The sequence below is a fragment of the Ischnura elegans genome, chromosome 1, assembly GCF_921293095.1.
Source record: "Ischnura elegans chromosome 1, ioIscEleg1.1, whole genome shotgun sequence".
NCBI lineage: Eukaryota > Metazoa > Arthropoda > Insecta > Odonata > Coenagrionidae > Ischnura > Ischnura elegans.
Window position 1 is genome coordinate 49,400,170 of NC_060246.1, and position 248,242 is coordinate 49,648,411.

The window sequence follows — 248,242 nt, forward strand, 5'->3', positions numbered from 1 at the left end:
CACAGTTGCAATAAGGAAGCTCTTATTGATTCTGGAAAGAACTAAAAAATAACAAAATGTGTGTAGATAATAATAGACTGATGGATTTACATAAATGATGAAAGTAACGAGAAATTGAAATGAAAGTTTGTATTATTCGTGTTTTCCGATTATTCGTGCCACCCTTCCCCATCATTAGCCCGGATAATTAGCAGTGTACTGTATTAATTTTATTGCAAATATTTTCTTTGGCTTCAACAATTTTTATGAGATCATTTATAATTGACTTTATCAGGCGAGATTGGGACTAGAAAGTCCCATCTTCCATCTTACCCCTTAGAGACTTTAGTAACAGGAATATTCATATTTGGTGAACAGTGATGCCAATACATTGAAATTTTATAAGAAAGAAGAAATAAAGATGCATTGAAAAGTCTCAACAATTTATTTATACAAAATTATGTGTTACTCTGTACAAGCTACTTACAGCAAAATGTCCAACAATATGTCTCCATAATCAGTCACAAAGAGACAGGCCTGGGGATATTTAGCACATGAGCAAACGTAACTTCCATACGAGGGTTCAACCAAACACTTCCACAAATAATATCTCAACAAATCACTTTATGAAATGTCACAAGCATTACATCAGATTTCCAGAAGGGCATGAATCAAAAGGCACAGGGTTTTACTTGTATCAAAACAGAGACTTTACAAAATGAGTTTAGGGCATCACACTGAAATTCATTAAAAATTTCCAAAATATATATTAATAATAATTTGTATAGATATACCAATACTCTCATTTAGATTAACCTCTCTTGAAAATGTGAAAAATAAAGAATGCCAATCAATTTTTGTATCTGCGAGAGAGAAAAAATTCTAAGTCATTTGCTAAATAAATTACCAAAGTGAAATTTTCAAGGCAAGAATAATTAATCTACGGTATGAAAGGATTTCAAATTGGAATAAGCCTCATTAAGACACCAGGCAGTGCATTGACAACTTAAATACAATTCATGTAGACAATGAACTTATAATGCCTTGCTGAATTATTCTAATACCAGTATTGTATTCCTGTACACATTTCTGAATGCTTAATGGGTACATGGGAATGAGACGATTTTAATAAGGAATTCACTGTACCCTATTATGTTTTCATATAAAAAACTGAATAAGGTGGCCATTATATCAAAATCTAAATTTTTCCTGTCCACTAAGATTTTACCACTTGGAGCAGCACTCTATAAACATTTTTAAAATGTGATCAAATTGAATGTGACAACCCCAGCTTTTAGTGGTCAACCACTATTGTTGTCACTGATAGCATCTACCACCTGGGAATGTTCATAGAAATAAAATATGTAATATAACGGCAAAATGGACACCTATCATGTGACTAGTACTAAGGTCAGGGGTGATTAGGCATCATTGGGGGCCCTAAGCTGAAACTGGAGTGGCCAGACCACCCATGACTAAGGTGATCATGCAGGTTTACTTTGATATGAATTAAAAAAAAATACCTGTTGCAAGGCAACACTTGATTTTACTCTTGCATTATAAATAAATATTTAAGGGTAGAATAAAACCTGATAACGCAACACTAAGACCACCATACGATCAAAATGCTGCCTGAATAATTCTGAGCACTGCTACAATTAATAGACCATCAAAATTTGTAAATGGTGAAGTAAAAATAATTTCTACATAGAAATTCGTGCAGTACAAAGTATAAAATAATTTTAGATACCACTATTATTCTGCACATAAGGCACTTTTCTTCATACATACTAGTACAAATTATCATATTGCAGTTGATAATTACGTTTACTTCCTAAGAGACTTTGCTGGTATCATTATTTGGCCAAAGGCTATTGCATTCCATATCCCATTGAATTTGGTCCACTGAGGAGACTTCTTGTATGAATTTAAAGCTCAATTCAAATTGTGCAAAAGTTGTATTCAGAATGCATTTTTAAGTTGGCAATATATTCACAGTAACAAGTGATTATTTAATGTGCATTAAGTATGATGAATTTAACAACGGCAAATTCAATGTTATCATACCACCCAAGGAAACTCACCAATAACTATCTGTACAATTCCAAATACTTGGTACTTGAGGGCCATTTATCACACATTTCAATAGAAAATATTCAATAAATTGCCCTGTTAACCTCTGCAATACTTTCCTTTTTACGTAAAATTTAAGTATTGTCGATGATATGAATGGAGAATAAAATTAGAAGAAATAGGAAGCAAAAACCACAGGTTCCTGCAACAATCACAGTTAGATTAATATTTTCTCATGGTAGTCTTTGCATTCCAAAAACCCAGATCTGCAGCTGTCCTGCATTTACATCAATACATGCTACTCACATAAAATATATGAATAATAAACTTAGAAATAAGTATCTAGAAAACTAAAAAGTCATACTCTTTATAAATAAAATATTTACACTTTTAATATTTACAAGGTTACTTCCTGGAGGAAATATTTTTCACAAAACTCCATTTCTCTCAGATGGAAGAAGAAAGAAATAAAATTATTTTATTCCTAAAGAAAGCAACCCAAGTTTTAGTCAGTCAGTAAAACCTGACAGTATATTGATTTACAGAAAAGAAATCCTTGAATACTTTCACAAATTGCACATACCGCATATAAATTGCCTAAATTATTTGAATTTGTTTCGCCAGTATGTTGTGAAACATAGATAAGTGTCTATTTGGCAGTGTTTTACCATGCATAAAATGTTAAACATGGTTTGAATTTTCATTAGCCAGCAGAGCAGTTTTTGACTAAATAACAACTGATATGGTTGGGTAGGTGAACAACACCTCTCACATTTAGTCATGGTCCAACTGATGATGCATCAGCATAAAAATAACAATAAGACACTTTATAACAGAAATCCAAAAAGGTTTCTGAACCCAGGCTCATTCAACAGCAAAACCACAAGTTTCTTCAACTGCTTGGGTGAGCTTCTCATACATACGCTGGTAAGTTGTATAAGGAGGCAGATCTATGCGGTTAAAACATGTATGTGCCTTTGGTAGATTTTCAGCTGGAGAGTCAACCACATGGATTGTGAAAAGGCGTGGACCAGCAGCCCCAGTGGATCCTAAGTAAAAACAATGGAAAATTGAGTACAGGCGGTCCCCAACTTTCGCACACAATGCGTTCCTGAAAATGTGTGTGAAAGTCGAACCATGGAGTTCCATTCTAATTAGGGGTTACGTTCCAAAAGAGTGAAATATGTATGGTAAAACCTCATTTTATTTTTATTAATTTTATTTTTATTTTAATTAATTAATTAATTATTAATAATAAACTAATAACATTCCTCACAGTATGTAATTTCTTTTTAAAATACGCAGTAAAGTATAAATAGAAGTTTAAAAAAAACAAGAATTCCGTTGAGTGACGAAACTTCCTCACGGTGCTTAAGTTGACATTCTACCAATACATAATTAACTCTATGACTAAAAAAAAACATGCCAAGAAGCAAAACAAAATGCAACCCTGACTTGCAATGATGCCTTTAAATGTTTACGTCAAAATTCTTCTGTGGGTAACACCTCGTAGCAGCATATCTTGTGATCACGTATCTTTTCAAGAAAGACAAAAGACATATGGAATTCGGATGATATTTCGTCCCACATCATTGCTGCAAGTGTGAATGTCGTACATGATTTAAACAGCACTTAAACGAAAAATCACCATTGGAAAGAATCACTTTTATTTATTAATTGTATTTAAATATGTTTATAACAATATAATGTTTATAGTAAATGTCTAGTCAACATTTTTTTTTAATCTATGCAATGAAGGCTGAACTACAGCTTTCTTTTTCTCTTGATATAAAAGCCTATAGCAGGCAGTGTCTCTCTTGACAGCTCTTCGGACCTGTGAACTTCTCTCTGTGTTTGGAACACATTCCTCCATTGAGTTAAAAAATTTCTCAAGATGAGTGAATGCTTCACTCATTTTCTTCGCCGTCAAAGTTAGGGCAAGCTGACTCTGACCATCTTCTGGTTGTTCATTATCATCATCATCTTTTTCTTTTCCCTCCTCTGCTTGAATGGTGATAACGTCTTCATTTGACATTGTCTGTACAGGAGAATCAATCAATTCATCTACGTCTTCCGCGTTTACGTCTAGGCCCAGTTGAATCATTAGCTCAACAACTTCCTCCATGGCCACTTCAGGTGTCTTGTTGAAGCCATTGAAATTTGGTGCAGACTCAGACCATAACTTATTCCAGCAGCCTATCACAGTAGATTCCTTGATTTCTGCCCTAGTTTCGTTAATATTATTGATTGCGTTCCAGATGTTATAACCATTCCAGAATTGGCCATGATGGTTCTCCTCATGTAGTACCACTTGAAAGTGGCCATAACTGTTTAATCCATGGGCTGGATTTTGCTCGTGGTGTTTGGAGGCAGGAACATTATTTTAATTTCAGGGTAGAGATCTTGCAATGATTTCGGATGTCCCGGAGCATTATCCAAAATTAGCAGTACTTTGAAAGGGAAACCATTTTTTTGACAATACTGCCCGACTGTACAAAATAACTGGTAAACCAATCTTGAAAAATTGTTCCGGTCACCCATGCATTTGAATTCGACTTCCAAATTACTGGCAGCAATCCCTTGTTCTTCCCCTTCAGTGCTCTTGGGGTTTCAGAGTGATAGACAACCATCGGCTTTAACTTCATGTCTCCTGATGCATTGCCTCCTAGAAGCAATGTGAACCTGACCTTGGATGCCTTATGCCTGGGAGCAACTTTTTCTTCTTTCGCCAAATATGTTCTATCAGGCATTTTCTTCCAAAATAATCCTGTTTCATCAACATTAAATATTTGATGGGCAGAATAGCCTTCTTCTTTGACAATTTCAGAAAAAATTTTAACAAATTCTGTTGCTGCTTCTTTATTAGCACTTGCAGATTCACCTGTGAATTTCACATTATGCAAACATGCCCTTTTCTTGAAGCGGTCGAACCACCCTTTCCTCGCCTGAAATTCAGGTGTATCAGCATCATCTTCTCTCAATTGTTGCTTCCAATCTTCATACAGACTGCGAGTCTTTGCTTGAATAACTGCAAGACTAAAAGGAACATTTTTTTGATGTTGATCTTCAATCCAAACTGTCAGCGATTTTTCCATCTCTTCCATCAATACACCTCGCCGCCTGCCAACAATAGCCGACGAAATGTTCCCAGCATTTCTTACATGGTCTCTAATTTTGTCTTTCTCCTTCACAATCGAGCACACTGTAGAATGGCTTATTTGCAAAGAACGTCAGATGGCAACAAATGATTCCCCACTTTCGGCAGGTGTAATAATTTTCAAAGTTTGCTCGATAGCGTTCAGTTTATGCGACCTCTGCTTATTTGCACTGATGTCTATCCCCTCAGTCTTATGTTTTTCACTCCTTTTTTATTACTACAAATGAAGAAATTGAGCAGGCACAAAAAAATCGCCTTGAGTAAAGTCAACACTCCCCACGCTCGTATTATCCACATATACTACTTTATGAAACAGTTGAATGTTGAGATGCACAGTAAACATCGCAGGACTTCAAAAAATTACTTATAGACAAACGTTCGAAAGTCCGAATTTACGGTACGAAAGTCAAGTACAAGGTGTCAATTTGGAACGTACGAAAGTGCGAATTGTACGAAAGTCGAGAACCGCCTGTACATATTAATTGCCAGATGGGAAACATGTTAAGTACTCAGTACATTGAAGACAATAGTCCAGGAATTCAAGTCATATAAACTATCTGCTCTTATTTGTAACAGAAAATTGTGTAACCTTGTGCAGATGAAGTCATATCCCATTGCTACTCAGTGGAGCGTTTATCAATAGTGGAGTATTGGAATGAAATATACTGGCATTTGGAAACACAATCAATCAGATACTTATCATAATACAATATTTGGCTGTAAGTGGGCTGCACAAATACTAACAGCAGCATAGCAATACAACAGTTTTCACACATACTTCGAAGAATTTCAGCATAATTGGAATTATAAAACTTGTAATATTCCACAAATTTTTAGTACGACCAACTGGTTTCAGCATTTACTGGGACCCTTGGGGCATTGTTACTCCCAACAGTATCCTAACATTTTTTAAAAAGCCTTATTGAGGAAATTTTAAAAAAATGCAGTCAATCTAAAAATAATTTTCAGAAAAATTCCTAAAATAAGTTGCATTATGCTGAAAACCTTACTAAAGGGTGCTTAAATTTTTCTTTAAGCTCATGTCAAAAAAGACCCCACAGGTAGGAAGGGTAAAATAAGTTATTGTCTAATCTAAATCAATGCTAATGCACAAAATTTTTCATTAGTTGAATTAATATAATATTCACACCGGCTAAAAGTCTCTATTTATCGATTGACCCAAGAAGAATTCTTCCCTGGATTATTTTCACATAGTAAATAATTACCAATGGCTGAGCATACATAATTGATCACAAATTTAACTTCATATGATGGCATTTTCGAAGTGAAGATTATTGTTACCACAGTCCAGTATTTTGAGACAAACTGAATATGCTACCAGTGTTCCCAAAACTTGAATAAATACCAGACTTATCATTTTCATCACTTAGATTAGAGGAGAAATCATGGGACTATTGATGAGAATTTTACCTTGAAGTGCCTTGAATCCTTGAAGAGGTACTCGGGAACTCCCAGTCACAAATTGAAGCAATTTCGCCCTCATCTCTTCACTATATGATTCCACTATCTGCCAGAACCATTTTACAACTGGAGTTTCTGATGTGCAGTGCTAAAAGAAATTCAAGTTAAATGTAACATAAAAAAGAAACATAACTATCATTTCAAACCCAAAATTGTTTCACTTTTCTCCTGAACTTGTTTTAAAACTGATTTAAATTTCACTATAGATTAAAATAGCACTTAATTCCAAGTCTTCAGAACCAAGTCAAGAATAAGACACACTCAAAGACATCTAAGGTAACTAGACATTCTCCTCATAGAGCGTTGGATAGAGAACTATCAACTGAAATACCTCATTAGATAAAATTACAAATGGTGTAAGATGGTTATAGAAAAGTAGTATCAGAATATCTTTCAACTGAGCAATTGACTGTACCAAAGATAAACAACTAGAAGTACGTGCATCATAATTACTGCTGGCAATAAATCACAGACTACCTTACACAATAATAGGGAATCTTATCTCAACCTCAAATGAGTCATTAACAAAAAGTACATTGAATGATTATATGGTGGAACCAAGATCTATCGTTCATGCATTTATCGCTCGCCATTCCTGGTCCCAAATAAAGTTCCATACAGATGATGAAAGTTTTTTATGCATCTATCATTCCCCCAAAGTATAATTTTCCCGCATTTATTATTTGCAGATCACAGTCCCTAAGGATTATTTTCCCCGATTGTAAGAGGTGGCTGTCGTCTTCCTTGCCTCATTTTCCATCCAAACTCAGCGATAACTCCTTTCCTTTTTGGCTCGACAGGAAGTGCTTACATGGCCACGTAAGGTAAGACATCTTTCTTAAGAACGTGATCCTTCTATGCACCCGAGAGAATGACAGAAAAACGCTTACCAGAGGGATGCTGGGCAGTCGACGTGTGTATTCAAGTGAAGGTAGAATAAAGTGTGATTTCTCCGATGTGTGACTTTCCTTATACTCCTGCGGATGACGAGGACGAGAGCGCCCGGCAACTTGCAACTTGGTGTCAGAAGTGGGATTCGTCCATCTAACTGTAGCAGACCGGAGGACGGAATATTGTCGCAGAATAAGGAGATAAGATCATTATGGCGGGACAAGTTTGTGTTGGCAGAAAAGAGGTTGAGCTGCAGCAAGTGATAGAGGACATCCATGAGAGGCAACGTGAGTTAGCCTGTGAAAATCAATCCCTAAAATCCCGATTGGTTGAACGCGATAGTGCCCTTAATCCCAGTTTAGGCCCCAACAGTAGGAAGTTCTCGTTATTATCGTCTGTTGCAGTGTTTGCAGGTGGCCCATCCGAGAATGTGTTTGCATTTTTGAGTGTTTAGACGAAATAGCGGAAATTAGTGGATGGGCCGATGCGGATAAGTTACAGGTTGCAAAATTGCGTGTGTCGGGTGGAGCAGCAGAATTCATCCGCTGGAAGCAGGAGTACCATGATGCCGCCTCTTATGAAGACTTTAAGTAAGTGATTACTGAAAGGTATAAGCGGAAACACGATGCTCGGTTCTATCGGGAGCTTGTCTCACTGATGAAATGGGGCCCAACGGAGGAAATAGAGGCTTTTGCTGATTGGATAAGAAATACTAACGTGAACACTTATGAGAAAAATCGATCCCAGGAGTTTTTTTGAGGCCACCCTATTTGAAGCCAAACAAAGGGCATTGAACGCGTTCATGAATGGACTTTCCGGTGAGGTAGAGCACAGATGCTGCCATAATGTGCCGAAGACCCTCGACGAAGCTGTGAGAAGTGCCTTGTAGGCTGAGGCGATTGAAGCAAAAGTATCATCGCGGGCCAACCCCCCCCCCCCTCCCGAAGATTTTCCCCACACCAAATGAGAGGAGGTGCTTAAATTTAACCAATCTGGGCATTTTGCACGGGAATGCAGACTGCCGTGAAAGGATCGGTGTTACGCTTGTGGCCAGATGGGACACATCGTTCATGAATGCCAACGTCGTGGAAGATCTGGGCCTGATTTAAACAGCAATGGCACCGGTATGGCTGCGGGCACCGGGTGCCTCTAAAGGTGACAATTCCTGTGACAGACTGTAATGCGGTGGAGAGTGACTTAAGGGTGAAGGGTGTCATAGAGGGACGCGAGTGTGCATTTTTGATCGACACAGGGGTGCAAGTATCTTTAATATCAAGTGAAATAAGTGGTCATTATGGGCTCTCAAGGCCGGGGTGCCACCTGGGAGGAATCACGGGAAGGGCTTTAAAAATTTCCACGGCTGAAATTGTATTGCAATACTCCTACGAGAGCTTTTAAAAAGAAATTGCACGTTAGTAGGACAAACATCGTAGCGCAACGGCGTATGCGAAGAGAGGATCGGAACTCTTTCTACTCCCTCTTATGGGACTTCACTAAAGCATTGATTGAAAATTTCTGATTCAGATTCAATTTCTTTGATGAATTTGGATCCGAAGTACATTAAGGTGAAGGGATACTTGGATCTGAAGTATCCGATCGGACTGTCCCTAGTAAGCATCATAAGGTTAAGGCTACAAGTGAATACCTACTAATCTCCGATCGCCATACATATCATGTAAATTTAGCTAAACAATGCCACGTGAATTATTAGTATTGAAAAAGGAAAATTTGATTTCTGCCAAAAGTTCATGCTTTAGTCGACAACATTAGGATAAAAATGCGTTAGGATAAAAAAATGCCGAAAAGGTTTTTTTTCTTTGATAAAAATGCGTTAGGATAAAAAAATGTCGAAAAGGTTTTTTTTCTTTGGCTCCGATGCTCAAAATAGGGGTGCACCTCTCACACCTGTGCACCTCTCACACCTGTGCGCCTCTTACACACGCTTATATGGTATTTACAATTACTTCACTTGACCACAATTTTTACAACAGACAGAAATCCAGTGTAAAAGCCGAGACGGTCAGCAAACATTTTTAGCAAGGTGGCATGTTCCCTTGAGGTATTTGAAAGAGATATTAGTCTAATCAAGTACATACAAATATGCCTAAAGTGTTTCCATAAAATTCAAGTATTCCTTCAAAAAGCTATATTACTGTATGAATCCTTTACTGATTATCATAATCACTCGCCCAAATCCAGCTATTCTTGCTCCATAAGCAATCTTGTCAAACATTCCCGCATTCATTGTTTTTTTCGTCCCTCCCCGAGATTGATGTTTCACTGTATTTCTACAATGTAGCACCCTAACAGTAATTTTTTAATTTAATCACCTAGAAGATTGGATAGACGGCTGTTGATTGTGATAAGCTGAACTAATACATGTCAAAGAGTTATAATTTGTAGGCCTAGAATGAAATTTAAATGGTAAAAATTACTATTTAGCATGGTGAACTCACCTTCAACCTAGTGTTCAGCTTCCAATCCGATATATCAATTGAACCTAAGCCACCAATAACTAATTCAAGCTCCTTTTCATCAAATGGTCTTAAAAGTTGAGTTGGAACAAGTTCTCCAAACCCCTTTTGGAGAGCCAAGAACTGCTGCTCAATACCCCGCATAAAACGATAGTTAACATACAGCCTGCAAAGAAAATAGAAAATGAAGGAGGTACACAATAAAATGATTAAATGCAAAATCGATATGATAGGAAAATTACCCTATTAATTGCCATTAAAAAGCAGTCATAATTCCCTAGTTAAGGCTCTTTTAGCTCAGATGGCTAATTAATGCATAGCTTCATTTAGCCAGCTAAGCTAAAAATGCCCCTTTGGGGCTATGACTGTTGAGAAATTTTCACTGAAGGTTACTCTCTCTAAACTGGAACAGTAAAACAATAATAAAAGCAATTATAGCAAAAAAATTAATAATATGAAAACCACCAAGGTTTTTTTTGAAGACATATCACAGAGCATTTAAAATTTTGATAAGACACAAAACAACAAGTACAGTCACAGTAAAAAAAATTTTTGAGATGTGAAAGGGGAACTTCTCTCTCATAGGAGGTGACAACACTGCAACCACTCAATTTGTGCTTAGGGCAGTCCACCAGGGCAATAAAAATCCTTCTCTGGACAAAGAAGGGACTTTCTTCATGTAATGTAATATATGTAACTGTAAAATAATAAGCCTACTTGTATTCCTTTCATGTTTCAATTACCATGGCTTCATAAGGCTTTCAAAACATGAGCATGGAATTGGCTGGTTATGATCTAATTTTAATTATTAATTTATGGAATTATTTGAAACTTTCTTCCTTTTGGCATTGTATAAGTGCTAAAACTCATACAAAATTGTAACTTCTACTCATGCAACCCCATTTAAACCGTTAACATAGTGCCTAAAAATCTGCTTTATGTCAATAAAATAGTACAAATGTTTTTTTTATTTATAAAACTAACACACAACTTCCTGCAGGTACCCGCAGTTAAGTGTGAGATGGTAGAATTGTGGCAACAAGTAGAGCTTTCAAACATGATGCCCTCAGTACATGCCCCAGATGTTCATTTTTTTTGCCAGATCTAACAAACCAGGACTAGAAATACAGTACAGCGTTTGGCTACTTTTTTATCAACACAAATTGTTAAACTTTGCAAAACTTGCAGCCCATTTTCCAAACAAAATTTTGAAACTTGGTGAACACCATAAAAAAATATGCCATCAAAATAGGCGTAGTATGGAACACAGTCTGCCCTTTTCAGTCACACCCAAAAAAATTTGCCAAACCCTTTCAATGTTATAGGTGCAATTTTATTTCTATTGAATTCATGTATTCTGTCAGGACATTTCCCAGGTTCCAACAATTTGACAGGCAACAAAATGGCCCTTCAATTTTTTTTTTTTTTAACTACTGATTGTGCTAGCATTTGAATAATAATCTTAGCAAAAGTTCTAAAAGAAGATTTTAATGGATTTTGAAAAAATCAACGATGTAATCCTGATACCATATGGCAAATTTTGCATAGCTTAACAATTTGAACTAGGGAAAAGGTAGCCAAATGATGCACGTTAGTTCTGGTCCTAGTATTTTGTATTGTTTGTCCAAAAAAAAATTGTCCAAATGTTTCATGTGGTGTCTAGAGCAGGGGTCTCCAATTTACTAGGCCACAAGGGCCAGATTCCAAGTTCCGAATCACTCCGCGGGCTGGATAGCAAATTTGCCGATGACTGAAGTATCCGATACCAACCTCTAATGAAGTATCTGGTGGCGTATTTCTTATTTACGAACAGTTGAAGGTGACTTTAACGTGCAGTACAGCGCTGCAATGCTTCTAGCGGCAGCTTCTCACAGAGTTAAATGAGCGAGAATCGTGCGCTACTTGAAACGAGTGAGCGGGCTGGATGAAAGCCCTCCGCGGGCCATATTTTGGAGACCCCTGGTCTAGAGAATGGTTTCTGCCATCACACAACAATTTGATGACTCTTACCAACCCTGGAGGATAACAGATCCACGATCATGTCACTGCGCATCATGTGACACACAGTCACAAAAGCTCAGCATTTGGAAATGAGTGCCAATAATTGTTTTGTGAACTTTCATTAGCAGAATTTAAAAAACAAAACAAAATACTGACAAGGTCCACCAAAACCTGTTATGTTCATGGTTAAAAACTACAAGGTTCATTATTCTCGTATAATAAAATTAACTACTTGATAAATTTAATTATTGGCCACATTTTATTTCCATTAGAGGATAAGCTTCATAAGGCTACTTACCTAACATATTCCTTTTTGTTTTCCTCAGTCACTGAAATCTCTCTCCCGCCAGCTTTTAACTCATGAACTTTAATAACTCCAAAGCTATTATGCTCAACAGAGAAAGTTGTATCTATGACTCCAGTAATATTATTTTCTCTGTAATTTTAAATAAAAGCAAAACAATGATTAAAAATGTATCAACACATTATTATCTTATCCTAATAACCACAACAAAAATTGATTTCTGTCAGCAATGCTACATATCTAATCACAATGGTTTGCAGCAAAATCTACTTTGCAATTTTTGGAAATTAATTTGATGCACCCAATTTTTTCCTGTCCTCGAATTTTTTTTTAAGAAATGAATTATCTATGAATTGTAAGTATCCCATAGAAGTATAGGGTATAGACACTATCTAGAGTTAAAATATCAATGATATAGATAGAGGTCCGTGAATTTTGAGATATTGTGAAAGAACGCGAAATAACACGAAATAACGCGAAATCGGTAAATAAAAACAAAATTTCCCATTCTCAGGTGGATTAGCGAAAAAATCACATCTAATGAGTCATAATCTATCAAAGACTTAGCCTTCATTGTTTAATGCTGCCAACGTTCATTTGCTCTATCTCATTACGATGCCAAGGTCAATTGGCTCGTTTCGTCTCGCACATAATGCATCCGCGTAATATCGCGCACTGTAGTGATTTCTCCGCCAGAATTTGCCGTTAAATTTATCACAGCCTCTCTCTTCGATTCCCATGTATCAATCCTGAAATATTTAGAATGAGGCGCTTTCTCACCTGAAGAATTAGATATTAAGAATTAAAAATGTGCGGAAAGAAATTTAACGTGGCCCTGGAAGAGCGGAAATACAAGCTCACGCGCCTGGTACGTGTCAATGCCGAGCAGTAATTCTTATTGCAGGAAAACCTTGAATGTGGCTCTAATGTAACAATTTCGTTGACTTAAACACGGCCGCTGGCTGGGACCGGGCCACCATTCACGGCACGGCCCTCAGCGTGACAGAGAGTCGTCTCGTCTGAAAACAGCATGAATTTCACGGCGTCGTGACGTGAACGGTGGCCGGCGAAAAGTCGTTTCGTCAAAAAGCGGCCTCAATGTAGCACTGCCTGTATTTCACGCCGTAGATGGCGCACCGCGCGGGTCAGATTGGGTCGGCGGGTGACCACAGCGGCCGTCAACGGCAGCATGCTGTCAGCTGCGCGTTTCGATTCGTTTAAAGACATCCATAGACACGTATGGTTATTTGAAAGCACAAAGCACTAGCAGTTGAGGGAAGGAAAGGAAGGAATAGAAAGTTTAGGAGGAGAGGGGGTTCTCCTTATTAGCAGATGGATCATCGGATATTCGGCTCATTCTAGATAGAAAGCGTCTCATTCTAGATGTTTCAGGATCGATAAATGGGAAATAATTTTTCAAGTTTCTTTGTATCCGATTATGTTTTGTTAAGTGTGCTTCTTTCACTGCCTTTCCTGACCGATTGGCAACAGCTGTAATCAAAACTAAGCGATTTTGTTGTATTTAGCTGCTGCCCTACCTTCCCTCAACACCTGGGTGAGGGTTATCGAAAGGGAACCCGCGACATTAAACATTTCGGCCAATTTATAAGTTATACAGTAATATAGTTATACCGTAGCCATGTGGCACTCAGTTTGAAAACACCATCGTGATAGGTTGTGTTTTGCGGTTGGACTGTTTTTTTATCGTAGTTCCAGCTATAAATATCGAACAAAGGATAGGAATTTAAAAATGCCAAAAGCTAGTGATACTGTTCATACCAGGGCAAGTGAATTCAGCTGAGAAGGATTTTAAGTGAAAGACAGAGTATTACTATGCAAAGTTTGGGATAAAATATTTTAATTTGAAAGATGTGACACTTTGTTAAAGCACATCAGTAGTGATACACGTAAACGTTTGAAAGAAAGGGGACCTGCAAAACGACAGCTATCATTTGAACACACAGTCACTCAGTCAAAGAAAGCAAAGGAGGAGCTTGTTGTTGCTACTACAGAAGCATTTTTAAAGGGTTTATTTAGTGTAGAGAAACTTGACAATCCAAAAATTCTGGAATGGCTCTCGAAGTATACACGTATGAGGTAGTGGGAATTTGCTGTTTGCGGATCGTATTATACTACATATTATATTACATATTTGAACCATTGATATACCTTGAACCAATGTAATTAAACCATTTCTTTCATTTAGTTTTATCCGAATTTTTTTACAATCCAAATTATGTTAAATGTTATATAAAATGCTTAATAAAATGCTTAATGAAATTATAAGTATTCATGAAACATGTACCATAAAATAATAAACGCCAATAAATGTGGGAAGATTGTAGCATAATAATAACACCGCCATGATTTTCTATAACACCGAAATCACATGGTTTTAAAACGAATTTTAGCAAAAAATAAAACCACTTTCACGGACCTCTAGATATCAATGTTGAATATGCACTGGTCACAACAATCACTCTTTAAAAAAGTGAACATTTGGAGTGTATTCCAAAATGTATAGAGAAGTGAAAGTTACAAGAAGAAATAAGATTATAAATAAACTCAAACTAAACTGAATGAATGAGTCCAAAGAGAGGAATTCCAAATGCCACTTAAAATTTGCGGGAAAATTATCATAAAGGAAAAGAGTCCCCAACTTCAAGTGCCACTCTTTGCCCATCCCTAGTCAGGTTAACACCTGTTCTCCTTCCCATTCATAATTACATAAGACAATCATAAAACCAGTTTCCGAGATATTTTTCTTCCATTTTTAATGGGCAATTAAATTTCCATTCTTCGGACTTATTCACTCAGCAGAGGATATCCAAAAAAAGATATGTCTCCTCATCACCAACTCTTAGTTTACACACTTTGATTTTACACAATACCCATATTATGATCCCTCCAATTGAGTAACATCCAGGTTTTATAGCATTTAATTATAACACTACCAATGGATAAAAAAGATAAAGTAGTCACTCAGAAACTTACAGCATCCACGTCAGACTCCGATGTAATTCAGGGTCAACACCCTCAATGTCTCCAAGATTAATAGGCTTGTTTAATATCATTTTGTAAAATGGTGTGGTGAACCCACCATCAATGTGATGACCATGAAAGACTGCTATACCCATCACTCGACCCACGAAGTGAAAATAGCTCAAATGCTCCTGAAATTTAGGTGACCAATTATTGACAATAGGACCTCAGATGAAAAGTTTCGAAGAGAATTAGTTTACGATAGATGTTAAAGGAAATACATACTACAAACATAATTTGTAAACTTAATGAAATTGGAACAAAAAAACACCATCGAGACTTACCCTTTTGACAGACCCATCTTGCCTAAAAGCATTAGAATCTGTTCACTTTATGTTTGTGGGTGAGCTGGTGCGGCTGAAGGAAGTGGGAGTGAGGGGAGGGAAAATTTCTCGACACATGACTTTCCCTTTGCTAATCAGCGTGCAGCATTCATGGTCTAGCACTTATAAAATTCAGTCGCTCTCAGACCTGCATTGCATTAACATCGTTAATCAGCTAGCAGTGTCGCCAAATCTCGCACGTTCTCTTGGTGCTCTTCTTCCATTCAAGCCCAACTTATTTCCTACTTTTCCTCATTCTTTCATTCCTATCCTTTTATCATATCCTTTTTGGATCAATTATTTCCATCTTTTCCATTACCTTCAGCATCAACTATATTCTCTCTCTATATTTACTTTTGGATAACTCATATTCTGAGTGTGCTAATTGAAGGTAATATGGAGAAGAAAGTAAACATGATGCTTTGCAGTAACATGAAGAAAATTGTGTTTAATGTGCTTCGCTACTTTCAGAAGGAGAAGGTTTTAGGACAACCAGGGAACAATTTTCTCTGGAGAAAGTCCAAGAAAGAGCAGGGGAAGCTTGAAAAAATAAATAGCTCGGGACAATATTATGGAGCCAATCATAAATACAGCTTACTGAAAGTAACTCCAAAAATGAAGACAATGATGGGAGTGAAGATGATGATGAAATAATGATGATATGTAAGCCACACAATGGTCAGTTACATAGTAAATGATTTGAAAAAATACCAGTCATGCTACTTCTTTTTCCACTCTTTCCGTATCCTCATCTTCATGAATTCCCTTGCACTCCCCAATCATTAAAATGTTTCGCCTAAGTTTGCCTAAGCTGTACTGCATTCAGCGGGGTAGCAGACAATGTCCTGGACTTCTGTGATGGGATTATCCTCAATCCTCTCCATATGAGTAGGTATACATTTTATATATTGTTTCGGTTCAGGTTCCAAAATAACATCCAATACTCACTTGTTTTCAGTGACAAAACAAGGACGGCTATGCACATCTGGCAATGTTGAGTTCACTCCAGCTCTCTCTTTCGGTACTATCCCCATCCCCGTCAACGAAGCTCTTCGAGTGTGTCCATGATCTCACAAAAGCTCACCCACAAAAACATAAATTGAATGATAATAATATCCTCTTGATTACCATTTTAAAATTAACATTTTCAGTTCTTGAATAAGCCACACATCCCTATGCTAGGAACATACCCCATGTTTTAATGCTTCCAAACAGAAAAACAGATGCATGCATTACATAAATGAGAAACATATGCTGGAAAGAATAATAAAATTCTGAGTAATTATCAACTTCCCAAAAAAAGTTTGAAATAGAAAATAATTCCAAATTCCAACTCCCTTTACCAATATTTGCCACGTAAGCAACTCATAACTACAAGAATCGGTGTCAGGAATATTGCTAATGGCATGCAATAACTTCCACTATGATCCTGGATTTATGGTCATGTCACATTGTATCATGCATCCCATTGCTTGGTTCTTGTTGAGTAGCACTATACTGATTCACATTTAGACTTCAGCTAAATCTTTTTAACCCTTTGCCTGATGAGTTTTTATGAAGATATTTTTGGAAAAAAAGCAGGTTTTTTTATTCCAGATAGTAAAAGTATTCATCATTACATAATGCAAAATAACAAATTACTTTTGTTTTCCCTTTTTTTAATGCTTTTATTGAATGTTTAAACAAATAATTATTCAAGCCATTTGAAAAGCTCCACACAGAATTTTAAATGTTTTTTGGAATAAAATTTAGCTTTTAATTTCAAATTTTTCAATTTGCTTATGTATTTTAAGCCACAGAGAACTGTTTTCTCATTTATTTCAATAGGAAAGATATCTAATAGTCCTTCTTAGTGTGGTAATCCCTAAAACATGGGATCAGAAGAGACCAACGTCACAATCTCGGCAATAAAATCTCGTTTCCTTCCGGATTTTTTTATTATTTCTGTCTTGTCTTGAGCAACACATGGCACATTGTCTTGCTGGATTTTGCTTCTTTTCTGTAGGCGAGATATATTCAGGGAAGTGCCGTCCCGTTAGCCTTAGAGGGCTGGGTTTCATCGACAGACGACCCCCTTTTGTGCAGAAAGTCTCATTGTGATATTTCTCTATCAGTTCCTACACCAATGTCATTCTGTATTCTAGATGTGTTTTGCTACCATTCTTCTTCTTATGGAGCACGTAGGAATTCCAAATTGCCTGATCAAGCAGATGGTAAAAAATATTTTTGTAGTACTTGCACCCATTAGTACTGGGTAATACGTCAGGTTTTGGTCCATCCTATCAACACCACCCATCACTCCATTATAGTCAACAACTACTACTGGTTTCATGTGCTCACCTTTCCTCCCGCTAACAGTAATTTTGGTCGTTGTATGGATTGAAGAGATCAAGGCTACATCTTTTTTATCCCTCCATTTCATGACACAAATTTTTCCGCGTTGATACCCCACAAAATCACCTTTTTTCAGCTTCTTATTTTTTAGTTCTGGTGGAATGCCTTTCCTAGAAGTCCACAGGGTTCCAAATACATCGGACTGGTTTCTAATGGGAATATATAATCAATTCTGGAGAATTGTAATAGTTATCCATGGCAACACAGTAACCCTTTCCTAGGAATGGCTTCATGAGTGAAAGGACAATCTGTGTTGACACAGGTAAATGGCTGTACTCCTCTGCGAATTTTGCTCCTTTTAAAGGAACAAAATTTGCAGAGGGTTAAGGTAGATTAATTCCCTACATTATCAATAATTATACAATCAAAACAAAAATGGCTCCTCAACCACTTTGTAACATCATAAGCAATACAAAAAAGTGAAAGTATGGATGAAATTGAAAATTATGGAGCTAGTTCTGATACCTTTGGATTTAATGTGAGCTTGATATTGTACACGATTTTCAAGCTATTGTGAGCATTCATAATACCAAGCTTTTATTGTAGATGTAATCTACAAAGCTTTTGTTCTCCAGAAGTTTCACAATAATACACTTTATTTTTAAATTAGTATTCTCTAGCTGGATACAGGGAAATAATAATTTCAAAATTCACTGATATGCATAGCAATTCCTGACCTAGAATTCACATTAACTTTGACCAGCTACATAAAAATTTAAATATACAGTTCCTCAGGCATTGTTTCAAAAATGTGACATTATTCAAATTCTCAGTAAATAAAATATTATAGAACAAAACACCAATAAGAAAATAAAAATCACTTACAGGATTAACACTGCTATCAGAATTTATTTGTAAAGTATAGTTGTCCTCCCGAGAATACTGAAATAGGCCATACTGCGGGTTCAGCATTTCATGTGACAGAAGATACAGCCATTCTCTTGCCACTCCACCATAGTCTAAACCCTCTTCACCTCGGAACTTCACCATCAATCGTTTCCTCATGTCCTTTGGCCTCATCTTCATTATTAATCGATATGATTCCTATTAAAGTAAACATTAATTACCATATGCAAAAACTGATAATTGTGTAAAAAAAAATTAAATGTACTACTGCCACAGGATTAGGTCTTTTGAGCAGTAAAGAGTAAGCCAATCGGTGACCTTAGATGCCGGCAGTATAAAGTGGGGTGAGCTACCAGAAGGACTCCATGTAAAACAAATATGGTGGCTTTTGTTTACATCAGGGGGATGGGTTGCCATCGATAAGTTTTAATTAATTTATAGAGAATGTGAGAAGATTTGGTCAATATTTTGGTAATAAATTCCTTACATTGTATAGTCAACTTTGTGTACTTCCATCACCTGCACCTGTCTGCTTTTACATTCTGATTAAATGTATACTGCAGATACCAACCTTTGGAATGGATTTATTACCTTTTATGATTATTTAACACATTTTTTAGCTTTAAGTACTTTGGTTGTTGATTTATCAATAAAATTAATATTCCTTGGAGTAGCGCAACATGAAAACCCCTTGAACTCGGATTTTCCTCTGTACACTGTCGCTTGTATTAATGCTCTCACTTCTAATGGAATGCATATTATAATTAGGTAGTCTCACCAATCAATTTTACACACTCAGTGGTATTGTCACCATCCTACTGACTGGAATGCACAAAACCTATAATATTTATACCTACTTAGCATCATTGTGCAACCAGCAGGGCTATCCTGATAAATGGGGCCATATGTATGGCCGGCCGTAAGTTTTGTATGGCCTGGCCCAAAATTACAGCCTACATCGATTCCACTTCCTAGGGGCCATGTGGTATGGCCCCGCCATAAATCATAATGCCCTTTCTGCTGATGTGTATGAAAATTATAATTGGTACTATATGTTTGATTTACTTTTTTAAACACTAGTCATTTTTTATATGGTAGTTTGTTCCAATGTTTAGAAAAAAATTAGTTATCTGGCCCAAAACTGAATTGGACTTATATGATTTTCTTTAAACACTCGTCTAGCAGCAGGCGATGGAAACATCGAAACAATTGAAGATAGAAAATCACGGACGAGAAGAAGCAGAAGAACCATTTGCTTCTTACAGTAATTAAAATATTCGTGACTCGTACATATCATGAATAGAGTGAGAACATGAAAACCCTTAGTAGCTCTAGCCCCCTTTCTTGCCTTTCAATTATGTCTCTATATTGTCTCATGGGTACAAAATATGCCTCCGAAACCCCTAGAAATCCAGCAAATGCACATAATCTAAAAATAAAATTGAAACTTTACGGTTCATTTATCAATTTAATACTAAGAGGCTTAAGTTGAGGTACGTAGCTGTGCAAAATTATAACCTCATAGAGATGGATGCAAATATCATCATCTTATGTGAACAGATTACATGTATCCCTTATCCTCCTCCTCTACACATGAAACTGACATCTTTTTTCTATACAAGAACCCTAGGCCCATTGATTCCACATACGCTCCCACCCAATATTAATGTTTTCTTTAAACATTTTTATTACTGTACGAAATATACTTCTACGAAATTTTAGCATAATAATGTCCGACAGTAACGTTATCTTTCCAATCTGGCTAAGGATGACAGCAAAGAGAGATAAAACTCGGTGGTAAATGACTTGGAGAAATACCTCACAAGAAATTCACTTCTTCACTGAGAATATGATTACAACTACAGTGAAACTGCGTTAAAGCGAGTACGGGCTATTGCAAGACCGCTGCCATTATGAGAGATTGCAGATGAACCATCAATTCACCCCATGATTAGCATGTAAATCCCTTTTTACGAGGCCCTTTTGATGTTGGCACTTGCCATAGCGAGAGTTTCCATTGCCGGTAAACCTTCGCCATGACTCCCAAATCTCTGTAATTGCAGGCGATCTTTTAGAAATGAAGTTAATGTGGAGTGCTCTCTTTCAAATTCATGTGATTAACTGGCATTCAATAAATATGGAGTTCATTTTCGTGAAAATATCGTGGCATTAATATATACGAATGCTTGATCTTTTGTTCCTTGGCCATTAACAGTCGACAGACACCTGCCCGTCCATGAGTAGAGGGCGATTGAAAGGTACCATGGCCTAAAAACGTGTAGTCAAGACATTTAGCTAGCAATAAAATGAAAATAAAAGAGCAATACCGGAGTGTTCTATTGTCAAAAAGTGAATCGGGCATGAGATATAATTTATCTTCCTCTTTGCTCTTCAGAATTTAAAAAAACCAAGAGAAGATAAGGTCTGCCGTGGTGCACGGGGGCAAACCATTTCAGCAAGAGCGCCAGAGGAATGCAAAACTTGAAGAGTTAGTACAAGCTTTGTTCTGGTGGTTTTGCCAACTTTGTTCAGTGGGAACTCCAAAGAATGGGCCTATGCTTAAGGCTAAGGCAGAGTATTTCAGTGACAGATTGAGAATTGAGAACCTCAAGTGCTTGGAAGGTTAGTTCTACCAATTTAAAGCACAAACGGGTATCTCCCTTCACAATTAATGGAGAAGCCTGCAGTGTTAAACCTGAAGCTGGGGAAGAATGGCGTAACCGTAGCCAAGTCTCGTGCAAGTTGCCCAGTATGCAACACGAATCCGTTATCACTTAACGCAATCCCTCACCGTGATGTTTATATAACATGAACACGGAGCTTCTATAAAGGTGATGGGCACGCAATCACCCCATCGAGCAGCACCCATTCGAGGAAACCTGGACTTTTGGCAATTTGTCCATGCAGGCGAGTGATTGGTTATACTTATGCTATTTCTGCTTCCACTTCCCCCCCCTACCTTCACTTCTGCTATTCCCTTCCTCTCCAGTTTGACCTTGACTAGTCACGGTGTAAATATGTCCGAGTGCGACGATATCTCCGGTTCCTTTGGGCCATATTCAACCGAAAGCAAGGCCACAGTAATAATTGCGTATTTGCGATGTGAAATATACAGTTATAGATTATACACAACATATATCTTAATTTGTGATTGCTTAACCATTAAAGAATCTTCTAAAATTAATCAAGAGATTTTTTTTTACCGCCACTTATTGTCGTCTGCATGCTAAAGCAGATGTCTAAGTAAACTTGAACCATTCCTAGTCAAAAAGTAAAGAAAATATTCCCTTTCATGAAGAAAATTGAAATAACAAGCCCGGTGTAGCCTTGCATTAAAATGCATATATCCTGGTGCTTTTGCGTCCAATTAATTTTTTTTTTAAGATAGTGGAAAACATCGTTTAAGTGTAAACTCATGCAAAGATAAGCCGCAGCATGGATAAACTGCAGCCAGATAATCAGGAGTCTGCTGTAACTCTACTTTCATACAAAATCATAGTTTCAAAAAAATTAACTTTAATTCATAAAAATACCTTCTGTCATTCCACAAATAATGTATACAGAGAATATCATAATTCCTATAAAATTTAAAAGTTAATGGCAGCAGACTGCAGATTATCCGGCTGTGGATTATGTATTGTGGATTATCCAAGCATGATTTTTCACTCTTCATTGATATTTTTCCAGATCTTTAAGTAAATCAGATAGCAGAAATCCATATTCAACAGGATATACCCTTTATAAAGGCCCTTTTACATGAGCCATTTAAATGTATGTACAATGTCTCGTGTGCAGAGAGGGGTAGTGAAAATAAGGTTCTGTAAAGTAGCAAATTTCGACATCAAATATCCAAATGCAAGATTGCAGGATGACTACATTGCCCCAACACTAATTTTTCCATTGTAGAAAGGTATGACCGAAAGTTACAAAAACTTCTTTAACAATAGTCAATTCAAGTTTTTGCATAGTAATTTTTGCTTTTTTATCCTGCCCAAGCTAAAACAACCATTAAATAAACGAGTGGTATAAAAGATTCAGAAAAAGCAAGAATTGTAACAGATAATTGAAGCTCTACTGTAATTACTATGAAATATGTCATTGGGTCTTTGGGTACCCCTTAAAAATAGCTAATGCCTCAAAATATTTTAATGAATTACACCGTTTCTGCTAAACTAATTTAAGAACCTACCTCAAATATTTCCATCCTAGAAACCTCTAGTCTACAATGACCACTCTGAGGTTGAAGTGCTTGAAGCTCAGTGCGTAACTGTCTGAGTTTACCAACTAAATCTCTTTTACATCTCACATAGCAATCACTATCTTTTGATGACGATGGTTGATGTTGAGCGGATTGCCCAGCGCTGCTTCCCACTCCTCCATTTTCTAAACAATGGAAAATTATTAAAATTAGATGCAGTTACAACAGTTTAATTTTTTTAATTGAAAATAAATGACTCCAAAGGAAAATTTATATTCCAGGATTAATAAAACTGCAGTCAGAAGCTGCACTACAAGTGGAAGTAAGAAAGATTGCAAAATTTTTTTCTCAAAATTTACACTTTAACATTTTACATCATGAAGCCCAGAAAAGATGCACAAAAGCTTCTATTCCAAAAGAAATTGCAAACTGAAAATACCAATAGGTACTTATGAATACTTAAAATTACAAAATGAGGTAGCATAATTATATTATTAACACCTCTTGGTCCGGCACCCTTTAAACTAGACTAGCCATTGGGGCCGGTCATATTATATGCCATAGGCCTCAATAAATGTTCAAACTATTATAACGTCGATAAAAAAGACGTCAATAAGAAAAACTTTCACGAAAACAAACAGTAAAGCTACCTGAAGACGAACAAACCAGAACTGCCAGAACTAGGTCGAAATAGTTCCAAATAAATCCGTAGAGGTCAGCAGGAGACTACACTGCATGAAAACGTAAAAACGCGTGATCGGCACATAAGCTCTGGCGGCGGAAACACATAAAAACACGTGTGCGGACCATAATGTGTTAAGTATATAAAGAAGGGGATAATTAAACAAAAAAGTATTCAACTAATATTCTGAAAATTCCAATAAACAATTATTCAAAAGGATAAAGCATAGACAGATAAAGAATAAATATTTCATTTTGCATCTGAGTGCATTTTGCAGAACGGCATATTTGCAATAACTATGAAAGATAAAATGGTATTGGGAAAAGGTTATATAGAACAATCAAGGTTATCTGCAATTTGGAAGTTTTTCAGTCATTTTGGTATTTTCAAATTTCAAACCACTAATAAACATCATTTTCACCAATTTTGCAAAAAAATTCAAACCATGCATTAAAACTCTGGATTCATGATGCTGCCGCATTATGCCATCCAGAAACCTCATCAAATGATGTGACTTTCGTTATGCCACCAATAATGGGTTCTATTACTTCTGTTCGGAATATACAAATTACATTTACATATATTAAATATACAAATATTCGTTTACTACCAGAATGTGAGGAGTTTAAAGAACCAAGTATTGTTAACAGTTACAAATTTGAGTAAACTTTCTTATTGGATTATCTTTCTTATTAATTATTGCATTGTCGGAAATATGGTTGAATAACACAGTAGAAGATGGTAAACTTGGTTTTTCAACGACAACATTTGCACAATGTTTATCGGCGTGACCAAAGTGCTAGAGGAGGTGGTGTGTTTATAGCTATCTATTCTTCTTTTTCCTCTAAACGTAGATGTGATTTTGAAAATAAGTGCAGGATTATATGGATTGAAGTGCACTCAGGCATATCCACCGACAATATCTCCACTGCGGGAGAGTGGTTTGTGGGCTGCTTTTATCACCCACCTAACAGTGACATTAGTGTTCTTGAAAAGTGCTTTTAATCCGTACTCTGCTTCCGTGCCCCCAGCCCCAATGTGATATTAGTTGGTGACTTTAATTTATCCATAGACTCGAGGACTGTTGACGATGGAGTCCCAAATGGCACTCAGGATGAATTTTTCCTTGACCACTTCGTAAAGGGTTTAGGCCTGCTGCAGTGCAATTTAAATCCAACAAGGAACTTGGCAAATTTGGACCTTGCTCTCGCCTCTCGTCATTTACAAAGTGCATGCACTGGCAGAAACATTTTCCTAACCGACAATGAATTCTTTGAGTTCGAACTCTTCTCTCCCCCATGCTGTGCAACCAGGCTCCCTATTCCCCCCAGAACTGTTCACGCTTGGAACAAAGCTAATTGGGATGCCATAAACTGCATACTTTCCCCTCTGCCCTGGAAGTATTTGAGGCATTCACACAACTGAAGTATTACATGATATCTGAGTTTATTTAATTCATGTTTTTTGTTGTTGTTTCTAATTACACTTTATTATTTAACCATTTGTTCACAAATCCTATGTAAAAGGTCTTATGTACCGTTTTTGGATTTAATATCAATATATAAATGAAAAAAAGCACAAAGAATGCTCCAAGAAATGACTCAGTGCTCATTCTAGCTGCTAAGGAGTGGATGCATTCAGGCCATAAATCTGTAGCTACTGCAGTAACACTCTGAGAACACTCTCCCCACACACACATAAATGCAGTTGATGGTTTGAGGCGTTACTGAGTGGAACTTACTCATGATGAATAAAAAATTAAACTTTGTTTTTCCACAGAATATATTTATAATTACACGACCATGGTTTCGACGCTCCGCGTCATTCTCAAGGCTTGAGAATGACGCGGAGCGTCGAAACCATGGTCGTGTAATTATAAATATATTCTGTGGAAAAACAAAGTTTAATTTTTTATTCATCACATAAATGCAGCCGAACAAGGTGGCATAGGTTGAACCAAATGTCCACATGCAGTACTGTCTCTAAATGAATATTCAGTTTTTAAACTAATTATGCTATGGAGTTTGTTGTTATTCAAATTTGATTTTCAAGATGGCCACTGTGCACTGCACTTTCTGCCTGTTTCTTTCCAGTCGTCCACCGTTGTGCCAGCAATATTTCAGGGCCCTTGGAACTAATGACACAGAATTGAATTTTATGGGACTGAAAATGTACCGTGTCAATGTAAAAGATGAAGTAAACGATCTCAAGAGTTGCATATTTTATTTTTTGAACCACAGTAAACTCTCGATTAAACGAAGTCAATCCACCATTTTTCTGTCTTTAATGGCCTTTTTTAACATTTTCAGGGGCTATTTAAGATAGAATTGAAAAAAAAAACTCTTTGTTATTGATTTTATGCTACGAAAGATCGTTAAAAATCACAGATATAGATACAAATTCAAAAATAACCTTCGTAGGTTAATATTCGTAGTTACTCCCGTATTGTCATTTTAATGTACGATCTTTATAATTAGTTATTTTCATTATGATTCAGTTATGATCATAAATTATGTAGGATATGATTTTCTACTGGCGAATGTTTGAGGTAAATTCTTTTTGGATTTTCTGTCCAGCTGCCGAGCTCCATCATCTTTGCCGACATTAAAATGGAAGACTTTTTATTCATCATCAATGCCATTGATGCCAGGAGTGAGGTTCCCTGTTTATATAATAAGTCTCTTTTCTTTTATACCAACAGGAGCAAGGTTCCTACCGGAGAAAAGCTAGAGAAGCATCTTCTATTATCAGGGAAATACAGGGAGAAACGTATTTATCCATACTCATTTTTTTCCTACAACACACGTTTTCTCAAGTTATTTAGATGAAGTATAGGTTCACTTGCACAAATTCCCAAATATGATATCCTAAAGCATGTACCTTAACCTCATATAGTTTTCATGTTTCTTTCTCCATTGTATAGAAAATTATGCCAAGTATCATTAATATAGAGAAAAGATTTTCTTTATGTTAGCGCTAAAAATTAGTCGCGCCATTACTGTAAAATGAATAGTAGTGTTGAAAGTACAAAGAATATAACAAATTTATATTGAAAATCGGCAGAGAAGGAGACAGGCAATTTCATCATTGCAGCACCTCAAACCCAGTGGATATCGACAGCATTGATGATAAGAGAAAAGTCTTCCATTGAATTGTTTGCAGAGAGGTAGATGAGTTCATTACCAAGACAGACACCCGAGAACTGAAAAGACTTTAAATCGATCAATACAGTAAACTCTCGATTATAAGAAGCAGGATTTTACGAAGTTTTCGATTATACGAAGTGATATTGCGGTCCCAGCGAAAAGCCTATGCTAAATACATGGCGCTATTCGATTACACGAAGTTTTGATTACATGAAATGTTTTGAAATTACGAACCTCGGCTCGGTCCACAGGAGCAAATGGCATTGGTTTATACGAACTACGGCGACATATTTGTCAACAAAACTAGTTACACCGGCATAAGGAGCTAAAAAAATCAGCACTTTCGACTGTGGTCCATCAAAAGTGTGAAATCGTAAATGATAGCGCAACTTTGGAGAGAAAGAGTTCGCCTAAAACCTCACAGTGGGAATTTAGGGGGAGTAGGAGTCCAGTAAAAATATCGCGACTGACATAATGCCCCTTTTTACGTGCCTATTCGTAAACATCGCATCGACAATACTTCGTAGTTTAAACTAGTTTACTGGATTCCCTTTGATAGCGCATCATGAGAATGTTCTCGAGGTTGGTAATTAATTCAACTAGCCTACAAGTACTTCTACTGCTATAATATCACGGCTATGGTTGATTCGTTACGTTATACCTTCAGGAAGCTGCAGCGGATGAAATCGCGGAAGAGATTAGAGGCTTAAAAGATGATTTTGAAAAATACTTGAAAAAAGCAGAAGGAGCACAGCGCACAGCATCAAACGATTATACTGCCCCAGACGATGATCTCCAGGCTTGCGACAATGCGATGCCGGTACCTACGTCGGAAGAAGCAGTGGCCGGGACTAGTCATAATAGCAGTGACGACGAAGATGAAAGTGAGGAAGTAATTTCGCCAAATAAAAAAGAAGTTTACGCTGCCCTCCAAACATCAAGATATTTTGATCTGGCTAACGATTTAGATTCCCAATTTAATTCCCATTTATGCAAGTGAGAAGCCATGGTGGAAGCGGCGATGGAGAAGAGCAAAAAGCAAAAAAAATAACAGATTTTTTTGGGTAATATCTTTTCGTGTATTTAGTCGGTAGAATACTGTAATAATAATTAGCCTTCCTGAATAAACAACTTAATATCTTAAGTTTTGGGCTCTATTTACCACCAACTTATTTTTCAGGCTACTCGTAATGAAGACGCACTTCTAACTCTGACCATGAACTTTCTTCTCGCGTGCCTCCTCATTCTCCCATGCCGAGAGATCTTTCTTTCCAAAGCCTTTGTTTACTCCCTCCTACGGCCTTCTGCTGATCTTGTTGACACCCACCTTACGCATCCCAAACCTCTCCTTCCCCAGCATTTCCTATTCTTAACGTAGGATTTATTTCTCTGATAATGGAAGATGTTTCTCCTGTCGTTTTCCGGTTGGAACCTTGCTTCTGTCGGCATAAAAGAAGAGAGACATACTATATGAACATAGCACCTCACACTCGGTATGAAGAATATGGTCCTGATGAAGAATAAAGCCTTTCATAGCAACGCCTGCAAAGATGATGGAGCACAGTAGCCGGACGGAGAACTCAAACAGAATTTACTTCAAATATTCGCCAGAAGATAATCATATCCTACGTAATTTATGATCGTAACTGAATCTCAATGAAAATAACTAATTGAAAAGATAGCACATTCAGCTGATTATACAGAGTAACTCGAAATATTAACTTACGAAGGTTATTTTGGAAACGGGTTAAGGCCCTTGTTTTTTTTTTCCTCATCACTGAGCGATAGAGGGCGACATAATTGGCGGTTTGGCCCTTAGAGTATGGTTAGGCCGGCTACCGCTAAAATTCCGTGGGTGTTGGAAACAAATATCTATCTTACGTGTACTTAATAGTTGCTATTCACTCCTAAATGTATAAACACTCCTCACAAATGTACAACATTAAATTCTTATAATAAATTTTGCTATTCATTATTTGATTATGTTTTCTAAACTGGTCGGGAATTTCTTAAGCGATCGTTGATATTGAAGTATGTACAAGAAATGGGAATTCTATGGTGGTATAATTATTTAATGACCTTTCACAGCATAAATCGATAACAAAAAGCCTTTTCTCAGAATTCTTCCGTGAATAACCGCCGAAAACATTTAAATAAGGCCACTAAAGACAAAAAAGGGCGGAAGAAACAAAAGCAAACATTTTTTCGTGACTAATGAAAAAGGTTTGAAATTACGAAACTCGATTTTACGAAGTGCCAATTTTCCGGTCTCACTGACTTCGTATAATCGAGAGTTTACTGTATTTAGTTTTTTCTGTCTCCCTTCCGCGCTAATATTTATTTCTGTTTATGCACCTATTTGTAGTGCTAAAACTAAAAAAACTTTTTTCTATGCCAGTGTTGCATAGCATCATTTTAAATACAGTGAAGAATGAAACCCGATAACCTAAGAAGGGAAAATTATTGAGGTATAATTTTCAAGAGTTCACGAAAGTATATCAATATTGAAACATTTTAAATCTGCACAATATTTATAAAATAATTAGACCAAAACACAATGTATTTCTGGTATCATTTAAGTTTGTTGATCATGTTTATAGTAGGTTAACAAAACCAAAAAATAAGCTATTAATTTCAAATTGACTTCAGGTTTTGGCTCAATTATTTAAAAAATTAAGCAGATTCATCTCGTGCTTCCTAACTTGGCTAAAACGATTAGGGTCAATTATGGAATTGGCAAGGCAGGTAGCCCAGCCGTATCTTTGCGTGAATGGAATGGGAGGGCATGCTAATCCAATAAGTCTCACGCGAGCAAAGACAAACTAAAAATATCTCAAGAAATGACAAAACACGTCGTAGCCAATAAAATGAATAGAATCAGTAAAACAGCACAGGTTCAGTAAAAAGAGTAGGAGTTGCACAGAGGCAGTCATTGGGGACAAAGATGAGTTTAGTAATTGCGAGACAAAAAATGCTGTAAAAGGTCAAAGATCAATCCTATCTTCATATACTGCTACCACGGCTCATATCGATTCAGCACCAAAAGTGAGCTCATCAAACACCTTGAAACTCATTTTGGTGCCAGCAATTTGGACGTTGATTCAGAGTCATCCATGGTGCTAAATATAAAAGTACTACGTGTCGTAGCCAATAAAATGAATAAGGATAACGAAGTTTTCTTCTTCATTTCCCCGGCAATAAGGAATACTTCTCCTGCCTCTGCACTTCCACAGTCAGAGAGCATTCCAAGGGGGTGGGGTAAATAAGAGTGGGATGGGTGCTGCCTGGTTGTGGCAGGATAAAGAGAGGCGCAGCGGGTGGGAGGAAGAGGGGTGGGTAAAGAGCCTTCAGCCTTGCCTGTGACTATGTTTTGGGGCCGTGATTTTTTACGATGCACTCAAGCTCCATCACCGGAGATGGGTGGGAAATGCTAGGGAAGGGGAGATATGATAGTGGAGGGGTGTTTGGGATGCGTAAGTTGGGTGTCAGGAAAATCAGCAAAGGGCTGTAGGAGAGATTGAGCAAAGGTTTTGGAAAGAAAGATCTCTCGGAATGGGGGAACCAGTAGGAAAGCTAAAAGAAAGTTCATGGTTAGAGTTGGAAGAGCCTCTTCATTACGAGTAGCCTGCAAAATAAATTGGCGGTAAATAGAGCCCAATATTTAATATATGTACTCCTCTTCACTTTCATCTTCATTGTCACTGCTATCATGTCTAGTCCTGGCCGCCGCTTCTACTCCACTGTTTGCTGATTTGACACTCGCTAGGCACCGACAGAAGCCCTTCACACAATCTCTCATAAATGGAGTTCAAGCCCATACCTTACGATTCAGCACTTCCAGGACGAAAGACAGCCAGACACCGCCTCCCTCGTGGATCAATAGCAAGGTAATTACGTGAAAAACTTAATGCACAAGATCATCAAACTCCCGTTCAAATTGGCAATAGAGGAGCCATTTTGCCTTCAATATGGGCTCTTGTGTAATGTATTACAGTAGACTCTCGTTATTACGAAGTTCACGGGACCGAAAAATCGGAGGTTCGTAATAACGAAGTTCGTAAGAACGTTTCTTTTAGGAATCGTCGAAAGCAATAGTGTATTATAATACACGGAAAGAAATATAAACAGGAAAATGCGTTTCAGTTTTTCAACAGAAGACTGCGCCATGACGCATTCGAGGGTTGATATCTTCCCGAATACATGAACTCCGATATTCAAACTCGATGCGTCCCAAGACCTTGTTCCTTGGTTGATAAAATTACAGTCCGGCCACCGAGAGTTGTCCAATTACAGACCAAATGGTCTAGGTCCGGGGAGGGGGCAAGGCTGCCATGTAAGAAAGGGAAACGCTTACAAAGTGTTCCGTGAAGAAAAGATCCGGAAGGGACGACGAGCGTCAAGGACCTAGAGGAATAATCACTTGTTCTGTGATTTGAAGAATGGGCTTATTTTGGTGGATCAGGCTTATTTCGGTGTTCGTTTATGCATTTGACAACGTTGTATGACTAGGCGAGGGTGTGAGGTGCGTTTGGGGGACAGCGGTTGGCTTTAAACCCTGCTGGCGCAGGATTATCCGCCCATCCTATTGTGCCGTAATCGGACAACCCTCGCCAGCCGGACTATGTAATTTATCGCAGAGTAAGGTTATCCTGCGGGATGCAACACTGCATTACACGTATGCGCTTACTCAAGCTTGTGGCGAACTGATCTAGCGGGGCCTGCGATGCATTCGGAGCCGAAAAAATAGCTCCCCGTGGTGACGAAGAACGGGGGAAACGTTGAACAGTTCCTAAATTCACTCCATTTTCATTGATACCTTATTCAGATCATGATCACAGTGAGAGTTTCCCAGCGCCACACCGCGTCGTATCGGCCAAATCGAAAGGCGCCAAATTTGAAATTTGAAAATTTTGAATGCTCGTATCTCTGAAAATTCGTAAATCGAATGTGCATAGGAAGAGGTCTGACTGTACATCCTATTTACGAACGGTTATGAGTAGGGCACCCTGACTACACAGGAATGAAGCTAGTTATATGATTTTGCGTGTAAACTGAATAAAGAACCATAATTGACGCTCTTAGGCACAGTAAACGAGAATAACTTAAACATGGCGCAATTATTGAAACTTAAGTGTAGTGAATATCCACCTAAATACCGTGACTTGTGCGTGCAACTTCGTAATAAAGTTCGTATTGTAACTGCCGGGACCGGGACATAGGTTCGTAATTTCGTAAAAACGAAAATTTCGTAATAACGTTTCTTTTACTATTGCTTGGATAGGCCCTTTCGACGGGACCAACGATTTGCTTCGTAATAACGAGAACTTCGTAACAACGTTGTTCATATTAACGAGAGTCTACTGTATATCATCTTTGATATCCTTACTACATCCCCCCACCTAGTTGTTCACAACCACAGTATTTTCCTCAACCAGCACAGGTCTGACCCTACACAACCTCCTCCATCTTCTAACCATCTCCTGTTGATATTTTATGGAGCTTCTTGATTTATTTACTGGAAATAATATATTAATTTAATCTATCATTCTAGTGAATACGACATAAGTTTAATTACCTCTATCACCAGTATCATTTAAATTAATAGCTTCAGTATTTTCAACTGAAGTGTTTGCTTCTCCAGATTGCGATATACTCCCTTCTTCTTCATTGTTCTGGTTTTCATTTGTAATTTGAACTTGAGTCTGGGAATCAAGATGAACTTCTGGCACAGAGGAAGGAATAGGCACTGATGTTGGAGAAGGAGACATGGAGCTCACAGAAGTGTCTTGACTAGGCTCATTCTGAGATGCAGCAGTACTACTAGGATTAGACGATGGAGGAACTTGTTTCCTAAAATAAATTAGTGCAAAAGAGTAAAATAAAAATTTTGCTTTAGTATAAATGTACATTATGTATTATAATATCACCTAAAAATACGTAGGCTAACTACGCATTTGTTTCATATAGCATCTTGAGACTTATGACACTAAAATACAACAGAAAATGAACATTTTCCAGAGACATGAATGGCATGTGAAAAATTACTATGATCCTAACAAAGTAGCTGCCATCAGAGAGAATAAAAACTGCTGAGAAGTATTGAGTAAATAATCAAAGAGATTCACTCTGAAAATTTAAATGGATAACAACAATATGGTTAGTAACCTCAAGAGTATATGGTTGAGAGAAAGCATTTACTAACTACATTACGAAACAGATACAGCCTAATGGCATTAAGTCCACCCATAAGTCTAAGTTTCTTAGGGAAAAGTTTCTTTAGACTTATCCTTTCTTATTAGTCTGAACTCAACAAAAAAATTCAGTGTGCTGATTTAATTAAATGAAATGATTCAAAGCATTCCATCAACTATTTTTTGATACGAGGGGCTCATGCAGTTACACCAGAAATCCTTTGGGTAAAACAAACAGAAAGCTAAGGCCAGGTACTATAACACTTTTTTAAATATTGACTCCCAGCAAATTTCATGTATTAGCCAATAGTTCAGAAGTATTAATATTTGACTCACATTTCAAGTATGGCAAAAAGTGAGTTAATATTAGCAGTAGATGTTTATGAGTACGTATATGATTCTACAAGTACCTCTTGTTCACATGATTATTTGAAGGTCTTTGAAGGTAATTACCTAATATGAACACCTTACTGCCACTGGATACAACTATTAAAAAGATAATGGCAATAATAACATCTTGGATAAAGAGAATATATTTAAGAAAAGTGTCATTGTGAAAACTACAGCATACAAGTGTTTACCCAATCATTTTTATGGCATGAAGATAGACTTCGAGTTGGTGCTAATTTTGTTTATTAATCTAAGCATTGTAATCATGTTATTGAAAATGAGAAGTGGAATTGCTCGACTTTTATTTGCTTTCGTACTTATGATAAGACTAAGATAAATTCTTGGGCAGCTTATACTTGATGATAAATTATACATAAAGTTCTATTGATTTTTAATAATAATTTCATGAATCACATTCTTTAATTTGATATTCACCACATAAGATGGCACATAGTAGTTGTGCCTGTGATGCTACAGTTTTGTCTATGCCCAGTACTCACTTTGGATATTGTAAGATATCTAATAAATGAACTTATTATGTGAGTTATCATGTACTCATCATAAAATACCTCCAATAAAGTGGAAATGGCTTAGAAAAGTAGACGGGGTAAGAAAAACTATTGATAGAAAGGAATTCCTATAATTTGTATGAAACAGACAATTTTCACCGGCAACTAGTTTATTTCCCTAATTTACAAGTTTCCATAAGAGAAACTTAGAAATGCCTCAGTATCACAATTGTGAGATTCATGTATAAATTTGTGAACTTACACCATTGAGAAACAAGTCCCTAATTTAAACATGGGTAGCAAAGATCATTAGTTTTCCATTTGCCAATCATTTGGCAAATAAAATTGATTGATGTAACCTTTCATAGAAATCCAAATGTATTTGACATTAGTTAACAAAGCACATGCCTGAGAACTCTTCCAAGATAGTTTGTAAAGCATGCAAAGTGTGATTAATCAAAATTAAGACTCACTTAATTAAACCACGGATAACAGGACCAGAAAGCCTAGGATCAGTAAACTGTGTAGTCCGATTGTTGTGGTCCACAAAATAAACACGACCTGACCCTGTCTGACGCATCTCCCAGCCAGCTGGCAATGGTCCTAAATCAGCAGTGGCAACAGATCTCACACCACTTACACCACTACTTCCTTCTTCACTGCAATTTACACTTGAAGTAGTTAACATAAGGTCACGTGGAATCCTTGGATCATGCCAAGTGCTAACACCAGTTGGCACATGATAGAAATAAACTTGACCTTGTTGTGTAGTCCGAAGTTCTGAAATAAATTATGGATTGATAAAAGTTAGGCACATGATTGAACAACACTGGCCAGTAATGTTTTTTCCAGGGATGATATAATACATTAAGCACACTTAAAAGTCTGACCATGCACAAACCATTATAACTCCTTCGTGCATTACTAGAATGTCAAATCTTCTTTCAGAATTTTCATATTTCATCATCTATTTAAAAATTTTCTCCGAGTACCAAAGCATAATATTCCAACCTGTAGCTAAGGACACTGCAATTAACCCAGCAGGTTTCTGCCAATTTTTTTCTTCATTCGTTTAAGTAGTTACTGTATAAGCGTATGTAAGAGACACACCTTTCTCCCCAGAAATTGCAGCCGAAAATGGAGGTGAATCTCTTACATGAACTCCTTATCTTCCCCCTCACCTTACCCGGTCACAAGTCCAAGGGGAACTGAGTGGCCCTGGTTTTCAGCGTAAGTCAGTCATCTATAAACCTCCCTTCACCTTTCAAGCAATGACGTTACGAGCAAAGGAGCAACGGAAAAACACGTCCAATCTTGCATGTGATGTCATTGCCTTCAAAGTGAAGGGGCGAAGGCACAGCAATGTGATGTACGCAGTTTGCGTTGCCTGAGGTTTCCAGTCCATCTCGTCTTTTTTGAATGCGCTCATGATATGCTTGCTTCTTGCAAAATTGTGCTGTTTGGACTATGTTGAATATTAGTATCCTTGTAAAACTATTAATCTTTGTGTCAATCAATTAGAGCTTAAAAAAACTTAATGCTGTCAGATATGCATCGCGTTTGGTCTCATTCTTTTTTGAACCTCGTGCATCTCATACAATCATACAATTGCTGAAACACTATCGAGATATCATTGAGCTCAGTAGGTGACCGATTTGGCCTCCAGAAACTGGAAGAATTAAACCTGGTAGACTGAAAAAGGTCACCTGGTGAGATGGGGTAGGGATGAAACATGTTTCCATTTTTCCTTTGAGGCAAGTGATTTATGGTCTGTGGGGTCTCGGAAAAAAAAGACAAAGTCAGAGGCATGGGCTGATGGAGGGCCGAGGGTGGTTTTGTGAAATCTATGCCGTGGTTATTATCTTACAGCGCTGAGATTCCCCGATTGTTGTTCAATTTCTTGGGAAGATTCACGCTATATGTCTGTCGTGTTTTGCCTTAAAATTTTCTGCGGCTGAAATTCTATTGCAATACTCCTACGAGAGTTTTTAAACAAAATTGTTCGTGAGTAGGATAAGCATCGTAGTGCAAAAGCGTACACAATGAGAGGATTGGAACTCTATCTACTCCCTCTTATGGGACATTGCAATATTCACGAAAGCATTGATTTAAAATTTCAGATTCAATTTCTTCGTCAAATTTAGATCTGAAACATAAGGTTAAGGGCATTATCCGTGGATATTTGGATCCGAGGTATTCGATTAGACCATCCCTAGTAAGCAACATAAGGTTTGGGCTACAGGTGAATGCCAACTATCTCCGAGCACCATACATTTTACATAAATTTTGCTGAAAAACGCCACGTAAATTTTTAGCATTGTAAGTGGAAATTTTGATAACTGTCCAAGTCCATACATACGTCTGCTACACCAGGCAACAGGATTTAATTAAAATGCCACAATTATTTTTCTTTAGCCCGTATGCTCAAAATAGGGGTGGGTGTAAATGTGCTGGTACAGTATTTAGATGCTTACAGCTGTAATAAGGTTTAATTTTTCAATTTAACATTTTCAAAATTCACAAAAATTTTCTGAATCACTTTTTCTTATGTGATAGATGTTAGCTGCTAAAGCAAATTTTTTGCACTAAATTTCACATTTTTTATGAAAAATTTTATCCCAAGATATTTTGAGAAATAAATATTATTAAGAATTAAACAGCTTTAAGAATTATTTGGGAGTATATGAAAAAGTATTTGCTTACTCTTCCTTTGAATTAATACTTCATAATTATTTACATGAACCCATTAGTCAGATGATGTTATAACCATGATATCTGTATAAGAATTCCTAGATTCCATTTGTGATAGGATTGGGGTATATCATGACTTGCATTCAGTATTAATCCCAAAATGCCATTCAAGTAATTTGCTTTGGCAAAAATAGGGCTACCACCTACGGTAAACAGGAGGATCTTAGATGTCTTTGAGTTTCGGCAAAGAGAGAAATGAAATTGCTAACTGAACATAATAATGCTTTCAAAGAATGCATTCAAAACATTCCCGCATTCATCGTTGTTTTCGTCCCCCCTGCAAAACGATAGATCGAGGTTCCACTGAATACCTTTTTATTTGTACATTCATCAAGGGAAATAGAAGAAAAATCGTACGTTTAATATGCTTTGCGCAATTCTAGTATTCACTGTATTTGAATATTCGAGCAATGATTTAATATTCGAATTCGATATTCGAGTTTGAGAAATCTGCTATTAGACCCATCTCTAGAAATTACCCTGTATTTTGGCATATCCAAACCAAATGCCTGGATAATCCAGAAAATTGATGACCCATAATGAACTATATGTGGACCATCCTTAGTTTGCACTTGGCTGCTAAGATAGCCAGGAAGGGAAAGCCTTTGCTGCCAGCTGGACGAGGTAGAGTGAGGTACCACATGAAGCAAAGTTGGCAGCTTTTGCTTACATCAGGTAATTTGGTTTACATTATATAGCTTACCACTTTTTCTTGAGAAAACTGGAATATTTCATCAAAATACAGAAGTTTATCTTAATAATTGAATGAAAAGCAAATCTGATTACTTTTGCTAGCTTAAATGGCCACTAAAATGTTGTAATGAATTTACACATACACACTGCAGACTAGATTTCAGATTGCATTACTGATTACTTCAATTTACTCTTCACTTACTTCACTTCACTTCAAGCAATAGAGCTGACGTTTTTGGTCTAAAATATCAAGGTAAGACAAATTCTGTACTTCATAGGAAAAAAATGAGTGCTTGCTAAAACTAAATTTAAATTATTTACGTTTTTTACATTTTTCATTAAAAATTTTGAAATTCCAAGACAAAATGGCGAGCAGAAGGTATTAACCGATTTTGAAAAAAAATCATATCTGTAATACCCACCTGGGAACGAAACTTTTGCCGAGTATTACGATTCACTCCTATAAAAAGTGGCAAAACAAGGCACCCTAATAAGCACCCTCAAACAAGACAATACAGACTGGAAATGCATCTTGCCTGCTACAAGTAGCTCACCTTCCCTCGCTTTGAAGACAACGACATGACATACGCGATCAGAAGTATTCGTCCCTTGCTCCCAGGCCTCATTGCTTGAAAGACAGAAAGCATGCTCCATTCCCTCAAGTTTCGATACACTGTATCATATTCATAGGACTAGCAGTACAAGTAGCGTCGTTGTGGGTTATTTTTGGTATATAACCCACCTTTTTGGTATATAACCCACAACGACGCTACTTGTACTGCTAGCCCTATGAATATGATACAGTGTATCGAAACTAGTCAGGAAAATAAAGTTCCAAATTGTAGAAACAGCAAAGTTTTTCATTCACAAATCAGTCAATCAATTATTCTGTTGAGAAGTTAGGAACTGTTAAGCATTTTGCCAGTTTTTCCTTCCTTAGAACAGTGAAACTTTTTCGGCTTCAGCCACGTCGCACACGCAGCTAGATACTTTGTCACAATCGTAAATTAACATAAATTGTAATGCCGAGTTGCATTCTGCAGGATAACCACACTTTTCGATACCTTGCATAGGTTTATCAATGTACTAACAAGGTGTCGGAACACATCTCGTTTGTACATCTAGGATTTACTGTATTTGTTCATAATTTAATCACGTGTATCGTACACATTACTTTGAAGCTATTCTGCAGTGCAAATATAAGCACAGGAGATTGAAAAGAGTAGGTATTTTGGCAAAGCTATGTTTTTTTGTGATGATTCCTATAAGAAGTGCCCTTCATTTTCCAGCCCTGTGGACTTCATAACAACAAGAGGTTAGTGTTTTTATAAAGTAACTTGAAAACTTATAAAAATGATCTTGAATCACTAAAAATATTAAAACAAGAAAAAAATAGCATTTCTCTGATTGTGTGGACCCAGAAGAAACTTGAATAATTACATTTTTTTCAAGCAGTAACTCCTGAAATCAAGGTTCATTAGTTTCAAGATGTAACTCCTGAAATCAAGGTTCTGATCCACATCTGGAACCAATTAAAGTCTTGCACATCGTTGGTAGTTGACTCGGAAAAATGTAGAGGACTCTGGTCGTTTAGTGCATGCAGCACCGTCTTAGGCAAGTTGACAAACTACATCAAATTCGCGGATAAAAGAGGTGAAAAGATCTTTCAACATTGGGAACCAAAAATGATTGGGGGAAAAAATCTGAATCTCCCCGGTTTCCCCCACGAAACCCCTCAAAAAATTACAAAAGGCTGGAAAAAAAATGACTTCTAGGGTACCTTCTGTTACGCATTCAACTACTGCTCTCGAACCATTCTACTCATTGGAAAGACCATCACGAATTCGAAGACTGCAAGGATGTGGGCTTCCCCTAACATCAGTGTAGTTTCTTTATGCCGAACGACAGCTCCGCAATGATGTGTCGCAGTTGAAAAAGGATCGAAATTTTCATTGATATAATAGGAAAAAACGGCATATGTGCATGCCCCTGGCTGAATGCACGATGCTATCAAGCAATTGATTGATGTTCTGGATTGAAGGAGCAACAGTTCTCACTAGTGGAAGTGCAGCCACAGTTTCTTAAGTTATCCCCCTTGTGAATAGCGTTATTAATTTCCCAGAAACTAAGATGTTTTCACACAGTCATCTACAAGATTTCGTCTATGATTTTATGTTTTCCATTAAAAGTTGGTATGAATTTCTGGAAAAAGAACAATTATTCACTTTTGCCATAATTCTTGATGTACCACTCAAAATCAGTGATTTCCAAAATTCAAATAAAGTTGAAATGATAAAAAAACCATTTGGTTTTGGAGATAACAAGTCTAAACAAAGTCACAAAACAAAAACAGATACCTTAGGAAAAGTGCAACCAAAAATAGGTGATGTAGAGCAACAACCAGTGGCGGCTTGCCCATATGGACTCTTGGATGCCGCCCCTCCCAAAGATTTGGAAAAGGAAAAATATATTAAATACTCATTCAATTGTAATTATACATCTATTAACCAAGGTGTTTTTTCGATCGCATACATCAAAAATGTAGGAAAAACACGCAAAAATAGCGCGAGAAGTTCGCATTTGTAGCCGCCGGGCACTGGCCAGAACGTCCCAATTCTTCACCATGCAGTTATATGAAGAGTGGTAGTGTTGGGGCTGCTGGTGCTATGACGCGTCTAAGCTTGTGGCTTATCGAAGTCTTGGGACGCCGCCCGAGCATGCGCAGAACGACATATCTAGTGAGTTGACACTGCCGTGCCGCCCGGCGGCCGTATAGTCTTGGTATTGCAGTGTTGCAGAATACCTTTCTTTGGTGACCATTTGACTTATTATGTGTAAATTGTTTTAATGTAAATAGGCCTAGTTGTAGAGTTAATAGAGTTAGTGATTGTGTATGTTTTAGTGTTAGTGATTGTTTTGTGTATTAGTGGTAGATTGCCTGAAAAACTCATTAAAATACACAAAATATTCAAAAATTTTGACCCCCAGGTGGAGTGAGCCCCTCCTAGCATTTGACTCACGAGCCGCCACTGGCAACAACAATCAATGTGGGGAATATATTCAGAATAAAAAAGCTGGATTTTAAAATGTATTTGATACATTCCTTTTTACTTATACAATCATCAAGGGAAATAGAAGAATAGTTTTTACTATGCTTTGTACAATTCTAGTATTCGAGGTATTCGAAATTCGAGGTATTCAAATATTCGAGCAATGACTTAATATTCGAATTCGATATTTCAGTTCGAGAAATCTGCCATTCGACCCATCTCCACATTTTAAGTAATAGTGATCTCCTTTATAAATATACTCCATGGTTTGATAATGCAAAAGTATATGCCATGAAATACATTCCAATGTGCAATGGGAAAATCACATGCTTTATCACTCTACAGTTAATCTAAATGGTCATCATTAGCAAATTTAATTCCAAAAGAAGTTTTCTCCGTTACACAGACAGTAGAAATATCTGCTTAGTTTCGAGGTACAGTGGTGGATATGACTATGTAAGGCAAAGCTCATTGGCATTTGAATTCGACCATGTCAGAAACTTCTTGAAGACATCTGTTTTCCAAAATTCTGTCCACTAAGTGTTGTTCCCATACAACCGGGAATTTTAAAACTACATTCCCCTTGTACCAGACAAATTAAATCACAAGCGTCACAGTATGAAGATACCTAAAAGACCAATGTACAATTCTTCCTCAAATTTTCCTAAGTTTACTTTCACCCACGTCTCAAATAAAATGGAGTTTATTCTAACCAAGATATCTGTGAACACAGCCCACATATTGGAATTGAAACTGCATAAGAGCACAACTGTTCCCAAAACTGGTGTAGTGGGTTAAGTATTATGTTACAGATAAGAGGTTCTACATATTTAATCTTAATGACAGATGATTGGGTGCTGTACACCCAATGTGGACATTTTCTGACCTTATAAACTACGTAGAATCTCATACAAGGCACAGAGGATGTTGCACAACAATGAAATTCCTAGGCGTTAAGTAACTTGCTGAAATTTTACAACCACCTTGCATTATCATTTGGGCAGTTGACTGTTGAGACTTTTGACAACCTTTTCAACATTGACCAGCCCTTCTTTCAGTAGGTACCTTCCACTGTATTAAAGATGGTCTGAATAGTGAATCAAGGACCTTTTTCCCGCTTTAAATTCAAAATTAAATGCTTTGAAATGTATACAATGAAGGGAATTGTTGGTGATTGACTCTTTTCTAGGTGATTTATTTGGGAGAGAGACTGCCTGCTATAGGCTCCTTCATCAAGAGGAGAAGAAAGCCTTCATTGGAGAGATTTTTCAAAAAAGTTGACTAGACATCATTCTAATTGTGTTTTTTTGTTTGAGTGCTGTTTAATTCATGTACACCTTCAGCAACTATATTGCACGAAATATCACCCGAATTCCATTTGCCTTTCGTCTTTTTTGAATAAAATGCGAAATATACGCGATCACGAATGTCGCCTGCCGAATGCCGAATTTTGTCGTAAAAATTAAAAGGTATCCAGAGTGCGGGTTCAACAATTACATTTTGTTATGCTCCTTGATATGTCTTTTTATTTATAGTGGATGTAATGAGGGGAATGTCAACTTAAATGCCAAGAGGAAGTTTCACTCGATATCCAATGGAGTTCTTGTTTTTTTTAACTTTTATTTACACTTTCTGCGTATTTTCTAAAGAAATTAGATGATTTGAGGAATTTTTTTAACATATTATAAAAATTTAGTGAATTGAAATAAAATCTGCAAAAAAAAAGGTTTTAGTACGTTATTCCGCTCTTTAGGAACGTAACCCCTAATTAGTATGGAAGTCAATGGTTCCACTTTCGTTCAAGTTTTCGGGAATGCATTGTGTGCGAAAGTCGGGGACTGCCTGTGGAAAAAATGCACTCCTAAACAGAATTTATAATAACAATTCAATTACCATATCCTTCCGGTAAATCCACTGGCTGACTAATATGGGATCTTGCTTGTGCCCTTTGCCTTGCTGATCTTCTCCGAGCTGATGATGAGGACTGAGGAGCACCATTTCCAATACCTGAGGTGGCAATTGCATCTCGTCGACCATTTCGACTACCTTCTGCACTGTCCTCATGCCTTGAGCTTCTCCTTTCCCTAGAATGAGACCTAAATTAAAAGATAATATTGGATCTGAAATGGGTAATGCAATAAATTGAAAATGTAAGAGTTAATATTAAGGAATATAAATTACCACATTTAACAGGGTACATCTATTTTTTCCAACAATATCACAAAATTTAAAGTTTATTGCATCTGCAATCTCATCACAGGATATTGTGAGTCACAATATTTATTGAATGAATAGAAAAGTACGTAACAAATAAAACCTATTTATAATGAACCTCCATATATTTAAAAAATTCAGTAAAAACCTCTTTACTACAAACCCCCATACAGCAAAATTTTAACGTAAACTCCCAATTTCAAAGTAATTGGGCTGGAATCAGACCCCAGAATGCAGGCAAAAAAATGAAACTCCTGTAACAAACCTCCTTAATAAAAATACTTCCAACAGCAATGGCAGTGGTTAGGCTCAAATCATAAAAAGTGTCCCACTAGAAGGAATTACTGAGAAAAAATGCAGTATTTTGCATTGCAGAACATTTTTACCTTCGGAATTTACGTGATGAGCAGGAAGTAGAACCACCGTAGAGGGTGGTATGTAATCCAGGGGCACCAATTTTGGTGTTCCTTTATTTTCAGATTCTAACTAAGGTAAGTGATGAGGCGTAGATCAGGAAGGTTTTTACTGGTGAATTAAGTAAGATTGAGAAAGTTACTCGACTTGAATCGTAAAGCTCATGAAACACTTGACACCCCTGCAATGACGCAACCTGCACATCACAGCCATACAACGAAACCACCCACAGCGAAGTCACAGTTTTCCCAGTCCCAACAAATTTTATGAAGGTATTGCAAAAACCTTTGTATTACAAACTCATAATTCCAGTCCCTCCCTATATATATCATGTAAGAGGAAAAATCTCCTGCAATGAATCTCTATAATTACAAAACCTAACAAGAAAAATGTTCATGTGTAGGCCCTATGAAGGGGAAAAAACCTATTTGTAAAAAATTTTCAGCATCAGGATTGCTAGTGATAACAATTGTTGAATTCCCAGACTTTTCCCAGACAGCTTACCAATTCCCCTAACTGACCACCAACATCTCACCTGCTACTGGAATATTTTATTTCTTCGTAGTAAAATTTTTTGGAAACTAATAAAATGTTGAAATGAAAATCCAATCTATCTTGCTCGGCATCTATGCTCCAACATGCCTCCCCAGTACAGGAAAGGACAGCAGATTCTGATTAGTCATGTATAGGGACATGCAAAAGTCGCAAATGCGATAACGCGAATTTTAGAACGAATTGGTGGGTTTTCCCGCGAATACGCCAATTTCGTGTTAATAGCGATTTTCTCCAATTCATGGGCAAATTTAACCAACTCAGAGACGATTTTCATCATTTTTTTCTTCTGCTCATGCTTCTCCGAAGAAATTGTTTTTCGAGGCATATATTTAAGCTGTCATTTTTCCACTGCAATGGACGCTTTCTGACGCAAAGAGTTTCCGCAGGCCACCGTTCACACACAGCGCCATGAAATCCAAAGAGATGTCTTGTTTGAAAGCGGCCTTAATTTCATAGCGCCGTGCCGAGAATGGCGGCTGGCGAAAAGTCGTCGCGTCTAAAAGTAGCCTCAAGGTAGCACTGTATGTATTTCATGCCATAGGCGGCACACTGCCGGGCCAGATTGAAATGGGCGCCTTGCTGACCGTCAACAACGCCGTGCCGTCAACTGCGCGATTCGACTCTTTTGAAGATATCCATCCATTGAGACCAATGGTTACTTGAAAGCATGGTGCCGTACCGTTGACAACGGCCGGAGCAAAGCCGGTTCGTCTGAAAGCGGCAAGAAGCGGCGGTGCAACGTCTATGCCGTGAAATACACACGGAGAAATATTGAGGTAGCTTTCAGCCGAAATGATTTATCGCCAGATGCCGTTCCCGGCAAAGCGCAATGAAATTCTGCCGCTTTCCGACGAGACAACTCTCTGGATTTCACGTTGCTGTGCCATGAATGGCAGCCCGCGGAAATTCATCGCGTCGGTGAGAGGCCAATGCAGAGAAAAAATTCATGATTTCCACAAAGGAACACATTCGTGGAAATAAGGCGACTTGTTTGTCAGGAGGATGTCTACACCGCATTCACATGATGTCTACAAAGTAGCCAAAATGCCATGGGAATCTGCTGGTTGACTCACTCAAAATACTGGAGTGTTCAAACTATCCTAATGCACACACATTCTATAGAGGGTTAACCCTTTCGCTACTAACTACTAGTGAAATGACTACTACTAATGAAAATATGCAGCAGGACGTTTCTTGAATCGGGGGAGAAAAGCCACAAATTTTCTTTGAAGATTTTTCTACACAGGAGAACGAATGCCAAAAATAATTGTTTCCCCACTCTCCCTCTTTTAAGACAGTTGCGGGTTCGCAATGTCTTAGTTTCGGGACCTAACTAGCGGGACTTAGGCCATACTCTCAAAATCCAGGACCAGGTACCCGGACCCCTCGTCTTAAATTATCCATCTTTCTGGTAAGGGACTGCAGTCATACAATTGTTCTTTCAGTTAGTTTGCGAAATAAATATAAGCTTCTTTCTCAAAAAATATATACTAAGAATTGAATTCTTTGTCTTTTGAGCAGCATTAAAATATTTAAACAAAATTCTACCATAAATATTAAATAAAATCTTGATTTCAGAATAAAAATCAACATGGAAATTGTAAATGCATGAAATCCATTAATACTGACAATAGAGCTTTGTGCGAAATTGGAAAATTCTCAGAATAAAACAAGGAAGTCAATTGGAAGTCTGCAATTTACGTACAAGCAACTATCATCCATACAGCTAATTCATATAAACAAAGCATGAGTTGACAGCGAACCAATGCTGCTGGTTATGTGAGACCAACTACCAAGACCAACTACCCTCAGAGTCTAAGATAATGCGAAGTCCTCATTAGTAAGGATCAAAAAAGGTTGGTGTTGAGAGTGTGTGATTATCTGCAAGATCTTTCTTGACAAATGTCCAACATAAATGCTCCATACATAGGGAACTGAAGAGTTTCATAGAGTTCATTCCTCAATTCATGCTTAGGAGAGAACTCCACCGCCTCGAAAGAGTTAAGGAAGTTATAAATGAGTCTCCAGAGTATTTATAAGAGTACTTTTTTCGATAAAACCACTTATTACATTTGCAAAACATGACAACCTCTAAAACAGCTGGTGTAAAGTCAGTACCTATGCAGATGGCTTAAAAGGCATCAACCAAACTTAGTTCTCTTATGCTAGAAGACCTGAGCAGAAAAATGGGTATTTGAAAAGATCTCGGTTTTTGATCTCCAAGAAGTTTCGACCTACAGACGTGAACCATGACTTAAATACAAAAAATTCATGGCCTCGAATCAATGGAGACAGAGAAGTTGATGTTGGGGTTGGGAGAATTACAGAAATTATTACAAAAGCAAAATTCCCGGGGTTCATTGGATATAATTAATGCAATCCGGGAGCTCAAATTGTCTGAGACATCGTTTGCATCTTAGTGCCTTTAAGCAATTTGGATTCCCTCTGCAATTGGGGACACAGAAAGATTTTTTTCCTGCAATAGCACTGTGTTAACAGATAAGAGAACAAATCTAAAAGAACACAACTTGATCACAATAGCAATATTTCATTTTAAATTGCAGACATTCAAAAATAATTTCTCTTCTATGTAAGCTGGATATATGGATATGCCAAGGATAAAATGTGTAAAATAGGTGAACTCAGGCAATACTCCATGTATATTATTTAGAGATGGGTCGAATAGCAGATTTCTCGAACTCGAATATCGAATTCGAATATTAAATCATTGCTCGAATATTCGCATACCTCAAATACTAAATGATGAATGCTGGAATGTTTGACTCGGTTGCCTATGCAGCAGGCAACACAAGATTTTGGGGAGTAATTTTGATTTCCTTTAAAGGATTCGAACAGGAATTTAGCTGTTAATGGAATATTTTAATTTTATGGAAACAATTGGGCATATAATTAATTCAACTAACATCGCTTTACCTCCACTCCTGCTGCCAAGTGCTAGCTGACAATCTGAGGCATTTTGTAAAATACAAGCTCTTCTCCATAGGATTTTCTTCAATTATTTTCAGTCCATCTTTGGGAGTTCTCAGGAGATAAGAAGGTGAATTGGAATTGCAGGGAGAAACCAAATATCCTGAGAAAATATCCCTTCATCTGGGACTGTAACAATAAAGATTTATAGCACCACTCATAAATTGTAACTTGATATATGTTTTCAGAAAAAAATACCGCATCAACTTCCAAGAAGCTCAGCTGCTCATATCGAGTCTCGCCAGAATGTCAAGCCTCCGTCCTATTTTGACATTATTTCCTCGCGTAAAATGCTTAAATAAAGTCAAAAATGTGTCGCATTTGGTCTTGTTCTTTTTTAAATTACGCGCACATTACTAATATTTCAATCCAATAAAGGTGTAATAATAATTGCCGAAAGTCATTGTTAGACACCTTTCGGGCTAGTAGATGACTCATGCAGCAGTTGACCTCCAGAAAGGGGGAAATTCGAAGCAGGTAGGTAAAAAAAGTCAGTGGGTGAGAAAAGGGGGTGGGCGCGAGACACGCTTTTATTTTTCTCGCGTAACTTGATATTTTTTTCGAAGCTAAGGTCTTCGTAATATGATCCCTGCGCAAGCTGGGACCTTTTTTTATTTCGGAGAAGAGGAAAGCCTCAGAGGGGGACAGCGGATCTTGGGAAATGCGCCAATGTTACTATCCCAAGGTACTCATGCAGCAGTTGAGCTCCAGAAATGGGGAACTTCGAAGCAGGTAGGCAGAAAAAGGTCAGTGGGCTAGAAAAGGGGGGCGTGAGACACGTCTTTATTGTTCTTGTGTAACTTGATATTTTTTTCGAAGCTAAGGTCTTCGTAATACGACCCCTGCCCGAGCGAGGAGGACCTTTTGTTTGATTTCGGCGAAGATGAAAGTGTCAGAGTGGGTGAGGCGAGTGCTGAATGGAGGGGGATAGCAGATCGTGGGAAATGCGCCGATGCTACTATCCCACGGCACTGGAGTTTCCTGGTGAGAGAAACACCGGGGATTTTAGGATTTTTTCACCCGGATCAATTTAGGTTCCCCACGTCGAACTCTTTTCACAGCTCTGACCCGCGAATTTGATGTAGTTCGTCAACTTGCCTGTAACGGCGCTGCATGCACTAAAAGACTAGAGTTCTGTACATTTTTCCGAGTCAACTACCAACGACGTGCGTGCGACAGTGTACGACGCGAAATTCAAAGTATTCGAGGTATTCGAGGCGGTACTTTTCGCATAACTATTCGAGACCTCGAATATCGAATACTTTCTAGTATTCGAGGTATTCCAGTATTCGCGGATACTATTCGCACATCTCTAATATTATTGCTTAAATTATCCCTGGTCAATAATATCCTCAATTTAGGGCAATGGGCGGGCCACTGAATGCATGGCTCTCAATCAACATCAATTATTTTGCCGTTAAAATAACACTGATTTCAGGGCAAAATGACATCGCTTTTGTAAAAATATAACACCACTTTTGGCTATAAAATAACCCCACCTTTTGCATGTCCCTAGTCATGTCTCATAGATATCTGAATGCCAATGCGAATAATTGTGATGAATGTAGTAATAAGAGAAATATCTGGATGTTCCGCTGATTCATGAGGTATGTCCCGTACATGTGTGTGAAAAAAATAAGTTTAAGTTCGTGAATTAAGGGAGGGAGTGTATAAATATATGCATTGGCATTAAAATAAGTAGAATTTCCCATCCAAGTTTCTCCCTGAATTTTACGTGAATCTCGATCTTCTTTTGTTCCTTGGATGTCAGAAAGCAGTTGACAGCATATGCTCACGTCCGTAATTTGCATGAATAGAGAACATTTGAAGGTAGACACCATGGTCAAAAAACGCAAAAAATGTCTAAGCAAGAAAATGAAAATACAAAAGCAATACACGAGAGTGGCATAATTAATTTATCTTCCTGCTCGATTTTCGCAATAAAAAAAAAACACAGAAGATTAGGTCTGCTGTGGTACGGGAGGGGAAACCATCACAGCAAAACCACCCGAGGAATGCAGAATTACGAAGAGAATAAAAAATAGGTATGTTATTCACCCTCTTTGACAAGAAAGATGCATAATTTTTCGGTGTTAATAAACGCACAGGTGAAATCAAATATATAGATTTTAAAGTGAAAATATTGGAACCTACCTTGAACTAGATGAATTTCTTCCTTCAGTTCTAACAAGCCCAGTTCCAGAATTTTCTCCAGATGATTGCTGCTGATTTTGTCTTTCAGATGGAGAATTTGTAGATACTACTCCATTTGAAGTCCTGTCAATGACAAAACTTTTAGAATTAATTTCTTAAAAAAGTTAAATTTTACAAATTTCAAACAACATTCAACCCATTTACGGCCAAAGTTGCGAAAATGCAACATTATTAAAATATGCAAAAAAATTGTTTCAATTGAATTTTATTCATACAGAATTCGCTTTTTCAATAAAAGTACGTTTAAACTGATATTTAGTGAGATGACATTTCATAAGTATTTCGATATTTTAAAAAAACTCAAAAATGTGTCAATTATCAAGTGACCTATTATGCAAGATAAATATGATCAACTAAGAGTAACTATTATCTTTATTAAGTTTTTATTCGTCCATATAAACGCCAAAATTTCCATTAATAGATGTTACAGCTTATGTTTCGCCAGGAAATCAACATACAGCAAAAATCGGATCAGGAACATAATGTTGCGTTTTCGCAACTTTGGCCGAATTCGGTATCTATAGATATAGTCCAGGAAATAAAGCATTTTGGCTTGCAATTTTTTCAAACTGAATCGATTTTCTTGAAATTTTCACAATAAGTAGGGAATACACCAAGAATCAAAATCTACATCATGCCGACGGGCGCTTTTACCCTGGGGGTGGTTTCCACCCCATCTCGGGGGTAGAAAATTTTAATTATATTTTGACCACAGGAATCGATAGAAAAATGAATTCTAAGAATAAAATGTTCTTTCCATTTTTTGCGTCAAATTAATATTTTCTGAGTTATCCCCGATTGAAAGTAACAGTTTTTTGACGAAATAATCAACGATTTAAATCGGTTATAGGCAATTAACTTGAAAAGTATTAATTTTATTAGGAAATTGTCAGTTACAAAACTGTAGCTTTTAAAAATTAAATAAAAATCTTATTTTATATTTCCTTTATGACCAATTCGGACCGAGCTACAACTTGTTGATGGCTATCTTTTGTTTGTCATATGCTAAATTTGAAAGATTCAATACCAAATAGCGGGAAAAATGTATTTTTCGAGGAAAACTTATGCAATCTGTTTAAAAGTATTTAAAAAAAACTTTCTTAAAATGAGAAAAAAAATTTTATCATGAAATATGAGCCAGTTATGATTAAAAATAAGATCAGTCCCCACTTTTTTCTATGAAAAAATCAGTGAGAACAACTCCTTATTACCACACGGGTCAAAATTGATCAATTCCCTTCAGAATTTCCCTTTATTTAAGTATTGTTAATTGATGCTAGATGTTTGTTTATTTACAATTCTAAATTTTGAAAAAATTGGAGGTAAAAGTGGAAAGCCATTTTTTGCGATTTCGTTAAAAATGCTCTCTTTTTTTCAAAACAACTCCAAAAAAAACTGGAGATATGAAAAAAATGCTAGAGTAATAAATTGTAGCTTCTTTATTTTTATATATTTTGGTGTGTTCAAATTTTCTGTATAATAAATATTTGGTGAGATAATGATAATTAAAACATCTATTTACAAGGGAGCTCCACCTTAATTAAACCCTTAAATCCCTCCCCTTTCAAAATTAAGGACTTGAAAAAAATTTAATTCACATGACCTCGTAGTGAGTAAAAGCCCTACTAATTAAATGAACTTTCTATCATCAAAAATAAAGGCGCTATGTTTGAAATACCAATCAAATTTATTTTCCAAAAATTTGAAATCCACAATTCAGAGCATAACATTCCTTATTACCAGTATATATTTTCATTTCTTCGCGGACAATGCCGTTTTTTATCAACGGAAAAAATATCTATGTACTTTTTGGAAGTCAAGGGTTTGTTGTTTTACTTTGTTGTGAGTCTTTTTACAAATGGTTGAGAATAAAAACTCGAAGTAGATAGTGGATCCTGATTTTTCCGGATCAGAGAAAAAAGTGAATACACAATAAAAGGAGTAAGAAAGTGAATGAGAAGATACAATGTGGTAAATAATTTATATTTTTAGGGTAAATGATTTTTTTACATTAACCCTATTCAGCCCATATAAGGGCTGAAATATTCTAAAATTATTTTCAAAACATAAAAAATAATTGTACAAATAATTTAAACTAAATTCTACCCGTATTTAGCCCGATTTCCATCAAAGTTACGAAAACGCAACATCTATTTTTTACCATATGCAAATCTTTATGAAGGCCCATACTTTCAATTTACCTTATTTAACCATGTTAAATGTTATTAGGTAAAATGAAGACAAAAAATTATATATTTTCAAGTATTTCTTTACTCGGCCGGTAATGGGTTAAGCAGACTCTCATTAGTACGAACAATATTATTACAAAGTTCTCGTATACATGAAGTACATTATTGGTCCCAACAAAAAGGCTAATCCAATCTATAGAAAAAGAAATGTTAATACAAAATTTTTGTTATTACGAAACTAAAACCTCAGCCTTGGTCCCAGCAGCTATAAACTGAACTCCATTACAAAGTTCCACAGATGACCAAAGGTGAATATATATACTGCACTATGTTGTATTCATTGCGCTACATTTAAGTTCTCCTCGTGCACTGTGCCCAACAGCGTCAAATACGGTTCTTTCTGCAGTGGGAGATACTTCAGTATCCATGCAAAATCCTTTAATAAGCTTCTTTCCTGTGGAATCATGGTGACCCACTCATTAACGATCATAAATTGGCTGCATGATTAGTCCTCCTCTGATGAATATTCAACTTTCAGAGATATGAACTTTCGAAAAATTCAAGCGTACCTAAAATTTCTAATTTGGTGCCTATGGAGTTGGCCGATGCGACGCTGTGTGGTATAGAGAAACTCGCACTTTGGCCACAGTCTGAACAAAGTAACCATTATTCTGATGAGAAGTCAGGAACTGTTAAGCATTTTGCCCGTTTTTCCTTGCTTAGGACAGTGAAACTTTTTCAGCTCCAGCCACGTCGCACACGCAGCTAGATAGTTTGTCACAATCGTTAATTAACGGGTCATTCCATGTCAAATCAACCAATATTTTGACCAAATGACACCCACCGACTCGGATTTTCATGAAACTTACCATGGTCATAAATTTTGGTATTATTAGAAGTTGTGTGCAATTTTAGCTTCCAATTGTCATTTGTTAATGAAATATGAGCAATTGAAATTTGGGCGTGACCCCTAAAGTGCCGCATCGTGCAACACATGGTGATTTTTATTTTCATCCATAACTCCATTCCTGTGAGATGAAAAGTCATGATTTTTTTTCTAATGCTAAGTGGTCCATAATGATCCCACTATTATCATTAAATATTCACTGCATGAAGTAATTCAGCTGCAAAAAAATAAAGTTTACAAAAAAATCTCCCTTGCACTATTTTTCATTATCAGCATCCACAGGGAAAGGCCATGCGAGTACAGACTCCTGGTTTAGTTTAAAGTAATCACTAATGTATGAGCAAAGATCCTGATGAAAAAAAATCGTGAGTCCAGCGTTCCTTTTAGTAAAAAAAAATACTCGTTCATGTTCACGGGGAAAAAATGGCTCTTTTTCAAGGCACCTAGAAATTACACAATAGGGTAGTTTCCTTCATCAAAGAAAACGAAAGGCATTGATTGCGATTCGTTACCCACCATTAGTGTATTCATAATACACAAATTATTTGGTTTTTGAAATACCGGTTTAGACGAATGGCAAGGGTCAAATTTTATCCTCATTTGAAAAAGGCCAGATTGGCGCCCATGCGATTCCACTCCGCGTGACGTCACAGGGACCTAGTTTCTACACGAGAGGATAGGAGTTATGCATCGTCTGAGGTTACCAATGCAAGCATGAGGCACAGAGCTCAGGGAAACATGTCTTAATAATCACCTATTAAAACTGGCTAATGTCGGAAAGTTTTCTTCGTTTGATAAGGTATTAATAAACCTTTTTTAAGCCAAGCGCTACCGTTCAGGAAGGTACTCAGCTATCCGCTAGCATCCTGCGACGTATCAGAGCTAAGCCTCGCCTCAAGGTCACCTCACCGGGCGGGAGGGGGAACCAGAAATACGACGTACGGAGATATTTCCCGACATTCATACTTAAGCGTCTCGTTTTCGCGCGCTTGAAAATTTTCACTTTTCATTTAATCGCGAAAAATAGATGTTGTCATTTAAAAATCTTAAAGCGCGAAATACGTACTCCAGGAGTAATAATCTTTCGATTAAGGCAATAAAAAAATAATAGGAAACCACCCTATTTAGAGGAGATATAAGCTAATACTCATGATTAAACAATATTGGATCATGCATTATCTCACTATAGTGTATGCTACTGGTTCTTAGAGTAGGAAACACAAAGGCAATCATGTGAATGTACTCCCCAACGTACTGCTAATTTCGTGCTATCAGAACTATTAGAGCAGAGGGAGTATTAATAAAAAAACTGCATGATCCATTGTACACTATTACATTCTACATATCTTTTAATCTGTGTCCTAAGACCAAATACATTTCATTTCCAGATGTATTTACATCACAGGAATGTACATTATCAAATGTCAAAGGTAACCGTCATCAAATCATTTGAATTGAGAAATTTCTCAGGTACTTTTTCCTAATGCTTATTTTCAATGTTTCATTTAGTCATTGTATATCATTGGAAATTTTGGCAAAAACAGTAAAATTAAATTAATGACCTTACCAATTGATTTGAAAGTGAGCCTTCTCTTTTTAACTGGCTGACCACATTCTAAGATGTCTCATTGTTTTTCACAAAGTCTAAATATTTTTTTTTTTAATGTTGTCCACTTCCTCCCTCAAGAAGTAGTATAACCTCCTAGAGCTTGTGGTTGCATGAGAATAAAGCACACACAATAAGTACCGTTGTGGCACACAGCAAACATCATATCTCTCTGGCCAAGAGAATGAAGTTGAGGGCCCTTTAGGTGTCATGAATTTAACTGAAATATCACCATCTTCATGGTTGAAAGCTTTCATTGCTCCAATGTACCACTGCTTGCTATAAATACACACTGCATGTGAACCAACAGCCAAATTATCTGGGAAATCCACTGTTTCAGAACAAAAATCAAATATAATGCTGTACTCATCATCCAGGCCAGTGAACTTTGCAGCGACTTTTCTATCTGATAAAGGCACAAAAGTGATGTAAATTTCTTGTTCCTGGAATTGTTTTTCTTTTCTTCTTTTAAAAAACGAGGATTGTTCTTAGGTGACGTAATTATGTGGTATCAGTTTATTCATTTTGAGGCATAGAATGTCCAAGAGTTCACCAATGGATGATATATACAACTGTAGTTCTGTTCTATCAGTGGAAACCCACTGCCTATATTTCACTGTATCAGAAGGGTCATATTCACAAAATTTAGAAATGATGATATCCTTTAGCCTGGAAGGATCTGGACAGTAAAAACATTTTCTGAGCATACAATCTGCATTGTTTTTGTCACAGATGATGATAGCAATCAACTTCTTATGCTTCCTTCAATTGCAAGGCACTAATTAGCAGTTTCACATTTTGATGTATGACACAAACACAAACTGAATGAGTCCTAGAAGCACCAGCCATCACACACCATTTTGGCTGAAGTGAACAAAATTTGGAGAACCCAATTTTTTCTTGTGGATATTGCTCTTAGAAGAGCACATAAAGTTTCTTCAGGTTATATAAAATCATCCTCTTCTCCATATACCTACTCATTCTTACTCACACTGACTTTATCTTTGACTCCAGGAATCTGTCTAGGATTCTTGTCAAGCTGGTAAAAATTTTCCTTCAGCTCTTCTGTGGAGTTTAGACGTGGTTTCCCAGTACATGGTGATGGCATAGCAGAAATTCCCTTCTCATCAAGTAACTTTTTTGACTGTCTCACAGTGTAGTCTGAAACATGAAATTCACTCATAATCCTTTTCCTAGACCAAGATAAAGGGGCCAGGGTCAGCATTTGAATTTTACCCTGCCAACTAACTGTTGGCAATTAGTCTTAATTTTAGTCAGCAGGCCATCCAAGTTGGCTGCCTTTCGCTTGATGAGTTGACTGTCACTCTCATCTTCATTACTACTTATATTTTCCAGGGATGGATTCACTAATTTCAATGCACCAGACACTTTAGAAACAAGGTAATGCTTAGCCTGTGTTATCTTTCCTTTTCCATATGAGTGTCTACTGTGAGAAGACAAAGAATGTAATTTCAAAGGAGAGCAGTCTAAAGCCTCCAATCTGCAGTTGGCTTCTTCTTATTTTCTATCACTTTCCACCACAGACTTAACTGGTGTAAGTTCTCTCTTGCTTTCCTCACTGCCATTGGAAACAACTTCACTTTTACAAATTTTGGAAATCCTCTTGTCACACCTACAGCAAAATTTTTCTCCAGGCTTCACCAGGATGCCCGCTGCTCACATAGGCTTAGACTTTTTTTAGAGGTATGGTCCTCACAGGACCTTTATGTATGGCAAAGGGGTACAGCATTTAAGCTGGTAACACTCGAATTTCTTTAAGTAGCAATGAAGATGATGAGAGCACACAAGTAAATGTAATCTGAGGTTTCAGGCGAGATGGAGTGGAAACGAGACATAATGATGAACTGCTTCTTCATTATTATCACACAAGTCAACAGTGATGAAAAAGGAATATTGCACAGCAGGGCAATTGATTCTCTGTCCACTTCTGGTAGTTCCTTGAAATAAAAAGTTTGGGTTCTTTTTGTGACATTCAGAACTGTGTTCTTTGCCAACACTACACAATACTATCTCTGACATGGCATGACAGACCTCAATGTGAAAAAGAGATGCTACAATGTAAGCCTAGCTATCAGTCACACTAATATGAGTTACTTAGTCTGAAATTCAACCAGGATATCACTAAGACAGCACCATATGAATGAGAAATTAATTAACTTCACCTAGACTGAAATTTGAAAACTTTCTGATGGCTCTCTTCTGGCTTTACATTTTATACCATACTATTCAGTTACCCATTACTCATGGAAGATACAGCTTAATAGGAATAGTCCTGAAAGCACGAAATTAGCAGTACGTTGGGGAGTACATTCACATGATTGCCTTTGTTTTTCCTACTCTAAGAACCAGTAGCATACACTATAGTGAGATAATGCATGATCCAATATTGTTTAATCATGAGTATTAGCTTATATCTCCTCTAAATTGTGTAATTTCTAGGTGCCTTGAAAAAGAGCCATTTTTTCCCCGTGAACATGAACGAGTATTTTTTTTTACTAAAAGGAACGCTGGACTCACGATTTTTTTTCATCAGGATCTTTGCTCATACATTAGTGATTACTTTAAACTAAACCAGGAGTCTGTACTCGCATGGCCTTTCCCTGTGGATGCTGATAATGAAAAATAGTGCAAGGGAGATTTTTTTGTAAACTTTATTTTTTTGCAGCTGAATTACTTCATGCAGTGAATATTTAATGATAATAGTGGGATCATTATGGACCACTTAGCATTAGAAAAAAAATCATGACTTTTCATCTCACAGGAATGGAGTTATGGATGAAAATAAAAATCACCATGTGTTGCACGATGCGGCACTTTAGGGGTCACGCCCAAATTTCAATTGCTCATATTTCATTAACAAATGACAATTGGAGGCTAAAATTGCACACAATTTCTGATCATACCAAAATGTATGACCATGGTAAGTTTTATGAAAATCCGAGTCGGTGGGTGTCATGGCCTGGTTGATTTGAAATGGAATGACCCTAACACAAATTATAATGCCGAGTTGCATTCTGCAGGATGACCACACTTTTCGATACCTTGCATAGGTTTATCAATGTACGAACAAGGTCTCGGAAAGCATCTCATTTGTACATCTAGGATTTAATGCATTTGTTCATAATTCAATCGTGTGTATCATACACATTACTTTGAAGCTATTCCGCAGTGCAACTATAAGCACATGAGATTGAAAAGAGTAGGTATTTCGGAAAAGCTATATGTATTTATTTGTGATGATTCATACAAGAAGTGCTCTTGATTTTCCAGTCCTGTGAACTTCATAGTAACGAGAGCTTACAGCAGATAGTAAATGGAATACCACATCAGAGCTACAGGTGCTGTTAAGTTATCATGAAGAATTTCAGTATACCAGGACCAGCCATGGTGATAACTTTATGGAGTCACAGTATAGTCTTCAAATTTCTACACAGGAGAATGACCCCTCGGTAGCTTAACTGGATAAATCAATCGATCAAAAATCCAGTCCAGGGGATCCAGTTTCGAATCCATGTTAAGGCAAGCGATTTTTTTCTCGGTGGATTTTTCCAACATGAGAATAATATCAGAGGTTTGACATTAGTTGAATAAATACATGATAACTTTTTCAAATAAACAAAATTCTGATAAAGGAAGCTTCCGAGGGGTTCCGAGAAAAGCACACCAACCAAAGTAATAAACCTCCTCCTATCCGAATGGTTAATAAATGATAAGGTCCCACAAATACTCAAAGCAAAGCAGGCTGCCAACCATAGGCAGGCAAGGATGAACAGGAAGTTTCACCATTTTCAGTTTTTTCCAGGATAAAGGCGGTGGAAAGTCTAGATTTTCTAAATTTTCCTTTCAATTACTTTTGGTCCCCCACCTCTAAGCAAAATGTTAGCTTCCCAGCAATTCTGATTGTCATAAGGAATTTGTATTCATTGGTGAGTGAGTCAATAAGGTACTCATATGTTATAGGGAGACTTCATTTATTAACAAAGGCAGCTTCTCATCCCTTCAAAAGAGTCTGATAAGGAGTTCACTCCAGCTGTTACATTTGTGACTTAAATCAATAAATGTGAATAGGGTAGTTTCCTTCATCAAAGAAAATGAAAGGCATTGATAGCGATTCGTTACCCAACATTAGTGTATGTACTCGTAATATACAAATTATTTTGTTTTAGAAATCCCAGTTCAGACGAATGGCAATGGTCAATTTTAACCTCATTTGAAATGCCAAGTAAGGGCCAGATTGGCAGCCATACGATGCCACTGCATGTGACATCACAGGGGCCCAGATGCTACATGAGTAGTCAGGAGTCTTACATAGTCTGAGATTACCAATGCATGCATGAGGCACAGAGCTCAGGGTCTCATAGGACAATCTAATTATGTATTCCAAATGTAATATGATGCAATGTTCCTCATTCTTGATTCATTCAGCTTAAAAATCTTCCATGTGGTGATGATAAACATTTGTTACTAACCATCAAATACTGCAGCTCTCATCATGCCACTTTCAATGCGCCTATTTCCAATTGAAATTATTGCTTCCCTTGCTAATTCAACTCTATGCTTCATTGCTTACTTAAGTTACAGTCTCAATTCATAGGACCAACAAAAATAATGTTTGAGGAAAATGCATTTTCAAAGTGCTCCATAATTTTGCAGAATATTTAGTCGATTTTATTCTTGGAGGGTATTACCGTATTTGTCTGAATATAGTCCCCCCTTTTTTTCCAAAAATGCCCATGGTAAAAGGGGGGACTATATTCAAACCAATTTTTTTTTATTTTTCCTGAAACCGAAGCCTCAAAATTAGGGGGGGGGGACTATATTCAGAGGGGGACTATATTCGGAGAAATACGGTACTTTAAGTTAATAGTAATTATAACATCGGTTATTATTCATATATTTTTGCTAGAATGCGAAGATCCAAGGATAGGTGGTATGTTGAGATGAGTTGGTTCTGGTATCCAGTTCTCGGTGCGGCCAGTTCTTAGCCTGTGGAACCAGTATCGAGAACCGGTCACATAAAGCCGGTACTTTCGAACCAGCTCAGAATGGTTGTGAGGATTTGAATTTGGTGCACAAAGCCGAAATGTTTTGCAGCATATTCAAGGCCAAAAAGTGAAAAAAAGATTTTAAAATGCACAGATAACTTTCCAATTGCATAGCATCCACGCATTTTTCTTTGGAGAGTAGCACGGTAACATGCACATTTGACGGTTCATCAGTTTGTCTCTCTCACCAACATTGTAAGATTTCCGTAGCCTCGGCCGCTTTCAAACGAGCGGACTCTTTGCCTCATCATCATCAGTCAATAATCCTGAGATTGGTTTGACGCAGCTCTCCATTTCTCTCTCCTATCCCCTAATCTTTTCATAGCTAAATATTTCTTCTCTTTTACATCCTTCATAACCTGTCCTATATAACTCATTCGGGGCCGTCCCTTGCCCTTTTTCCCTTCCATTAGTCCTTCAACGATTGTCTTCATCAGACCATTGTGCCTCAAAATGTGTCCAACTAAGTTGTCCCTTCTTCTGCATAAGGTTTTTAGGTTTCTCTTTTCTCCCACTCTTCTTAGCACTTCCTTGTTACTCACACGGTCAATGCATTTTATCTTCATCATTCTTCGGTAGCACCACATTTCGAATGCTTCCACTCTTGACTTCTCTGCTGCTGTCAACGTCCAAGCCTCGCTTCCATAGAGAAACATACTCCATATGTAGCATCTGATGAATTGTTTCCTTACTTCTATGCTGGTATTTTCAGCTGTAAGAAGATTCTTCTTTTTGTAGAAAGCCCTCTTCGCCTGCACTATTCTACTGTGTATTTCTTTCTTGCTCCGTCCATCGCTGGTAATTCGGCTTCCCAGGTAAGAAAACTCGTTCACCTCTTCAAGTTTATGCTTTCCTAGGTTGATGTTTGTTTTAGCCTCCTCTCTTTTGCTGCAAACTAATATCTTAGTCTTCTTTTTGTTGATTTTCAGCTGATATCTGGCCACTGTCCTTTCCATCTTTGTCAATGTCTTCTTTAAAACCTTCTGTGTCTCGGCTATGACTGCTATGTCGTCAGCAAATTACAGCATGTTAATTTTTTCTCCGTGGATATTGACACCCGAAGCATTTTCCTTGACTTCGTTGATGGCTTTCTCTATGTAAACATTAAAAATTAAGGGGGAAAGCGCACAACCTTGTCTCAGCCCTTTTCTTATTCTCGCTTATGTACCGTTTGGTCCACATTTGATCACAGCTACTTGGTTTTTATACAAACTATGAATAATTCTACGATCATTATAGAGTACGCCAATTTCTTTCAAAATTCCAAGCATTGAATTCCATTCCACGTTATCAAATCCCTTCTCTAAATCGACAAATGCCATGAAAGTCGGTTTGTTTTTCTCCAATCTCTTCTCTATGAGCATCCTAAGTGCCAAAATTGCTTCCCTTGTGCCCCTGCTTTTCCTAAATCCAAATTGGTCCTCATCCAGGAATTCTTCTGCTCTTCGTTCTATTCTCCTGTAAATGATTCTTGTCAGAATCTTCGACGCATTTGTCGTCAGGCTTATGGTCCTAATTCTTCGCACTTCTCAGCTCTCTTCTTTTTGAGTATGGGAATGATGATGTTCTTCTCGAAGTCACTAGGTAAATCTCCTGTTGAGTACATATCGCAGATAGTTTTATACAGTTGAGTTAAGACCTTTTCTCCAGCATTTTTTATTAGCTCTTCCTGAATGTCATCTATTCCTCGGGCCTTATTCTTTCGCAGGTCTCAAATTGCAGCATCAAATTCCAATCTTAAGATGCTTGCTCCAATGTCATCCTTTTCAACTTCACTTTCCTCTTCGATAACTTTTGAGCTAAGCTTGCTTCCGTTGTATAATTCCTCCAGGTATTCCTTCCATCTTTCAGCTTTGTCTTCGTTTTCAATTAGAATGTTTCCATTCTTGTCCCTTATGGTATTACATTTTGCGTTTCGTTCCTTGAAATGGTTCCTCACTATTCTATAGGCCGCTTCCACTTTCCCTTGTACGACGTTATTTTGTACGTCCTCACATATGTTCCTCATCCACGCTTCTCTGGCTTTCCTCGCTTTGCGGCAAATCTCGTTCTTTATTCTCTTGTAGCAAGCCTGTCCTTCCTCAGTATTCGTATTTTTATACTTTCTCCGTTCTTTAATGAGGTCTAGGACTTCATCCGTGATCCATGGCTTTTTCTTAACACATTATCTTCTCCCTAGAACTTCTCTAGCGGCCTTCTGAAACCCACTTTTTATGTTAGTCCAGTTATTCTCAACTGATTTTTCAGACTGATCTAATCCTATCTTGCGCTCCATTACTTCTTGAAAGGCCTGTTGATTTTTTGGCTCCTTTAGTTTCTGCCAGGCGTTCTTTGCTGATTTCTTCAATTTCTTGAATTTCAGATGGCATTTCATCATCACTAGATTATGATCACTGTCGATATCTGCCCCCGGGTAGCTTTTATAGTTCTTCATCTGGTTCCTAAATCTCTGCTTCACTAAAATATAGTCTAGTTGAAATCGTCTTTTGTCTCCTGGAATTTTCCATGTGTATCTTCTTCGCATGTGATTCTTAAATAGAGTGTTGGCAACCACTAATTTGTGTTCTGTGCAGAACTTCAACAGCCTTTCTCCTCTTTCATTTCTATTTCCTAATCCATATTTTCCGGTTATTCTTCCATCCTGGCCTTCGCCGACGACAGCGTTCCAATCACCTAAAACAATTAGGTTTTCTTCTCCCCTTATCTGTTTGATTACTTCCTTGATATCACCGTAGACGTCTTCTACTTCTTCATCCTTGTAGTCTGTCGTAGGCATGTAGACCTGTACCACTACGGTATCTACCAGCTTAGTCTCTATCTTTACCATAACTATCCTTTCATTGTACTGTAGGAAGCTTTTCACACGCATTCCGGCGCTGTTTCTGAGCATTATCCCAACCCCAGCATTACCGTTCAGGGATCCTGTGTGTATAATCCTATAGCTTCCACTCCAAAAGTCTCCCTCCTCAGGCCGTTTCATTTCGCTGATTCCTAGCACGTCGATATTCAATCTTTCCATTTCCACTTTAAGGTTTTCTAGCTTACCGCAAGTCCTGAGTGATCTCTTGTTCCATGTACCTATCCTCATAACTTTATCACAATTGACCGATGTACCCTCTCGGGTAGTCCCCGCCCGGAGATCCGAATGGGGGACTAGTTTACCTCTGGAATTTTTTACCTGGGAGAATTCCATCATGTCAGACAATTTAAAGTTGGAGTAGCTGCGCCTCCTCGGGATAATAATGTGGTGGTTTCCCCTTGCCTTCCACATCGCAGTACTACAGCCGTTAAAGTAAATGTTACCACGCCTGAAGTGCAATGAGTGTCGCTGTACTGACCACCGTGGTCTCCACCTTCACTCATATGAAGAAGAGCTGCTGCCCTCTCCTCCGGGTGATGTGAGGCATAATTGTTGGCAGCCTCTCATTGCCAAGTCACGGTATCTTCACAGGTTTAATGTATCATTTATATGGCCTATCTCACCCAGGGATAGACCCATACCACCTCGGATTACCGCCGCTTTTTGTCCACAACTGCTTATTCGACGAGAGAACTCGCTTATCTCACAGCTAACCTCTATATCTAGAGGTTGACCCACCATCCGCAACCCAGTGGACGCACTTGATGGCTTAACGCTCAGCTGCGAGACTCTTTGCCTAAATAGCTAAATTACTGTTCAGCTATTTTTGACATTGATTTTTCGTTGTATAGCTATCGGATGGCAAACTCAGGTATCCATATTTTTTTATGTAAATTATGCAAGCCAATTGACATTGAGAATTTTGTATCCGATTGTAAGACAAACCCTCTTTTCTGCAGGAGTTAGGAGGGAAAAAAAAACCTTGTCTTAGATTCATGCAAATACGGTAGTTTAAATGATGACATTTCCAATGTATTGGCACATGAAAATTCTAGACTCTATTCACTTTATATCTTTGTCTCTATTAATTAGCTAACAAGGTTAAAATTAAATAAAACAAACCTCGTTGGTCGAACCCACTGCGTAGTTCCTGTAGGATGATTCACATAATAGAGCCGGCCAGTAGGAGTTCTCCATTCCTCCCACCCTTCCGGCAAGTCACCATTGCAGCTTCCATTTGCACCTCCACTGCCGCTGCCAGGACAGCTGAGGTTACCCAAGTCATCAACAACAGCATTGAGACTAACTCCAACACCACTATTTCCAACACTACCTCCACTTATACCCCCACCATCTCTTGACATAAGTGACACAACTATCTGTCCTTTCACTGGATTCGGGTCATCTGCATCAGCCTTGCAGAGATCAAGCCTTTGATCTATATGCAACAAGAAAAATATTGAAATTACGTAAATTCTAAAAAGAAGAAATTGGACTGAGATGCACAAATAACATTTAACGTGAAATGAGAAGGAAAACATAAAGATGAATCACTCAAAGCCAACATTTTCAAAGATTTCAACACAAAAATTAAATGCAAATCAGGAATTATTATATTTCCATTTGAAGTTCAGCTGCAATACATTTGGCCATGGTAGGTAGTTATTGCAAACAAATAATTCTTTGGGACAACAGGGGATGACAGTGTAATTATTAAAGCAAAAATGACTACATTCAACGATTCATTTCAAAAGCATTGTATTTACTTAGTGTGCCTTAGTACTCACAACCAGTGTCTTTCAGCCTTTGTATGGTGTTGGACATGATACGGACACAGCCCAGAAATCCTCCCCATTGCTTCTTGTGTATCTTTTTATGATTCCAAACACTAATGGTAATGCCATCTGCCTTCCCAAGATACCTGAAATAATTGAAAGGTCATCATAAAATTCATCCAATAAAATTTCACCTAAAATAAGCTATAAAAGAAATTCAAGGTCCTTACAAGTCATAATGCTGGTTCCATTTTGGGTCCAAAGTGGACTTACAAGTTTCTGTACTATGGCATTGACCCGAGCCATCAACACTAATTTTAGCAAAGGGATCTGGAAGTCCTGAAAGGGAGTAATGATTAGCATATATGCATATCCAAACAGAATTTCAAACTATCCACAAAGGTAAAAAGACAATAAAATTGAATGAAATTTCTGAGACACGACTTAAGTAAATAGTTCTTTCAGATTGCATCCACAAGAAAAAATACCTGTATTTAGAATACTATTCACCGAGAGAGAGTAATTATACTTACTAAATAATTCTCGCCTGGCAAGGTTACGTGCGCAGAGTACTGAAATAAAGAATTAAATATCAGTGGAATAATACATCATAAGTTAAATTAACACAAAGGAAAGGCATTTCAACTTTAGGATATCCTAAAAGTTAAGTTACTGGAAAAACCACCCACATTCAAGAAATTAAGGAAACAAAGAGATACATTTTTTTAAATAATACACAAGAACTCAATGATCACAAACATAAATCACAACCAGCTAGCTCAATAAAGAGCCATCAAGCCATTTTATTTCAATATCCCATTCTGCCAATCCACATGTAAATCAACATCACAATGGAAATGATCATTCTTCTCTTATAACACTGGACGGCAAAAAATAATTTTTTTCTCGAGCCCTGATACCATTCCTGCTGATTCTTATGTAAAATGACCTTCACAATCCGAATATAACATACATTTTCATCCATCACTCACCGTTTTTGGGGGGAAACCCCCCTCTAATTTTCATCACTTTTGCAATAATATGGAGGAATGAAAAGAATTATATAAGCATTTATATTTCGTATTAGGTTTTTGAGATGTGAAAAGTTCTAAAACATGATGATTAATGGTAAGGATGTAGATTTGGAGGGATTAGTTTCTGTTAATGATTAAAAAAACACATTAAAAAATTATCAACCTTTCCTTTTTTTCTCAATTTTTTCACTTATTTTCTTCATATTTTAGCTCCCATTTCATCTTCCCCACCCGAAATATCCCAGAATAATGGGAAAATATATCAACAGCTCATACCAGCAATAATAAAAAAATTTAAGAACACGGCATAGAAAAAATAATGAAAATGTTTGCCAACAGTTCAGAAGGTACGCAACCACACTGGCGCCCTCAATACCACACGCACATCAACAAAGAGAAAAATAACAAATGTGAAGAATGATGAAGAACATAAGTAATTTGGTACACGATTTCCCATTACACACTGAGGTAGAAGTTTCTCACACAAAAACCAGCAGTAGGCCTAATATACATACCGACATGCCCGCATTCAATTTCCCTGAAAACCTCCTCTCAAATTTGGTAACATCTTCATGAAACCGATGTAGAATCTGAGTTTGAATCTGAATGTAGAATCTGAATCTTCATGAAACCGTCCCCAATGTTAATCTGAAACTGCTCAAAAATATTCTATGAAAAAGTCCAGGTGTGAATGAAGGAAATGCATTTTTAGTGATAAGTTTACACCCCTTTGTCTAATATGCTGACAGCAATTCCTCGACATGGGCGACATCATCATCACTTCTTTGTCACCCAAAACGTTCTAACAAACGTTTCAGAATCCAAGCCAAGCTCGATTTTCTTTATGATTCAGGTGTTTCATAAACGTAAAATCTTGGAAAAGTTTCCTAATCTGTGGGCCTACAAATTCCTTCCTTGGTTTTAGCCTCACTAAGAGGAGGACTTTAAGTTAAAAATTGAAAATCAGCTCCTGTCTTGTCGATTGTTTTCACAAAGTATTTCCTTTGTCCAAGTTTGATGTTCAATGGTGGCAAGTGAATATTTTCTGTTTGAATCAGGCGAACAAGAGCAACATTTTTATAACCATGAGTGAAGATTTCTTGCAGAGGCCGGTTCCGTAAGATGTAATGTTTTTCTCGGGTGCAGCTGCTGTATTCACAAAGGAAGCAGCAGTATTTCATGAAGCCTGATTGCAGTCCCGTGAGTAGAGCGACAACTTTCAGATCAGCACAAACTTACCGATTACAATCACGATAATTAACATTTTCAAGGATTCGGCTGATATTTCCGTAGGTATCCTTCATATCAGCAGAGTATGCAGATAGGACAGAAGGTAACTCATTCCCATTGGCCAACAGGACCACTTTCAAACTTGCCTTTGACGAATCCATAAACAGTCTCCATTTTTCTAGGTCACATGGCATCATCATTTCTATCAACAAATCATTTGATTACAGTAAAATAAACCAAGCCTTCATCTTACATAAAAAGTAATTTCAGTGTTGACTGTCTTGTCCTATAGGAAAAGATTTTTATGCCCTTTTCTTAAGATTGGCATCCATTAAGGCGTAACTTTGTGCCATATGTTATAGTAGTTTTACCAAGTATTTGGTCAAATTACTGCAACAAGTGGTGCAGCAAACACTTGGAGCTTAATCCTAGCCCTGACCGACAATGTGGCAGTCAGAATAAAATTCATAGGCAGTTTTAAGAACTAAAGGAAGAGGTTTTAATTGCGATGTTAAAGTCAATTCACCGCTAACACAGCAGAAGCAATTAGGATAATTTTTCACACGCGTAACATAATTACACATTAAATCACAACTCAAGCCCACATACTGACATGCACTTACAAGGGGAATAGACGACCTTCGGGTGGCCGATTGAGCTCAAATTTTCTGATTCGGTAGATCACGGCTATCAATTAAATATGCCAGACGACTCACTTCTTAAAACTTTTCGAGAAAAAAGCAATTAAAAATCGTAAAAAACGGGTCTACGGTATATATGCGGTATTTCCTTGCCCATTCTGTAGGACAGCGGTAGCCCAGTGGTTACGACGGTTAACTGCAGATGTAAGGATGGCGAGGTCGATCCACACTCAAGGAATTTTATTTATTTTTTTTTCAAGAATTTTATTTTTTGCATTTTTAAAGATTGTTTTCTTATCTTCGTTAGCTCAATGAAAATATTTTTAATTCATTTTTTAAATAATAATAAGTGGTGCAAGGGGTAGGAAATGAAGCAAGGGCTATATAATAGCCTTTCCAAGGGCGATTTTGTATTTATTTGTTCTCTCTAGGTATATTAGGGTATTGCGAGTGTAAATTGTCTTCTGTAGGGGTGGGGACAGAATAATGACATTTAAATTATTAATTGTGAGGGAAATCCACCCTATCGACGGATTATGGTTTCACTGGGAGTTTCAGTGAGAAAATTATTCGTAAGCGTTAAGACGGTAAAAAACGGAGTTCGTATTCGGATTTAGGAGGTCATTTTACATATTAATCAGCAGGAATGGTGTCAGGGCCGATTTTCATGCCATCCAGTGTAACCCATATATCCATTATCTATAGGATTCAAGAGTACCTGATTGTACATTTCCCTTTATGAAGCTATGTTTTTCTGTTTTCCTTGAATGGCACACTGCACACATGCATGATCAAGCAGTGTAATCACAAAACTGAATCCCTCTGCAGAAGCCTCTTCAGGCAACTTGAGTACAATATGACTGTATGGCACAGAACCTAAAACTATGTAGCCGCACAAAGATATGGCACAATCTACAATCACAGACCCGTGTGTTTACATTGGCATGAAGCGCCCATCTTGTGTGGCTCTCGGAAAGCGGTTGTTTCCAAAATAAGTTCTCTTAATAAAGTAAATTAAACACGACGTCAAATAAGTTTTTGCAACAATAAGAGAGCATATGGAGGGTGCTTTATCAGCACAAACAAATACATGGACCTTTGCCATAATCATCAGTGAACCAGATGTACTTGGATTGGGGCATCACTGCAAGGAAAGAAACTAAACATTTTGATTGCAAAAAAGTGGGACATAAAAAGATTGTAAAAACACCAGAATTTGCAACTATTGCAAGAAAAAAGGCCATTTCAGGAAGAATTGGTGCTTCAAAAATTGATAAAAATGATGAAATCAATCGCACGTTCATCTCTTTTAAAGAATTAGCTGAATTACAACGATACTTAGAAGGTGCAGCAAGTCTACATGTCAGATTTTGATACGGTATACAGAACTGGATAAACAAGGTCAAAGCCAACTATGGACAAACAAAGAGAGTTGAAGGAATAGGAAAAAATCAAATATTACATGTTTGATGGGAAAAACTGGCATCTCTCATACATGAATGAAGTTCTTCCCAACACAGAGCTAGAGACATTTGATTTCATTGGGGTGTATTACAAAATTTAAATAGCATAATCAGGTAAATGAAGCTGGTTGTTGTACATTGAATAACAAGAAAGATATTTGGGCCATTTCAGAGGGGAAAGGAAATATCTATATACCAGATAAAGATTAAATTTAAGAAAGGGGCTGCTCCGATATAAGGAGAGAAGAAAATCAATTTGATGGAATAGCATGAAAGTCTAGGGAACCTGAATATAGCAAGGGTCAAATTATTACTTAAAGAAGAAAATATTGATAATGAAGACAATCTGTTTTTCTTTGAGTCATGCATAAAAGGGAAGTTGAACAGAGGTGGTCATGGAAACAGCACAACTGAAATAGCAGAAATAATAGAAGTTGCACATGCTGACATTTGTATGCCAATGGAGAAGTTAGTTGGAGGATCACGATAACTTCTTCGACTGAAAGATCATGCCTCAAGATATAAAAAAGACAAAAATGGTTCTGTTATTTAACCTCTTCCCTACGCAGGGCGTGATTTCACGGCCTGAATTTTCTGACGCTAAAGAAGGAAGGCCGGATTTTCACGGCTTGAAGTTTTCGAATCAAAAGGCCAAAGGCCGTGTTTTCACGATTTCGCGGTCAAGCATGCCAAGTGGGTCCCAACCGCCATTAGGGTCCCTCGGCGCGAGAGGTCCGACCCTTTCCTATTGTCCGCGTGGGGATTATCTCGGCCCATTACGGCACTTAGTGACCCACTCAAGGAAGGTGCTCATGGTCACTTATTTGTTTATAAGTTAAAATAACTAAAAACGTTCATGTTGCATTTATTGAAAATCAATGCGAGGAATTACATTCTGTATGTTCTGCTGATTGGTTCCAAATTTTAAACGGAATTCTAGCGTTCATATTAACGGAGTTGATCATCACCTAGAACAATTTTTGGAGACGCTATTAGATGTTTAACTGTTAATTTTATAACTCACCAGCAAGTTTATAGGAGCGATATTGTAATGATTTACATCTAAAAATATACGTTACTCTGTTAGCTACATTCTAGATGTACATTTGCGGTGAAATTCGATAGAATATTCGATTCAACTTCTATGAAAAAAAGCCCTCGTAATGTAATAAAATATGATTCTCTCAGTTCTTTGTCGTGAGCCAAAATTACAGCGACTATTTTTAATAACCTCTTGCCAACCTTTGAATACAAAGGTATTATAAACGAATTTCGCTATAAATACTGATTAATGCATATCCTAAAAAGTCGTAAATTTAATGTATAGATAAGGAATGTTTTACGTAGGCACATGTTGTGAGAAGCATTCCATACCATTGCAGGAAAGACAACTGCTCTACCCAGGTAGTTACTCTCATATCTTGGATCTCTGGTCAGGTTACATTGCACCTCACAGAGTTAGTTCGGGACACATTAGCGCATTAATGTTTTCTTGGAAAAACTTATTATCCTCCAACTGGAAGACCCAAGAGTATATTGGTGTAAGTATTCTCCTACTGAAATATGTACGTGGAAGGTGATAACCTCACTCTTCTCGGAATAGCTCATTTTCTTTTCACAATTTTCTTGGCGTGTATTCAAATTTAGCCGTTAACTATCTGTACGCATTCCGCTACCTATACCAGGGATGGTTTCTGTGGAACCCTGCTGTGCGATGCAGCCCATACCATGAATGAAAGAGAACTGCTCCACCCAGGTAATTACTCTCATATCTTGCTTCTCTGGTCAGGATCCAGGTGGTCTGCCTTGTGCCCCTCACGGGCTTATTTCGGGACACATTAGCGCATTAATGTTTTCTAGGAAAAACTTATTATCCTCCAACTGGAAGACCCAAGAGTATATTGGTGTAAGTATTCTCCTACTGAAATATGTACGTGGAAGATGATAACCTCACTCTTCTCGGAAAAGCTCATTTTCTTTTCACAATTTTCTTTGCGTGTATTCAAATTTAACCGTAAATGTTCTGTATGCATTCCCCTTCCTCCTCCTGCAAGGATTTTTTTTCAAATGATGTTTCGGTGGAATTACATTTTTTCTTGGAATTATACAGCCAGGATTTTTTTCATGAAGTGCCTTTCGTTTCGCTTTCGTTAGTTTTGCTTACGTTCTCGACCTGTTCAGAGTTACTTGGCCGAGAGGAGCGTTAGGCAAATTTCCAAATGAGGAGTGTAGATTTTGGCATCATGGATCTAAATTATGTTAATATCATAAATCTTAAATACCTAGAAGTAGGCTAGGAACATTGAAAGATTTCATTCCCTTTAAAGTATTTGTTGGTCTATGATATAATGCCGTTTTGCTGAAAACCCTAAAAATAACCGTAGAACTTCGTTTAAAAGTTCTACAGGCATTGCAAAATGAAAGGAATACATTGATGAACTGACATTTAATGCAACAGTGACAATTAAAAAAATTAAAATTGCACTGGTAACAATTAACTGACCGCAAAAGTACGCCGGGATGGGCTGCCTTCGGGGAAAAGGGTCGAGGATTATATTTGCCCAGTTGCCGGGGAAAGGGTCCTGGACCCCGCTAGGAAGGGTCATTAAGGGGAGGAAGCGACTACCTGGTCAGTCCCAAGCCGAAAAAAACTCCGTACGGGGGGAAAAAGAAAATCTCAAACCCTTCGTAGAGCCAAAAGTAACTTACCGAGAAGGAGCTTGGCACGAAAAGGTTAAGAAGTCAAGATAGATGAAGATAGAGACCAGGAAGAAATCAGGAGTTTAAAACTGACATAGAAAGAGAAATCTGCAGAACAGGAGTTGGGTGAAGAAGAAGCCAAAGCAGAGAAAAGAACAGTTCAAAGAAATAAAAGGAAAATCAAGAAATCAGTATGTCTAAATGACCATGTAATAACTTTTCCAGCTAAGCTAGTCGAAAGTGAAGATATCACTTACGAATAAGCAATCACAATGAATGAGTAGAAAACAGCAACCAATGAGGAATTAAGAGCAAATAGTTAAGGGAAAAAATATATGGACTGAAGGTAACAGGCCAGTTGATGCAGAGCAGAGGCAATTTACTGTAAATGAGTCTTATAGAAGAAGATAATCAAAGATAGTGAAAGGAAATATGTGCAAAGCATGTGTGGTTGCAAGAGGCTCCTAGCAAAAAAAAAAGACCTCAGGACTGAACTACTCTGAGGTATACACACCAGTTGTCAAACTAACTTCACTAAGAATCAGTCTAGCTGTGGTGAGTCAGTATGGGATGACAGCTTATCAAATAGATGTTTTTAATGACTTCTTATATGCTGAGATTCAAGATCTAGTATTTATTGAAATACCAGATGGAAATCAAAAAGTAGAGAGGCTCAACAAATCAATTTATGGGTTGAAAAAGTCCCTAAGGTATTGAAATGAGACATTAAGGTAGTCCTCATTTTTCGAATTTCTTTCGGGACACCCCCTCATATCATGCCAACTGGTGCAAAAGCATACAGTGCAACCTCGATATAACGACACCCCACGGTGTACTAATAAACACTCGCTATAGCGAATTGTCGCTTTACCGGAGGTGGAGCAAATAATAGCCAATATACCTGTTACGAACAGACATACAGGAACAGGAGTGGTGCGGCGACAGATAAACATCTATCCGATAAACGTAAGCATAAATCTAGACGAAAGGCGATGTTTTTTTGCATCACTAAATTTCCTTACTCAAACAATGACTAACTATTGAAACAATTTATAAGCGCCGCACAGAATAAAAATCATGGAAAGCATTGTTTCGTCAATCATTATGCCAATGCACAACCGACGAAGCCATTTTTCTATGCACTTAATTAGTTCATTTACATGATCATTCTATTATTTTGGTATTTTCCACTGAAAATTCAAAAATTAATTGATAAAACTGTATCGCGGTTTTTTAATGCCTCAAATATTTCCATTGGTGTATGTTTATTGTTTCTGTACGTTATGCGGCAGTGAAGTGAAATAACGCATTACATTTGTTTCTACAGGCGAAAACAGTGGAAGGTTGTATAACGTTCCCGCCTTGGAAGACTTTTTCTATCAAATAATGTAATACCTACATAATCTACGGTAAAAAGTTTGCTAAGCTTGAAAAATGATATGATTAAAATTGCCGTTGTTGAAAAAAAGTTTCTTTTTGAGTGTTACGCTCGCGAAGTATTTGAAGTAATACACCGAGGTTACCACGGCACTGCAAACGAGAGTTAGTTGTTCTGCGAGTTCTTCCAGCGGCCACCAGGGGATGCTCGGCTACCACGTGACAAAAGAGAGCGCCAGTACGACTCCGACCACTGACGCGAATAGTTCACCCTTGTAAATCCGCAACGGAGAATAAATACGTCCATCCGGGCAATTCACGCTGAGTATCATTGCTTCGTACATCCTACATCATCGCTAAGGTGCACTACCTACCTTTAGAGGCATCATTGCAAGAGATACCTCATACTGCAAGGGTTTTGTCGAGGAGTTGTATGTAAAAAAGTTCCGTTTCGTCTATGTTATATGACGCGGGGAATACTTCTAAAGATACTTACGATCGGAGTACTTTCTTCCACGACTTTGGGTGTACACCGCAGGCATCACCAGCAATTATGAGGGGAGATAACGCTTTGGTGCTTCGCATTAGTATAATCAACTTTCTGCACTCTTGAAATTCTCGATTCGCAATCTATCCCTGAAATGTTCCGCTTTAGGCTTGGGCGTAGCCCCTTTCTCAGAAGTTCCCGCTGATTGGAATGGGCAAAACCACCCGAACAAAGCTCCTTATAACTATTCATCGTCCGCATTCCTTGGGCGCTTCTGTGTTTTTATAATTTTGCAGAGCGAATAGGAAGATAAATTAATTTCGACACTCTCGTATTACTCCTTTATTTTTATACTCTCACTTAGACGTGTTTGGTGTTTTTTTGGCCAAGGTGACTGCCATCAAATGCTTTCTATTCACGCAACTCACGGACGTGCGGGTATGCTGCCGACTGCTTTCTGCCGTCCGAGGAACAAAAGAAGATGAAGCATTAGCGAATGCTAATGCCACAATATTTTCACCAAAATTAACTACTTATTTATCGAACGACAGTTTACCACATAAATTTGAGACTGAGCACTCCATTAACTTCATATCTAACAGATCACTAGCAATTACAGAGGTTAAGGAGTCTTGATGAAAGTCTTCCGGCGGTGAAACCCTCGCTATGGCGAGAGGCAGCACCAAAAGGGTGTCGTAAAAACGAATTTTTTAACACGCTTATTATAGGGTCAATTGACGGTGCATCGGCTATCTCTCGTTATATCGGGAGTGTCGCTATAACCCGTACTCGCTTTAACGAGGTTCCACTGTATTCTGTAAAATATTATTGCAATTGATTTGAGCAGCTTCTCAAAAAGGATACTTTGCTCATAACATGGCGGCACTAAATAAACAAGCTGGTTTTAAAAAGTGTCTTCAACACAAAGTTTGGGAAGTCTAGGACACTAATGTTCCTCCATTTTAAATATTTCAAAACCTATAGAGAATAAATCACTTAGCCCAAATATTAGCCCGTTTTGGCAATAAATAGGGATAAATATAGCATTCAAGGTTATACTGACGAAGTTTAAATTTTATCTAAAGAATTTTATGGTTTTCAATGAATGAGAATGATCAACAAATATTGATTGTATGCAACCCGCATGCCACCCAGTGTCTGCCTGCAGTGGCACGTGCTCACTCTTAGGGCCTTATCTCAGGAACCACCAGTCAAAATCGGAAAATATTTTAAGTGCAGCATGTAAAATGTCCAATGTATCATTGGTCACCATAGAAAATCAGTTTAAGAATACCAGTGCCTTCATATCGCCATTCATATCCCAAAAACAGTCAAAAATGCCAAAATTTCTCAACTTTGAGCGTGATGCGACACGTCTTCTCTTTATTCAATTGCAATAATATTTTACAGAATATGCTTTTACACCAGTTGGCATAAAGTGAGGGGGTGTCTCGAAAGAAAATCGAAAAATAAGGACCACCCTAATGAGACATGGATAATGAATACATACATGAAGAGCCAAGGACTTGTAAAGTCTTAAAAGAATAGTGCTTGTACACTAATCTCACAGGGAACTAGAAAATCTTCATCTAACTGTATGTATATGATCTACTAATATTAGGAATTAATGGTGAAAAAGAAGTTAAAAGCCTCAAAGAAAGCATCAGTAGAAACTACCAGATAAAGGACAAGGGCTGGTACATATTTGGATTTAAAAAATGTTACAAGGTAATTTGAAATGTTGCTTATGTTAGATCAATCAGAATAGGATATTTGTCATCTGGGAGGAGAGCTTCATACAATAATGTTACCCTTCCCAATCACCTAATCAAACAACCATTTTTGAAACGATAGGGTTGCTTACATTACATAAATCAGAAAAATATATTTGCCTGCACGGCCGGTTTACGCAGTAAGCAAAGTATGTGACCGCATAGGGGACCAAGAAAAAAGGGGTTCCTAAGTGCTCAGTTCAATGTTCAGTACTAATCAAAAAAGGAGGTTAAAGGTTGAGGAGGGAGGGAATGTTGTTTGCTTACACTGGAAAAAAGTCTAGAACCAGCCCCGTTTATCTGGGAGGAGAGCTCTGTACAATACCAATATTGAGTTTCATAAATAAAAGGTTTCTCATAAAGGAGAGCAAACCAGTAGTTATTCCTATGAATTCACTTTAAATTGACAACAAATTGGATATTGAGCAACTGAAAAAGCAAGGTAAAATATTATAAGAGAGCCTGATATAGGCTGTAAATGGATCAAGACCATATTTAGGATTAGCTATCGTTACTTGCTGCCTTTTCAAATCCCGGTGAGGTGAAAACCAATGGGTGGCCCTGAAGAGAGTCCCTAGAATGCACAAAGGGCACATTGAACATTGATCTTGAGTCTAAAAGAAGCAAATAGGAGAATGTAATTGGATACGTTGATGCAGATTGGGTGGGTGATACTGACAGAAAGTCAACTATAAGATATGTTGGAGGATTTCATCTCAAATCAGGCAGAGGGGTGTCAGGTGACCATCACCGATTTCCCTGAAAGTTATGTATATGAAAGCAGTATCCTTATGATGAATAATGACTACTTTATCTCAGCTCAGAATTGAACCGTTATTAAGTTACCATACTTTGAACATTGCAGAGTCAGGCCTCAGAGTAAAAAATGAAAAATCACATAAATGCTGATTACTAAGGAACAATGGCCCGTAAATCAGTGGTTATTATTTCATTTTGAAGGGAATTCATACATGCACATTCTGGTCATAACTTGCAAGTCATTTGACACAATAATAAACAAATAGGATTTGTTTAAACAATAAAAATTAGTTATTGTATATCAATTTATAACTAAAAAAGGCCACCTTTTATTTTCTTTATAATTTCTCAGTGGGTAGTTTAAATGCACTGCTATCAATTAAAAAAATAAAAAAGGTAGTATTTCCATACTTTTTGTTTTAAGGCATGTCAAAGTTAGGCATGCTTTACACGTACACCAAAATTGCATACCTTCAAGGTGGAAAAAAATGTTTCATTCTACTAAGCATTCATAACAGTGAAAAGTTCATATCTGAATGATTGGTTACTTCTATTGACTGAAAGCATGTTCAATCTTGTTCACTTCCATGGCATCCAATGTGTTCAAACACCCACTGCTACTTACTGGAAACGGTAAGTGTTTGCACACATCAGATGTGAACTTTTCACTGTTATGAATGCTAAGTAGAATGAAAAATTTTCAAAGTATTTGGATTCTGTCATATGGGCCTCCAAAATGCAGAATAGCATCACTCGACTGTCTACTGAAACCAAATATATAGGTTTAGTCGCGATCCCCAGAACTTTTCACTAAGTCTATTCGCCGGGAAAGCACAAAATCTTTCTTCAAATATATATTGATCTTAGTCATGAAACATGTGAGTAATGATTGGTGAAGCACCTGCTGAAGGAACTACATGCGTCACTGAGTGAACCGATTCCCCTAATTATCTGATCAGCCAGCCACCTGAGAATGAAACATGTCCTAAAAAGATACAATTTTCAAAGAGAGAAGATCAATCATGGAAACGTTGAGGTCAAGTATATCACGTCAGAGAACCAGATTGAGGAAACCATCCTTCCAGAGGTGCTGCGATGAATCTATTTCCTCAATGACCAAACAAATCTGCCTCATACCTTTCATTCAACCCGTCTCACTGTCATATAACAACTTTAACCACCACAATCATTAGTGTGAAGTTGATACGAGGGTTTTTTTATCTAAACTGGAGTGACTTGTAACAGTAGCAGATACGAGAAAATAATGAGCTGATGATATCAATTAGACGTCGGATATCAATGAACAAAATAGACAAATATGGATGTGATCAAGGACTAGAGAGAACTTTTTCCCAGATTTGATAATTTCAACAATTTCAAAGTTGGGAAGAGGAACATACTAAGCGATTAATTAGACAGAGGATGTAACATGGTAGGAAGATATATTAAGTGAGTGGTCGGAAAGAAAAATTATCGGGCCTTAGAGACTAAACTAAACCTCTCCTAATAACATGATTTCCATTTCGGCTTTTGATCCAACCCCCGAGGTAGTGGGAGGCTCCAATACGGAGCATAAATCGCACAACCAAAGGATTACCAAATACGATAAGGATGCCTCAACGAAAGAAAAATTTGATTAAATTTTTAAAACAACCTGCAAAATATAAACAAGAAAACCGACGTTTGCCTCGTACGTAAACTCTTCCCCGTTTTAATCTCAATTTTGCTCACAATCTTTCCTTAAAAAAGCCTTCAATTACATCCCATTACCAATAGATCCTAGGGATACCACTGACGATAAGGAAAAAGATCATTTATAGGATGTTTCAGCCGTAAAAGTCACTAAGGCTCGTTGAATACAATCACTGGTGGCCATGTTGAAATAGGAATGAAACAAAAACACTCCCTCTGAACAATTTTCTAAAACATAATGCAATGAATATAATAACCGATTGATATACTTACTAGTAAGACGAATTTTCATCGCACCATTTCGTCTACTGCCACTCGGGTTGGACATTTTATCCACATAATTCGTCACCACATCCTCGAAATGCGAAAAATATATTCCACTGTTCTGCCCCCTGCGACTCGACAAACCTGTGTATGATGATAGCTAAGCGGAGTGATGGAGTGATCAGCTAGCAGCGCTTCAAGCGCTTAGGGAATCAGCCGCTTTCCAGACAAGTATTCGAAGGAACTACGATTGTATCGGCGGTATCGACAGGTATCGACGTTGAGCTACCATCCCAACCGGCCATGCCCTGGAATTTAGAAGCAAAAGAATTTTGTTTGTATGTGTATATAATATAGAATAATGTTTTCATGTGTTAAAACCACGGTTAAAACTAAAGCTAGACCGAACTCTCGGTAAAACTTTAAAGAATGTAGGATTCATTATGGGAATCTGTCCCAATTTTAACAATATTCATGCGGTAAAGACAGTAGATATGTCGCTTTGTTACGTTCCAATTTGGAATATATTGTTAACTGGTCACTTTATTATAATATCGACTACATCTGGCTTGAAAGTGTCCAAAATAAATTTCTCAAATTAAATAATTACGATTTAGGAATCTCACTGTCTGATTACAACACATTGTATATTCTTTCCCTAGTCAATTTGAAAACTCTTGCACGACATAGGATCCTCAAACAATGTCCCATGAATTCCTATTTAGATTGTTCCTATCTCCTTTATTCATCATCACTGGTCAACAATCCTTGGATTGGTTTGACGCAGCTCTCCACTCAGTTCTCCTATCAGCTAATCTTTTCACTCCTACGTATTTCTTCTCTTTCACATCTCTCTTTACTTGTTCCATATATTTTGTTCGAGGTCTTCCTTTTCCATTCTTGCCTTCCACCTGTCCTTCGACGATTGTCTTCATCAGGCCATCATGTCTCAAGATGTGGCCTATAAGGTTGTTCCGTCTTCTTATTAAGGTTTTCATGAGGCTTCTCTTCTCTCCTACCCTTCTTAGGACTTCCTCGTTACTAACTCGGTCGATCCATTTGATTGTCATCATTCTTCTGTAGCACCACATTTCAAAGGCCTCTATCCTTGCTTTCTCCGCTGCGGTCATTGTCCATGCCTCACTTCCGTATAGGAGCATACTCCAGATGTAGGTTCTTATAAATTGTTTCTTTACATCCATATTTAAGTTTCCCGCTGTAAGCAGGTCTCTCTTTTGGTGGAATGCTCTCTTCGCCTGGGCTATTCTTCTGATAATTTCTTTCTTGCTTCTCCCGTCACTAGTTATCTTGCTTCCCAAATAACAGAATTCATCCACTTCTATCAGTTTTTGCCTCCCTATTTTAATGTTGGTCTTGACTTCTTCTCTTCTGCTGCATACTAAGATCTTGGTTTTCTTCGTGCTTATTTTCAGTTGATATCTACTCATTACCCTACCCATATTAACCAGAATATTTTTCAAATCCTTCTCTGTTTCTGCTATAACGGCTATGTCATCGGCAAATCTTAGCATGCTTATTTTTTCTCCATGGATATTCACTCCCAATGCCTTTTCTTTGATTTCCTTAATGGCTTTCTCAATGTAAACGTTGAAAATTACGGGTGACAATGTACAGCCTTGTCGCACTCCTTTCTTAATTCTTGCTTCTTCACAGCTGGGCCCTGATTTTATCACGGCTACTTGGTTTTTGTATAAAATGTGGATGATTCTTCTGTCATTATAAAGACCCCCAATTTCCTTTAGGATTCCAAGCATTGTGCTCCAATCCACGTTATCAAATGCTTTCTCTAAGTCCACAAACGCAACGAATGTTGGCTTGTTCTTTTCCATTCTCTTTTCTATGAGCAGTCTTAGGGCCAATATTGCTTCCCTTGTGCCTTTGTTTTTTCTGAATCCAAATTGGTCCTCATCCAAGTACTCTTCTGCTTTTCGTTCTATTCTTCTATAGATGATCCTTGTCAGTATCTTTGATGCATGTGTAGTAAGGCTTATGGTCCTAAAATCTTCGCACTTCTCTGCTCGTTTCTTCTTAGGAATAGGGATTATAATGTTCCTCTCGAAATCCTTTGGTATCTCACCTGTCGTATACATTTCACTAATGATTTTGTATAGCTGGTTCAACGTCTTCTCTCCTGAATTTTTGATTAGTTCTGCAGGAATGTCATCAATGCTAGACGCTTTATTTATCCTGAGGTCTCTTACAGCCGCATCAAATTCCGATCTTAAAATTGGGGCTCCCATGTCATCGGCATCCACTTCCCTCTCGTTTTCGATAGCATTGGTTCTGAGGCGACTTCCTTTGTACAAATCTTCCAGATATTCCTTCCATCTCTTCCCTTTTTCTTCGTTTTCAATCAATAGTTCTCCGTTTTTATCCCTAAGGGTATTACATCTTACGCCCCTTTCCTTAAAGTGGTTCCTCACTATCCTATAAGCGGCCTCTACTTTTCCATGTTTAAGATTGTTTTGCACGTCTTCGCAAATGCTTTTCATCCACGTTTCTCTAGCCTTCCGCGCTTTACGACATATTTCGTTCCTTATCCTCTTGTAACGATTCTGTCCTTCCTCTGTTTTCGCAGCCTTGTATTTTCTTCTTTCTTCAATGAGATCTAATACTTCCTGCGTGATCCATGGTTTTTTCATAACGTCTCTTCTTTTACCAAGAACTTCCTCAGCTGCCGCCTGCAGACCACTTCTAATGGTTTTCCAACTCTCTTCCATTGGTTTTTTGGTCGGATCCTCCCCTATTTTATTTTCTACAGCCTCTTTAAAAGCCAGTTGATGCTGAACCTCCCTCAATTTTTCAACCTGCCATATGTTTTTCACGGCTTTCTTCAACTTTTTAAATTTAAGGTGGCATTTCATCATAACTAGGTTATGGTCACTATCGATATCTGCCCCTGGATAGCTTTTGCAGTCCTTCACCTGGTTCCTGAATCTTTGTTTCACTAGAATGTAGTCGATTTGGAATCTTCTACGGTCTCCTGGCATCTTCCACGTGTATCTTCTTCGCAGGGGATTTTTGAATTTCTCCTTTATTAGTAAATTTTAATGGATGCTGACACACCTATAAAAATCCTCACCTGCTTGTTTTTAATTACCAGAGAGCAAATTATGTCTTCAACTCCCAGCTATCCGGAATGATGAGGTATAACTAAAACTAGTCATAACAGTCCGTGAAGCCTTTAAAAATCTAGATTCTTCGAGAGAATATGTCAAAACATTCATGCATTGAAGATAGTAAGTACATATTGCTCTTAAAATTAAGGGGAATATTACTCTCCTTCAAACACTGTAAGTACCCAGTAAACACGAAATGCTGCAGATGCGCATCAGATGCGCTTCGCGGCAGCGCTGCAGCTGCGGCGAAGGCGCTGCTGCAGCGCGTCTAGCACTCCCAAACTTCCCTTTTTTGCATGTCATAAGCGCTGCACAAGCATGTCATAAGCGCTGCACAAGCATGTCATAAGCGCTGCACAAGCATGTCATAAGTGCTGCACAAGCATGTCATAAGCTGCTGCAGAAGCATGCCAGGAGCGCTGCGCTAATGTGCCACGATCGCTTCAAACACATATCCGAATCGCTGAAAATACATTCCTAATGTGCCACTACTATCGCCGCAAAAAAAGGTAGAACGCTGAACTTTAGGCATTTGTATGAAATTCTGCCGAAGCTCCACAGGGTCGTTTCAGATATCGTTGTACTAATGATCCATTATTGTAGTCAAATAAACAATGAGTTGAACGATATCTGACACGACTGTCGAGCTTCGGCAGAATTTATACAAATGCTTTACGTTCAGCATTCTACCATTTTTGCGCCGATAATAGCAATCTTCAAGTACTACTTAAGTATGTGAGGGGCAGCAAGAATTAATTGAAAACACAGGTTTGCAATAAATGATTTTATTAATGATTACTCTGTTTTAAGTATACATTAGAGTACTGATTAATGATAGACATAATACACGAAGACACTCACCCATAATGACACTGCATATTTTCGTTCCCATAAACTTTTTCTTCTTCATCCCCTCAACTCCAGACTTTCCGGTGAGGCAGAAGTGCTTCGCTGCTTCGTCAGTGAATACGAAATATAAAATTTTGTATACTGAGGGTTGCTCCTCATCACCACAAATGCGAGCAAGTTGAGTAACCTGTAAAGAAAAATATTATGTAATCAATGGAATTCTGGTTGAAATTATCATAAAAGAATTAAACACAAATGATTGAGGCCTTACCAAATTATTGTGGAGAAATACATCCTCTGACAGTTCCCTCTCAAGCTCCTCTACATCATCCAAAGTTTTAAGAGGGAATTTCCGGTTGACGGAAATGCTCTCTTCATTCACTACAGGCTTGGACTTTAGCTCTTTCTTTAATTCTGTGAGCAAGCTTAAAGCCATGCTCACCTTCCCATCTAATCTCCTGTATCTCTTTTCCCATATCTTCTCCTGAGCTTGCATGAACCCTAAAATTTTAAATGTGGAAAGGTTAGTTTACAAAGTGACCTTTATGTCAGTACTTATATAAATAAATACATGATAAAAATATTACCATACAACTCTTCTGCTGTTGCCGGCCGCTTAGTCTCTCTTTCTTTCCCACCAGGTGCTTGCGGATCTAGTTGTTTTCCTGCCATGAGAAATGTCCATTAATTTTAACTCGTGTACTGCATAATATATCATCGCGTCAGCCCATCTCGTTAGACAATCTTTTTAATATTTTGCTAAAAAGGTTGGCTAACTAAAAAATTTTGAGCTGCGAACTTTTCCTGTGACATGCGTTACACATTTCCTATTTCATTATTAATGGAAACCTATATAATCAATATTTAAAAGCTTATATCCAATGGTTGCGAACATAACTACGACCACGTATGTAAACAAAAACACAAAGTCTTAAAATGTGTTTATATTCACCATGCTAGAATGCCAATTCTACCTAATTTCAAGGAGAATTGAATTTAAATTAACTAAAATTATACATTTTAAAAGAAGATGATAAATTCTTACCTAATAAGAATCCCCAAGGACGATCAACAGTTCCACAACGTTGGCCGCCATAGACTCAGTAAACTTCCCAAGCACCCTGGTAAACAATCGCGTAGCGGAGGATTGTTGCATTGTTGCACAAACTCACATTAGCAGCGTTCCAGCAGCGTGCTGCAGGCATGCTTTGCGCATGCGCTGTTGATGCGCTGCAATTGCATGTTTCGCCAGCGCGCTGCGAAAGAGCGCTGCACAAGCGCTGTTACCGCGCTTCATTGAAACGGAAACGAACTTGCAGCTGCGAAACCCCTGTGCAGCGCTGCTGCAGCTATTCGTGTTTACTGGGTAAGTTCCCTCACAATTTACATCTAGCCACTCCTTTTGACTTTTTGGGGGTTGCGTTAAATCCTTAGATAAGCGTTAGATTCTTCGAGAGAATATGTCAGAATATTCATGCATTGAAGACAGTAAGTACATATTGCTCTTAAAATTAAGGGGTATATTACTCTCCTTCAAACACTGGTAAGTTCCCTCACACTTTACATCTAGCCACTCCTTTTGATTTTTTGGGGGTTGCGTTAAATCCTGTAAATTCAAGGGTAATCTTGAGAGTCCATCAGCTGGTCCATTATCTTTAGAAGGGATATATTCAATGTCAAAATCATAAGGTGATAGGAACTGTGCATAATGCTGTAATCTACCGGCTGCATAGGCTGGTAAGCCTCTCTTGGGACCGAAAATAGATAATAAAGGCTTATGGTCTGTGACCAGCGTAAATTTCCTACAAAACAAGTACTGGTTCCACTTTTTCATATCAAATACGCAATGGCTGTTGCTTCCTTATCAATCACTGAATAATTAAGTTCATTTGGGGTTAACGCCCAGAAGCAAACCCAATAGGTTTTTCACATCCATTAGCTTGAATTTGAGCTAATACACTTCCTGAACCATAAAATACTGTCTGTGTACAACTTAAGTGGTAGATCCGGATTATGTAGTGAGCTAGGATGGGTGCTGGTATCAGCTTTTGCTTAATGATCTCAACAGATCTCTTACAAAGACACACTCCAAACAAAGGGAACATCTTTTTTTAACAAATTATACAAAGGTGCTGCAATAGAAGATAGCTTAGGCACACACTTAAAGTAATAATTAACTGCAGGCCCAAAAAACCTTTGAGTTGGGAAACATTTTGTGGAATAGGTGCTTTAACCCTCATATGGATTTACAAAATTAGTTACGTCGTTGGATTTTCGGCGCCGCAGCGGCGCCGCGTCATTTTTTGCTATTATCTTTCAAAGTTAGCCAGAATTTACAAGTTTTCCGATTGATAATGGTAAATACATCTATTATCTTTATTTCTTACCGTGTTTTGCTAGATTTAAACCCTTATTGTTGAAGTTATAACAAAAAATCTTGAACGCTGCATTCTTTTCCATTTCTTGCCGTAATGCTCTTTATTTCAGCTCCCTTTGTTTGTTATTTTTGAATGAAAGTTTTAATTTCATGTGTTATTGTTGTTTGAAATATTTTTCTGATATGCAGAGCTCGACAAACTCCGCTTTTTAATGTTTATATTGTTTATAATTTTATGTATCTAAATACTAAAAATGATGACCGAATAAAATTCGTTTATGCCCATATGACATAATTTTGCTTCACTACGTCCACCCATTTGTTATATCTTTGCAGTGTATATAGAAGGAAAAGTTATTGAACGTTAATAATGGAACAGCTGTAGGTTAAGTGAGAAGAGACGAGTGTTACTTTCGTGATTTTTACAAGATTCTGGCGATAAAGACAAATCTTACGAATATTCTGGGAGCTTATGTCCTGCATTAAAAAAATCAAGTCTTATGGGTTTTGAAATATAAATAATATGGGATGACAAGCGACGTGTCAAAGAACCCTACGCTTCTTTGGAGTTGAAGCTAGAAGAGTCGGTACTCTTTTCCTACCACGGAGCCCTATTCCCCCACTGGGGACGTGTAGCCCAAGGGAAACGTTTCCTTAGATATGGACGGGTAAATGTTTTGCGTGGGAGTGCATCAGATTAGGTTTTACTCCTGGATTGGTGGGAAATCCAAAAAAAATAAATTCTTAGAAGTATGTGTTATTGGTGGTAGGGGAGAAGGAGCAGCTGCCTTTTTTACGTCCAGCTCTGCGTGAGAAACCAATGAAAGAATGCTCTGGGGTGACAAAAATACCCTCACTTTGGAAGGACTTCCCTTACATTTTCTTTCCGTTTTCTTTTTTAGCGTTTCACTGACCCAAACATTGAGACTGTCCATACCTTCCCACTAAGCTCCCTTATTCGTCATTCACCACCTTCTTCCCCCCTCCCACAAAACTTGATTGAACTTCTCTCCACCCTAGTGACCCACCCGAGCTAGACCTTCTCGGAATGAAGGGAGGGCCACCGCGGGGCGTTTTGACAAGGCTTTTGTTCCCTGTCCCTCATGCAGCGATGGAAGGAAGAAGAAAAAGCATGCTTTTGTATCTAATTGCCTCCTTGCACTCCCAACCTTTTCCGCAATAAGGATTTTCTACTCCTACCTGTCCTAACGATCTGGGTATTCCCCGATCCTTGGCAGTCGACACACTACCACCACTTCACCCCAAAACAACCTCTTGGCATTCCTTCTCCTTTCTCCTCCTCACTCACCCCTTTACGTTAGTAACACCCCCAATGCATAAAACATCTGTGCATTTCAGTACACAAAGAAACGAGAAATATGTTCACAAATTTTCACCTCACGGTAAATTGTCTTTTCACCTATTCATAATGAAACGATTTTTACCGTGTAAAGTCTAAACTCATCGTCAGGAAAGAGAAATTATTTTCTATCACACAATTAGTTGGGTAGTTATCTGGATTTCACCCCAATGGTAAACTGTCACGTCATCAGTAACTACATAAACGCTTGCAATTTTGTATAGACTATCTTAGACGCAAAGGCATTTATTTTCGAATGAAAGGTACAAGACATATAACAATAACTGTGCGATGTGTTCTTCACGGTAGTCGGTGAAATTTCTGAATCTCCTGGCAAGTTACAGTTACTCATTCAGCGAGAAATATTCACACAACGGTGAGGAAGCATTATTCTACGAATTCGGATAATGCATTGTGTTAAATTTTTCTTAGAATTGCGGCTTGGAGTAATTCTAAACAGAGTCACCCTAGGATGTACCCAAAGGTGACTATCATCACGGCAGGTACGTGGGCGCGGAGCGGAGAAGGTGCCCAAGCAAAACTAAGTCGGAAGCCACGGAAAAAACAAGGAAAACTTGGCTAGCCATGAGTTTCTATGAATAATTCTTGCGAAAAGATGAAGTTTTGTCAATGAACATTACAACGAAGCAAACATAAAGATTCTTAGCTAAAAGAGGAAGCACAATTGGTATTGTAATATTTTCCTTTTGTTAAACAATTTCACTTGGTTTATAAGTTAAAAAAAATAAATAATAGGATTATAAATGTATTATTGCATTTCATATGAAACATAATTGCTTTGACATTAGCGTTGAGAGTGCAGACCCTGACGTAGCGACGAGGAAATTCTCGGCCCAAGCAAAACTAAGTCGGAGGCCCATGAAAAAACAACTTTGACTAGCCATGAGTTTTTATGAATAATTCTCGTAAAAAGATGAAGTTTTGTCAATGAACATCATAACGAGGCAAATAGATTGATTCATAGCAAAAATAGAAAGCAAAATTGGTATGGTAATATTTTCCTTTTTTTAACAATTTTATTTTGTTTATAATGTTTAGAAATATAAGTAATATGATTATATATATATTATAGCATTTCATACGAAACATAATTGCTTTGACATTAACATTGAGAGTGCAGTCAACGACGTAGCGACGAGGAAATACTGAGCGCCGCAGCGGCGCCGAAAATCCAACGACGTAACTTTTTCCATTAGAGGCCAATAAAATGTAAACTATAGACACTACGCTAACAAAATTTTATATTTAGGCGCACAAAGCAGAAAAAATAGACTACTGAAAATTTCAAAATGATTCATTGGAATGAAAAATTTTTACACCACTTTTAAAACCACGAGCGCCGCTAAGGCGCAGCGAATCCATATGAGGGTTAACAATAGCTTTAATTTTGCTGGGTGAAGTCTGAAGGCCCTCTGTACCTATTAGTACATAACCTAAGTATTCTATTGATTTTTGAAAAAATTGACATTTCTCTTTACTTACGGTCAATCCATGGTTACTTAATCTGGAAAACACTTCCCTTAACTTGGCTAAATGATCGTTCTGGTTTTCCCCAGTTATGAGAATGTCATCTAAAAAACAAACTACTTCAGGTATTCCCTGTAGCTCCATTTACCTCTGAAAGAGCCCAGGTCCATCTCGCATCCATGCATTCTCGAATGCGTCATAGGAATTCACCGCTTTACACGACATAATTTTCACTGTTCCTTCGTACATACGTCTGATTGCACAGTGACGTGATCCTTTTTCATTTTTTTAATAGTATTAACCTTTTTACACACAGGTATCCCAATTGCTTTTTTGGAGGAGCTAGGAATTATACCATACTGCAGTATATTAGAGACTTGTTAAAGAAAATATGAAGAGCTATTTTAAATGTTTGGTTAAGAAGTGGGGGGACAACATTCAACTGCATTCTTGAAGGAATAATATTACTTTCTCATGAGTTACATGCAGTGGCATAGCCAGGAAGGGACTCCTGCATCCCCCCCACCCCAAACGTATTAGGTAGTTTTAGCAGAAAAATATTTCATTTCATTTATTCACGGGAAAACCCATTAACGATAGTCATACAAATAATTTCACAGACAATAGAAAATAATGAACACACATACAATAAACCCATAATAATAAAAATTTTTAAATATCAAAACAAAATTGCACACAAATGGATTGGGAGAAAGTTTCAAAAAAGAGGAAAATATGTATGCAGCACAGGCAAAATTTAAAGTTAATAGGGTAGTTTCCTTCATCAAAGAAAACGAAAGGCATTGATTGCGATTCGTTACCCACCATTAGTGTATTCATAATACACAAATTATTTAGTTTTTGAAATACCGGTTTAGACGAATGGCAAGGGTCAAATTTTATCCTCATTTGAAAAAGGCCAGATTGGCGCCCATGCGATTCCACTCCACGTGACGTCACAGGGACCCAGTTTCTACACGAGAGGATAGGAGTTATACATTGTCTGAGGTTACCAATGCATGCACGAGGCACAGAGCTCAGGGAACATGTCTTAATAATCACCTATTAAAACTGGCTAAGGTCGGAAAGTTTTCTTCGTTTGATAAGGTATTAATAAACCTTTTTTAAGCCAAGCGCTACCAGCCAGCAAGGTACTCAGCTACCCGCTAGCATCCTGCGTCCTATCAGCGCTCAGAGCCTCGATCAAGGTCACCGCACAACGCGGGAGGGGGAACCAGAAATGCGTCGCATGGACTTTTTCCCATCATTCCTACTTACGCGTCGCGTTTTCGCGCGCCTGAAATTTTTCACTTTTCATTTAGTCGCGAAAAATAGATATCGTCATTTTAAAATCTAAAAGCGTGAAATAAGTACTCCAGGAGTAATAATCTTTCGATTTAGGCAATAAAAAAATAATAGGAAACCACCCTATTGTGATAATTTAACCTATAAAACAAATCAATTTCATTCCACCAATACTAGGAAGCAATGCTAATATTGATTATTATTTTTACTGTCCTGCTGATCAGCACCCCATTCGTACGGCATCCCTTTCTTCAATAAAGCGTGCAGTGGCTTAGCTATCCCGCTGAATCCGGGGACGAATCTTCTATAATACCCGGCCAACCCAAGAAACCTTTTCAGTTGTTTTGTGGTCTTAGGCTTCGGGAATTCCTGCACCTTTCTCACCTTCTCCTTGTCAGGGCGCACGCCATCCTCCGATATTACATGTCCCAAATATGTGACCTCTTTTCTCAGGAATTCACACTTATCGGGATGCAACTTCAATTTGTGATCTCTCATTTTCTGCAATACGTCTCTCAGTTTCTCGTTATGATCGATCAGGGAGCTCCCATAAACAATAACATCATATCTAGATATACTTGGCATTTCTCTCCTTGAAGGCCACTTAATACGGTGTTGATCAATCGCTGAAATGTGGCCGGGGCTCCTTTTGCTCCAAATGGCATCCTGAGGAAATGGTAGTGATTATTTGGAGTGCTGAATGCCGTTTTCTCGCGATCTTCTTCTTTCATCGGGACCTGATGATATCCGCTAGCCAAATCTAGGGTAGAGAAATATCGTGCCTTGCCAAGTTGGTCGAGGATCTCCGAAATGTTAGGTAGGGGAAAGGCATCTCCCACTGACACGTCATTTAGTCGGCGATAATCTATCACCACTCTCCATTTTCTTTCCCCAGCCCTATTGGAAAATTCTTATAAGAAAATTTCCTTTCAGAAATTGGGCATTTTTCTTATAACAAAATTTCTTATAAGAATTTTTCTTTTAAGAAATTTTCTTATCAGAAATTGGACGTTTTTCTTATAAGAATTTTTCTTGTAAGAATTTTTCTTATAAGAAATTTCTTATAAAGCAAGGCTTATATAATATTAACAAGTCTCATAAAAAGAAGCCTCATTATTAATTATCAATTGCCAACATAAGTTATGGTGACTTAAATGCCTGCCAGATAAAAACCTGAAAGTTATGCGACCTGCGTAACATTCTTATAGAATTCTATAAGAAATACAAAGTTCTAATAAGAATTTATGTAAGACTTATAGGATTCTATAAGAATTTCTGTAATACTTATAAAATCCTACAAGTCTTGCAGAATTCTTATAAGAATTTCTGTAAGACTTATAAGAAATTTCCAATAGGGATCAGCAACCTTCAAGGTGCAGGCACTCACCTCATTCAGCAGATCATTGAAAAAGACAATGAAGATATATGGGCCCAATAGAGAACCCTGCAGGACCTCTGAAGAAGGCGAGAATTGATCAGAAGTGGAAGAACCGATCATAACTATAAGACGACGATCATGTAGATAACTTGATATCCATCACAGAAAGGGGTCAGCCACTCCATAACCCTTCAGTTTTGATATGAGAATAGCGTTGTCAACTTTGTCGAAAGCCTTCATGTCAACGTATACTGTATTAACTTGTTCATTTCTGCGGAAAGCTGACAAAACATATTCTTGAAAGAGTAGGAGGTTCGAAACAGTTGATTTACCACGCATAAAGCCATGCTGAGAAGGGTGGATTACTTTAGACAAAAAAGGATTCAACCAATTGACAACGATGCTCTCAAAGACCTTACCAATTGCAGGGAGGATCGTGATCGGGCGGTAGTTCCGTATGTTGTATGGATCATTGGTCTTGTGAAGAGGAATGATGTAGCCAAGTTTCAAAGAGCTGGGGAAGATGCCTTTAAAAAGTCATTTGTTGAACAGCACTTCAAGGGGCTCTGCAAGAAGAGATCGGCAGTGATGAAGCACTGAGGGTGGAATATTATCGAGACTAGCTCCTTTTATAGTATCTAGGCGATGTAATTTATTTAAAACTTCTTCTTCAGTAGTAAAAAGTTGTAATAGAATATTACACAATTAAAACCTTTTCCCCCACATATTTGATTGGTACCACAGTACCTGCCAAAAAAGTGTAACAAACATTACCACTGTTGCACTTAAAAACAAATATTTAGTAAATAATTGAATAGTGTAACATAACCTCAATCTAAAATTACCTTAGATCTGAAAGTGTAATGTATCCCATGGATTGCATCATGCTATTTTGTAATGCATTAGGCAGATTGCATCACGCCAATTTGTAATGCTTCCAGCAGAATGCATCGTGCAATATTCGCTCACGGTTTGGTTCGCCCATGTATGTTTTGAAGAGGGGAATAAAGCTAATTGGTGGGTTTCCTCTCCTCCCACTCATCCACCCCAGGCCACCCATCTTTATTTGATTAACTTTTATACGATTTTAGTAACGTAGGTTACATGTGTAATAGCTACATGTAATCCTATAAAAAGTAATCGATTAACTAACCTTTTTGCTTAAAAAGACATAAACAGATAGTTGGAGATGTGCTCTTCATAAACATAGCACCATGGCAACTGTACAACTGACTGTAGCAGAAGACAATAGGGTAGTTTCCTTCATCAAAGAAAAGGAAAGGCATTGATTGCGATTCGTTACCCACCATTAGCGTATTCACAATATACAAATTATTTGGTTTTACAAATCCCAGTTTACAAGGACAAATGGCAATGGTCAATTTTAACCGCATTTGAAAAAGGCCAGATTGGTGCCCATGCGATGCCACTCCACGTGACGTCACAGGGACCTAGTTTCTATAGGAGTAGATAGGAGTTTCACATCGTCTGAGATTACCAATGCGGCACAGAGCTCAGGGAAACATGTCCTAATAATCACCTATTAAAACTGGCTAAGGTCGGAAAGTTTTCTTCGTTTGATAAGGTATTAATAATCCTTATTTAAGCCAAGCGCTACCAGCTAGCAGGGTACTCGGCTACCCGGTAGCATCCTGCGTCGTATCAGCGCTCATAGCCACGCCCCAAGGTCACCTTACTTGCGGCAGCGGGAACCAGAACGGCGGCACACGGAGTTTTCCCATCATTCCTACTTAGCTGTCGCGTTTCGAGCGCTTGAAAATTTTCACTTTTCGTTTAATCGCGAAAAATAGATATCATCATTCGAAAGTCTAAGAGCGTGAAATGCGTACTCCAGGAGTAATAATCTTTCGATTTAGGCAATAAAAAAATAATAGGAAACCATCCTATTATGGATAAAATATACACAACTGTGTAGAGGCAGACTCAAACCCTGATAAAAATAAACTCCTCCATGGTGGGTAAAGGAAGGGTAGTAGCCTTCATGATGGGTAGTTACCCTTGCACAACCCACGCCCTACACTATAAGGAGGGTAAGGGAAGGGTAGGACTATCCTTCGTCTACCCTTCCTTGGAACTCCTTCCCTTACCATCCATCTACCCTTCCTCTACCCACCATTAAGGGTAAGGGAAGGGTAGAAAAATCCTTCGTCTACCCTTCCTTGGAACTCCTTCCCTTACCATTCGTCTACCCTTGCTGAAGGGTATAGGAAGGGTAGGCCTATCCTTCCCTTACCCTCATTGGAGGGTAGACCTCCCCACAATGGAGGAGTTTACTATTATCAGGGGTGCCATTTCAACCCATTGCCTTTTCCCTGCTAATTATACCAAAATAATTGCATGGTATAGGTCCCCCCAGGACGCAGAGAACACAACTTCCTGCTTCATTATGCACAGAATTTAGTTTCAGAAAAAAACATCGGCATTCAAATAATGAACATCACTCTCGCGATGTCTCATTGTCAGCCACACAAAAAGGTTACGTCCTAAAAATGTGAATGAAAGAACTTCTAAATGAGTTTTTTTCAAGCAATTATAGAAACCATTGTGTACAGTGACGTAGCCAGGAATTTCGTTTAAGTGATGGGTTTTAAACTAATTCAAACACTTTTCATAATCGAAAAAACTTCAGTAGTTAAAGAAATATTTTTTTAATTAATTATTTTTCAGTATTTTGTTTTCTTTATATGAAGGAAAATGATTGTGTTTTTATATTTCGGGAGGAGGGGGGGGGTCAGGACCACACCCCTGGCTACGCCACTGATTGTGTATATTATTGCTTTATTTAGGGGACTTATAAAGATTAGTTGTGCAGCCCTTTCTATCTTTGCTTTCAAAGCCTACTTATGTTCTTGCACAGAACTCAATACTCTTGAGTGGTGGGTGGGTATATGTGAAAGTAGCTGAGGAGACACTTTCAGGATATGTTTTCCTCAACAATAAATGCTAATTCCCAAGGAAGGGTAGACGAAGGATATTCCTACCCTTCCCTTACCTTTAATAGCATGTAGAGGAAGGGTATATGGATGGTATGGGAAGAAATTCCAAGGAAGGGTAGACGAAGGATTTTTCTACCCTTACCTTACCCTTAATGGTGGGTAGAGGAAGGGTAGACGGATGATAAGGGAAGGAGTTCCAAGGAAGGGTAGACGAAGGATAGTCCTACCCTTCCCCTCCTTGGAGTGTAGGGCGTGGGTTGTACAAGGGTAACTACTATAGTAACTACCTAGTAAGGGTAACTACCTACCATGAAGGCTACTACCCTTCCTTAACCCACCACGGAGGAGTTTATTTTCATCATGGTCGTAATTAAAAAAATATACTACCTATCTTTGTCTCGCGCACACCCATTCGTTCACCACCCTTGGTCTATAATGTATCACGTCGAAGGATCGCTTATGATGTAGCTTCAGTAACTTTAGTCACCAAGAATCCTATTCATTAAGTTAATATTCACTCTTAAGGCCTGGTTACACGGTACATTAACACGTACAAGTTAATATGTATACGTTTGCGTGAATGATTTTGGTGGACCGGAACATGTACGAATGCATGAACCAAATTAGAACAGGTTCTATTTTCCTTTCATGCATTCGCTCAAGTTGGGTGATTACACGGTGCATTTTGGCGTTCATACATTTAGACATTAACCCGTACGTGCTAATGTATCGTGTAACCTGCGTTTAAATATTTAGCAAAATAGAACTGATGACGATGCTATCTAAGAAAATGTCTAGAGTGATACACATATCATACTGGTGACATGGAAAAAATAAAGAATGTAAAAAAAACAATTCGTCGCCTCACTGAATGCTTCATTGAGAAGAAATAGGTAAACTTAAAGGAATGCAGCACATTATTACATGCAAACCCAAATTTCGACCATTTTATAAAGCACTTAAGTAATTGAGGGTCATTTCCATGTAGGATGGAAGTGCACGACTCCTTCAACCTACATTCAATGCTTCTCGAGGGATTGGCGACAAGTGGAGATAGATAACAAAGAATTAATATTCCTATGCTCCTTTCGTTACGCTCATATACAGCACACGTCTCCAACCAGTTTATTGAACATCATGAGGCGCAAGTGTATACTGTATTAATCTCGAATAAACTTCACAATTAAACACCATTAACCACATCCTACAGGGAATTCCGCAGTCTTTAGAAAAAATTAACGTGGAAGGTTGGACTCGATTCTCCAATGATTGTAGAACGGAAAATACCCCTTTCATAACTATTCCGTCACAACGGGTAGAAACAGTTCTTTTCTTCACATTTGCAATATAATTGATGATACATCGCAATACTGTTTGCCACTGGAGGTGTAAGTCGTGTAAACGATCATTTTGTGAGTTCTACGAGTGTATAGGCGTATTGGAGCCTCATGCCAGTGTAGTTCATACTCGATAGAGGCGCTTTGTTTTCTCGGGGTTCGGGTCGTTTCTAGAGTACATAATCTTTGTTTCAGAATTTCAGATTGATGGCTTTGAGGTAGAGCCGGGGTTAGGTCGGGGGTAGTGCACGGTCAAAAATTAATGTTTATTGTGCTTCGTACTACCTCTTGAATCAGTATTTGTATGTTTGAGATGACTGGTCATGGGTGCGTTCACTTGAGTACCTTTAAGGCGACCAGAGGGATACAGCCGTACAGAATAATTCACGCTTACTTCGTAGCATGCACATCAGCTGAGCTAAGGAGACGCAAGGTAATTCATCTAAGGCCGGTGGGACTGCGCCTCGCCTTAAAGAGCCTAAAATACTATAATTTTTTCCGTTTCAATGGTAAACATTGTCCTCTCAGAGTGCTGCAGCTGTCGAAATTAATTAAAGGATTTATATAGAAATGAGACCGTGGGAATGTAATTAAGTGCGCTGAAAATATAATTTTGGTTAAATTATTACTGCCCATGAATAGGTGTTCAACTTGGCACATTGCTATGTAGACGCAGTTAAAGATTGATCACGCATAACTGTGTCATTGGGAGTGTGATGATGGTATTTGTTAAAGCTGATTTTTATTACAGGCTAGGTCATGTTTTTGTCATATGTGCCACAGTACTGGATCCCGTCTACATTCTTGCATGTATTGCATTTTCTTCGGCTGCTACTCTCTTGGGCACATACAGGAGCATGCTGAACAGAAGAAACACTTTCTAGGTACGTTATTAATCTTGAACTCATTGTTTTGTATTGTGTTGTTTATGTCAGCGGAATTAAGCATTGTCAAGGGTCATTACAGCTGTGGATCTCAACTACGGAATGGTTTATTGCTTCCAATGCGGAGATTATGTCTACGAAAAAGATTTGGAAAACATCGCCAGAGAACATCAGGTGAAAGCTACGAAGAGCCTTGGGATGAAAATAATGTATAGGCCCTGGGAACCTACTAGTCATGAAGTGGAGTTACTAAAGCGCAATCCTCGTAGAAAGCGTATAACGGAAAACTCTACCATTGGTATGCTGACTCGTCTTACTTAATATATCACTGTCAATTTTTTTGTGTATAAAAATCAGCTAAAGTTTTTAGTCTCCTAAAACATGCAAATATTTTTTTGCAGGCCTCAGGGGTCTTATAAATCTTGGAAACACATGCTTCATGAATTGTATTGTCCAGGCTTTAACTCATACTCCACTTCTGAGAGACTTTTTCCTCGCAGATCGTCATTTGTGCCAGTTTTCTGACCAGCCTGGAAGGTGTCTAGTGTGTGAAGTTTCACGACTTTTTCAGGAGGTATGATGACCTAGCAGAGTTTCCTTGACAGTTGAAAATTCTACCTATCCAGTAATGTAGATGTTTTGTTTATCAGTGTTTTCCAAAAACTGTATGTACTGTGGTATTTTTGAGGTCTAGTACTAGTCAATTGTGAGAAAAACCTTTCAGGTTCATCAGCATTGTGGAGACAATTCATTCTGTCCTTCTCAATGACTCTCAATGTTATAATCAGGAAAAGGTATATTGCAGGGGTTGCTCGGGCATTATTATGGTGCTCTCACCGCCTGATTTATTGGGAAAAAGGTGGTATGATACTCCCATCGTTAAACACTGCCCATGAGAAATCACCAAACTCAATTCCAGGCGGTGACCTACCACCAAGGCGGTATATGAGCATAACAGCTGGATTGGCAGACTAATAATTTCCTACTTTGGAAATATGTAATAAATATAAAAGGCACTATGATGAATAGCAGTGAACATTTCTCGGGTTTTTATCTTCTTCCTTGGAAGGAGATATTGGGGTTATTCAATGAATGAAAAGTATGATTTTATGTCCCTTAGGTGTCCTCAGCAAAGAAAATTATCAGAATAATACAGCCAACATTCTTGTTCTCATCTCTTGTCTCCCAAATCCCATCTGTCAGAGAAGGAAGGTCCTGAGTGGCACGCAGGCTGTCCCCCTGTGCTCTCACTGCCAGCTGCCTTGCTTTTGGGCTGTGATCCATGGCAGATAATGTGTAGAGAATTAGAATAATCCACAAATAAGCCAGTTCACTGAAGTAGGCCATCTTCTTCATCTCGATGATATTGGCAGATGTACTTATGTTAGGTCGCCGGTTTTGGTCATAGAACTTCATTATTTCAGCGAAAGCTAACTTCCTCAGTGAAAAATGTTTCAGTAATAGGGGTATGAGCTGTCAAAAGGATTTATACACCTCTCTCTCAGGATGCAGCAAATTTTTCAACTCTGCACAGGTATTAGGTCGTACCAATACAATGAATAATGGCACTTTTTTAAATTCTTAATAAAGAGCTGTTAAAGTCCTTCCACTTACACTGCTAAGTCTTCTTTGTCCGAGATAAACTCTCCAACATTTCCAAACATTTCAGATGGCCTTTTATTTTTTCTTTGTTGCCAATGTACTGTCTGGCATTTGAAATTATACTACCAGTATTCCTCTATGCTCCAGTGTATTTTCTTTTCGATTACGTTTTCGAATGATAGAACACACAACAATGGGGTAGTTTCCTTCATCAAAGAAAACGGAAGGCATTGATTGCGATTTGTCACCCACCATTAGTGTATTCATAATAAACTAATTATTTGGTTTATGAAATCTCCGTTTAGATGAATATTAATGGTCAGTTTTAACCTCCCTTGAAAAATGGTCATGCGATGCCACTCCATGTGACGTCACAGGGACCTAGATACTGTACGAGTAGTCAGGAGTTTTACATCGTCTGAGATAACCAATGCATGCATGAGGCACAGAGCTCAGGGAAACATCTCTTAATAATCACATATTAAAAGCATTGCAATTATTTAATATGACCTTATGCAATAATAATTGCAAAGGAATTATGATTGCATAAGGTCAGAAAGTTTCCTTCGTTTGATAGGGTATTAAAAATCCCTGTTTAAGCCAAGCACTACCTCTAGCAGGGTACTCTGCTACCTGCTAGCAGCCTGCATCTTAGCGGCACTCATACCCTCGCACCAAGGTGGCCTCACACAGTGGCAGGCGGAACCAGAATGATGTCACGCGGGCTTTTCCCAGCATTCATACTTAGCCATTGTGTTTTCGCGCGCTTGAAAATTTTCACTTTCCATTTGATCACTAAAAAAAGATAACATATCAAGATAGATAGAATCATTTATAAATCTAAAAGAGTGAAATACGTACTCAAGGAGCAATAATGTTTTGATTTAGGCAATAAAAAAAATAGGAAACCACCCTATTTTGTCATTTTCTCATCTCTTACTGATTTGCAGTGTTTCAGTGCAGTATAGTGTTTCACCTGTAAATGCTTCAGCTGTGGTGAGGTGGATTTTGCACTTCCTCGCAGTAGTCTCACGTTACAGTGCACGCACATGGTTCTTTTTCCGTCAATAAAAATGTTTCTACATGATGAAAGGCATTTTTATCGGTGAAACATGAAATTAAATTGCAATTGCGCAATCTCCAATACAATTAACAATGTTTAGAACAACATTAGCATCACGTGCGACGAGTTGCGGGAACAGAACAAGACAACCATTTAGCGAGAGGAAGGGGTGGGTAGCAGAAGTGCTCAAAGGTTAGGTGGAGGGGAAGGAGTGTGCTCCTCAGTGGTGTAGCCAGGGGGAGGGTCAGGGGGGTCCGGACCCCCCCAAAAATATAAAAACAAAATTATTTTCCTTCATAAAAGAAGACAAAATGTTGAAAACTCAAGGATTTACAAAATATTTTTTTAACAGATGAAGTTTTTTTTATTATGAAAAGTGTTAAAATTAGTTTAGAACCCATGAATTTGTACCCTATTTTTCAATAATTTTCCCCACTGGTTTTGGACCCCCCCGAACGAAATTCTTGGCTATGCCACTGGCGCTCATCCCATCTTTTAAGGCTAGGAATGAGGGAGTCAAGGACGAACATGTCAGTCTTGCTATTTTGTGACGTTGTTGCCTTCAAAGCGAAGTCGGGCAACCTATGTGATGTTGACCTGGCGTTTCCAGGCCGTATCTCCTTGTCTCTCCTGCGCAGTTCGGCATGTCATCTATAGGTGATGCTCGGTCTCAAAGTGTTAAACCAGTCCAATGTTTACCATTGGAAACAGTCAAAAATGTTCATTCATTTGATTAAAACAGGTTATCACAAAATGTTAATGATTAATTGGCAGTTATAAAACAAAATGAAAGTAAAATTAAAGTATCAGAAGGTTTCTCAAAATTTGCAGAGTTGCGACCGAAAATAAAATTACTTATAGAAAACACCATCAAATGCAGTAACAAATGGCAGCTTAGGCAATTAAAAGTAATGCATGATATGTGAAATTGTTCAAGCATTTGGAATAAAATTTTCTGTCATGAGTTCAGTTCTGCCATTTTGTGTTTGTTTAGCACTGTTAAGAGATATACTCTTAGTTTTATCCTTTCAGGTTTGAAACTTAACATTGTTAGTGGCAATGAATAGAGAAAATTAAGGTAGACTTTAAGGAGACTGAAAACTACAGATTGGAATTAATCATCTCATTATTCCTGCTAAAATTGAAGTCATTGAAGCAGTACTGGAAATACTGTGCGAAGTTCGCTCTGAGAAGATGGCTTGGTGGTGTAACTGCCTAACACACCTGACCGGAAATCGGGAGATCTGGGTTCGAATCCCGGCTAAGTCAAATATTTTTTCATGGCGAACTTTATCTGTTGGAGTACTGGAAATAGTTTATGTGATTACTTGAGGTTATTTTATATCTGCAACCTGCATTTAATGTGTCAAATTTTTCATGCCAGTAAATGGTTTTGCCCTTGATCACTTTAAATGAAAGTGAAATTATAACTTGCTGATTGACATAGTTTAAAAGACTTAAATCCTCTGCACATCACAATACTCTGGAGAGTAAAAAGTTGAGGAAAGTCAATTTCAAAGTGGCTGATTTATGTTGGGAGGTGGGGGGGGGGGGGTCACAGTGGTCATGACCCCCTGACCCAAAATTTATTACGTTTATTAGTTTAATAGTTTTTAATCCTTGAAAAGGAGTAAAGGAAGTGTACATATAAGCAAATGCAAGGCTACAAGTCCCAAACGTGAGAGAAATTTGAGTTGTCCTAGAGCTTAAATATCCTTACTGTAAAAAGCAAGCTCAAAAATAAAATAAGCTGTGCCTAAACTCATTAGGTATTATCAGGCCTGGATTTGGATCAGGACCCCCTAAATTTGATTCTGAATCTGTCCCTAATTCAATATCCGGTATTGATACATGTAGGTTCTATTTAATATATCGATGAAATATTTTATGATGAATCTTCAGTATGCATTCATTTCTTTCTATAGGAAAATGAGAAATTTTTACACTAAAACGTCGGGTACCGTAGTTTTACACTAAAACAGTTTAACTTTTCTTTTGGGATAAGCAGTTTTCACATTTAATCGCGTGCCCATCTCATTTTTTGGGCTAATCAACAAACTTCCAGCAGAATGTAAGACTTCTAATATACTTCTGGTTTAGGCTTTGTAAAACTCTAGTGCAATTAACTTACTGCTCAGAATACTTAGTGTTTGATCACTATGTTATGCCATTTATCATTTTAAAAATTATTGGTGATAATTTTATTAATTTTTGTGTAATTTTATGTATATATCAATTAATGCTCAAAATTAAAATAAGCTGTGTCCTAACTTGTCAGGCATTAGGGAGCATGGGTTTGGATCATGACATAAAATACATTATCTGCAATTTATTAATCAGAATATTATTTTTCATAAACACTGCAAGCTCCAGAAATGTTTAAAACTTAAGTGTTGAAAACGTAGAATCATGCTAGGATTTTTTAATTTGAATTTTGTGAGCACCTTGAAAAATGAAATTGATTTCATCTTTTGCAAAAAAAAACATGATTATGTTTTGGATTTCATTATGATGGTAATCATTTTAACCATGATTTTTTAAATGGCAGAAAAGCCTTATTTTGAAACCAAGTGGCTGACATGGGTTATAATGGGGCAAGTTTGCTATGAATGGCCAAATCGTCAAGGGTTTGTGATTTTTCTAAGGTATGAAATAATTTTGCCAGATAGGTGATTTGGCATTATTCCCTAGTATTATATCAGGTGTGAGTTTTCTCGTGTTAATTTTTATTTAATGAACTTACCAATTGATTAACTATTTTTTTTCCTTTGGCCCAAACCATCTTAAATTCATGCAAATATAGCAGATAATTAAGATATCTTCTAATAACATTTTTTTTTTTTTTTTTTTTTTTTTTTTTTTAAGTTTTACTCAGGAAACCGTGCCCCACTGGTTCTTCATCGTCTTCTTCATCTTATTTGGACTCATGCAAGGCACTTGGCGGGGTATGAACAGCAGGATGCCCATGAGTTTTTCATTGCAACATTGGATGTACTTCATCGTCACTGCAAGGGTTCAAGCCCAGTTCCTAGCTCCAATCCTCATCACTGCAACTGTATAATAGATCAAATATTTACTGGCGGTCTTCAATCTGATGTTGTCTGTCAAGCATGCAAGTATGTAATTCCAGGGTTTATGCTATTTATCAATGTATGGAGCGCTTCCTCTGCTTCTTACTTTAAATTGCTGGTATCACATTTGGCATACTATGGAGTTTTGAATGTCCATCTTAATAGAGGTGAATGCCCAAATGGATAATTGAAAGACTCAGATAATCCATTTAAGATCATATCCTTTTCTATTTTTGCTTTGGTGTTTGTTTCATGCTTTCTCGTCAGCTTTTGCACCCTTAGATAAATTAATGAAGAACTTACAATGTACGACCTTCTTGTTGAAAACTTGGTTTCAATTTACGAGCTTAGCTCCCTACATTGACTATATCCTTTGGTGAAGCTGTGTAAAAGAACCTCATATATGTACGACTAACATTTTATGGATTAGCATAGTATTTAAATCCTGGTCCCTGTGAGTGAAACTAATTTAGTTTTCATAAGTTTTTCAATGGTTCTGGAATTGAGGAAGTCATCATATCAAACAATCAAAAAGTATTCAGTAACCAGGATGTGGAAATGCATTGCCCCGTAACCACCTTCTCTTTGTCAAGCAGGTTAAAGTGGTTGGGTTACTATCCTTATTCAATAACAATTTCTCCTGTAAAAGTAACTGAGGCAGGTGGGATGTAGTGGAATGACATCCTGATTTAATGAAAGAGAGAGATGGCAATTTTTCATCAAATGTATTGAATAATATATGACTTGTTTCAACAGTCAGGTCATTTTCAAGTTTATCTCATCGAGGAAATGGAATGTAAGTTTTGCATATAACAGATTATTTTACAAATCTTTTCCTAAGGGTACAGTCCATGGAAGGAGATTAGTTCATAAATTGGAATCAATTTATAAACAAGAGTATATTGAACTTGAAAATTAGCTAAAGCTCGCAACACATCATACATTTTTGTATAAATTTGTGGGAAAATTGCTCTCTTATTTCTCTCTTTTTCATTAAATCATAAATACACGTCTCTTGGCCAAGCCTTGGAAGCTTTCGTGAGTGTGATGGCTCCACCTCGACAAATCTCTGATTTTGATGGGCATACTTTTGAATTTGCTGTAGAGAAATTTAACCTATTGCTCTAGACTTCTCCCTTCGTAAAGAGCATTGTTACAGTATATATTATTATGGCATTGAGGATAAAATTGACCATTTTTTGAGGGTATTCAATATAAATACCAAATTTGGTAACCTATGAGTGGGAACAGGTCATTATATTATCATAAGGATTTTTTGCTATGTACAGTAAACTCTTGATTATACGAAGTCAGTGGGACCGGAAAATTGGCACTTCATAAAATCGAGTAAACATTTTTCATAAGTTACGAAAAAATGTTCGCTTTTGTTTCCTCTGCCCTTTTTTGTCTTTAGTGGCATTATTTGAATGTTTTCGGTGGTTATTCATGGTAGAATTCTTAGAAAAGGCTTTTTGTTATCGATTTATGCTGTGAAAGATCGTTAAATAATTATCCCACTGTGAAATTCCCATTTCTTGTACATACTTCAATATCAACGAACGCTTAAGAAATTCCCGACCAGTTTAGAAAATATAATCAAATAATGGATTGCAAAGTGTATTATAGAATTTAATGTTATTAATTTGTTGTTAGGAGTGAATAGCAACTATTAAGTACGCATAAGATAGATATTTGTTTTCAATACCCACGGAATTTAAACGGCAGCCGGCCTAACCATACTCTAAGGGCCTAACCTCCATTTATGTCGCCCTCTATCGCTCAGTGACAAGAAAAAAAAAGAAAAACGAGGGCCTTAACCCGTTTCCAAACTAACCTTTTTTGCTATCTTTTCAATTAGTTATTTTCATTGAGATTCAGTTACGATCATAAAATACGTAGGATATGATCATTCTTCCGGCAAATATTAGAAGTAAATTCTGTTTGAGTTCTCTGTTCGGCTACTGTGCTCCATCGTCTTCGCAGATGTTGCCTTGAAAGACTTTATTCTTAATCAGGACCATATTATTAATACCGGGTGTGAGGTGCCATTGCGTGTCTCTTCTTTTATGCCGACAGGAGCAAGGTTCCAACCGGAAAACAACAGGAGAAACATCTTCCATTATCAGAGAAATAAAGAGAGAAACGTTATTATCCACATTGAATGTTTTCCTACAAGAGACGTTTTATCATTTCTCAAGGTGTGTGAAGTATTGGTTCACTTCCGTGAATTCCCAAAAATGATACACAAAACCCTGTACCTTAACCTCATTTAGTTTTCGTGTTTCTTTCTCCGCTGTATTGAAAGTTATGCAAAGGATTATTAACATAGAGAAAAGATTTTCTTAGCTTTAGCACTAAAAAATAGTCGCACCATAAACGTAAATAAAGAGAGTGGAAAGAGCAAAGAAAATAATTTCAATTGAAAAGTCAGCAGAAAAGAAGAGAGACAATTATAAGCACGGCACCATTTCCCCGATAGTGGAAGATACTTCTCCAGCCTCTCTCCGGTTAAAAACTTATCCCCGTTGCCGGTAAAGATGAACCATGCCCTTCTCCACAGTCGGAGAATGTTCCCAGTGGGTGGGGTGAATAAGAGTGGGATGGGGATTGCCTGAGGAAAGAAGTGTGGTCAGCATAACGAGTGGTGAAGGGGGCAGGAGAAAGGAGGGTGGGGAAAGGGCCTTCAGCTCTGCCTCAGACTACGTATTTTTTTACGACGCACTCAAGCTCCCTCACCTTAGGAAGGGTGTGAATGGGAAATTTTGGGGAAAGGGGGGTTTGGGATGCCTTAGTTGGGTGTCAGCAAGATCAGCAGAAGGCGGCAGGAGGGAGTAAACAAAGGCTTTGGAAAGAAAGATCTCTCAGCATGGGAGAACGGGGAGGTGCACGAGAAGAAAGTTCATGGTTATAGTTAGTGTGTGTCTTCATTACGAGTAGCCTGAAAAATAAGTTGGTGGTAAATAGAGCCCAATACTTAAGATATTTAAGTTGTTCATTCAGGAAGGCTAATAATATATACACGAAAAGATATTACCCAAAAAAATTGTTATTTGCTTTTTGCCCTTCTCCATTGCCGCTTCCACCATGGTTACTCACTTGCATAAATGGGAATAAAATTCGGGGTTCGAATCGTTAGCCAGATCAATAATATAATATCTTAATGTTTGGAGGGCACCATATACTTCTTTTTTACCAACCTCGAGAACATCCTCATGATGCGCTACCAAAGGAAATCCGGCTGATTTCCAGCTATTTGCGATTGTAGTGGAATAAATCAAGTATGTCTTTGAACCGTGTTTCTGCGATGAAAAATAACAATTTTATTAAATTGGCCATTTTAGCAAAGTTAACAAAATCGTTATTTCTCATCGCAGAATCACGGTTCAGAAACGTAATTGATTGCCTGATTGGCAGGAGTGCGATGCAAACAATCATTTTCGAGGATGGCATTGATTGATAGATTTTCAAAATGCAGCCAGAGCGGTCACTTTAGGGGAGGGAGGCCACCCGCTCGGAGGGTGGAAGAGAGGGGCCAGCGAGGTTGAGCTCGTCAAGGAAAGGGTCCCGGATTAGGGACCCTTCGAAGTGCTTCGGCGAAAAGCAGTCAAGTAGTCTTCGAAGTATGTTCACAGCAGCCTGCCTTGCGAATGTACTGGGTATGTTCACAGCAGTGCAAAGGGTTAAGTAGGAGTGTACGAAATACCCCGCGCGACCTTCCTGACATGTTAAACTACGAAGTATTGTGGATGTGATGTTTACGAATAGGCACGTAAATAGGGGCATTATGTCAGTCGCGATATTTTTACTGAACTCCTACTTCCCCGAAATTCCCACCGTGTGATTTTAGGCAAACCCTTTCTCTCCAAAGTAACGTTATCATTAACGATTTCACACTTTTGATGGACCTCAGTCAGAAGTGCGGATTTTTTTAGCTACTTACGCCGGCGTAACTAGTTTTGTTGACAAATATTTCGCCGTAGTTCGTATGAACGAATGCCATTTGCTCCTGGGGACCGAGGCGAGGTTCATAATTTTATTACATTTCATATAATCGTAACTACGTGTTATTGAATAGCGCCATGTATTTAACATAGGCTTTTCGCCGGGACAGCAATATCACTTAGTAATATCCTGCTTCGTATAATGGAGAGTTTACTGTATTTAGGTACACATCTTTACTTTAAATAATATAAGTTTTAATAATCTAGCTTTTAATTAAAAAGGCTGAGGAAACCAGCTTGAAACCAGCTCATAAGGTACACTTTGCTGTAAATTATGAAAATTATGACCCCATCTTCTGAAAGGTGATGAAATTCTCATGAATTGCTGTGGGAAAAACTCATGTGCATAATCTCTTTAGCAGTGGCCTTTTGTTTTTTCCTATTATGAAAGCTAGGATTTAGAAAGAGATACATTGTATACAGTAAAACTTCGATTTTACGCACTTCGATTTTACATCAAGTCTCGTTTTTACGCAGCGGCACTCAAGTCCGGCCGGAAAGCATAGGGAATTGCAATGGTGAAACTTCGATTTTACATCTTTTCTTGATTTTACGCAGTTTTTCGATTTTGCGCAGCATAAACCCAGCCCCTAAGAGGTCGCTAATCTTGATTTTACGCAGTTGTCTTTCGGCTTGTTTTGAAAATCCGACTAGAGCAATATGCAGTTAGGTTATTATTTCGTCTCAATGAATTGCAAAAATGAATACAGGAACGGTTGAAATGACATCGCGCTGTTGAGCGTGAAACTAAATACATCGCGAATCTAATTATTGCTTCCCCGTGAGCCCTCTTAGGCTCCATTACGAACGCGAATGTCGCTCTTAGTTCAAATTCGCCGTAGAAGGATATCGAAACCTAAAACACACGGCAATCGCCGTGTATGCGTAACTACTTTTGATTAAGACATGATCGCTGGAGATATTAACATTATCACCTTTCGTTTATTATTCGACTTATTGATCGATGCTGTTTATACCCAGAATTATGAGCTACGGAATATCTATCCCCAACTCAAGGCTTTCTAGAATTTTGCCGACGCTATGTTTTCCGTCGCCCCAGCGAAATATAACGGCGAAATGAGTCGTTAAAAATACTCCCGTGCCAAAATTTTGGCTTCCAAGGTGATCCAAAAAAGATAGTCTTACTTCTAGTATGGACGTATGTCGATTGTGATTCAACACGATGGTAAAAGCAGCATGCATTGTCTCATTCCCAGGCTAATCCCACATCTGCGGGACAAATGGAGGCGAGAAAAAATTGCTTGCGCTGCGCGCTTATCAGATCCGACTCAACTTGTATCTCATTGTCAGACGGTTTAAGTTAAACATGATTGGAACTTGAATAGCTATTACCTTAACTCCGCTAGGTGGCAAGCGTTTTAACGGAACGGGAGTTAATGCCCTCGGAGAATAACTCGCGTCGTCAATCGTCATGTAATCATTGAAGTCAAATTCAAGACGTGAGTGATAAGGCAGTCCCTTTAAACTCAGGAATGGCTTAGTACCATTAAATCGAAATACAAAAAGTGTCCGGTGTTGTTATCAGATATGGGGAAGCAAAATATTACGTGAAGCTGAGTCACACGGCTTGTGAGTCGAAGGTCCCGGCGCTGAATTCGCGGAAGAATGCCGACAGAGAAGCTATTCCCGGAAGAGTCAATCTACTAATGCTAAAATTTCATGGGGAAATGCTTTTTTAATGCGTATTAATTATAAAGAAGGAAAAATTTTCAGGACTATTAGTCATTTTTTATTCATCACGGGCGGCATGACGGCAGTTGCGCGGTCATTTAAATAGCTCACTTTAAAAAAGTGATCTAAGCACCGGAAAAATCTGAATTTCCAAATATCCCGGGTCCTGTGTGCTCCGTATTATCTATGGTATGCTATTTGGAGGTAACCAACAACTGGGGTCATTAGCGCCATGAGGTAAGGGCTGGGGGGATAGGAACCCTATGTTGGCATTAGCCAGGTTGTAATGATAAGCTCAAAAGGGACCAGGACTTAACTTCCCATCTGATGGACAAAGTGGTGCACTGGAAGTGCCCTCCACATTAGACTCAAGTAGGGATATGGCCATCTCTGATAAGTCTCTGCTACTGCCAGGACTTGAACCCAGGCCCACAGGGTGTAAAGCCTTTGTGATGTATTAGCAAAATTTTGCTCCCTGTTAATGGGGTTAATTTGGATAACTATCCTCAGGTATCTCATTTCTTCAATCTCCAATCTTTGTTTGTCTGCTGGTGGTAAAACGGATATCCTGAAAACTGCTTTTAATGAGAATATTTTCGAAAATTAGCTTCTCTGCGACCATTAAGTATCACCATTCCGAAATTTCTCCTGGGTATCAGAAGTAATCTTAGTGCCAGAAATGCTGGCATTTCAACCATTTTGTTCAACCATGGGAAACACTGTTCAGGAATGCAAAGTTGTTTCTCTAAAGGTAACAAACACGTCATCTGTGGTGTTGCTTTTGAGTAAATAAGATTATTAGGCTTAATTTTTCCGAGCAATAATGAGCTAGTGTTATCCTGAAAACTATACTCCTCCTCAATACCAACTCTCGATTTTACACACTTTGATTTTACACAGTGCCCATATTTCGGTCCCTCCAACTGCGTAAAATCAAAGTTTTACTGTAGTTTTCTATTTAATGTATATTCTATTTTCAGTGGCGTATCAACAACTATTGATCCTTTCTGGGATATTTCGTTGGACCTTGGACCAGCACCTACTCCCAAAGATGGTGAAGTGGCTGATGCAGAACCAACTTCACTGGTAGACTGCTTAGAGAGATTTACACGTGCCGAGCATCTTGGATCTTCTGCCAAAATTAAATGTAGCAATTGCCAGAGTTATCAGGAATCCACAAAGCAGCTAACTATGAAGAAGTTGCCAGTTGTTGCAAGTTTCCATCTCAAGGTTAGTCATGTTTTGTATGGAGTCTTACACTGATTCTATGTAAAATCCTGGAGTTAAAATTATTCATGAAAGGTCAAAAATTTTTAGCAATGTTTCTTGTCAGTTATAGGAGAGGAGAGTAGCTCTTCTTCTGTTGAGTGAGGTGGAGACCACATATGTGCAAATGGATTGCAGTCTGAAGGTCAAAATTTGTTTCTTGGAAACCACACTTTACTGCTAACCTTAGACAGAAAACAAATGGGAAAATAAGTGGAGGTTCTTCCCCTTGCTACTGTATTGTTATTCAGCTATTCGTATAATCTTGCCTTGACTAGCAGAATGAGAATAGTTCTGTGTGTCACTGCTGACTTGGCCTGAGGAGGCTCTTCGGAAGGCCAATGTGGTGTAAGCTATGTTATAGATGACAACAAAGAGCCAGGCGTTTGGATACAGTAAACTCTCAATTATATGAAGCGGGATATTATGAAGTTAAAATGCGGTCCTGGCGAAAAGCCTGTGGTGAATACATGGCGCTATTCGATTATACGAAGTTTCGATAATACAAAATGTTTTGAATTTACGAACCTCTGCTCGGTCCCCAGGAGCAAATGGCATTCGTTTATATGAACTACGGCGAAAACTTTGCCTGCAAAACTAGTTACGCTGGTGTAGGTAGCTAAAAAATCAGCGCTTCTGACTGTGGTCCATCAAAAGTGCGAAATCGTAAATGATAGTGCAACTTTGGAGAGAAAGGGTTCGCCTAAAACCTCACGGTGGGAATTTAGGGGAAGTAGGAGTTCAGTAAAAATATCGCGACTGACATAATGCCCCTATTTATGTGCCTATTCGTAAACATCACATCCACAATACTTCGTAGTTTAACATGTCAGGAAGGTCGCGTGGGATATTTCTTACACTCCTACTTAAACCCTAGGTAATTGAATCATACCATGAATATGGCACAAGTCCATAAAATTACTCAAATTTCAACTTTCTTGCAGGTCAATAAGTGACCTCGTGACAACACTTTTCTGATCAACAGTTGGAAATATGAGGAAGGAAGAAGAATTAATTCACACGATGATAGATGAAATATTTTTCATTTTAGACGTAATGTTACATTTCGGAGGGGGGGAGGTCGGGGAAAATACTGTGGTTGTCAGCGACGAGAGATGGGGAGAAGTAGTAAAGATATCACTGATGATGTCATATTTTATACATATTGAGGGTAAAATTGCTCTTCTATTGCTAATTCAAACGGGGATTTGATGATTCGGTGCATTAAGTTTTCGCCCAAGCACATTGGTATCTATCCACAAGGGAGGGGGCGTCTCGCTGTCTTTCGTCCTGCAAGCACTGAATCGTACGGGATGGGCTTGAACTAAATTCACAAGGGTGTGAAGGGCTTCAGTTTGTGCCTTGCAAGTGTGTGTAAGCAACAACCAATACTTCTCTGAATCTGCAATAGCAAAGTTTTCTTTGGGAGTGTGTTTGAAATTTGGGGATATGGAGCCTTCACAGCTAAAACGAAAAAGAAGAGTATTATCTTTAGAAATGAAAATGAAAATTATTGAAGAGTTGGAGGCGAAGAGATTAACTAAAGGTGAGATAGTGGAAAAGTTCGGAATCCCACTGTCGACTTTGTCGACAATGCTAGCAAACAGCGGCAAACTATAATAAAAAGTCGGGTCGGGTGTTTTGCTGAAAAAGAAATATCTGTGCTGCGCCAATTTTGCAGAGGTTGAAGAGGAGCTATTCACCTTCTTTTGTAAGTGCCGTGGGCAAAATCTTCCAATTAGTGGACCAAATTGCAAGAAAAGGCCGAATACATACGCTTGCAAAAGAAAATTGACAATTTTAAATGTTCTGGTGGGTAGTTGACTAATTTTGAATCAAGATTAAACATTGTATCTCTGAAGATAAGTGGGGAATAAGGCTCTATTAATACTGAAACTATTGATAAGTGGCACATCGATAATGATGATATACTTCAAGAATATAGTCCCAGAGATCGCTACAATTTTGTTGAAACTGGGCTATTTTTTAATGCATTGCCTGATGCACCCCTGGGTTTCAAAGGGCAAAGGTGCCTTGGGGGGAAAAAGAGTTAAGTGCGTGTTACTGTGGGGCTGTGCATCAACCAAACGGGCACGGACAAAATCAAGTCTGTTGTCATTGGGAAATTTGAAAGGCCTCGGTGCTTAAAACATGTAAAATTGGAAGCCCTCCCAGTTTTTTACCATTTAAATAAAAACAGGTGGATGGCCCGAGAAATTTTCCAGCAAACTATTGTACGTCTACAGAGAAAAATTGCTGGAGAGAACCACATACTTGTTTTAATCATGGATAATGCCACCGTCCATAAATACATGGAAGATCTAAAATTGGCTAATGTTTGAGTCTTCTTTTTACCACCGAACTCGACTAGCAAGTCCCAGCCCGTGGACCAAGGCATTACCCAGAATTTTAAAGTCCTGTAACAGGAGAAGCTTGTGCGGTATTACTTGCGTTGGATCGGTATGTATACATTCATCTGTTTGGCTCATGTGCTTTTGGATATCGATTTAGATATTTTTATTCGTGATTATCATTCTTTCAAATCTATTTGCTGCTTTTAGAAATGGGAACAGAAATGAATAACATCCTGAAATGGACGCTGTTACATGCAATCCGCGCCATAGCCGAGTCCTGGAGAGAGATTTCCTCCCCTATAATAGCAAATTGCTGGAAATCGGCCGGATTCCTTTCGATAGCGCGGCATGAGATTGTTCCCGAGGTTGGTATTAAATACAACTATCCTAACAGTAATTTTACTGTTATAATATCACGGCTATGGTTTTATTCATTATATTATACCTTCAGGAAGCTGCAGCTGATGAAATCGTGGAGGAGATTAGAGGCTTAAAAGATGATTTTGAAAAATACTTGGAAAAAGCAGGGGGAGCACAGCGCGCAACATCAAGCGATTATATTGCCCTAGACGATGATCTCCAGGCTTGCGACGATGCGATGCCAGTACCTGCGTTGGAAGAAGCAGCGGCCAGGACTAGTCATAATAGCAGTAACGACGAAGATGAAAGTGAGGAATTAATTTCACCAAATAAAAAAGAAGTATACGCTGCCCTCCAAACATTAAGATATTATATTATTGATCTGGCTAACGATTCGTACCCCGAATTTAATTCCCATTTATGCAAGTGAGAAACCATGGTGGAAGCGGCGATGAAGAAGGGCAAAAAGCCAATAGCAATTTTTTTGGGTAATATCTTTTCGTGTATGTATTATTAGTCTTCTTGAATAAACAACTTAAATATCTTAAGTATTGGGCTCTATTTACCACCAACTTATTTTTCAGGCTACTCGTAATGAAGACACACTCTAACTATAACCATGAACTTTCTTCTCGTGCACCTCCCCGTTCTCCCATGCTGAGAGATCTTTCTTTCCAAAGCCTTTGTTTACTCCCTCCTGCCGCCTTCTGCTGATCTTGCTGACACCCAACTAAGGCATCCCAAACCCCCCTTTCCCCAGCATTTCCCATTCACACCCTCCCTAAGGTGAGGGAGCTTGAGTGCGTCGTAAAAAAATACGTAGTCTGAGGCAGAGCTGAAGGCCCTTTCCCCACCCTCCTTTCTCCTGCCCCCTTCACCACTCGTTATGCTGACCACACTTCTTTCCTCAGGCAATCCCCATCCCACTTTTATTCACCCCACCCACTGGGAACGTTCTCCGACTGTGGAGAAGGGCATGGTTCATCTTTACCGGCAACGGGGGTAAGTTTTTAACCGGAGAGAGGCTGGAGAAGTATCTTCCACTACCGGGGAAATGGTGCCGTGCTTATAATTGTCTCTCTTCTTTTCTGCTGACTTTTCAATTGAAATTATTTTCTTTGCTCTTTCCACTCTCTTTATTTACGTTTATGGTGCGACTATTTTTTAGTACTAAAACTAAGAAAATATTTTCTCTATGTCAATAATCCTTTGCATAACTTTCAATACGGCGGAGAAAGAAACATGAAAACTAAATGAGGTTAAGGTACAGGATTTTGTGTATCATTTTTGGGAATTCACGGAAGTGAACCAATACTTCACACACGTTGAGAAATGATAAAACGTCTCTTGTAGGAAAACAATCAATGTGGATAATAACGTTTCTCTCTATATTTCTCTGATAATGGAAGATGTTTCTCCTGTCGTTTTCCGGTTGGAACCTTGCTCCTGTCGGCATAAAAGAGGAGACGCGCTATGGCACCTCACACCCGGTGTTAATAATATGGTCCTTATGAAGAATAAAGTCTTTCATAGCAACATCTGCGAAGATGATGGAGCACAGTAGCCAAACGGAGAACTCAAACAGAATTTACTTCTAATATTTACCGGAAGAATGATCATATCCTACGTATTTTATGATCGTAACTGAATCTTAATGAAAATAACTAATTGAAAAGATAGCAAATTCAGCTGAAAATATTCAGCTGAAAGTTATTTTGGAAACGGGTAAAGGCCCTTGTTTTTCTTTTTTTTTCCTCGTCACCGATGTGTAGAGGGCGACAGTTAGGCCAGCTGCTGCTAAAATCCCGTGGGTGTTGGAAACAACTATCTATCTTACGTGTACTTAATAGTTGCTATTCGCTCCTAACCACAAATTTATAACATTAAATTTTTAATAATAAGCTTGGCAATTCATTTTTTTATTACTTTTTCTAAACTGGTCGGGAATTTCTTAAGCGATCATTGATATTGAAGTAAAAGAAATGGGAAGTTTATGATGGTATCGGAAACTACACTATCAGGCACCACACAGCGTAGTTGTTTCTCGCACAAGTTATCCGGGATGTAACTGCTTTGGGATGCGGATCCGTGATCACTGATCACAATTGCGAACCCCGATGCTAGGAAAACAGGAACTCGGAACTCCCGAGAAGGCAACGGGTGTGCAATCACGCCATCGCGCAGCAGCGGTTATAGGAAACCAGAATGGAAAATTGTCTATGTTGGAGAGTGCCTGACTATGACTCATGCTATCTCTACTTCCACTTCCCTCCACGGCAACAATTACGAATTCGCGGTATGAAAGATGACGTCCAAGTAGACTTGAAACATTCCTTGTCAACAAGTATATAAAATAATTTCATTTTATGAAGGGAATTCCAATGGAAATAATCAGTCCGGTGTAGACTTGCATTAAAAGGCAAATATCCCGGTGATTTTGCATCATTTTAAGTTTTTTTAAAGAGCACGGAAAACAACAAAAAAGTGCAAAACTCATGCATGGATAAACTGCAGCCGGATAATCGGGAGTATTAGTCATGGGTAATAGTTGCTTCAGGATCTAGGAGCCATATTATAGTAGAATGACTTGCAAATTGTTCAGCATTTTTTTTATTTTAACTGTCATGTATATTTAAAATTGGCTTAAAAATGTATATACAGTAAAGAAGTATTCAATATTTTAGTCCGGTATTAGGAAAATAATTAAATATTCATGTTCGATATTCGAATTTGAGAAAAATTCTATTCGACCCATCTCTAATTAAAACCTTTTTAAGATATGCAATTTTTAATTGGAGAGGTTAGTCATTATATTAGTTCAGCCGGCAATCTATCTATCTGGATATGATGAAAGATTCTTGTTTCTGTTAGAAATGGTGTCTGTCCTGATATACATATTTTTAAAGTTTGTGGGCCTCTAGAAATTTAAAAATTAAACCATCGTATTATCTCTACTTGAAAAGATAATCACTTATTTTTTACATTATTGAAATGCCTTTTTTATGGGAACAACTTTCACTTGGTTAAGGGCGGGGCTTAGTTACAAGTGGGTTCTTTATAAGTGGGGTCTTCTGTATTTACCTATTATAAGACATATTATGAGTAGTTATGAGTGTAAAGCCTAAACCTTATATGTCATGCATTGTGACATTACAGTAAACACTAGGGTGCCTCGTTTTGCCAGTTTTTTTAAGGAGCGTATCGGAATACCCGGCAAAAGTTGCATACCCGGGTGGGTATTACAGATACAATTTCTTTTCAAAATCGGTTCATATCTTCTGTTCGCCATTTTGTCTTGAAATTTCAAAATTTTTGACGAAAAACTATGAAAATGTAAATAATTTTAATTTGGTTTCATCAAGCACTCATTGCTTCCAGTGGGGTATAACATTGGTCTTTCTTTGATATTTCAGCCCAAAGAAGTCAGCTTTATTGGTTCTAATTATCGAGTAATTCACCTTTTATCGTACCCCTGATAGCAGTTTGGTGGGGGTATGCAACACGCAACACGCAGACTCGTTTTACGCTGTGCGTGTGATAAATGACGTGAAATAGATAAAGCATAAATCATGTCTAAAGTTGTCAAGGATAGTTACTAGGATGAGAGTATGCTCTGTTATTTCATCGCCAACTATATTGACCATATTTTCGTGTAAGAAGATATCACTGAAGATGGAAACTATCATTTGGAATTCACTATGTGATGGTTTTATGTCCCTCAAGGATCAAATTTTCCTCCCCTGCTATCAGAAAAGAGATTTATTTTAGTATGATATCGGAAATGTAGAGCTCCTCACCCACCTACCCAGTGAAGCTAGCCAAGCGACCCAGAGCTCACCATGTGGAGGTGGCTACATCTTGGGTTCCTCTGCCTCCTCTACCCAACCAACCAACCAACCAACGTAATGCAGATCAGTTTATTTGTTCTGAATTGTCACCATCCGGAAATGTCGTGAAAATTGAGATTTTGATTGAAATTTTGGCAGAATATGCGATGAAATCAAAGTAGATCTGATGATGCCATCCCTGGCGTTATTGCTGCATACATTTGTAGCCGCTTCGGAGACTAGCTTCTCTGTCCGTTTCATGCCACTATGTGACGGAGATATACATCTAATGACTATTATGGCGAAGTATTTTCAAGAAGATATATTTTTTTTAACCTTCATTTGATACATTTCCCACAACCGGTGGCATGGTAATAGAAACATCAGTGAAATTCTGGCGTAGGTTTCCGCGGCGTTGCTCATGGTCAGTGCTTTCCCAGTTTATCATCTCTCCATAATGCATGGCTTCAAAATTCAAATGGGGAACAATTTTTCATCTAGGATTTAACATTTTCCCGGCGAACAGAATATATAAACTTTTCTCAGGATTCCGTGCGGTGTAAGATTTTGTAGGAGCACCTTACAAAATCTTGCCCGTGCGGAATCCCGAGAAAAGTTCATATAATTTTTCATCTGATGCAATGATTTAAATTATCTGCTTCGTGTTCTATAGCTCTAATAATTTAAGTTAGTGCCTCTTGTTGGACAGTCAGTTGATGATCACTTATCACTGCGAGAAGAATATTTTCTGGTAGTGCGGGAAACACTTTTGTTTGTATGTATGAATTATCTAATGCTTGATACTTTCTTGGGAAGTACCTATATCTTTGAATGGTCTCAAAGACGTGACAATCACCATCGGCGATGGAAGACTGAGTCCTGATCCTGAATTGCAACAGTATTCAGACTTTTAATATAAATTTCACTATTTCGATAATTTTCTTGGTAGGTTTCTTTGTCGAAAGGTATAATCGAAGAACTCTGTTAGCTCTCTGCTATTATTTAGTTTTCTAGGTAACATAGCGACTATCCCTTCTGGACATATTCCAGACGCAATGGTTTGAGATATCTTGACTAAGTACCTCAGTTCCTTATTAAGATTTCATATTTCTTCTGGGCTTTTGCTTGGCTTGGCAAGTCACAACTTATGAGATGAAATGACACCACTGGAAGCTTTTCACATACTGGCAGTTCTGAAACTATGTTACCTGTGTATTAATACGGGCTGGAAAAACCACAGTTAGTATGAGCGGAGAAAGCTCGAAACGGCAACTCAATGAAATGGTAAGGTAAGGTGCCATTGCATAGCCCGGCATTTCTTCTAGTTTTTGCAGGAACTGCTCTTCCAACCCGCATTAGTGTTCGTCCCGTCATAGCCAAGAACACCAATCTCATGGAATCCACCACTGTGATTTGACTGATCATGAACTCGAAAATAGCTGTAGCCTCATTATGTGCTAAACTTGTAGATGATGCGACGTGACCTACGTAACGAGCATTAGGTTCTACTACAAGTGATATATGTATTCTCTTCCCTGACTGTACCTGTGGGTGTTTTTGCCTTGTCAAGTCCATCAAAGTACAGGGTTTTGATGGGATAATCATCCTTAAAGCAGCGCTTCAGATATAGAGAACTTTTTAATTTAGCACACCGAATTTTGCTCTTGTCTATAAACAATGCAGACGTTATGTCACTATATTGCTTTTGGGGCATAATTCCAGCTTTTAAAGCTGCGTGAAGTACAGTGGATGTAATGTGTGCTGCAGCCCCCTCACTTACGCTACATTATCTCTGGGAAATTATGGCAGTCTAACTCAAGTCTTATTTGACTTAGGACTTTCTTACCCTTGGTTAGGTGAATATCACACCCTTAGCGCACCACTCGTCATGGTTTTCCTCATCAACTTGAGTATCCTCAAAGTATTCCCTATCATTCAAAAACGACAATCGTTGATTCAGATGATTTGAGTGTAAGCCTCTCATTTATATGATTACGTTCAGCCCTTTCTCGCATGTTTTGACATAGGGATGTCAATAGTTCCTAATCGGAATATTCTTGGACCTCGCTGATCCGCAAGGAACTGGTGCTCTAGGATAGAAACATTTTTTCCTTATGACAGACACATTTGGGAAAATTGGAACATTTGCAGTAGGCTATATCAATTAGTTTCATCGCCTCCTTAGTAAAATACCTCAACAAATCATTCTATGTTTTCTGAACTACCATTTTACTCAATAGGATTTAATCTGCCCAATTTTTTTCATCATGTAGCGTGAGATGAGTTGAAGTACTCTGGTTTTCGTAACTGCTGGAACAGAAGCTTTTTTCCAAATGGCACATACATTGACAGAAACTTCAGTGATATCTTCTTACACAAAAATATGGTCATTATAGTTGGCGATGACATAACAGAGCATACTCTCATCCTTGTAACTATCCTTGACAACTTCAGACATGATTTATGCTTTTTGGATTGAATAAAATCTTCACGTCATTTATCGCACGCACAGCGTAAAACGAGTCTGCGTGTTGCGGGTTGCATACCCCCACCAAACTGCTTTCGGGGGTACGATAAAAGGTCATTTTCTCGATAATTAGAACCAATACAGCTGACATATTTGGGCTGTAATATCAAAGAAAGACCAATGTTATACCCCACTGGAAACAATGAGTGCTGGTTAAAACCAAATTAAAATTATTTACATTTTTATCGTTTTTCGTTAAGCATTTTGAAATTTCAAGACAAAATGGCGAACAGAAAATATTAACCGATTTTGAAAAGAAATCGAATCTGTAATACCCACCCTGGTACACAACTTTTGCCGGGTATTACGATTCGCTCCTAAAAAAAATGTGGCAAAACAAGGCACCCTAGTAAACACTTCATTTACACTATTGGACAGACCAAAATATGTGTACATTGTAAAATGAGCTTTTATAATAAAGAATTGGTAATAAGAAGATTCATAAGTTTTAGGAGACCCAATGCATTTCATTTTTTGCAAAATTTGTCATTCATTAATCTGATGCTGATACATGGGAAGATAATTCAGAATAACTGGAGTCTAGTTCTTAACTCATTTGAGATGTATTTCACCAAGGTTAGGTGTCATTGGGACAAAAAATGGAACCTATTTATCTCCTCTACAAGTCCTAAATATCAATATCCATTATATGTCTTATATTCTTGCTTGGGGACCTCCATGAAGCTAGATTCAGATGAAAACGATATCACACCTGAGTCACCAGTGAAGTGCTACTGCCCAAAGAATTACCTGAGGTTTCTGTGGCGATCATTCATGTTTTGAGAGGTTTTTGGGCTTTCTTCTATGAACCCTCAAACAAAATTATGTATGGTAAGCCTGAGCCACTGCCTCTATTTGGTGCGCATGAGCTTGTGTATGGCCTCCGTGATCTTGCCGTCCTACCTACAAGTTGGCTAATCATCTGGGTAAAATCTGCATATGTAGGGAGGTACAAACACTAAACTCAAGAGATTTCATCCATATCTAGGAAGATATTCATATACTACCAACTGATATCAGCTAGTACATGATGTCACTATTCACCAGGAAAACTCTGGCTTACATCTTGACATTGCTGGGGAAAATTTTCAATCCTGATGTGGTGAAAGTTTTTCACCACATGTTTACCTCCTGCTACTACTTTTTCAACAGGTCTTCCATGATGTCAAAGATGTGAGAAATTTGAGGAAGCACTTCTCATACCTGCTGCATTCCAAGTGTGTCTAAAAGCATGTGGATGACGCTTTCCTTATATGGCCCCATAAGAAAGAGACAATCGAATAATTTTTTTGAGCATATTAACAGCCAACTACCCAAAATAAAATTCACCATGGGAATGGTTGACTGGGTTGCTTATATCTCAGGAAACACATGATTTTTAGCTTGTAAATATGACATTCATTAAAGGATTCAAACAATATTTTAGCTGTTTACTGGAATATTAGTACATACTTTATGGAAACACTTAGGGCATACTGTTGTTTGGCTAATCTCTTTTAAATATTCTAAAGGAACATGCCACCTCGCTAAAAAATGTTTGTTCTCCGTCTTGGCATTTGCACTGCTATTATAGATATCCTTCTGATGCAAACATTCTTATCCATCAAACGCCATTTCAAGTACATGTATTTACAACAGCAATGTGCATGTTATGCCTAAAACAACCGCTTTCGCTGGTGTAGTGAGTGGTTGTGAGATGATCTCAAAGGCCAAAAATAGTATAATGTCTGAAATGTTCCTTTCTAGTAAGTAAATTTTTAATATAATTGAGGCAATCGAGTAAAGCATGAACGATGTTGTGTTAACTGACAGTGGCACATCCACCTGATCCTTGGCTTCATCCCACTTCTTATTTTCACCAGGTAGCTCACTCTACCCCTACCCTTACCATCATGTGCTAGCGGACAACGAAAGGTGTTTAACAATATTCACGGGCTTCCAGCCCAGATTCTTATCTTCTTCTTTAGTTATTTTCAGTCCATATTTTAAAGTTCTCACTTGTTACTTCGGAGGGACCATGGTCTGAAGAGGAATAAAAATAAAACTAATAAAAATGAAACTCGACTTTATTAAACCCTCACAAAAAACACTTGCTGGTTTGAAGTCAACCCATCCTGGAAAATATGGAACCATTCATACGCGGTGAAGTCCGTACCGATGCTGTAGCGTACTGCGTACACAAAGGCAACTGCAGAGGGCGAAGCATGACCTTATGACTGCACAATGAAATTTGTTGTCCTAAAGAGGAGGAAACTTACCCACTCATCTTTCGTAGCGTAGCACCAGATGTGCAAATGAATTTGAATTCCTAGTTGGGAGAAACAAAATATCCTGAGACGATATCCCTTGGTCAGTAATTCAGACAAGTGAGACTTATAGCATAACTAGTGCATAAAGTGTAACCTGATATCCTGTTTTTGGAAAAAATTTGCCTCAACTGCCAAAAAGCTCAGGTGCGAGGATATCGAGTTTCGTTAGAAACCTAAGTCTCCATTGTATTTTTCCAACTTATTTCCTTGCTTAAATAATGTCAGAAATGCATCGTTTGGTCTTGTTCTTTTTTGAATTACTTGCGCATTAATAATGTGTCCATCTAATAAAGTATAGTACTAATTGCCTGAAGTCATTGTTAGACACCTTTTGGGCTAATAGGTGACCCATGCAACAGTTGACCTCCAGAAACGGGGAACTTTGAAGGAGTTAGACTGAAATAGGTCAGTGGGCGAGAAAGGGGAGGTAGTTTCTATTTTTCTCGTATAATTTGATATTTTCTTTTGGAGCTAATGATTTATGGTCTTCATAATACGATCCCTGAACAAGGTGGGACCGAGAAACTACCAATCAGTGACGACCCAGCCAATGCCGAGTTGTATACATATATTCATGGAAAGACAGAACTACAGCATCTTAACTCAGCACTGATGGTGCTTGAAAAGAATTCTGGCGAAACTTTGGCCAATATTGGTCATCTTACCCAGTGTAACACCTAAGAATTCATCCAATAGAAGAATAGAACAAATAGAAGCAAAATGTAACTAACTATGCTGTTGTCATTTACATAGAAAGGGATTATTTATTGAAAAAATATTATTATACTGCAATTCACAATTAGTTTTGAAAATTTATTGCCTTTGTGGGGCATAGTCCATCAATTTATTCCATTTTACCAAACCTGCCATAGGTAAGCCATAAAATAAATATTAAGAAGGTAATGCTGCATGGATTTCTGCAACCTCACTCAATAAGCAGCAGGCCTATCACATATTTAGCTAGCTTTGAGTGGGTAAAATTTCATCTTGTTTCTGTATTTTGTTGTAAATCTAGCTAACAATAGTCAATTAAGCATTGAGTTCATAAACATTCATTTTTATGTGTTTTGGGAATTGAGCGAGTTAGCAATAGCTAACCAAATTTGAGGAAATAAAATATTAACTCATGTATATAATATTTTGCATTTCAGAGATTTGAGCATTCCAGCCGATTTCATAAAAAAATATCTACTCTCATCACATTCCCAGAGCATTTAGACATGACTCCGTTTATGTCCCACCGGAGAAATAATCATAATAATAATAAAGATTTATCTACTTCTCATGGTGATAACCGGTAAGTTTGCTGTGTATTTTATTAACTGTGTATTAGGCAGCTTCCTTGAAACCTTGCACCTTGACTGTCAGTGATGACGTACCAACTTATATATTTTGAATTTTTCAAACTTTTCAGAGCTTCTTTTAAAAATACTTAAATTTTTAATCTAGTCATTGAAACCTTAAATGATGAATCTAGATAGGCCCCACTTTTTCCCCCGATAGTAAGCTTCAACGTTTAAAATTTAGTTATTTTATCATAACTACTTTGAAATTACCTCTTTAGTTCCTCATTTAATGCATACTTTTTTTCTGTAGGGCAGTGCATGATTTAGGAATATTTTAAATACCAATGTTTTAATGGAAGAATTTCCAATTCAACTTTAAGGTGTCACTGGTAGTTCTGAAAGTATTTTCCAAATGTGTTTACTTTTATATAGCTCTTTGTACAGTCCCCGCAAAATGCCTTGTGACATGTAGAACAGCACCATTCATTGTTTTAGTTTGGTTATTAGTTTCATTTCTTATTTTCTCTGCTGAAAAAGTTATACATTTTAATTGTAATGAGTCATAAAAAATGTTTCTGTTTAGCATGAGCTGATTCAGCCTTCAAAGGATGAATCGATTATCTAGGATTGGAGGATAAAAATACTATGTTTGCATTATTACTCTACTAGTGACTGGCTCCATGGGGTCATACATTTAAACGTTCCATCCAGCAGAGATTGTATTCCACTTTTGAAGTCATCCAATAGACAGCGACACATGTTCTATACTTTCACCACAAGTTCCTCAGAATGTTCTCTTGAGAAAATCAAATAATAAATTAGGATACATGTAGAGAGAATGCCCAGACTTTGGAAACCTCCAAACCGAAATTCTTGCAGGGTGAGGTGGCCAAGGGAAAAGAACTGGTCCTCTAACTTGAATATGTGACTTTACATGCTTGCAAAGAGAACTCTACCATCACCTATCCAAACCAACATTCCTGTTCAGATACTGAGTGACAAGAATGTTGTGCTTGAGAGTAACATTCTTGAACCTATTATCATGTATTACCGATCAATGTATGTAATTCTTTTGAATTTTATGGTATATCAACTGAATTACCTCAAGTCTTTCTTAACTAACTTTCTTATTAACACATTATGATCCGCACACGTGTTTTTACGTGTTTCCGCCGCCAGCGCTTATGTGCCCATCACGCGTTTTTACGTTTTCATGCAGTGTAGTCTCCTGCTGACCTCTACAGATTTATTTGGAACTATTTCGACCTAGTTCTGGTTTGTGCGCCTTCAGGTAGCTTTACTGTTTGTTTTTGTGAAAGTTTTTCTTATTGACGTCTTTTTTATCGACGTTATAATAGTTTGAACATATATTGAGGCCTATTGAGTAAAAATGCAAAAAGTAACCGGCCCCAATCTAGTTTAAAGGGTGCGGGACCAAGAGGTGTTAATAGCATTGGCATTGAAAATATATTTTTTTTGGTGAAAAACGATGATTAGAACACTCTTAAAATCCAAGTGGAAAACAAACAGGAAAAAGAAATGTTTCCTCACGTTCACATCAGAACTCATTCCCCAATGGGCTTAGGCAACCAAGGCAAATACATATAACATAGCATGAGTTTGCACCATTTTCAAATGCATATTTCTCCAAAAATTCATGTTGATGTTACGGTGGCTTCTTTTACTGTATTGTCTGTATGATCACAAACTATAAACTCCTCCAATTTTGGTACAATAGGCAACTTCACATCTTACGTTCTCAAAGAATGGTATATATCTGGCAATAATATCTATCTATTATCCATTTCCAATACATATTAGGTTCTAATTAATTGGTGTTATGACAATTACTTACATTGAAATGCGCTAGTATAATTAAAAAATTTTCCAGAGTAGGGGAAGGCTTCATTAAAAAAAAAGAAGAGAACAGTATCTGTAACAAAGAATTTATTTAATATTTGATGGCTTCTCTGATATTAATCACCTCTTGAAGTCTATTTCTCATAGACTTTACAAGATGTTTGCTTATTTAGGGAATTTGCTTGACAGATAACTGTATCTCTAATTCTAAATATGTAATTGTAATTATAAATTGCCTAAATCGATTCTGTATTGGTTCTTTGTCCTTGCGGCTTTTCTCTCACATTTCTGCATCATCATGCCCCAAAGGTTTTCTGTAGGATTTAATTGCAGAGATCTTACTGGCTGTCATGGTAGGACTTGAATATCCAAATGCAGACCGAAAAATTCCTTCACAATGGGACAGGACCTCTGCAGTCTCTCAAATTACTAACCCTTGTTCGAATGCTCTCTTCCTCGCATATCCCCTCCTACTTCTCTAATCCCGCCCCCTTTGCCATCTAACAAGTGGAGGCACACAAATTTGTGTTCTCACTGCGATGGCTCTGTTCTCCATGTCGCAAGATTGTGGTGACTGTGGTGGACAAGTCTGTGGGTTGACTGTACAAAGCTATAAAATGGGAAATTTTGAGTTGGATCAAAGTTAACCAAACATAAAAAAGTATTTGATCTCTTCAAAAATATTTAATTTTTAAATATTGGAGAAATAAAAATCTCTCCGTAAATGGAAAATATAATACTTTTGTTGTTAAAAGACTTTGAGGGATTAAAGTAGGCTTATCATTCATATAAATGGGGCCAAACGAAGCCATGTTTTTGATGCTTGTTTTACTCATGAATTCTTGCTTCTCACTGTGACTAAAATTGATTCATTAATTTTTAATAGGTACTCCTTATTTGCTGTGATAAACCATCTAGGATCTTTGGATGCTGGCCACTACACTGCATTCATTCGTCAACACAGGGATAATTGGTTTAAATGTGATGACCATCTTATAACGAGAGCCAAGATTCAAGATGTTCTGGACAGTGAAGGGTATTGCATACTTATCTTGCATGCTGTTTTCTTTTCTTGTGCTGCTGAATACTGTTATATATATAAATGCGGCCTGACTGGGACTGTCAGGCTGCATTTGCCCTCTCATTTTTTACCATCTGATTTTCTGGCTTTTACCATCTACTACATCACTGTTGTCCTCGCCCTTTTTCCATTATATGTTCCTATCCCTTTCTTTCCTTCTCTATGAATTTCTTTGTATGTTTGCACTTAAGGCTCCGTGTGAATGAATGAAGGAGTATTGCCTCTCCTCACCCACCATGTCTAGCACTTTGTCATTCCTCCTCTTCTTTGTCCATTTCACCTTCTCCATTTTTCTCCCCATACCCACATCTCGAATGCCTCCAATATTCTCTCGTCCTCCTTCCTCAGTGTCCACATTTCTGCACCGTAAAGAGCACTCAGGATCAAACTCTTCACTGACCTTTTTTTTTTTAAACTCTTACTTAACGACCGTCTCAGAAGTTCCTTCCTGTTCATGAACACCTCCTTTGCTAACGCAACTCTCTTCTTGATGTCCTTACTACTGGATCCATTTTCCTCTAATGTGCTGCCTAAATAGTTGAATTACTCTACCTGCTCAAGCTTCTCCTAACCTACTTTTATCTTGAGTCTCACATTCCTCGCTCGCGATATTTTACAAAATCACATTACCTAGGTCTTCTTGTGATTAATCCTCATCCCATACTCCTTGCTCCGCTTGTCTAATGCATCCACTAGAGCCTGCAGTCCCCTCGGTGACTGGCAGATGAGCGCATGATCATCCGTGAACCTTACTGATTTAAACATCATTCCTCCCACTTTCACTCCAGCTTCCAACTGGACCCAAGCTTCTCTTACCATCTACTCAACATATGCGTTAAAAAGCAGGGGCGATTAAAGACAACCTTCTCTCACTCCCCGGCCAATGCTTGTCCACCCAGATAATCCATCCGCTACCCTCACTTGCTGTCTGGGCCATATACAGATTACGAATCAGTCGCCTATCCCTCCAATCTACACCTATTCTCTTGAGTATATCCATTACTTCACCCAGTTTACCCTATCAAATGCTTCTTCAAAATCCACGAAATAGGCATACATGTCTTGGTCATACTCTAGGTTCCTCTCCACGAGGGACCTCATTATTGCTATTGCATCACGAGTTGACTTCCCTCTTCTAAAACCAAACTGCTCTTCGCTCAAATACTCGTTTGCCGTAGCCTCCATTTTTCTGTTCAATATCCGCAGTACCACTTTCGTCGCGTGTGATATTAGACTAATACTCCTATAATCTCCGCATTCCACAGCTTTCCTCTTTTTCAGTAGTGGAATTAAAACCATCTTCACAAAATCCTCCAGCCAACATCTCTCCTCATAGATCCTGCATCCTAGATTGAAAAACTTTTTCTTACTATCCTTCCCTAGTTTCTTCAGGAGCTCGCATGGGATATTGTCCACACCCTATGCTTTCCTAGCCTTCATATCATGATGTGCTCTCTCGATTTCCGAACCTAAGATCCCCGACCCAAGATCATCCTCCTCCACTGCACTTCTCTCCTCTAAAGTCAATCTCTCCAGCCTTTTTCTTCCGTGTTACAGATCTTCCACATATTCCTTCCATCTACTCTACCTCTTCTCGCTCAGTTAGCATCCTCCCATCTTTAGCCTTAATTTTAGACATGGCTTGTCCTCTTTTGCCGCCCGATAGCGACTTAACTTTGGCATACAATGCACCTACCTCTCCTTCCTTCTGGAACTTTTTTATTTCCTCGCACTGCCTTTTCCACCAAGCCTCCCTTGCCCTCTTAGTTTCATGTCGTAATCGATAATTAAGCTCGGGCTGTTCAAGTAATATATACAAGGGCCGTTCAAAAAGTATCGAACCTTCTTCCTCCCACATCAACAAATGAAGTGCTGGCGGCCAAGCTTAGCTGGGATGTGTAGGTGACTGTAATGCACCCACATGCACTGTTTTGTATCATGACAAAGCTTCAATCGCCGGCAGTCAGCCTAGAAGTGTAGACCTCTCTGCTGTGCTTGGCAGTTTTTTTCATGTTATAAAATGATAGAAAAACTTGAGCAGCGTTACTGCATTAAATTTTTCCGGAAGCTTGGCGATTTGCAAGTGTAAACAAATGGCAAGATTTAACAGGCTTTGGGGGAGTTTGCTGTGGCATTACGTGTTTATATCTTGCAGATTCGTAATGTAAGCCCCAGGCACAGGGAACTCCGATTGTCTGTCACTAGGTGGAAGAGGGAAGGACTCTACAAAAAAAAGAATAATCGGCAGTCAGAGAAACAATTGTGACAAAATTACAAGTCATATTCAATCAAAATGTATTCCAAGTAGATATATTCAAAATCAAAATTATTACAAAAATCAATGATGATAACTAATAATCTCATAAGGTACATTAGCTATACTTTGAAAGGCTAAGTACAAAGCTGTGTTCGCCTGCCTGCACCAAAAATGATTTTTGAGAAATCACTCTCTCAGTCGACCGATGTGATCGCGACGGCCACCGATGAGCAAGAGAACTGCCCAAGATGCAAATAGTGGCAGAGTGGAGGGGGGAATTTAGCCAAGGAGTGGGGGAATTACAGCGTTGTTCAAGTGAGCTGCATCTGTATAAACTTCCGGCAGGCGCCCGTGTTGACTGGAACCTCTATGAGAAGTCTCGTAGAACACTTCTCGTCATCCAAGCAGGGTTTGGGGGAGAACAGCGTACTGCCAGGTTTCTTCTCCTCTATCTCCTGGGTTGGAGACATGGCCAAGTGGTGTGATCGCTGGTTGAGGCAAGGCATTGGAATTCAAGGAGGAAAAAGACATAGTAGGATGAGGTCTTAGAGGGAGAGAGAGTTATGATAGGATAAAGTGGAGTACTTCTTACTCCAAACTGCATTCTTATGCCTCAGCACCCGCTTCCACTAGATTGCCAGGTGTAGGTATTCCTCCACCATACTGGCTATATAAGTCTTGATCTCCAGGTGGGCTGGATCGAAGGGCTGGTTCAGATGGCAACTTTGGAGGACAGAGTTCGGAGACAAGAGTTCCAAGATGTAGAGTCTCCAAGCCTTTGAGTCGAAGGGCCTTTGCACGAAAATCCTTTGTGCGATAAACCTTAGCACGAAAAGCCCTTAGCAGGATAAGTTCTGCGGATAAGTTCAGAGGAATTTCTGGGGGGGAGGGGTACCAGAAATTATCGAGGGAGGGTTCACTAAAAAATGCCACACTACCATGAGCAGTACTTGAACAAAAGAGTGGTGCAATCGATTTAAAAATGGTCAAACATCAGTAGAAAGTGAATCGCGTTCAGGCAGGTCAAGTCAAGGTCATGTTGTCTGTCTTCTTTGACTTCAGTGGAATGGTGCGTCATGAGTATGCTAAAAAAAATACTATCTTGATGTACCATCACAAACAATATTTACTATCTTGAGGTTCTTTGTTACCTACATGATGCTGTGCAGCGAAAATGAACGAATCTGTGGGCAACAAAAACTGGGTAGCTCCATCACGGCAATGCACCTGCCCATTCTGCACATCTAATTCAGAGTTTTCTCGCTAAAACAACTATCCTCTAGTTTGCAAAGTTCCTTACTCTCCCGATACGGCTCATTGCGACTTCTGGCTATTTCCTAAGCTGAAAATGCCACTGAAGGAAATCAATTTCAAGAAAAAGGAGAGATTAAATAGAATATGTTCTTTGTTAACATCTCCTAAAAACCATTAAGGATATAACTCCACTACAAGTGGAAGGGGTCTAACAAATTCCTTGCCTGACCTGCGGGAAGAATTACATCGGCGAAACAGGCAGATCAGTCAAAACACGCCTAGAGGAGCACGAGAGAGCGATTCGACTGGGGCGATCAACAAAGTCCGCGGTAGCCGAACACGCAGCGCTTGGCCACACAATCGACCTCAAGGAACCCAAAATCCTTGTCAAAGTAAAAGGTTTTAAACAGAGACCCGTCAGAGAAGCCATTGAAATATCGGAAAAAGAAAAGAACAATTTCAACAGGGACACCGGCATTAAAATTAGCCGTACTTGGCAACCCGTGGTGAGAAAAAACAATCAGCAACCCACTCCTCCAACCTCCCGCTCTCCTCCCCCCACCACCTGACACAGATACCTATATAAAGGATTTTACTTTCCCAACTCTTCATAATCCCTTGAAAAAGCGACCAGCATCGGTCGGGAAACATTGGGGCCACCCAAGAATTGACCCAGCGACATAGCCCAAAAGTTTTTATCCATTGTGGCAGAAGTGCTAGGAGAAGTGTGTACATCACGAAGGAGACTGCATTAAAGGGGATTAAAAGTTTGTAGCTCTATTTCAATGAATGCACTTTTAATTAAAAAAAAGTCCGATACCTTTTTTACAGCCCTCGTACTTTCTTTTGCCCGGCTCTGTGTCCACGTTCCTCCACTTCCTTCTCTCCTCCATTTCTTTTACCATTGCCTCCATAACCCAAGGCTTCTTTATAGTTCTGCTGTCAATGTAGCCAATTGACTTCTCCGCCGCTTTGATAATTCCCATTTTGATATTATCCCATTTAAAATAGCACAATTTCTAGTATTTCCATGCACACATCCAGTTGAAAGTCACAGCAGTTGCATGGTTGTAGTTTATGGTAATTTGAAAGTGTAGTCATATGGTACATAAAATTCTCTGCAGTAAAACAATGCTGCTCCTTCTAATATAAATAATGCTTGTGTGTTGATTCATTTTCGCTTGAAAAAATTGTGGAAATTGTGGTGTTATGAATGACTTATTTTATAAACAAATTCTTGCCCTCTCCAGAAATGTGTTCTCTTATTTTTATACTTTCTGTGCATGAAGTGTAGTATCAAGGAGAACGTGTTTGTTTACTCTGTAGAATCAATCATGGAGTCACTGTTAGTACTGGAGACTGAAGGAAATATGTAGAGTCTGATGAAAACTACAGGATTCAACATGATATGATAATTAGAGGATGATTACGTTCGAGGTTAAAGAAGAGTGAGATATTTGTAGGTTGCTCTTTATGTTGCAGAAATTTGAATACATAGGAAGGGGGATGAGATTAGACGAGGGGCATCAAGGATGTGGGTATGAAGATTGGAGAGGGTGAGATGAATAGAGAGAAAATGGTGACGGAGTGTAGGTGAGGGAACTTCTATGCATGGAATAGAAATTATCTGCAGTTTGGATATAGCCAGTACTAGACTGGGAGTGATACTGGAAACGGTGTTAAAAAGAAAGCTCTTTCCCAAGGAGGAATGAAAAGTCATTATGACATCATCCTGATGTCATTTTCAAGTCATGGCTTGGTGGTCACAGTGACCTCAAAATGGTCCCTTGAAATGACATCTTTCTTGACTCATGATGATGTCAATACAACCTTAAATGACTACCTATCATTTTGACCCCGTTTTGACCGCACTTTGACTATTTGTGACAAAACCTATTTGTTCTTCTAATGAACATTCATACCATAATTTCTGTATTTATATTGTCATTTAGGAATAAATTAAACACCTCAGAAATGAAACCCAACCTTTATTATGATTTATTGCAACAAAAAACAAATTTTACAAGAAAAAAATCCTCAGGATTTTTTTTTACTTTTCCTCTTCTTCGTGTTTCTTTTCTCCATCTTCCAATAAAAATCGAGAAAAATCATATACATTGGCCATTTCAGTTGATTCTGTAGCATTCCCTTTCCCCTCAGTTGCTGTAGTTGCTCAAGCAATTGCAGGCAATTGAGCAATTGTGTTGAATCACTGCTGAATCTTTGCCTTCGTCTTAATTACTTCATCTTCAGGGAAATTCTTCCATTGTGGGGCTTCAAATTAAAGGGAAAAAAAATATCACCAAGAAGCTGAAAGTTTCTAATTTTGATAAAAAATAAAATTGACACTAACTGCAAATAGCCTTATTGATCTAGGGTTTGTTGAATATAATTTTTCCTAGCCCTCCATCCCAATTGATAAAGCGAGCAAATCCATTTGTACACATTTTTCTGATCACATGAGCTGAAAACTCCTTCTCATCAGTATGGTTAACTGCAATTTATCTGAGATGTGAAACCTGTGAGAAAGGAAACCAAATTAAATTTTAACTTTAACATATGACAGAAGAAGGGAAAATAGAAAGGATTAGTTCCATGGATAATGTGGAGTGGATATCTGTCAATTTACTCACAAATGATTTGAAGAGTTGATGTTTTTAGGAGCTCTTCAAAGTTGTTTAAATCCTTCTGGTCATTCAGAAGAAATTTGTGCATATTAGCTGGTTCAAACATCTCATCTTCTGAAGCAATATAAAGCAAATTTTCATTTCCTATTCCTTTCGTGGATGGCTACAATCTCTTGTCTCATTTGTAAAAATAAGCGTAAATAATAATAATAATAATTTATTCTTCCATGCATACATATTTTTTACAGACTATTACATCCATTCAAGGAAGTAAGGTAGCCCATAAGGCAATAAGCCTGTGTTTGGGCTAACTTCAAATTTCATAAATTGCGGAAATGATAACACATACAACCAAAATACACAATACCTTGAGAAAAAAAAACATGTGCGTAGTAATATAATAACAGAGCTGACCTTAAGATGAGATACAACTTATAATGTACAACACATATGATGCCTAGGGTATTTTCTGCAATATACCGACCCTTTACCATAGCTTTTCGATGTCTTCAAAAGTCATTATCCATTTCTGTATCAACCTTTTGTATTTACCAAAACAATTTGTTTCTTTAATTGTATTTGGTAGCATATTATACAATTTTGGTCCCATGTACAAAAAACTCCTTTTATACATCGTTAAATTAGGCTTGTGCATAGGGATCGAGAAACCTCTGCGAGAATTAAACAGCACATAGCTCCCAAACATTTTTGGGCTATATCCACTACGCAAAAAAAAATTTTTTAACACTTTATAACAATACATATATCTTAGCGGGAGTATGTTAAGTTCAATGAATAAAGGACGGGAATGTTCGTAACGCTTTTTAAGTAATAATAGTCTAACAATTTTTTTCTGCACGAAGTAGGCTGATTTTAAGGTGTTAAAATAAGCTTTACCCCAACAAGTAAGCCCATAATCCAACTTGGAGTGTACCAAAGCATGGTAAATCATTTTTCGGGCAAAGAGAGGGCATTTATTACGGATAAAATAAAATTTGGTGAGACTACGCTTTAAAACAGCACTTACATTTGCGATTTGCTTATCCCATTTCAGGCGATAATCTAATGTTACTCCCAGATACTTCACTTCTTTTGTCATTTTAATAACAGGGCAAGTACAAGAGTGCATTGAACAGTCTAAGGTGTGATACTGTAATTTGACATCAAGATTATAATAGTCACAAATATCATAAAACATACATTGTGTTTTTCTTTCGCTTAGTTCCAAGCCGTTATATTGAAACCAGTGTCGTAGACAGGATAAGTCATGCTGCATGGCATTAACAACTTCATCCCAAGTAGAATACACATAATTTAAGGCCACATCATCTGCGAAAGTTGTTATCTTACCATTTAATTCAAGGTTACATAAATCATTAATATAAGTTAAGAAGAGAATAGGGCCCAATACAGAACCCTGAGGTACACCAGTATTGATACTGCTAAAGGCACTAAACGAGTTTTTTACCTTTACACATTGTGAACGATTAGTTAAGTAGCTCCGAAACCAGTTAAGAGCTATACCTCTTATGCCAGCCATTTCTAATTTCTGTAACAGTATTTTGTGGTCTAATGAATCGAATGCTTTTTTGATGTCAATAAAAATAGTCCCAACTCGTTTCTTGGCATTAATACCTTCAAAACATCAGTCATATAATTCATTAATGCGTGTTCAGTACTTTTACCTCTTAAAAAACCAAACTGATTAACACTAAAGAATTTTACTTTATGGAGAGTCTTTTTTTCATCGACTTCTCAACTATTTTAGATAGTATGGAAAGTAGTGAAATAGGCCTATAATTTTCAATATTGAGCCGTTCCCCTTTTTTAAATACTGGAATGACTACTGCCTTTTTCAATGGATTAGGAAATTGACCTTTCTCGAAGCTCAAATTGCAGGTATGGGCAAAAACAGGTGCTATATTTGTGATTACACTTTTCAATGTGCAGCAGTCTATTTCATCTATCCCTGGAGTTTTTCCTAAAGGAAGGGCATTTACGATTGTAGTTATTTCATAAGCTGTCACTGGTTCAACGAAGAAAGAGTTCAACACGTTATTATATGCACTAGGGTTTTTTAAGTGTATGTTATGACGAGTATCGTGGAATAATTGAGCAGAATCAAAAACACTCATAAAATATTTGTTAAATTCAAGTGCTAGAGTAGAGGGATCATTTATTAATTCTCCATCAATATTTAGCTCCAGGTCCTGTTTGACAGCTTTGTCTTCTCCAGTTAATTCATTTAACAACTTCCATTTTTCTTTTATATTTGAATTGAGTACTTGGAACTTGTTAACATAGTACTGATTTAAGGCTATCTTAGTTTCCTTTCGTAATTTATTTCTAAATTTAAGGAAATGTTTCCTCAAACTTTCATTGTTAGGGTGGCATTTAGTCTTAATGAATAGTAGTTCTTTTCTTTTAGCTTTTTTAACAAGTTCCTGGGTCATCCATGGTTTTAATATTGGTGAACGTTTAGCATCAGAATTCACTGAATACCTGGATAAGTTAATGCAACGCTGAAATGTATCAATAAACATGGAGCACGCTGTAGAAGTAACTTCTTCTGCCAATACAGATGCCCAGTTTGTATCCTTAATTAGCCCTTTTAATTTACACTGATCAATACGTAGGTTGTGATCGTTCTTTTGTTTGTCGGTACCCGAACTTATGATCAGATTTTTACGGCTAATTTTTATCGTTGTCAATGAATGGTCAGTTATGGCCATATGCATTACGTTACTTATGCAAGTGTATTTATACGAATTTAATAGTCTCACAAAAATATGGTCAATACAGGTGGATGACGATTTTGTTATGCGCGTTGGTTCAACAATGAGGCCCGTTAGCCCATACATGCACATAAGATTACTGTAAGATTCTGAATCTCCATTAGAGACAAGAATATTTATGTTTAGGTCTCCAACTACTACTAAGTTACCTTTTACACTTTTCAGAATAGGTTCAATGTCACTTACAAATATTGATACAGGGAAATTAAGATATCTATATAAACTCAAAACATTAATTTCTATAAAGCTAAGTTTTATATTTAACAATAAACAGTCAGCAGTATTTAAATCAATAGTGCATTCTGAGCATATTTGATTTTCTTCGACAAATGCAATTATACCTTTTGAGCGAGCATTATTATTACATTTGACAAATGATTTATACCTGGGAATGGTGTACAGGTTAGCTTCAGAATCATGAATCCACGTTTCTGTTAGAATTATAACATTTGGTACAAAGGTCAGAGTATTCAAATGTAGCAGAAAAACGTCAAAGTTGCTCCTCAAACTGCGGATATTTTGCTGAATTATAGTTATATTATCAAGTTCATTGAATGTGGTAATATTTGGTATATTCATTAAGATAGGAGGAAAATTATAGCTTACTGATGTCGTCCATGCATAAAACCAGTTTCGCAGGATGTTTTTCTGCCTTTCTCAGATATATTTTACCCCCACGTATCCACAAGAAGTCGTAATTTTTTGTCTTCTTTGCCTCCCTCGCTGCACTGAAGAGTCTTCTCCGACCGGGGCAAAGTGACTCATTGATGTATATCGGTGAGTCTGTCAGTGGAGTTCCTTCCAGAGTCAAATGTCTGGTGGAGAAGTTCCTCTTGACTCTCCGCTTTAGAAGTATGTCCTCTTTAGTGCGTTGAGAGACAAACTTCACGTGGATTCCTCCTGGTTTGTCATTAGACATAGACTTATACCTATAGCAAAAATCAATGGCTTCGTCTTTTATCTCCACTCCTAGCTCAGCTCCAATTTTACACACGACTTGGGTAAGGTTTTCATGCGCACAAAAGGGGACACCATGTATTTCCACGCTATTTTCTAGAGCACGTTGTTCTAAATCATCACAACGGCTTAGAGCGTCGTTCACACGTTTCTTTAGCTGCACATTTTCATTCTGAAGAGCAGAAATTTGCTCATAGCACCGATCTAACCTTTTCCCCTGCTCTTCAATAATTTTCACACTATCATCTAACCTCTCATATAACTTATTTATGGAATCTCCCAGATTATTTTCTGTGACTTTCAACTCATTTTTCATCTCTTTAATTAATGCGTACACATCTTCTAGAGATGTGCTGCCTTCACAGCGATCACTGGACACCGAATCACGCAGACTTTGCCGGTGAACACTTTGGCACTCACTACACTTCCACGTCTGCCCACTTGCCTTAATGCCCTCGATGTCCTCCTTTGACATGGATTGTTTCAAGCAGTTGCCATGGAAACATTTTTTGCACTTGTCACTAGCAAGGTAGATGGTGTTTCGCGTGGTTTTTTTACACACGGAGCAGTTGCTCATAGTAGTGTAGATCTTCTCACTTGGCAAGGGAAGGAGCAGCAATCACATACAGTAACGCCCGGTTATAACTTTCAGATAACTAGCGTAATAAGGTCACTGGATTATCGCACTCACTCTATATAGCATTTTTGACAGCTTGTAAGTCACTATGGTTGAATGGCTCATTTCCGACAAAACAGCAGACTGACCAATAATCCGAGAAAGTAAAACAAATGTTCAATTGGGTGGTTTCCTATTATTTTTTTATTGCTTAAATCGAAAGATTATTACTCCTGGAGTATGTATTTCATGCTTGTAGATTTTTTAATGACGATATTTATTTTTCGCGATTAAATGAAAAGTGAAAATTTTCAAGCGTGCAAAAACACGACTAAGCATGAATGCTGAGAAAACCGTGTGTGATATCATTCTGGTTCCCGCTGTCACCGTGTGAGGTCACCTTGGGGCGAGGCTTTGAGCGCTGATATGATGCAGGCTGCTAGAAGGTAGCAGAGTATCCTGCTAGCAGGTAGCGCTTGGCTTGAATAAGGATTATTAATACCCTATCAAACGAAGGAAACTTTCCGACCTTAAGCAGTTTTAATAGGTGGTTATCAAGACATGCTTCCCTGAGCTCTGTGCCTCATGCATGCATTGGTAATCTCAGACAATGTGAAACTCCTGACTACTCGTGTAGCATCTGGGCCCCTATGACGTCACATGGAGTGGCATCGCATGGCTGCCAATCTGGCCCGTACTTGGCATTTCAAATGAGGTTAAAATTGACCATTGCCATTCGTCTGAACTGGGATTTGTAAAACAAATAGTTTGTATATTATGAATACACTAATGGTGGGTAACGAATCGCAGTCAATGCCTTTCGTTTTCTTTGATGAAGGAAACTACCCTATTGTTGATTTGAATTGAAAACCGATATTTATTATTGGCTATTATTCCTGTGGTGATGCACATATGAGCCAACACCAAAAATAATATTGAAAGGGAGGAGAAGCTTTATTACTTATGCAAATGCGGCAATCGGCGATGAGGAGTTTATTAAAAAAACCGCGGGAAATAGCAAAAGGCACGTCACGGATTCCCTTCGATATATTTTGGCACAAAAGGTTCATACCCAGGGGCTTTTTTGCTCTAAGAGCGAATAATAGACCATTTTTAAGGAACAATTATCATATAAAGTCATTGAATCTTGGATGAAAATCGATAAAAATATCGAGACCGAAAAAAATCGCTATCCAATAAAATATCACAATATATCATCCTATACAAATATCGGGGCCCATAAAAATCGCCTTCGGATAAAATACTATGATGTATCATTCCATAAAAAAATCTCCTGCCCGATAAAAATTTGCCTTCAGATAATATATCACAATATATAATTCGATGAAAAAATAACTCCTATTTAATATCACGATGTATCATCCAATAAAAAAATTGCCTCCTTCCTTCTTATTCCCAAAACTTCCATTATTTATAACATGATAAATGGTGATATTTTAACCGAGCAGCAATTTTTATAGCATGATATTTCGTGATATTTTAGCACTGGCTATTTTTTATCGGATGATGAAGCGTAGTATTTTAACAGATGCGATTTTTATCAGGCCTGATATTTTTTATCGGATGATATATGTCATCGAAAGAATATTTCTACCTGATAATAGTAGTTTCGTAGTATTTTATCAGAAGACTATTTTTAACGATTCCGATATTTTTAATGGTTCCATTAATTTATCGCTTCTGATATTTTTATTGGATGATATATCATGATATTTTTTCGGTTCCGATATTCTATAGGTCCCGATACTTTTAACATGCCCTATTTATTACTATCGCGATATTTCACGATATATCGCCCAGGGCAAGTGGCACAGTCACGTCTTGGGTTGCCAATAGGGGAAGGGACAGGAGGGGAGAATTTTAAGGGGCACCGCCTTTTAAATTTAGACCTAATACCTGGGTATGCCTCTGAGCGGCATAATGGATGTAGCCACTGACTATTGGCTCTCCAAAATTAATAATCATCTGTAGAACTAGCCCAGGGAAAGGAAATGGCCCCCCTCTTTAATGTATGATATTCACATGCCTGGTTGTGTGAAGTGTCAGGGGATGAGCTCTACCCTCACCTTCCCAAACCAACCTTCAGGTTGAAATATGGAAAGAGAGAGTATCATAGACAGTATTTGACAATTTTTTATAGGTTCTCACTGCCAGTGAAAACTTGTACAAATGAATTTTAAAAAACACCTTCACAGTCATGACTGAATAGTGACTTTTCATGGGTCATTCTGAGGTCAAAGTCATATCATTTTGACTTTCCTTCCTCCTTGGGTTGGTACATGGTAAAAGAGTTGAAAGGGATTCATGCATGGAATGAAGAATAATATGATTTGTGTGGAGCTGTAAATTTAAAGAGGGAAGGGAAATTGGTTAAGCGATTGACAAATGTTCCAAATAAAATTGCTTTAACTGGTAGAATACCTGTAATTGTAAATTATTTGTGTGTGCTGATGCCAAAGGTATATAAGTGCATATTTAATTCTTTTATATTCTTGTGACATATATATTTTTCTGTATTTAATGACACCATTCTTTGAAATTTTCTCAAGTAGTGCATTCTTTTTTCTTAAAGCATTAATTACATTTTTATTGTTTATTCCAGATATCTTCTTTTCTACCATAAGCAGATACTGGAGTATGAGTAATTGATGATGGGCTCCTATAGAGAATGTATCCAGTATTAGAGAGAAATGTCTTGTGTCTGCCAAGTGGAGAAGTTATGGTTGTGATTTGACACACAAACTGTCATTTGAAAATGACCACTGTGTCAGTGACTAATGTGGCATTGCTGTACCTAAGTGAGTGATGGCAGTCTTCTCAGTCAGTGATATATTGATGTCCATGCTCTATAAACATAGTGTCTTCTATATCAGTATATATACCAGAATAATTGTGAGTGAATCTCATTGGCTATATGTGTGTGTTAAATGAACTACTTTACTCCAAAGCAGTTCAAATGTATTTGTAAAAAGCTTTTGGTATTTGATTATTGGGTGGCTATTAGTGAATTGTTGGTTGATTTTGATGTATAATAGAATATTCCACTTTTTGGGTGGTTGCAATCATTGAAACTGTTGAAAATTAACTTTTGTGATAATAATATTACCAATCAATTTGTTGGTATTCTCTTATGCTGTCAGTGGTCAGCTTATGAATGATTTCACAAGAAGACTGGCAGTTTTACATGTTCACTTGAAAGGCATTATTCATGGCAATCTAATTAGTTAACCACTGTGTTGGTTGTTTGTATTATTATTATTTTAACTTGGAAGGATGAATCCTTTTGGATATGTTCTTTATCAAAATATTTGTTGTTTTTATATATCTAGTATGAAAACCAAAATCATATATTATGTAAAGTTAATGAATTGCTGAAAAAATGAAGTGCATAGGCTTGTATATTTATGAAGGAATGGCATAAAACTTTGGTATTTGTAGTATCATTGAATGCATTGATAAAATTGATTGCTGCTATCTATTCATTCCATTAGCAATTTGATATGTGAACTTAAATTTCTTGCTCAATAAACATTTTTATTTATAACTGGCATCAAAATTTTATGTCAGTGGAGATGAAGTTGGTATAAATGCATTTTTCAAATTATTAACAAATGGGGTAGAAAAAATTATTATTTATCCCAGATATTGGATGACTGGAAAGTTTTAACTGTACTGGAAAGACTCATTTTCCTGATATGCCATGTTATGTAGGTATCAACTGTCCATATATACAGTGAAACCTCGATTTTACATTCCCCCATTATACATTTTCCCCGATTTTGCACCGTTTTTATCAGGTCCCAAACAATACCGCCTTTAGAAAATGATACTCTATTTTACAATATCCTCAATTTTGCACTTTTTGTAAGTGGTCCATTCAAAAGTGTAAAATAGAGGTTTCACTGTAGTTGATTTACTCTTTCAGTACAAGGTTTTTCACCATTGATTTATCATGCAATATAGCATTTGAGGATGCCTTTTATGTATTATTTTTACTCTGACATTTCATAATTTAGTATGAGATTTGAGAACAAATGTTCATTAAAAATGGGAATGCTTTCTTTTAAGCCTTTATCTCATAAGCCTCTGATGTTAACATTTTTTTCGTTCTAAAAGATAATATATATGATGAGTCCATATAATTGATTGTGGAAGGTTACTTGGGAATTCCACCAGGTTAGGTTCTCCAACTCCATCTCGGCCAACGTTTCCATAGTTCAAGGTGTCCATCATCATCAGGGCAGATGTTGGACAATTCGTACATCAAAACATCGGCCGAGATGGAATTGGAGAACCTGACCTGGCGGAATTCCTGAGTAACCTTCCATGATTCTATATGCCGGGAAAGCCTGCAATCATTCTTCACATGTAAATGATGTCAGAAAGAAACTGCTATGTCAGGAATGGGGAACCGGTTATTTAAATGATGGAGTGTTTTCAAGAATAGGTAGTGAGTACCATCGCCTGTAACTTTTATTGACTCAATTCTTAAAATTGTCACGTGTCAGCCGTAAGTGAATGGATAATGGACTTTTTTTTGCGTTAATAGGTTCAATTTTTAAAAGATAGTGTATAAAATGACTGCTGTCATCTGCAATAGATTTGGGTAACATGGGACAGTTCATCATGGAAGAAGAGTTCACTAATTAGAAAAACATAATAATAATAAGTTTATTACTCCAGCGATCAAGTACATGATATAGGACAGGTCAGACATGTTACAGTTTAATTAACAAAATTACAAGAATGATAAGAAAAAACACTAAAAACAATATTATATTCGGTCATAAATGAGATCATCAATTTTGTAGTACATTTTATGGATTAAAATTTCCTTGATTCTGGTCTTAAATGTAGAACTATTAATGCATTTCAATGCATTGGTCAATGCATTGTACAGTTTACGACCCATTAAGTTAGGACCAGTGCGTACATATGGTACATGTAGGTCATTGGAGCTTCTGGTATAGTGATTGTGTACAGCACTGTTTTTATTAAGACGTTGCGTACCGGGGTATTTAAATTACACGGAACGCCGATTCTGGGTGGAGGTGTTGAGATTGGAATTATGCCTTTGGTTTCAACATGGTTAAAAAGCTAATGTTTAGAATATAACTTTACCCAATCAAACGTTAAGATATATCAATTCATTATGAATAACGAACAACAACTGAAAACGTACTAATGAATACGTATTGTAAGATTTAAAATTGTTTAGGTTGACGCGCCTCAATGACGAGAATCTTCGTCATTCGTCCGGAACATTCAGGAAAAAAATTATGAGAATTCTTGCCATCCGTACACAACGTGTTAAATTGGTTCATATGATTATGAGTGTACAATAACATGTAAAGGAGACTCAAGGAAAAGGTAGAAGGCCCAGCTTTCTAAAAATTGGTTTGCTAGAGGCAAGATAATGAGAATTTGCTATGTATTAGTCACACAGCTCTTTTTTGCATTTTAAAGATTTTGGATGCATGAGGTGAGGAACCCCAGAATAAAATGCCATATGTTAAATGGGAGTAAATCTGTCCATAGTGCAAGGCCATCAGCATGTCTTGAGATACACTGGATCTTATGGATCGTATTAGAAAACATTTGGAACTTAACTTCTTGGTCAGTAGGTATAGCATCTAGCTGTAGGCCAAGAAATTTCACACATTCCACCTGGGGATTTGGTGAATGTGAACTCTAATAGAACAATTTGTTTTGTTCTTATTTTTAAAATAGACAATTTGGGACTTCTCAACATTAAGATCAAGGAGGTTGTTTAAGCACCAGTTACTTAGATTATCAGATACTAATTTACATTGATTGGACACAGTGTCTAAGTCAGTTGATGAAACAAGAACATTAGTATCATCCACATACAGAACAGGATGAGCACCCAAAATGTTTGAGAAAATATAAGATTTACATTAACATAGGTTAGAAACAAAATAGGCCCCAAAATGGAACCCTGTGGGACACCCTGAGCAGTGGCGGACACAGAAAAAACTCAAGGGGGGGGGCGCAACATATCTTGAGTTTTCTTTACTTTTATCATAATAAAAGATGATCAAGTCACAGGCAAAGTATATGAAAATTTTATTTAAAGTGTTTATAAACATGTAAAAGACAATGTCATCTAATGATATAAAAAGTTACAATTGTGGTTTTGCAATGTTCGGCAATACAGGCGGACCCGCAAGGGGGGGGGCGCGCACCCCCTGCGCCCCCCATCTGTATCCGCCACTGACCCTGAGTAACCTGTTTTTTATGTGAGTGGTAACAACCACCATTTACTTTGATAACTATTTGCTGGGATCTATTGCTTAGATAGGATTCAATCCAATTATTAGCAATACCAAGACCATAAAGTTTTCTTAAGAGTAGTGGGTGATTCACACTATCAAAAGCCTTGCTGAGGAGAACATAGCAGCAATTTCTAATTTACTGTGCGGCGTAACGCGAACAGAATATGATTAATAACATCACAGACAGCAGAGATTGTGGATTTCCCTCGGCGGAAACCATGCTGATCGGAAGACAAAAGCATATTGCACTTCAAGAATAATATGAATCTATTAAAATATACCTTCTCAAATATTTCAGAAAATACAGATTGGATTGAAATTGGTCGGTAAGAATTTAGATCGAAGGTAGGTACACTAGGTAAGTAATATTCTAAAGAATTTTCTTGTTTAAGCCTATCCTTGCAATGATAATTCTATTTACTCTTTCAAAATTTTTATTGCGGAAACAATTCAATTGTCCCAACTTCCCGCCCTATTTTGGGGAATTTGCTACTATGGAAACAAAATGGCGTCTTGCTATCTCTCTTTCGTGAATTCTCAGGGTGAAAGATGTCTGTAATCGCTGTATCACTTCCGGTCGTGTGTGGTGCATTTTACAAGCGAAGACTCGTCAGCTGATTCTCACCGAAAGAATATTTCTTAAAAATTGAGAAAAGAATGTCAAAATCCAAAAGAATTGTAAGCATTTAAATAATATAGACTTATGAACAATGTTTTCATAGCTCTTTATTTCCTTAATGTTACTTGTGAAACTGTAGTCAGCAATAAATATTATGAATTAGTCAATGATATAAAGGATGTAAATGTTGTCATTACGTTTTAAAGGTAGTCATGCACCGCCTAAATTATCCTCTAATTTTCAATTCGACTGCTTTGAGCTTTCTTTCTGGCGAACATACGTCTGTAAGAAATTTAATGTTGAGGGGCAGTAATTATGCATTATATTTATTTTATAAATGTACTTTTCAATTAGACTGTCCGCGTTCAATCTCCGGATGGAACAAAAAGGGTGGAAGTTGGGCCATATGATACCACCAAGCTGCTGTACGAAAAGGTGAGAAGTGACTATTTTTCACCGGTTGAATTTTGCTGTCTGTGAAATAGCCTGTCATTCTTAGATTTCCTTGTAGTCGTTGGAAAGTTATTAGTGTAAAGTACACAGTTCCATTGGGAACACTTTTATATAATCGGATACTTGGTTCTGATGAGGATTTAAATTTGCATTCTAAGCTGTTGTTGTTGACTCAGGATTCATGACCCATTTCAAATTCATCAGGTACATGATGCTTTCGACCTATCTGGATTTGGTTTTGCGCTCTATCGAAGTCGAGACAAAAAGGATGAGCTAATTTCATCTCGCAGCCACACAGTGAAGGATTCCCGTTTGGGTCATGGAGATATGATATACCTGTGTCCACTAAATGGTACACTACTGCACCCTGACGAAGCTTCTGTTAGCGGTTATTGTAGACATGCAGGTAAGTTGGTTGAATATCTCGTTTCATGGTGTTTTGTATAGCTTTAGCGAAGTAATGATTAAAACCACTCAATGCTGGGATTTCAGGCAGCGAAACCGGAACCTCGACCCGCGAAGGATTGGAAAGAAAGTCATCTTCAAGTTCTCTGAATCAGTTGAGTTCCAACTCTTCCCGTGATTCTGTTACAAATAAAATTACCGTCAAAGAAGATGAAGTGGATTTGCAGCTCTGGAAAATGGATGGAAAAATACAGCGCCAGAGAGATAGAAAGCTGTGAGTGTTGAATTATTAGAATTGATTAACCTGTAAATATGGTTCGTATTTGTAGGTGGAAATGTATACTGAGGAAGTATCTGTGTTAGTGGTGGTTAGGTTTCCTTGTAGTCGTCAGAAAGTTATTAGTGTAAAGTACACATCTCCATTGGGAACACTTTTATGTAATAGGATTCTTAGTTCTGATGAGGATTTAAATTTGCATTCTATGCTGTTGTTATTAACTCTGAATTCATTACCCTTTTCAAATTCATCAGGCACATGATGCTTTCGACCTATCTGGATTTGATTTTGCGCTAGTTGGTAGAGACTTTAGTTATAATTTGAATCTTATTCCCCTGGATCTTGCAATTTAATGCATAAACTACACAGATCTTCCATGAATTTAGAAAAATGTGAATGTGTTGGGACAAATTGTCCTTTTATCATATCTCATGAGAAAATTTACTTTATCTTGGAAAAAAATCTAGGTAAATGGTGGAAAATTCTACATTTCCTTTTACATACATTTTTTTGGGAACCAGAATGGAAAGTATTCCGTATACTGAGATATTATCTTGATCCTATAGTATATAGATTGAAAAGCGTGTCTTACTGTATTACTAATTTAGTTTGTGCAAACTATCTATAAATTGCTAAATGGCTAACTCTGACGAGGGTCGTAAAGGTATTTTATCTATTTATCACATCCCCCGTAAACAGCACATAACGGCCTTTTACAACGAGGGTTTCCAATATTAACAAAGTACAACACAAACATCCATGCCCTGGATAGGGATCACCTACCCAGGCGGGATTCGAACCCACGACCTACGGTTTGGCAGGCGAGGACTTTACCCCACCGCCACCGAGGCCGGCAAGACAGACTGTTCAAGATTTAAACAGGCTTATTCATTGATAACCAATTGAAAGTGTCCATAGTTTGAAAAACTCTTGAAAACCCTATTGCAATTTTAAAATTGTCAACTTCTGGGACAGCTGAAAGAAATTTTATTAGAGGTTTCTGAGACCATAATTGAAGTTCTCTCTGAATGTTGTTAAAACTCAACAAAACCTCTTGGGAACCTCTTCAAAGTGTTGGCAAATCCATAAAAAATCTTGGTATGGTAATACACAAAACCTCAAGCCTTGGCCATCTCGAACAAGGTGTTCAGCATCCTCCTTCAAATCCCATCTGAATCGACTGCCATGAAACCTCAGAAAATCTCTTCATAGCATAAGAGAAATCATGATAGCATGCTAACAATGTGATAGCCATTTCCCCTCAGGCTGAGAAAGAAGTTAAAACTTCGAAAGCTCCGAGTTTTATTTTTCCTGTGTGAGTTTTTCTTTTTATGTGTCTATGTTTTAGTGATAGTGACTTGAACCATTTATATTATGTGCTACCTGATTCTCATTTTTCCACAACATTATGTATATACACCCATGCCTCATTTAGCGCAAATTCAGACCTCGGGGAAACTTCCCAACGCAGCTTTGCCTAATCAAATAACTGTTCTTTTGATAAAACATGAACTTGCACTAATTACACACAAAATTACTCTCATTTTATGCATATTTATAGTATTTCTTGCCTCAAATCTTATTCTTTGTTTATATATTTGTTGAAATCTATTGCCGCGCAATGGCCAAAAACAACTCGTCATGCTGTCCGAGTAGCCGACCTACAGAAGTACTCAAGTAAAAATTTCTCCCTTGCAACTTGACTGAAACTGGGCTGAAACTACCTTGAGACTCACTGCCTTGCTTCTATGCTGAAACTGCATTGAAATTGAAACAAACCAGTGGAGTTTGGGAGAGGAATGGCAGTGCAGTAGCAGTGCAATTAAGAACTCCAGCTACTCCAATGAAACTCCCTTGGCTGACTAAACTGAAACTTCCTTGGCTAGCTACACTGAAACTCCCTTGGCCACTAACTAGACTGAAACTCCCTTGGCTACCAGCTAGACTAAAACTCCCTTGGCCAGCTAGACTGAAACTCCATTGGATAGCTAGGCTGAAACTCCCTTGTATGCTAGGTTGAAACTCCCTTGTTTGGCTGAATACATTTCCCCTACCCAATCCATTAAAATTCCCTTGTCAAATCATATGAAACACAGTCAATTAACAACTTGCGCAACCCAGCCAACAGTGGCTGATCACATAACAGATTTCTCCCACAATTTTGCATGCATGATAAGAGATAAAGGGTGGATAGGTGATTGCGATCAACAATAGTTATTATAACTGCAATGACCACAACATTTTTCAAGACACAATTTATTTGAACATGAAAATACATCAATAAATTAATAACTGTTAAAAGCACATACAAAAATATTCCAAATGAAAGAAGTCATGGAAGTTAGATGCTCCTGAAAAAGAGAAGAAACATGACTGACGAGAGTCACAAACGACTTAACTCAAAATCAAATTAGCAAAATTGCACATGAAAAACTCTCCTTTACTTGGCTTATTAGTTATATGGTGCATTAATGTGAACCATTCAAATTAGAGAAAGCAAAACTTAAATTATCACTGAGGAAGCATGCGCTTTGCATCATAGTTAAATAAAAAATGAAGCGTTGGCTCGTTACTTAGGCTGTGTGTGAACTCCAAACGAAAACCACGTAAGATTCCAAAACATTCAGCAGTAACTAATAAGTATAAGCAGTAAATATACATTGCACTATAGCGAAACATACCCGCATTCCTTATTTCTTCGAAAGCCCGCTCGAGCTCACTGAGTCCGGTCCTCCGCAGTATGACTAACGGACGGCGCGGCATCCGCGGCATTGATGACCGGTCGGTGTATTATCCTCCTCGTCCGGGGTATCCATGAGGCAGGAAAAGTGGACGGCAGATGCCAACGCGTTGAAAGAAGAATTCGTTATTGGCTGCATGACCCCCGAAAAAGGAGCTTGAAATCCTTAAACGTGCCTGGATTAAAACACGAATTCAATGTCAACGTTCTCATGGCTAAACATGGAAGGAATAAACATGCCATCAGAGAAGTTAAAACGCTTACCTCTAATTATGACTGCAGTCACCACCACTGACCTCGTTCTCCCCTTCACCTTAATTTCGATTAATTCTTGCCGTTAACAAACGTCGAAGTACCGGGAAAATATTTATGCCATCAATCTTTTCATGCTAAAACCCACGCTCACCTCGCTCCTAGCAACTTGAGAGAAATAACGGCAACCGACAGCTTGACGCGCGGGAAAAGGTATACGTGTTGCCAAAAGCTAAATTTAAAAAATACATTGCCGCTGAAAACAGGGGTCGCGTATATGTCCGGTAGAAGGGTTCCGTATGTTGGCAAATCTTACGATGGGTAGCACACACGCAGCAAGGGAAAAGCAGTTCAAATTCATGAGGGAGAGGGGATACCCAAATGCTGCAGCAGCTCTGTGGCAGGGCAGTTAAGACATTCGGCAAGAGAGATTCAGTGGAGTTACATATTAAGTTGGCCTGGCCTTTGAGCCTACTGTCCAGCTCAGTGCCGGTAGAGCTCATGTGCAGCAAGGGAGAAACAGTTCAAATCCATGAGGGAGAGGGGATACCCAATGCTGCCGCAGCTCTGTGGCAAGGCAGTAAAGACATGCGGCAAGAGAGACGCAGTGGTGTCATAAATTCGGCCTGGCCCGAGCCTATTGTCCAGTTCAGTATCAGTGGGGCACATATGCAGCAAGGGAGAAGCAGTTAAAATTCAATGGACTTGCAAGGGAGAATGGCATCAGAGTTTCAGTTGAGTGCTCTTTTTCTTGTTGAGGACAAGGCAGTGCAGTGCAGTGACAAGGTTGTTTCAAGGCAGTTTGAGCGCATTCAGTGGAGTTTCAGCCCAGAATCAGCTCGTGTTTCAAGGGAGAAATTTTTACTTGAGTAATGTATCTCATCTCCTTTACTGAATGAAATTAGTTAATTTAGACCATTAATTAAGTTTGGAGTCAGTGGAAATGAGTTTTTTTTAAACAATATGGTTTGAGATGTATTTTTTGCCGTCTTAGGTTATCAGGCAAATAGACTTCCATGTAAAGGCTCCAGCTTAAAGCCTTCAAGTTTATAGGTATTCAGGGGAGAGAATTGGAGCAGGGACCGAGTTGCGCATGAATAGCATCAACACGTGAAAGGGTCCTAGACAGATTCTCAGACACATTAGCTTCTTTCCCTTCCAGCAGTCATAAGCCCTCTGCATCTCAGGAATACAGTGCGGCAATTGTTCAGCAGTAGAAGGTAATTTTAGCCAGGTTTTAGAGCCATACTTAGGTTAGTAGCCAAAATTAGGTTAGAGCCATACGGATTAAAAACCAAGTGAACAAAGGCAAAATATAGGAATGTGAATAGGAAACAAAAGGAGTATTCAAGAAAAATAAGCCTAGAATAGGAATTGAAAGTGATCTATGGCTTTGAAATCGGAGAACGTCAAAGTGGTGTTGTCAGTCCTCATTCGCACCATTTTTATGAATAGAGACGAAGGTAAAATGCCAGTGACATCAGCCAAACCACTGCAACCAAGCAGTCAACACGTACACGAAGTTCATTGCTGGTTAAAAAATGGAAAGACTTCTAATTACCTGAATTTATATAAATAAGGTTTTTAAGGCTAATAATAATTAGAATACATATGATTATAGGAAATTCGATACCCAACACCTATGCTACCAGGAACACATCCCTACCTTCCCAATGTTAAAATGCTCTCGTATAAGGCAAATTCGATTTGCTCAAAGACCCCATGGAAGGCATCCCTTGTGCTAAGCGAAGAATGGGTGTGTGTATATGTATCTAATACATAAAATTCTCGTGTCATGATATTGTGTTTCCAAACTCCTCTGAAACGGCAGGACCAATGCCTATGAAAGGGTCTAGCCGGTTAAAATGGTGAAAAGTGCCCCCAGATGTTTTGAAAAATAAAAAAATGTACACTTAAGGTGCATCAAAAATTAGGTTTCCCCTAAGTTTCAGGCCTTAACAGTGTTTTTCATTTATTAACCATATCTCCAGTTTTAATTTTTGTAAAATCTTTTTCTTGATATTAAAATGTATATACTATTAGTTTTTATAGAGCGTTCCACATTCAGTTGAAAGTATGGGTTCTTATGGAGATTCATCTCCCATGTTTTTCTCCATAAGGCCGGGAGCGCAGTGTTGTCAATAGCAGCATAAAAAATTAATATTGCGCAATGCACTGTTTAACAGTGTATTTTAATGTAAAAAGAGATGCTGCATTCATAGGCATCAATAATTTTTACATAAAAATTATAACAAAGGCTATAAAAAACATTTCCTTAAATTTTCGTTACAAACATGTATTTTTTTACTTCTTGCAATTGTCGTATAACCGTTAACTATATTGAATTGAATCCTCTACGCAAAATTCTTCATACTTTTTTCTCTATTATAAGGTTTTCATCAATGTTATAATAATTGAGAAAAAATGTACATAGTTACACCAATGTAACACACTTGAGGGAAAGAAAATTTGGATTTTTATAAGGTAAAAAGTAGTTTTGATTTTTTGAGATGGGTAGTTAAAAGAAAGGTGAATGAATCTATCCTGGAAAATACTCCTCCAACATTAAAATCAATCTTAAGCTCGGTAAATATGGTGATCATTCGCTTTTCAAAAGGACAACATTATATCGTCTTCTTGAGGACACAGGCTTCGGTTACGAATGCAGAAGAAAAAGAAGCATCCTTATCGCCAGGAATGGTATTGTTCGTTGGCGGCTAATGATTTTAGGCAGCAGAAAAATGTCTTTGCAAACAGAGTTTCATTGTATTCACAGTCAAAACCTGGATTAATGTTGGAAAATCAGAGGAATAAATAGACTTGCCACGACTAAAAATAGAAACTCTGCATCAGGCTTTCCTTGCTGGACTTAACAATAAGTGCTGGGCATTCAGTCAGAAATAGGGCTCATAAAAGGAACATTGAAAGGGTTTCCATGCAAGAAGAACCCAATTGATGGGCATGGTGAAGTTGATGCCAAATGTTACGAGAGCTGGTTTGATCATTCACGTCTTGCAAACCCAACCGAAGGCTCTATTGTATTGGTAAATCATAGCATTTATCCAAGCATTTTAAGTCGTCCGAAAAGTAGAATTTCGGGATCTCCTCAAAATAGGCATTATTTTAGGCTGTTACCTACTCCTTAGATGTAAACCTTTGTCCACCAAGCTATTTATTGAAGTTGGAAAATGAGAAAAAGTCATTGGAGGTCAAATCTTATCCATACGGAAAGTTTTGTAATGATTAGAACATATCGTATAAGCGTGTGTAAGAGGCACACCTTTTTCCCAGAAATTGCAGCCGAAAATGGGGGTGCATCTCTTACACAAACTTCTTCCCCTCTCCCCTACACCGGTCGCAAGTCGAAAGGGAACCTTGTCGAAAGTCGAAAGGCGAAAGGCCTTGGTTTTCAGTGTGAGTCAGTCATCTGAAATCCTCGCTCAAAAGCAAGCGGCAGGCAGGGGAGTTTCTCCCTTAGTGTCGTTTTTTTTAAATTCACTGTTTGCTTTTCTTACTTGTAAGCATCGTGCCATCATGTCGGTACCTCAGAGGTGAACATGGTAAAGATCGAGCGGGGTTTTTTGCTCTGAAGGGCGCGCTAAATTTACTGCCACAAGTGGACATCCCGTGGCATTTATTCTGCAAATAGTAATCGTATATAAAACATGGAGAAAGGCGTAGTTTTGAAGGACAATACCTGGTTAATAGTCAATATCTGCCTTGCTGAGTAATTTCCATTACGCTGAAGACCTGATTTAAAAAAATTATCTTCAGATGCTAATATGAGGATTATTGCAACTGAAAATTATATTGGTGTCAAAACCTGTGGTTTAAAAAATTTGAACAAGTGTATGCATTGTTGAACTAAATGGTGGACAGAAGAAATCGGAAATGCTTATAAGTGGAGAGTGCTGAAGGAGAGGTCGAGGGGAAGGAGCGCGCTCCCTCTGTCTTTCAAGCAACGAGGCTATGAGCAAAGTAGCATGGGAAGAACACATCCGATCTTGCATGTGAACATGCCTTAAAAGCGAAGGGGCGAAGGTGCAACTATGTAATATACGCAGTTTGCTGCCTGAAGTTTCCAGTCTGTCTTGTCTTGTTTGAATGTGCTCATGCTACGCTTGTTTCGTCCGAAATGGTCCTGTTTGGACTACGTTGAATATTAGTAGCCTTGTTGTGACTATAAATCTTTGGGCCAAAAAATTAGAGCTTAAAAAACTTAAATGCTGTCAGATATAGGTTGCATTAGGTCTCATTCTTTTTAGAACCTCGTGTGTATCATACAATGGGGAATTCCACTGAAAATGGATGATTATGCAATAAAAAAATATCTTTCATACTGAAAATCACAGTGAAAGCAGTTCTTCTCTAACCTGCGTATTATTCGTAAAATTCCTATTTGAAAATTGTATAGTAATCTTGCGCTCCAAACGACCCATCACCATGTTGGCTGAACATGACATCAGAGTCCAGTAAACTGTACGTTTACGTGGTGCCAGTACACTATTTGTCCCAGTTTTAGAAAAACTTATGTACCTCTCAGTTCCACTTTTTCATAGCATTATATGTTTATTTCATCATCAGTCGTGTGAAATATTTATCCTGAATAAACGACAAGTTTATAGATTTTATGGATACTGGAAGATGCATCAGTCTTGAGAAATAGCGCTTAATACTTTTTCATCTTCCTCATCTTCGGCGATTTCCACAATACATGGTTATTAGTCTCACTTTACGTTCCGGTGTCACTTTATCCCCAAGAGTGCAAACGCTCAAATTTACTAACAGTTGAAGCTATCAAACTTCTGCGACTCACCGTGAACCTTTCTTCCAGGCCTCGGCAATGCTTAATAAATCGCCGTCAAACATGTTCCGTTTTATTCCTCTAAAACGTTAACTTCACGCATTCCAACATTGCACCAAGAACACATTAAAAGCAATGAGTGAATGACAGTAGTTAAATGAGATACAAACCAAGTTTTATAGTACTAACGATTGTTTATTTAATTTATGTTACATTTCAATTTTGCGGCTTCTACACTCCGTGCTTAGAAATCTTCATTACTGAAGAGGAAATAATTGACCATGAAGTAATCTACATTCAGATTGTTCCCAGAATGCGTCTTTACAAAGTCGGAGATAGCCTTTACAGAATACGCTCACCGTAAAAACTTTAAAATATTCACAACTATTTTTACACACCCTTCAAGTTATGATTAGTATCGTCGTAGATGTTTGTTCTTGTCGCAATCGTTTTGTTATTGCCATGGAGCGAATCTGCTTACTCGCATTCTGACGTCACAGGGCGTTCTTGTAGCTTGAGTGAATTTTGTAATTTTAGCGAAATTTGAAACTCTGTAGCAACAAGAATATTGAGAATTATGAAGTCTTATTTTGCATGCCTAAATAAATTTAATTCATTTATCTAGAAATGTTAAAAAATTACCTTCTTAATTTTATGAGAGCAACGCATTGCTGAAAGCTATCAAGATATGTTCGGGTTCAGTATAGATGACTCACCTAACATTTGGCCTCCAGAAACTGAGAAAATTGAAGCTGGTAGACCGAAAAAGGTCTGTTGGTGAAAAGGGGTAGGGATGAAACACTTCCCATTGTTCCCGTGTAACTTGATATTTTCATTTGAGGCAAGTGATTTATGGTGTGTGGGGCCTAAGAAAGGAAAAAAAATGGCAGATACATTGCCTGACGGAGGGACGAGTGTGGTTCCTTGAAATCTACAATGTGGTTATTATCCTATGGCACTGAGATTCCCCCGATTGTGGTTCAATCTCTTGACCAATATCTTGGGAAGGTTCATGCTATGTGCTGTTGTGTTTTGTCTTAAAATTTTCCACGGCTGCAATTCTATTGCAATACTCCTACGAGGGCTTTAAAACAAAATTGTTCGTGAGTAGGGCAAGCATCGTAGAGCAATGGCGTATGTGGAACTCTTTCTACTTCCTCTTATGGGACGTTGCATTCACGAAAGCATTGTTTTAAAATTTCGGATTCAGATTCAATTTCTTCAACGAATTTGGATTCGGAGTATAAGGTGAAGGGCATTATCGGTGGATATTTGGATCCGAGGTATCCGATCCGACCATCCCTAATAAGCATCATAAGGTTGAGACTACAAGTGAATGCCTACATATCTCCAAATGCCATACATATTGTGCAAATTTAGCTGAAAAAATGCCGTGTAAAATTTTAGTATTGAAAGAGGAAATTTTGATAACTGTCGAAAGTCAGGCATACGTCTGCAACACCGCACGATAGGATAAAAGAAAATGCATCCCTACATCAAAGTATAAACCTAATTTTTTTCAGATTTTTAAAATTGGTGGAACACGGTCACAAACATGAATAACTGCTTTGCGCCGTTTGCATTCTATGTATTCCAGGATGATTTTTGGTTTGATTGTTGAGGGCAGTGATTGTTGATAATTTTGTAATATTATTGATTAAGAATAAAGATAAACAATGTCTATCGCACTTAGATTAATCGTAATTATTGATTATAACCATACTGTTAAGCTTTAAGTTCGTCTTCAAGCTTCAGGAAATACAACGTACCGTATAAGCGTGTGTAAGAGGCGCACCCCTATTTTGAGCATCGAAGCTATGAAGAAAACATTTTTCGGCATTTTTTTATACTATCGCGTGGTGTTGCATACGTACTCCTGGAATTTCGACAGTTATCGAACTTTCCTCTTTCAATACTAATTGAAGGAGGAAATTTTGATAACTGCAGCGGTAATAGTGGCATAAGAGGGAGTAGAAAGAGTTCCGATCCTCTCTTCGCATACGCCGTTGCTCTACGATGCTTGTCCTATTCACGAACACTTTTGTTAAAATGCTCTCGCAGGAGCATTGCAATAGAATTGCGGCCGTGGAAAATTTTAAGGCAAAACACGACAGGCACATAGCATGAACCTTCCCAAGAGCTTGGACAACAATCGGGGCAATCTCAGCGCCGTAGGATAATAACCACGTCGTAGATTTAACGGAGCCACACTCGGCCCTCCATCAGCCAATGCCTCTGCCGTTTATTTTTTCCTTTCCGAGACCCCACAGGAAAATGGGAAAACCTCAAGTTACAGGGGAACAATGGAAATGTGTTTCATCCCTACCCCGTCTCACCAACTGACCTTGATCGATCTCCCAGTTTATGGAGGCCAAATGCTAGGTGAGTCATCTACTGAACCCGAAGATATCTCGATAGCTTTCAATAATTGTGTGACACGCACAAAGCTCAATAAAGAAAGAGATCTAACGCGACGCTTATCTGACGGACGGAGTTTTTTAAGCTCTAATTGTTTGACACAAAGATTTATAGTTGCAACAAGGCAACAATATTAAAAATAGTCCAAACAGGACAATTTCAGAGGAAACAAGCGTAGAATTAGCGCATTCAAACAAGACGAGACGGACTGGAAACTTCAGGCAACGCAAACTGCGTATATCATATTGCTGTGCCTTCGCCCCTTCGCTTTGAAGGCAACGACATCACATGCAAGATCGGACGTGTTCGTCCATTGCTCCTTCGCTCATAGCCTCGTTGCTTGAAATACGGAGGGGAGGGAGCGCGGTCCTTCCCCTCGACCTCTCCTTTAGCATCTTCACTTAAAAGCATTTCCGATTTCTTCTGTCCACCATTTAGTCCAGCAATGAAAACACTCGTTAGAATTTTTTAAATCGCAGGTTTTAACACCAATATAATTTTCAGTTGCAATAATCCTCATATTAGCGTCTGAAGATGATTTTTGGAAAATCAGGTCCTCAGCGTAATGGAAATTACTCAGCAAGACAGATATTGACTATTAACCAGGTATGTCCTTCAAAACTACGCGTTTCTCTACGTTTGATAAGTGATTACTATATGCAGTATAAATGCCGCAGGATGCCCACTCGTGGCAGTAAATTTAGCGCGCCCTCCGGAGCGAAAAACCCCGCGCGATCTCTTATGTTCACCTCTGGGGTACCGACGTGACGACGCGATGCTTACAAAAAAAGCAAACAGGAGCATTTTAAAAATACGTCACTAAGGGAGAAACTCCCCTGCCTGCCGCTTGTTTTTGACCCAGGGTTTCAGATGACTGACTCACGCTGAAAACCAAGGCCACTCAGTTCCCCTTGGACTTGCGACCGGTGAAGGGGAGGGGGGGAAGAGAAGAAGTTTGTGTAAGAGGCGCACCCTCATTTATGGCTGCAATTTCTGGGAAAAAAGGTGCGCCTCTTACACGCGCTTATACGGTATATCCTGACTTTTATTAACCATGAAGTTATTGCCAGCATTTGAGCCTATTTATTAGTAGTGCGACAATATGACAATATAGCAGGTTTTTATTTTCTATAGTTGAAATTCTCTTAAAAAAAATTGTTCAATGCATTCTGCTTTATATTTCTTGTACCGCGAGTATTTTTGTGTTAATTTTTTCTTGGGGAACCAAAGCATCGTCTGCTCCCACGATACTTGCCAAGTAATGACGCACGTACTCTTCGCGTTGAACTGCATTTGGATGCTTCATGGTTGTAGAAAGAGAGGTGTGGGATGAATGTAAGAAGATTAATGGCTGATAATAATTAAGTAACTAATGAATTTGGAGGTTTGCACACTCGGAAAATACTAGGAAACAACTTGCGGGTTGCTTCATGGCAAATAATTGAGTGTACTAACCAGGAAAGCGCCGCTATTTCAAGTGTACTAAGCAAATAGTTTTACCTGTATTTTACCTGCTCATTTCGTACCGGGGCTGGGACAAATCATTTTGCTATGAAGGAAAACGTGCTAAAGAGGAACGTATTAACCAAGTTCGACTGTATTACAATCCGAGAATTTAGGAGCCCATTGAACATTGCAGAAAATAGTTTTCTTCAGAATTATAAAGCTTAATAAATATAGCTTAAAATACAAATAACAAAAATAAGTTATGGATCCAGGAATGGCTGCATCCTTTGTGACGCTAGGGGTTCACTTGATGAGGACGGGCCAAAAAGAGAACCATACCCAGTGGCGACACGGTTGGGGAATCAAAAGAACCGAAATAGGCCCCATGGCTGTATAAGCAGTCATTTGCCATAGGCTGATTGGTGGCATGAGTGCATAAGCAGTCTTCCTCATGGAATGTGTTAAAATTAGGGATGGACGAATTCAGGATTTTTTTCGGACTCGGATCCGGATCGGATCCTTGATTTTCAGAGCCGGATCTTGGGATATTTTGGGATCCTAATGCATTTTCTATTGTCTGCTATAAAACGAAGTAATTATTCAAGTTTCTACTGGGTAAATACAATAAAAAAAAGCTCTTTAGATTTACATACACATCTAAATATTTTTACTGATTAAAAATCATTTTTATAAGCTTTCAAATTATTATTTTGTTAAAGTTTAAATCTTTACACGCTCAGGATGTAAACTGTTACACTTGCATTTGGAAATGAAAATAGATTTCAATCTTTGGATAAACCATTACCTGATTTTTGATATTCCTTGCATAAGTTTCCCCAGAATTTTATCACTTTTTCATCGAATATTGAATTGTGTTTCACCCGCAAATGCTTCAGATGAAAAAGATTAGTTGGTGAGATGGAGCACAGATGAAACACGCCTCTGTTGTTCTCTTGTGACTTGATATTTTCCTAATAATACATTAATTTATGGACTGTGTGGTCTTGGAAGGAAAAAAATATCGGAGGCATGGGGTGATGGATGGCTGAGGGTGTTATTTTTAACTGCGACGAAGTTACTTTTGACGTGGTTGTTATTCTATGGAGTTGAGATTCTCCCGATGGCTGTTCAATCTCTTTGTAAGAGTCACACTATATGCCAGTCGTATTTTGCCGTAAAAATTTTCCCGGCTGAAATTCTGTTGCATAACTCCTACGAGAGCTTTTATACATTTTGGTTCATGAGTAGGCCAAGCATAGCAGTGCAACAGCGCATGCAAAGGTAGAATCGAAACTCTTCCACTCCCTCGTATGGGACGCTGCATTCACTGAAGCATAAATTTAAAATTTCGGATCAAGATCCGATGCCTTCAGCAAATTGGGATAGGAAGTATCAGATGAAGGGCAATATCCGCAGATATTTGGATCCGAATTATCCGATCCGACCATCCCTAGTTAAAATATAAACTGAGAAGGTGCCCTGATATGACGGTTTACCATAAAAATGAAAAGGACATTGTAAAAAGAAAACTTATAAAATTCGTTCAGTTGAAAAATTCATTGCATCTTAAAAATCATCAAATTATGTATGTTCAAAATATGAACCACATATTAACAACATTGGAAAAAAAAATTGCTAAATTTGCGTTAACTTCACGTATCGTTAGGAAAAATTGGGTTAATTGCATTCCAATTATGGGAGTTTCCTTCATCAAAGAAAACGTTTATGGTGGAATATTTAGCTTATATTATACCAATTATAAATTAGCTATGGTATCTATTGGGGATGCATAGATCCAGGAATTTATTCTTACGAAGATCGGATTGGATACTTTATTTCAGGTGTTGGATATTTAGATATTTTTGGATCCAAATGCGTTTTCAATTTCCTATTATATAACAAAGTAATTATTAAAGTTTTTATCTGGGTACAAAAGTCAAAGGAATGATTTTTAGATATTCGTACGCAAATTAAAATTAGGGATCCAGATTCGAAGCCTTCAATATCAATGTATCAATCCTTCGAAGCCTTCAATAAGTATCAATGATTGGAATAGGGTGGTTTCCTATTATTTTTTATTGCCTAAATCGAAAGATTATTACTCCTGGAGTACGCATTTCACGCTCTTTGACTTTCGAATGACGATATCTATTTTTCTCGATTAAACGAAAAGTGCAAATTTTCAAGCGCGCGAAACGCGACGGCTAAGTAGGAATGATGGGAAAAATTCCGTGTGATGTATTTCTGGCTCCCACTGCCGCCCTGTGAGGTGACCTTGAGGCGAGGCTTGAGCGCTGATGCGACGCAGGCTGCTAGCAGGTAGCTGAGTACCCTGCTAGCAGGTATCGCTTGGCTTAAATATGGATTATTACTACCTTATCAATTAAGGAACCTTTCCGACCTTAGACAATTTTAATAAGTGATTATTAAGAGATGTTTCCCTGAGCTCTGTGACTCATGCATGCATTGGTAATCTCAGAGGATATATAACTCTTATCCTCTCGTGTGGAAACTTGGTCCCTGTGACGTCACGCGGAGTGGAATCGCATGGGCGCCAATCTGGCCTTTTTCAAATGCGGTTAAAATTGACCCTTGCCATTCGTCTAAACCGGTATTTCTAAAACCAAATAATTTGTATGTTATGAATTCACTAATGGTGGGTAACGAATCGCAATCAATGCCTTTCGTTTTTTTTTATGAAGGAAACTACCCTATTGGTATCATCAATTTCTGGTATCAGTCTATTCCTACGATTGGCTTTTTGGTCAGAATAGTGAAATTTATTATCTCTAAAATGTGTGCTGTTTTGTTTTTTTATGTAACTTATGTCTCTTTGTGTAGCCACTTGTAATTATTTTTATATCTGTTCTTGGCAGATGCCACCATGGACCAAATGGATGCTGTGTTCATTGTTCACCTCTGGAGCCGTTTGATGATGTATATCTCAAAGAGCAGAATGTAAAGCATATGTCATTTCATGCATACCTCAGAAAGCTAACTGCAGGAGTGGACAGGTAAGATAATTCATAGAAAATACAGTAAATTCCGGTTATTACGCGCCTCACTTTACCGCGGTTTCGGATATACCGCGGGTCTCACCATGTCCCCCGAGATGATTACATTGACCTTTTTTTTGAGGTAGGTAACTTTGTGGTGAATTTTATCTCGGCGTGACTACCGACGCGTCGTAACTTCAAGCGACTGTATTAACGCGGTTGGCGACGTATTCCATACATTGTTTCGTAGCCATAAAAAAAACTCGGTAATGCCTGATCGGTCATTGTGTCTTGCGAACTCGAGCTGAAAAGTGTGTTGCACGGCTATAATAATTTTCGAGATTCTGGGAGATTGAGATAATTCTCATTCGTACGTTCGCACCGCGGCGCTCAAACCAAGGTAGGTACTCAATGCTCACAGGCTTCGAGCATTTTATAATGAAGGTGCTGTTTTACCTTTTTCTTAATATGAATATGAAAATTACTTTTTTACGAAAATTTTCATTGATTTTAGGGTTAAAACGATGTCTGTCAAAAGGAAAACTTACACAATAAAAGAAAAGTTGGGCATAATCGACAGAGTGAAACGCGGTGATTCAAAATCAAGTTTATTCAGGGAGTTTGGTGTTCCTGAAGGAACTATTCGTGGTTGGATGAAAGAAGAAGTTAAATTACGATCATTCGTTGATCAAGTGGATGACGAAATAGGACTTGATAGAAAAAAGGCCAGATTGAGTGCTGCTGGTGAAGTGGATGAATGTTTGTTCAAGTGGTTTGTTCAGAAGCGCAGTGAAGGTGTTCCATTATATGGTCCACTTTTACAAGCACAGGCAATTAAATTAAATAAACAAATAGGTGGTGCTCATGATTTTGTTGCTTCTGCTGGCTGGCTATCGAGGTGGAAAATTCGCCACGGGGTAGCGCAAGTTAACATGCAAGGAGAATCTCGTTCCAGTGACAGTGAAGCAGCTAGAGAATTCTGTGGGACTTTACGCAAGATGATTGATGAGGGTGAGTACACTGAAGAGCAATTGTATAACTGCGATGAAACCGCTCTCTACTACAGATTGCTTCCAACAAAATCACTTGATATTAAGAAGTCGGCAAATAAATCCGGAATAAAAATGAGCAAAGAAAGAGTGACTTAATTATTACTGTGCGCGAACAAATCAGGAAGTCACAAGTTAAAACCTCTGTGTATTGGTAAAAATCGAAGTCCTCGGTGCTTCAAGCACGTTAATATGACAGCACTACCCATAAATTACAAAAACAGTCAGAATGCCTGGATGACTAGAGACATTTTTTTATCTTGGTTCAATGAAGATTTTGTTCCATCGGTTAAGAGCCACTTAAGATCAAAAAAGTTAGAAGAGAAGGCTCTACTTCTGTTAGATAACTGTCCGGCCCATCCGTCTTCTGAGCTCTTGATATCGAGGGATGGCAAAATAGTGGCTTCGTTTTTACCAAAAAATACGACAGCTCTTATTCAGCCCATGGATCAAGGGATAATTAGAGCATTTAAAGTCCATTATCGGCGGGAATTGCTCACTAGTGTCATAAATTCAGAACTGCAGGTACAAGAATATCTGAAAACAGTCACCCTGAAGAATATGGCTTATAATATTGGATTGGCGTGGAAGAAAATAACTTCAGCTACAATCCTAAATTGCTGGTCAAAGTGCGAGTATACAGCGGGCGATAGCATGGAAGACGAAGACGAGTTTTTGGGTTTCACGGAAGAGGACGCACGTGAAGCTTCAGATGTTCTTTCTAATAAACTATTTGTGAGTGATCTCGAGGCCTGGGTTCGCGAAGACGAGGAAACTCCTGTATCTGCTTATAAGAGTGACGAAGAAATTGTGGCTGCAGTCCAGAGCCGCGCAAAAACAGCTGCATTATCGGAAGATGAGAGCGAGAATGAAGAAGACGAATGTGAGGTCGAGATGCCAAAAATTGGCCATTTATTACATAATATTAGTGAATTGATGAATTGGTTGGAGGGACAAAGTGATTGCGATAGTATTCATCTGTTGCACTTGCAAAGCATAAAAAATTACGTGACAAAGAAAAGCCATCAACTATCGTGGCAAAAGAAAATATCCGAGTATTTTAGTAACTCCCGTTAAAGTAGAGCGTCTAAATCATAAAATTAATATTTTTAATAATGTATTACGCAAATAAATTGGCTATAAAAATTACCTTTAAGGGTTTTTTTATTGCTTCCCACGTATTTCCCGTTATAACGCGGTTGTCCGATAACGCGGGTGTAAACTATGTCCCCCTAGACCCGCGTTATAACCGAATTTTACTGTACTCATGAGCTATCCGTGGAGTTGCCACAGAGCAAGATTTTTTGACTGCTGGATGAACAAAACACTAAGTTATGATAAAAACTTTACTTGTTGGAACATATATGACATTTTGAGTGCAGTAAACTCTTGATTATATGAAGTCAGCGGGACGGGAAAATAGGCACTTCATTATATCGAGTTTCATAATTTAAAACCTTTTTAATAAGTTATGAAAATATGTTTGCTTCTGTTCCCACTGCCCTTTTTCGGTATTAAGTGGCCTTGTACAACGTTTTCGGTCTCTATTTAAGTTGCTCTTTCTTTGTGATTTTATGCTGTGAAAGATCGTTAAAAATCACACGGCCCTAAACATCCCATTCTTTATTGTTAAATATCAACGATCTTAGCGCTAAAGAAATATCCGTCCATTTAAGAAAAGTAATGAAATAAAATCTTGAAACTTTTTGCAATAGAATTTAATCCAAGAATATTGTGGTCAATAGGGAATAGCAGCTATTATCTACGCATAAGATTAATATATGTTTCCAATGCCTACTAAATTTTAACAGCAGCCCGCCTAACAGCCATTAATGATGCCTAATATTGCTCAGTGACAAGAAAAAAAAGAGGGTCATAGCCTGATTCCAAAATAATCCTCATTGGTTAATATTTGTAGTTCCTTCCGTATTGTCAGGTGAATGTACAATCTTTTTAATTAGTTATTTTCATTATGATTCAGTTACGATCATAAATTGCGAAGGATATGATTTTCTACTGGTGAATATTTGAAGTAAATTCTTTTTGGGCTCTCTGTCCAGGTGCCGTGCTGCATCATCTTTGCATACATTAAAATGGAAGACTTTTTATCGGTAATCGACGCCATTGATGCCAGGAGTGAGGTGTCATGTTCATGTAACAAGTCTCTCTTCTTTTATGACAATGGGAGCTAGGTTCCTTAGTATCTTCGTTAAACAGGAGAATAAAGAGAGAATTGTTATTTTCCACATTCTTCTTTTCCTACAACACACGTGTTTTCATTTCTCAACTTAGTTAGGAAAAGTATTGGTTCACTGGAGTTAATTCCCAAAATTGATACCCCTAAACGTGTACCTTAACCTCATTTCATTTTGGTGTTCCTTTCTCCATTGTATTGAAAATTATGCCAAGTATCACTGATATAGAAAAAAGATTTTCTTAGTTATAGCGCTAAAAATTAGTCGTGCCATAATCGTAAATAAATAGTACTGTGGGAAGGAGAAAGCAAATAACTAATATTGTTTGAAAAGTCAGCAGAGAAAAAGGCAGGCAATTTTATAATCGCAGCACCTCACACCCAGTGGCTATCAACGGCATTGATGACGATGGAAAATCTTCGATTGAATCGTTGGCAGAGAGGTAGATGGAGCGCCTTACCCGGATAGACACCCAAGAAGAATGTAATTAGCTCATTATTTACTTTTTCCTTTCTCCTGTCTGAGCTAATAATTATTTCCATTTGTGGCATGCCTATAAATGGTGCTAATTAAAAAAAACTGTATTTCTAAATCAGTCTTACATAGCATCATTTTAAATATGGTGAGGACTGAAATCCGAAAACCTAAGAAGGGAAATGTATTGAGTAGAGATGTGCGAATAGTATCCACGAATACTCAAATACCTCGAATACTAGAAAGTATTCAATATCCGAGGTCTCGAATAATTATACTAAAGCTACGCTCTCGGATAACTCAAATACTTTGAAGTTTGCACCATACACTCACACGCTGGTAGTTGACTTGGAAAAATGTAGAGGACTCTAGTTGTTTTGTGAATGCAGCGCCGTTTTAGGCAAGGTGACGAACTGCATCAAATTCGCGGATTAGTTGGAAAAGAGTTCAACGTGGGGAACCGAAAATGATCAGGTGAAAAAATCTGAAAATTCCCAGTTTCCCCCACCAGGAGAACCTCAGTGCGGCGGGATAGTAACTACGTAGCATAATTCCCAAAATCCACTACCCCCTCCATCCATCAGCCCTCCACCCCTCCTCTGATGCTTTCCTCCTCTCCGAAATCAAACAAAAGGCCCCAGCTCGTGCAGGGTTCGTATTAGGAAGACCATAAATCAAAATCCTCAAAAGAAAATATCAAGTTACAGAAGAGTAATAGAATCGTGTTTCACCCTTCCCTCATTCTCCCCCACTGACCTTTCCCTGCCTACCTGATTCGAAGTTCCCTATTTCTAGAGGTCAACTGCTGCATGAGTCATCTATTAGCCCGAAAGGTGTCTAACAATGACTTGGCAATTGATATTACACCTTCATTGGATTGAAATACAGTAGTTTCCGTTTAACGGGTCCACCAGTTACTTGGGGCAGCCGCTTAATTGGGGCAGATCTTGAAGAACAGAACCCAATATAGGAATATCCTAGAGTATTCTCCGCTTAATTGGGACAGCATGCTGCTTTATTGGGCCATTAGTCGGCAACGTAGGCTTTATACTCGCGACGAAATTAAATTTTTTTGTTTTAAGAATACTATTTTTTACATTTTCCTCCTTTGATGTACTCTTATTTTTCACAAATGTTCCTATTCGTACCCCATATTGAAAGATCTTGTTGTTATACTATCCGCAAGAGGATAAGACTTTTCTTTAATAGGACTTAGTAAAAGACACTCATTCATCGTCGCCCGAGGCTGTGAAATATATTTTTAACAAAAATGTTATAATTCTTTAAAATGATAATAAATTAACTAAACTCGCTGATTTATTAATCAAATTAATATTTTAATAAACTTATGTTGCATTATAACCATTCTCTAGTCTTCTTTCTATCATTTCAGCGTTTGTTTATGCCCATATACAAGAGAGTTCGCGTAATTGGGGCAGCCGCTTAATTGAGGCAAAAATCACAAGTCCCGATATGTCCCAATTAACCGGAATCTACTGTATCAGTAATGTGCATGTAATTTAAAAAAGAATAAGACCAAACATGACGTATTTCTGTCTTTATTTAAGCATTTTCCACAAGGAAATAAATGTCAAAATACGACAGAGACTTAGCATTCTGGCAAAACTCGATATCCTCGCAGCTGAGCTACTTGGAAGTTGATGCAGTATTTTTTTTCCAAAAACATTTATCAAGTTACAATTTATGAGTGGTGCTATAAATCTTTATTGTTACAGTCTCAGACGAAGGGATATTTTCCCAGGATATTTGGTTTCTCCCTGATGGCAATTCCAATTCATCTTCTTATCTCATGAAAACTTCCAAATATAGACTTAAAATAATTGTAGAAAATCTGGTGGAGAAGCGCGTGTATTTTGTAACTTGCCTCGGATTGTCCGCTAGCACTTGACAGTAGGAGTGGGGGTAAAGCGAGCTACCTGTTGAAACTAAGAAGTTGGATGAAGCTGAGTATCAGATGGGCATGCTGCTGAAATGGCGTTTGGTAGATATGAATGTATACATCAGACAGAAATCCATCCTAGCAGTGTAAATGCTGAGACGGCATGAAATCATTTTTTCGCGAGGTGGTGTGTCCCCATAGGATATTTGAGAGTAATGTTAGTTGAATCAACTATATGCCCAAATTGTTTCCATAAAATGAAAATATTCCATTAATCACCTAAATTCCTGTTTGAATACTTCAAAAGAAATCACAATTACTCGCCACAATCCTTAGTTTCCTGCTGCATAGGCAACCTTGTCAAACATTACCGCATTCATCGTTTTTTCATCCATCCCCTTGAAAAACAATAGATCGAGGTTCCACTGTATGCCTTTTTATTTAGACATACATCAAGGGAAATAGAAGAAAAACGTACGTTTAATATGCTTTGCGCAATTCTAGTGTTCGAGGTATTCAAAATTCGAGGTATTCGAATATTCGAGCAATGATTTAATATTCGAATTCGATATTCAAGTTTGAGAAATCTCTCATTCGACCCATCTCTAGGATTGAGTTATAATTTTCAAGAGTCCACAGAAGTAAACCAACACAGCAAAATTTTTATCTACTCAATAAATAGAAAACAATCAGCCCAAAACATGACCACAATTTCACTACGTATCATCAAAAGCTTCGTAATATCCTGCTACATATAATCGAGAATTTACTGTAATTCAACTTTATTTAGTGAATCTTGTGCAATGATAACTTATCTGTTTTAATTTTATTATCATTCGATGTTCTGGTGTAATGGATAAAGTGAATATTTTTCGGCCCTCACCTACTTCATCACCTAAAACAAATTATAATCTTACATCTATCCACAATAACGGTAGAAAACGAAGTCTATGAAAGCGAGATTACAGCTAATCAAATAGAGTACTTGAATAGATTCTCAGTTAAAAATTTAAATTCCCTTATGTTGTAAAAATTACTTTGAGAATTATCAAAATACACTGCAGAACCTGATAGCAGTAAGATTTAAAAAAACATATTAGATTCTGGCTCAGTTGGAACTGTGAAATCACTCTTAATATTAAACTGTTGTTTTTATTAAATATTGTTCAATAACCCCAAAAAGTCACTCCACAGGGATTACTCCAGCTGTTTTTAGTGTGAGGCTTACTACCATCATAGCTAACGTAAATCATACTTTTGAGCATTTTATTCATTAATTATTGAATACAATTTCAATGTAAAGTGAAATTATATGTTGTTATGTTGGATGTCATTTGCTGAAGCAATAAGAAATCTAATTTTAAAAGTCCCAGCATCAGACTCACTTGCTGAACTGTAAATTTATTTGCTGTTTTTTCTCTGATCTCTTTGATGCTCCAAATATGTCACTACTGCAGGTTATGACATTGCATAAGACTATTACAGCAATTGGTAACCATTCAAAAATTCATACCTTATATCTGTCTGAATAGTAGTTAAAATGATGAGTGGTGGCTGCGAAGTAAGTGATCCAATGAGTGGGATGAAATTTCATGGAATGTGGATTCATATGAGCATTGGAATTCCATATTTTTCAAGTTAACGATGTAATATAGGAGGGGATAGGATAATCGCAATCTGTGGAGAAGCTGCCTCTATAAAGGGTCTACTATTGTTTTTCGACACAGTGACTTCTATATAGTTGCAGTAATGAAACCTAATAACACAAGCATTAATACATATATGTAAAAGCATACTAGCTATGTCAATTATCTTTCGTGGCAATGCATGAATAATAACTGTTTTGAATTGATAGAGAGACAATTGGTATATTAAGTCCACATTCAGTTGTCTGCAACCTCAGCATTCAAATTTTGTCGAGGTTCACACAATCTGATGTAATATCATTGGAAATAGTGACCTATAGCAGCAGCAGGATGCAAAATTTGATTTGAATACTGACTACTACTGGCTTTGCTACCCGTTGTGAATGAAATCGAGTTTGATTCATTGAAATTTTAGGACTAATATTTTAACAAGTTGTTTTTTTCTCCTCAGGGGAAAGTTTGTAGCATTAGAAGACATTAGTTGCCGCATAAAACCTGGCTGCAAAGATCATCCACCTTGGCCAAAAGGAATCTGCTCTAAGTGTCAGCCAAATGCAATTACATTGAACCGCCAGGTATGTGAGTTTTTTCTTCAATGGTCATTGCATGTAGTTGTGGCAGCCACAGAAAAATGGAAAATTATATCATGATACGGATGACTTGACTGAATCTGAATACATTATATGTTGTCGTATGTTTTTAGGCATATTTTTGCGATTTCTTTGAATTATGATCAGTTACATCTTGTATTTAATGATTTCAACCCTTAAGTTCACTTACAACAGTTGTTTCAAAATATTGCCATCAGAAATACAAATAATTAAGGATGAGTCGGTTCTTAAATTTTTTTGGTTCTCGGTACTGGTCCGTTTCTCCCCCATCAGTTCTTGGTTCTCGATACTCGGTTCCAAGGTTGAATTCTTATTATCTGAATTAATGGCAAAATACAACAACAAGCATACAAAAGAAGGGAATGAAAATAATTTCACTAAAGATGTAAGTTAGCATGAAAGCTCTGTAAAGAAAACTTAACCGTCTCCATAATTTATTTGCCAAGTAAAAAAGTTTAAATAACAGGCGGTTGTTAAAGATGCATGATCAATCAATATATCACATTACATCAGACGGCCACTGGTTCTTTCTCTAGGTTTTGATTTAAAAAATTCAACATTTTACCCTATCTGGGTCTGATATTCTCCTTTTGGGAGAAATATTGCCTTCAATACTGAACAGGCATTCTCTGAAAACAGTAGTGGTCGATGTTGATTTTGAAGGGCTGCGTGAAATATGCTTGGAGCACAGTTTACATGCTGCATAGATAGTTAGCATAGCATCAGGATCAATAGTGAAACTCCTACAACTTCTGATGACATCACCCATTAATTTGTTGTAACTTGTGAGTCAGTTCAAAATATATTTTGCATTCTGCCATGAAGCTTAAATTGTTATTTTAAATGACAACTTGCTCAAGTGCTTCTCTGTCACAGTTCTTATAATCTCAACAATAAATTGCTCAACATGCCGGAAAAGCGACACCATGGATAAATTAAGCAGCTGTGAGGCAATGCAAAATTGTAATGCAGTGTTACATTCTGCAGGATAACCACACTTTTCGATGCCTTGTATAGGTTTATCAACTTACGAACAAGCTCTTGGAACGCATTTAGCTCGTACGTCAAAGAATTACTGTAGAGCCATCCCCCGAGTTACATTAGAGATGCGTCCCGGTAGACTCTGCGTAAGTTGAAATTTACGGAAGTCTAACATTCTTCGTTAGTGCTTCAGAGATTTCAATGGGTGGGGTGAATTCTCAGCGGAGAAATGTGCGGTAAATTCTCGGTGAAGTTTCATTCAATTCATTGCAATATTCATGAACTCTTCCGCGTATTCTTATGTTATTAGATACAAAATCAATAAACATTAATATATATTGAGAGTTGCATCTCGAGCATTGCCAATCAAAATGCGTAATATTATTCCCCGAATTGACCGATCGCGTGGATTCGGCTATCTCAAGGCTACATTACTAAACTGAATACTTATGCATTCATTATGTTATACTGCGATCTAACAAGGGGAGACCACGAAAGTTGCTCCGCCTTTTTCGATGCCGTATTTTTTATGGCCTTCGGAATGGTGAACACATCCCTGAACTAGTAGTGGTTCCGTTGAATGGGCCTTAGTTTGGCTGTAATTAATTAATTTTTATGCGGTACTTTTCACAATCCGCATATAGTCCCATGATATCACGCACATCTCAAGCGGGTCGGGTGGGTTAGTGGTTAGCGTTTACGGCTGCCACCCGGGGGGCCAGAGTTCAAGGCTCCGTGATGGCTTTTTATTTTCTTGCCTCCATTGTGATCATACGGCGTCAACTTTTTTATTATTTATTAATTGCGACAAGCATAGACATGAGACTATTCTTTTATCACCATAATGACGTTTAGGTATTTAAGCAGTGTCATTTTCAACGCGGAGAAGTGAAGGCTCCACTTTCTACTCAAAAACATAACGAAAGATTAACGGGGGGCTAAAACAGTGGCTTTTTTTGGTAGAAATGACATTTGTTGGTGCATATCTTGTTATTATATTGGAAGGGCTACGGAAGATTTTGGGAAGCGGCGAGCACAAGACACATTTGGTGTAATTGTTGCTTTTAACCCTCTAGCGGGCGCGATTGTTATTGCTTCACAACCGGGCGAATGGCGTACTTTGCCTATGTTATGTGCATATATGATAATACTCGATTTTTGTTAAAATTAATCTTTACTTGTAGAAATTAGTATAATCTTATACATTTATAGGTGATACAGATATAAAGGTACAGAGGTGGTATACGGCCGGTCTCCCGGCGTAATTTATACTCCACGTGTGACGGGTTCCTCTTGCTGATCTAAAAAAAATTAGCTACAGTACCTCGAACTTTGAAAACTCGCAATGTAGACAGTCAAAGTACATTGTAGGAATACACGAGACCATTCTGGCCCAGAATGTACGCACGATGTTGAAATCCTTGGTTTTCGAAGAATGGCGTATTTTATACGCCAACACGTTCGGTCCAGGGTCATAAACTTTTATTTCATCCTATTTATTAATGGAAATTATATTTCGGAATGGTTATTTCAGCACATAGGTACTGTGTAAGTAAATTCCCTTTGGAGTAAAGTGAATTACAAGTGTTCGAGAAATATGGCATTTTATAATCGTTTTTTGTTCTTATTAATGATGTCTGTACGGATGTTGTTGGTCGCCGCGAGCCTTTAATGGCATGTGCTCTAGCAAGAGTGGTTTCCATTTTTAATGTGGAAGTTGATCAGTATAACCAATGAAAAAATTAACAATTTGGCGCACACCAACCCCATGCTAGTGTAGTCGTCGTATCTCCGTGTTTGAAATGACACTGCTTAAATACCTAACGCCATTATGGTGATAAAAAAATAGTCTCATGTCTATGCTTGTCGCAATTAAAATTAATAAAAATGTTGACGCCGTATGATCACAATGGAGGCAAGAAAATTAAAAGCCGTCACGGAGCCTTGAACCCTGGTCACCCGGGTGGCGGCCGTAAACGCTAACCACTAACCCAACCAAACCGCTTGAGATGTGCGTGATATCATGGGACTATATGCGGATTGTGAAAAGTACCGCATAAAAATTAATTAATTACAGCCAAACTAAGGCCCATTCAACGGAACCACTACTATTTCAGGGATGTGTTCACCATTCCGAAGGCCATAAAAAATACGGCATCGAAAAAGGCGGAGCAACTTTCGTGGTCTCCCCTTGTAAGTTTAATCATTCTATCTTCTGCCTTTTATGTATTACGTTGATTGATGAATCTGGTGATTTCACTGTCACAGTTAATACACGTAGGAGGAGTGTCGAGGATTACGAGCAAATAACACACAAAAAATACCAGTACTAATTCACTATATTCTTAGATACATCACACGCACATACACCCAATCTTTCACGCACGCAAACATACTTTCATTCTCTCGTGTCTCAACGAAATGACGTGAAAATATCATCATTTGATTAATTACTTCGCTGAAAACATCGAAGAGTATTTCCAATGTACGATTGAGTGAGCTTTTATTCAGCCAACTCTGTCATTAGCTTGCAACAGAGTTAGTGGGGAAAAGCTTTCAATAATGCAGTATTCATTTACATTGGCACACGATATGAGAGAACGAGAAAATGCAGCTTGATAAAATCTTTGCAAAATGCAACACGGTAACCCAGTCACCAGAAACATGTAAACAAGTACGCAATTAATATCGTTTGTCAACTTTTTCTTCACTTTTTCGCAGCGTTTATTGCCAACACTCAAATTTTTAATGCCTTTATGTGGATACTAACAAATTCTTTTCCGTAATAAAGATTTCTGCTCGGACTTCATTTTCTTTTAATTCCACAGATGGAAATGTGCAAAATTAAGGATTCAATTTTTAAATTGTTGAAAGTCGGTGTTCGGGTTTGTATGCTGTGTAACAAGCTGTATCGTACAGGAGTGAGAGCAACCACTTCCATTGCTAGAACTGCAAATTTTCACTTTGATTGGTTACTTGGGATTTATAAGCGATTTTTCTGCAGAAATTAATGAAAATTCCTTCAAGGAATGATAAAAATGGGTCACTTTGTTTTGTTTAGCACGTAAAAAACTCGATAACTATTTGATATTTTTCTGCCATTTGGTGTACGAGCGAATATCTACTTCATCGTGCTCTTATTCAAAAGTTAACGCAATCACTTGAAATACGGTTATCACTTACGTAAGTACGGATTTACGTAAGTCGAGACATACGTAACTCGGGGGATGCCTGTATATGTAGATGAATCAATCATAAGACCACTTTCAGACGAAATAATTTTCCACCAGCTGCCGTTTACTGTGGCTGCGTTTGGCACATGGCATTGCTGAGAGTTGTCTCGCCTGAAAGCCACCTGAATTTCACATGAATGGCGGCCGGTGAAAAGTCGTTTCATCTGAAAGCAGCTGCGATGTAGCATTGTCTATATTTCACACTGTAGATGGTGCATCGCCGGGCTGGATAAAAATGGGCGTCACACCATCAACGACGCGATTCAAGTGGTTTTAAGACATCCGTAGAGACCTATGGTAAGTCGAAAGATCCTAAATGTGCATGCCAGCGATCAGCTGTCAAAAGTATAAAAACGTGGATGCCATGCACTCAGAAAATAATGTACGCATTTTTAAATCTATTTTCACTTTTTGGCCTTGAATACGCTGCAGACCATTTTGGCGTTGGGCAACAAATTCATATCCGCGCTAATGTTCCGAGCTAGTTCTAAAATATCGACATAATGCTATTGGTCCTCGATACCAATTCCACAGGCCAAGAATTGACTGTACTGAGAACCGACCCATCTCTACAAATGATAAAGATCAATAATCATAGTGCTTAATGATTATATTCACATTTTATGCTTAATTTGGGTGACTATTTAGCTACTAGAGTCATTTGGGTCACGTCACTTCAAATGAGTCAGCTGATATGCCTTGTATGAGTAATAGCTGGGACATTGACAATAAAGGAGCTAATGCATTAGCGATGATAAATGACCTCTCTGCCAAGAATTATATATGTAAACTTAATCAGGGAAAAAATGTGATACAGTAGACTTTTTATTACGAAGTTCACAGGACCGAAAACCCAGAGGTTCTTAATAACGAAGTTGTTGAAGTTAATGGATTAACCAATTTAAATGAAAAGAAATAAGCAAATGGGTTACCAAGGGTCAAGAGTTGTTGATTAGTTACAGGATAAGATGAATCAGTCAAAGAGACAACAACAATGTGTATAATTTGATATCAATAAGATCATTATTTACATTATAACTGTGTCTATAGTTATTTATGGAGCAGAAGGAAAATTAAATCCGTTCGTATGAACATTTCTTTTAGGAATCGTCAAAAAAAAACATTATATGATAAACGTGATTAAATTATGCTGAAATATATTTAAACAGGGAATTCGTTTCAGTTTCTCAACAGAAGAATGCGGCATGACGTAATCGAGAGTTGATATCTTCCCGAATACAGTAAGTCCGATATACGAACTAGATGCGTTCCAAGACCTTGTTCCTAAGTTGATAAACCTACAGTACGGTCTCCGAGAGTTGTCTGATGACACGCAGAATGGTCTAGGTCGGGGTAGGGGGCAAGGTTGCCAGGTAAGAAAGGGAAATGCCTACAAAGGTTTGTGGGAAGAAAGGAGCCGGAAGGGACGATGAGCGTGAATGACCCAGAGGAAGAATCACTTCACTTGGTGATTCGAAGAAAGGGCTTGTTTTGGTGGATCAGGCTTATTTCGGTGCTCTTTATGCATTTGACAACATTGTATGATTAGGTGATAGTGTGAGGTGCGTTTGGGGGACAGCGATTGGCTGTAAACCGTGCTGGCATAGGGTTATCCGCCCGTCCTATTGTGCCATCATCAATTAAATCCAATAGAAGTTCGTATGAACATTTCTTTTAGGAATCGTACAAAAAAAGTTATATGGTAAACGTGATTAAATTATGCTGAAATATATTTAAACAGGACAACATAGACAACTCTTGCCGGCCGGACTGTTAGCAAGGCATCGAGGAGTATGGTTATCTTGCAGAATGCAACACTTCATAACAATTGTGCGCTAACTCACGATTGTGATGAACTGATCTAGCTGGGCGTGCAAAGCAGCCGAAGCTGAAAAATATCGCTCTCCGTGGCGAGGATGAATTGGTGAAACGCTGCACAGTTCCTAACTTCACACTGGATTCAGTGATACTTTGCTCAGATTATGACCAGACTGTGAGTTCCTCTATGCCGCACCACGTAGCCAAAACAAAAGGCACCAAATTCGAAATTTTAAATTTTTGGATGCTGGTATTTCTGAAAGTTCGTAAATCGAATGTGCATAGGAAGAGGACAAACTGTACGTTCAATTTACGAGTGGTTATGAGTAGGTCACCATGACTCCACATGAATTAAACTTATTGCAGTAGAAGCCCGGTTTTACAAGTGCTCATAATCCCTCGGAAATTACTCGCAAAACCGAGCACTCATTGTATCTGAAGGCGTTGAATAAACTGACCTAGCAGTGTCATTTCAAACGCGGAGATACAGCGACTATGCTAGCCAAGGTTGGTGTCTCTAAAATGTTAATTTTTTTTTGCTTACAATGATCAACTTCCGCATTAAAAATGAAAACCACTCTTGCGAGAGCACATACCATTAAAGGCTCGCGGGGAGCAACAATATGCGCACAGACATAATTAATAAGAACACAAAACAAATATAAAATGCCATATCTCTTGAATCACTTGTAATTCACATTACTCCAAAGGGAGTTTACTTACACAGTATCTATGTGTTAAAAGAACCATTCCGAAATATAATTTCAATTAACAAAAAGGATGAAATAAAAGTTGATAACCCTGGTCCAGGCGCGCTGGCGTATAAAATTCGTCAATCTTCGAAAACCAAAGATCTCATCATTGTACGTACATTCTGGTCTAGAATGCTCTTGTGTATTCCTACAGAGTACTTTGACTGTCTATATTGCGAGTTCTCGAAGTTCGAGGCATGATAGCTAATTTTTTAGATCAGCAAGAGGAACCCGTCACCCGTGGCGTATAAATTACACCGCCCGACCGGCCGTGTACCTCCGGTACCTTTATATCTGTATCAGCTATAAATGTAAAAGATTGATGAGACAAATAAAGATATATTTAACAAAAATCAAGTTTTGTCATTTATGCACATGTCATGGGCAAAGTATGCCATTCGCCCTGTCGTGTAAAAATGACAGTCGTGCACGCTAGAGGGTTAAAAGCAACAATTACGCCAAATGTGTCAATATATTCCTTAGCCCTTCCAATAAAATAACAAGAGGTCCACCAACAAATGTCATTTCTTCGAAAAAAAGCCACTGTTATTTCTCCCACTTGATCTTTCGGTATATTTTTGGGAGAGTAGCAAGTGTAGCCATCATTTCTCCACAATTGAAATGGCACTGCTTAAATATTTAAACGCCATTATGGTGATTAAAAAATTGTCTCATGTCTATGCTTGAGGCAATTAAAATTTATGAAAAACTTGACACCGTATGATCACAATGAAGACAACAAAATGAACTGCCATGAGGAAGCCCTGAACCTTGGCTCCCTGAGTGGGAATCACGTGCGCTACCACTACCCCACCTGACCTGCCTAGTGAAAGGTGTGAAATTTTGAAATTATATACGGCTGATGAAAAATACCACATGGAAAGTAATTAATTACAGCCAAACTAAGGCCCATTCAACGGAACCAATACTAGTTCAGAGATGTGTTCACCATTACGAAGGCCATAAAAAATACAGAGACGTCGAAAATAGGCATTGAAAAAGGCGGAGCAAGGTATGTGGTCTCCCCTTGTAAGTTGTACTGGACAAACCAAGAGGATATGTCTGTCCCAATTCTGAGGCTATGTATGACATAGAATAGATTTGATGAGATTAAAAAATATCTACGCCTCTCCGATGATTGTCAACTATGCCAAAGGGATAAATTTTCAAAATTCAGGTCTATTCTCAAAAGTCTAAACCAAAATTTCATTCACTTTGAATTTATTTCAAACAAATAGTGCATTGAGGAACAAATGGCTCCATATTTCGGGCAACTCTCAGCTAAAATGTTCATCCGTGGTAAAAAATTAGATTTGGTTATAAATTGTAGTGTCTTGCCTCATCTACAGACTATCTCCATCAGTTTTTGCCATATGGAGGTGCCAAGCCAGGAAGAGATAGTTCATTACCACTTGGAGAAGGGGTTGCTCTAAATCTGTTGAATTTTTATAAATGTCCGAAACACCATGCCGTGCATTTAGATAATTTCTTCACCAGTTTGTCTATTAGCAACTCAAAGTTGCAATGGCGTTTTTGCGATGAGAACAGATAAAGAAAATCGAACCTGGACAATGCATACTCAAGCCTCCGAGGGATTGACAAAAACCTAAAGAGGATTTTGACTATTTTTATTTTATTTTTTTTATTTTATTCTCAAACCACCGGATACAGCTCTTATTGGCCATTTTACACCGGGGTGTTCAACAAATGTAACAAGTAAACGTACACAAACGACCATGCCCTGGACCAGGGAAACCTACCCAGGCGGGACTCGAACCCGCGACCTCTTGTTTGGCAGGCGAGAACGTTACCCCGCCGCCACCGAGGCCGGCTTTCTTTTTTTTCTTTGACAAGTCAAAAAATATTCTATTAGTACGATGGTATGAAAATTCTTTAGACACTGTTGCTTCAACTTACGAGAATATTGAACCCGTAGTAAGGACGAAAAGGTACAAATGGAGGCTGAATAAGAGTGATCTGATTCAGCAATCAAATGTCATCAATGATTACATTTAGGGAATGGTAGTGGTACACGATAACTCTGTTGCATGTTACCTTATCCAGATTAGGGGCAATGGTTGTGGACTCTATTCATAAATGGTCTAGATAGAGCAATGATGAATGCGTGACGATTTTACACATTAGTCGCGGGTAAAGCAATTCCTTAGTTAGACTTCCGGCCTGAGATTGTAAGAATTTTACTAGGGCAGAAAGAGGTTTCCAAAATAAAGACTGATGAAGTTTGGTATAAAAATCGGTAGCCACATGCAGGACGCCCTTGGAAAAAGGACAAACCCCAGCATGTCCGTCAAGACAGAATAAGGCATTTTATCCAAAGGAATACTGATAACTCCCGCCAAAGATGTTGAGTATGCAAATCACGATAAAAAAATGAAAGATAAAACCTAAGTTTTAAAAACCTGTTTTTTAATTTTTTTACAGGAGTTTTCCCAGCGTTGTGTAAACGCAACATTATGAAAATCATATATTATGCTGAAAAAATTTTTTTTAAATGAAAATATATCTTAATTAGTCCAAAATAAACTGGAAAATACGAAAAAAACAAAGTTAAAAATGCTGCATACAGTCTGGGGAATAATGGGTTAAGTTGGAATTGTAAAAACTGTTCTTTCTTAATGATTTTATGTTGTGAAAGATCATTAAAAAATCATATTATTATTATTATTATTATTATTTTGCCCAGCGATATATATATTTGCCCAGCGATCTAGTACAATAAATAATGTCCCAGATATAAGGAACGTCAAGTCATACAATATATACATATAGGTACCAAAATAAGAAACAGTATATTACCTTATACACATATTTACATTAAAATGTGAAAGAGCATCATCCAGATATTTCTCAACTGAATAATACATTTTTCTTAGTACAGTAAAACCTCTTTACATCGTAATGGAGGGGACCAAAATATGGGCAATTTGATGTATGGAGGTTCACTATAGAGAGGTTTTAGTGATAGGCACCATTTTTTTCATATCCTTCGGAAATGAAAGGCATTGCTGTCTTTTAAACCATAGTTTTTATGTGTTTAAACAAGCATGCATGTATTCGTGAACATATATTTATTATTTAATAATAACAGAAAGCGAGCGCTACTGCATCATCTTTACCATGATTTGATAGAAAACAATGTGAGCTCTCTTAATTCAACAGTCAGTTAAAATGATTAGGATAGTGGGATTCCTCTTTTCTTATTTACTGTTAGGTATGCTCTCATATTGAACAAAGTGGCCATAACTAATGATTAACGTGAAAATTACAGCATATTAAAGGTGTATAAGAAAAAAAATAAGCGTGAAATATTTATCGCTGAAAATGTCATTCCATGTACGTAATTGTGGCTGCATTAATGGTCTCTAGTTGTCTCGGTACAAGTTGTGGAGGTATTTAGGCTGTCTCGGGGGTGTCTCCTTGGTATGATAAGTGGAGGTTTTACGAGATAAAGAGGTTCACTACATGTATCCCTTTTACAGAAGTTATGACCCATTTTAATGTACTGAAAAGCTTTTCAGCAAATAAAGCAGTTGGAGATGCATTTCCCCAATTTTGGAAAATACATAGAATAAATGCATATTTTAAAAATATTCTCACAACACATAAGAGTGTATTATAGTATAAAATTGAATTAAATGGATATCAATTTGTTTAAAATAAACTAGAGATTGATTTAGATTTAATGGCGGCGTATATGTACCATTTTGAGTGGTAAGCAGAAAAGCAATATTTGTCAATAATACATGTATCGCAAACAGTGCGGTTGACGGAAGCACAATATTCTCCAGCACGGCAACGCCATATTTTATTTAGTATAACGGGGACTAAATGATCATTAGCATCATAACATATTTTATTGTCTGCCTCTGTTGAAAATGAAGTAGTACGGCGGCTATACTTGGCTTCGCATCGATATATGCCAAATTATGTTTGCGCTATTACACACCTGAACTCTAATTGTGACTAGATTTCCGCTTAGAACAGATTGTGAACAGCTACATCCATAAGCCAAGAAAAAATATTCCACCACCACCACCAAAACGAATTTACTTCCGCCAAATGAATTGCATGCAAGGATGGATACCGAAATACGCAATAATATTCCTGTCAAAAGAGGCTTTTCTCGGTGGGAAAAATCCCCCTGAAACGTTCTTTCAATTTAGAGTGATCTACGGGCGTAACTCCAACGAAATGTCATTCATGTTGGACATCGTATAGTCTGCACAGTGAAGGCATTTACAGTGGAACCCCGATTTATCGTTCCCGCATTCATCGTTTTCCTGCATTCATCGTTCGCCGCTCCTGGTCCCAAATTAAGTTCCATAAAGACAATGTAATTTTTTCCCGCATCTATCGTTTCCCGAAGTATCGTTTTCCCGCATTGATCGTTTGAAGATCGCGGTCCCGTCGTATAATTTTCCCACATTCATCGTTTGATAAAAATGAGACGGTGTTTACAACGTGTTATTTATGGCTAATAACAACAGACACATAGTTTGAATCTTCCCCAGGATATTGAAATGCGATAGGGAGAAGCAGAGTGCCGTGGTATAGTTACATTAGCGCATTTCCCAAGATCCGGTATCCCCCTCCATTCAGCACTCGCCTCCCCCAGGTTGAAGCTTTCCTCTTCTCCGAAATAAAAAAGGTCCCAGCTAGAGCAGGGATCGTATTACGACGACCTTAGCTTCAGAAGAAAATATCAAGTTACTCGAGATCAGAAGAAACCTTTTTCATGCCTCCCCCATTCTCGACCGCTGACTTTATTTTTAGACGACTCGCTTCAAAGATCCCCACTTCTGGAGGTCTACTTCTGCATGAATCATCAATTAGCCCAAAAGGTGTCTAAAAATGAATTTCAGTAATTGGTATTATACTTTTATTAGATTGAGATATTAGTGATGTGCACATAATTCAAAAAAGAATGATACAGAACACGACGTATTTCTAACGTTATTTAACCATTTTAAGCTAGGAAATAGTTGGAATAATACGATGGTGATTTCTGGCTCGCAGCTGATAGCGGATTTTTTTTCGAAAACAGGGCGTCTGATTACAATTTACGAGTTATGCTAGAAGTCTCACTTGTCTGAGGTGCAAATGAAGCGATATCTTCTCAGGATATTTTGTTTCTCCCTACTAGCATTCTGAATTCATCTGCTCATCTAGAGCTACGCTACTTATTGTTACTAAATGAGTGGGTAAGTTGCCTTCTCTATAGGATAAAAATTTCATTGCGCAGTCATATGGTCATGCTTCACCCTCTGCAGTAAGCTCTGCCTACGCCGTAAGCGATAGCATTAGTGCCGAACTTCACCTTGTACGAGTAGTTCTGTACTTTCCAGGGTGGGTTGACGTAAAACTTAAAACGTGGGAATAAAAGTTAAAAAATACAAATTTATGGCTTAATTGATAAATAATAGATCGTTTGGTGAGAATACGAAGGAAAAAACGTTGAAATTACAACAAATTCTAACTAGAGCATAAAATTTGCAACTTTGCAGATTTGCATAGGGATCCGCCCAATGTAACATTTATGTCAAAGTACCATTTATCAGAGAATATTAGAGAAATGAAAAGCAATACCAAACATATTAATGTATTATTAATAATTTTGTATCATTATGTTGATATATACCCAAAATTGTAGCTGATTGTGAGGTGCAAATAGTTAATGAAAAAATTTAATATTTACACCAAGCAAACGCCCATTTTTAGTGCCTAGGGAAGGCACCTAAGTACGGGGATTGCTTAAAGGATAGGCCTTCACTCTTACTTGACAATTCTTAACCTGAATTGATGCACTTAGCTTCCTCTTTCTAATAAAGCAAAGAACACATCAATGTACCGCCCCCGAGCAATGCAAGAGCCATTACAGTGGAGCGATACGAGGTGTGACATTTTTGTTACTTTGGGCAGATCCAGGTTAAGGGAACCAAATTACAGCTATGAAGATTATTCAAAAGTATTGCCTCTCCATAGCAACACAACAAAAAGTGATACATTACTCTGGTTAAATTTTCCACTGAACTGAATTTTAAGATATTCAATATTATATTAGGTAACTTGGTGTGGTTTAATTCATGCTCCAGTAATAGTTAGAAATTATAATTGCCAAGCACGTTACTTTCATTATTCGCAAATTGCAGCTGAGAATCCAATGTAGCAACCATCAGGATGTGCTCGATCTTTCAACTTTCATATAATTATTTTAGTGAAAATAATTATCCGATGAAAATTATTATTCTTCTATATGTATTTAAGAAAATAATCAGGTAATTTTGAAGGTACTTTATTTCTGTTAATGACCTCAGCCTTTCATCTATAGCATGTATATAATATTGAAACTTTGCAAAATAATATCGAAAGTACTTGGAAAATATCACTGCAGATTTTGCTGTGGATATACTATATTTTTCTATATTGAACTATATTTTTTTTACTTTTAAACTTTTCTTAAGCCCATACAATTCAGTATATGCCTCACTTTATAATTTTTATATGTACTTCACTGCTGGTAATCCATGCGAGTAATTAATGGGTAAAGAAAGGCTAATGACAAAAAGGGTAAAATTGCCCCAAGTTACTCACATAATTTCCATCTAAATTATCTTTTGTGCTAGCTGGGAATTATTATTATTAACAAAAACTAATTGCATTGATTGTGCAGGTTGGTCAAGGAACATAAAATCATTATCTGTACTAGCTGGACAGGTTCTATCAGGTTGAATATGGGCAAATAGATCAGAAACACTACAAATGATAAATTTTTAATTGTTTACCTATTTAAATTGTTGATTAGTCATTCATACATATGCTAATATTCTTGGTGGAAGAGCAGTGCTTTGTAATCACATTTGGGGATGTATTGGAAGTGCCTGTACCACATGTTTTGCAGCAATATTTAGTGTTTTTGACCTTTTGACTTTTTTATATTTGATGATACGAGAGGAAATTTTTATTAATGCAAATCTGCCCTAAATTTTATCACTCTGAAATAGGCAAAATTGAATTATGAATTATTGACAGGTTATATAACTAAATTTAGAGCTCTGTAAATGAATTTGTTAGTTTGCAAACCTAAAATATTTCTTACTAGGGTTGGTGTTGCATATGTTGGAAACTTTCTATTTTAACTCACTATTTTTTTTTATATCATCACCTCGCGAAAAACATTACATTCAAGGTTTTAACGTTAGGGAATTCTTACAATCAACAACAATTGACTGTAACAAACACTCATGCCTTGGATAGGGGCACCCTAACTTCTTCTAACGTCATGAGATTTCTTTCATTTAGAAACTGAAACTAATTTTCTTGTTTTTATATGTTTGCACATAATTTAATCGCGTTAATTATGCAGTTTTTTTTCGACGATTCCTAAAAGAAATGTTCACACGTACTTCATTATTACAAACCTCCGGTTTTTCGGTCCTGTGAATTTCTTAAGAACAAGAATCTACTGTATCAATAAAATATATTTTGTACTTTATTTGTCATCATTTTGTTTCCTTGCCTCTCTATTATTTAATTTGTTACTGTATTTAGTCCGTCATCTCACTCTGAGTGGTATCTCTTGTGTTCCTAATTCTTAAAGTTTGAATCTTTGCCATTTGTGATTAAAATTCAGTGTTTATGTGTTAGTTTATGATCATTTGTTTTACATTTATCAGTTTTATGAGTCTTCATTTTCTCTTCTACTTTTAGGTTTACCGTCACGTGGACAATGTAATGTTTGAGAATCCATATTTAGTTGAAAGATTTCTCAATTACTGGAGAACTACTGGCCATCAGCGAATTGGTTTTCTGTATGGAAATTATGAAGTTCATACTGATGTCCCTTTAGGGATTCGAGCTACTGTTGCTGCCATTTATGAGCCACCTCAGGTAAATAAGATAAAGTTATTACTCATATTTTCTTTTTTTTATATTTGCTCTAATTGGTAATTAAATTCCTGAGTTGAATTAACTGCTGCTAACTGGAATTTTGATGAATATTCCATCATCTCAGTTATTAAAAGTTATTTCATGTTCCTCTTAGTGTTTTAACACATTGCGGACTGGGTATTTAATTCCAATCCCATCGGGTAGGACCGGGCATTTAAAGGAGCTTTAACCTAAGTGACACTAATACATGACAACCCTCATAGCATGTTTACTTTTTAATGTATTTTAATAAAATTTGAAGTGTTTTACTTACCAGAGATGTTAGTATGTACTTAGTTTCTGTATGGTATTTTCTTAAACATGCTCCATTGTGCAAGGCAACCTTTCAGAATACACAGATATGCCGAGTTTCCTTCTTAAGTTTATTAGCAGAACAAACTCGACTCATCCGTGATGGATATTTCTTCTTCCCATACCCCACTCTCTTCTCTGGAGTGTGTTTCATCATTCCATCTGCTAGCCTTGTCAGGTTATCCTGCTGAGGCGCTCACTTTGTAGGCCTTTCTATTTTGCCATCTGTGTCATCATCGCTTGTAGATGCACTTCTTCCCTCCTCACATTTAGCCCAACCCTTGGCTACTTCCAAGAAAAATTTTTTGAAGGTCACACGGGTAGATGTGCTCAACGTTTTGTATACCACTAAAGACTTAAATAGGACACAGTTGATCAACCACAACACAACTTTTTTTCTGCTTCATAGTTTTTCTTAGAACTGAATAGTAAGCCGAAGTCTGTCAGAAAAGTAAGTCTGCTTTATCTACTCCTCCTATGTACTTATTGTACTCCAAAATACATTTAGGTCAACTGGGGAGAGAAACACTCCAATGGCCGTAACAGGGTACCTTGTCACAGGTATAAACAAAACACTGTGTGGTATGCTGGAACGGGAAGATTCGCAGCAGTGACCAACCCCAGCCTCTCAACCGGAAACCCTTCACTAACACATGTTCAACAGTGAAGAAACCTTCGCGAGGGTTTTAGGGAGGGTAGCAAGGTCCCCGCTACCCTCCCTAAAACCCTTGGGGATTGGAGTGTTTCTTTCCCCAGTTGACCTTGAGGCCGTAGAGCTCACCTTTTTATCTATACATTTAGGTGTTTTTCTGTATTAAATTATTCTGTATTAAATAAGTGTAAATACGGATGTAAAAGGGTTAATATGGTTTCCTCTAATTTTTTTCCTTCAGCTGTGTATATATCTACATTGCAAATATTACCTCAGCCCCAAAGAGGCCGCTAATCTTGATTTTACGCAGTTGAAATGACGTCGCGCTGTTGAGCGTGAAATTAAAAACATCGCGAATCTAATTATCGCTTCCCCCTGCGCCCTCTAAGTAATATTTCAGGCTCCTTTATGAACGCTCGCTCTTAGTTCAAATTTGCCGTAGAAGGATATCGAAACCTGAAACTTACGGCAATCGCCGTGTATGTGTAACTACTTTTGATTAAGATAAATGATCGACGGAGATGTTAACATTATCACCTTTCGTTTATTATTCGACTTATTGATCGACGCTGTTTATAACATATTTATTGTAATTACAGTAGATGGTCGTTAATCCGGAATTATGAACTACGGAATACCTATCCCAAACGGAGGGTTTTCTAGAATTTTGCTAACGCTATGTTTTCCGTCGCCCCAGCGAAATATAACGTCGAAATGAGCCGTTAAAAATCCTCCCGTGCCAAAATTTTGGCTTCCAAGGTGATCCAAAAAAGATAGTTGTACTTCTAGTATGGACGTAAGTCGATGGTGATTCAACACGATGGTAAAAGCAGCATGCGTTGTCTCTTTCCACGGGCTAACCCCACATCTGCGGGACGAATGGAGGCGAGGGAAAGTTGCTTGCGCGGCGCACGTATCAGAACTGACTCAACTTGTATCTCATTGTCAGTGGGTTTAAATGAAATATGATTGGAACTTGAATAGCTATTAGTTTAACCCCGCTAGGTGGAAAGCGTTTATTTTTTAACGGAACGGGAGTAAATGCCTTCAGAGAATAACTCGCGTCGTCAATCGTCATGTAATCATTGAAGTCAAATTCAAGACGTGAGTGGGAAGGCAGTCCATTTAAACTCAGGAATGGCTTAGCACCATTAAATCGAAATACAAAAAGTGTCCGGTGTTGTTATCAGATATGGGGAAGCAAAATATTATGTGAAGCTGAGTCACACGGCTTGTGAGTCGAAGGCCCCGGCGCTGAATTCGCGGAAGAATGCCGACAGAGAAGCTATTCCTGGAAGAGTCAATCTACTAATGCTAAAATTTCATGGGGAAATGCTTTTTTAATGCGTATAAATTATAAAGAATGAAAATTGTTCCGGACTATTAATATTTTTTTATTCATCACTGGCGGCATAACGGTAGTTGCGCCATTATTTAAATAGCTAACTTTAAAAAAGAGATCAAAACACCGGAAAAATCTGAATTTCCGAATATCCCGGGTCCTGCGTGCTTACCTATGGTATGCTATTTTAAGCCTTCTAAAGATAATGAGCTAGTGTTATCCTGAAAAGTATACTCCTACTCAATGCCAAATCTTGATTTTACACACTTTGATTTTACACAGTGCCCATATTTCGGTCCCTCCAACTGCGTAAAATCAAAGTTTTACAGTAAATCTCAATCTCCCCTCCATGGTATTACTCCATCATTTAGGGAGAGATTATGTTTAGGCATATACACCGTTTTAAATTTTTCTAAGAAATATGATAGTATTGGTCTAATTTTATGTAACCTATTGGAAGATTCAGAATTTGATTCATTATCACTGAAATGCTAAGAATTCCAAATTTTTTCAAATCTGTTCCTGATGAGCAAATTACTAAAAATGGGCGTATTGATTAATTCATCAGTGCTCCAATATTCCTTGATTGAATCTTTCCTGACTTTTCCCATCAAAATTATAATTGCTAAGAAAACTTTCATCTCTGCCACCATTACATTTTTCCACTTCCAAGTTTTCTGCGAAGATTTGTATCTGCCTTCATTCTGCATTCGATACAACTGTCTCATTGCTCATCATTTCGAGGAAATCATCCTCAAAAAACATTTTGCCACTTCTAAAACACATTCACAATTATCAGGGGCATTGATGACTGCCACTCCCTGAAAATCTTCCAGACTTCTTCGAAGGTCAATTTTATTCCATGTCACCGAGGTGTCTTTTACTAAGCTACCATTGCTATCACTTGCATCTGAGTCACTATCATCTATGTAAACTAACTGTGCAGCTTTTCTTTTACGTTGTCTTCCACCAATATCAAAACCAATTTCACTATCTGAGCTCTCAAACTCATCTTCACAATCATCTGTCACATCTGATAATGCATCAAGACAAAGTTCTTCCTATATAAGCTTCTCTGTGGTGATGTCAATGGTAAAAAGTTGACATACGTATGATATGTGATTTTGGTGAGAAGTACCAAAAAATCGCCAAAATATGCTCTGTTAAACAAAACTATTGTTGATTCACTGTTAAAACCACTAACTCTTACAAAGGTGGAAAGACATTTTTTCCTAGCTTCAGTCATTGCACAGAAATATCTTATAGTGCTACTCAAATGCCTATACACCTGGTACTTTTTTTAGTAAATATGGTATTGCCAGATTGGATAAATGATTATTTTCATCATAAATAATTAATTATTTGTTACATGCTCTGTGCACCTTTTCCTATTTACCCGTACTGAAAGAGAATTTTTTACGTCCAAAAGGGCAAATTCAATTTGTCATGTAACTTTTGAGCAAGTGGGGTCAAATTTGACCTCAAATGCTTTTTTCACTATTAACAAGTAAACATCAGCAAAATAGCAATCTTTACTGCCCTTGTCGAGCTGAAGTTGTAATAGAGTGAGTAGTGTCTGTATGGCATCGACTTCATTTCTTCAAATGAAAGTGTTTTTATAAAATTTAAATTAACCAGTATGAATTTAATTTTTATAATCTCTGGTAACATGTAGTCTATCCTCATCTAACACCCTTGTCTCATGTAAATTTTAAAAAAGCAACACCGAACATTGATAAAACGTAAATATATATGTATTCTGCATAAGATACAATCTTAAAAATATCTCTGAAGTCTCTAATCACTTGAAAATTAAAGTTGGAGTTCCTAACCAGTTCCACCACTGATGTTTTAAATTATCAATCACCTCTTTTAAACCTTGTTCTCTCTCCCATCCGACAGCTCCATGACCATTCCTGCTGACCCTCATCACCAACAGCTTTTTTCTTCCTATCCTTTTCTCCTTTGTTCCACCCATCTCTGACTTTGTACTCCTTCCTCATCTTCTTCCCAAGGTATTTATGGTGGAGTTTTTTAAGATTGTTAATAGCTTGTATTTAGCAGGTATAGCAGGCTTGATAGTGGCATTACATGCCTAAACTTTGGTTGGGTGGGTATTTTAAATAGATTTTTTGGAAAATGATGTCTGTTTTATTACACTGTAGAAATTGTCCTATTTGTCGTATGCATTGGCTTTGAATGCCAAGTACCGTATTTACTCGTAGAAGCCACGCACCTTTTTTCTGGAAATGCCGGTGAAAAAAGAGGGTGCGTGGCTTGCATGAATCCTCCAAATTTTAATGTAAACTGCATACCATTTTCCACCAAATTCCTATCGTTTATTTCTCCAGAGTTTAGCATTGGTAAATAATTTCAGAATTAAATTACTGACATGTTTTAACTTAAATAATCATGGTATCATAACTTAAATTTATCCATTCACCAATAAATCACGAGTTCCTATGTTAGACCGCACCCAAAAAGCACTAAGAAGTTTTTTGCTCCAGAGCCAGCCAAAAAATGGGGTTGTGCGGGATACACGATGACGCGGTATACACGAATAAATACGGTATCTTAAATTTTTCTCTTTTATGGAACAGTAAATTTAATTCTATTTTTACTCTTTTTTTTTTAGGAAAGCACAAGAGATTCTGTTAGCCTTTTACCCGATGAGAGGGAGGATGACGTTGAAAATTTGGCCTTCCAGATTGGCTTACGCCGGGTTGGATGGATTTTTACTGATTTGGTTGCAGATGACATCAAGAAAGGAACGGTTAGTCATTGAATTAGTTGAATTTATTAAATTATTTGTCAAATTTCTTCAAATGTATGTTCATATCTATGTTGGTTGCAGGTTAAGCATTTCCGGAATATTGAAGGCCACTTCCTTTCTGCAGAAGAATGCATAATGGCTGGCACATTTCAAAACAAACACCCTAATCCATGCAGATTTTCTCAGAATGGCTATTTTGGCTCCAAGTTTGTCACTGTTTGTGTTACTGGTAAGTCACTTCTCTTTACCTCACCAGCAAGGAATAAGAGAGTAAATACTCTGCCTATCTAGAAACCCAGCTGAGAAATTTTTTAGCGGGTACCTTTGACCTGAAGATGGGAACAGGATGGCTCCCGAAACTGTTGTCATCCAAAAACAACCAACGCAGCTGAGGAACCCGAAAATCAGCACTGACCATGAGCAATGCCGTGGAAACCTACGCCAGAATTTTAATATTTTTTACTTTTACATACTTTGTATAATTTTCCGCACAATGGAGAACTTGCATAGGTCGTCGATTGCTCTAAAAACTATTTTGAATAATTAAAATGGATACATTAGCTCGCAAAAATACCTAAAGTTTCCCCATTCATCATCAAAATAAATAAAAAAATTGACTTGAAAATCGAGAAAAATTTCTCTGAGCCGACCACTGCGGAAAGACACCCGAGCATTGCCGAGGCCAGGTGTGACGTCTTAGGTGCCTAAACAACCGTAGGGAGTTGGGAAATATGCTGACGTCATGCTGTAAAATTTGTTTTGAGGGAGTATTTAGCCACTCCTCGTTACTCTATTTTGTTCTGTTATTCTTGGTCAAGTTTTCCTATTACTATTGTGCCACGATTATTACTTGGGATATTATTAATGCGACATCGGGATGATGAAGGACAAGCGTTTCACTAAGTATGTTTTAGTTATCAGAAAAATGGATGATAACTTTGCCGCTCGTTCGAATAGTACACTTGAAATTCATCTACATTTACATAATAGACAGCAAGCCGCCTAAAAGGCGTGTGGCAGGGGGTGTTAGGACACCAGCCTTTTTTTTAGGACAACAAAAATTGATGCAACAACCCTCATAGAATTTGTAATGACAAATTATTGCTATACGTCGGTGGCAAATCAAGATGTAAAAGAAACTTGTAATACTGGAGGATAACAATCGTAAGCTTACGAGCTGTGCTGTTGAATTTGGCAATGCCGTATTAGTGGAGAAGGAAGTCCTATCTGTCCTACTGTACGAATTCACAGCAAAACAGTCTGCACACAATCACATGTGAGATTGTGAATCGGTTCCACTGCCAACACACACACACACAAGCTACAACCTATTTCAATAATATAGGCAAATCCATAAACAATGTACTAGCATACACCATAAAAATATAGTGGGAAACAGGCGAATACAATTATAAAAAATTGGTAGTCACTACAATTCTTATATTCATTACGTACAACTTACAATAACAGAGCTTGTTATGATGACATTAGTAAACATCAAAATTGTTCTAGTTACATAAATAAATGAGGTGCCATCGATAACACCAACTTAAAATTAACGTATCCCCCCTTCCAATGGCCGTGGCTCAGACTCCTACAATGATGTTATTTAGGTATAATAAAATGTTTTGTTTCACTGCTCCAGTTTTATATTTTTTGTGCTTACTCAGATATAAATATTATAATTACTACAAAATATGAAAACTTCCGAGCCTCTATTGTTGGATATTTTGCTTTAAATATAAAATAATCAACACGTCTCACAAACGAAGCTATCACAACTGCTGGCAACTATTACAAACAAGCACAACAATTGCTTCATGTGATGTTTAAGCACCTATGACGTCTTCGAGGCTTCATCGGCAGTGACTTGAAGGGTTAGGGGGATCTTGGCGTGTTTTGAAATTCGTTATATTTATCATTGAATACCTCACGAAGGAAAACTCATATTTACATGCAGGTTTCTTTGTTGAATTCAGAAAATAATTTTCTGTCTGCCTGTGAAATAAAAAAAATCATGCAAATTCCCCATTATGACTTCGAAATAAAAAAATTAGTTTCTTCAACCTACCCTGGTATGCAACCCAAGTGCCACACAAAATGTCTGCCTGGTGTGGCGCACGTCACTCTTGGGGCGATATCCCGAGGACCAAAGGCCAGAAATGAAAGATATTTGAGGTGCTGAACCACAAATGTCTAAAGAGTCGTTGTAAAAAACAGAAATGTGATAGAATAATCTGGGAGTGACATTATCCATAGTTATGTCTAAAAAAACACCCAAAAATACCGAAATTTCAAAACATTAAGTGCGATGCGGCACATTTTCCTGGTATCCGATTTCAAAAATATTTTTCACTATTATTACCTGGATAGATCCCTGTTGGCCTCGGTGAAAACATGAGGAAGGGGTGGTTTGGCAAGGAGGCAGAATAAGGGCTGGTTCATAGGTTGAATGACCCATTGTTTATAATCCCATGGTCAGTTAGTTAAGTATCACATTTATCATTACTGTTTACTTGAATCAGTTTTATTTGCCAATGCCTCAGATGGGTTATTAAAAATTAGGGATGGTGGGATCGGATACTTCGAATCCAAATTCGCTGAAGGCATCGGATCTGGATCTGAAATTTTAAGTTTATGCTTCAGTGAATGCAACGTCCCATACGAGGGAGTGGAAAGAGTTACGATTCTACCTTCACATGCGCCATTGCACTGCGATGCTTGGCCTACCCATGAACCATTTTGTGAATTTTGAATTAACCATTTTGTGAACCGTTTTCACCATGAATCTCACGTAGGAGTTATGCAACAGAATTTCAGCCGGGAAAATTTTTATGGCAAAATACGACTGGCATATAGTGTGACTCTTACAAAGAGATTGAACAGCCATCGGGAGAATCTCAACTCCGAAGGATAACAACCACGTCAAAAGGGACTACGTCGCAGTTAAAAAAAACACTGTTGGCCATCCATCACCACATGCTTGTGATATTTTTTTTCCTTTCTGAGCCCACACAGTCCATAAAACATTATCTGTTAAGGAAAATATCAAGTTAATAGAGAAAAATAGAAGCGCGTTTCATCCGTACCCCATCTCACCAAATCACTTTTTTCATCTTACCTACTCCAATTCTCTGTTTTTGGAGAACAAACACCAGGTGAGTCACTTACTGGACCCGAATATGCCTCGATAGTTTTCAGCAATTGGATGACGTGCAAGAGATTCAAGAAAGAATGAGACCAAACGCATCGCATTTATGGCATATTTAGTTTTTACAAGCTCAAATCGATTGTAACAATTTTTTTTGTTTCAACGAGGCCATGCCAATATTCAATATTGTTCAAGCAGCACAATTTTCAAAGAAATAGGCATGGAATCAGTACCGTCGAACAAGAAGATCCGGCCTGGAAACGACAACTGTATAGATCACATAGGTTGCCTGTCGTTGCTTTGAAGGCAACGATGCCACAAAATAGCAAGATCTAACATGTTCGTCCTTGACTCCCTCATTCAGTGTGACGTTGCGTGAAAGACGAAGGGATTGCTCTCCTTCCCCACTACCTCTCCTTCACGCACTTGTGCTACCCACCCCTTCCTCTCGCTGAGCGGTCGTCTCGTTCTGTACCCGCAACTCGTCGCACGTGACGCTAATGTTTTTCTAAACGTTGTTAATTGTGTTGCAGATCACGCTGTTGCAATTTAATTGAATGATATACCAATAAAAATGTCTTTCATTGTGTAGAAACATTTTTATTGACATAAGGGACATTAAGAGCATGTGCGTGGACTGTGACGTGAAACTATCGCGAGGAAATGGAAAATCCACCTCACCCCAACTGAAGCATTTGCAGGCGAAAAACAAGTCAATATGTGATGAGAAAGTGATAAAATTCTGGGGAAACTTATGTGAGGAATATCTAAAATCAGTCAATGGTTTATCCGAAGATGGAAACCTATTTTCATTTCCAAATGCAAGCGTAACAGTTTCCATCCTGAGCGTGTAAAGATTTTATCATTTAAAAAAAATAATTTGAAAGCTTATAAAAACGATATAACAATCAGTAAAAATGTTTAGACGTGTGTGTAAATATAAAGAGCATATTTTTGATTGTATTTACCCAGAAGAAACTTGAATACTTACTTCGTTTTATAGCAGACAATTGAAAATGCATTAGGATCCGAAAATATCCGAAGATCCGGCTCTGAAAATCAAGGATGCGATCTGGATCTGGGTCCGAAAAAAATCCCGGATCTATCCATTCCAATTAAAAATGTCATCAAAGGTATACAGAGTGAAGACCTTGAATGTGTGATTTACTGAATAAGATCATCACCTTGTAACTTTGATTTGGGAATCATTTTTACTCATAAACTGGCCATAGAAAGTGATAGGTGTGGAACTCAAGGTCTGGAATTGTAATATCAGCCTGCCTGTTAGCTAGTTTGTGTTACCCATGACACAGTAATGTAACCTCCCTATTACAAACCCTCTGGTTTATGAAGTTCAAAAATTAGGGTACTTTCAACTTCATTTGGAGAAATAAATTGGAGTTTCTAGTGTGTTACTTATTGTTCACGCAGTTGTTTTCCTTGAGCGAAAGATCCTCAGAGAAAAAAATCAAAAAATCACAGATGTTGTCCGGTAGTGACCCAAAATCGGGGTTCGAATCCCGGTCAAGGCAAATGATTTTTTCTCTGTGGATCTTTCGCACGATTGTGCATTGCGGGTGACTCCGTAAAAAGTTATCACCGCGGCTAGTCCCCGTATACTTTAAACCTGTTTTCCTTAACTTTTCCATCTTTATGACTTGGATGCATCTATGTCAAAATGTTAAATGGTGTTTTGCACGCTCCTTGATACTAGAAAGTATTCGATATTCGAGATCTCAAATAAGTATGCTGAAGGTACCATCTCGAAAACCTCGAATACTTTGAATTTTGCACCATACACTCACACGCTGGTAGTTGACTCGGAAAAATGTAGAGGACTCTAGATGTTTTGTGAATGCAGCGCCGTTTTAGGCAAGGTGACGAACTACATCAAATTCGCAGATTAGAGCGGTGAAAAGAGTTCGACGTGGGGAACCGAAAATGATAGGGTGAAAAGATCCGAAAATACCCAGTTTCCACCACCAGGAGAAGCTCAGTGCCGTGGGATAGTAACTACGTAGTACAGTTCTCAAAATCCGCTACCCCCTCCATCCATCAGCCCTCAGCCCCTCCGCCGACGCTTTCCTCCTTTCCGAAATCAAACAAAAGGCCATAGCTCGAGCAGCATTCATATTATGAAGACCATAATTCAAAAGCTTCAAAAGAAAATATCACGTTACATGAGAATAATAGAATCGTGTTTCACCCTTCCCTCTTTCTCCCCCACTGACCTTTTTCTGCTTACCTGCTTCGAAGTTCCCCATTGCTGGAGGTCAACTGCTGCATGAATCATTTTAGCCCAAAAGATGTCTAAAAATGACTTGGCAATTGATATTACACCTTCATTGGATTGAAATATTAGTAATGTGCGCGTAATTAAAAGAATAAGACCAAACACAACGTATTTCTGACTTTCTTTAAGCATTTTACACAAGGAAATAAATTTCAAAATATGACGGAGACTTAGCGATCTGGCGAAACTCGATATCCTCGCAGCTGAGCTTCTCGGAAGTTTATGCAGTATTTTTTTCTGAAAACACATATCAAGTTACAATTTATGAGTTATGCTATAAATCTCTATTGTCACAGTCACAGACAAAGGGATATTTTCTCAGGATATTTGGTTTCTCCCTGCTAGCAATTCGAATTCATCTGCTAGAACTTCCAAAGATGGACTGAAAATAAACGAAGAAGAAGAAAATCTGGTGGAGAAGCGCGTGTATTTTGCAAAATGCCTCGGATTGTCCACTAGCACTTGACAGTAGGAGTGGGGGTAAAGGGAGCTACCTGTTGAAAAAAAGAAGTTAGATGAAGCCGAGTATTAGATGGGCGTGCTGCTGATATGGCATTTGGTAGATAAGAATGTATACATCAGACAGAAATCCATCGTAGCAGTGTAAATGCTGAGACGGCATGGAATCATTTTTTCGCGAGGTGGTGTGTCCCCTAAGGATATTAGAAAGAGATGTTAGTTGAATCAACTATATGCCCAAATTTTTTCCGTAAAATTAAAATATTCCATTAATCAGCTAAATTCCTGTTTGAATCCTTTAAAGGAAATCACAATTACTCGCCAAAATCCTCGGTTTCATGCTGCATAGGCAACCTAGTCAAACATTCCCGCATTCATCGTTTTTTTCGTCCATCCCCTTGAAAAACGATAGATCGAGGTTCCACTGGATACCTTTTTATTTATACCTTCATCAAGGGAAATAGAAGAAGAAACGTACGTTTAATGTGCTTTGCACTTCTCTAGTATTCGAGGTATTCGAAATATGAGGTATTCGAATATTCGAGCAACAATTTAATATTTGAGTTGATTTTCGAGTTTGAGAAATCTGCTATTCGACCCATCTCTATTATTTACTGATCATTTTCCAGGGGATGCAAGTAATCAAGTCCATATGGAGGGTTACCAGATCTCAAACCAGTGCATGGCCTTAGTTAGAGACGACTGCTTTGTGCCCACCAAGGATGCTCCTGAGCTAGGATATGTTCGAGAATCTTCTGATCGCCAGTATGTGCCTGATGTTTATTACAAAGTAAGTTTGAAAACCTTCACAAATCTCATTGTATCACTGCTGCTCCTTATCATTCTCTTTTTTGGGATGTTAAATTGCACATGTTTTTGATTTTCCTGAGTATGTCCCTTTGCTTAACAAAACATCTTACGTTAGTGAATGTTATCCTTGTCAGGAACTCACTGCTGCAAGGACATAGGTCACTAAGGTATTATGTCCTCTGTGGCTGCTCAATTGCAACTGCAACAATTTTTATCTCTTTTAAAATTTGACCAAAATGTGTTAATGTTGGCTTCTGGTACTTTGAATTCATCAGCATAAAGGGTCGTAAAATGTTGAATGCAATGAAATGAAACCTTGATAAGATTAACTTTCAAACCTGTTTAGTTCTCTTTGGATTGAGGTGCACAATTAGTCTGGTTAGTTAGAAACTGAGTAAGTTATAGTATTTTTCCAATCTAATATGCATGTTAGTATTTACTATAAATTTCTTTTACATATCTAATTGAAATATTTAGTGGAAGTATCTTTGGCTGTTTTTTCATGTAAATTAATATATGGGCACTACAATTCTGAATAGATATTTTGAGAAGAATGATTAATCACTTTTTTATGTTGGCTATATCGTCGCATATTCTGGAGGCTATGAATGACTGCTCTAAAGTCTTCTCTTGGCTTCAGCAAATCTCTTTTTTTGTTATTTTGAAATAAAAGGTTTGGAGCTGTAACTCCCAATTTTATTGCAATGCATCGAGAACATGCATATATAAAATTGAAATGAAATTGGAGCATTTGTACCCATGCCAAATCAAACACAATATTGCACAAAAACATGCTGAGATTCTTCGCTGTATTATTCTTCGGCCTGCTAGTGAATGAAGTTTAGGTAGAGGTTAGTCCATTTGTAGCCGTTAGTTGTTTCAACGTTTATTGGGGCAGATACCCAATGTATTAATTAGAAATTGTCACCAGGAATGTGCATTTAATCGAGAAGTGATTACAAAAGGCCAGACAACTCTGAAGAAAAAGGCTGTAAAATGTTAATGTGATGGAGCATATTTTAATATGTTAGGAATGAAATTTATACATCTCACAAATAGTTTTTGAGGGATACGGGACCTCAAGCAGGATTACTGCTTTAACTCTCAGAAGAAATGGATGAATAAAGGAAAAACGTATAACTAGGGAAATTTTCAGGCATGCGAGGGGTTCAAAATTTTTTACTTAACTCCACCTTTATAATTTTGAGTTAAAGATGTCATAACTATTTTTTGTGAATACCGGAGGCACTAAAGATGCTGAAAACATTATTTAACATTTCAGAGCATAAAAAATTTCATCGGGTGGTGTCCATATATGTGAAACAGAATTATGTTATTGTTTCTGTTTTCCGGAAGAGAAGAAATGTTGGCCGTTCTTACAGTTGACACAGGTAAACCCAAATATAATTCTGTTTTACTTTATTTAACATGCCTCATTGGTACGAAGTTAAAAAACATAATTCTAGTTTTGATGTAAGTAAAAGAAATAGCATCTCAACCTAAAATTAGTTAAAGAAATATTTAAAGCCCAAATTTTACAAATGGAGTTGAATACACAGATTAATGGGAGGCATCATAATTTCTTTAGAACAAAAATGAAAAGAAAAAGGGAATTAATGACTCAAGGTCCTTAAGTAGTACATATATTAAATGTAATAGGCAGCACGATTTTAAAAGGATATTCTCCTTAATTGTCTCTGCAAAGTACACAACATGGTAAATTATTTCAGGCTAGACAGTGATAGAATATTCTTGCTAGTTGCAATCAAGTTTTATAAACTTTACTTTCAGTGGACATTAAGGCGTATGTGTAGAAAAGTTGAAGGGATATGCAAGTACTCGAAGTTGAGTAAGTAGTTTCAGTTACAGAGGTGTCGAGGACAGCAAGTTCAGATATCTGCTGACAGGAGGTGCTTATCATGAAACTTGCATAATAACATCATTTTTAAAGTCGACTAGTCATTCTTATTCTTTGGCTTGCAAGTTTCAGCTTGCTGTATACGTAGCAGTCAAACACTATAATAGTCAACGCGGGCACGGAATATCTTTTCGTTAGCCGCGGCTGATAAACGTCTTCCAACCTAGTGCCGGAAATGGAGTGGGCAGCTGAATAGACTGATACTTTAATATGTGACACTTATATACTCAACCTTGCTTTCTTTACTCAAATGTTGAGAGAGTACGTAAAAATTGTTAAGATTTCAATGAACAATATGTGACTTATAGGTCTTGGTGGGTAATGCCAGTTTTTGCTGCTGTTTGACTTCATAAGTGGTGCCATCTTTCAGCCTATGAGTGCTACATACTTCGGATGTTAATTTTTGTTTATTCCTTTGTTGCGTTTAGTTTACTTCTTGAACTTACGAAACAAGAGTTGCTTAGGTTGATTAACGAAGCGAGAAGTAAAGAAATATTCTTTTGGTTATCAAAGCCTAAGATAACTTCTATAGTTAATTTGCTTCGTCTGCTTATATTTTATGAAGATTCAAGATCCATAAAAATCATTGATATAATTTTAAACAAAAATTCCTAAGGCTTTCAAATCTTGCAATTTTGCTGAGAATGTACTTGTCCAGACACTCAAGTGTGTAGAGAAAGATAATTTTCTGCAGGCAGTTATACTGTAACATATAGACGTCAAAACCTGCTGTCTGAGCTTGTAGAACAATTAGTTTTCTGCATGAGAATTTGAAAAGTATTAAAAATGAGTCACATTACATGATTAATTTACGTAAATCATCTTTATTACAATTTGCAAATGTTTTTACTCAGGGCTCTTTTTAGCAGTTTGGATAGATATATTAATGAAATTGACTACATATTACTTCAGGTTAATTCATTCCATTTTTACTTATGGAATTGTGTAACACACATTAAGTTTCATTCACCACTGTTTAATTGTGACACAATTACTATCAACGGTCCTCATCATCCTTTCCTTTATTCATCAAGCTAAGCATGCAGAATAGAAAATTCGAAAGGGGAGTGGAAAAATGATATGTAATATGTAGAGATGTGCGAATAGTATCCGCGAATACTCGAATACCTCGAATATTAGAAAGTATTCGATATTCGAGGTTTCGAATCGTTATGCGAAAAGTACCGCCTCGAATACTTTGAATTTCGCGTCATACACTGTCGCACGCACGTCGTTGGTAGTTGACTCGGAAAAATGTAGAGAACTGTAGTCATTTAGTGCTCGCAGCGCCGTTTTACGCAAGTTGACGAATTACATCAAATTCGTGGATTTTAGCGGTGAAAAGAGTTCGACGAGGGGAACCGAAAATGGTTGGGTGAAAAAATCCGAAAATCCCCGATTCCCCCCACCAGGAGAACCTCAGTGCCGTGGGATAGCATCCTTAGGGCATTTCCCACGATCCGCTATCCCCCTCCATTCAGCACTCGCCTCTCCCACTCTGAGGCTTTCCTCTTCTCCGAAATCAAACAAAAGGTCCCAGCTGGCGCAGGGATCGCATTACGAAGACCCCTGCTTCGAAAAAAATATCGAGTTACGAGAACAATAAAAACGTGTTTCTCGCCCTCCCCCCTTTTCTCACCCACTGACCTTTTTATGGCTACCTGCTTCGAAGTTCCCCATTTCTGGAGGTCAACTGCTGTGTGTACCGTGGGATACTTACATTAGCGCATTTCCCAAGATCCGGTATCCCTCTCCATTCAGCACTAGCCCACCCCTCTGAAGATTTCATCTTCTTCAAAATAAAAAAAAGGTCACAGCTCGCGCAGGGATCATATTACGAAGACCTTAGCTTCGAAAAAATACTGGGTTACACGAGAACAATAGATACGTGTTTCCGGCCCTCCCTTTTCTCCCCCACTGACCTTTTTTTTCCTACCAGCTTCGAAGTTCTCCATTTCTGTGGAGGTCAACCGCTGCATGAGTCATCTATTAGCACAAAAGGTGTCTAAGAATGACTTTCGTCAATTGATGTTACACCTTTAATGAATTGAAATATTAGTAATGTGCGCGTAATTTAAAAAAGAATAAGACCAAACACGACGTATTTCTGAGTTTATTTAAGCATTTTACGCAAAGAAATAAATGTCAAAATACGACGGAGACTTAGCATTCTGGTGAAACTCGATATGAGCAGCAGAGCTTCTCGGAAGTTGATGCGGTATTTTTTTCCGAAAGCATATATCAAGTTACAATTAATGAGTGGTGCTATAAATCTTTATTGTTACAGTCCCAGACAAAGGGATATTTTCACAGAATATTTGGTTTCTCCCTGATAGCAATTCCAATTCATCTTCTTATCTCGTGAGAACTCCCAAAGATGGACTGAAAATAATTGAAGAAACTCCGGTGGAAAAGAGCTTGTATTTTGCAAAATGCCTCAGATTGTCAGCTAGCACTTGGCAGCAGGAGTGGGGGTAAAGCGATGTTAGTTGAATTAATTATATGCCCAATTGTTTCCATAAAATTAAAATATTCATTAATCAGCTAAATTCCTGTTCGAATCATTTAAAGTAAATCAAAATTACACCGCAAAATCTTGTGTTGCCTGCTGCATAGGCAACCGAGTCAAACATTCCAGCATTCATCATTTAGTATTCGAGGTATTCGAATATTCGAGCAATGATGTAATATTCGAATTCGAGAAATCTGCTATTCGACCCATCTCTAGTAATATGTTTAAGCATGCATCGTTGCATAGCCTGGTCCCTACTTCACTCAACTCCATACTCAAGAGCACTTTTCAATTCAACTTGATACTCGACTCAAGAACAAAAAGTACTACTCGCATATCCCTAAAAAGTTGTAAAACCCTTAAAATTTGGATTTCACCTTTACCACGCGAATTTCAAAATGATGCAGTATGTGTGGCACTCATCTGAATTGTTTTCTACAGTAAAACTTTAATTTTACGCGCTTTGATTTTGCATCAAGTCTTGTTTTTACGCTGTGACATTCAAGTCAGGCTGGAAAGCATAGGGAATTTCAATGGTGAAACTTCGATTTTACATCTTTTCTTGATTTTACCCAGTTTTTTTATTCTGGCTGCATTTCCGCAGAACCATAGAGCCCACTATTCTTGATTTTACATAGTTGTCTTTTGACTTCGAGTAGTGCAGCCTCAGTATTGAAAATAATTCTGATCTCAATTTTATCTACATATTGTCAAGTTTCTCCGGGAATAAGTATCACATTACAATGCGTATCAAACAAAGCTAGATTGATGACAATGGCGGTTCCATTTACAAACCATATTCCTCCAAATCATGTTTTATCATAATTATATTCTCCGTGAAGTAATCGTGTGTGATTGCATAGTCGGGGATCCAAGTTCATGGGAGCCTTGGAGCCCCGCAACAGTTCATCTACGTAAATAAAAGAAAGTCGAAAATCGTGTTAGTTATAACACTTATAACTCAAGAACGGCTGCACCGATTTTTATAATATTATGTTCTTTGGGTTCGTCTCAGCCCTGGATAACATGTAGGTAGAGGAATTTTGCGAGACGCGATATTGCGAAATAACGCGAAATAACAAGAAATAATGCGAAATCGGTGAATAAAAACGAAATTTCACGTTTTTTGCGATTTTAGGTGGATTAGCAAAAAAAATCACATCTAATGAGTCATAATCTATTATAACCTAAGCCTTCATTGTTTAACGCTGCCGACGTTCATTTGCTCTATCTCATTTCAATTCCAAGGTCAATTGGCTCGTTTAGTCTCGTGCATAACGTATCCACGAATTATCGTGCACTGTAGTGATTTCTCCACCAGAATTTTCCGTTAAATTTTCCCCAGCCTCTCTTCGATTCCCATGTATCAATCCTGAAATGTTTAGAATGAGGCGCTTTCTCACCTGAAGAATTAGATATTATGAATTAAAAATGTGCGGAAAGAAATTTAATGCGGCCGCAGAAGAGCGGAAATACAAGCTCACTCACCTGGTACGCGTCAATGCCGAGCAGTAATTCTGGTGACTCACCGCGACGCATTAGACAGCGTTATTGGATAACTTGTTGCAGGAAAACCTTGAGTGTGTGTCTAATATAATAATTTTGTTGACTTAAACACGGCCGCTGGCTGGGATCGGGCCGCCGTTCACTGCACGCCCCACAGCATGGCAGAGAGTCATCTCGTCTGAAAGGGGCCAGAATATCACGGCGTCGTGACGTGAATGGCGGCCGGCAAAAAGTCGTTTCGTCGCGAAAGCTGCCTCAATGTAGCACTGCCTGCATTTCACGCCATAGACGGCGCACTACCGTGCCGGATTGAAATAGTTGCCGTGGTGACCATGGCGGCCGTCAACGGTGCCTCGGGATCAACTGCGCGATTCGATTCGTTTAAAGATATCCATAGACACGTATGGTTATTTGAAAGCACAATGCGCTAGCAATTGAGGGAAGGGAAGGAAGGAGCAGAAAGGATAGAAGGAGAGGGGGTTCTCCTTAGTAGCAGATGGATCGTCGGATATTCGGCTCTCCACTGAGCTACAATGCAAAAAAAAAAATCATTTCGACATTGGCCAAATCTAACATCTAATTTTTCAGGTGAGTAATCGTCTCATTGTAGATGTTTCAGGATCGATAAATGGGCAATAATTTTTCAAGGTTATTTGAATCTGATTATGTTTTGTTAAGTGTACTTCTTTCACTGTCTTTCCTGACCGATTGGTAATAGCTGTAATCAAAACTAAGCGATTTTGTTGTATCTAGACTTGGAACTAATTTTCTTGTGTTGAGCACTCGGTGACATCTTCACACCAAATGCCTTTGGGCATGATTATGAGGAAGCGAAGTCACCCCAATGAGAATTCAATAAACAATTTGCTTTTACAAATTTTATTCACCCCAAGGATTCTAACCAATGAAATCTCTGTAAATTAAGAGCGATATTATTTAGCAGAGGTTGAGGGATACAAATTACAGCTATGAAGGTTATTAAAAAGTATTGCCTCACCATGGCGACACAACAAAAAGTGATGCATTACTCTGGTTAAATTTTCCACTTAATAGGGTGGTTTCCTATTATTTTTTTATTGCCTATATCGAAAGATTATTACCCTTGGAGTACGCATTTTGCGCTTTTAGATTTTTAAATGACGATATCTATTTTTAGCTATTAAATGAAAAGTGAAAATTTTCAAGCACGCGAAAACGCGATGGCTAAGTATGAATGCTGGGAAAACCCCGTGTAACGTCATTCTGGTTCCCGCTTCCCCCGTGTGAGGTGACCTTGGGGCAAGGATATTGTGTGCCGCTGCAATGCTGGCTGCTAGCAGGTAGCAGAGTACCCTGCTAGCAGGTAGCGCTTGGCTAAATAAGGATTATTAATACCCTATCAAACGAAGGAAACTTTCTGACCATAGGCAGTTTTATTAGGTGATTATTAAGACATGTTCCCCTGAGCTCTGTGCCCCATGCGTGCATTGGTAATCTCAGACAATGTAAAACTCCTATCCTCTCGTGTAGAAACTAGGTCCCTGTGACGTCTTGCGGAGTGGCATCACATGGGCGCCAATCTGGCCTTTTTCAAATGCGGTTAAAATTGACCATTGCCATTCGTGTAAACTGGGATTTGTAAAACCAAATAATTTGTATATTATGAATACACTAATGGTGGGTAAAGAATCGCAATCAATGCCTTTTGTTTTCTTTGATGAAGGAAACTACCCTATTAAATTTACAATTTTCAATATTGTATCAGGTAACTTGGTGTGGTTTAATTCATGCTCCAGTAGTAGTTAGAAATTATAATTGCCAGGCACATGACTTTGACACTTGCAGTTGCGTTCATGTTCCTCCTTCATTATTTATTTGTCCACTTGTAGTGATTGTTATGGACCACTATTTGCAAGTCGCAATTGACGATCCAATATAGCCAATTGTCAAGATGTGTTCGATCTTGCAACTCTCATGTAATTATTTTAGCGAAAATAAGTATTTGATGAAAATAAGTATTCTTCTACATGTATTTGAGAAAATAACGTACTCCCATTATTACGAAGTTCACGGGACCGAAAAACCGGATGTTCGTAATGACGAAGTTGGTATGGAAGTTTCTTTTGGGAATCAGCGAAAGAAAAAAAACATACAATGTCAAAATTTCTTGTCTCTTCAATCTCCCGCACATCTTCAGAGTCGAGTGTATAATACAAGTGATTAAATTATGTGCAAGTCTCCTCGATATAGGAAGAAGATGCTTTCCTAGACCTTGCTCGTAAGTTGATAAACCTACGCAAGGCATCCAGGAGAGTGGTTATCCTGCAGAATGCAACACTGCATCACAATCGTGTGTTAACTCATGGTTGTGACAAACTGATCTAGCTTGCAACGTATCCGGAGCCGAAAAAAATCGCTTTCAGCGGGAAGAAGGAATGGGCAAGACGCTGAACAGTTCCTGACTTGACACCGGATTAAATGATAGTTTGTTCTGATTATGCTCAAAGTGCAAGTTCCTCTATGCCACATCGTGTCACATCGGCAAACTCCAAAGATGCCAAATTTGAAATTTCGGGCGCGCTTGAATTTTTTGAATGTTCCTATCTTCGAAAGTTCGTAAATCCAATGTGCGTAGGAAGAGGACTAACTGTACATCCAATTTATGAGCTTTAATGAGTGGGTCACCATAATTCTACAGGTATGAAGCTTATTTAATGATGTTGCGTGCATATTGAAGTATCTCCTACTGAAGAAAGAACCATAATTGACGCCCTGGCATAGTACAAGAAGAGGACATAAACGTAGATCAATGATGATAATGTAGTGTAGCGTATATCCTCCTAAATGCCATTGCTTTTTTGCGGAATTTCATAGTAAAGTTCATTTCGCAACCGCTGGGGCTGGGACTGAAGTTTGTAATTTTATAATCACGATAATGTCGTAATAACATTTCTTTAACCTTAGATTGGATAGGCCTTTCATCGGGACCAACGATTTGCTTCGGAATAACGAGGACTTCGTAATAACGTTGTTCGTATTAACGAGAGAATACTCTAATCAGTTAATTTTTATGTTACTTTATTTCTGTTAATGACCTCAGCCTTTCATCGGTAGCATGTATATAATATTGAAGTTTTGCAAAATTATATCGAAAATAGTTTGAAAAATATAACTAAAATTTTGCTGTGGATATATTGAACTTAATTTTTCTACTTTTGACTTTTCTTAAGCTCATACATTTCAGAATATGCCTCACTATATATTTTTTACACTTCACCGCTGTCAATTCTGCACGCGAGTAATTAATGGGTAAAGCGAAGGGTTATGATGAACAGGGTAAAACTGCCCCAAATTACTGAAATACTTTCCTTCTAAATTATCTTTGGTGCTGACTGGGGTGTATGTAAACTTCTTACTAAATACCCCGTATAGAGCATTATGTGAAAATAAAAATTGTGCGATAAATGTGCGTTTTAATTTTGTCACATTTTTGGCGAATTATCTTGCCTTGAATCTTAGAATTACCTTAATCTCTCACTTCAATTTTTAATGGCTGTTTTAATTAAAGTTAAAATTAATGCATTAGGTTTTTCATTTTTAAGCTGAGACTTTCCTTAAAATATTTCATATCAGACAAGTTGATTTAATCCCAATTCCTATTATTTTTGAATGTGAAAAAAAGTCATTTTTCTCCATTTTCAATCTATCTAAAAATAGATCTTAATATGTATGTATTCTAAAGGTAAAATTTTGTGGTGCGCATAAATACTTTTTTAAATATTTTAAAATTTACACATTTCTCCCTCATGGTTTGGATGTGCTAATTGCATCACACAGTGGTTATGCGATCTATAATTTCAGTGATAAACCATATTTGTATTATTGACTAAATTCTTTTCTAGAAGGAAATGAAAGAACTGAGCTGAAGGTTTGGGTTGAAAATCAGATGGTATGACTTGTTCTCAAAGTTACTCAAGCTGTTATGCTTATGTACTTAAGTAATGTATAAATTATTTTCGTATAAATATGAGTTGTTATTCAAAGAAATATCCATTGCAATATCACCTTGAGAGATTAGTAGAATAAAAAGAATTGGTTTCTTTCTAAATACGATCCACTTCATTTTGGTGAAAAGTACTTTGGCATTTTGGTTTCATTTGATATTTGTCATTTTTAATTTAGGTTCCTTTTCTCATACCTTCAGTAGTGAAACAGTTAGAGGATAAAAGTTTTCTACCATCTTAGATCCCTCTTTGATATAATGTTTATTGTATTTAGAACTTTACCTTCAATAATAATAACTACACAATTTCCATTTCACTAATACTCTGCCAGGTCAAATAAGAGCATATTAAATTCTTACTTCCCCAGTATGTGTTTTAATTGATATTTTGTAATTTGAGTATGAATCTGAGATTTTTTGCATCGTCTGTGTCTTTGTCATCTAAAATTATTAGTATAATTATTAGTATTCTATCATCTGTCCTGATAATTGTTATTGACTTGATAAATTTCAAGAATTTTTGTGAAGGAAGAAGTTGTAAAAGCCTTTGCAATGGATATCACATATCCCTATTTGTAAGAAAAGCAGACTTCTGGGCTGATGAAAGATGAACTCATAAGTATTATTTCTATAAAAAATACTCAAAAACATTTTATTTTCATTATTTGCTGAGGTAATATTAATGAAGTGTGTCCTTTCTGGAATTCACTGAACGTATGCATTCATGAGGTATAAGGTCTGCACAGCAAGAGCATCTAATATTCTGGGCAAAGTTCTTGGTACAAATCTAGAAAATAATTAGAAACCAATAATGAGAGGCTTTTTCAGGAATAGTCAATCATTTTATGAAAGATGATTAACTTCCTCTAATCAGTAATCATTCAATGAGGCTGCATGGAAAATTTAAGTAGTAGTTATCTGAATGTATTATGTTGAGCCATTGAGAAAAGTTTAAATGTTTATCAAAGTCATTAATAAATATTCTTAATCCCTCTTTCAGTTATATCCTAGACTTCTAATGTATGGCAAAAGTGCAAAAATAACATGAAAAGTACTTAAATTAAAGTGAAAAATATGTATCTTTAATGTATGCTTTACTTCTGAAAGTAGATACATTGCATTTACAGAATGGTATTAAAATATTGCTGATACCATAAACTATTTGCTTTTTATCACTTATTGAGTTCATGGTAATCTATTGGTATCTTTTGCAGTATATGATCAAATTATCAGGGCTCCCACGCAACCGTGAAAACCTTAAAACTGTGAATAAGCCGTGAATTTTGTCTACCCTGAAGTAACCTGGAAACAGCCGTGAATTTCGTCACTAAACCTTTAAAAAATCTGTCAAACTTGTTTTTAGATCTACGATTGACTGATCGAAAGAATAATCGGTTTGTCCATCATATTTCAAGGCCAGTCATATTTCAAGGTCACTGTCCTCACATTTATCTGCACAAGTATATTCCTAGCGCAATTATTGGTCCATGTGCCATGATGACACAATCATTGACCTTAAGCCTGTACAAAAGCTGTAAGACTAGTAACGAAATTGTTCATTAACCCTGTCAAAAATTCAGACACTTCTTAACTTACCTGGCACCCTGGTCCCTCCATTTTCCCACTCGCAACAACTGCAATTGATTGACTGGCTGTGTTTTTGTTTTGAGCATTTTCAACATATGTACCTGGGAAACTTAGAATCACTAGCTAAAAATTTCTCAAAGCACATTCAACCAAAATTGATGATCTATTCTAGTCATCTATATCAACAGAACTTGAATAAATTGTAAAATATTTCTATGCCCCTGCAGGAAGAGGTTTTTTATTGGTTTGTATCAAATGATTGGAAGAAATAATGGGTTTTGAGGTGTAATGGAAGGATTGGCAATAGTAAGTCCTTTAGGATATAAATGAACACAAAGAATTATCATAGAACTTTTGACTGCTGCATAGGAACCAATTCTGGAGTCATGCCTATTTCGCTGCCAGGATATGGAAAAAATACAAAAAAAACTTTCAGTAGTTTCTGTGGCACATTAAAAGGAGTGTTATGCTGCAAATCCATTGGACAGTAAATACTTCAAATTGAAAGACTACTTAGCACTTTAAAGTAGACAATTTTTGGAATAGACATGTCAAATATCATGAACTTCAAAATGAGACAAAGTGAATCACATCAAGAGATGAAATGAATATTTTTTATTCTAAAATAAAACAAGGTGATATTTTGGTGAAAAATTGTAATTTATAACTCTTCATAGTATGAAAATAGTTTTATAACATGTTCAACTGTAAAAGCTTGTGAATCAAGTCATATTACCTGATTTTCAACCCAAATCTCCAGCTCAGCTCTAGCATGTTTGTCTCTATTAGCAGTTATTTAATAATATAAATATCAAATATTGGCAGTAGTAATAGCTAATCATTGAAGCTAAAGGTCATATTACCATGGCCTCAATCAATTAGTGCATCCATTGCTTGCATTATATGCATACTGTTTGTATTTATGATGGAGGTGATGTGCTGCTTGGGAGAAATATGTAAATATTCATTTAAAAACCGCTTTTGAGTTGCTACTAAATTTAAATTTTGGAATATGACCCAGATAGCACAGATTTGAACTTATTCTTGGAGAAATCAGATATTGTGGGGATAAGCTTATCTTCCACGTTTATTATCCCTTTTTTCCTGCAATTTCAAGCATTTGGGGAGGGGTTGTCACAGTACCATATTGCCAAAATTGGCCGCATAGCGGTGCTGACGTCCTCCATTGCCATTAATGCAATTAGTGGCTTCGTTTTTACATTTGTGTTGTTGTGTATAGAGGTGTTTGTGAGTTAAAGCAATACATCTACGCAGTAATAGTTTAATGCATTGAATCTTTCCTCATCGAAAGCCAATTTATGTATTTACATTATTTTCTCGTAATTCTCATTAATCTCGTGTGGTGGCACAGCGATTGTACGCGAAACGGCCGCCACCTACCGGCAATTACGGCGTAAGGATAGGTGTATCTCCTGCTATGCGGACATTCATCTCCGATTTATCCCCAAATGCGGCGTGGATTCTTCATACTTTATCTCTGCATCCAGATAGCGGCATCACGGCATATATGTATAATATCCTCGTATTTAGAGATAAGGTAAAATCTGTGCTATCTGGGAAAGGCCAATTCTGAGATGGAGTATTACAGAAAGATTCATTAACGATTTTTGAAACAAAATTTTGAAATAATTGGAATTGGTATCCATTGAATTGGAATTGGTGAATCCATTCATTCAATATTAAATGTCTTAAGCAAAATCTTAAAAATTAGAACTAAATAATTGACTAAGTATTGTAGAGTGGAGAGCTGTTATGAATTCAATGATTTAAGGTATTTTCTATTTTCGTGACAAGTTAAAAAATAAAAATGTTCCTATTTGAAATATAGCTTTCTTTCATAAGAACATCGTGCACCCTGATTCCATAAATGTCATTAGCCTGTGATAACTGGAGTTCTGACATTTCTGTCAATGCATTGACATTGATGCAGTCAGACCAATTCGGTAACTTCTGGCCCACCTCTATAATGTTCCCAACCCATCAATTTTTTAATATGGTCCGCGGGAAATGCAGAATTTTTGTGTTTGTGGTTTATTTTAAGTGAGAGAAACAATATCAGAGCTTATGTAACTTCAAGGGTCATGTACTTTTCTACACCTCAAAAATTGAAATCTTTCGGCCATTAAAAAAATCAAAGAATGGGTAAAATTTAATTAAAAAAAACAATTTGCCATGTGAAGATTTCGTTCTCTCTATAAAAAACAATGAAATGCACCAATCAAATATTTTGTCGGTGACAAGATGAAGATGACTGTTTCGCTGTTCTCATAGTTTTCCGCGTGTTCCGCTTCACTCTTACAACTGTAGAAGGTAAACGTTTACGTTTAAATACTGTCTAATGATTCATTATTAAAGTCGAATAAACAGTGAGTAAAATGATGTATTAAATGACCCTATGAAGCTTTGGCAGAGTTTCAAAATGCTTAAGTTCAGCATTCTGCTTTTTTTGCACCGATTGTAGGTTGCCTCTATGCACCTCTTTATTAAACTATGAATTTGTGTCATTAATGCGTGGTTGTAGTGCTTGCACACCTCAATCTTGACATAAATGTTATGAATGAATTAACCATATTAATGAAATGGGATAGACTACATGCAAATTATGATGAATTGAAGAATATGAATCTATGGATTCATTTCTTCAAATCACACTGCTGTGAACTTGGCTCAAGGAGATGACTCATAAGGAGGATGGTCCACAGAAAAGTCCCACGAAATATATCTCAAGGACAATTTTTTTTAGGTAGAATTAATTACTTCTTTATTACTTGTAATGTTTGTTCCAAAAGAAAATAAATAGTGCAAAACAATTAATTAGGATGCCATTAACTATAATAAGGTTTCATCATTTAAATCTTAAAAATGAGACCTAAATCATTTACTGAGTGTAATAAGAGTGGAATCTGCGGCGTTTCTCCAAATGAGTCACGGCTTTCGGGTGTTACTCTGCGTTATGTTGTCCATAGGTGACGGCAGTTTCTCTAGCCATCCTGCTAGCATCTTCAGGTCAGAAGTAGCAATGCATAAATTTGGCCATCTTTACAGGCACTAGGGGGATCAGAGGTCGGTTCTGATTGGTTGATTCTCATGTGGGCTCTGATTCTGCCATCTCGGAGCACGTGTGGTTGGAACCTTGCCACACCGTGGACTTCAATAAGCCTTAAGTCCTGTGTAATGAAAGCATCTACTATCCTAGGCTAATTCGAGATAACTAAGAATAGAGAATAATAACTAAGATAAGAGAATAGAGATAACTAATCATCCTGAGAACTGCAACAGAGAAGACGGCTACACATTAGCCAGCACATGGAAAAGGGTATTGAAAATGAATTACTAATCATAGCCCACCTAAAGAAATAGGACAAAATTCGTGACCAATTCAGCAGCATTACTTTTCAAAGCTGATCTTTATTGAAGCGTTGACATGGGAAAGGTAGTTAGTCACTAAATGTGAATTTTACAGGAGGCAAAGGAAAGAGGTTTGCCAACATTATGAAGCTAATATTTGTGTACAAACATCGTCAATCTTAGCAACTGATGTATTGTACCAATTTTCTTTCTGCCTTGTGCATGCCATTTGCATTTGCAAAGTTACCTTCTCCATGAAGAATCGAAATTTCAATTTTTCTGATGTACTACCTTTTCCATGTCAGCACTTCAATTATTCTGGCACAGATTTCACTAGTAATACACAAAGTTGTATCCATATGGATGAAGTGACTTCATATATACATCAAGTTAAATTTCCTATGGGATAATCGCATAGGATTTTGACATTAACTACTTTGACGTCCTACAAAAATTTGGAGTTAATATAATAGTTAATTGTGATGGAAGGATCTTTGAAAAACTTTTTTTGGAGGTTTCTATTGGCACTTCGCTCATCCTTATGGTAGACAACATGAGAAGACAGATTTGTCAATGCATTACTGTACTGCCTGTCAAAAGACCTGTACAGGATCAGAATAGAAATTTGTTCACAGAATTGCTCAAATGCACGAGCAATCAATTCTCTCCAGTGAAAACTAGCACCCATGTTAAGCTTATGACATTTACAGAATCAAGATGTTGGGGTGTCCAGTTTGAGGTGGATATAAATTCATAATGATCTCTTGATCTAAACCTTGAAACTCAAAGAGCAAAAGGTGGTTGAATAGAGATTAAATATCCCATTATATTCCACACTACTACTGCACTTGGTGAATCTATGTTTGATGGACTATTAGATATTCTAAATTTTTTACTTTTAGGTTTTTGCAGCAATTAAATGCACCGAGTGTAAACCATTTTCAAGTGCACTACTGCATAAAATGAACTTTAAATGCTCAAAGTTTCATTTGCTCTTCCTGCTGGGAATGTGATAAGGAGATGACGACGTTCCCAGCAGGTACAAAACGTTGAGCATTTAAAGCCATTATGCCACGCAGCAGTGCCCTCGGAAATGTTCTATATTAGTGAATTATGAATTCTAATGGTAACTTAATATTTTACGTAAAATAGCATTAGTGATCCCCTGTAAATAGCATAAAATACAAAGTGAAGCATCGTACAACTTATAGTGAACTAGGGTATCACTTTTGAAACCACATCCCGGAAAGTTACAATGTACTATTTAGTTAGATATGTGGAGAAACTATTTAGTTTATCTACCCAAATCTGTAATCTGAGCATTAAACATTTTTGGGAGACCCATACATATTAAGAGAAACATAAGCATGAATTTCCAAATGAGAAAACGTTGTACCCTCACATTAATCCCCTTCCATAAACCAAAACAGACCACCTTCACTGAAATCAGAGCATTTTGGGCTTTGCACAAAGTTCTCAATTGATCTGGGAAGTTAGCCTGACATTTCCCGCTCTTACATCGGCCATCAAAAGACCAAGACGAGCTCTAAAGTAAGGCCAATGGAATATCCAGCACATTAAGGACGTAATATTCTTATATTTTTCAGCTCAGTAATCTCTGCTAAAAATGGTTAATATATATGTACGTTAATTAAAGCATAATGCTTAGCCTTAATGTAAATGCTGTTTCCTTCTGCGTACAGTTTCACCTGCTATAGTAATGAATAATTTCACATAATTAACAATGGCAGTAAGTGGAATTTCCTTCTCATAGATACAAAAGTAAATTTATTCAAATAATTAAGTTTTTTTTTTCGAATTACAGATAGCATTCTTTAGCGAGAAATTCATGGTTGACTCCCATTCAAAAATTCGAAGAGAAAGAAAAATATTCAAGAAGCATTTGCATTTTTTATTTAGTAAACAATCCTTAAGATTTCAGAAGACAAATGAGAAAAATTTCCTTTCATGTGATAATCATTCTTCTCAGAAATATCTACGTAATAAATTATATATGATAAATTAATGGTAAATAATTACCATTCTTGAATTTAAGAAAGTGAAAGTGCTAACTACCAATTTCATTTGTGGAGAGTGGTATGAAAAAAGGAAGGTGTGGAGTCTTAGTGTTTCCTGGGAATGTACGTGTAGGTATTTAGATAAGAATTCATCCAAGATGGCTGTAGAATATCATGATGTTAACCTTCCACAATGATTTGAAATGTGATGAGTGATCACATGTAATATTCATTAGCTGTGATGAAATAGTCGTTGATGGTACCTTCCTTTGTCAGATGAAATTTACAAATTCCTAGCGTTGAGCTAATTTAAGACAAATAAGCTATATCTGCCAATGAGACTCCAGAGTGTAATTACGTCATACATATTGGTAGCTTAGTAGCACAGAAATCTAATTGTTTGGAGATCACTAGTATACATAATATACCCGGGCATACAATATATAAGACTTATTCCTGCATAAAAATGACACGGAGAAGAGGCAGTTATATGGTATTTTAACCGTGAATGTTAACAGTAACACTATTTAGGAAATATTACAAGTAGGTTTAAAATGATATTACAGTTGAGGACCTCGTATCCGGAATCCAGAAACCCGGAACGTTTGAAAATTCCTCTGCACAGTGTTTCGACTTTCCACCTCGTAGCACAATTCTCCTAGCCTTGTTCTGGGATGAGTGGAAAGTTGAAGTGCACATGTGAAAGTGAACATGCACTAACAACCTCGGCAAGGACACCAGGGATCTCAAATATCAAGCACAAGAGCCTGAAAGCATTTCTAAATTTATTAATTAACAAACTATACCATGAAGACCAGAAACCCTTTGGTCCCAAGCTTTCCGGATTTTAGGTCCTCAATTGTACTTATCTCATTTGTAAATTGATTTAGCATAATAGAAAATTGTGGATTAGGTATTAAGAAGTTAGGTCGACCACTAACTTTCTGAATAAGGAGTGCAACCACCAGAGTTAGTAAATACTACTGATTAAGTATGAATTAGATCAGCATTTGAATATGGGTATGCATCCCTTGACAGTAATCCCTAAACATATTGTAGCGAATATTTTTAGTAAATAGAGGAATATATCGTAGCAGTAATAATGTGGCAGTCAGTATGTAATATTAAGTCTTTTTTTTGCCAAAAGATGATATTTTAATACCTTACTTAATTGTGCTTTCCCATGCCAATTTACTGCCTTGGTATTTCGTAGGAAAAAAAACTACTTCTCAGCTGTACTGTGAACTCATGAATTGCCTTGCAGCCTTGTCTCTCCCATGAGTTAGGCATCATACCAAGAGAGAGAGAGCAAGCATGTCGTGGGAAAACCAGTACATATATGGATAATGGGAATAATTCAAACTGGCCCTTTCAAATTATAGACAGCAGAAGCAGTACCTGAGCTTTGTGCTCAGAGGAAAATAAATGTACTTGCTCTGGTCATGAACACTAACATTTGCAAGTGATAGTACAAGATACCTAGCATAGCTGACTTGTTTGTCAATGATAATATTTTAGTTTATATGAGGTTTGGCTTTGGCTGGAGGATGAGGCTTCTGTATTTTTTAAAATTAATAATCAATACTGGAATTTTATATTGAAGTTGAGATTCTGGAGGGAGATACTTATTAAGTCAAAGGAAAGGTAAATCTAAACATGTGGCTACCATGATGGTGTGAAGGCAAATAGGGTAACTTCAGTCTAAAATCAGTTCTATCATTATTTCATTTCAGGGCTAGAAAATGGCATTTATAGATACTTAACTACATACGTTTGGAATTTTTAAGTTATGAAAAATGCAACATCCTTAAGCTAAGTTATTACCCCTTACCTCGAACCCTCTTCAATTTCTCAAATGTAGCTGGAATAAAGCAGACCTCACTTCTTTCCTTCATCTCACGGAGCCATGGTTTGTTGAAGCCCATCAATATTCAAAGTCATGATTTGATGGCGCGTACTTGTATGCTTATTACTCAAATTTTGGACAGCATCTACATATTACCTTTTAGTTCAGTTGATTGAGAAAGCCTATTAAAAATGCATGAAAAGGGGTAGGAAGATAAATAAAAGACATCATGTTTATTTTGCGTATATTTCCATCGATTGGAGCTACACGATTTTATCACAAATGTAAGGCACTTCCTCAGTGCAACGATATCTTGCAAGTGACCTTTAGGCTTGAGGGGCTTATATTTCGTGATTGCTCCTCTAAACCAGCATAGCTCACTCGGTATGACAATGGAATGTGTCCCTGCCACGATTGTGAACCCCTCCTGTTTCGTGGGCTCTGGTATATGCCATTGAGGGAGGAATATGAAGGACGAAGGTCACTACTTAAGTACAAGGACAAATCGCTTAAATTTAATTCGCAGATTACAAACTAAACTCCCACCCCCATTGTACATGAATTTCACGCTCTTCCGGACGTTTTTTTAAGAGTTTTTATATTATTTCTGGCGACTAGCTAAAAGCTACAGATAAAGCCACAGTCAAAACTAAAAGCTGCTATGTGATAAGGCACAAATAAGGATGGTTTCCGACGTTAGTGACTGATGTGGTTGATTTACTCGGGAAACTCGTTGAATAGGTATTTGATAAAAGCGTAACTGGCTTTAGAGCAATATTAACATTAAGATATTTAAATGTATTTAAAGAAACCAAATTTGAATCTATTGCTGAGGCAGAATTAATGCATACTCAAGAATGTAATGACAGAATACTTCAAAATCAATGCTTCAGTTGAATCATTGTTACGAGTATATTAAATTTATTATGTTGGCAACTATAATGATAGTTTTGTTTTTGCAATTGAGACTTAATTTTCGAGGTTAGTGTCCCTGAACTACACAAGGAAGTTGCTCACTTAATAGATTTATTCACTTGCACAAAGATGTGAGCTCAAAGAAATGAGGGTACAGGTTAATACTCAGGATAGTTATTTGTACATGTACATTAATGAATAAGTGCCATAAACAACTTCGATCTTCATAACATCAAAATAATAATATGAAGCATAAGGAACCAAAGGTGTAAAACTGTGCTCTTGGCACATAGAGGGAGAGATGGCATATGGAACCTAGTTAGGCCTTCTGTGTTGCTGAGATCAGACCCTAGATACGCACATTAATAGTATTTAATGACACTCTCCAGAAGAAGCTGTGAAAGCACAGCAGTTTCCAAGCAAAGCTCTACTGAAAATGGTCCTGCCACCACATTGGCATACCGGCCAGTCCCAGAATCTCAAGCGTTAGACCTGGGGGAAGAGTGAAATGTTAAAATGCTCACAGTTTTCCACATTTGGAGATCATAATTGTCTTTGTAGGTTTCCCAGTTGGATCTCCATACGTTGATATCTTTTCCACGATTTCCAAACCTTCAACAACATGTCCAAATATAGCTGTAAAGCCACGCATTTCCTGCAGAATGATACGGAATTGTGAGCCCACCATTCCCAAGTTGTCATGGCGCTTTTGGGTTCTTCGCATCCCAACAGCACCTCTAACAGCAGGAAATTTGGTATCATCTGGCATGAAATAACCATCTTCAAAGATACTTCGGCCGCCTCTACCATTGTTTAACTCAAAGTCTCCTGTGATAACTGATTCACCTTCCCAACACTGAAAAATTTGGCAGCCCTTATAACTAACACCAACATCTCCTGTGCATAAAACACCAAAGTTCTTGGCCATCTTCGGAGCAACATCTGGGCATACTTCAATGACAATGCGGCCTAGTGGAATTCCATTCACATCCACATTAAAATAATACAGTGGATAAGGAGAGGGGGGTGGACGAGGGCCCATGGATGGTGGCTGCTGTGGTGGTGGTGGAGCACTTACCACCACAGTGCCACTGCTGGAGTTGCCATCTCCTACCGGTGGGGGGTTGGCATATGGGGGAGGAGGTGGTGCATGGTGAACGTGAGGGGGCACTGCCACTGGGACTGAACTTCCAGGAGACGATACAGGAACAGGCCTCGATGATGCAACTGAAGTTGAGAGAGGGTTTGCATTGGCGTGGGATGGGGCAGGAGGTGGTGGCTGCTGTGCTTGTTGCTGTGTTTGTGGAGAGTACTCAGGAACTCCATTTTGCTGAAGATGGTGGGACTTAGTTAGTACATGTCTGGAATACAGCTGTGACATGCAGTAATTAGCAAGGAAAAGGATTGGATTGTGAGAGTGGTGGTCTGAAGATCCGTCCAGAAAAAGTGAAGGTTGTTCATTACGGTGAATGGTTTGCAATGCTTGTTTAAGAAGAGTGAAGTCAAACACAATACCACTATTACTAATGAGGTCATCGAGTTGACACTGCAAGAACATTTCCTGGTATTTTGCCTGAAGTTTTTGCTTCTCCATAGAAAGAGAAGCACATACGGAATGGGCATCTGCGGGCCCTTCGACTACATTAAGTCCAGCCTCTGCTTTCCCTAACATGTCACGAGCTTCTGCCACTTCCGGGACATGGCTCCATCCATTTTGCAGGTCGGTTTCTACGTGTGTTTTCAGAGTAACACAGGCTTCAAGCACCTTCAGCAGAAAGTCGCGTTGCTGCATCATTAATCGCTGAATTTCGGTCAGCATTTTTCCTACTGATGCAAGCTCCGATCTTGCTTCAGCCACCATTTGGTCTCTAGCCTCTGATCGGGAATCCACTCGATGACCGAGACCAGACACATGATCTTGGGCAGCACATGCACGACAGATCATCTCACGACAAGTGTGGCACCATAAAGCGAGCGGCATTCCGTGGGTATGGCAATTTTCGCTTTGGGGTACTTTATTTCCGCTGCCACCGCCTCCACCCCGCTCTTTATCCGGTGGCTTTGACCCAAACTTGAGGGAAGAGAAGTTCTTGGCTAGCACGAGGACGGCGTTATAGGACTGAAGAGTGTCGTGACCCCTCTCTGGCAATTCGGTGGGTTTCCAGCAATGTACACAGTATAGCTCATGACCTTTGGTGAGCACCGTCTGCATACATTTCAGACAAAAGAAATGTTTGCAGCTGAGTATCTTGGGCGCACGGTCCGAATCGTTAAATCGTTGTTTGCAGCAGCTGCAGATGATGATTTCTTCTATCTCGGATAATATACTTGGATCCATCATCTAGAAAAAGGGAAAAGTATAAATTAATTAAAACCATTTCGCAGTTGATATTAATTGTTAATCAACTTTATAGAAGCTGTAGGTTTACTAAGTGTATAATTTTTGTCTCACAACATCTTAGGATTGAAAAAATTTTCTGGATTAAGTTGACTCTAATTGTAAGATTAGTTAACTGTTAAAATTACACAGAATCGAAAATAATTTCTAGTGGCAAAGCATAGAATATCTAACTACAATTATCAATTAAATGAAAGGTTACTGATAACACTAGTCACAGCGTGGAACCATTTCTTATCAGTTTCAAGCCATAACTCAAGTACATGAATCGCAAGTCACTTAATAACAGAGCAAAGTAGTCAAACATTATAATAAATAAGGTTTATAAATAGGGCATATATGCACTTAATTTTATTCCTTGAAGAAAGCCATCATACCGTGATTATTGTTGTCGCCGCAGAATAATAGAAGTGGAAACGATGCTAGGCAAGATACGAGACTAACTAGTAGCGGTGAATTCGGATGATTTGGCAAAATATTAACAATTATTCGTAGCTTTCGATGCCCGAGGAAGCAGCGCGTATAATTTACATCACGACATTTGGTCGCCGGCGGCTTAATAACAGCCACAAGCACGGCCGTTGTGCCACATCATGATGTTTGCACTGAACCACTTGGCATGGCGGACCGTGGGTGCCCAAGAAAGCTCTTCTGGGTAACTCCGCCAATTTGCCGCGAGATGACGGTACAATACGTAACTTAGGTGGCGCTTTGAAATAGTGTTAGAATTTCTTAAAGAAACACGGAAATAGGGGAAATTGGTGTCAAATACTTATCTTTCTCTCAAAATTTATGTTTATTCAGTAAAAGTAAAATATACAATGCTATGTAATTGTTCAAAAATTGTTTTCAATGCTCTTTGATATCTGTCAAATCCTGTGGGAAGCCATGTTTCGGCCATAGGTGTACGAGATTCCATCATTATGTTTATTGTTGTTGATGCACGCCTTCGCGTTTTCTGTCATGTAATATGTTTCGCGACTAATAGTAGGAAAATGAAAATAAATTAACGCAATGGAGGTTAAGTATTTGTGACTGAGTATGTATACCGTAGTTCTTACATTTAAAATTTGTGGTCTTGAATATGAGTTGTGCTTGGTGTTAGCGAAGTAAAATCGATAGAGATGGGTCGTGTGAAGGTCCACCGTCCGTATATTCTCGGAGTAATATCTATGTCATCGATGCTTATTTCTCTTCATTAGTTTAATCGTACGAAGTTGCATAATACATTTGTTTAATCCTACTATGTGATTCGCGGTTAAGCAGCCAAATTTATTGCTGTGTTCGATCATTTCCCTTACAGATAACGAATGTGCGTATAATGTTATTTATGGTAAAATTTTAGCGAATTTATTTCAACTATTTTTCGTAAATTTTTGTTTAATCAAGGAAATACCTCCATTGATTTATTGTCACAAACTAGATAATCACGGCCGCGATAATGTTTTATTTTTTAATGCAGGATTATTGTAATGGTGGTCTTGAGAACTAATTTCATATCTGCAGATGTAGCGTGTCTGCGGGGAAAGGAAACATCTATAATTCTCTTCAGGCCTGTAGTTTCGGTCATTGAAGAGGTTACTTGTAGATAACTTAATCTAATTTTATCATGCGATGCTCGAAAAGTCGACTTTGATCATTGGGGTACAGAATGTAATTACGTGCGTTGCGAATTGTTTCATTTGAGTGATGATTGCGTTGAGGCATTAGTGAGTGGAAATACAAACTCATTCTACTGAGCGATCAGGGTGAGGTGCAGTTCGGAGAAATGTTGGCGTGGGTGAAAGTTAAAAAATGGTACGATGTATTCGTAGTGTTCACCGGGTCGTACGTAATCGCGCTTAATGTTCTACTATCGCGCATGGGCATGTACGTGTGATCTTATAAGTATATACGTAATAAAATGAGAGAGATTTTTCAGTTGCAAGATATGATGCTTGTCCATGTGTGCTTCTCTGAAATAATTTATGTTAATTATTTCTTCATTCAGAATGACTTCAAATGTCATTATTTCCTTTCTAAACATTAAGAGTAATACCTCAGAAGCTATGGTTCTCCCTCTTTCCATGATTTTATGAAACCCTCAATATGTAAATATTTAAGCATATTAATCTGTTTCCTGTGGTAATCTTGGCAACGATTCAGAAGCCAGTGAAAGGCTGGAATAAATCTCTGAAATTGTAAAGTATGTGTACTTGCCACAATGAAAGAATTCGATATACTCCAAGCAAAGGTTACAAATATTACTTAATTGTTTTGCAAGCACCTTCTTTCACTGGTGTATTGCTTATGCATTAGAGCTTCAATTCATGGGTTAATTAGCTGTTATTTGGATTGTCACTTCCTTAGCCAGCTCCATCTATAGCTCCTGCATTCTTCCTGTTTTCCCCCCTTCAAATCTTCCTGTGTTGTCCAATAATTGTATTTTTCCCCGAAAAACCATATATACATACTTAGTTCTAGGTAGTACGACATATGAACCAGGTCTTTCTGAGCCACTGCGCAGACCACTACTCCATCCAAGTTATTTGATTCCCATGGCAATTTACAAAGGTCCACAGTGGTAGATTTTTTTACCAAAAGCCTCTTTGTCTGCCTGAGTTTATGGTCCAATTTCCAATCCAAGGGAAGTTTTTTCCTTGGAAATTATTATGAATTTCATTGCTGCTATGGCTGCAGGTTTTAAATATATCACACTTCCCACCATTCATTGTTTTTGTGGGTCTTACCACTGGTAGTGGCTTCTTTGAAGTCCATATTTCCTAGTGTTGCCATCCTAGATGGACCACTAGGGCTTAATGTGAATGTATGGAGGTCCTAATTCCTTTGCTACACTGGAAATAAATCTATGTTAATAATTTCTATTTCAATGAGAGTTAAACTTACTGGCTACCATACTGAATGGCTCGGGGAAAAAGCAAATGCTCAAAGAGAAGGAAGGGTATGATGAAGAGAAAGATTGAGAGGTGAAAAAAGGGATTGATGGTGCTTTAGTAGGTGCGGTTGATCCCTGGTGCAGAAAATGCATGGAAAGCCTAAAAACGAGACATTTTTACGGACGAAATTATAGACATTTTTCTCACTAATAGTAAATTTCACACCTCTGTACACTCAAAAAGCACTAATAAACAGCATATTTCATGCGAATAGATATACGAGAGCCGTCAAACACATTGCCTTTAATTGCCAGTGCTGTGTTTAGTCTCTCGTCTCTGCATTGAGGACAAGACTTGAATTTCCTGGCGTTGTCGGTACGAGACTCTCGGCACGATGTCGGCAAGTCTTGATGAGACTCGAGAAGTCTCACCCCTTCGAGACTTCTCAACACCTGTTGAGACTCCCGGGCAAGGCAAGAATTTCCGATAAAAATAGCTATTGGTTGCAAATAGAGTTTACTTAGGTATCCATTATAACTTTTTCGTATTTATTCACTCTATTAAAATATTTTATTTAATGAGTTTCTCTCTGCATCCATATTTTAAATGTGTGTGCATGGTACTATGATAAAGTTCCCAGCAAGAGATTTGGAAAAGTTTTTTTATTTCGTTTTCCTGACCTCAATATGTATAATATTAAATTTGAATATTCGAGTATAGGTCTTACAATTGAAATGCAAATTTTGTCAATGTTTCTGTATATTTATAAACCATTATCAGGACTTAAAATGAACATAATATGTTGATACATAGATGTATTTAAGGATTACATCAATGCTTCTTATTGCAGTAATATAACACTTCTGCAAAAAAAAGTTCAAAGAAATGCCCAGCTACAATTTAGGGTGTTTCTGGCTAATTTTGGGTCGCTGAATCCGAAAATGACCTCCGCTTTTTTCTATCACCCTCCATTTTTATGAGCAACCTCTAAATTTGGGAAAACAACCCCGTATCTAAATTATCGCTTTTCAAGGGACTTTAACTAAAGTTATCTGCTTCTGATTGAAAAATCTGACATTTTAAGGCTATCAGCATCACGAGAGAGACAAACTTGACTGGGGTTGAAAAGATTTAGGGTGTGAAAACTGAAAAAAAACTAAGAAACATTGAAATAACTATTTTTCTTCGCTTTTTATTGCATATGATATGGTAGCAAATAGAAGAGTTTTTTTGTTTATTAAATTGTAGCTGGGCATTTTTTTAACTTTTTTTGCAGAACAGTGTAATAAAATGGAAACATTCAGTTGTAAAGTAACGAAAAAGAAGAGACAATAGTCTGTCAGAATCCAAGTCATGAAACAGACAGTGAAATTTTTATAGCCAATATAATATAGTATTCGTTTCAGACTGCCATTTTTTTCTCTATCACTTAGTTTATATTCTCTCATGTAATAGAGGACAGTCATCAGTATTGTAGAATGTTTTATTAGTTTATCGATCCTATCAAAATATCAGTTTTACCTGTAAATTTTATTCTCTTTTTTATACTGTATTTATTTCTTTAAATATAGAAAAGAATCTTTGAGGATGAGTTATTCATTTATATTTTGCTAAGGGGAGCTTACCATCAGCCTCCATGTTTAAACATTGTTGTGGTGCTGTGAATCTTTCATTTGTGTACTTATACACATTCCTCTATGTATACATCTTCATATGCACGAGTAAATGTACATACACTTTGGCATATAAATGCAAACATTCTCTTACACCTATACACACCCATATAGATATACTGCATTAGTATTTGAAAAAAAGAAAAAGACAAAAACTGTTTGTTTTTAATTATCAAAATGTGGCACGAGCATTTACTAACTTTACTGAATGTGCTCAAGGAGTTTTTACATAGTAATGAGCAAAATAGATATTGAAGAATACCTGTTTATTGAATGGCGAAAAGGTATTAAATACACAAATACAACATCTGTATAAGGAAATAACCACTTGGTGAAAGAGGAATTATTACAATAGTAAAAACGAAGGTTCTTATAGTAAAGGTTGCCTCATTCGCGACTCAGGCTCCCATTGGCTTGACGTCACTGTAGACCCAACTTCCAGCACCATTTCAAATTCTAGCCTTTCCGCGGGCATAACTGCTTACCGCAGCGAGTTCTTGAAGTTACCCTCTATCGAACACTACAAGCTGAATTTTAAATTGAATGCCGATTTATGAAAATAATGATGTGAAGATTTAAAAAAAGATAAATTCGTGTATTCAGACGCTATAATTTACTGATGAAGTGATGAAATGGGAAGGTGTGCGAGTTAATTCTGTGTCCACACTTCCTTCCTGTAACTCTCAAAAACACTGTTTTCCTTGCTCTTTCCGCAATGTAATTTAAACTTAGATTAATATGGCTGGGAGGAAAATATGCAAAAAACGAATTCGTTGCTTCAAAAAAATTACAGTTCCGCCACTTTTTAAGTAGAAATTGTGCTTGTTTTCATTCCTCGCCGGGCTTTGAAAATATATGAGATAAAGTTAATTATGCAAGAGGACATTGAAATCCTTTACTTCAATGGGAAGAAAAAAATAAGCATATAGAATGAAAAGAGTGGTAAATTTACGGTTATTACCATTTTAAAATCATTCGTAATAGGAATTCAAAGTGATCACACGTTAAGCAAAGAATCATACAGATGAAACGGAACTAACTTCAATATTATGCTGAGAGAAATAAGAATTCCCCGGTAAAATAATTTCTAGAAATGGAAAATGAACCACCAACAATTGCCGTTATCAAAACAGCACCATAGTTGCCCGCTTGAGTGGAGAACAGCCTTCGAATCAGAGGACTCTTCTCTATCTTAAATCCCACAGAAAGTTTCCACTGTAGCCTTTGGTCAAAAATTCTAAAAGAAAAATGTTTCATGGCACCAAAAAGCACTGCAGGAAACAAATTCGATAATTTTCAGTGACAATTGCTAAAACAAAAACTTAGACTAATGCATAGCAGCTATGTATTTGGTCGATCATAAGTCTGTTGTAGAAATTTAGCTCCACCGTCAAGGTTCATTTTGAAGAGGGTATAAATAATAAGACTCAAGAATTGATGTAAAAGGATTTACTGAACAATTTTACAAATCTTTTTAGTGGTACTACCAAAGTTGCTCTTCCTTGTTGCATTTTTTGTTCAAACATTTTATTCTTGTGAAGATCCTATGCTTGGCGTAACATTTAATAATTGCTTTGACCAAGTTGGAGACACAGCTCAGAACATTGGTAATTTGTCGAATTAGTCCTAATTAGAGGGTAGAGTCTACTTCATTACAGTTTGCAAGTAAATATAAACGCGAAAGAGTACATAAAAATATTATATGGTTTGACTCAAATCAATATTTATAATTTTATAAAGGCTATTCTTAACCAATTTACCAGTTCGAGAGAAAATATTATGATAAAAGTTAATGTAATTTTCTTTTATGTGGACTACGATTTAACACTTGATTCCTGATAAATATTTTTATACACGCTAAAACTTTTCTGTCCCTAAATTAATAAACAATTTTGCGCAACCGTGGCCTCGAAAAAATCTCAATAGCTCTCAAAGGCATACGAAAGGACTCAAATTTACAGACTTAGTACTGGAAATTTGTCTACCTGATATCTTACCATTGGCACACGATGTTACTCATAGCGTACGAGGTAAACGATGAATTTGCAAAATAGTCCCTGCATGAATGAGTGCGCAAAATATTAAGTTCAATTTGTCTTCAAAGGGAAGAATTCCTGATTTTCCAATGCAATAGGGGCATCTAAGTTCTTGATTACGAAATCTTTAGCATATCCACTTTGTCTGACTGATTCACTTTCACAACTTTTCTCACATGTGTGGGGGGCAAGACACGGTCAATTATTTGATTAGTTAATACATATATACAATAAAAAGATATTTCAATTTAAGCATCCGCCTGTAATATGAGACATTCCGTCCAGCTTTCTTCGTTTTCGACAATCTGTTGGAGCACGTTGCCACAGTACAACGGGAGCCTGGCATATCCGACGATTAAAGATGCTCTTCACCCACAAAAAGTTTGTATTATGAGTAGTGGATCACAAAGACAATTTCCAGTGAAATTGCAGGAAATCTCAGATCACATCAAATCAAATCTCAGATCACAGAGCTCAGTTTTCCATGTACCATGTCCGTGGCGACCCCAATTGTAATCACAATGTGATTCAATATAAAAGGTGCTATTCACATCAAGCTCAAATTGAATTTCAAAATTTACTCAAGGAGCAATCCTGGGACTGTGTTTTTACTGATGTCGCTTTTGATGTAAAATTTAGTAATTTTCTTGACACATTTTTGTACTGTTTTAATGTCTGCTTCCCTAAGAAAGCTATGAAATCCCCTGGGCCTCAAAAAACAAAGTGCAAGTGGGTTACTCATGAAATCAGGACTTCATCTGAAAAATTGAAACGAGTATTCCATGAGCTAAAAGCAAACAACTCGGAGTCCCAAAGGAAATACTATAAATCCATTAAGAAGATGCATATTGACCTAATTAGTGAGACCAAAAGAAAGTACAATATATCCATTATCAATTCGTCTAATCAGAAAAGTAGATCTGCTTGGGCACTAATTAAGAATGCCACCTCTTGCACAGACAGTGATAGGTCTAAAATCAAGGCCATTCATCATGACGATGCCATGGTCTCTGATTATAATGATATTGCAAATCTATTTAATCATAACTTCCTGACTTCCATCTGTGAACTTTTTAAGAATGTTAGCCAACAACAGACCAACAAGTCTTCATCATTGCATCGGTCACATTATGACCATACAATCTTTCTTCAGCCCACTGATGTAAAAGAAATTGATACCATAATAGAAAAGATAAATAAAAAACACTCCGCAGGTTATGATGATATTCCATGCTCCTTATATTAAAAGGCAATGCCAAATTGTCTGTGATCCATCCACTTGTGCATCTAATTAATGAATCTCTGTCACTTGGAATATTTCCCAATAGATTGAAAGTTGCTAAAGTCATCCCAGTATTGAAGGGTGGTGACCCACACAACATGAACAATTATAGACCTATATCTGTTCCCTCCCTGTTTTCTAAAATATTTGAACAAGTGATGTACAATAGATTACTCTCTTTCTTTAATAAATTTAAGATTCTAACGGATTCCCAGTTTGGTTTTATAAAAAATAGATCTACTGAAACAGCAATATATAAACTCCTGTATGATATCATCTTAGAACTTGATAAGCAGAATCATATAACAGGGGTGTTCTTTGACTTAAGGAAAGCATTTGATTCTGTTGATCATGAAATACTGCTGAGGAAACTTAAGATGTATGGAGTCTCTGGAATTGCCAATCAGTGGTTAAAATCCTTTTTAAGTGAAAGATCACAAGTGGTACAGATTTACTCTGCTGAGTCATATACTAATATAACTTCTACTCCCTTAGCAATTTTCAGAGGTGTTCCCCAAGGATCTATTTTGGGCCCCCTCCTTTTTCTCATCTACATAAATGACCTTCCAAAGTACTTCGACTGTGGTTCAGTGTACATGTAGGCTGATGACACAACCCACCTTACCTCTAATAAGCACTTAGACTCTACGGTAGTCCAAAGAAACATAAATTCTATGAGTGACTGGTGCAATGATAATAGGGTATTTCTAAATAATGATAAATCAACTTTCATTCAATTTCATACCTATCAAAGAAAGATCACTTCTTCTCCTCTCCTAAGGTTAAATGGATCCTCCCTTATTTCCTCTTCTGTGACTAAATTTTTAGGTTTATATATTCATGAGTCACTATCTTGGGAATTTCATGTTGATAAACTGTCTACAAAGGTGTCCAGTGGCTGTTACCTACTTAGAAGAATTGTCCCTCTGGTTGATACTGCTACTGCACTCTCAGTCTATTATGCATATATCCATAGTCGATTGATGTATGGGATTGCAGTATGGGGCCATTCCCACCATTCTACTCGTCTTTTTAGGCTCCAGAAATGGGCCATTAGAATAATAAAAAACATTCCTAGGCGAAGCAGCTGCAAGCCCTATTTCAAATCCTTAAGGATTCTTACGCTACCTTGCCTATACATTTTTTCTGCAATTACCTTTGTTCAACAAAATAAGCAGTTTTACAGTCTCAAAACCAATGCTGATATCCACAACTATAACACAAGGGGTTGTAGTGATTTAAGAGTTACTGTACATAAATCAACCATGTTCAGCAAAAACCCCATATATGCTGGGTCAAAATATTTCAAATGTTTACCTCTAAAGATTAAACAGCTAGATTCATTCTCCAAATTCAAAGGTCAACTTTATCAGTATTTATGTGACAATCCCTGTTATTCAGTGGATGAATTTATGTCTTTATAACCTGTCTTTTGAAAATGTTACTTTTATGTTTATGTCTGTACCTATCCTTCTCGCCTTAAATATTATTTTTTAATACCTCATGTATGTACTATTCTTGTGACTTGTTCCATACGTGGCTCAGACACGTCTCTGGGAACCAATAAAAATATTATTATTATTATTAAATGTGTTCAGATTCGCGTTAAACACATGGCGGCGCAAGGTCTCAGGAACTTATTCTCTCTCAATTTCTAGCGTGCAAACAATGAAATGGCTAGGGTCAGCTGGGATACAGGGTCTACAGTGATGTAACGGGACTTCTGCTGGCGCATGCGCAGTTACGAATGAGGCAACCTTACAGTCTAAGAACCTTGAGTAAAAACTACCTTCATAAGGATATACATACCCATTGGAAGAGGGTTGATCGACATTAATAAAAGTTGCATTTTAAGAAGAATTATCAATTTGATTTCTATTAATGTAAAAAATATGTAGACTTGGAAATAATATTCTTCCATTGAGCACCTGGTGACAACATCTTCCACACCAAATGCATTTTGACCTAATTTTTAGGAATGGTACTCAAATGAGAATCTTGTGAATCTATGTGATTTGCCAAATTTTTTTCCTTCCCAAGGATGCAAAACCCTGAAATCACTGGAAATAAAGAGCGTTATACTTTAGCAGAGCTTTAGGGAACCAAATTACAGCTATGAATGGGCTGGGGAGGGGGGGTGTTTTTAGGTGCAACTAATAACGGGGGTGTCTGGGGGTATGGAAAACCCACCAGGAAAAGCAGGAGGTAAGAGATTAATAAATTGCGGAATTTTAAGATAAATGGTTCAAAATGGTGAGTTTTACGGCTTTCTGAGGGATATTTTATTAATCCTTACACTTTTCTACAAGTAACATCAATCTAATTAAGTTTAATGAATTAAACTTAAAATTTCTTTGAGCTCTGGGGGGTTTATCCCCTGAAACCTCTCCATTGCTGCACCACTGCCAGGCATTTCACTTTGGCATTTGCATTCATATTTCTCTTTAATATTAGGCTATTTGTAGCCTACATTACCATCCACTATTGGTAAATTGTAATTACGGATCCAGCATAGCCAACTATCATGGCATGTTCGATTAAGTGAAAATAAATATCCTATGAAAATTAGTATTCTTTTATTTTTATATTCAAGAAAACAATCAGGTAATTTTTTAATACTTTATTTCCATGAGTGACCTCAGCCGTTCATCGAGAATGTGTATACAAGGTGAAAATTTGCAGAATTAAATCGAATATGATGACAGAAATATCATTACTGATAACAGATTTTACTGAGGATATATTGAACTTTATTTTTCTACTTCTAACTTTTCTTAAGCATATACATACAATTAAGTATGTATATGCCTCACTATATATTTTTTTTTATTTCACTGTTGGGAATTCTGTATGGGAGTAAATATTGGGTAAGAAAAGGTTAATGATGAAAAGTGTAAACTTGCCCCTAGTTACTCAAATAATTTCCATCCAAATTATCTTTTGTACTGGCTGGGGTAGTGAGTCTCTTTTCCATGAAGTGTTCATTATCCAAATGGTTCTTGTTTTTCTTGTTGTAGTAGTTGTTTAGAGTCATCACATATTTTTGTAATTTTCGACATTATATCAGATAACTTAGTTTAGTTTACTTAAATGCTCCTGTAGTAGATAGAAATTATTTTGGTATTATTTAGTAGTTAGTTAATTCATCGCATATTTTTAAAGGTCAGTTACATTTTATGTTCCTAAGTAAACACACATTAATATTTAAGGATCAGTTCAGTGCTTTGTTTTCCTTAAAAGCACCTCCAAGTCCATGTCATTTAGTTTTGGATCTTATTCATTGTAAAGTATCTTTAGTTTTGTGTTGAGTGAAGTGCTTCCTTATAGCAGTTTGTGACTTTACCCATTGCGACCCCAGATGTTAATCCATAATGTAATACTGATGCTACCAAAAGTATGATATAATGTATTTGTGTATATGAGTCACAGTATATTTTTGTGCATCATTTATTAGTCTTTGAAAGTAATGGAATATCATTTCTGTTTCTAGGAGAAGGACAGCTATGGAAATGAGGTTCCTCGATTGGCACGACCTCTGCCAGTGGAATATCTGTTGGTTGATGTTCCAGCATCCACACCTTTAAATCCCCTGTTCACATTCCACTGTGACCCCGCTGTTGAATCTTTTCCTGTAGAAAACAGGTATACATATATTGTGGATATGCATAATTAGCATTTATAGATAAAGCCTGTCATCTGGTATAATAATCAGCCAATGGCAGCACGTAGGCTTGCTTGTAATTGGATTAGGTGTTCGATCTTACTCTTTGTGAAAGTATATCAAGTAAAGAAGAGAAAGATAATGGAAACCTTTACTTTAATTGAATTCTCATTGTTTTTGGAGATTGTGTGCATATTTTACCTATATACTGGGGATGAAGGTGCTTTAGCACACAGGTGAAGGAAGACAATGGTTCCATCGAAGTGTAGGCAGTGTCAAGAAACTACATAATAATAATAATTTATTCACTGAAGGCAATACAATTGGATAGTTTCGTCAAGTGGAGTGCATTTCATAAAGCATTAAAACACATAACAAATGATGGCAATAGGACACAATGTGTACACAAATGACAATTAAAGATAAATCAGGACAATATTTAAATCAGTGGTTAAGGCATAATACGTATAAATGATATAATTACCCTTACTAATTTAAGTTTTACCTTATATAGAGCCTAAAATTCATCAATAGAATATAAAGGTTTTTTTATTCAAAATTTGTTGAGTTCAATTTTGAATTTATACTAATTGCTGATTTTCTTAATATTTTGAGGGAGTGAATTGTGGAGTTTGGCTCCTTTGTGATATGGACCCTCGGTATTTAGTGTGGTAGATCTAGTTTTGATGTGGACATCTAGATTTGACCTGGTATGATGCTGGTGAATGTTGCAGTTTAACTCATATAATTTCATATTATTTTTAACAAACAGAATGAGTTCAAAAATAAACAAAGAGGGTAGGGGCCATGGTTGATGTTAGCTTTAGATAAACCGTGGAACTCCATAGAATTGATCTTTTGAGAAATGGCTAGTGGACTTAGGTACTATCCACCAATGATATTCTGCTCTTCTTCTACCATGTCAAATTTTTTCTCTACCCTGTATGTGAATGTGATCACACTCTGCTGAATCTCAGGAGGCAACATTCCACTCCCATTGCCTGGCATCAAACCTCGGGCTGATGCTGTAGGCCAGCGATAGGTGCATAGTTAAGTAGTTACGTAGATACTGTAGTGAGATGCAAGCACATAGCCAGAAATTTGCTTCAGGGGAGGTTGTGTGGTGTGAAGGTTGCCTACACTGATATTTTGTTGTCTGTCTGCACTCATTGGTAAACCATACACTTCCTTAATCAGTTGTATATTTTGTTTCATTCTGTAAATAATGCTTAAAGTTAAATTCATTTTTTATCCATTCAGGGAAGGATGCAATGTTTAGGTTTAATCTTAAGAAGGGATGAGGAGTATGTGGGAGAACAGAATTGGAAATTTCCATGTAGATGGGAAAGGAACGAGGGGAAGACCAAAGAGAATATGAAGGGACTATGACAAGAATGTTTTGATGGAGAAGGGTATAATTGAAGTGGATGCCCAGAATCAAGTGACTTAAAGGCGAATAGTTAATATAATTATAACATTGTAATACAGTGAAGAGCATTCTGGTATGGAGTCCGAGTTCTTACCTATACATGAAAACTTTCCTGTCTGCCACTGCTTGTTCAAGTGCTTAAATAGTCCTGATTCGTTTTATTATGTATGTGGGAGTTTTACCATTCCCCATCAAAGGACAAAAATCAATGCATTTTCAGACATGCTAGTTTTGCTTATTTAGACTTGAATCTTCCTTTGTATGTAAGTATTGTACGACATGTGAGAAAAAAGAGGGTAATAAGTAGCTGAAAAAGTTGACGTGGTAGATAAAAACTAATGTTGTTTTCTTATCCAAGGGCCAAAAGTTAGTCAAATTCAAGTCACAGATCGCTGTTCCCCAGAAGTATTGGATAGGGGTGGTAGTATCGGATACATTGGATACAAATATCCACGGATATTGACCTCCATTGGATACTTTGGATCCTAATTCATTGTAGGCATGGGATCTAGATCCGAAATTTTAAAATTAATGCTTCAATGAAAAGTGGAAAGAGTTCTGATTCTCTCTTTTCATGTGCCATCACATTATGATGCTTGTCCTACTTTTGAACCACTTTTTTTATCTCGTAGGGGTATTGCAACAGAATTTCAGCCAAGGAAAACTCTAAGGCTAAATAGGATAGGCACATAGTGTGACTCTTCCCAAGATATGGAACCATCATCGGGGGAATCTCAGCATTGTAGGATAATACCTACGTCTAAAGTAACTATGTTGCAGATTTCAGAAAACCACCCATGGCCCTCCATCAGCCCATGTCTCTGACTTTTTTTTTCGTTTCCGAGGTCACATAGACCATAAATCATAGACTTCGAAGGGAAATATCTAGTTACATGGGAACAATCAAAGTGTGTTTCATCCTCACCCAGTCTCAAAAACTGACCTTTTTCGGCCTACCTGCTGCATTCTCCATTTCTGGAGGACAAATCTTAGATCTTCTGCTGCCCACCACTTCCTCTCACTGAGTGGTCATCTCGCTCTGTTCCCGGACCTCGATGCATGTGACCTTAATGTTGTTGCAAAAATTGTCAATTGTTTTTCAGATTGTGCCGATGGAATTTCATTTCATGATATACTGATAAAAATGTCTTTCATTGTGTAGAAACATTTTTATTAAGATAAGGAGAGCACAATGTATGCCATGAGCGTGTACTGTGGGGTGAAATTATCGCAAGAAAGTGTAAAATCCTCGTCAGCAGGTTTACACTGTGCACTTTTCCGAACTGAGTTATATCTAGCGCTCCACAAGTCATGACTAATTAATGCTGCTTCTAGGGGCTATTTTCACGAGATATTGAGTATCAGTCAAGCATCGGTCTAGCGTTGCATAAACTTGCCCCAAGAACGGGGCAATACTTGGACCTAAAAAGATTTTTTCACGGTTAAAAATGCAAATAGGCCCAACAACTGAATGCATAAAATTCTGACTTTATTAATTGTTTTATAAAACTGCTATGTCTAAAATTTCTTAAGTTAAGACATAAAAATTAAATAATTCATTGAAATAAATCTGCATATGCGTGACCTGGTCTACCCTATGTAGATTGAATAAAGAAAATATGTTTCTAACAAGCCATTAAAATGCTTATTTTTATAGTTTCATTGAATTTTTTTCTTAATTATTATGATAAGTCAAAAATTATGAAAATAAGTTCAGCTTATCATGATCTATAAATAGTGTAACTGAACTGTTCATTGATACTAGGCAGTACGGCGTTCGCCGGGTCAGCTGGTCAGATATAAAAATCCATCAGACAGTATGTTAATTTGTTTATAGCCACATATTTTCAAAGCTAAAGCTGATCTTTGAATAATCAAATGTTCTATTTAGTACCAATTTTTGGAAAAAATCACGGAATGGGTTGGGTAAATTCATAATGAATCTCTATGTGCATTAACTCTGTACACATATTGTGAAAACACAACAGAAACAGTTACATATTTGCTTTGGACTTGGATTCAAACTAGGGACCACCCAATTTCGCGTTGAGTGCTCTGGTAGCTTGTAGTGGATATTTTCCCATAATAAGTACCATATTTTTATTTTTAGTTAATTGAACTTGAAACATTATTTAATTTGAAACATCCTGTATCCACCCATCCCTAGTATTTGATAATTTAAGTATGAAAATATTTTTAAGCTGTTGCAATTTCATTTGTAGGAAATATAATTATATATGTCAACTTTATTTATAATCATTCACTGTCAGTGTAATCATTTTTGGGAATTTTATAATTTTTTTAGACTGGTTGATGGCCACATTCAAGACTTCAATGCTCTCACTACGTATCTGAGTCAGTTTAGGGATGGTGATTTCTTCAAAGCTGTGTCTGATTTTCATCTGCTGCTTTACATTTCAACAATGGAAATGCTACCACTTAAGGTAGGTTAAGGAATAAGTTGATTCTTAACCTCAACTATGGATATAGAATAATATTTAGGTGAATTAGCCATTGGTAATTGAGGCTGAACCTATGACACCAGGGAAAGCAAACTTTTCTATCAAATTGTATCCCATGTAATGGTCTAGCAATTTTAATTGCTTAACTATAAACATTAAATAGGATAGGTCACCCCTGCATTATAAAATGTTCCTTTTCTGCCCATCTATGATGTATTGTGATGTTAACTGGTATTAGTCCAGTAATTGATGCTGAATATCAGCTGTAACCTCAAATTCTTTGGAACTCCATCGCATTTCATGAAAATTTGGATCAAGGGTCATCTTCCCCTCAGCTTCAATAGTGGTATGAGCCCAACTGATGTTTTTTTATTATGCAAGTAAAAACAATCCCTTGTTGAAAAAAAATCATAAATTAAGGTCTAAACATTTTAGTTATAAAAATCTTATTTAAACATAAAGATTCAAAATAATGTCATTTTCTCAAGCATGGTATATGATATTTGAACTATTCAACCCTTATTAACCTCCACATCCTAATATTATTGTGGAATAAGTACATTGTGAGAGCTCAGAATGTTTTACACGTGCTTTTATTTGAAATAAAACTTCATTACCTGGTCTTGAAAAAAAATTTAATGATTGCCACTTTTCAGACCTTAAAAGACACCTCTATCTTAAAAATAATGACAGAAAATCTCTCATCAAAAGTTTGGAATGCTTCAATTGCGCAATCATTTTAAATAAAAATTCTGTCATTGCTTATGAAAAACTTTTTCAACTTTTCAACCCTAATGAACCACCCCATGCTAAAAATAATGGTTAAAATTTATTTTTATTAATTTTTAAAAAGCTTGGAATGCTCTAATTGTACAATATTCTCAATTGAAAATTTCCTAATAGGTTATGGAAGGCTTTGCCCTTTTAACCCTTCTAACAAAATCAATACAAATATTTTCTTGATTTTAATCATTATTTAATCAATTTTTTTATTATTGTAGGAAAGATAGAAAAAAAATTTCTTAATTGCATGTAGCATGCACACATTTTTTATTCATTTCAAATTATAATGTAACTATTAGAATGTTTAAATACTCTTTCCTCGTAGGCAATGAATTATGACTGGAAAGTTGTTCAATTATTTATTAATTTTCATTTTGGAAGTTGTATGTGACACCGAGAAATGTATACCTGTATAAATTAATTTCCCATCAAAGAGTACGGACTCGGGGAATTTATTTTCTTTCAAATGGAGTGGGGATAATGCTTAGCAGTAATGGTGAAGACAGAAACCAAATCTACTGTAGTGGTGCAGGTTTACATGCCTACATCAGATTATGAAGGAGTAGAAGATGTCGAGTTAGATATAGTGGAGGTAATCAAACAGGTAAGAGGGGAAGAGAACATTATTTTTGGTGTCCGGAATACTGTTGTTGGCGAAGGTCAGGACTAAATAATAACAGGAAAATATGGATTAGGAAACTCAAATGAAAGAGGAGAAAGTCTACTTGAATACTGATCTGAACACAAGCTGGTGGTTGCAAACATATTATCAGCAGAATAGCCCAGGCCAAGAGAGCATTCCACGGAAAGAAAGATTACTTACAGTGGGAAATTTAAACATAGAAGTAGGGAGACAGTTTACCAGAACTTACATTTGAAATATGCCTCTCTATAGATGTAATGCATTGCCAATGACAGCTGTAGAGAAATCAATGGCAGAGGCCTTCAAATTATGGTGCCACAGAAGAATAATGATGATCAAATGGATCGACTGAGTAAGTAATGAGGAAGTCCTAAGAAGGTTATGAGAGAAGAGATACCTCATGAAAACCTTGACAAGAAGACATAACACCCTTATAGCCCATATCTGGAGACATGATGGCCTGATGAGGACAAGCATAGAGGGTCAAGTAGAAGGCAAAAACAGGCTCCAAATGAAATATGTGGAACAGGTAAAGAAGGATGTAAAAGAGAAGAAATAAGTAGATGTGAAAAGATTAGCTGAAAGAAGAATTGGGGAGAGAGCTGTGTCAAACCAACCTTAGGATTATTGACCAGTGATGATGAAGATGAAGTAAATCGTTCATACTATTTTTGTTTTCATTAGGAATGCATTTGTCCATTACTTGAAGCTGTTTAAAGTAAAGATGAGGAAATTTATTTTTATTTGTATGTATTTTTAAATGCTTTATGTTATTTTATTATTTCCAGTTTATATTTGTAATTCCAGAAGTGATATTGGAAATTAAAGGAATTGTTTCAGCTGACTTAAATTCCTACTGTATGATATTCGCGATATAAAATGAAGCGTAGAAATAAGGTTATCTTTGGGTCATATCCTAACTTACAGACACATTTTCTAGTATCAGTAAGTGAGAGGTTTCTCTGTATTTTAATTACTAGATACCAGGATTACTATGATAAACTTAAAGTTAAAATTTTATTTAATACTAGTATTGACTCCTTTGTTTTTATTGCTGCAATTTTCTTGCATGGAATTTGACTATTTATATGGCTTATGTATGTTATACAGATACTCATTGTCTTATTTTTGTTTTCATTAGGAATGCATTGGTCCATTACTTGAAGCTGTTAAAAGTAAAGATGAGGGAAAGGCCAAAGATTGGGCGCGGTCAGAACAGTGGGCTACTGTTGAACAGGTGATTGCTGCTAGTACCAGCTCTGGAGGTCCTTCTTCTCCATTGTCATCTGGAGCTATCTCAGGTGGTTCCTTGTCTCGAGTAACCTTTGCTGATATTGGTGATGATGGTGCAGTTGGTGGTTCTGTAGGATTAAATGCAACATCATCTCCTTCAACATCTGGTCCAGTCCCTGGAAATTCAGCATCAATGTGGACATGTCGGCATTGCACCTTTCTTAACCGGCCTCAACTCAATGCATGCGATATTTGCAGCTTGCCAAGGTAGAGAAGATATATCTGTGATTGAAAAGTACATATGCAGTGCAGTGTCAATGAAAGTTAAGATGATATTTGTGAAGTTTTTTTTACCACATCTATAGTCAGCATTGATGTGAATACTTGGAATAACTCTTCTCAATTGCTGAAGAAAATGCTCTTATCATAACATTATCTTCTGTGATGCTTATGATGCATTTTTCATTTTAATAAAGACCATACAGCCACAAAATCACTCCGGAAGCTTCAAATGATTTCTGCTAAATGTAACTGTGAAACCATTACTATTCAGGAGGTTTACTGTTATCTTATCTACTCAAATACGTTTTGTGATCAGGATCATCATAATTTTTTCACTCAAGTTATAAAGAGAGATTTTATCATTCATTGATGAAATGGTACAGATAAGTTAATCAGTTCTTAACAATGCTAGATATTTGGTTTCCTGCTCAAAGAACTGTGATTATAATTAAGTTATTTGTGCCCTTAGTTCTTTAAAGCTGTTTCTGGAACTGTGAGTAATTTATTATCTAAGTAAAGTATCAATAAACTATTCTAAAGGTTCCCTTTTGTAATTATGAAGTTTTATATTTTGTTGTAGGTGTATTCTTTGATAGTCAAATCTTTAAATTTCATAATTTTTTTAGGTGGTATTGATTGTGTGTAGAGGTGATAGAACATTGAGTTTTCTTATACCATTTTATAGCAATTTTGATTTTACTTACAAGGGTTTTACTTACTCAGGATCTGGATGCGGATTTTATTTTCTGAAACTCTATACAGTGTAACTTCGATAAAATGAGACCCCACGGTGCTCCAATAATCACTCGCTATAGCGAATTGTTGCTTTACCGGAGGTGGAGCAAATAATAGCCAATGTACCTGTTGCGAACAGTTATACAGGAACAGGAGTGGTGCGGCGACAGATAAATTTCTATCCGATAAACGTAAGCATAAATCCAGATGGAAGGCGATGTGTCTTTGCATCACTAAATTTCCTTACTTAAACAAAGTTTTATCAATCATGCCAATGCACAACCGACGAAGCCATTTTTCTATGCACTTAATTAGTGCATTTACGTAATCATTTTGTTATTTTGGTATTTTCCACTGAAAATTCAAAAATGAACTTATAAAACTGTATCGCGGTTATTTAATGCCTCAAATGTTTCCATTGCTGTATGTTTATTGTTCCTGTTGTTAAGCGGCTGTTAAGTGAAATAACGTATTGCATTTGTTTCTGCAGTCGAAAATGGTGGAAGGTTGTATAACGTTCCTGCCTTGGAAGACTTTTTCTATCATATACTGTAATATCTACATTATCTACGGTAAAAATTAATATCTTCATTATCTACAGTAAAAAGTTTGCTAAGCTTGAAAAATGATGTGATTAAAATTGCCATTGTTAAAAAAGTTCCTTTTTTGAGTGTCACGCTCGCGACTTATTTGAAATAATACACCGAGTTTACCACGGCACTGCAATAAAAATGATTTGAATTAAAATTGGTAATATCAGAAAAGATATAAACTTGATACAGTAAAACCTCTTTACATCGTAATGGAGGGGACCAAAATTTGGGCAATTTGATGTATGGAGGTTCACTATAGAGAGGTTTTAGTGGTAGGCACCATTTTTTCATATACTTGGGAAATGAAAGATGATACTGTCTTTTAAGCCATTATATTAATATATTTAAACATATAGGTATGCATAAGTGAACATATATTTACAATTTAATGATTACACAAACATAAAAGTAAATTGTTCAAGAGGCCTTTTTAGAAAATAATTTAGTTAATGGGTTTGCTTAAAAAAAAATTCCAACTCCTTCGAAATAATGTTTTCCATTCCACGAGCACTTTTTAATGTCATTTTCACTATAAATAAATCACTAGCTGTTTTCGTTAATGCCTTTTGACCTAAGAAATAATTCCCTGGTCTAAGGGTTGTAATTTACTAATAGTGTTAGGAGGAAAGAACAATAGCTATATATTTGTTAACATAATTTCTTCATCCTCGTATTTAACTGCCTGAGTTTTTTTATTTGTGCAGCCTATATGTAGTTTCTTCTGTTTTTCCTCGGTTGTTTAAAATAGATGTGAGGGTGAATGATGGTATTCCAAAGGTCACTGCCTTCTGCCTGTCCTTGTTGATGGCTAGGAAAGTTGCTAATTATGTGGTAATGTCAAGCCGTCGCCTTCTTTTATTTCTCGAATCCATCATCAGCCTATGATTAATTAAGTAATTTTAATATTTTTTCATATTTTATGGCAAATAATTGAAAATACTACTTATTATATCTTTTAGAATTGATTTATCATTCTTATAACATGTGACTTGTTAAAGATTATAAAAAAATAAATAAACACGTGACTACTGCAAAAAAATAGACAAAAAATGGAGCATACTCATGAAAATTTTGTTGAATTCCCTCTCTCCAAAATGCAATGCACGTAGCGTTCCGAGGAAAAACTCTGTTGAGGGCACACAGAAATGCTAGGTCTGCGAAAGAACGTGATTTCCCGGTGAGAATGCTGGGCGAACTACTTCAGAATGCGGCGGCGACGGTAAAATATTTCATTGCCCTACCGCATATTAGCTAATTAGCTGTCTCCTTCACCTAACACTGTCGCGCATGCATTGATGTTCGTTCAGTATTGGCGACTCAAATCACCACTAGCGGCGCTAGCGTCGGTGACGAAATTTTCCAAGATGGCGGACACATTGGTGATAAAGTATGTTGCTAGATTAGATCGCAACGAGCGTTATATGGCTATTTTGCTCCATCTTCTGCTATATTTTTCCTTAATATCTATCGAGTTATTAAGTATCGTATTTGCACGTCACAGTACAGAGGATTTTCCGTATGTAGTGCTCTTTTTCATTAAATATATATCGTTTTTTGAACCACACTCCATTACATTGGTGCACATTTATCTATTCCGCTGGTTCATTATTAACTTCATTTTAGAGCTCTATCGTAACTTGTTCTTGTTGTAAAAATTTCAACTTGTAAAGCGTCATGGAAAACACTAACAAGACGATGGTCCCACCGAGGAAAACGATGATGAGGAGAAATTAAGCGTTTCTCAATGTTATTTGGTGGTCTTATTGAACTCTGAAATTGGAACTCCGTTCCCATACATTCCCTTCAGATTCCTTTTTTGAAACAGGTTCCTCCATAAAACTTCCTCTTGTAATACCCATAGTTTAACTGTGCTACTAATGTCCTCACTTATTTTTACTGCAATGGCTTTGTAATTATAAAACTGCATGCTAACTAAACATTACTTCATAAACATTTTATCATTGCTCTCTAACAAATCACTTGTGTTACGATTGGGCCCATGATTGAACTGTGATTTAAATGTCCTCACTTATGTTGACTTAAATGGCTTTGTTTTTATGAACCTGCTTTCTATCTGAACGTTATTTCATAAAAATTTTTCATTTCTCTTCCTAAGAAATCACTACAGTGACGACTAGGCCCATGATTGAACTTGATATTAATGTCCTCTCTGTTGTTGACTTCAATGGCCTTGTATTTATGAACCTGCATGCCAACTGAACCTTACTTCATTAACATGTTATCATTGCTCCTCCTAAGGAATCTCTTTTTTGATGATTAGGCCCATGATTGAACTGTGATTTTAATTTCCTCGCTGTTGTTGACTTCAATGGCTTTGTATTTATGAGCCTGCATGCCAACTGAACCTTGCTTCATAAACATTTTATCATTGTTCCTCCTAAAAAATCACTTGTTTGATGATTATGCCCATGATTGAACTTTGATTTTAATTTCCTCACTGTTGTTGACTTCAATGGCTTTGTATTTATGAGCCTGCATGCCAACTGAACCTTGCTTCATAAACATTTTATCATTGCTCCTCCTAAGAAATCACTTGTTTGATGATTATGCCCATGATTGAACTATGATTTTAATTTCCTCACTCTTGTTGACTTCAATGGCCTTGTATTTATGAACCTGCATGCCAACTGAACCCTACTTCATAAACATTTTATCATTGCTCCTCCTGAGAAATCACTTGTTTGATGATTATGCCCATGATTGAACTTTGATTTTAATTTACTCACAGTTGTTGACTTCAATGGCTTTGTATTTATGAGCCTGCATGCCAACTGAACCTTGCTTCATAAACATTTTATCATTGTTCCTCCTAACAAATCACTTGTTTGATGATTAGGCCCATGATTGAACTTTGATTTTAATTTACTCACAGTTGTTGACTTCAATGGCTTTGTATTTATGAGCCTGCATGCCAACTGAACCTTGCTTCATAAACATTTTATCATTGTTCCTCCTAACAAATCACTTGTTTGATGATTAGGCCCATGATTGAACTTTGATTTTAATTTACTCACAGTTGTTGACTTCAATGGCTTTGTATTTATGAGCCTGCATGCCAACTGAACCTTGCTTCATAAACATTTTATCATTGTTCCTCCTAACAAATCACTTGTTTGATGATTAGGCCCATGATTGAACTTTGATTTTAATTTCCTCACTGTTGTTGACTTCAATGGCTTTGTATTTATGAACCTGCATGCCAACTGAACCTTACTTCATAAACATTTTATCATTGCTCCTCCTCGGAAATCACTTAATTGTTTGATGATTATGCCCATGATTGAACTATGATTTTAATTTCCTCACTGTTGTTGACTTCAATGGCTTTGTTTTTATGAGCCTGCATGCCAACTGAACCTTGCTTCATAAACATTTTATCATTGTTCCTCCTAACAAATCACTTGTTTGATGAAACGCGTCCATGACGCCGAGAGATGCCGATCATTTTCCTCTTGAATGAAAAAAGGGATACATATGATATGTACGACGAAAGTAAAATAAAGAAGGAGGAATGAAAGGAATTAAACTATAAATACTTTAGACTTATTAAGAGGTTATTACAGTTAACTTCCGAGAAGAAATAATGAGGTAATTACAGTTAACTTCGGAGAAGAAATAATGGAAATGACTGCAAGCGAAGTTCGAATACGTGAGAGGCTGAGTTGTGAGAACAGAAAATTCAGTTACGTTACAGTTAAGAGTTACATAAAATATACAGTTTTGGAGGTATCACTGAAATGTGAGATAAGCGAAAGATCTATTAACCCCTTCACTGACGGATATTTCTCAACAAATATCACAAAAAATGTCATATTATTTTATTACGTTTTTTAATTATTTACAGGTAGATATTAAATAAAAAACATTCATTTAAGTGTTTTACGAAGTCATTTATTTTAAAATTTACTCTTATTATATCACTTTTTAAAAAATTTCATGTATTCTTGCATAAAAATCAAGTAAAATATTTCACAATAAATATAGTCACAAAAATTACTCACTATAAAAACAGACGATGGAGTTAGAAAAATATTAATATAAACTCCAAATTTGAAACGGTAAAATATTATATAAACTAAAAGTCTATTTTTGTGTGGTACACTTTGAAACACCCACATTACAGTCAGGGCAAAAATTGCGACTCTTACTCCTCACCATTTTTCCACGCGCATCTCGCTTTCGGGAGCACACGGCACACTTCCGAGTTGGGTTTGACTTATTTTCCGTGGGCGGGATTATGTCTGGGAAATGCCTCTCGGTAATTCGGAGGGGATGGGCTTTTGCAGGTGGCCTACCTGCCTTAGGGGAGGGAACACTTGGGAAGTACAGTTCAATCATTTTATCTATTAGGTCCAGCCTGTATTGCAAATGTGTTTTATCACCACCTGTTTTTCGACATAAAACATATGAATTCCATAAGCAAATTTCCATCAAATGAAAAAATAATTTTTTACAATATTTTTTCCATCTTTTTCTTGGGATTGGATAGTCAGCCAAATGCTGATCTACCCTGTCAACACCCCGCATTGCCCCATTGTAATTGATGACTACCTTTGGTTTCATAACCACTGCCCCCCTTTTCTGCACCTCTCTCATTTCCCTATTGTGAACTGAAGAGAGTAACTTTACTTCCTTTTCGTCCTTCCAGGGAAGAACCAAATTTTTTCCTTTACGGAAAGCTGCCACATCTCCTTTCTTCATTTTTTTCTTCTTCAGCCCCTCTGGCATCCCCTTTCCTGTTCTGCACACAGTGCCATAAGTATCACAAGAATGAGAAACTAGTTCCTCGGCTAGTTGTGGAGAGGTATAAAAATTGTCTGTCGTGACGCAATACCCTTTTTCAAGTAGTGGTTTCATCAGTGACAATACCACTTGGGAGGACATTGGCATACTTTCAAAGTCTTTGTCAAGAGTAGTGCCTTGTTTTTATGCCGAATCTAGCTCTTTGTACAGTAATTCGCAGAGGAAATAAATGTTAGCTGTGAACACTCCAAAAGACTCCGTAGAACTGACACTAGAATTTTATGGAATGGGAGTGTAAGTAACCCAAAACAGATAGTGGTAAAAGGACAGAGGCAAAGAAACCAAAACATGAGGGTCAGAGGCATTGGGAAGGGAAAAATGGTGAGAAAGAGTGTTTTTTGTCATGTGCGGCTGTAAAAAGGGAAAGTGGAGGGCAGTAGGGAAAAACCGATGAGGGTGCAGTGGTTGCATGAAAGGGAGATCGGAGGGGAGGAGGATGAAAAGGATGAAAGGGCGGCTGCGACAGTAGATAGTGCGTAAAAGGAAAGGCGGAGGGGAGAGAACAATGGACGAAGAGAAGGGATGGATAAACAAGGGGGTTGGGAGATAGAAAATATGTCTTCCCTGGAAGGGAGAAATAGCTGAATAGCCGAAGGTTCTATGTCAAATCTATGCACGGTCACAAATATTGGCGAACTTACAGAAATGAAATAATAATCAGTTGTATTTGTAGCTAAATAACAAACGGAAAACTAAAAAACAAAGATATAGTTTGTCATTATGAAGAAAAAAGACAATAAAACATCACTGAGCAAGTTGATTTTCGGTGCGAAGATTTTGACACCATATTGCTGAAAGAGAACATTATCAGAAAGTTCCCGACTACTGTTACGTAGTTGACAGAAATGGCTTTCGAACACGCGACCTTTGGAATAGCAGCTTGGACGTAATTTATTTACGAGGTCCCGTCGACTACACTGAAGAGTAAGTAATGATAGTTTTGCTTAGTAGTGTTTATAAAATGTTTCAAATTAATTTATTCACGGAATAAAGATAATACAACATCCTTTCCGATAGCAAGATTCGAACGCGCGACCTTCAGAATAGCAAGACGGCACTTGTCTGCCGACTCACTTCGGCTGTTCCAACGATTGATAAAAACTCTGCGAAAAGTCATCGCAGTTATTTATAAAACGCATTGTTTCTTTGTTCATTTATCACATCTCGATACACAATAGGTGTAGAAACATAAACATTACGAGAAATAATAGATTTTTCCCCTCTTTTGGACCTCGAAAAAACGTAGAAGTTTGCCGGATATCATGCATTGTGAAGACACGTATGCACTCTCACGGCAAAACTACGTACTTCTAATAAGGGGACGAGATATCTCGTCCAGATCACGAAAGAAGAAGCCAACTTGACATAGGACGAGTTAACTCGGCCGCGTCAGTTTTTGCGCGTCTTCTTAGGACGAGATATCTCGTCCGAATCAGGGAAGGGGTTAAAGAGGGATAATTGTCAGGAAAGAAGCCAACAGGCGTCAGGGACTACTATAAGGCACTACGCAGCCTATATTCGGCATATGAATTACACGTAAACAGTCCACTCCATCACCATCGCGCTGCTTACATTTTTCGCCGGTAGTTGGCGTCTTCCGGGCTGGAATCGCGAATTGCTAGAAATTGACGTCCCGGACTCCCGATGGAAGAGTCAGATTTCGCGGCATATATACGCAAGCAAGACATATGACTATCGCTTAGCGCAATAAATTTTAAACTACGATCGTTCACGAAAGCATCGAAAAAATTACCAAGGCGGTAGTAAGAAAGTGCTACACCCGGAAATATGGGAATAAAATAATTGCGAAACTGTATTTGATTTATTTCAAGTCGCGGAAAATTCATGAAATATTTTCATTTTAGAAGCGGAAGTAGCAATGTGGTCGACTAATTCTGTCTCCATGGATGGGAGTGAAGTTAGTTGAAATATTTCCGTCAGTAAGTGATTATAGGCTGCGCTGGACGCCTCTTTTATTAACTGAACATAATATGTAGGCACTTACAAGAAAATAAAGCCATCAGTAAAAGACAGCGAGTGCTATCGCGCAATTTTGACCATGATTCGAGAGAAAACGATGTGTTCTGTCTTCATTTACCGTCACTTAATATGATTAGGATAGTTGGATGCCCTAACTAATGGTTAACGTGAAAATAATTAAAGGTGTATAAGAAAAAAATAAGCGTGAAACATTTATCGCTGAAAATGTCATTCCATTATGGTAATCGCAGCTGCATTAATGGTCTCTAGTTGTCTCGGTATGATTTGCGGAGGTAGTTAGGCCGTCTCGGGGCTGTCTTGTTAGTAAGATATATGGAGGTTTTACGAGATAAAGAGGTTCACTATATAGAGGTTTGCCTATAAATTTACATGTAAATCTGACGGGACCAGAGGGTTGGTACGAAGTATGGAGGTTTACGATGTAAAGAGGTTCACTACATAGAGGTTTTACTGTATTATTTCACGAAAAAATGTAACGCAGATACTATGCTGATATTTCACTCAAGTAAAACAAAAGCAAGATGCAAGAAACAGTGACGAATATAACTCACATGGGTAATATTTTCGGCAAAGAAACGGAAAGGCATACGCATCTGATGGACCCTAAGGCCAAAACAACTTAAGAGTATGAATTTATTGATTTAACGATCTCAATAATGACTTAGAAACATGAAAAAGGAATGCAGAATTTTTTGAATTAAACAAAAAGTACAGCATCAGCTCTTCACATATGCAAATATGCCTTCTGTGGCGGCGCCAAATGCATACGACATGGCGCCAAACGAGAGTCAGTTGTTCTGTGAGTTCTTCAAGCCGCCACCAGGGGAAGCTTGGCTACCCAGGTGACGGAAGAGAGCGCCAGTACGACTCCAACCACTGACGCGAATAGTTCACCCTTGTGAATCCGCAGCAGAGAATAAATACGTCCATCTGGACAATTCACGCTGAGTATCATTGCATCGTACATCCTACATCATTGCTAAGGCGCACTACCTACCCTTAGAGGCATCATTGCAAGAAATACCTCGTACTGCAAGGGTTTTTTCGGGGAGTAGGATGTAAAAAAGTTCCGTTTTGTCTATGTTATATCACGCGAGGAATATACCTTAAGATACTTAGGATCGGAGTCCTTTCTTCCACGACTTCGGGTTTACACCGCAGGCATCACCAGCAATTATAACGGGAGATAACGCTTTGGTGCTTTGCATTAGTACAATCAACCTTCCGCAATCTTGAAATTCTCGATTCGCAATCTATCCCTGAAATACTCTGCTTTAGGCTTAGACGTAGCCCCTTTATCAGAAGTTCCCGCATATTGGAGTGGGCAAAACCACCCGAACAAAGCTCCTTCTAACTCTACACAGTCTGCATTCCTTGGGCACTTTTGTTTTTTTTAATTGTGATGAGTGAATAGGAAGATAATTAATTTTGACACTCTCATATTACTCTTTTATTTTTATTTTCTTGCTTAGATGTGTTTGGTGTTTTTTTGGCCATGGTGTCTGCCATCAAATGCTTTCTATTCACACAACTCATGGACGTGCAGGTATGCTTCAGACTGCTTACTGCTGCCCGAGGAACAAAAGATCAAGCATTTGCGAATGTTTATGCCACAATATTTTCACCAAAATGAACTACTTATTTATCGAACGACAGTTTACTACATGAATTTGAGACTGAGCACTCCATGCTAACTTAATTTCTTTCAGATCGCAAGAAATTACCGAGATAAAGGACTCTTGGTGAAGGTTTTCCGGCGATCTCTCCGGCGAAACTATCGCTATGGCGAGTGCCAACACCAAAAGGGCCTCGTAAAAACAAATTTTTTTTACATGCTTGTTATAGAGTCAATTGATGGTGCATTGGCTATCTCTCGTAATGGCGGGGGTCTCGCAATAGCCTGTACTCGCTTTAACGAGGTTCCACTGTAGGCAAGGTAGAAAAAGTGTCACGGCTTTCTTCCACATAGGGCTGCATTTGAGAGATATTCGCATGTTTAGATTTTGCACCGCATGACTTCCCTTGAGTAATCGCTCCCTCTTAACTATGGCTGTGGCGGCATGGTCTAGGGCACTAGTCCTCTAACCTATAGTAGGTGTCCCATGGTGGAGTCCCACTGTCGGCAATATATTTTTCTCTCTTCTAATTTTTGAAATCACTGTTACAACTCATCCTCATTCGTTTTATTTAGTTACCTCGTGATTTTTTTATTTTCATATCAATCTATGGATTTTAAAAGGAACTCTGAATTGTGCCGTGCCTCACTAATTAGAGGACGTATATAATTACTTACACGCAAATTTCCGGGGAATTTGCTCATCCTCACCCTAACCATTGCTCCCACAGCCTCTTTGTATATTCGTAATCTTAAGTCTTTCTTATCAACAAATAAACACCATAGTCTATCCTCACATTCAGTTACTGACCCTAGCCAGTTTCCCCTCCTACCCTTCAAGTACAATGACCTTGCTTTCTAGCAGCCTACTCAAGCCTTCTACTAGTTTTCGAGGTCTTCTTTGTTTAGCTTTCGCACCTGTTATTACACAATTAGGCCTCAGTGCCTCATTCAGGGATTATTGAGGGTCATCTGTGGAGAGAGGGTTGTTGGGATGGAACTCTTTGAAGGATGCTAGAAGGCAGGTCATAAGGGAGGCATGGTGAGTGGAAGGATATTCTGTTGTAAGGGTTAAGATTTGTTGGGAAGACAGTGGGTGGGCTGTGGAGAAAATCTAATGGAGGGAAAGCCTAGTGGAAATGATATTTTGAATAAAAAACCGTTGTAGCGGAAAAATACCTGTGCTTCAGAAATGGAAAAAGACATTTAAAGTGGAGGCACAAGCATCAAAAACTGGGGAACGATTCATGAATGGATGTACGATCGGTAAACTGATGCGAGGTAGAGATGTGCATCGGTGCACATGTTGAGCACATTACCTGGAATTTCACAGGTAAGTAATTACATACGTCCTCTAATTCGTGTGGTGTAAGGCACAATTCGGGGTTTCATTTAAAATCCATAAATGGATATGAAAATAAAAAAATCGCGAAGTAACTAAATAAAACGAATGGGGATGAGTTGTAACAGTGATTTAAAAATTAGAAGAGAGAAAATTATATTGCCGACACTGGGACCTGAGTGCCCTAGACCATGCCGCCACAGCCATAGTTAAGAGGGAGCGATTACTCAAGGGAAGTCATGCTGCGCGAAATCTAAACATTCGAATATCTCTCAAATGCAGGCCTTGTTGGAAGAAAGCTGTGACATTTTTTCTACCTTACCTATATAGTTTCAGAAAATAACATCCACATCCATATTCCGAAAGTCACTTTGGTGATGTCTCCTTGTTAGTTGCACTTGATCACGTCCTTTATTTTAAATGAGTCATTAAATTTTGTCTGCAATGGAATGGAAACGGCTGGTTTATCAGTGTCTTATAAAAAAAACACTTCAAAATCTACTAGTATTTCATTATAAACACTGCAAAACAACTTTTCCCTAAGTTATCAAAATCTAGCTCAGCATTGTCGACTGAAGATGATTTTTCTTTTATGCAAATCTGGAAAACTTTTGACCATTCAAGAAAAAGGATGAGCCTCCGCAATTATGTTGAAATATTCAGACTAAAAATGTTAACAAGATATCATGGTAGAATCATGTAATACTTGATGAAGTGAAAGACATGTTGATGAATTCAGCAATCTTGTAATTGAATAGAGGAGTATTGCATATTAATATTCTTTTATTAGAGAAATTTAACAAAATTTTCTCAATGCATATGCCTAATACTTAATAGATCACGTCTCCTGGGTGTATTATATCCTTTTTCCAAACTCATGGTGGGTGACCTTGAATGTGCCTCTGTCCCTTTCAATCTTCTAGCCAATCACAGTGGCACGTGGAAGTGTGGAGGACTTGTCTCTCTCTCACTTCCATGCAGTAAACATCCCTCTCCAGCCTTCAATGTTGCCTTATGTAATCTATGGAGATCGCAGAGCATTCGTTAGGTTGGTTTGCTTTTGAGTGAGCATACATTTATGTACTTTCACTGATTAGCAATGCTGGTTGGCTACATGGAAGGGAATAGTGAAGTGGTTGAGACAGTGGTCTGACTGGCCATCTAGCTGCCAAGAATCTGGAAAAACGGTGTAGGATGCAATATATTTATGAAGAAACTTTCTGCTGGAAATAGAAAAGTTACCCTGCATCAGCAGATTAGGTTTAAAACGTATAATTTTTAGCTACCCGGAGGAATTTTTTTTAATTAGTTGAAGGGCAGCTTTGAGATTTGCTTTGGTATCAGCCCTTGGGGAAAATGTAGATTGCATAGCTTAAAAACAATTCCCTCGAAATACCCATTATTTACTAACTTTAGAATCAAAATTATTTTGAAGCTGCTGATTCCAATACCAATTCCGATACCATGTGTTAGATAGATACTGTAGTTTGATTACACTGCTTGAGGGGTGGTCCTATTTTGGGTTCCAACCGCATGAAGAATAGGTTTAAACATATTAAGTATAGCACATAATATAGTAAAATGGTTATGTATTTAGAATGCCCACTGTATTTTTATAGAGGATGGTTGGGAAATATATTTGTTCATGCAATGAATTTTTAAAATATATACTTAATATAATATTTGAAATGCCATTGAGGTCGTGTTTAGGTGGGATGTTTGACCGGTCTTTTGCAGAATTAATTTTTAGCAATAGCAACGTACTTGGCAAGGACTTGTCATGCATGTGTATCAAAGGTTCAGCTATGACTTTGCAGCTTATTTAATGCAGAACTCTTAACTATTATACTTAACTATTAATATTCTAGGGGAAAATATTTCTTAAGAGGAGGTTATGAATAACTTGTTGGAACTTCAATAATGTAAATTTGCACTTATGAATCATTAATGTATAAATTTAAGCACATTTTAAAAATACTATGTATTTTAATAATTTTTTATTGAACCTATTCTTTTACCAAAAATATGCTCATTGAATTTACGATGAAAGATCTAAAATTTAATCCATATCCAATGTTTTCAGTTACAGTTAGATCCCGATTTCAGATTTTCGCATTTAGTGTTTATTTTTTGGGGTCCCGATTTATTCCGCAAGCGAGCAATGTAAAAATTATCCTCATCTAGTGTTTTCACATTTAACGTCATAAAAAATTGTCCCGCACAAGATATTTTTGCCCGATTTAATGTTTTTTCATTATGGTGTATTCAAATGATTATAGAAATCTTTGAATTTCTGCTCAACAACTAGAAAATTCTCATGAAATTTTAGCAAGAGTCGATTGAATTTACCCAGGAATGCTTCTCCATCAGCATTCTCACACAAATGTGGCACTGGGACCTTCAACTTGCAAGTCGGGTTATTTGTCTTCACGTGATGTTTCACTCCCCTTCTTATCCAAACACTTTTTGTTTCAAATTCAATCTAATGGAGTTAAGTCATCCCTTAATAACCTGTATTGACCTTATCTATCACTTCTTGAACTTGACTTTGATGGTTACGTGACGACTAATGACACGAGTTATTCTCCGAGGTCACTACTATGATGCTTTTCTGGGAATGCTTTTCATCTATGGCTTACACACCTTTCAACTTCCATCTCTGATCTCTACAGGAAGTGCATTGTTTGATCAATAATTATTCATGTATAAACTCTTCTCGGGATACCGCGCGGGTAAGATTATATGAGAGCGCCGACATTTTGGATACCTACTTGCAACCCATTCTCACGGCTACTGACAGAAAATCTGAAGTGACCGTTTCAAGCTCAGCATTAGGAGGGGCCGGATTGGTTGAGTCCCGATCGTTGTCGCGAAGGACCGTGGACCAGCGTAGACTTAGCTCTGGCAAGCATAACTATTTTAATATCCGGTGTCTTTGTTTACATTTTTATTCTCAAGTCTTATTTCAATAGCCTCTTTAGTTAAACGATCCCAAAATTGATTTGATCGCCATAAAATTCTGGTGTCATCCCACCGTATTTTAAGGTCCTCATCCAGACTATGCTCGACTATGGCTAATTTTTCCGGTTGACCAAGTCGGAAATGCCTTTGATGTTCTTTGAGACGAGTAGATATTGTTCGCCCAGTCTCCCCCACGTAGATATTACCACACTCACAGGGGATTTTATAAACTCCAGGAGTCATAAGGCCAATTGGATCTTTTACACATACGAGGCGGTCTCTTAAACTTGTCATAGATCGATGGATGGTTTCGATATTATACCTCCTCAAAACCCTAGAAATTTTGCCCGATATCGTAGAAATATAGGGTAAAAAGGTCCTGGCTGTTGGTTTAGGTTGGTCTTCCTTCATAACCGAGCTCTCTGCAGTTTCGGAGGATTTTCTGAAGGCCAAAGAGATCTGTCGCTCTCCATACCAATTCTGGAGGATAGTCCAATTCCGAAGGAAGACACTGCGCGTCGGAAATTGCTCTTGCATGAAGTATCAGGGTGGAAAGAACAGCTTCACATTGAGAAGGATGATGGTGACTATGGCCATTGAGGTACAGATATGTATGTGTGGGTTTACGAAAGACACTATGACTCAGTTTGCCATTTTCTTTCCTATGGATGAGGACATCAGAAAGGCAATCTTATTATTCCGCTCTATCTCCATAGTGAACTTGATGTTCAGGTGTTGGTCATCCAAAAAGTGTGAAGAGCATCTACTCCATGAGGCCATATTATGAAGGTGTCACCAACATATCTTAGGAAGCATTTAGGGTGTAACGGAGCAGATTGAAAGGCTCTCTTCAAAATCTTGCATATAAAAGTTGGCAATGGCTGGTGGCAAAGGGGATCCCATTGCAACTCCATCTGCCATTTCGTAGAAACTACCGTTGTATTTAAAAAGGTGGATGAAAGCATATGATGGAATAACGTTACCGTCCCACTGTCAAATTTCTCCTCCAGAAGTTTGAACCTATCAGCTAAAGGAACCCATGTGAACAAGGAAACAACATCGAAGCTGACCATGATATCCGTCTTCTCCAAAGTAAGCTTTTCCACGATCCCTACAAAATGAGAAGAGTTTTTACATGTTTTTCTCCAGGAAAGCGTAAAATCTTAAATATTTATTCAGTCCGCTATTTTCCCTTCGAAAGAGGAGGCCCAATATTATTTGTGCAGTTTATCCGAAGATTCTTTCTATAATCCATTCCAATGTCAGTTTCTATGGATGAACCGTAAAAGAACCGAGGAAGTGTTTTCCCTGACATGATGGTGGGTGAGAGCATTCTTTCTCTTTGGAAAAACATCATATTACATGGTATTTAGATATCCTGGAGCCCATTCGCGAAATGTGGATGGCTGTAATCAATGTTGATTCAAAAATCTGCTATTATTTATATGTGAAAAGAGAGTGGCAATCAGACTTTTGATGACTGTATCACAGTCCATGACTAAATAAATCGCAAATCACACAAACACTGTATAATTATGGTAAAATATATGAGCACGGAAAAATACGAAAATCCAGCAGGAATTCCTTGGTGGTTGACTTCGACATTGTAACTTTGACAAAATTGCCAAACTCCAGAGACAGTGACAATTTTTCATATCAGCTCAAGTTCTGTTTAAGATGAAATATTTTCACTATGCAGAGTTAGCTAATTGTTTCTCAAGGTACAACCATGTTTTATTAATAACTGGTGAGAAACAAGGTGATCTGCATACTGAATAAGCAACTTCTCTTGGCTCCATTTGACCTGCATGAGGCGATGGATATATGGCAACAAATCTGGTGTTACCATCGATAACCTTTGACTTGTATGCATACTCGAAATAAGATACTCCTATTTTGGATGATTTCGGAATCCAATATGTGCAAAATGTGAGTTTTTTTTTAATCAAAGCTACTGAAAAATGAGTAAAAATGGAATCAAGTTCATAGTAATATTCTGCGTGGAAATGCTTTTAAGTCGATGTACATAATAATTTTCTTAAAATATAATCCACTCATTGCTTTATTTTACTTCCCAATTTTTTTAGCTCACTCCTGAAAATTATTATGAAACCATCTTGGTGGGATATGAACATTTAATCAATGAATATTTTTGCTGCATATGGCACTAGTGATGAGGGGGTGGGGCCTGAAATTCCCCCCACACCCTAATATGATAACTCAATTATGTGTTGTGCTTCTTCATTAAAGAAAACAAAATGTTGAAAGTTCATATATTTACAAGATTTCTTTGAAGAATGAAGTTGTTTCCAGTATAAAAACTGTTAAAAATCCTCTATTTTCTAATTTTTTTTAATTTCCCCAGCACCCTAGTTTTGGACCCCCCAAATGAAATTCCTGGCTACTCCACTGTGTGGCACCTTTTGGTGACTTAAAAATAAATTATTTATTAATAGAAAGCCATTCCAATCATTACAGACCCTAAAACCTGAAATAAATGGCTGGTGGCTTGTGAATGATCTTGAAAAAGGTTCTGGTCAATTTTGAAAAGAATAGCGACCTGAATATTGAGAAAGGAGTGGTTGGAGAACAAAGCCACCGTAGACTCTCTGGGGAAGGGGGGGTTATAGCAGGCAAGATGGCAGGTGACGAAGGTGGCTCACTGTCTTTTAAATAGAAAATGAAATTGTTCACAATGAGAATATTTTGAAAAATAATGAGTTACTTCCAATTATTATATGGATATAATTGCAGCCAATAAATGCTACACTCGCGAAGAGCTCAGCACCATCATGAATAAGGATAGGCCCTTGGCCTTTGTTCCCTCCCTTCTTTTCTCATCTGTGAAAGACGAAGCATAGCAGCACAGGCAAATGACATATCTAATGGTTGTGACAGAATGGCTTTACAATTGTATTCTGACATGTCCTACCCAGCAATACACACAAATATGCTTTCCACGGAGGAGATGATATCAACAGACAACTTCGTAACTCGACTCAAGAGAGGATTCAAGCTAGCTCTAAGGCATAGCATACAAGAATATAAAACCAGCAGGCTTATCATGTTGCTATCTCCAATAGGGTGGTTTCCTATTATTTTTTTATTGCCTAAATCGAAAGATTATTACTCCTGGAGTACGTATTTCATGCTTTTAGATTTTTAAATGACGGTATCTATTTTTTGCTATTGAATGAAAAGTGAAAATTTTCAAGCACGCGAAAACGCGACGGGTAAGTATGAATGCCGGGGAAAAACTCTATGTGACGTCATTCTGGTTCCCGCTGCCGCAACTGAGGTGACCTTGGGGTGAGCTCTGAGCGCTGATACGACGCAGGATGCTGGCGGGCAGCAGAGTACCATGCTAGCTGGTAGTGCTTGGCTTAAATAAGGATTATTATTAATACCTTATCAAGCGAAGGAAACTTTCCGACCTTAGGTATTTTTAATGTGTTGTTATTAAGACATGTTTCCCTGAGCTCTGTGGCTCATGCATGCATTGGTAATCTCAGACGATGTAAAACTCCTATCTACTCGTATAGAAACTATGTCCCTGTGACGTCACGTGGAGTGGCATCGCATGGGCCTTCTTCAATCTGGCCTTTTTCAAATGAGGATAAAAATTAACCATTGCCATTCGTCTAAACCAGTATTTCTACAACCAAATATGTAATTTGTATATTATGAATACACTAATCGTGGGTAATGAATCGCAATCAATGCCTTTCGTTTTCTTTGTTGAAGGAAACTACCCTATATTGAGTAAGTCCTTCCTCAGCCCTTTGTTGAACTCAAAGAGTTTGTTTAATGCAATGGAGGAATGCACCGAAGTGTAAGTGGAGTGGGCACCAAGTTGTTACCACCTCTGAGGCAAGCTTTTCCAGAGATATTCCACCTCTTACTGTGGTTTTCTAAACTCGGACTGAACATCATGTTGATCCCATATGCGTGAAAGCTTGCAAGGTTTTCTTA

General features: G+C 37.5%; 5 protein-coding genes across 8 annotated transcripts; 2 read left to right on the forward strand and 3 right to left on the reverse strand.

The window, feature by feature from the left end:
• Nucleotides 1–410: 410 nt before the first annotated feature.
• LOC124159667 (E3 ubiquitin-protein ligase SMURF1-like) lies at nucleotides 411–76,932 on the reverse strand. 2 transcript variants are annotated; one of them, XM_046535587.1, is made up of 16 exons: nucleotides 76,793–76,932; nucleotides 63,898–63,936; nucleotides 63,595–63,703; nucleotides 63,377–63,510; nucleotides 62,712–63,027; nucleotides 48,902–49,024; nucleotides 42,470–42,660; nucleotides 34,556–34,862; nucleotides 32,568–32,842; nucleotides 23,156–23,349; nucleotides 18,946–19,164; nucleotides 15,356–15,534; nucleotides 12,356–12,493; nucleotides 10,039–10,222; nucleotides 6,641–6,779; nucleotides 411–3,101 (listed from the first exon to the last, which is right to left on the reverse strand). In XM_046535587.1, the coding sequence occupies exons 1-16, from the start codon at nucleotides 76,845–76,847 to the stop codon at nucleotides 2,917–2,919; spliced, it is 2,787 nt and encodes a 928-aa protein (XP_046391543.1). In that variant the 5' UTR covers nucleotides 76,848–76,932; the 3' UTR covers nucleotides 411–2,916. The 2 variants fall into 2 exon arrangements, with proteins under 2 accessions (XP_046391543.1, XP_046391534.1); XM_046535578.1 differs by having other exon boundaries at nucleotides 42,470–42,672.
• Nucleotides 76,933–77,039: 107 nt separating this feature from the next.
• LOC124159697 (ubiquitin carboxyl-terminal hydrolase 22) lies at nucleotides 77,040–136,228 on the forward strand. 3 transcript variants are annotated; one of them, XM_046535615.1, is made up of 9 exons: nucleotides 77,040–77,121; nucleotides 93,726–93,858; nucleotides 93,941–94,156; nucleotides 94,260–94,432; nucleotides 99,389–99,639; nucleotides 106,268–106,517; nucleotides 119,082–119,227; nucleotides 121,963–122,112; nucleotides 135,287–136,228. In XM_046535615.1, the coding sequence occupies exons 2-9, from the start codon at nucleotides 93,747–93,749 to the stop codon at nucleotides 135,327–135,329; spliced, it is 1,341 nt and encodes a 446-aa protein (XP_046391571.1). In that variant the 5' UTR covers nucleotides 77,040–77,121; nucleotides 93,726–93,746; the 3' UTR covers nucleotides 135,330–136,228. The 3 variants fall into 3 exon arrangements, 2 of the variants coding, with proteins under 2 accessions (XP_046391571.1, XP_046391566.1); XR_006865009.1 differs by lacking the exons at nucleotides 77,040–77,121; nucleotides 119,082–119,227; nucleotides 121,963–122,112; nucleotides 135,287–136,228 and adding exons at nucleotides 92,749–93,407; nucleotides 108,925–109,013; nucleotides 109,115–109,272; nucleotides 109,359–109,398; XM_046535610.1 differs by lacking the exon at nucleotides 77,040–77,121 and adding an exon at nucleotides 92,764–93,407.
• On the reverse strand, nucleotides 80,693–81,852 carry LOC124159714. The gene is made up of 4 exons (XM_046535628.1): nucleotides 81,818–81,852; nucleotides 81,360–81,437; nucleotides 81,044–81,273; nucleotides 80,693–80,959 (listed from the first exon to the last, which is right to left on the reverse strand). The coding sequence occupies exons 3-4, from the start codon at nucleotides 81,266–81,268 to the stop codon at nucleotides 80,729–80,731; spliced, it is 456 nt and encodes a 151-aa protein (XP_046391584.1). The 5' UTR covers nucleotides 81,269–81,273; nucleotides 81,360–81,437; nucleotides 81,818–81,852; the 3' UTR covers nucleotides 80,693–80,728.
• A 3,281-nt stretch (nucleotides 136,229–139,509) lies between the features above and the next one.
• LOC124159683 (nuclear protein localization protein 4 homolog) lies at nucleotides 139,510–230,753 on the forward strand. The gene is made up of 13 exons (XM_046535593.1): nucleotides 139,510–139,658; nucleotides 139,954–140,034; nucleotides 140,257–140,458; nucleotides 140,545–140,731; nucleotides 155,271–155,408; nucleotides 163,106–163,229; nucleotides 177,778–177,957; nucleotides 182,938–183,075; nucleotides 183,157–183,304; nucleotides 189,608–189,768; nucleotides 223,197–223,348; nucleotides 227,102–227,240; nucleotides 229,826–230,753. Exons 1-13 carry the CDS (start codon nucleotides 139,638–139,640, stop codon nucleotides 230,186–230,188), a joined length of 2,034 nt encoding a protein of 677 aa, XP_046391549.1. The 5' UTR covers nucleotides 139,510–139,637; the 3' UTR covers nucleotides 230,189–230,753.
• Nucleotides 208,757–212,500, reverse strand: LOC124159688. Its single transcript, XM_046535600.1, has 2 exons — nucleotides 212,217–212,500; nucleotides 208,757–211,782 (listed from the first exon to the last, which is right to left on the reverse strand). The coding sequence occupies exon 2, from the start codon at nucleotides 211,780–211,782 to the stop codon at nucleotides 209,962–209,964; it is 1,821 nt and encodes a 606-aa protein (XP_046391556.1). The 5' UTR covers nucleotides 212,217–212,500; the 3' UTR covers nucleotides 208,757–209,961.
• Nucleotides 230,754–248,242: the final 17,489 nt, after the last annotated feature.

Coding starts and splice junctions, on each gene's coding strand:
- LOC124159683 (XM_046535593.1), top strand. CDS start 139,638: ATGTCAAAATCCAAAAGAATT. Junction 177,958..182,937: donor CCATTTATGAGCCACCTCAG/GTAAATAAGATA, acceptor TTTTTTTTTTAG/GAAAGCACAAGAGATTCTGT. Junction 227,241..229,825: donor TGGAAATGCTACCACTTAAG/GTAGGTTAAGGA, acceptor TGTTTTCATTAG/GAATGCATTGGTCCATTACT.
- LOC124159697 (XM_046535610.1), top strand. CDS start 93,279: ATGTTTGAGATGACTGGTCATGGGTGCGTTCACTTGAGTACCTTTAAG. Junction 94,433..99,388: donor TTTCACGACTTTTTCAGGAG/GTATGATGACCT, acceptor TTTTTTTTTAAG/TTTTACTCAGGAAACCGTGC. Junction 122,113..135,286: donor GATGTTCTGGACAGTGAAGG/GTATTGCATACT, acceptor TGTTTATTCCAG/ATATCTTCTTTTCTACCATA.
- LOC124159667 (XM_046535578.1), bottom strand. CDS start 76,847: ATGTCCAACCCGAGTGGCAGTAGACGAAATGGTGCGATGAAAATTCGT. Junction 49,025..62,711: donor CAGTGGGTTCGACCAACGAG/GTTTGTTTTATT, acceptor TGTCATTGACAG/GACTTCAAATGGAGTAGTAT. Junction 6,780..10,038: donor AGCTGAACACTAGGTTGAAG/GTGAGTTCACCA, acceptor AATTTCTTTTAG/CACTGCACATCAGAAACTCC.
- LOC124159714 (XM_046535628.1), bottom strand. CDS start 81,268: ATGCAAGCTCAGGAGAAGATATGGGAAAAGAGATACAGGAGATTAGAT. Junction 80,960..81,043: donor TATTTCTCCACAATAATTTG/GTAAGGCCTCAA, acceptor TTTTCTTTACAG/GTTACTCAACTTGCTCGCAT.
- LOC124159688 (XM_046535600.1), bottom strand. CDS start 211,782: ATGATGGATCCAAGTATATTATCCGAGATAGAAGAAATCATCATCTGC.